The sequence below is a fragment of the Microcebus murinus genome, chromosome 3 (assembly GCF_040939455.1).
Source record: "Microcebus murinus isolate Inina chromosome 3, M.murinus_Inina_mat1.0, whole genome shotgun sequence".
Lineage (NCBI taxonomy): Eukaryota > Metazoa > Chordata > Mammalia > Primates > Cheirogaleidae > Microcebus > Microcebus murinus.
The window spans coordinates 75,845,127-76,128,247 of record NC_134106.1 but is presented as its reverse complement, the minus strand read 5'-3'; the positions used below and the strand labels follow the sequence as shown (position 1 = coordinate 76,128,247).

The 283,121-nt window shown below is 49.7% G+C and overlaps 7 protein-coding genes, 1 long non-coding RNA gene and 1 pseudogene across 16 annotated transcripts; 4 read left to right on the top strand and 5 right to left on the bottom strand.

Moving 5' to 3' along the window:
* Positions 1-62,170: 62,170 nt before the first annotated feature.
* Positions 62,171-71,891, top strand: LOC105883626 (glycerol-3-phosphate acyltransferase 2, mitochondrial). Of its 2 annotated transcripts, XM_012786882.3 has the most exons (21): positions 62,171-62,227; positions 62,364-62,477; positions 63,176-63,249; positions 63,659-63,763; positions 63,996-64,124; positions 66,025-66,124; positions 66,513-66,646; positions 66,930-67,029; positions 67,129-67,341; positions 67,744-67,866; positions 68,038-68,120; positions 68,449-68,567; positions 69,184-69,254; positions 69,328-69,586; positions 69,677-69,825; positions 70,002-70,079; positions 70,542-70,673; positions 70,757-70,877; positions 70,961-71,026; positions 71,257-71,312; positions 71,704-71,891. In XM_012786882.3, the coding sequence occupies exons 1-21, from the start codon at positions 62,174-62,176 to the stop codon at positions 71,818-71,820; spliced, it is 2,397 nt and encodes a 798-aa protein (XP_012642336.1). In that variant the 5' UTR covers positions 62,171-62,173; the 3' UTR covers positions 71,821-71,891. The 2 variants fall into 2 exon arrangements, with proteins under 2 accessions (XP_012642336.1, XP_075857106.1); XM_076000991.1 differs by lacking the exon at positions 71,704-71,891 and having other exon boundaries at positions 70,542-70,663; positions 71,257-71,380.
* On the bottom strand, positions 70,597-81,032 carry FAHD2A (fumarylacetoacetate hydrolase domain containing 2A). Of its 4 annotated transcripts, none has more exons than XM_076000989.1 (8): positions 80,834-81,032; positions 78,635-78,885; positions 77,257-77,473; positions 74,334-74,393; positions 73,891-74,053; positions 72,718-72,826; positions 72,495-72,582; positions 70,597-71,306 (listed from the first exon to the last, which is right to left on the bottom strand). In XM_076000989.1, the coding sequence occupies exons 2-8, from the start codon at positions 78,877-78,879 to the stop codon at positions 71,163-71,165; spliced, it is 1,026 nt and encodes a 341-aa protein (XP_075857104.1). In that variant the 5' UTR covers positions 78,880-78,885; positions 80,834-81,032; the 3' UTR covers positions 70,597-71,162. The 4 variants fall into 4 exon arrangements, with proteins under 4 accessions (XP_075857104.1, XP_012642342.1, XP_012642340.1 ...); XM_012786888.3 differs by lacking the exon at positions 70,597-71,306 and adding an exon at positions 71,397-71,601; XM_012786886.3 differs by lacking the exon at positions 70,597-71,306 and adding an exon at positions 72,134-72,384.
* A 17,466-nt stretch (positions 81,033-98,498) lies between these two features.
* KCNIP3 (potassium voltage-gated channel interacting protein 3) lies at positions 98,499-183,358 on the bottom strand. 3 transcript variants are annotated; one of them, XM_012786879.3, is made up of 9 exons: positions 183,276-183,358; positions 170,559-170,724; positions 107,201-107,325; positions 106,675-106,744; positions 106,399-106,469; positions 102,720-102,827; positions 102,080-102,184; positions 101,308-101,370; positions 98,499-100,584 (listed from the first exon to the last, which is right to left on the bottom strand). In XM_012786879.3, exons 2-9 carry the CDS (start codon positions 170,716-170,718, stop codon positions 100,537-100,539), a joined length of 750 nt encoding a protein of 249 aa, XP_012642333.2. In that variant the 5' UTR covers positions 170,719-170,724; positions 183,276-183,358; the 3' UTR covers positions 98,499-100,536. The 3 variants fall into 3 exon arrangements, with proteins under 3 accessions (XP_012642333.2, XP_012642332.2, XP_012642334.1); XM_012786878.3 differs by lacking the exon at positions 183,276-183,358 and adding an exon at positions 182,981-183,126; XM_012786880.3 differs by lacking the exons at positions 170,559-170,724; positions 183,276-183,358 and adding an exon at positions 132,099-132,656.
* On the top strand, positions 101,218-102,377 carry LOC142870066 (uncharacterized). Of its 2 annotated transcripts, XR_012918610.1 has the most exons (3): positions 101,218-101,393; positions 101,662-101,889; positions 102,043-102,377. It is a non-coding gene; the product is annotated as an uncharacterized LOC142870066 (long non-coding RNA). The 2 variants fall into 2 exon arrangements; XR_012918609.1 differs by having other exon boundaries at positions 101,662-102,377.
* LOC105883624 (fatty acid-binding protein, brain pseudogene) lies at positions 113,927-114,628 on the top strand (annotated as a pseudogene).
* Positions 183,359-190,137: 6,779 nt separating the features above from the next.
* Positions 190,138-203,685, bottom strand: PROM2 (prominin 2). Its single transcript, XM_012786877.2, has 24 exons — positions 203,323-203,685; positions 202,603-202,652; positions 202,049-202,251; positions 201,831-201,951; positions 201,510-201,573; positions 201,149-201,238; positions 200,642-200,844; positions 200,165-200,239; positions 199,402-199,465; positions 199,010-199,169; positions 198,516-198,668; positions 197,403-197,526; positions 196,803-196,894; positions 196,584-196,668; positions 194,366-194,512; positions 193,808-193,879; positions 192,953-193,045; positions 192,765-192,818; positions 192,424-192,504; positions 192,177-192,245; positions 191,322-191,411; positions 191,081-191,187; positions 190,655-190,728; positions 190,138-190,438 (listed from the first exon to the last, which is right to left on the bottom strand). Exons 1-23 carry the CDS (start codon positions 203,564-203,566, stop codon positions 190,665-190,667), a joined length of 2,505 nt encoding a protein of 834 aa, XP_012642331.1. The 5' UTR covers positions 203,567-203,685; the 3' UTR covers positions 190,138-190,438; positions 190,655-190,664.
* Positions 203,686-229,029: 25,344 nt separating this feature from the next.
* ZNF892 (zinc finger protein 892) lies at positions 229,030-242,306 on the bottom strand. Its single transcript, XM_012786872.2, has 5 exons — positions 241,994-242,306; positions 241,065-241,153; positions 237,685-237,787; positions 236,762-236,848; positions 229,030-234,354 (listed from the first exon to the last, which is right to left on the bottom strand). The coding sequence occupies exons 1-5, from the start codon at positions 242,010-242,012 to the stop codon at positions 233,084-233,086; spliced, it is 1,569 nt and encodes a 522-aa protein (XP_012642326.1). The 5' UTR covers positions 242,013-242,306; the 3' UTR covers positions 229,030-233,083.
* An 11,268-nt stretch (positions 242,307-253,574) lies between these two features.
* Positions 253,575-263,961, bottom strand: ZNF2 (zinc finger protein 2). 2 transcript variants are annotated; one of them, XM_076000988.1, is made up of 6 exons: positions 263,896-263,961; positions 260,390-260,461; positions 259,067-259,193; positions 256,979-257,092; positions 256,252-256,459; positions 253,575-256,149 (listed from the first exon to the last, which is right to left on the bottom strand). In XM_076000988.1, exons 2-6 carry the CDS (start codon positions 260,420-260,422, stop codon positions 255,450-255,452), a joined length of 1,182 nt encoding a protein of 393 aa, XP_075857103.1. In that variant the 5' UTR covers positions 260,423-260,461; positions 263,896-263,961; the 3' UTR covers positions 253,575-255,449. The 2 variants fall into 2 exon arrangements, with proteins under 2 accessions (XP_075857103.1, XP_012642323.1); XM_012786869.2 differs by having other exon boundaries at positions 253,575-256,459.
* A 3,370-nt stretch (positions 263,962-267,331) lies between these two features.
* On the top strand, positions 267,332-280,089 carry ZNF514 (zinc finger protein 514). Its single transcript, XM_020286248.2, has 4 exons — positions 267,332-268,736; positions 274,221-274,347; positions 274,696-274,791; positions 277,201-280,089. Exons 1-4 carry the CDS (start codon positions 268,602-268,604, stop codon positions 278,181-278,183), a joined length of 1,341 nt encoding a protein of 446 aa, XP_020141837.2. The 5' UTR covers positions 267,332-268,601; the 3' UTR covers positions 278,184-280,089.
* Positions 280,090-283,121: the final 3,032 nt, after the last annotated feature.

The following is a 283,121-nucleotide window of genomic DNA, read 5'->3' as shown; positions in this document are numbered from 1 at the left end:
GCCACATGCATGCCTCCATTCTTAATGCTGTGACCATGGCAGGCATCAGTAATGGACCCCAAAGTTTTGTCCATAAACAGAGACAAAGCTATAGGGAGTCCCATGCAGGTGTTCACAAATGATTGCTGGTGTGAAGATGAGTCCTGTTTGGCCCTTGGATCTATGGAGAGTCCTGGCCTTGTCTTCGGTAGGCATGGGCATAGGGAAAGGACTGCCCATCCTGATGTGAGGGGCAGTCAAGAGGGCAGTCTCTGGAGACCTCTAGGATTCTTGCACTGCTGTTGCAGCAGGGGGCACCCACGGGTCGGTGCCCAGGAGGACTCCAGAGATCCTGAGGAAACTGCATCTGGAAATGCAGCTGCTGAGCAGAGGGAAGGTTCTGGGGGTGGACAGCCTGGGGCAAGGCCAGGCAGTGAGGTGGCCATTGGTGAGAGTGGGGGCTTCTTGAGGAGATGGGTAGGAAGAGTGGGAAAGGGACACAGGGCACTTGGAGGTCCTGTTCTCCCAGGAGTATGGAAAGCAAGGCAAGGATGGTTTGAGAGTTGCCCTGCCCATGCAATTGAGTGGCTTCTTATGTGACTTATGAGTGCGATGGCCTGGTTCCTGGGTACATGTTGTTGCTCTTTGTGTGCCAGGAGTGGAACTTGAGTCCCAATTCCCTCCACTTGCACAGCAATGGGGCCAGCCCTGCAGTTCCCGTGCTGACAACGTGGGGAGTCCCCATCCATGTGCATCGAGATGTTTATCTGTCTTGTTCACTGTGTCTCTGGGACCAGGTCTGACAGTGCCTGGCAACTAGAGTGGACGGAGGAACTGGCCTGGCTAAGCAGCTGCTCCAACGCCCGTCTCTCAGCCGTGCTAAAATATCCCTGGAAACGTGGTGAGGTGGAGAAAACCATATTTATGAGAACTCCTCCCGGGGAGGAGGAATAGTTGAAGTCTCCAGAGACGGGCTTGAGCACCAGATGTTGGCTGTTTGCTGAGTGGCCTTTGAGGAGGGCGAGTGGGCTGTGATTCCCCTGACAGCATGGCGTTGGTTGTATGAGCGGGGTGTGCAAGTCTGGAGCTAGGAGGGAATTGCTGGGGACCTTGGAGGTGGGCAGGTGCCCTCTGCCCCTTGTACTCATGTTGGCTGCAGTCACAGGAGAGACAGCTAGCCCAGGAAAGCAATTGAAGGGCCCCGTGGTGAACCTGCCTGGACACCTGGGTCCCTTCCTGCCCTGCGTCCCAAGTGTGCTGGGCACTGCGCCAGGCTCGAAGGGCTACGGAGAGCCGACACCACTTTGCACCCTGCGAGTGAGGTGGGGTCCAGCAGGTAGGGGAGAGGCCACCAGTGCCAAGGGTTCAGAACACTGAGGGATGGCGTGAGTGGCCCCCAGGGAAGGTGAGGCTTAGTGGGTGCCCCAGTGGGTGGGCCTCGGCTGGGCAGGAAGGAGGGCCTGCTGGAGCATGTCAGGCAGGAGAGGGCTGGGCTGGGGGAGAGGGGCATGCAGTCCAGGCTACTGCTTGGGCGTGGGCTTGCCCATGCTCTGAGGTGCCCTCTGGCCCCAGGGTGCCCCCCAGGGCCAGGGGCCAGGGTGGGTGAGGCCCAGGCTGGCTTCAGAAGCAGCCGACTAAAAATAAGTGGGGATGTCAGAGTCTCATGTCTCCAGGAAGTGAGGAAGAGTGATGAGTGTCAGGAGGCCGCCTTGAATGTGGAGGAGGAGGAGGAGACGGAGGAGGGGGAGGAGGAGCTGCCTGCCGGGCAGGGGGGGAGGCAGAGAGGAGATGGAGGTCACAGCTATGGTGCCAATAAACTTTATTTTCTTCTCTGTGGCCTGAAGTCTCTCAGGCTGCTGCTCCCTGGGTGCGTGAGGGGCACTCAGCTCCGTGGGCCTGTGGGTGTCCCCAGAGCCCTTGCTACATGCTCAGCACCCCTGTTTTCTGGGAACTCCTGAGAACCCCACCCCATCCCTGGTGGAGAGCTGGAGACAGGAACCCTGTGGGTGAGGGCGAAAGAGGCCAAGTTTCAAGCCCCTGTTTGGAGGAAGAGAACAACCTGTGTGTCAGATTTCATTTCCAGCCCTGCCACTCACAGATGAAGAAACTGGACCTGGGCAGGTCAAGGACTTGTCCCAGGTACCATGGCTGGTGATGCCTGAAGCCACCCCAGAGCCCAGGTCTCCACACACCGAGGGCACGGTCCTTCTCATCCTGCCTCTGGCCTGGGCAGGACCTCCAAAGAGGCAGACTGCTCTCCCTCAGCCCACGCCCCCTCCCTTCCCTTCCCCTCGGCGCCCCAGCTCTGTGGCCAGTGCACCCCCTTTCCCTCCATCCTCTCCATTGGGGTGAACCTGACCACCACCAGCTGCCCTGGAGCCTCAGTGCAGGGCCACCGCACAGCTGCCACCCCTCTGACCACAGTCGCCTGGGCAGAGTGACAGTGCAGTAAGCTCTGCGGAGGTGCCCAGCCCCGTGCCACCCACAGCTGCAGGGACTGGCCACTCGAGGACATTGAGGGCAGAGGAGCAGCCTGCATGGGGACCATCCTGTAGGGCCATCAGCCCTTGTGTTCTCTTCTTTATCCATCCTCTTTCTTTCTCTTCCTTTGTTTTTATCAAATCTTCTCTTGATGATTTCTCTAGAAGTGCTCAAAATCCTCAGCTCTGCCTCACCAACTGCAGTTCCATCTCAGCGGTAATCTCTCTCTCCCACATGCACACACACATACACACAAGCCCCTTCCCCCTCAGCGGCCCCACGCCCCGGTGGCAGCAGCTCAGAGCCACTGGACGCCCCCAGCCCCTGGCTCTCTCCTCCTCACTGGGTCACACCCTGCCCACCTTTCTAAGTACTGGGAGTTATTTCAGGGAAGTGCTGGGGGTCTGGGTCTTGTCCCTGAGGAAGCTCCACAGGCATGAGCCTGGGGGTGTCAAGAGAGCCCTCCGTCACCCCGCCACCAGACAGGCAGAGCTCTGGTGCAGGGCAGGGGCCGGAAGGCATGTGAAAGGCCAGTGCCCCATCCTCCCGGAGACTGGACGCACTGACAACCATGCCCTCCTGCAGGGGCTCCCCGGCTGCCCTCCACACCCTGCCCAAGCCAGGCCACTCCCTCTCCCTGCCCTCCGAGCTCCCCAGTACTGGGACATCACCCCACTCCCTGGACCTGCCAGCCCTGAGGTGCGTGTCTGGGAGGCCCTGTGGGTGTGAGGCCAGTGGCCCAGAGGACAGAGGCAGGAAGGGCAGCTGTGGATGCCACAGGCTTCCTGGCTTGGGGTACCCTGGGCTGGAGGGGGCTGGATGGGAGCCTTGGACTTCTAGGTTCCCCAAACCCTCAGACTTGGGAGACCCATCCCCACTGCTACCCTGCAGTCTAGCTCCCCAATTCCCAAAATACTAGGGGTATCTAATGAATTGCAATAGAAATAATTATCTCAAGGGACAAAACGGTATAATGCCTTTAGAAAGCCAGGTATGTAGCATAGTTTCTGCCTCTCCTTTTCTTTTCACCCACAAATGCTGTCTCCGACCCTTTCCAGCGGGTGCCAGAGCACAAGGTTTTCAAGAACAGGCTGTCCCTGGGCCTGCCAGGATCAGTCCTTGGCCTGGAATCAGCTGGGGAGGACTGTGCAGAGCCACAGAGCTGTGTTCAGGTCTTCCTGGCTTATTTGCTGTGTGACTCAGAGAAGTTACTCAACTTCTCTGACTCTTACATCTTTATATATCTTTATATGTCAAATGAGGTTCCTGCTGTACCTTGCCCAGAGGGTCGTGGCGGGGTGGTTGTTGAGATGCTCATCATAGAGACTGTGTCCACACATGGTGCCTGGGTTTACTGGCAGCCCTGGGCAGGATGGGGAGAGGTGACAAGGCCTAGGGCCATGACTGTGGCTTAGAAGGTCTACTTTGGACTGGGAAGGTCCTTGCTAGGCTAAGGGTGAGGTAAGGGTCTGGGGTTGGGGCAGGGGCAGATGGGGCCTGGGGCTGCCTCCAAGACCCCCTCTCTGGGCTCCAGCACCCACCCGGGCTGCCACCTCTTCTCTGTTATTCACCAGTAATTACTCTAAATGCTACATCTGTTGTCATGACAACATATTACCCATCCTTAGATAAAAGCCCTGTTTGCAGGGAAGTCAGGCTGTCTCCAGCTCCCCAAGCTCCATCACTGTCCCTGACACCCACCCTCGGGGTTCCCCAGCTGGTCCCCCTCCCTCCCATTTGGGTCTTTTAGAGATGTCACTGCTGTTTTCCAAATTTCCAGAAATTTTCTGTTTCTTTTGCTTTATCTTTCTTATCTCCCTTTGTCTCCAGGTCTCTCTCTCCTCTCCCCTTCCCTCATTCTTTCTTGCTTCCCCTTCCCTCTCTCTTCCTCTTTTCTTCTCCCTGAACCCTGGGCCTCCTCTCTCTCAGTTTCCCTCTGTCCTCTTCTCTCTCCGCCCCTTTCTCCCCTTACCCTTGGGCTCAGCAGGATCGCAGGTGGGTGGGTGGGATGGCAGGAAGGTGGGATGGGTGTGCTCTGCAGGGGGCCTCAGGAGGCCAGTGGGGCTCTCTGGAGAGGGGAGCCCCCATGGGTGGGGAGGCTGTGGGCATAAAGCGAATTCCAAGTGAGGAGGAGCTAGCTCCTTAAGGCTGCAGATCCCCACCCTGTGCCAGCCCCTAGGGTGTGTGCAGTTAGGAAGGCCTCAGCTGCTCCTGGGGAAGCTTGGGCCAGAGGAGCTGCCTTTGCCCCTCCATCCCACCCTGCCTTCAGCCGCCCCTCTCTGGGGCCCTGGCTCACGTGCCGTCTTGCCTGGGGCCTTGGTGACCCGCTCAGTACATCCACACGAGAGGCCTTGCCATGGCTCCAGGAGGTAAGCGTCATCATTCCATTTTACAGGCCAGGAAATTAGGGATCAGAGGGTCAAGCAACTTGCTCCAGGCACACAGCCGGCCAACAGAGGAGGCAGGATTTGAAATTCCATTCCAGAGCCAATGCTCCTGACCATGATGCTGTACTGTGACTACTTAGTGCATGCTCAGTATGCTCGGGCACTGTACTTAGTAACACTCAGAACTCAGCTAGCCCTCCCAGCATCCTATCTGGTTGGGGCCATGGCCATCTATTTTACCAATAAGGGAATCAAGGCACAGAGAGGTTGAGTAACTTTCTCGAGGTTACACGGTAGTCAGGGCTGTGTTGGGATTTGAACCCAGGTCTCTCTGCCTGAGTGCTGTTGCCATCTTCTTCCTCCACTATTCAGAAGTGATGACAGTAGAGAGGAGAATGCACCTGAGGGACAAGGACATGGGTTTCATGTGCACCCAAGTCCCTCCTTTTCCCCCTCTGATTCCAAAATCGTCCACGTGGCACAGCATCCGCTTCTTTGCTGAATTCCCTGCAGGAAGAGCAAGTTCCAGGAGAGGCCCACAGATCCTATAGCAACATGTGCCTCCAGGGTAACCACAGCACTCCAGGAACACCAGGGCCCTGTCACTGGGCCCAACACCCAGAAGGACTGCCGTGTGGCTGGGAAGCCTGGACTGAGTGCAGGTCCACGGGCCTGCTCTCCCGCCTGGGCAGGCCTGGCCAGTCAGGAACATCCACAGCTCTTCTTGCCCCATGGCTGCAGTCCCTAGAGAGCAGCTTGGCCTTGGAACATGCTGTCCCCAAGTGCGGCTGTCGGGATGATGGAGAGGCGGGTTATTTTTAACAGCCAAGGCTCATCAACAGAAGCCTCTTCCAGGCCAGGGTAAGGGACATCCGGGAGGTGGGGACCATGAACTCCAGTCCTCCCACCCTCCCCCCATCCCTCCCTTCTCCTTCCTCCTCATTCCTGAGAGCCCCCCAGGCTTGGTGGCAGGTCCTGGGGTTGACAGGATCTATGGGCAGAGGGTGGCCGCCACCTGGCTGTCAACCCCACGGGAGAGCCTGGCAGTGGTGGGGGATCTCAGAAGTGAGCCCCCGTCCCTCCTTTAGAAGCTGCAAGTCTGAGAGCTGGTCAGGGCTTGTGGCCACACCAGACTACAGGGAGCCCAGGCCCAGGCCCAGCCTGCTCTTCCAGCTGCCACCAGCCCTGGAGCCCCTTCTCCTTCTGGGCCTTTCTGCTTTCTCTTAGGAAAGCAGCTCATTCTCCAAGCTCCCCGGGCCCTTCTCAGTTGGAGCTGGAACCCTCCTGTGCTGAGTGAAGGAGTATGGCCCCATCAGCCCCCCAACTTCTTTGACTACCTTAGAGCCTGCTACTGCTTTTCCTAACACCCTGTTCCTTCCTCGTCCTGCCCAGGAGGGGTGGAAAGGCCTTACCTACCCACACCCACCTGTCTCAGAACGACCCTCTCCCGCCCTCCTGTGTCCCTACATGGAAATGCCTATTTAGCACTTTGAAAAGACATACTGTCACCTTTCATGGTAGCATCATTATGGGAACGGCCTGCTGCTGGCAGTGAGCACTAGGCCGGGAGGCCGGGGTCCTGGCTTCTGCCCAGCTCTGCAGCCATGTGCTGAGGGATGAGTCCTTCCTCCTCCCTGGGCCCGGGTCTTGTCACGTAGGCCAGGACGGTGTGGGAGAAAACTCTCCCTAAGACCTACACTGAGTCCACTCCTGGGGTTCAGGGCTGAGCAGCCAGGTTTAGAGGAAGGGGAAGACTTGCCGATGCATGTGCCAATTTTCATGTGCCCCCCACTGCTGACTGAGCCCCTACAAGCCCCTCTCCACCCTGCACTAAGGGGGACCTTTAGAAATGATTTCAAATACCAGATAGGGAAGTGCTCAGCCTTTTTTATGTGCACAACTCAGTGACTGTTCGCATAGGCATATACCACCCAGAGCAAGGGGCAGGCACTTTCTGCACCCCAGAAGGTCCCTTGTCCCCCTTCCCCAGTAAATACCCCCAGAGAGAACATCATCTTATTTCTGTCATATAAATTAATTGTGCCTGTTCTAGAACTTTCATGCAAGTTCTTTTGTTTCTGGCTTCTTTTGCTCAATACCCTATCCAGGAGAGTCATCCAGGTTGTTTCAGTACTATTAACCATTCATTCTTCTTCATTGCTGAATAGTATTCCGATGTATGGATGTCCCAAAGTTTATTTGTCCATTCCCTCTTGACATTCCTCAACAACATTTGGGTTGTTGCCAGTTTTTGGCAACTATGGACAAAGCCAATATGAATGTTCATGAATACGTCTCTTGGTCACATGCACTCATTTCTTCTGAGTAAGTATCTAGAAGTGGAATTACTAGGTCATGAGACAAGCAAATATTTGGCTTTGGTGGATATTGCCAGTCTTCCAAAATGATTCTACCAATTACTACTTTCACTGCCAGGGTGTGAGAGTTCCAATCGCTCTACATCAGCACCATCGTTTGGTGTAATTGGTCTTTTTGTTTTTAATCATTCTAGTGAATGTGTAGTATCTCCTTGTGGATTTTTTCTGAAGGGGGATATTTTTTCCCAATTTTATAAATTGTGGTAAAATACATATAAAATTTACCATCTTAACCATTTTTAAGTGCACAGTTCAGTGGTATTAAATATGTTCATTATGCTGTGAAACCATCACCACCATCCACCTCCAGGATTCTTTTCATTTGTAAAACTGAAACTCTGTACCCATTAAACAGACTCCCTTTGCACCCTCCCCCAACCCCAGGCAACCGCCATTGTAGTAATACTTTCTGTCTCTATGATTTTGACTACTTTAGGTATCCCATATAAGTGGAAACGTACACTATTTGTCCTTTTGTTACTGGCTTATTTCACTTAGCATAATGTCCTCGAGGTTCACCCATATTGTACCATGTGTCAGACTTTCCTTTCTTTTCAAGGCTGAATAATACTCCACTGGATGGATTTTGTTTATCCATTCATCTGCCCATGGACACTTGGATTGCTCCCACCTTTTGCTATTGTGAATGCTACTGCTATGGACATGAGTATACAAATATCTCTTTAAGATTTTGCCTTTGATTCTTTTGAGTACATACCTAGAAGTGGAATTATTGGACAATATTGTAATTCTATTTTTAATATTTTGAGGAACCACCATACTGATTTTCACAGTGGTGTAGCATTTAGAGTCCCACCAACAGGGGACAAGTGTTCTAATTTCTCCATATCTTCACCAACAGTTTTTTTTTTTTTAATAATTGCCATCTTAATGGGTTTCAATTTGCATTTTCCTGGGGACTAATGATGTTGAGCATGTTTTCATGTGCTTATTGGCTGTTTGGATATCCACTTTTAGGAGTAGAATTGCTGGGTCATATAATAATTCTATGTGCCTGTTCAAGTCTTTTACCCATGTAAAAATGGCTTTTTGTTTTTTTCTTATTGGTTTATAGACGTTCTTCATGTATTCTGAACGTGGGTGGTTTGTCATAAAATGTATTTTTTGATTGAGGTAAAATGAACATTATACAAAATTAACCATTTAAAAATGTACAATTCAAGGCCGGGCGCTGTGGCTCACGCCTGTAATCCTAGCTCTTGGGAGGCCGAGGCGGGCGGATTGCTCAAGGTCAGGAGTTCAAAACCAGCCTGAGCAAGAGCGAGACCCCGTCTCTACTATAAATAGAAAGAAATTAATTGGCCAACTGATATATACATAAAAAAAATTAGCCGGGCATGGTGGCGCATGCCTGTAGTCCCAGCTACCCGGGAGGCTGAGGCAGAAGGATCACTCGAGCCCAGGAGTTTGAGGTTGCTGTGAGCTAGGCTGACGCCACGGCACTCACTCTAGCCTGGGCAACAAAGCGAGACTCTGTCTCAAAAAAAAAAAAAAAAATGTACAATTCAGTGGCATTTAGTACATTCACAATGTTGTGCAACCATCACCTGTATCTCATTCCAGAATATTATCATTGCCCCAGAAGAAAACCCCACTCCCATTAAGCCATTACTTCTCATTTCCTCCTTGCTCCAGTCCCTGGCAACCACTAATCTACTTTCTGTCTCTATGGATTTACCTAGCCCTAGATAGTTCATATAAATGAAATCATGTATGTGGCCTTGGTTTCTGGCTTCTTTCACTTAGCATAATTTTTTTCCAGGTTCATCCACATTATAGCAGGTATCAGTACTTCATTCCTTTTTATGGTGAACTATAATACTAATATTACTCCATTATATGGATATACCACATTTTGTTTATCCATTCATGATGAACATTTGGGTTGTTTCCACCTTTTGGCTATGGTGGATGTACTGTTATGAACATTTGTGTACCTATTTTCCATTCTTTTGAGTATATAAAGAATTGCTGGGTCATATGATAATTCTATGTTTAACTTTTTGAGGAACTGCCAAACTTTTCGAAAGCAGCTGCACCATTTTATATTCCTAACAGCAATATATGAGGGTTCCAATTTCTCCACATGCTCAACATCACTTTTTTTTTTTTTTTGAGACAGAGTCTTGCTCTGTTGCCTGGGCTAGGGTGCCATGGAATCAGTCCAGCTTACAGAAACCTCAAACTCCTGGGCTCAAGTGATCCTTCTGCCTCAGCCTATTGAGTAGCTGGGACTACAGGCATGCGCCACTATGCCTGGCTAATTTTTTCTATATATTTTTAGTTGACCAATTAATTTCTTTCTATTTTTAGTAGAGATGGGGTCTCCCTCTTGCTCAGGCTGGTCTCGAAGTCCAGAGCTCAAACGGTTCACCTATCTGAGCCTCCCAGAGTGCTAGGACTACAGGCGTGAGCCACTGCACCCAGCCCATCCTAATAGGCTTTTTTTTCCCTGGTGTTTTTTTTTTTTTCCCCAGCATATTATGGCATCAGCCCAGCTCACAGCAACCTCAAACTCCTGGGCTCAAGCAATCCTCCTTCCTCAGCTTCCCGAGTAGCTAGGACTACAGGCACACAATACCACGCCCTACTAATTTTTTCTATTTTTAGTAGAGATGGCATCTCACTCTTGTTCAGGCTGGTCTCAAACTCCTGAGCTCAAGCAATCCTCTCGCCTTGGCCTCCCAGAGTGCAAGGATTACAGGTATGAGCCACAGTGCCTGACTTCAACATTACTTTTTTTTTTTTTTTTTTTGAGACAGAGTCTCGCTTGTTGCCCAGGCTAGAGTGAGTGCCGTGGCGTCAGCCTAGCTCACAGCAACCTCAAATTCCTGGGCTCAAGCAATCCTGCTGCCTCAGCCTCCCGAGTAGCTGGGACTACAGGCATGCGCCACCGTGCCCGGCTAATTTTATATATATATTAGTTGGCCAATTAATTTCTTTCTATTTATAGTAGAGACGGGGTCTCGCTCTTGCTCAGGCTGGTTTCGAACTCCTGACCTCGAGCAATCCACCCGCCTCAGCCTCCCAGAGTGCTAGGATTACAGGCGTGAGCCACCGCACCCGGCTCAACATTACTTTTTATTGTTTGTTTTTTAAAATTTTGGTCATCCTGTAGGTGTGAAGTGGTGTCTCACTGTGGTTTTGATTTGCATTTCCCTAATGATTAGTGATGCTGAATACCTTCTCATGTGCTTGTTGGCCACTTGTATATCTTCTTAAGAGAAATGTCTATTCAGATCCTTTGCCCATTTATTTAATTGGGTTATCTGTCTTTTTGTTGTTGAGTTGTAAATGTTGTTTATATATTCTGGATACTACATCCTTATCAGATCTGAAGTTATTTGATTTGCAAATACTTTCTCCCATTTTGTAGATTTTCTTTTTACTTTCTTGATGGTATCCTTTGATAAATAAGTTTTTAATTTTGATGAATTCCAATTTGTCTATTTTTTTCTTTTGTTGCCTATACTTTCTTGTCATATCTAAGAATCCATCACCAAATCCAAGGTCATTATGATTTTCCTCTCTATTTTCTCACAAGAGTTTTATAGTGTAAGCACTTACATTTAGATCTTTGATTATTCTTAGTTGATTTTTGTATATAGTGTGAGGTGGGGTTCGCCTTCATTCTTTAGCATGTGGGTATCCAGTTGTCCCAGCACCATCTGGCAACCACACTATTCTTTTCTCATCGAATGGTCTTGGCACCCTTGTTCAAAATCAACTGACTACAGACATATGGGTTTATTTATAAACTCTCAATTCTACTCCATTGGTCTGTGTTTATCCTCATGCTACTACCACATTGTTTGGATTGTAAAGAATACATGTATTTTTTTTTCCTGAAAAAGCCAGGCCTGTCTTTTTTGTACCTGCTGTTCCCTTTGCCTGGAATGCTTTTCCCTTCAGCTTCCCATGGCTCCTTTTTATCATTAAGATCTTCTAGAAATGTCTCCTTTGAGAGACCTCCCAGCGCCAGTCTCTGCCACAGTACCCTGTTTTGTTTTCTTAATAGAACTTATCATGTTTGAATTCGTAAGCTCCGTGAGACCAGAATCTTCCGTCTTCCATCCTAGTCACTGGGCTTAAGGCGCCTGCACATATAGGACTTAAGATGTTATCGAAGGAACAGTCACTGTCCCCGAGCCTGGAACGCATTCTGCACTGCACCATCAAGATGCCTCCTCCTTGCTGGCCCCCCTTCTTTCCATGTCGGCAGAGCTGTCGGCTCCTCTCTTCTGTCATGGCCAGGGCTGGACGAGTCGCCCTCCTGCATGTGATTGGAGGCTCCCTGAGGGCAGGGACCGCCTCTGCATCCCCACCCCCACCCGGCACCCCGTAGTAGCTCACACGGACTGGGCCCTGCTACAGACGGGCACCAGTCCCGACCCGGACCTGAGTACAGAGGACTGGGGTGAAGGCAGATGTGGGCGAGGAACTTACAGGACTTGCTGGCCATTTAGGCCAGGAGACAGAGTCAAAGATGATTTCATAGCTTTTAGCCAAAGCATCTGGGAATGATCAGGTCAGAAACGTGGACCTTAAGTGGGGGACCTTGCGTGGAGACCAAGACAAGAGGTTCAGTTTTGCAGAGGGTGACCTAGAGGCCATGGCTGAGTGCACAGGCAGAAATGCCTCCACGGCAGCCGGGCCAATGGCAGTCACCGTGGGCGATCTGGTCGCTAACTGCCCAGGCGTGGCAGGTGCTGTACGGCGTGGGATACTCACAGCCATGCTGCAAATTAGGCTATAGTAGCCACTTTACACATCAGGAAATGGAAGCTCAGAGAGGTGAAGCAACTTGCCCAGGGTCACACAGCCCTAAATTACAGGGCGGGGAAGGCACACCCAGGTCTCTGACTGCAAAGGCTGCCCACCCCTCCCTGTGCTGTCCTAGCAGGGCTGGTACCACAGGGGTTATTTCTGGCAGAGAACTGCCCTGACCTTTGCCCCCAGGATGGTGTCTGGCAGAGACAGAGGCAGGGCAAGGCCCAATCACGGAGGAGGTGGAGCCACAGGTGGGCACCTGCAGAAACTGTTCGTGAAGGAATTAGAATATCAATAATTTTCATCTAGGCACAGGCTTGAAGATGATATCTCATCTGTTAAGTGGCTAAAGTGAGTAAAGATCCTCAACTAAGATCCTAAACACCCCTGGGCCCACCTCTTTCCCCTCCCTGCCGGCACCTTCCTCAGGCTGGTGGCTGAGCGAGGGGCCAACTTGCAGGTGAACCTCTCAGCTGCCCGCTTCCCTGCTTACCGCGTGGATCTCTCTGGCTGCTCTGCCAGTGAAGGCAGGCGTCTTGGATGGAGCCGGGGGCCACCCGCCCCTCCAGGCCTGAGGGGCAGGCTCTGTCCACAGACATTGCTGCACCCCCAAGGAACCCCAGCGCATCAAGAGCCTGAGCTCCCCTCCCCAGGGAAGGGATGAAGGGGAGCAGTGGGAGGTGTGTGGGCAGGGAGAAGGGAAGAGTTCGCTATTCATGTGTGACACACCTGTGAGTTCAGGGACTGGTTCCACCCTCTGTTGCTGTGTGACCTCCCCTCTCTGAGTAGCAGTCTGTCCTCTGTGGACTGGGGAGAGCACAGTGCTCCCAAGGTTTGTGATGACGAGGTAGGGTAGAGCAAGTGAAGCCTGAGAACAGGCCTGTCGGGGGCCAGTGCTGGGGAGTAGGGGTGGTTGTTATGGTTATACTGTGGTTACCTGGGAGGCCTGAGATGGGGAGTGGGGCCAGGGTGGGTGAGAGATGGCAGTGGCCATCGGGGTCAGGGGCCTGCAGCAAGTCCCACAGGGCGCCTACCCCTCTCCCCTTGCAAATCCTGGGAGGGCCTGGAGGGGACAGAGGAGGGAGGGGTGTTGTCCCCAGGCAGCATCGGCAGGAAGGGGTGTGAGGTTACAGGAGCCAGCATGTGCCTGAGATGGCCCATATGCAGCAGGCAACACCTGTCCTCTCCAGCCAAGGGACAGTCAAGATGTAGGCTGATTCCCTGCCTGCCTCACCAAGGCTTCCCCCTGGAGAGCAGCACCCTCCTATCCCGCTGCCCTCTGCACCCATCACGCTGGCACTAGGTGAGGTGGGTGGAGAGCCAGGGACCAGCATTAGGCCTGGGCTCCTGAGCTCCTGGGCAGGGTTCTCAAGAGCTGCCAGCCTCCCAACCTCCCAAATGGCCCCACCAACGTCACCTCCTCTCCCGCAGCAAGGCCCTGCCCAGCGAGGCTGCTGAGGGATGGTTTCCCTGCAGGGCACACTCAGTCTGGGTTAATGGCTCCTCTCTGGGCCTGAGTGATGTCCCAGGCGCCTGCAATGAAAAAAATGTGGTTATCGGTCCCTCTGCCCCTGCTGGCTTCCAGACGCTGGCAATAGAATTACAGCCCCACATCCGCCTTCCTTCTGCCTCCCAGAGCCAGGCGGCCTTCCCTCAGCTGCTCCCTGGGGTGGGGCTGGGGTGTCCTGCCTAGCGTCCCTGCAGAGAAGGCGTGGCCAAGGCTTGGGTGGCCAGGCTTTCACGATGGGCTGGGACCGATGGGCTGGGACCGAGGAGGAGAAGCTCTGGAGCAGGGGTCCAGAGACAGCCTGGAGTCACCAGGGACTCTGGGCTGCTCATGTGACCTCCTTACCCCTGCAGCCTTATCTCTCTGCAGCCCAGACTTGCCCAAGGCACTTCCCTCCTTAGAGCCTGTCAGTGGCTCCTTGATGCCTGCAGGACAAAGTCCAGATGCCATCCCGTTGCTTGCCATGCATCCAAGGTGCTCGGCTCCTCCCTGGTGCGTGAGAGGCCTCTGGCTAAGGACATGAGCCCAGGATGATTGCTCAGGCGTGAGCCATGCAGAGGCCCCTGACATTCTTGGCGTCCTCTTCTTCCTGAGCACGCTTAGACCACGCTTCCCAGCCCCCTCGATGTAGAGATGAGTCGGGCTAGTGAAAGGGGGCAGGAGAGAGACACCTGCCGCATCCACCTGGCCCGTAAAAGTCTCCCAAGCACCAGCCTCCACTCAATTTCTCCTTTGCAGCAACCTTAAAGGCCACAAGCCAAAGGTGGTAGCCTTGGAGGACAAATGGAACCTGGGTTCCTGAGTCATCACTTGGACTCATCCCCAACTGTGGTGGGAGCAAGAAATCGACTTGTGCTCAGCCACAGAGATTTGGGGAATCTTTGTCATAGAGTTAGCCTACTCTGAACTTAAAAATTGTAGGAGTCACTATGAGCAAGTCATGTAACATAAGACTCAGTGTTTTCATCTGTGAAATGAGACAATAATACCTACCTCATGGAATTATGGGAAAGATGGAACGATGTAACATCAGGCACCTGGCACTAAGTGAGCCCTCGATTCTTGGAGCTATTTTCCATTGTCTCTAGGCCTTTGCCTGCCTGTCCCTCTGCCTGGCCTTTTTTCCCTGTCTCCATTCTGGGACTCCTCCCAGGCTCACCACTCTGGGAGGCCTTTCTGAGCCCTGGCTCGGGGCTCCTGAGCCTGAGGACACACCCTGCCCGGGCACTTTCCTGGCTGCACCATTCTCAGGTGTCTGTCTGCCTCTTCCTGGATGGCACAAAATAGGGCCTGCAGATGGCTGTTTCATTTGTAAAATGAGGCTGGCCCCTGATGTCTCCAGCCGGGCATGGTGTGAGGAGGACTGAGGGCCTGAATGTGACACTGCTATGGGAGATGGGGGACTCTCTAAGTCTGTCAAGGGTAGGTCTCCTGACCCAGAGCACAGGCTAGCCCTGGGCCTCCCTCCAGCTCCTCTCCCAGGAGTTCCTGTGCCTGCTTTGTCTCTCTGTCTCTGAGGCCCAAGGACAGCGGTTGCCAAGGCAAATGACACCAAGCAGATGAGGCCTGGAAGCTGGGCCCTTCCCTGTTCCCTAGTCTGCCACGGGAGCAGCTCCAGCCCTTGAAAACTGCGGGCCAGATGCAGCAGAGGACAGACAAGTGCAATGAACAGAGGCCACCAGACAGCAAGGGGCTCTCGGGGCCAGCTCCTGGACACAAGGCAGCCCGAGGGCTCCTACGGACAGCAGCCTCACTTTCCCCTCCACACTCCCTTGCTTCTTCATCTCCTCCCCTTTTCCTTCCTCCCTCCTCCCGCCTGTGGGGGATCAGGAGTGTGGGGTTTCTCACCCTTTGTCCCTGTGAAGTATGGGGTGGGGTGAGGGACCTGAAAGGCTTTTAGGGAGCCAACCACGGAGGCTTTGGATCACAGGTAGTGCCAGAGTTGGGGTTGAAGGATGGAGAATGAGCCACAGTGTCCTCTGTCCAGGAGATGTTTGCAGTTCGGGATGGCACAGTGATTCCCCCAGAGGGAGCCCCACTTCCTCCCGGGCAGTGCTCATGCAGGTGGGCCTGTCCAGCTGGGGGAGGACACCCTGCAGGCTGTGTGGGTAGGACTCCCCCACCTGAGCTCACTGGGGTCCAGGGCAGCTGCCCCAGGGGAGCTGTGCCCATAGGGGCTATCTTAGAGGCAGCCCCAGGAGTGGCCATGAGCCTCCTGGCTTTTTTGCTCCCAGGTCCACCTTCCCCCATGGGGCCACTGTGACCCTCAGGCAGCTTGTACACACAGATCACACACCGGGAGCCCATTCCTAGCTGGTAGGTGCATACAAACACTGTTGGGATGACATCTGTGGGCTTCTGAATAGACAAGGAAGACGTGCACAGTCTCACCACTGCCGCTGTCCCGCCAGCTCCAGGCTGTCCCTGTCACTTGCTGGTCACAGCCCATGTCCTCTCTCAGCTCTGGGTCTTGCCTTCAGTGAGCCTCACAGCATCCTCAGCATTTCCCTGTGTTGTCAGTGTTTAAAGGCCTTGGTTAACGTGGTACAGGTGCAGTTTATAATTTATATAACTCTGCTCCTGTTGTTGGAAACTCAGGTGGCTTCTGATCTTTTGCCATTACAGAAAATGCTGCATGGATGTATTTTGAGCACACAGAGCCTTTTCCTCCATGACATAAGGATGGCTCCCCATGCTGGACACCCAGAATTGGGGCTGCTGGCCAGGGCTCGAACGCTTGAGAGTCACTGCACATTGGAGTGGAAGGGCCCTCCGTCCTTGGGACAAGGAGACTGAGGTCAGAGAGGGGATGGCCAGGTTTGTGGTGCCGCTGGACTCTGGCCCCCTGAGCTGTGATCCTTCCTCTCCTTGAAGATTTATGGTCTGGAAAGGAGGATGGAGCTGCAGCCAATGCCCCTCCATGGAGGTTTTTTTTAAACAAACATCTTTATTGAGATAAAATTCACATACCGTGTAATCCATCCATCTAAAGTATATACTTCAATGGCTTTTAGTATATTCACAGAGTGTGCAATCATCACCGCAATCAATACTAAAACATTCATCACCTAAGAAAACAAACAAACCCCAAACCCTTTAGCTCTCACCTCCCACCCCTGCACCCACCTACTATCCCCAGCACTAGGCAACCGGTATCTTCATTCTGTCTCTATGGATTTGTCTACTTTGGACATTTCATAGAAATGAAATCATACAATGTCTGTTCTTTTGTGCCTAATTCCTTTCACTGGGCATAATGTTTTCAATGTTCATCCACGCCGTGGCATGTCTCGGTACTTTTCCCATTTTATTGCTGAATGATTATTTCATTATGTGGCTAGACCGCATTTTGTTTATCCATTCATCAGTTGATGAACATTTGATTTGGGGTTGTTTCCATCTTTGGGCTATTATGGATAATGCTTCTATAAATAAGTATACAGGTTTTTGCAGGAACATATATTTGTATTTCTTTTCAATATATGCCTAAGAGTGAAATTGCTGGATCACATGGTTAATTCTAAGCTCAAGATTTTGAGGAATTGCCAGACTATTTTCTGAAGTGTCTGCACCATTTTATGTTACTACCAGCAGTGTGTGAGGGTTCTGATTTCTCCACATCTTCACCAACACTTGTTATTATCTGCCTTTTTTATTATAACCATTCTGGTGGGTGTGAAGTTGTATCTCACTGTGGTTTCGATTTGCACTTCCCTGATGACTAATGATGTCTAACATATTTTTGTATGCTTATTGGCTATTTGTATATCTTCTTTGGAGAAATGTCTAGTCAGACCCTTTGCCAATTTTTAAATTGGACCATTTGTCCTTTTATTATTGAGTTGTAAGAGTTCCTTATATATTCTAGATACAAGTCTCTCATATTATATACGATTTGCACATATTTTCTTCCATTCAGTGGGCTGTTGTGTCACTTTATTGATGGTGTCTTTGAAGCACAGAAGTTTTTTAATTTCGACGAAGTCCAATTTATCTTTTTTTTGGTTGCTTGTGCTTTTAGTGTCATAGCTAAGAAACCATTGCCTAATCCAATGTTATGAAGATTTATGTTTATGTTTTCTTTTTTATTTTATTTTATTTTTTTGAAACAGAGTCTTGCTCTGTTGCCCTGGCTAGAGTGCAGTGGCGTCATCATAGTGCACTGCAACTTCCAACTCCTGGGCTCAAGTGAGCCTCCTGCCTCAGCCTCTTGAGTAGTTGGGACTATTGGCCTGGGCCACCACGCTCAGCTAATTTTTTCTATTTTTAGTAGAGATGGGGTCTCACTCTTGCTCAGGCTGGTCTGGAACTCTTGAGCTCAAGAGATCTTTCCACCTTAGCTTCCCAGAGTGCTGGGATTACAGGTGTGAGCTACCGGGCCCTGCCCTGTTTATGTTTTGTTGTAAGAGTTTTATAGTTTTAACTCTCACATTTAAATATTCGATCTAGTCTATGTTTTGTACATGGTGTAAGGTAGGGATCCAAATTAATTCTTTTGCATGTGGCTATCCAGTGGTCCCAGCACCATTTATGGAAAAGATTATTCTTTCCCCCATTGAATTATCTTGGCACCTTTGCTGAAAATCAATTGACCGTATATGTGAGGGTTGATTTCTGGATTCTCAATTCTGTTCCATTGATTGAAATGTGTATCCTATGCCATTGTCACAGTCTTAATTAATGTAGCTTTGTAGTAAATTTTGAGACTGAAAATTTTCCAAATTTGATGTTTTTTTAATAATCAATATTGAATATTGTTTTGGCTACTCTTGGTCCCTTTACATTTCCATATGAATTTTGGGATTAGTTGTCAATTTTTTTGGAAGAAGCCAGCTGGAATTTTGATAGGGGTTGTTTAAAATCTGTAGATCAATTTGGGGAGCATTTTCATCTTAATGGTGGTTGGTCTCCCTTCTCTCTGCCCTGACCCACCCTGGGTCCCAGCAGCACTACCTTGTGTGGCCAGGGTTTGGGTACAGGCCTGTCCCTCCATCAGATGGTGGCTCCTCAAGGGCCATAGCCCAGCACAGGGCCCAGTGCACCGGCACGCTCACCTAGGGAAGGATGAGAGGATGGGCGAGTGAGTGAGCGAATGAGTACACAGATGGAGAAAGTGAGCCAAGCTGGCACTGTGTTCTGCACGTTGTGGGGCAGCTGCTCCTGGAGCTCAGGCCTAGAGCTTTGCAGCCTGTCCCAGGCCTGTCTTGCACCTTCCCTCAGGCTACTTCTGCCTGGTGCCCTCCATCCACGTGCAGGGACATGGAGCCTGAGGGGCAGCTTCCTGGCCCTTCCCTGCAGCCTGTGGAAGGCATGGCTCCCCAGAGGGGGAGCTGAGTGGGGAGAGAGAGAGAGGTGGGCCTGGCTGCCTGTCAGCACCTGGAGACCCTGTCCCTGTGTCCTCTGGTCCCGGCCCTCAGGCTTCCCTGTGAGCGAGCTCGTATCCCTCTTGCCCTCCATTTCCCCCTAATGCTCACTCTTCATCTCAAGCAGACCTGGTCTCTTCAATCCAGACAAGCAAACAGAGCTCTTCCCTTTCCTGTGCCTCTCTGCTTCCTCACAGAGGGGCCTGTGGCCGCCCCCACTGCCGGGTAGTGGCTTCCAGTCTCCAACCCGCAGGGAGCTTCTGCAGCCTGCTTCCTTTGGGCACCTCCACAGCCCGCAGAGATGCTGCTTCTCCTACTTCCTGGAAGCCCCTCTGCTCAGAGCCCCCACCCCCTTCCTCTGTCTCCTGACCACTTCCTGTCTGGCCCACCAGCTGCCCTTTAATTGCCCAGTTCCACTGAGTCTCTCCTTTGCTACCTTCTCGCCTCCACTTTATCCTCTCCCTGGCAATCAGATCCTCTCCTGGGGCCTCTGTTCTCCCCCCACAACCCCAGTCTCGACCCTCCTCTTGCTGTCCAGGCCTGCACCAGTGGTGGTCAGCAACGCCTCCTCTCCTGGCTGCTCAGGGGTGACACCTGGCCTCCTGCTGGGGGGCCTGCCATTGTCCCCGGGGTCTTATTGCCTTTCTAGCCTCATTTACTCTTCATTCCACAAACATCGGTGGAGGCCCACCAGCACATCCGGGCCAGTGGAAAGAGAGTGACACAGAGAAAGCACGAGGCATGAAACATGATTGAGAGGACTCCTCAGAACCCGCCTTGCTCCAGAGAGCGTCTAAGGGAGTCTACAAAATACACACCACAGGAGAAGAGAAACCAACACACATAAAAGTGAGAAACCTCCACAAAGGACAAGCAAGGACAGGACGACAGGAGGGAAGGGGGGCCATCCTGCACTCTCAAGAGAGACAGCCCCTTGAGGGGATCCGCAGGCAGCCGAGCCAGGGACATGGCTTGCAGTTCATCAGTTCAAGGCCCAGCTGGATGCAGAGCAGCACAGGCAACCTGGGTTGGGGGCCGTTCCTCCCTCACCTCGCTGCTGTGTCCTGGCGAGCAGCACTGAAGCCACACCACACCTGCCCCGCAGCATCCCCGTCACTGGGGGCCAGGAGCACCTCCCTGCCCTGGATCTGGGTACAATGGCCATGTCCAGGAGCCCTAAACCGTGGCCCCGGGGGGTGAGGTTCTCCTGCAGGTCTTTGTGAGCCAAGGACAGCGCTCATGGCCTCCCGTTCTCCCCCGTCTGGCTACTGCGGGGTGTCTGGTGCACAGCGCAGCCCCTCTGTGGGCTCCTTCCGAGTCTCCCGCACACAGCGTCGTGGGCAGGATGGCTGCTGAGCTGTGGGATACGGGGCCTCAGCAGTGTTTGTAACTTAAAAAATTACCCCAGATTCGCCCACGGGCCTCCTCACTTGGCCTCCCCACTCAGCAGCCCAGCTCACATACGCCCTGTCTCCCAAACCGACAAAAAAAGACCACCAGAAGCCACAAACAAGGTGACACACAGTGACCTGGAGAACGGGAAAGTACAGGCTGAGGGAAAACTGCGGGACGGACAGAGGCTGCACCATATCCGCTGGTGTCAGCACGGGCGCGCTGAACCACACCGGAGAGTTTTAAGGGTACATGTGTACTTAAGGACATCCATGGGAAGGGGGTGAAGGGAAAACTAAAATAGGTCATCTGAGTGGCACCTCACAGGGGCTGCAGGTGAGGAGAGCAGAGGGGCACGAGCCTAGCATGAAGGAAGGAAGGGGCGGGGAGCGGACCAGTCTGAGGCTGGAGAACGAGGCTGAGCCTCTCTCTTGGGGCCTAGCGGTGGGGGTGGCAGGGACCCCAGGGGGACAGCAGCCTCAGGGGTCAGGATTCTATGCATGCCTGGTGGGGGCAGGGCCCAGAAGGGCTTGGCCTTTGCGTGCCTTTCTGCTGAGGTCCGGGTACTGGCTGAGCCAGCCAGGCTTCTCCAGCCACCTCCTGCTGAGTTGCAGAAGGCGGCTGTCTCCAGCCAAGGGTTGGGGGCCTTGGCCCTTGGAAGCAGGTCGAGGGATGTGAATGCTCAGAAATGTGCGGACGTGAGCAGCAATGTGGTCCCTGGCCCCGGGGTTGGCCAGCCCTGGCGCCGGGCCTGACTTCCCCTCCTCCCTACGCCAGTCTGGAGGCCAATGGCCACTCAGGCTCTGCAGTGAGCTGAGCTGGAGCAGAGAGGGGCCTCAGGGCAGAGGGGAAGGGTCACTTGGCAGCTTCCATCTCATTTGCCTCCTAATTAAAGTAACACGGCACAGTGAGTGCCAAGTTCATGGCATGTTGACCCCAGGATGTGATGACCTTGCCAGGGCTTGGGAAAGAGGCAGGTGGGCTTCCTGCCCACCTAAGGCAGCCCTAGAGTGGCCCGAAAGTGGGGAGGGGGGCAACTGTGTGAGGGCGGCTGGGCTCTGAAAGACAGGTATGGGTCCTTGTCCCTGCCTGCCTCTTACCAGTGGTGTGGCCTTGGGCTGCTTCCCTCCTCTCTAAGGAAGTTATGAGGTCAGATACACTCCTGGGGGTGAAGAAGCTTCTTTTGTGAACTGTAAAGTGCTGCTGGGATGGGACGTGGAGAGGAGAGCTGACATCCTAGCTAATCATTCAGTGACCTCGGCCGGCCAAGCAGAGAGGTCTCAGAGGACAGGCAAGTGCCTGGTCTGCAGGCTGGGCCCTCTCTCTTTTTTGTCCCTTTCCAGACAGGCAGCCAGCCTGGGTGAGTGAGTCTAAGACTGGATCCCAACCCTGGCAGGTTTGGAGCCTGCAGAGATTCTGTCAGTTTGCATTCTGCAAACTGGAAAGGATGTCCTCATGAGAAGGGCTGTCACCATGGCAAGATGGATCTGATAACTCTGGGAAGCAACTCACCAAAGAACGAGCAGCTAGTCTCTCTGCAAACATCAGGCGCACAGTGGGGCGTGGCGTCACCAAGAGCGCTGCTCATGGTGAGGCTCCTGGGTGGGTTGTGGGAGCCTCGCTGGCCAACACCCTCAGCCTTGCCTGGAGAGGCAGACCAGCCTGGGCCACTTGGGTTTCTTGCAAGTGTGTTAGTTCACACTAACACACAAGGGACCTAACTGCAGGCGTCCCCTCGCCTGCAGTTAGGTCCCTTGCGCAAGGTCACAGGGATGGTCAGTAATACTCCCGGCCAGGATTCAAGGTCCATAGCCCTGGGCAGCTGCCAGAGGCACAGTCTGAGGGGGGTGGAGTGTTCCGCCTTGCTGCCCTCCCAGAAAACATGCTTGTTTGGAACCTGGTTATGAAGCAGCTGAGCTGGCAGCTCTGAGATGGGAGCACAGCACCCTTCCCAGGTGCCCCATCCCAAAGGTACTCTGGGGGAGCCACATCCCTCCTCTAAAAGTGCAGCCTAAGGCTGCCCCAACTGGCTCGCTCTGGCCTCATCCTGCCAAGGCAGGGGCTCCGTCCATGGCACTGGTGTGAGCATCCTAACGCTGCCCATATCTTCTCAGGGACAGGGAGCTCACTACTTTGTGGGCAGCTGAACCCAATATTTTTAGGGGGAGGGGGAGGATGGAATGCAACACTGTCTTCAAGTGCTGGCACCATCCTGGGCCCACATAGGTGCCCAGGCAAGAGGTGCCCAGGCAACATGTGCCCCCCACCCCTGCTCCCTACAGCTGGGCAGTTCTTCTTGCCAGAATACGCTTCCTGTGGAGACCAGAAGCCAATGACCCCCTCTCAGCCAGTGGACATATCCTCAGGCTGCCTCTGAAGCTGTGCAGAGCATGTCTTGTCTTGTGTCCTCTAAAATGTTTGGAGAAAACCAGCATCCCTCTGCCTCCTCTCCCCTAGTTCCCTTGCCTTTCCCAGACATCACACCACCCTGATGGATTTCTTAGGGTAGATCCAGTCACTGCTGGCCATAGTCCGCTGTGCCCCTCCCTGTAGGAGAAGGGGCCATCTGCATCCAGCTGAACCATGGTGCGGCCATGTGATTTGTTTGGGACAATAATATGTGGACAGAAGTGTCATATGCCCCTTTTGGGCCTCTGTAAGAGCCAGTCTGTGCTTTGCTATGTCTCTTTTCTCTCTGTAACAGGGTAGAATGTTCTAGATAAAAACTACTCTGTCACCTTGGGTCCCAGAGCAAAGATGACATGAATCAGAGCCACAGCCAACCCACAGTGGACATGGAACATGAGAGAGAAGCCATTGAGATTTGGCAATCTTTTTTTTTTTTTTTTTGAGACAGAGTCTCACTTTGTTGTCCAGGCTAGAGTGAGTGCCGTGGCGTCAGCCTAGCTCACAGCAACCTCAAACTCCTGGGCTTGAGTGATCCTTCTGCCTCAGCCTCCCGAGTAGCTGGGACTACAGGCATGCGCCACTATGCCCGGCTAATTTTTTTTTTTTTTTTTATATATATATCAGTTGGCCAATCAATTTCTTTCTGTTTATAGTAGAGACGGGGTCTCGCTCTTGCTCAGGCTGGTTTTGAACTCCTGACCTTGAGCAATCCGCCCGCCTCGGCCTCCCAAGAGCTAGGATTACAGGCGTGAGCCACAGCGCCCGGCCTTGGCAATCTTTTGTTACTGCAGGAAAACTCAACCTATCCTGACCAATACACATTCATTTGCCAATGTCTCTTCGAAAGTGGGACCCCTCATTTTAAAAGAATGCAAACTGTGTTGAGTAGGATAGCATGCCCAATGCCATGACCAGGGATTATGGAAGCATCTATTAATTCAGCATTTCTTACAATAGCAGCTTATAATGACCTTGGGTGCCACCCATTCCTTATGAACATGAGTAGCTGGTAGGAAATGACTTTCTTATTCCCTGCATAAGCAAAAGAACATTTATACCTGAAGAGACCACTTGCGCCTCACTGGCATTGAATTTCATCCTATTGGCTCTGACCCATTTCCCTAACCTATAGGGCTGATTTTTTGAACATTTTATTATGAAATTTTCAAACATACAAAAAAATTAAAAGAATAATACAATGAACATTTATATATACACTACCTAGATTCTAAAATTTACATTTTACTATACTTGCTTGATTCCATATTTATTTATCATTCTTTTACCCATCTATGAATCCATTTTGTCTTTTGATGACTTTCAAAGTAAGTTGTAGACATCAGTACACTTCTCTTGCGCCCCCCTTCAAAAATATTTCAGCATGCATACATTGGCTAAAGTTAAACTTTTAAAAATGTATTTTAAGTACATACAGGGCTCTAGCTATACTGTTCCATCCAAAGGGAGAAAACCCAAAGAACACTTGTGAAGTTAACAGCTCAGAGGCATATGCTCACTAAAAGACTGAGACCTAATCAAGCTATAAAACATTCTTCCCCATTCCCCACCACCTTACCACCAAATTACCAAATGCCTGCTTACTGCAGGTCCTTTTACTTAGTACATAATGTATGGCCATCAAGAAAAAAATTACAAAGCACAATGAAAGGCAAAATACATAGTTTGAAGAAAAAGCAAGCACCAGAACCAGGCTCAGATATGGCAGGGATGTTGAGATTAACAGGTTGGAAATTTAAAACAACTGTGAGGCCAAGGGCTCTAATGGATAAAGTAGAGAGCACGCAAGAGCAGATGTAAGCAGAGAGATGGACATTCTAAGAAAGAGTAATGAAGACATGCTAGAGATAAAAAACACTAATAAGAAATGAAAAATGCCTTTGATGGGCTCATTAGTATACTGGACATGGCTGAAGAAAGAATCTCTGACCTTGAGAATATGTCAATAGAAACTTCCAAAACAGAAAAGCAAAGAGCAAAAAGATTGAAAAAAAAAATGGAACAGAATATTTAAGAATTATGGGACAACTACAAAAAAAGTGACATACACCCAATGGGAATAGAGAGAAGAGAGGAGAGGAGAGGAGAGGAGAGGAGAGGAGAGGAGAGGAGAGGAGAGGAGAGGAGAGGAGAGGAGAGGAGAGAGAGAGAGAGAGAAAGAAAGAAAGAAAGAAAGAAAGAAAGAAAGAAAGAAAGAAAGAAAGGAAGGAAGAAAGGAAGAAAGGAAGGAGAAAGGGAGGGAGGGAAGGAAGGGAGGAAGGAAAGAAGGAAGGAAGGAAGGAAGGAAGGAAGGAAGGAAGGAAGGAAGGAAGGAAGGAAGGAAGGAAATATTTGAAACAATAATGACTGAGGTTTTCCTCAAATTAATGTCAGACACCAAACCACTGATCCAGGAAACTCAAAGAATATCAAGGAGGATAAATGCCAAAAAGCCCCCACAAAGGTATATCATACTCAAACTCTGGCAAATCAAAGATTGAAAGAAGCCAGCCAGAGGGAAAAAACCTTAATATAGAGAAGTCAAGATAAGAATTACATTTGACTTCTCAGAAACCATGCCAACAAGAGAGAATGGAGAGAAATATTTAAAATGTTGAGAGAAAAAAATCAGCAACCTAGAATTCTGTACACTGTGAAATTATCCCTCAAAAGTGAAAAATAAATAAAGACTTTCCCAAACAAACAAAAGTTGAGAGAATTTGTTGCTGTAGATTGCTTTGCAAGAAATGTTAAAAAATAGATTCTTCAGTGAGAAGAAAAAAAGATATCAGTTAGAAACTCAGATCTATGTAAAGAAAGGGAGAACATTGAAGAAGGAATAAGTGAAGGTAAAATAGAAATTTTTATTTGTATTATTTTGTATTGATCTAACAGATAACAGTTTGTTCAAAATAATAACAGCAACCATGTATTCAATTGTGTATGCATATACAAATATAAACATATGTACTTATGTATAAGTGAAATGAACAACAGCGATGACTCAGAGACAGGAGGGAGGAATTGGGGTTATTTTGTTATTATAAGGTATTTGGGCACATCCTGTGAAGCAGGATAGTGGTATTAGTTGTATGTATATATTGCAAACTCTAGGGCAAATGCTAAAAAAAAAAACTAAAATGAAGTTGTCTTAGTCTTGGCTGCTATAAAAAAATACCTTAGATGGGGTAATTTGTAAACAATACGAATTTATTTCTCATAGCTCTGGGGGTCAGGAAGTTCAGTCAAGGCAATAGCAGATTTGCTGTGTGGTGGGGGCTCACTCTCTGCTTCCAAGATGGTATCTTCTTGCTGTGTCCTCACATGGCACAAGGAGTGAACAGCTCCCTCTCACTTTTTTTATAATGACTCTAATCCATTCATGAGGGCAGAGCCTAAAGGCCCCACTTCTTTATACTATCACATTGGTGATTAAGTTTCAATTTGTGAAACACATTGGAGAACACATTTAGACCATAGCAGAAATATAACTGATACACTAAGAAAGGAGGGAAAATAGAATCATATAACATGCTCAACTAAAGCCATAAAAGGCAGAGTAGTGGAACACAAAAACAGGAACAAAGAACCAGGGCAACAAATAGAAAAGCAGTAACAGATAGTGTGAAAATAATCCAACCATATCAATAATCACTTTGAATGTCAATGGTCCAAATACAGCAATTGTTAATAAAAGACAGAGATTGTCAGAGTTAATTAAAAAAAAAAAAGACTGTAAGAAACTTACTTTAAATATAAATTATATACTATACTAACACTAATTGAAATAAAGTGGGAATAGCTGTATTAATTTCAGACAGAGTAGACTTCAGAGCAAGGAAAGTTATCAAGGATAAAGAGAGGCATCACGTAATGATAAACGATCAATTCTCCAAGAAGACATAACAATCCTTAACATGTATGCACCTAGCAACAAAGCATCAAACTCTGGGAGAGAAAACTGATAGAACTGCAACAAGAAATACGTGAATTTACTACTATAGCTGAAGACTTCAGCACCCCTCTATCAGGAATGGACAGATTTAGTGGGCAGAAAACCAGTAAGAACACAGATGAACTCAACAATACCACCAATCAACTGCATATAATAGACATCTATAGACTATTTCATCCAATAACAGCAGAATATACATTCTTTTCAAGCTCACATGTAACATTCACCAAGATAGACCACATTCTGGGCCATAAAACACACCTAACAAATTTAAAAGAATAGAATTCTACAGCTTAATGCTGGGAAACTGGAAACTTCCCTGCTAAGATGTACTCTCTCATCACTTCTTTTCAATATTTCAATATTTTAATATCATATTGGAACCTTAGCTAATGCAATAAGACAAGAAAAAGAAAGAAAAGGTATACTGATTGGAAAGGAGAAAAAATATGTTTTTATTCACAGATAATATGTTTGTCTATATGGAACATCTGAAAGAATGAATGAAAAATTCCTAAAACTAATGAGCAGTTATATCAAGGTTGCAGGATACAAGGTTAATATACGTAAGTCAGTCATTTTTCTATATACTTGCAATAAAGAGGTGAAACTTGAAATTAACCACTTTGGTACAGCGCTCACCGGCCGCAAAACCTTGCCCACAGCGGGCACTCATAGTCCACACGATAGTTTGTGCTGTGCATTGACAATGAATCCATTTTGCTCTTGTGTGATGAGGAAAGTTTAAAGCACTGAAAGCTTGTTTTATTTTACAAGCAGCTTTACTTGTAATGTAAATCAGAATAGATAACATATACATATATGTTTTTATTATGTTATTTTTAAATGTTCACAATTTTATTTTGATAAATGAAAAATTAAAAAGTCATATCACGGCTGTCGGCTAAAGTCGACCCTGGGTTCATCTGTGGCTATCAACTATAGTTGATGCTCGAACCGAAGTGGTTAAAAACACAATACCATTTACGTTAGCACCTTCCAAAATGAAATTCTTAGGTATAAATCTAACAAAATATGTACTAGATCTATATGAGGGAAACTATTAATACAAAACTCTGATGAAAGAAATCAAAGAGAAACTAAATAAATGGAGAGATATTCCATGTTTGTACATGGATAGGAAGACTCAATATTCAAAATCTCAGATCTTCCTATTTGATCAAAATCTCAGCAAGTTTTTTTTTGTGGATATTGACAATCATTCTAAAGATTATATGGATAGGCAGGAGACCCAGAATAGTCAATGCAATATTGAATGAGAAAAACAAAGTTGGGGAGCAGACACTAATTGACTTCAAGTCTCACTGTCAAACTATAGTAATCACTACAGTGTAATATTGGTGAAAGGATAGACAGATAGATCAATGGAACAGAGTAGAGAGCTCAGAAACAGATCCCATAAATAAATATAGTAAACTGATCTTTGACAAAGTATTAAAGCAATACACAGCCGAACAAAGTTAGTCATTTCAACAAATGCTGCTGGAACAGCTAGACATTCCTATACCAAACAACAACAACAAAAAAGAATCTAGAATCTAGACACAGACATTATACCCTTCATAAAAATTAACTCAAAGTGAATCAAAGACCTAAATGTATTAATAAAATGCAAAACCATAAAACTGCTAGAAGATAACTTAACACAAAATCTAGATAATTTTGGATGTGGTGATTTTTTAAATACAGGACAAAGGTATAATCCATGAAAGAAATATTTGCTAAATGAAACTTCATTAAAACTAAAATTTTCTCTGTGAAACACACTGTCAAGAGTATGAGAAAACAAGCCATAGACTTGGGGAAAATATTTGCAAATGACTTATATGATAAAGGGCTGTTATTCAAAATCTACAAAGAACACTTAAAATTCAACAATAAGAAAATAAACAGTCCAATTTAAAAATGGGCCAAAGACCTGAACAGACACCTCACCAAAGATGATATACATATGGCACATAAGCATATGAAAAGATGCTCAATATCATATGTCATTAAAGAATTGCAAGTTAAAACAAGAATGATATACCACTATGTACCTGCTAGAATGGGCAAAATCCCATTTTCAATGACAATACCAAATGCTGGTGAAGATGTGAAGTTATAGGAACTACCATTCATTGCTGGTGGGAATGCAAAGTGATACAGCCACTTTGGGAAAAGTTTGGCAATTTCTTGCAAAACTATTAATAAACATGCTCTTACCATATAATGCAAGAACTGTACTCCTTGGTATTTAGCCAAATGAATTGAAAACTTGTGTCCACACAAAAACCTACATATGATGTTGTAGCAGCTTTATTCACAATTACCCAAACTTGGAAACAACCAATATTTTCTTTAGTAGGTGAATGGATAAATAAACTGTGGTATATCCAGACAATGGAATATTATATCATTCAGTGCTAAAAAGAAACAAGTTATCAAGCCAAGAAAAGACATGGAGGAAACTTAAATGCATATTACTAAGTGAAAGAAACCAATCTTAAAGGCTACGTACTGTATGATTCTACTTATACACATTCTGAAAAGACAAAACTATGGAGACAGTAAAATGATCAGTGGTTGTCAGGGGTTAGGAGGGAGGGAGGGATGAACAGATGGAGCATAGAGGATTTTTAGGGTAGTGAAACTACTCTGTATGATGTTACAATGCTGGATACATGTCATTGCACATTTTTCAAAACCCACAGAATGTACAACACCAAGAGTGAACCATAATATAAAATATGAACTTTGGTTGATAATGATATGAATGTGAGTTCATCAACTGTAACAAAAGTAACACTCAGGGCTGTGCAGAGTGACTCATACCTGTAATCCCAACATATTGGGAGGCCAAGGCAGGAGGATCACTTGAGGCCAGGAGCTCGAGTCTAGCCTGGGCAACATAGGGAAACAAGCCCAAATGAAAGCCTAGACTACCAGAAAGAAATGGAGAGGACCAGAAATTATAAATATGTGGACAAATATAAAAGAATTTTTTTTTAACTTAGAAAACCACTTTTGACTGTTTTAAGCAAAAATAATAACAATTAGAAGTAAAATATATGGTAACCCTAGAATAACAGGCAGAAAGGGAGCAATAAAATTAACTGGTGCAAGCCTCTTTTATTATCTGGATGTGAGTGATGGTTATGGGGCGTATACGAATGTAGAAATTCACCAAGCCAAACGCTTAAGATTTGCGTACTTCGTTATATGTTAATTATGCTGTACGTCAAGAAAGTACGGTTAACAAAGAGAGAGAATGGACATGACAGCGCTCTGCAGGCTGCGCAGGACTCACAAATGGAGCAGATATTTATGTTTGTCGCAGAGGAGCCAGGTTCTCCTCCCTAGCAGAGTTCATCACACGCTGAAGATGGGCTTGGACGGAGACTCAGCCTGTTTCCTGCTCTGCCGACAAGGCAGGAACTTCCCCTGTGACTGACTCCTGCGGGGGCCCTGGGTCCCAGGAGAGCTGCAACAGGACTTGGCCCATGAGCCGAAGAGCCCAGAGCTCTGGCCTTCCTGTCCTGGGCCTGGCCAGGTTGGGGAAGCTGGCAGACTGCCACTCCCTTCCCGGGACCCTATCCTTGCGGTGTGGAAAACTAGAATGTCCTCCTGGAAGAGACTTCTGCTTCAGCCAGTTCACTGCTGCTATTTTACAGAGATGGGACCTGGGGCTCAGAGTAAATAAATTCTAGAAACTGGACTTGAAACCAGACCTCTTCTTTGTACTTTAACAGCTGTCTTGGGCCATTTAGGCTTGTCCTTCCTGAACAAAGCTAGAGGACTCATGATGACTCTTCTCTCTGCTCTTTTCTTTAAAATCTTCATCTCACCAATGCCCTTGCCTTGTTAGCTCTGGGAAGAGTAGCCAAAAATACTAATTCATACTAACTCATGAGTGACCAACACCCACTTAAAGGCTCCCTAAGAAGGGCTTGCATATTAACCCCGTCTCCAAGAAATCATCCTAATGGTGTGATCCCATTCGGCACGGCAGGCTGACCAGAAAGGAATATTTTGGGGCAGGCGAAGGTGAGCACAGTTGCCAGTCCGAGCGATAGAAGGCGCGGCTCTGTTTTTGCCCTAACTCACCGGCTCATCTTGAACGTATTCTCTGAATTCCCTGGGCCTGTTTGATCCTCTGTCAAATGGAGGCTGTGCACTCAAACGGCCCAGCGGCCCTTCAGCTCTGACTCACAGAAAAGGGGCCTTTTCACTTACAGCTTTCTCGTGCCTTTGCTTTACAACAGGGCTCACCTCATCGTCTTGGGCTCCCATGACGCCCTTAGAAGGAGATTAGAGGCTCAAGTGTGGGGGTTTCCATTTTACAGGTGAAAGGGGGCAGAGAGTATGAGTCAGGGCCCAAGGCCGTCCCCAGGATGGTCTCTGCGTTCCCCACTCTTGACAGCGGCTGGAGGAACTCTCTCCTCACCGCAGCACCCGGCTGCTTCTCCTGTCTGCCCAGGACAGTGGCGCCCTCCCTGGGCAGGGGTGGGGGAGCCAGCCCCACTCAAGGCCCCAGCGGGAATAAGACAGGGGCTCTTCCCTCCCATTCCTCCCCAGCAGTAGGCTGTCTGAGCCACCCTGACGCCTTCACCAATTCCCAAATTCCCCTCACCCTCGCACAGGTGTCCTTCTGCCCAGACCACCCTTCCCGTGCCCTCCGTGGGTACACTCCCACCGAAGTGGCCCCCAGAGGCAGGAGGCAGTTCACCATCACGGCGGTAACTGGCCACTTCCAGCTTATTTAAGGGTTTCCCTTGCGCCCTGCAGACTCCTTCAGGGGAAGGACCGTGTCTTGTCCCTCCTGTCCATCCACTTCTCAACGCACAGTACCTGACACCCAGTCAGGATTCGGGACATGACTCTGTCCCTGAATGCCCCTGAATGCCTGGTCTGGCCCATGCACACTCTTGAGGCTAAGAAGGCACAGAGGCACAAAAATCTGGGTTCACTGCCCCACTGGTCACGTAGGAGCCAGGGCATCCTACGTGAATGGGGCACTTCCCCTAACGCCCCGAGCCAGGCCTTCACGGGAGAGCCTAGCGCCTCCCCTGCCTTCTGGTGGGGATGAGATGTGAGGTCCTGTGTGTAGAGAGTTAGGATGGATGTGCCTGGGACCTAGAAAACCTCAGTTAATGAACAATTCTTTATTCTTACTGTTAGTACTCCTCTGACACCCAAGAGACCCTGGACAGGCCGCTGGGTGCCCTCTGGTTTCTCCCTGTTGAGGGGAGTAACGGCCCCAGCACTGCCCAGCTCCCCTGCACGGTGAGGGCTCCAGGTAGTCCGTGATGGTAGCTGCTGGGGCCAGGAGGCCGGGTGGGGCCCGAGGCAGCCTCCCACAGCGCACACAAGGGCCTGGGGCTGACCCAGCTGCTCCCCTCCTGCTGTGGAAGCTCTGGGCTGTTTGCCCAGTGACAGGGTCCCTAGAACCCAACCCAGTAGCGCTTCTGCCCTGCCCCTGCTCCCCAGAGCCCAGTGCTACTGTGCTCCTGCCCCACTTTGGGGATTTAAAACGGTTTTATTTCCAAAATAATGAGAACAAAGCCCCCCCTAATGGCAATAATTATGCGGTAATAAAAGGAGGCTTAATGGGCTGTCATTAAGAGGTGTGCTCAGGGAATGAGACAGCTCTGCCAGCTGCCAGCGTTGACTGACAGAGAAGATGGCTGTTCCCTGAGGGACCAGGAGGGCTGGTGGTGACAGCTGGGAGGCAGGCCTGCCTTACTCCTTCCCCTGGGCTGCAGTTTCTCCTCCAGGGAATGGCGTTCGCAGGACAGAAGGCTCGGAAGCAGACCGATAGAGCCACCAGATCCTCGTCCGGTCACTCGGAGTGGTTGCATTTATTGCACTTGCTGTTGGATCAGAGAAGCAAGAAACACGCCAGGCCAGGATCTTGAGGCAAGGCCTGGGCCACATATGACCCTCTGCGCCCATCACGCATTTGTTCCTACTGAGCCTAGAGACAGCCTCTGGATTCTTCTTAAAATAGCCTGCCAGACTGCCAGGCCAGGTTGACTGAGAGTGGAGACTGCTGTCGTATTCCTGATAGAGTCCTTTCCCACCCACCCCGGGGGGCAGATGAACACCCGAAGAGCACCCAGGACTGGGCTGCCTGGGAAACAACGGGAAAGACGCAAGGAGTCCACCTTCAGGAACAGGGTCAGAGTGCAGGTGCCCAGGCAGGGTCTCTGACCCATCACTGGACAGATGTCACCCTGACACCCAGAGAGGAGGTGACCTGAGGAAGAGCCATTGCCAGATCCTGGGTGCCCTCGTGCCCCTGGCTCACTTATGCACGAGGAGAAAGCAGTGATGCCGGCCTGGGTGAGGACTGGGACAGGTACTCCTGTCTTCATCCCTAGCCCTGTTCCCTCTTACTCAGGTGAGGAGTTCGGATCCGGCCTCATTCTTCCAAAAGTGCACGCAAGCCTGTGCAGATGTTAGCCGGAGCTCATGCTCTTGGAAAGCCAGAGTGCCACATGCCCTTTTATCCCTTTCATAGTCGTGTATTTCCTGGTTGATGGGAGGCCTCAAAAGCATGGAGGGTTGTCCCATTTTGGTCCCGTGAGTGGTAGCCAGCCCCTCTGCATACAGTTGCACAGGGGCAGGAGTTCGAGTACCCCTAGGAGTGTGACAGGGTCACACAGTGGGGGAACACATCTGTGTATGTGACAATGGGTGGGTGGCTGGGAGCTGGAGGGTTTGGCTGAGCCCGAAATGGGCTTGGTCTGCATTTAGGGTTGTTGGCCCAGAGTCTGACTGCTGGGCACGATGGAAGGGGTGACTTTGGAGCTCCCATAGGCCCAGAGAGGAACAGAGGGACAGAGAGAAGAAAGGGAGGTGGGAAAGACTGCACCTGCCACAGTTGGGGCCCTTCATAAGGCTCCTTGGATCTTCAGTCATGCAACTGAAACTCTGGCAGATGTCCTGAGTCTGGAAAGCCAGGTTGGCCACCAGGAGGCAGCCACCCCCAGCCCCTTCCCACCCAGGCCCAGGATAGAGGGACAGGGAGGGCCTGCAGGCAGCCAGGGTGGGGTGCTAGGGCAGAGTCTGGGCCACACGTTCCTCCCACGGTGGCAAGGGAACGGAGTGTAGAGTGCTGGCTGAATGGTGGGCAGCTTCCCTGGGTTCAAGGCCAGTCTCTGTGGGCTGCTGTTTTGTGGTTGAGCACAACAGGACCTTTACCACATGCCAACACAGGGTGCAGCCAAGGGGTCTGGGAAACCTGAATCCTGAATTCACCCCATGCTCTTTCTCTCCCTGAGGACCCCTCAGCTGTCTTGGTTTGCACTCCGTTTGCTGAGCCAGCCTCTCCCTGTGCTCCCTAGCCCAGCCTTGGTGCTGCATGTGCAGCAAAGACCAAGGGACAGTGGCAGCTTTCAGGAAACTGCCCAGTGACAGCACTGGCCACTGTGCATGGGCGACTCTTGTTATAATCTCTTGTTTTGATGGGACATCTCTTCTAAAAGTTTCCTGAGAAGAGTAGAGGAAGGTATGTCTGAAAATGTCTTTAGTGTACACCAAACTAGGAGATCCAGTGCATTCATCAGGGATCTGAGTAGCAGGTAGCTGCCTCCAGGGAAGATCTGACCTCTCGGGCCGGCTCACCCCTTTGGCTTCCAGCCACCGGGAAGCTCACCCTGACCTTGTGGACATGTCCCTCCCCTGACCTCCTCTGTTAACATCCTGTCACTCAGAACTCCAGCAGTCATCACAAACAAGCATACAAGGCAAACAGGCAACGGAAACACTAACCAATAGCAACTTTAATTATCAGAAAAACACATGGAGGTCACATTCCATGAATGCATTATTTTAACTAAAGGCGCCTCCTGGAAAAAAAAAAAAAAGAAAAAGAAAATACTAACAAGAGAAACAGCCAAGCCCTGCTTCTGCCAAACTCAGCTCTAGCAGCAGCTGCCTCCTATTTGGAAAGACCTATATCCCAGGAATATTAAATTTTTTATTGTTTATTTTATTTTATTTTTTTGGTGCAGAGGGTGTTTATTTCATTTTCTGAACCAGTAGCAAAGCAATAGAGGAAGAAATGGAGGAGCTGCAAAGCTGGCTTGGGGTGTTGTCTGGCTGGAGGTGGTAGGAATGGCACCCAAGCCCCCTTTGCTGGGCTCTCTGACCACACAGACTCCTACTCCTGACACTGTTTGGGGACTTGTTTATTGAGAAGGAATGGAAAAGAAGAGTGAAGGGGCTGTGGGAGCAGAGGAGCAGTGGTGCATGGCCTGGGGGTTTGTCACAGAGCAGACAGAGCCTGCACTCCCACATGCAGGATGGGGACCATCTGCTAGGACAGGCACAGAGAAGGGGGTATGATCCCTGCTCATCCCTGTACAGGTTGGAATGGACCAGATCCGGGCTAATCCCCCAGCTCCAGAGGAGGAAACTGAGGCCAAGTCCCTGCAGAGGCCACCCACCCCGGGGGGTAGATGAACACCCCAAGAGCACCCAGGACTGGGCTGCCTGGGAAACAACGGGAAAGACCCTAGGAGTCCACCCCTAGGAAAAGGGTCAGAGTGCAGGTGCCCAGGCAGGGTCTCTGTGAGTGTGTTTAAGGAGAACGTCCGTGAGAGCCCCAAGAGGCAGGACCGCATGGAGCAGATAACCCTGTTTGTGTATAGCAATAGTCAGTGTCTATTTTATAAGGAAACAACAACTATCTTGTCCCTGTGTATGAAATTTAAAAGATCCAGAGGAGTGCCCGAGAAATTATTAAAGATTATTTGGGGGAGGGAAACGTTTCATCTTAGACATTTGGTATTGCTTAAAGTGTTTTTATATATGTTATATATTTTTTTTGAGGGGGGACATGTATTACTTTTGTTAAAAAATACCAGTTATCTCTAAGAACAAATTTGTTGTGGGGGATGGGTGGGTAGTTAAGAGACACATTGGTATTGTCTGGAATATTTAAGTTTTTTTTTTTAAATAAATAGATGCTCTTGCACAATTTTTAAAAGTCTTCAAAACCTAGTACATAAAAAAAATAGGAAACCACTCCTAGCTGCAGCTAGCCTGTCCTTCCCTGCACACCTCCTCCTGTGTGTCCACCTTGGCTGGGAGGCTGGGGGCCGGGAAGGCATGCCTCTGTCTGCACTGGGGGCAGCCTGCACGTGCCTCCCTGGGCACTTGGGACCCCAGCTCCACGGGAGTCCCAGGGGGCTCCGAGGGCGCAGCACTTCCCCAATCCTGCAGGCAGCTGTCAGCAGAGCGCAGCCCAGCTCCCCAGAACTGGATGTTCTTGACACTGATCCCTGCCCCCAAGACAGCAAAGCACCACCCCTGTCTCCAAAGTGCTCTAAGCCCTTTTCCTTGTTCAGTTCCCAAAGGAGCCCCTGGTGGACCCTGAGCCACCAGTCCACACCCCTGCCCAGGGGGAGGCTTGACCCCATCTCTTGCTCCTTCCTGTTCAGCCCAGCCGTGGCTTCTCTGGTTCCTGAGGCTGAGGGGCATGGCTGGGGGTGGGGATGTGCTTGGGGAAGAGTCCCAGGCCGGTTCCCAGCACCAAGCTCCCCTCCCCTCTGCTCCTCAGTGGCTGGAAGGTGGCACTGTTCAGCACCTGGGGACTCTCTTCGCTCCCTCCGCTCCTGCTCTGCCATGGCAATCTGGACGGCTGTCCTGCCAGCTCTGGAACACACCCTGCTCTCCCCTCTAAGCTCTGGAGTCCCCACTCTATCCCAGGCAGCCTGGCGACCTGGGGTGTTCTTTTCCCTGTCTGGGCCTGGGATCCCACGTGCGTCAAAGGGAGTGGGCAGTGTGGGTCAGCAGGTGCTTGTCGCATACCGTGTGCTCCCTGAGAGCCTGTTTCCCCTGGGGCGTGACAGATGCTCCACCTCCTGCCCAGCTGGGCAGGAGCATCAGGAGAGCCGAGGGCGGGAGCAGGTAGGGGAAACCGTGTCTTCAGTAAGCAAGACTCCGCGTTCACCAAGCGCCTGCACTGGCTTCGCTGCTGGGGAGACCCAGATAAAGGAGAAAGGCCTCTGTCACTGAAGGGCTCACAGTGCAGCGGGGCGGCCAGCTGACAAGTGGACAGAGGATTATGTGAGAAATTCCACAGTGAGGGCATTCGAAGTAGCAAGACAGGGACTTGAGTTCTGCCTGAGGACGCTCAGAGGCTTTGTAGAGAAGGGGGCATTTGAGTCGGGCTTTGAAGGGTGGCTAGGAGTTCACCAGTCAGAGGGGACCAGAGGAGCCTTGCAGGTAGCAGGCACAGCAAAGAGAAAGCAAAGTGTGTATCATCTCGAGATGCGTCAGAAGGGCAGTAGTGACACTGGGGCTGGAAAGCGGGAGGCCACCAGCTAGCACTGAGCCTTGTGTCAGTTCCGATGCTTCTGGCTGTAAATAAACAAATTGCCCAACTAAAGTGTGAAAACACACATAATGCGTTGTCATGTCATGCAACAAGCAGAGGCAAGGCATTGCCAGGGCTGGCTAACTTGGCAGCTCCATGGTATGGCCAGGAACCATCTTTCCCCCTTGGGCTTGCCTCCTCGTGGTCACAGGATGGCTGCCACAGCAGCAGACAACAAGCCCTCACATAGCCAAAGACAGCAAAGAGGCAGCTTCCCGAGAAGTCTCAGAAGATTCCCTCCCAGGTCCCCTTATCTAAGATTGGGTCACATGACAATGCTTTGCTATAAGGGGGGCTGGGAAAACAAGCACCTGGCATCTTCTCTCTCTCTAAAAGAAGGCTGACCGGGTCAGTGAGGAAGAAAGGTGGATGGACAGCACCTGGGAATGGTCGTTGTTTGACAACCAGCAGTGTCTGCCAGGGGCTTGCATGCTAAGGGCGCAGTGGGAGCGAGAACCATTATTAGCCCAGAAAGGGCCCAGGGCCCAGGGCATCTGCTGGGAGGAGGCACTCATGTCCCTGCTGCTCCCAGCACCTCCTCTTAGAGTCCTCACTCTGTCCTGAGGAAGACGCAGCAGACCCATGTCATGGCTGCAGCCCCTGAGGTCCAGCCTGAGGATGGACCAGTGGGGGGCACAGCAGGGCCAGAGTAGCAGCTTCATGGTCCCTAGGCCCTCCTGAGTCCCCAAGGGAGAGGCCTCTGAGTCAGCAGCACTTTGCAGCAGCCTGGAGTAGCAGAGCTGGCTTTGTGCTCTATATAATGCTACAGGCAGGCCCTGCGCCAAGCGTGTTGTGCGGATGAACTCATCTAATCCTCAAAGCAACCTCCTACGGTGGGCACTGTCACACCCACTTTATAGACAAGGTAGCTGAGGCCCAGAGAGGCCCAGCACACTGCTGATAAGCGCAGCGCAAGGAAGCAAGGCAGGCCTCCCCCACATGCCCCCTGTGCTGTCTGGGGCTGTAGGTTGGGGGTGGGGGCTTCTCTGTTGCCTCTGTGCTGGTGGAGCCTCCCCCGGGGGCATGAGATGCCCCAGTGTGAGCTGTGCTGTTGCCCCTGTGCCGCACCAGGGCCCAGTGCTGTCGCATTCTGGGGATCCCGGGTGTCAGCGAGGACCCTAACATAGGGTTCCGGTGAAGGGGGCACCAGGGAGCAAGAAGGTCCAGGGGGAGGGTGTTTATTTACTGTTTGTGGGGCCATCTCAGAAGGGGTGGCCAGCAGGTCAGAGTGGCCTGCAGCAGCCCTTTAGTCCTCTCCGCAAGACTGCAGCAAGAACCTGCTGGAAGCTGGGCGTCCATGGCTGCAGGACGAACAATTTGTGTGTCGGGGCCTCTGCTCCCACCTACAGACCTGGAAGTGGATCAGGCAGCCTGCGGAGGGTCTGACACCTGGGCAGGAACAGGCGAGGTCGGGATTCCCTCACCAAGCAGCTGCCAGGTTTGTCGGGCGCCACTGAGAAGCAAGCCAAGGGCAAAGCTGCCCCCGAGGTGACAAGAGCAGGTGGCCCATGGCAGGCTGGGCGCAGACAACAGTGGCTTCGAGGAATGAGCTCCCTCCCCATGGGCCCCTCCCCTTCCACTCTGCCAGGGAGGCTCTGGAGATGTTTCCTGTGCCCCACCGTCCTGTGAGTCACCTCCCCACCCTCCGCGTCCCTCCCACACGGTATGATCATCATCCTGCCTCGCCAGCCACTCTCCCTGCCTGCACAAGTGCTTCCCAAAGGCAGGGGCGATGGGCGGTGGGTGGTCAGCAGGCAGCGCCTCTCACCTGCTAGCCCATCTGCAGGTCTTCTCGGGGCCTGGGCTGCCCCTTCTGTGATGTGGGGAGGTGAGGGCAGCGGCAGGGCCACAGGAAGACTGAGTGCAAAGCATCATGGGAAGCACTGGGCCCCCCAGGCCTCACACAGAGCGTGAGGTTTCGGGTGCGAACTGCTGTGGCGCCTGGGCAGGCTCCTTCCCTCCGGTCTGGGCTCACCTCCTCTTGAGCAGGCTAAGGAGCCCACATTTCCCTCACTAGAAGGCAGTGGGCCTCCGGGTCAGCCTCTCTGAGATGAAGAGACTCGGGCTGGGGGGACTAGGAGCAGCCCCCAGCTGAGGACAAGGCCCAGGTCTGCAGTGGCCTAGGCAGTGTGCCTAGAAAAGCAGGCAGAGCTGGCCTTCAGTGCTGTCTGCCCTTCATCACATTCTGTGGCCACAGGCTACTCAGCTCCAGTTTCGGGGCCTCATGTAAGTGCCCTCTTACAGCATGATCCTCCCAGCTTCCTTCTGGCCCCAGCACTAGAAACCGACGCCTACTTCTGTGTGCAGCTGTGCGACTTGGGTCAAATCGTGAAACTTTCTGAGCCTCAATTTCATTCTGTGTGAATGAAACAGAGAGAGAGCCCCTGAAGATGAGATTTTTGATCGAAGAATTGCAACAGCATTGACCTTTCGTCCTTTACCGTTTGCAAGGTGCTTTCAGACAAAATACCTCATTGGACCTCCCGACAACTCTGTGAGGTGGTGTTGCTTTCATCCCTACGATGGCAGGTGCAAAGGTGGGCCTCACCTCCAGGTCCCTGCCGCTAGATGAAGGGCTAGATCCCTGGGGCTAAGGCTGGGGCAGAGGACGACAAAGTGGTGACATGGAAAATGGAACCTCCAGCCTCTTGGCCTCTCTTTCCTAGCTTGGGGCATCTCTGCGAAGGCAGAGGAGCGGCGGCCCCTCCCCAGGTTGGCGTGAGGGGGCAGGGAGATGCTTCTGACAGCTGTGCAGATAATCGTCACTTCTCCATCGCTGCTAATAGCATGTTTAGCTTGCTGACTCCTCTGTTTGCCTGGTGCCTCCCACGGGCCCAGAGCTGGGAGTCTCTTAGCTGCCTGGGGTGGGGCAGCGGTGGCAGAGGGGCCTCCCTGCTCCCTAGCCCTGGCCACAGCCAGCAGCTCCATGCAGGGCCCTGGACCTGGGAGGCCCCGTGTGATTTCATGCCTCAGCTCCCCCACCCCAGGGAGCTCCCTCCAGGTTCTAGGACAGGGCCCCTCCGTCTGACTCCGTGGCTCCCCAGGCCACCATAGGACATTTCCTAGTTGCCGATCTAGGCAGGATGGACCCCCAGCTCCTCAGGCACAGTCACTCCCGAGCCCACTGGCTAGGTTGGTAGAACACGCAGCTCACACTCTGGGGGGCTGCTCCTCCCCTGGTTCATCCAAAACTCTAAAGGTTCATGGGCTTCCCCAAAGCAGGCTGGCAAATTTCCTCCTGTGGGGAGAAGACCCTTTGGTCTGGCAGGGCCTAGTGCCCTTGGCCGGGTGCCTCACTACCTCTCAGTGCCCCTGGCTTCATTCCCAGGTGACCCCCAGCCCAGGCAGGATGGACCCCTCAGTGGGCAGCAGAAGGCAGCCAGGGGACAGAAAACCCTGTTCTGTCATCTCCCTGCCTTGGGGAAGTATTTACCTGTGGTTTTGATTCATCGTTCACCATGAGGCTCAGCTCTGGAATGTTCCCTCCACGACAGCAGGGCCTTGGTCCTATTCACAGGGGTCTCTCTGGCACCTAGAGTAGTTTTGTGGCCCAAATGGTATTCAGTCTCCATCTGCTCCCTAAATAAATATGTACAAGTTTGTGTTCTCACTTCTCTTAACGTTAGTTTGTGAATAAGTTTCCAAGTTGATCATTTTTCTTGGATGTGTAATAAATATTCTGCCTTATTGACATACTATCTCCCTTCCCCCACCTTGTAGAGCATTTTGGCTGATTCCACATTTTTACTATTATAAATAATGTTGCTATAAACAGCTGTGCACGTATAGCTATTTTTCCCTTTGCAATTATATCTTGAGAGGAATTCCAAACAGTGGGATTAACGAGTCAAAGGGCAAGGCATGTTTATGGCTCTGGATGTGTGGTAGGACTGCCTAATTCTCAGCCCCAGGCTGGCCCTGTTCTCCCTGAGGTCTAGCTCTGCATAAACGCCCACAAAAGTCCCTTCCTTTTGGCGCCTGAGGCTAGCTGCCACCTAGAAAGCTCTCTCCTGCAGGCACACAGGGCAGCACTGTTAGCAAGGGAGCTGGAGGGGGCGTGGGAGGCTGGAGAGGGCAGGAGGGGGTAGTTGTGGGAACCGTGGAGATGAGTGTGCCCCCCAGTCCCTGGAGCTAGCAGCCCTGTTCTGGGAGTGCAGGAAGGCCACCATCTCCCCCAGACCCCTGCCTTCTCTGGGATGGCTCTCTTGTCCTGGAGCCACACCCTCCAGCAAAGCCTCTGCCCTGTCTCTGCAGGGGCAGTACCCACCCGGCGGGGGTGGGCAGGCATGTTCAGGGGAAGGCCCTGTGCCCAGCCTATTCCCGCAGGGCCTCACTTTGGGCGAAGACGCTATCTGGTGAGAAATGGCTGCAGAAACTAGCTGCTGAGCAAGAGGTCTTTATCTCTGTAGCAAATGGGTCAGAGATCTGTCTGCCTCTAGCCTCTGTCCCTGCCTATGCCCCTCACTTCCTCAGCCCAAGACCTGTAGGCCTGGATGGTGGAGGGGCAGATGTCCACATCGGGCCATCTGGGTCCCTCCTAGAACCTGGCTTCTATTGGAGGGCAGGGTGGTCAGTGTGTCCCCTCCTTAGGGAAACCTTCGTGTCCTGGGGAGACCCACTCATAGTTTGGGTTGTCATCTGCTCAGAGGATGTCCGCATTTTATGGGCACCTCAAGGCTTTACCCTACTTGGAGCAATGCATCGTGAAGGGCAGTGCCATGGGAAGAGGGTCTCCTGCTTCTAAGGGCTGGCTGAGCCACAGCCCAAACAGTGACAGACAGAGCTGGGCAGTCCCGGGCAGTGTGGGGGTGGCCAGCACTGGGAGGGAGGCGTTGGGTCTGCTCGTGTCCCTTGGGCTCTCCCCTGGAGCAGGCTCACTCTGTTCCTCCCTCCCTGGCCTCTGGCTTCCAGGCCTCTGGTGGCAGGATTCTGGGAAGCAGAGCAGAAAGAGCCCAGGACGTGGGAGCTCTCATCTAGTCTCTGCCCTCAGCAGAGACCCAGCCCTGCCGCCGTCCTCAGCCGACACTCCCCTGTGGCCTGGTGCAGCAGCCGGTCAAAGCTTTGGGAGGGTGGGCTGAGTGTGGCTGGCCAGACACAGGCTGGAACCCAGGTTTGGAGGATGGGGGGACGTTCAGGACGATCCCAATGTCGATGTCAGCCTTGGCCTGGCGCTAGGAGCCCCTGTGTTGGGGGTGGTGTCAGCCCCCCTTCCCGCAACTTCCCCTCCTCCTCCCGTGCCTCGCCCTGCTTTCCTGCAGGCTGATGCGGGAGACAATGGCTGTGGGAGCGTGTGGGTACATGTGGGGGGGAACTGTGTGGGTTGTATGATTTTTCCCGGACAGGCAGGAGGGAGAGGGAGAGGAAATTATTCTGTCTAAAATCTCAGAGATGAGTTCTTCAGAGCTGGCAGACTGACTGCTTCATGTCTGGGTGGGAGGCAGGAGACAAAGTGGGCCATTCCCAGGGGCAGGAGCGAGGCGGGCAGGGCCAGCTCCCAGTGGGCTCCCAGGAAGGCCACAATAACACAAAGATAAGCTTTTATGTTTTCCCAGTGTCGCCTGACACTCTCCTTAGCAGCAGACTCCTCCTAGTCCTCCTGAGGATCAAGAGAGGCCAGCAGGTGAGCAGACACAGCAATCAACCCAGTTTGCAGATGAGGAAACCGAGGCTTGAGGGCTTAACTGACCTGCCTAGGTCACAGAGGCAGCCAGTTAGTGATAGAGACACAGCTTGAACCTAGGTCTCTGGATCCACATCTTCCTGACACTCCTCCTAAATGACCAGATGAAGATGACATCTCTGAAGCCAAGGAGGGGCCCCCAAAGCAGACAGGGGCTGCAGCTTATGTTCAGACAGTCGTAGGTCTCCCACCCACACCTCATCCCACCTGGCCTTCACCTTCAAAGCGTGTCTCTCATGCTGGAGGAGGGGAGGGTTGGACCGAAGAGAAGGCTGCCGTACTGGGACCCCCCAAGGCCCGGGGGTAGACTTGAATTCTCTGGGATTCACAGGGAATCTCTAGGAACCTGCTGGACTCCTAGCTCTCCACCACAATTATCATCATTATGTTATGTTTTTGGCCACAGAAAAGGAGCCAGCTAGTGATAGGTAGAAGCTGACCCCTTCCATGGACTCTCTACCACCTTCCCTGGCAGCGTGCCATTTACACAGTGGGAATCCCGTAGTGCTGGGCCGGTGGCAGGGGAGCAGGCAGGGGCTCCTGGTGACGCGCTGTGATGGCAGTCACTGGGGCTGCTCACAGATGTTCAAGTCTTCATGCCAGGCCCATCGTAAGGTTGACTCCTCCACCCACTTCAACTCAGGCATGGCCATGTGACTTGCTTTGCCCGACAAAACATGAATGGACGTGATGTGGAAGGTCACTTTCAGGCAGGAGCACTGAGAGCCCATGTGGGGCCCACCATGTTCTCTTTCCTTGTTTCCGAGATCCTGGACACACCTGTAGAGATGAAGTCTCCATCAAACTGGGTCACTAGGTGACTGTGATGCACAGAGCCCTCCTGCTGACTCACAGTGGACATGTTGCACATGGAGGAAGTAAAGTTTACTGTCCTAAGCCACTGAGGTTTGGAGGTTGCTTGTTATTACAACGAAGCGCAGCCTACCTGGACTAATACAGTCACCAAGATGGCCAATAAGATCCTTGCCCAGGACTTGAGAACTAGGACGTAGCCTCTCCACTGGGCCCAGAAGATGTAAACCTGGCTGCTGTGTTTTCCATCACTGGAATGTGGAAGCAGAGAAATCATTTCTCAAAAAGAGATAGGAAGCAGGCACACAGCAAGGTGACATGCAGAGACCTGCCCAGGATTCTATTTCCTGCCTAAGATCTGGGTGCATAAAAACCCTGTGTCCTTCTGTGCGACACCCCCCTTTTTATCATAGAGGCTTGACTCAGTTTAGTTTGCTTTCAACCAAGAGTCTTGACACAGAATAACAGGGGATTCAGGAAAAGCCCCCACTTTACAGACGTGGCAGCTGAAGCTCAAGTGACTTGTCCAAGGTTATAGAGCAATCAAGGACAAACGTTCAATTGCTCCCTTTCCTTGAAAAATAATTCAAACAGGACAAATTGTAAGTCGTCCCTTCTCTCTTTCCCAATCCCACTCTCCAAAAGTCACTGCTCTTAAGAGTTTGGTGGGCATCGAATCAGACCTTTAAAAAATGTATTATAGGCCGGGCGCAGTGGCTCATGCCTGTAATCCTAACCCTCTGGGAGGCCGAGGCGGGTGGATTGGTCAAGGTCAGGGGTTCGAAACTAGCCTGAGCAACATCGAGACCCCGTCTCTACTAAAATTAGAAAGAAATTAATTGGCTAACTAAAAATATATATAGAAAAAATTAGCTGGGCATGGTGGCACATGCCTGTAGTCCCAGCTACTCAGGAGGCTGAGGCAGTAAGATCGCTTGAGCCCAGGAGTTTGAGGTTGCTGTGAGCTAGGCTGATGCCACAGCACTCTAGCCTGGACAACAGAGTAAGACTCTGTCTCAGAAAAAAAAGAAAAGTATTATAAACATGTATGTATAACACACTCAGTTTTATTAGAACAGTGGGATCATATTATACTCATTTTTCTGAAATTTGCTTTTTTCACTCATCAGATTGTTGACATTGCCAAAATTCTACCTGTGCCCGGCCAAGCTGGTGACATGTCAGGGAGGGAAATGGCGAAAGAGGTCAGGGCCACCTTGAGCCCTTGTGTCTCCAGACTTAAAGGACTGAGGTCAGAAAATCCTCCAGGCAGGGCTGAGGCTCAGGGTGGAAACTTCCAGGCACATGGCGCAGCCATTGCTGAGGTTCCCAGTGGCCCCTCTAGCCAGCCTGCCCCTCTTTCTAGCTCCAACCAGGAGGAGTGTAGCCTTTGGTTTCAGTGAAATCTGTTCCCCTGTTAAGTCCTCCCACCGGCCCGGCCCGGTACCTCCCCCTTAATTCCTGGGGCAAATTGCCTTAAAAGCCTTCCTGCCTCCCACAGTAGAGCAGGCAGGCGTGAGCAGTCACCTGCGGTAGGGGGTGTAACTGCTGATTCTCACACTGGGGGCCTTAGCAGCCCTAATAACCAGCTCTGCAGAAGGTGGCAACAAACTTCCTTTGTTGACCAGGAAGAAATCAGGAACCCAAAGGCAGAGAACCAAGGGCTCAGGCACGTGGAGAGAACCAAGAGCCAGCGAAGACAGCCAGAGGCAGGCAGGCAATTAAAGGAGGGGGCTGAGTTTTCAATTAACAGGCTTCTCTGCTAGAAGCAGATAATTAACGGATTAGCAAGGCTATTAGCAAGGCTGCTGCCAGTGAGGACTGGGGCTCCAGATTCCACAGCAATGAAAAGGAATCTTCCTGCTTGGGAACCTGAGGGCAAGTGAGGGTGCTGAGACTCAGTGGAGACGCAGTGTGCAATCTGGAAGTGGGGGAGGCAGGCCCAGCCGGGAGGGGGTAGTGTAATCTGCCTGTCCCCTAGCCTGATGGGGCCCTTAGTTTGCAGAGCCCTCTTTGCCTGGGGCTGGGCTAAGGAGGCAGTGTGTGAGACTATCTGGGTGTCATGATTTGACACCCTTGGAATCTGCATGTTGCCATCCAGCTGACAAGTTTTCAAGGTTGTTTGGGAGAAAGCTGCATAATGTAGGGGTGACAGCACGGACTTCAACATTAGACACTCCTGGGTTAAGTCTTGCTCCCCCTCCTAAGTGGGTGGGGCTCAGTAGACAGCCCAGCTGCTCCCCCAGACTCCTCCTTCCTAGTTAGGCCTGGTCACACCAAAGCCCAAAGAAGCCGGTGTGCACCTCCATCTGTGTCTTCCTTGGCCAGGGAGTTTGTGGAGGCCACTGTTCCAGAATCAGCCTGATTCCTTGAGTGACCTGCATGGAGCAGACCCCTCTTGGCAGCCCCCCCAAGACATGTAGTGGGAGTGAGAAGTAAACTATTGTGCTAAGCTATGAGGTTTTAGAGCTGTTTGTTACAGTAGCATAACCAAGCCCACCCTGACTATTGCACAGGGGCACCCTCACCTCCCTGAGCCTCCATTTCCTCATCTATAACGTGGTTAAGAATGATGCCCACCTTGAATGATTATCCTAAGGTTACGTGAGATGACACAGAAGTTGGCTGAAGGTTACTCTCAGTCCCTAGACCCCACACATCCTCCGAAAGACAGGATTGTTGCCCCAGTCCTCATGGGCCAAGGTCCAAGGCCAGGGCCATTTATTGGCTGCTGCTAGCAGGTGGAACTTTTATGATGCTGAGCAAAGGGTTTCAGGGTTGAGCCCACATGGGGATGGGCAAGGTCCATGGGATGCTGGATGCCTGGGCTGTGCCCTCCTGGGGGAGGCTTTCCCAGCTCTCTTCTGCCCCCAGTGTGGGGAGAGCGGCTAAGGGCTGCTCCCCGAACCCTCTCCTGAGAAAGGCTGTCTGGACTCACAAGTGCTTCTCCAGGCATCGCTGGGCTCTGGGAGGGTGTCCCTTGGTTCTTGGAGGTCCCAGGCCATAAGTGACTCTTGTGACCCCCAGCAGCACAAACTTTCTCTCTGGCCCCTCTATGCTGTAGCAGCCCCCAACTTTGCCTCCTCCCCTGGCCACACCCTTACCCCATGGCCTTTCCATCATGAACCTCCAGCCTGTCTCCTGGCCCTGCTGCCCTCCATTAGGAACAAGCTGTGGAAGTGGCTGACTGTTCTCCTGCCCTCTTTTTCTGGCCTACTCCCCACTGTTCTTGTTTGGTCTACAACATCAAACCCTTTTCTTTCCTTTTAGCTGATCTCATTTCTCCTGGAGTTTCTGATGCTCTGCGCCCAAAGCCCAAGCAACTATTTTCTATTCACTTTCCAAATATGAAGCCCTTTCACCCTCTATAGTTGGCTCCCTGCTCTGAGCAGGCTCACCTGATTCTTCAGAGGCAGAATGTTCCAGGCATAGGATTAAAACATTTCCTTCCTAGCCTGTTTGTATCCCATCGGGCCTCTTCCCCCCTGCAACCCCAGCAGATGCCACTTCCCCTACAACGCTGGCAGCCTTAACCCTTCCTCTCCAGGGCCCTTTGGAGCTCACTACGGCTGAGCTCACAGCTTTGGGCTTTGAGACACCCAAACACAATCAGAGGTGTCCTCATGTCCTTTGAGGATCCCTCACAGATCAGCAGGGTTGGCGGTTTCCCTTGTCTCTGTCACAAATGAACCCTTATTCTGGCTAATGCCAGCGGCTGCCCCCCTTACAGCCAAAGGTATCGTCTGTCCAGGGCAACAGCCACTGGCCACATGTGGCTAACGAGCATTTGAAATGAGGTCAGGAAAATTGAGATGTCCTGTGAGCGTAAAATACATGCTGGATTCTGAACACTGGGATGAAGAAAAAATGTAAAGAATCTCATTTATATTTTTTATATTGATTACATGGTGAAATCATAGTATTTTTAATATATTGGGTTCAATACATTATTGAAATTAATTTTACCTGTTCTTTTTACTTTCTTAATGTGGCTAATAGCAACTTGAGATTACAAATGCAGTGCACATTGTATTTCTATTGCACATTGCTGCACTGAACGCCTCTCAATCACTCCCGTGACGTGGAACCCTGTTCTTGATATGCCATCTATTTGTTTGTTTCTTTCTTTTTAGAGACAGGGGTCTCACTCTTGCTCAGGCTGGTCTTGAACTCCTGAGCTCAAGCGATCCTCCCGCCTCAGCCTCCCAGAGTGCTAGGGTTATAGGCGTGAGCCACCGTGCCCGGCCCACCATGTATTTGTTTCTCATTGCTACCATCACAAATTACCACCAACTCAGTGGCTCAAAAGAGCCCACATTTATTATTATTATGCTTTTTTTTTTTTTTGAGACAGAGTCTTGCTCTGTCACCTGGGCCAGAGTGCAGCGGTTTCATTGCTCACTGCAACCTCCAACTCCTGGGCTCAAGTGATCCTCCCACTTTGGCCTTCCAGAGTGGTAGGATTATAGGTGTGAGCCACTGTGCCCAGCCCACATTTATTATTTTACAGTTCTGGATGTCTGAGTCTGACATGGGTGTCACTGGGTTATAATCAGGGCATCCCCAGGGCTGTGCTCCTTCCTGGAGGCCGTTGAGGAGAATCTGTTTCCATGCTTCCCTGAGCTGCCTCATGGCCCCCTCCACCTACAAAGCCCGCAATGGTGGGTGAGTCTTTTCTCACACTGCAAACTCTGACACTGACTCTCTTGCTCCCTCTTTCACATTTAAAGGACTCTTGCGATTACATTGAGCCCACCTCAATAATTCAGGATAATCTCCTTATTTTCGTGTTAGCCAATTAGCAAACTTAATTCCCCCTGGCCACAGGTTCCAGGAATTAGGACAGGCACATCTTTGGGAGCCATTCTCCTGCTTCTCACATGTCAGTGCCCCATACATCTATTTTCTTGTTCTTTCAAACTGGCCAGATCTCGGAGATGAGTGGGTGGGCACACTTACTTCATTTTCTCCCTCTCCTTCCCTATAGGCCCCTGTTTGGGGGTCATGTGACCCTGAAGAAAGTGATTCTACCCTTGAAGGAGGTGGGGAGATGGGAACATGTGACTTGATTGAGCCTATTAGCAAACTGCCTTCCCCTCCACACACAGGAATTGATTTGTTCAGAAGGGAGCATGTGACAAAAGCCAGGCCAATCAGAGAAAGTCTCAGGACTTCACTGAAATACTGAAATAAAGCAGCCATTTTTGCTACAAGAAGAAAGCCAACCTGGAATGAAACTGTCTTGCAGAGAAATAGAAATGAATGACTTGTGGAGAAATGGAAATAGAAATAAAAATGAAACTTACTTGCACAGAAAATATTGTGAATAAATAGTGTCATCTTGAACCTCTGGATCAAACCATGCCTGAGTCCCCCTTTGGCTCTGACTTTTCAGTTAGGTGAATCCACAAACTCCCTTCATTGGCCAAGCCATTTGAATTGGATTTTATGCTATTTACAAAATAAAGATTTGGGGTGACACAGAGTGAGGTTATAGTTGTATTTGATCAGGACACATAAGAATGTCTAAACCCTGTCCTCAACCAGCCACCGCTTCCCACGGGCCCCTGAGGCACAGGTCCGCGACAGGAACAGCCACCCTCCCCCAGATCCAAAGAGGACCCTGCTGCCTCTGCTTCTCTGCCTCCCTGAGTCAGTGCTGAGGTGTGCTGGTCACCAGGGTGCTCATCCAACCCCACTTTTCTGGGAACTGCTCTAACACCACGAATTGATTGGCCAAGAGACAGACACCAGGATGAGTGCTGGGCCATAGGATGCTGTCTCCCAGGAATTTGAAATAGGAATTCAGGGATGCTGGCAGTCCATTGTCTGTGGGAACTTGGGAGCTACGGGGCTGAGAAAGCCCTTTTCCATCCAGAGGGAAAGAAGGTACCGTGGGTGTGGGGAGGAAAGCAGAGGCGGCCAACCCCGAGGCCAGGGAAGCCAGAGGGAGCAGCTGCTTCTGTCTCAGAGTCGTCTAGCATGAGGGCCAGTCCTTCCTGAGGTCTGACTGATCCTCTTGCCTACTGGGTCTGAACTAAATCAATCTCCACCCACCTCCTTTTTCCCTATAGATAAGTTGAATGAATTTGTATCACTTGGAATCAAAAGAGCCTCGAATAAGCTACCCTTCCCAATCCCTTACCTGTCCTAGCCCCACTACCCCAGTGGAGGGGAAGTCCAAGCCAACACCCCGGGCTTTGGGGGCCCTCCCTCCTCGAGGTGGTCCTCTTCCCCTCTGTGCCGGCCAGATGCGGCTGCCGAGGCTGGAGGCATGACCCAGCTGCCCAGGGTAACAGAAGGCAGCGGGAGTCCCAGCTCTCCTGCCTCCACACCTGGTGGCCCACACAGCCAGCTTTCTGGCCAACAGCCACTCTCCCCTTCCTCTCCCTCTAAGCCAGGGCTGGCTACACAACCCAGTGCAGCAGATGACAGGCATCCTCTCAGGAGCTGCCAGGACAGCTACTGCTTTGTTCTTGGGCTCAGTGGCTCTTCACGTTGTTCTTCCCCTTTCCCTCTTCCTCCCTGAGCGTGATGCTTTGCCTGTGGGTGCATCAGCCACCTTGTGACCCTGAGGAAGAAGGCACTTGCTGAGGATACAAAATAACGAGCCGAAAAGGACCTTGGACCCTGCTAGTCTCATCCAGCCCAGGCCTCCTGGCCTCTGGACTTTGTCATTACTTGAGGGAAAAAAACTGAAACCAAACAAAAACCCAAGCCCTCTTTGCTTAAGACACTGCTGTCAGATTTCTGTGTTACTGTTATTTGCAATTGCAACTGATCCTCACTTCTGTCCTCATGAGTGGAATTTTCTGGTGCGAAGGGGAAGGGCTCAGGGACTCTCTAATCTCTACCCAGGGTCCAGTTTCCTCTCATGTTTGCAAGGACAGATGGAAGGTTAGCAGGAATGTGGGCTTCCTCGTGCCCTGGTGGACGAATTCTAGGAGGATTTTCTTGTGACACAGGATAAGATTCTGAAGGAGGATGACCACCACTGGAGCCTTTCTTGCCACTGATAAAGAAACTGAGCTCTGAGTCAGTTAGGGTATGTTCAGCTGTAAAAAAAAAAAAAAAAGAAAACTCAACTAATGGAGGCTTAATTGAACAGGAGGTTATTTTACTCACATAACAAATCCATGTGGGCCCAGGATTGTCTCATAGCCCAATAAAGTCAAAGAACGGGGTTGACAAGTCTCAGATTTTCTTGGTATTTTCCCCATTGTTGCAAGATGGCTGCCATAGCTCCAAACATCACATCCTCACTTAATGGTGAATAAAACTGGAAAGAAATGAGAGGCACAGAGGGGAGAAAAGGGGAGTGGGCTTTCCTTACAGAGGAAAATCTTCCCCAGAAGGACCCCGGAGAAGTCCCCCTTCTTTCTTATTGCTTGAGAATCAGTCATATGGTTACCCCTACTTGCAGTGGAGGCTGCCCAGGCAAGTTATTTAACGAAGGGCACAGGGGTTGCCACAACTTTACACAGTTAGGATCCAGGCTCTGGTTGGGCACACTGCCATCAAGTCAAACCAGGGTGGTGTTGGCAAGGCACAAAGAGAGAACACCTGCTGGGTGGGTGACTGATGAGGGGAACCTGACTTGTTCAGGGTCAGACAGTAATAGGTGGAGAGAGTGGGACTAGAAACCCAATCTTTCCACCAATCTCAGAGTGGGAAGATCCTTTGCCTCCTAGTGCAGAAGATGCTGCTGGGATACCTGCTGGAGCATCAGAATCCTGTGCCATTGGGATAGTCCATGCCCCTCAGGCCAGTCATGGTTCTCCTGTCCCCACTTCCAGGTACTGCCTAAGATGGATGTGTGATACAATTCTGGCCAGTGAGACATGACAGAAAAGCTGCTAGGGGGAATTCTGGGAAAAGCTCTCTCTGTCCTAAAAAAGATGTGTCCAGGAAGAGGTAGTCTCCTTTTCTGGGTGCTGTTATATCTGGAAGTGATGCTTGGAACTGTGGCAGCCAGCTTGTGACCATGAGGGAAGCTGACCTAAGAACAGAGCTGGCCCACTGAAGAGGGTAGCATGGAAAGGTGGACCTGCTGATGTCACCGCAGGACTGAACTAACCAGCTCTAAGCTGTCTTACCTCTGGGCTGCTTGGCACAGGAGACACATCTTTTTGTTTAAGCCCCTTTGAGTAAGGCTTTCTGTTTCTTGCAGCTGAAAGCAATCTAACGAATCCGTGCATCTCCCTCTGCTTGATTTCTTGCTCCAGAGACAGATGCAGACAAATACCGAGCAGCCCCCCCCCCCCAAAAGCAATGCTACTTGTTCTTTGCACACACGGTTGGAGCTCAACCTCGTGTGGCTGCTCCTTACATAACCACGTTGCCCGCCACAGCCATAAAGAGGCTGAGGACTGTGTTCAAAACCCCAGGCAGTGGGCCGAGTAATTTGGGGGAGGTGTGGGGCTGCATAAAGGAAGGCCATTACCCTGACCCTCAGAACCTGCACTACCCTCCCCCACAGTCCAGCCCAACCTCCCCCCAGTGCCCCAGGGAGACAACTGGAGGCAACACCAGCAGCCACTCACCCGCTGCTCACCTGCCGTGTGGGTGGGGCAGAAAGAATGGCGGTGATGTGCCTCTGAAGCCCCAGGCCCTGGGGCTAGGCCAGAATGGGCTTTTGTGGAGGGAGTGTGACCATTTTATCTCCCGCTGCTTGCTGCTCGGTGCTCGCCTGGCACAGGATGAATACAGGCTAGTTCAGTACTTTTCTGGCAGTTGATTATATAGATTTGCTCCCACGTGAGCCCTCTCTTGCAATGACCCAGGCCCCCACGGGGGCCCTCCCCCGTCATTTGGGTTGGAAACACTCTCAGCCCTCCAGCTTCCCTGCTGTCTGGGAAAGGGACTCTTTGGCAGTGAGAAGGGACTAGAGGGAGGCATTTTCTTTCTAGGAGGAAATGTTTGAAGTCCCAAGCCTCCGCCCTACAATCCCCCAACTAGCTACCAAGTTGAGTGAGACAGCAATGGTCCCTGCTATCCCCAGGGACTGTCACGCCTCAGCTGAGCAGCCAAGGAACTTCACTTACTGCTTTTCCAGCTGTGTTTCCTGGGATGCCCCCTTCACGTTGCTGGGCCGTCCCTAGAGGGACTCCCTTACTGTCCTCAAGTGGTTATGTAGCCCGGGAATGGCCATGAGGGATTAGTTCAGGCATGTGACTTTCTGGGCCAAAGAGGGCCAGCCTCAGGGCTTTTGTGGAAACCTTGGGAAAGGGATGACCACGTCTCTGGTCTGTTAGCTGGGTAGTATACACCTGGCATTGCGGGGACCATCTTTGCCACCCAAGGGAGTCAGCCTAAGAATGAAACCGACACGGAAAAAAGCAGTTGGAAAAGCATCAAGGGACATCTTGAGGACATTATTTGAGCACCCGAATGCTGGCAGAATACATTCTGAGTGGTTGTAGATAGGACTCAAGGTGACTGGCAGAATTCTTCAAGTTAAGCCGGATAGCCTCTGACCTTTATATCTTTTCCTAAAGGGTTCACCTGCTCAGGTTTGACCCACGCAGGATACACTCCCTCTTGATTAACTTAAAGCCAACTGATCCAGGGCTTTAATTACATCAGCAAATTGCTTTCACCTTTTCCGGATAGCATGTCCATCATCGTTGCTACAGGCCCTGCCCACACACGAGGGGAGAGGATTATAGAAGGGATTGTGCGTGGGGGCTCGTCGTAGAATTATGCCTGCCACATAGATGTAAGGGGATATCCTATCGTTGTTTTTCAAATTGTGGTAAAATACACATAACATATAATTTACCACCTTAACCATTGTTAAGTGTACAGCAGCTCGGTAGTAATGAATATGTTCCACATTATTGTGCAGCCGTCACCACCATCCATCTCGAGAACTCTTTCCATTTTGCAAAACCGAAATACTGTACCCATTAACTTCCTATGCCCCCTTTGCCCCAGCCCCTTGCAACCTATTTTGTTTCTATGAATTTGATTATCCTAGGTATTTCGTGTAAGTAGAATCATATAGTATTTGTCTTTGTATGACCAGCTTATTTTCACTTGGTGTGATGTCCTCAAGGTTCATCCAGGTTGTAGCATGTGTCAGAATTTCTTCCCTTTTTAAGACTGAATAATATTCTGTTGTAGGTATATACCACATTTTGTTTATCCATTCATTCATCTATGAACACTTTAGTTGCTTCTACCTTTTAGCTATTGTGAATGCTGCTGCTGCTATGAACTTGGGTATACAAATACTTCTTTGACACCCTGCTTTCAATTCTTTTGGGTATATACTCAGAGGCAGAATTTCTTATTCTATTGGTAATTCTATTTTTAATAGAATTCTATTCATATGGTAATTCTATTTTTAATTTTTTGAGGAACCACCATATTGTTTTCCATAATGGCTGTACCATTTTACATACCCACCAAGAGTGCACAGGGTCTAATCTCTCCACATCTTCACCAATACTTGGTATTTTCTTGATAGTAGTCATCCTAGTGGGTATGCGGTGGTAACTCATTATGGTTTAATTTGCATTTCCCTTATGATTAGTGACATTGAGCATCTTTTCTTGTGCTTATTGGCCATTTGTATATTTTCTTTGGAGAAAGGTTTGCTCGTGCATCTTATTGTTATAATCTGCATTTTTCTACTAATGATTTTAACCACCTTCTCATGTGTGTCTTGTCTTTTGGGTTTTCCTCTTCCCCAAATTTTTCTTGTTAATTTGCAGAAGTTCCTTGTATATTGATTACTAATCTCGTCAATTTTAGACTTTGCATTTATCTTCTCTCATGTTGTCATATATCATTTGGATGTGACATCTTTAATTTTAACATAACCAACCCCCCCCTTTCTTTTTAACCTTATGCTTTTTTTTTTTTTACCTTGTGCTTTGAAATTTTGTACAAGCAATATTTTCCTCCCTCTGGGTCTCAAATATGTTGTCCTATGTGTTTTTTTTCCTATTGATGTTGTACTTAAACTGTTCACACTGACTCTCTAATCCACCATCAAAACATAGATCTTGGGTGGGATTACGTTATTTTTCTCCATTTAGTAAATCAGTGTTTTCCCAACAAGAACAACAACTCTTTCCCACTGGCAAGAAATGCACCTTTTATGGTATAAGACATTCCTCTACAGCCAGGGATCCACCTTGCAACTCTCCACGCTGTCCCAGTGAGTTGTTTACTCTTTCACTAATGTCATACTGCTTACAGATGACAAAAATGTCTTTACAGTACGTCAGCACCCAGAAAAGCAAGCTTCCTGCCCACACTCCTTTTACTTAGGCATCTGTGGACCTTTATTCCTCCTCACATACTTCTTTTTTTTTTTTTTTTTTCTTGGTCTCTTCAGAAAGAGCCAAACTCCTCACGTACTTAAGAGAAAGTTTATAAGGCCGGGCGCTGTGGCTCACGCCTGTAATCCTAGCTCTTGGGAGGCCGAGGCGGGCGGATTGCTCAAGGTCAGGAGTTCAAAACCAGCCTGAGCAAGAGCGAGACCCCGTCTCTACTATAAATAGAAAGAAATTAATTGGCCAACTGATATATATATATAAAAAATTAGCCGGGCATGGTGGCGCATGCCTGTAGTCCCAGCTACTCGGGAGGCTGAGGCAGAAGGATCACTCGAGCCCAGGAGTTTGAGGTTGCTGTGAGCTAGGCTGATGCCACGGCACTCACTCTAGCCTGGGCAACAAAGCGAGACTCTGTCTCAAAAAAAAAAAAAAAGAGTAAGTTTATAAAGCTAGGATTTGTATTGGGATTACAATAAAGTTATGGGTTAATTGAGGGACAACTGGCATCTCCATATGTTAGGCCACCCCTCCCAAGCACATGAGCTAACTCTATTTGGGGTGTGTCTACACTCCTGCTGTGCTCCTAACCTACCAATTAGCAGGCAAGGGATGAAGTTTGCTAAATCAATGCTAGGAAGGAAATCTCCAGGGAGGAATAAAGAGTGGGTCTCAAATGTTCTCCTGCACCATTCCTTCCTTTCTCAGCCAGGCTGGGCAACAGCAAGGAAACATTCTGTTATAGAACCTGTTTTCTGGGTGGACAAAACACAGGTATGATGGAGGAAGCAGTAATGGTGGGAGGTTGGGCCCCCTGAGATGGGGGCAAGGGACAAGAGGAAACAGAGCAAGAGAATAACTCCTAGCTTTCCCTAGGGTGGCCTAACCCTCCTGGTCAGCAACACATGGTGGCACTGGCTGGTTTCTCCTCATCCTTGACATTTGGAGTATTGTGCCTGACCAAGCCTGTCCACTCCACTACCTTACTCAATCTTGTGAAGTAAGTAGACAGATTATCATCCCCATCCAACCCAAGAGGAGAACTAAGGTGCACAGAGAAGGAAGTTCACTCATCACTTGACAAACATTGATTAAGAGTCCACAGTGCAGCCATTTCTCTGCTGGGCTCTGGGATGCAGCAGAGACCAGACATATGGTTCAAGTCTAGTGTTGGAAAGTCAGCATTATATACTATAGTGGACATGTTATTTTTGTCATGTAGCACTCCATTCCTGTAATGGTCAATCATGCTACCTCCCTTTGCTGAACACAGGAAAGAAGGAAGCAGTCTGGACCATGCCAATATGATACTACACAACACACCGCCTAGTCATAGTGATTGGTCCAGAGAGTGGGCAGATGATCCCTGCAGGACCAATCAGAGTCTTCCCTGGGGTTTTCTTATGAATGTTGAGGGAGAAAAGTTTGTTTCTACTGAGGTTGCTAAGGGAGAGTGAATGTAAATTTTGGGTAGTCATCTTCTTATAGGAAAGAGGCTTTGGGGAGAACAGAATCAAGCAGCGACAAGCAGTATAGACACATGAGAGAGAATCAGAGACCTGAAAACTTTGAGCACCTGGATCTAGCCATGCCTGAAGTTGACACAACTACATTTTCTAGTTATTATAAACCAACCCATTTTTTTTTTTGGCTTAAGCTTATCTGAGTTGGAATCAGTGGAAAGGAAAAGAGTTCCATTAGACAGAGACCCTAACAAGAAGTCCAGCTCTCTGCCCATTCTACTGAACTGTCACCCCTAAGGTATCCCCATACTCTTTTAGGTTGGGGCTCATTTTGGTCATAATTCCTCTTTCCTCAAAATGTCTTTGAATCCTAATTTTGTCAGCAAGTACCCTTTATTCCTTACTGTTTTATGGTATCTACTAGAAGACTAAACCTGCCTTCTGGGTCATGATCCAAGTTGTTGATAAAGTTGTCAAGGTGGAAGACAAGAGTCCTGTAGCATGAAACACCCTTCTCCCTCAGGCCATCAACACATTAATTTTTCACACTGTTCTTGGTCTTCACAGAATCCCAGATTCTCAACGTTATAAAAGGACTTCAGATTCCCCACCCACTGGCCTCTGGTCTCAAGCTTTTGTCTATAGAGCTGCTAACCTTGGCTAGGGAGAAAGTGGCCTGTATGATGAGTATCTGTTGGCAGCTTCCAAGCGTCAATTTTCCCACTCTCTTGCCACCAGCACCCAAATTCTACTTCTCCATTTTCAGCTGTGGTTTTCTGCAATGTTTAACAAGACTTTATAGAAGGTTCTTAAATAATGGAAGGGATCTATCTACTATATAGAGCACAACCAATGGTTACCTCTAAAGGTGGCTGTGTTCGGAGCTCCTAGGCTTGGAGGGGAGGGTGGTATCTCAGAAAGAGGCCCTTGGTGAGATGTGCACCATCTGGGGGATGGTCATGATGGAGACTCAGACTTTTGGGGGGAGGGAGGAAATGGGCATTTATTGAAACCTTAAAATCTGTACCCCCATAATATGCCAAAATAAAAAAAAAGAAAAAAAAAAAAAAAGAAAGAGGCCCTTGTGCATGCCTCCTGTATTAGTCAAGGTCTCCAGTGAAACAGAATCAACGGAAGAGGTAGACAGAGAGGTGAGAGGGGATTTATTACAGGAATTTGCTCATGCAATCATGGAAGCTGAAAAGTCCCACCATATGCCTTCTACAAGGTGGAGAACTAGGGAAGCCAGTGACATAGCTCCAGTCCAAGTTCAAAGGCCTGAGGACCTGGGAGCCTGCTGGTATAAGTCCTGGAGTCTGAAGGCCAGAGAATGTGGAATTCTGATGTTCAGGGGCAGGAGAAGATGGGTGTCCACGCTCCAGGAGAGAGAAAGAGCAAATTCACCTTCCTTTCCTTTGCCATTTTGTTCTATCCAAGCCCTTAACCAATGATTGGATGATACCTGCCCACACTGGGTGAGGGTGATCTTCATTACTCAATCCACTGATTCAAATGCCAGTCTCTTCCAGAACACTGTCACAGATATACCCAGAAATAATGCTTTACTACCTATCTAAGTGTCCCTTAAGCCAGTCAAGTTGACACCTAAAATCAACCATTACATCTCCTTTTTGCCACCCCCCAGTGAGCCCATCTGTTCAGTCTAATGCCAGCCTAAGTCCTTTTTTTCAGATGATATATATCAGGAAGGACTACTGTTGCATTCAGGGAACACCTGCCCCCAACCACAGGGAGGGCCTTTGTACTTCTGGGTTCAGGGAGTCAGTTATACGTGTCAGGACATTCTAGGTAATGCATTCTGGCCTGATACAGGGTGGGGCCAAGCCCAAATGAGTTTCTGTTTCTCTCAGGGTCAGGTCAGTCAAAGTCAGTCTGTATGGCAGCTGGTTGGTAAGTCTTGCTACATTGCAACTCTGCATCTTCTTCAAACTGCTTAAAGAAGGGCACACTGAGTCCTCCGTATCCCAACTAAGATCTATGTCTGAGGGGTGATACTCCTTTTCAAATGTCAAAATTGCAACAAACAACAACCACAAAAAACCCACATTTCTTCCAAAGAAGCAGCACATATGAGGACAGAACTCCGCTAGATGACAGACCTGGTCTCTGCCATCACAATCCAAGCAACCTTCCAGCCTCTGCCTTGGGGCTACTTCTCAGCATTAGATCTCCCTAAGGAGAGGTAGGGACCTGCTCACAACTTCAAAACTCAACTGCCTGACGGTGTTCTCAGAACTAAGAGGTGTCAGCCCTCAGGTAAATTCAAGCCTGTACTTTTAGGAGGCAACTTACAACTTCTAAATAAAGATATTTTTCTTCTTTCAGTCTCAAAATCTCAGCGTGTTGTGGCCAGCACACCCTGATACACAAGAAAGGTAAGATGGGGCAGAAAATGAACTCCATAGGTACTGGAAGGATTTAATGCAAACCTGCATTAAAATGAGTGGATGCGTACATACAGCCTGGATAGGCACACAAACAACACAAAGAAGGGAGAGAGAGATGGATATATCCTGGAAGGGATGGGTGGAGGAGTTACGTCAGGGGTGGTGAGTCAGTGATGAGGGAGGGATGTGAGACTGTTTTCTGCTGCCTTGGGCCAGCCAGGCTCATATGTGGCTTTGCTCCTGCAGTGTCACATGTTCTGAAACTATGGAATCCTCTGGCATATCATATGGGCTCATTACATGTAGGGCAGTGCAGGAACAAAGCACAGTCATTCCCTGCTTCACTTATTCTATATTGCTTCCTACCACTTGCTGCTCCCCTGCTGGGTGCTGGGAACACAGTCAAAAGATGACTGAACCCATAAGGTCTTTATTCACATGGAGCTTAGGGCCACAGGAGTCGGGTATTAATCAAATAATCACACAAATGAATACACTGGTCACAGGCCCAGCTGAAACCTAGGCACCTTGCGGCTGCAGCAGGTCCCTGACTATGTCTAGAGTCCTCATTAACAGAGGAAATGGCATTGGGGAGGCCTGACTTGTTTTCCATGACCCCAAACTGGCTCTTTTCTAATCGTCCCCAACTCAGAATTTTGCTAGAGCCTGAACTTGGCGGAGTGCACACCCTGGAAACCTTTTATTAAAACCTGTTTACTCAGGGGTCTTTGTCCAACCTTTGGGCACTCAGGGTCTCCCCAGGTCTCGTGAACTCCTCCAGGGGTCCCCACGTGACCCTGAGGCCTGCCTAGCGCAAGGGTCACGTGGCCACGTCGAGTGCTGCAGGGCATACAGCGCTTCACGGGGCGGGGGTGCCAGGGGGCGGGGCTTCAGGCCCAGCGCGTGTTCCAATTGGCTCTCAGGGCCGCTTGTGCGTCCGGCGCCCTGAGGCTCAGTGTCGGCGCCTTCCGGCCGCATAGCTGGGCGGCTTCCTTGGCGGGAGTTGCTGGCGGGTGTGAGGTGAGATCGGCTGGGCAGCTTCCGGGCTGGGCCAGGTCAGACCAGGCCCGGAATCATCCTGAGACTTTCCTACTTCAGGAACCGGGCCGGCTGGTGTTTGGGGGACTGGCGGGGGTTGGACGTGATAGAGCGCCGGCCGGGCAAGGCTTGTGGCGCAAAGAGTCCCCCTGAAGGACCCATGGTGGGCGCGGGAGTGGTTAGAATTGGAGAGCTCCTGTGTGCAATGTCCTTGGCATCCCTTCACCCTAGACCCAGAGGGAAGGGTCCACGAAGTATGTGGGGCAGGCGCCTTTTTGTCTGTCTTGAGGTAGCTCAGGGGATGCCCGCCATGGGTCTGGCGAGGGACCCGAGTTCTGAGGTCCCCCACCCCGGACGGGGGCTGTGGGGAAAGAGGTCATGTTCAAGCTGAGCTGTAAAGGACAAATTCTCTTACGGTTCTATCTAGGGTACAAACAGTCCAAACTGGGTAACGGGTTTAGATTTTTATCCCTTGATCAAGGACTGCACACTGTTCAAATGTGCACAGGGGCAGGCATCAAGTATAATCAATGTGGTGGTAAACGGGAGGGCTCATGCTGCCAGGCTAAAGAGACAGTGACTGCTGGGCTCCTGCCAGCCAAGGCCCTGTTGGGGGTATGATCAGAGATGCCAGATCTCAGATTTCTTTACAACAGCGTCTGGAAACTCTGATTTTTTAATATAATGAATTCTCCAATTTTAAATGTTGGTTTTAATTCATAAGTTTTAGCATATTGTACAGCCAGAGACAATATATAGGTGAATATATATTTGAAATTTGGCCCTTGGGATGGCAGTTTGCAACCTGTGCTTTAAGTGTTCTGTGAGAACTGGTCATCCAGGCAGGAACTACAGACTGACAGAAGACACTGTTTTGGAGACTTGGGAGCTAGAAAGATATATCCCAGAACTGATCTCTGTATTGTGTGAACTGAGTATTGACTTAATTGGCAGACAGGGGTTACCACTTGCCATCTTTTACTCTGCCCCTTTAGGGCTAGCGCAGATCTTGTGAGATTTTGGGATTGGGAGTGCCTCGCAAAGCAGGCAGGACTCCCCACAGCCTGCTTTCCCTGTGCCATGTGTCTTGAAAGAGGCTGTGAGAACATTTTAAAAATTGGTAGTGCTTTTAGGATGAGTCCAGCAGAGCCTGTGTACTGTAGGAATTGTGATCCTGTTACTACTTGGCTTCATGGTTCTAAACTGAGTTTACTGGAGAAAGGAAAGGGAGAGCCTAAGGAATTCTTGGAGAGGAAGTTACAGTCAGTCATCTAGCTCTTCCTTGGTTTGTTTTTCATGTAGGCCAGATTGCTAGACATATAGAGACGAGTCAGTTGCCTCCAGGACACGTTCAGATAGTGTGGGGAGGTGAAACTTCAGTCCTGAAGGATGGCTTCACATGGCTTCTTGCCTGGCAAGCTTGGGCTAGGGATCCCAAGAAGGAGAGGGAGAATCTAGAGGGTGTTCCAGAGTCATCACTTACAGCCATGTGCAAGATTTAATGGGTGTCTGGGAAAGGAGAAGGCACTTCCAGGTGGATATATGCATAGTGTGGTGGGGGTTGGGGAAAACGTAAGTAAGTAGACAAACCTACTCATCAGGGACATGATGAGAAATCTAGAGGGTTTTTAGGGCCCAATTTTGGGGCCAGAAGGGGTTAAGTGCTGTTTTACAGAACATAGATATTTGTTAGTTCAGGGGAATATTGTGGTGGGAAGGAGGGGACTAAAGGGATACCAAGTGGTGTCTTCTGTGGAGAATGTTACATGAGAGGAGATCAATTATGGAAGAGTCTATCTTCTTCCCAGCTGGATGAGCATTCCTTGGGAATAGGTCTGTTTGGCATTTCTCTGTGTTCTGACCCCCATCTAGTAACTGGCCCACATTCCTGTAATGATTGAGTGGATAAAGGTCTGTCTTCTGGTGGGAAGGTGGAGAGGGAGAGCAGCTGAGTAGGACCTGGTGGCTTCATGGTGATGGTCCTGTTCCTCTTTGGCAGTCTCATGCCTCCTTCCTGGCAATCCAGCCCTTGTTCTTTCACTCTGCACAGAAGGGGTCTGAATGTCCAGTACAGCCCCGATCTGTGCTGAGAGATGGCAGGGTGGGTGTTGATAGTAAGACAATTGATCCCCCTCATGTTGGCCCGAGGGAGCACCTGACCTGGACACTGAGACCTTTTGAGGATAGCTGGCTCCTTGGTGGGACCAGTTGGGTGTTGGGTAGGGCTTTGATCTGAGCCAGCTGCTAGCTTCAAGCCTAGGTTCTGCTCACCTCTGCTAACCTGGGTGCTTTCTGTCTCTCCTGGGGGTGGGGTATTGAGGTCAACCTAGGAACCCTGGGTTATGACTCAGATTCCATATGGCTCTATCCTCCCACCTTTCCCTAGGTCAGGTTCCTGTACAGAGAGGGAGAAAGGCAGAGGTGACTGGTTTCTAGATCTTACAGGCTCTCATAGCCACCATGTTGGAAGGCAGACTCCAAACCCAGCAGAGGAGCAGCTGCAATGGCCGGGAGGTAGTGTGGCCCCTCCCATTCCTAGAACACCCTTTACCCTCCCTTGCCTCTCTTCTTGTGCCCCTCACTCCTGGAGCCTCTTTCCCTCTGCCAAAGACTTTGAGTCCTCTTACCTCTCCTGGTGGCCCTTTTCCAGACCAGCCTGTCGTCCTCAGGCTTTGGGATGAAGCTGGAGGCTGTCACCCCATTCCTGGGGAAGTATCGCCCCTTTGTGGGTCGCTGCTGCCAGACCTGCACCCCCAAGAGCTGGGTAAGTGATGGTAGGGCCGAGACCACTCTAGAAAGCTTGCTTCTGAGAGCCATAGCTCCAGGAAGCTGCTTCCTTTATGTCCTTCCAAGCTTGGTCCTATGCTGCCCCATGCCTCTGCTTTTGTCTTTCAGGGGAATGGATGCACTATTTTAGGTTGTGTTGTTGGGCTGTGGCTTGCTCCCAGGCCTGGGAGAGTTGGGTGGGAGAAGTGCAGAGGGACCTAAGGGGTGGTAGGGTGTGCCCAGAGGCTGGTGTCTAACCGTGCCTGCATGAGTCCTGTCGTTCAGCTTTGGGGACACTGCCCACTCAGACTTCCCCAGTACTCAGCACATGCTTGAGTGGTGAGTACTGGGCATGTGCTTTTTCATCTATGGCATGTGCTGGTGCTGAGGGGGCCCAGATTTCTGATGGAGATCCAGGCTAGTTCTCTGTTGATTAGGAGAGAACTTCTTGGAGACTTAATATGCCACTTTCAAAGAGGGTGATTTTGTACTTCCATTTTGAGCATGAACCCCTTTATCTTGAGCCAGCATAAGGATCTGGGTCACACATCTTTTGAGAATTGCTGTGCTGTAACCCTTTCTCCTGGAAGACTCAGTAGGCCATCAGGACAGACCAGAGGGGCAGGGCAAGGGCTTTTCTTTGCCAGTTTGCAAAGGCCCCCCCAGGACATGCTGTCCCTGCCCCCAATCTGGCAGGAGTCCCTCTTCCACAGAAGCATAATGGATCTAGGCTTTGGCAGTGTGATCCTGGTGAAGGAGGAGAACACCAGGTAGTCAGAGCGAGGGGAGGGCAGGGTGGTGGGTAGGGCCCCTTGGGTGAAGGGCTGCTGGGGCCCTGCTTTGTGATGCCATTTTCTTCCTCCCATGGAAAAAGAAGGGCCCCTGCCCTCTGCTCCATACCCAAGCCTATGGGGAGAGGTGAGCATGGTGTTCCCCTGCAGTTCCTTCTGTGAGCATATGTGGACTGCCCACTGTGTTAGGCCCTCAACCTGTACCCAGTTTAGTGGGGAGAGGGGTGGGAATGGACATGGACTGGCAGGTGGTTCCTCTTCCTGCTCAGGTGTTCCTGAGACCTGGGTTTGGGTGTGATCCCGTTCTGATCTAGTAGCCTGCAGTGGGCCCTAGTCGGGGTGGAGCTCTCTGAATGATTTTCCTCCCTGCTCTGGGGGCTGTGCCCAGGTTCCGGGGCTGGCTGGTTCGGAGGCTCTGCTATTTTCTGTGGTCCCTGGAGCAGCACATACCCTCCTACCAGGATGCTCCACAGAAGATTGTGGAAAGCACTGGGTGAGGAGACAGGGACTGGGGTCTGGCTAGCATTTCTGGGGTGCTGAAAGGGATGACAAAGGCTCCAGGCAGGGGTGGTTGAAAGGGCTGGCTGGGGTAAGGCTTCAGAGCATTAGCTTTGCCTGGGACCCTTCCTTAAAGAAGGAGGGTGAAGACTGGAAGCTGTGTCCTAGGGACGTGACCTGAGAGACCGTAGGCCTGCCCTAACCTGACACTACTCCCCTCTGCACAGGGTGCAGAAAATTCTCTCAGGGAAGGCCCCAGGAGGGGCTGGAGAAGGCCAGGTGTCTGACCATGTGAAGAAAGAGGTGCAGCGCATCCTGGGCCACATCCAGGCCCCTCCCCGCCCCTTCCTGCTCAGGTAACTGTGCTGAGGGGCACCTGCCCTTGGGCTAGGGCCTCTGCCCTTGTGGAGAAGGAATGTCAGCTGGGCTCAGGGAATAGCTTGACTCCCTTCGTGAGGAGGTGGATGATGTTTACCAGAATGGGCTGCAGCCTGCTCTTATCCCCTGCCTCTCCTCCCCACGTGCCTTCAGCACAAGTCTGAGCTCCTGTTAGATGCAGGGCACCGAGGGGTGGACAGAGATATACACGCCTGCAAGAAGGAAGGAACATGGGCTGAGACTCAGAATACCTGGAGGGGGAGGAAGAGATTGTAAATCAGGGCCAAAATGGGAAGAAGCCAGCCTTTGGGGATGGTACAAGAATGGAGGAACAGTCTTACTAGAGGGAATAGCTAGCTGACCTATGGCCCTGGGCAGGAAAGGGCTGAGTTTGCTCAAGTAGTTGATGTGGTTGGAAGCTGGCAAGTGATGGAGAGAGAGCTGCAGGAGGTAAAATTGAGAGGCAGAAGAGCCAAGATCATGCAGGGCCATGTGGGAATGGATCTTTAAGTGCACTGAACAATCAGTTGAAAGGTTCTAAGTAGGGAGTGACAACATGATGAATTAGGGTCAAGAGTAGATACCAGAAAACCATCTGGAAGGCTGTTCTCTTAGTCCAGGTGAGACATGACAATGGACAGTAGAGGCTGGAAAAAGCAGATTGAGAGATCAAGGTGATACTACCAGGACTCCCTGATGGATTGGATGGTAGGGTGAGGGCAAAAGGGAGAGCCCCCATGCTAGCCTCGTACCTAGTGGTACATACAAGAGGGGCACAGACTTTGGGAGAAATGAGTTGGCCCCAGAAGGATGTTTTGGATAGAGAGTTTCGGTACCTGATGTTGTGGAGACAGGAGGCAGTAGCATATGTGAGTCTGGAGCTCAGAAGATGGGGCTGGGGACAGTTTGCACAGCTTTAGCATAGGTTTAAAGCCAAAGGGATGAATGAGTTGCTGAAGAAAGGAGAGCTCAGGGCTGTGTGTGTCAGGCTCAACTGTCTCGAAAGTGCTGAGAGTTCAACTGAGCAAGGACAGAAAGTAGAGGTTGTTGGTGACCTTGACCATACCTTTGCTGTGACAGTTCCTCAGCTTTGTTGAGACTAGTGGTCCCTTGATCTACCTACCTTTACAACCAGCCATCAGCCCCTCCCATCTTGCCTTCCCTCCTGGCCTAGCTTAGATTCCATGACTCATCATGATAATGCTCTTGTGAAGGGGTCACTGGGCATGACCCCGCCTGCTGCCTTCTCTGTGCATCTGAGCAGCCAAATGGTGCTGGAGAAGCACTCAGTGGTGGACTGGTTTACTTGTAAGTGCAGATAAAGGAAGAAATAGAAGCCATCAGATGGGGACTTGCTGCTTGTCTACCACATGTCCTGCTACCTGCATCTGCATATCTGTCCTCAGTTAAGGCTGGCCCCTACTTTGGGCCTCTGGGCAACCCACCCACCTGCCAGGGACTTTGCCCCTGCAGTTACTCCCTTTTCTTCTTGTACCAGTAATCCTTCCCTTTGATCCCACCTTTCCCAGCAGTTTACAAAGACCAGGCTGGGTTCTGTCTGGAGAAAGACTTGGTCTTCTAGTCTCCTTTGGGGTAATCAGCACATGCTCTGAACCTGATGTGAGGCAGCTGTACCAGGAGGTCTTGGGAGAGTATCAGTGCCACACAGGTGTGGGCTCTGGTGTCAGGCCCCCTTTCCAGTTCCAGCACCACCACTTCTTTGTGTTCTTTATTCAGCAGTTCCATAGCCTCCCTGAGCCTCACTTTCCTATTCTGTAAAATGAGGACAGTAGCACCTGCCCTAGAGGAGCACTGGGTGCCACTCTGAGCTGGTGGGCTGTGCCTCCACCACACGTCAGGCCAGGCATTGCTCCCCAGGCTGTTCAGCTGGGCACTGCTGCGGTTCCTGAACTGCGTCTTCCTGAATGTTCAGCTCCACAAGGGTCAGATGAAGATGGTCCACAAGGCTGCCCAGGAGGTAAGGCCTGCCCTCCTTTGGGGTGGGGATGGCGGGAGCAGAGGCTGGGCCAAGCCCTTAAGTCCGGACTAGCCCCATCAGCTGGTGGGAAAAATCCACTGCTCTTTGCCGACCTTCTCTTTGTCTCACGGTCCTGCTCCCATGAGGTTTCCTCTAACGTCTTTTCATCATGGTCTCAAGAACCATTACGTCAATTCTCGTTACCTTAAAAGTTGTCGAAAGGCTCCTCTACTTTTGGGAAATGTCCTTAGAGGAAGAACTCTTTGGCTGAACCTCCCCCTCCTCCCTCCCTCTGGGATTGCCTTACATCTGGAGGTGCTGGGTTTTGGCTTCCTATAGCTTCAGGGTGGGGTAGGTTGGCACTTTCCTCTGGCTCTCCCCGGAGCAGGGCTTGCCGCTTGTCCTCCTCTCTACTCACAAGTCTCTATTGGATGGGATCCTGCTGCCCTTTGTGCTGCTCTCCCAGGGCCTAGGCGTGCTCCGTGTGGCTTGGGACCCCCACACCTGCTCCCCTGCACTCAGGTAAAACCTTTGTGTCCCTAGACATACAAGGGAGAAGTCTCAGGCTGGGGCAGAGGTATATATGGGCGTGTGCTGGCAGCAGCTCCCAAAAGGCCCTCTTCCTCACTTCTCTGTTCCTGGTCATATGCCAGCTGGGGTTGTGGGGCTCAGATGGAGGGTTAGCCACAGGTCCCAGGGCCATGGCTGGCCTTGGGGTGGGGATGGGCAAGGCACTCACTAGCCCCCTGCTCAGTCTTATCTCCAGATCCCCTTCCCTAATGAGGCTCTACCCTGTGCCCCACAGAGCTCTGCTGAGGAACCTTGGGGGGCTTTTCATGCCCCCAGAGGCCAGCCTCTCCCTGGACAGCTCTGAGGGGGTCCTTGCAAGGACTGTGGTCCATGCGGTGAGTGCCTCCAGTGGTTATGTATGGGGCCAGGCCAAGGGTACAGGGATCTGTTCTCCTGTGGCCTTGACATCCACCCCTTGCCCACTTCCATTCCAGGTCATGGAGCAGCTGCTGGTCAGTGGGCAGCCCCTGCTCATCTTCTTGGAGGAGCCCCCTGGGGCCCAGGGGCCACGGCTGTCAGCCCTGGGCCAGGCCTGGCTGGGACTGGTGGTGCAGGCAGTCCAGGGGGGCACTGTCCCAGATGCTATGTTGGTGCCAGTGGCCATCACCTATGACCTGGTTCCAGATGCACCACATGAAATACACCACGTGAGACCCTCTTGCCCCTTGGGACCCCAACTGGACACCACCTCCGAAAAGGAAGCACAATATTAAGTCTTATGGCTGAGTCCCCCTTTAGGGCTGGGGGCGGGGGTGGTACAAAGGAATTCTCCTTACAGTTATCCTGTGGCACCTGCAAAGGCCATTACCACCATCATCTTATTTAAGCCTCAAAAGACCCCGCTACAGAGGGATTTTTCCTCTTTCATGGATGAGAAAACAAGAGCTTGGAGAGGGCCAGGTCATGCATCAAGATGGGCCTGAGATAAAGTTGAGCAGGCTGGGACCAGAGGAAAGCTCTGGAGAGTAGGAAGGGGCAGCCAGCCCTGAGGCCTGCCTGAGAGCAGTGCCCACGGTAAGCCGATGCACTCAGCCTCTCCCTCCTTGCAGGCCTCAGTCCCCCTGGGGCTGTGGACAGGAGCTCTGGCTGTCTTACGGAGCCTGCGTAGCTGTTGGGGCCACCGTCACCGGGTCTGTGTCCGGGTGCACCTAGCCCAGCCTTTCTCCCTGCAGGTATGGAGTATGGAGCCAGCCAGGGTGGGAGTACATGGGGGTCTGTCTTGGGGCTTCTGGCAGTCTGGCCCTCAAAGCCACTGCTGGGATAGCCTTGCATACCTCATATGGGTTGTGTGCAAGTTTTCTGGTGGGCCAGAGCAGGCCACCTAAGAGCCTTGTCCTGGGCAGGAATACACTGTCAACGCCAGGAGCTGCTGGGGCAGCAGGCAGACTTTGGAGCAGCTGCTGCAGCCCATCGTGCTGGGCCAATGGTAGGAGTAGGGGAACGTGGGGGTCTCAGGCAAGGCAGGCAGCCCTTCAGCACCAGCTTGTGTAGCTGATGCTTCCACCCCCAATATACTGAAACATATCAGCAGCCTTCCCTCACCAAATATCTTTGGGTCATCTAGAGCAGTACCAGGCACTCACCTGGCCAACAGTCTGAATGTGGGGTATGGCACTCAGGCCTGGAAGGGAGCCATCCCCTGCCCAGGGGCTGGGATCGGGAAAATACCCTCACCTTTAAGAAAGCCCTGGGCTTTTTAGGTTTGTATTTTTAGATTTGGTCCATTCATCCTGAGATCTGTGTCTCTATCCTAGTACTGCTGTCCCAGACACTGAGAAGGAGCAGGAGTGGACCCCTGTAACTGGGCCCCTCCTGGCCCTCAGGGCAGAGGACCAGTTTCTAGTCAGGAGACTGAGCCGTCACATCCTGAATGGTGAGGGGGAACTAGATCTGGGCCTTTGAGGGTGGGTCCCTGAATGTGCCTTCTGTCTTTGGGCCAGCCAGTCATTAGGGCCCTCCCTTCCAAGTGGGTGTCTAACCTGAGCCACCCTCCCTCTGTGGCACACTTGGGACATCTGAAGAAGTATGGAACTCTGAGGAGCGGGGCAGCCAGGGAGGGCATGAGGGAGCAGCTAAGTGAGTACACTCTGAGCCCAGGCCACACCCAGCCCCGCCTCAGGCTCATCATCATGGCACCTCCCTGGGCCCAGCCTCCTTACCTGTGTGTGAGGATGATGTTAACTGAATGGGCAGTGGACGCCAGGGGCTTACCACAGTGCCTGCACAGAGGGCTGGCAGGATTCTCTCAGTATCTTCCCCAGTGCCTTTTGTGCTGGAGGCTTTGGGTTGGTGGGTTGGCCCTATAAGATCCAGGAAAAGTCCCTGAGCTCATGGCCTGGCTCTCTGCATATACGTGATAAATTCTTCTTTGGGGCTGCTTTTCCCCTCCCTGGGCTGGAGTTGAGGCTATGTGTCTGGGAAGACTTGCCAGATGATGGAGGGACCTGGTGACCTCCACCCCTGATCGGCACCCTCCACTCCCACCCCAGCCAGCGTGGCAAGCTCAGCGGTGATGAGCACGGCCATTATGGCGGCGCTGCTGCTGTTCAAGCACCAGAAGGTAGGATGCAGTGTGGTGGGGACCTGGGTGAGGGGTTGCTGCCCTCCTGCTCAGCCCTGCTCTGACCCCCCAGGGCGTGTTCCTGTCGAAACTCCTGGGGGAGTTCTCCTGGTTGACAGAGGAGACTCTGCTGCGTGGCTTTGACGTAGGCTTCTCAGGACAGCTGCGGTGTCTGGTGCAGCATACGCTGACCCTGCTGCGGGCACACGTGGCCTTGCTGCGTGTCCACCCGGGGGACTTGCTGGTGGTGCCACGGCCTGGCCCAGGCCTCACACACCTGGCACGCCTGAGTGCTGAGCTGCTGCCTGCCTTCCTAAGTGAGGCTGTGGGTGGTGAGTCCTGAGAGCTCAGGGCGGGTGGGATGTGTGTGCAGCGGTGAGGGGAATGTCTCCTTCCTAATGCCTGGCCCCCACCGACCCCAGCCTGCGCTGTGCGGGGGCTGCTCGCAGGCAGAGTGCCGCCGGAGGGGCCCTGGGAGCTGCAAGGCGTAGAGCTGCTGAGCCAGAATGAGCTGTACCGCCAGATCCTGCTGCTGTTGCATTTGCTGCCACAAGACCTACTGCTGCTGCAGGTCAGGCCTCCACCAACAGCCAATTTGGTCCTTGGCCTTCCCCTCTAGGTGGAGGAGGTGGCTTATTCCTGCCTGAGTCCTACCCCTAAGACCTCTGACCTTGCCCTGCCTCTGGCCAGGCCCCCACGAATGTGCCTGGCTCTCCTAAGGCCACACCAATGCCTCTTTCTCCCCAGCCTTGTCAGTCTTCCTACTGCTACTGTCAGGAGGTGCTGGACCGTCTCATCCAGTGTGGGCTCCTGGTTGCTGAGGAGGTAGGCAGGACTGTTGGAGACAAAGCCCCTACATAGGGCCTGACCTCCAGCCTCCTACCTGGAGTGCCAGCTGCTCTAGGCTCCTCTGCCCTGTGTGTGCTATGGGGATGGGCACTGCCCTGGCCTGGTGGCAGGGAAGCCTGAGTTGAAGCTGTGTTCCTCAGGATGTGACCACATCTGCCCTAGGCCCATGCACATCTCCTTAGACAGGACTGGATATGTGTACCTCTGAGGTTCTCTGCATAATTCCTACCCCCATGTTTCTTGTTCTTGAGGGTTGGTGCTTACTTCCTCTCACCCTGCAAGTTGGCCCAGCAGGCGCTATGGTCTGGCGTGGCTCTGGGCATCCTCTTGGCCTCCCTAGGTCTGCTCTTACTGGTTTTGCCTCCATGTACCTGGTCTGGGCTGTATGGTTGATCCCTGGCCAGCCTGTCAGGGACCAATGGCTCCTACGGCCCCCAGACCCCCGGCTCCCGGCCAGCCTGTGACACAGGGAGACAGCGTTTGAGTGCAAAGCTGCTGTGGAAACCAAGTGGGGACTTTACTGATAGTGACAGTGATGACTTCGAGGAGGCTGAGGGCCGGTACTTCAGGGTATGTTGGGAGAAGCTACCCCAGGAAGGAGGTGGTAGGGAGGGTGTTGGGGAGCTGTCCTCACTCTGGCCTGTCTCCTCCAGCTCAGCCAGCAGTCACGCTGCCCGGACTTCTTCCTCTTCCTCTGCCGCCTGCTTGGCCCGTTGCTCAAGGCCTTTGCACAGGCTGCCTCCTTCCTCCACCAGGGCCAGCTGCCTGATACTGGTGAGGCCCTCATTTCCCTTGCAGTCCTCAGGTCAGGCTCTGCCTGAGCAGGACCCTGGGTCTAGGTCTTCTCTCTCCCACAGAGTCAGGCTACACAGAGCAACTGTTCCAGTTCTTGCAGGCCACTGCCAAGGAAGACGGGACCTTTGGTGAGTCCCAAGCAGCCATCCCAGGCTCCTGGAGAAGGGCGGGTTTTGCTGGTGATTGCTGCCCCCTGCTGGGCACTGACAGCCCTACTCCAGGAAGGAAGGCTGCAGAGCAGAGGGTCTTCAGTGCAGTCTGAGCCTATCCCTGGGTTCCTAAATAAGAGGAGAGAAGCCCATGCCCCATGGCTCCCTGCCCTCCCTCCCTAGAACCTTCACTTCTCTCTTCCCTCCAGAGTGTGCGGACCCAAACCTCGCCATCAGTGCCGTCTGGACCTTCAGAGACCTAGGGGTGAGGAGAGCCACTGTCACCATCCTTCTGTCCCGATTCCCACCCCCTGATAATGTTGCCCAGGGGAACCCAGCTGTGTCCTTACAGCCCCACAGGGCTGGCCCCGATGACACATCGCTAAGACCCTGGTACCTGCCTGGTGTCTGCCAGGTGTGGTGACGATAGGTTGGAGAAGGCTAGATGGTTGTCCTGCCCCTCTTGGTCTCCCAAATCACAGGCTTATCCTTCTCCCAGGTGTGTGTTACCAGGGCTTTGAGACGAGGTGGCATTTGCACCCAAACACTGAGACCTAAGGGGCCAGAGGTCTTAAGGCAGGTTTCTAGGGGAAAGGCTTGGCCCCTGGGCACAGTCCCTGTGGCGAGGGCACCCATGGTCCATCTCCATGGCCCAGGTTCTGCAGCAGACACCCAGCCCTGCAGGCCCCAGGCTCCACCTGTCCCCTACTTTTGCTACCCGGGACAATCAGGACAAGCTGGAACAGTTCATCCGGCAGTTCATTTGTAACTAGAACTGTAGGGTGGAGCCTGTGCTGAGACTCCTTAGCCCCAGCACAGCTGCGTCCTACAGCCAGAAGACTGAGAGGAAACTGTAAACCCTTAGTTGGGCTATAAAATCTTTGAGGTTTGATTATGCCTTGCTGTCTCTTCCTTTCTTCATTCTTTGGGGTGATAAACAAGGGGACTGGGTGAGTCCTTTTTCCAAGCCCAGCAGTTGTCTTTTTGGTGTCTATCTGTTCTCTCCTTTTCCAGCCCCATGAAAGTGTCCCATCTCATCCCATGAAACCAACCCTAAACGATGACAAACAGTAGCGGAAATCAAGCTGCTGCTCTAGCTTGACAAATTTATTGAGAATTCTTTCTCCTTTCTACCTAGAAGAGGAGCCTTGAGGGGGCTGGCACCTGCCCACGCCTGGCATTGGGCCTTTCCCTGTGCTGGGCTGAGTGGGAGTGAATGCCCCCATCTTGTCCTAAGTCCAGGGCCTGTGCAGGAGCCATCACACCACCTTGTTGACAATGACACCTAGTTCTTCGATTTCACACTGGACTTCATCTCCCTTCTGCAACAGAGCAGGCTGTGAGGGGTTCAGCCCTAGAGTCTGACATGTACACACACATAGGCTGGAATTTCTCAAGTCTGCAAGGCCTTCTGGGTCCCTGCTCCCTTTCCTTTTAGCTAACCTACCTTGAGAAAGACAGGGGGTTTCCTGAATACACCAACACCTGGGGGAGTCCCAGTCAGGATGATGTCCCCTGGGTAAAAAGTGACAAACCTGGGGCAAAGCAAAAGAATCTGGTGAGACCAGGGCTGAGGTAGCCACAGCCAGGGGTGGGGAGGGCTTGGCTCAGCCTCCAGGTGTGTGGGCGGGCAGGACGGGGCTGGCCAAGGCAGGCTGCATCCCACTTACTGGGAGACCCAGGCTATCAGCTCTTCTGTCTTAAACACCATCTGGTTGGTGTTGCTGCTCTGGACTACCTCCCCATTCACTCGGCAGCAGATCTTTAAGTTGTGTGGATCTGAAATGCAAAAACAACACCTTCGAGTTATCCCTTTTTTTCCCTCCCCATATTTACAAAAACAAAACTGTAGGGAGGCTTTGTGATTTGCTAGGTAAAAGGGCTTTGTGCCCATGTTGACACAGCACTGTATCCTAGAACTTTCTCTATAGACATTGGCCTTCGGCCTCCCTGTATCCCCAGCACACACAGCACCAGGCAATAGTCACTTGGAAGAGTTAAGGAGGGGATGTCCCAGACTCTGAAGGGGGAAAGAAAGATGGCTGGGGTTTTTATCTTAAAAAAAAAATCAGATGTCTGTTCACAGCAGAGGCTGACACCTATAGATAAAAAAAAAAAAATGACTCAGCATCTACAAAGCAAGGGTGATGGCACAATCAGTGTCCATAAGTGTCCTGGCTAACCAGCATTTTAAACCATTTTAGTGGTAGTCTTTTTGTCCTATACCCCCTTTAGGTAAAGCAGCTGAAACACAATTTAACTTCACTGAGGACTCTACTACAAGGCCCTGGGGCCCTCAGTGTGGCTCACCCATGTCAACATCTCCCCAATGGCTGTGACTGGCTGTGCTCTGCCCTCTTAGCCACTACCTCCCTCGTGACTTTCACTGGGTCTTTGCTGCTTGAAGTTGGTACTGTTCTGTTTACACAGTGGCTTGGTGAGGTCTCATTGGTGTTCTCTCAACTCCCTTATGGTGGGAGAAGCCCAGGTCTGTGACAGATATTCTCCACGATGCTCAGGGCCAGCTTTTCTTCCTTCCAACTTAAAGACTACTTCCACATGGTGACAACTAGAAGAAGCCTGACTCACCTATCAGTTGAGTGATGTTCAGATTCACTTCATGAATGGTTTCACATTCTCTGTGATTGTGCTCCCTCTAGGGGGCACAGGGAGGGAGCCCATGGGGAGCTAATGGCTGAGGCTTAGACTTGTCCTTAATGGAGTCAGCAGCAAAAGGGCAGCCAGGGAGGGTGGGCCCCATGTGTAGCTGCACCTACACTCCTCCTAGGAGTGCTGCTTATCTGTGCAGGGGCAGGTGTGGGTGGCAAAGACCAGGAACCTACCTGCTACACTGTCCTTGGTCACCAAGGCAGGGCCCAGGGGGCAGAAGGTGTCGAAGGTTTTCCCCAGCAGCCACTGCTTCCCATTGCGTCTCATTTGCCAGTCACGAGCACTCACATCATGAGCCACAGTGAAGCCGGCCACATGAGCCATGGCATCTGTGGCCTATGAGGGCAAGGGATTTGGCCATGTAGTAAATTAGATCACAGGTGACACCAACATCTATGACAAAGGATCCCAAAGCCTTTATCCCATTTTAGTAGCCAGAGCTAGCCAAAGATGGTGGGCAAGGGGCAAGGCAGTGAAAGGGAGTAGGTAGGCAGACCATTTCCCAGTACCAGGGACAGCTGGCAGCCCAGTGCTAGTGACAAAGTCAGCACTAGGAGAGGCAGGAACTGGGGCCTCTGCTCCACTCTGGCGTGGGAGCCCACCCCTTCCACATTACCTTGATGTGCTTGCCCTTCTTCCCAATGACCACGGCCAGCTCCACCTCCCAGTCCACCTCCTGTAAGGTGGGAGAGGAACCGTGAGCTGCAGTGGCTCTGGGATGAGAGGCTGCACACCATGCCTCAGGGCCTGGGCCTCTGACAGCAGGGCTCAGCTGCCAGCCCGCATTTGCAGTCACCACGAACCAGAGCAATATGAATGATGGGAGGCCCAACTTGCAGGCCTGTACATTTTGGGCAGTGGGAGGTAGTGCCACTGGGTACAGGCACAGTTTCCACACTGTGACTGTAGAAAAGCAACACCTGTCTAGGGGATTGAGTTTAAAAGCCACTCTGGATACTTGCAACAAAGGATGAATACTAATAATAACAGCTAGTAATACATAACCCTACTCTGTGCCAGGGACTATTCTAAGTGCTTTAATGTATTAACCCACTTAACTGATAAGAAAAAAGATCAACATCCCAAAATAAATGTAGGCAAAGGGCTTGAGTAAGGAAGTCACAAAAAGGAAATACACATGGCCACAAAAACATGAAAAAATGCTCAGCCTCTCCCATAATCAGCAAAGTGCAACTGCAAAATAGATACAATTTAGCCTTTCAAACTGGCTGCTTTTTCTAATGGTAATAACCAGAGTTGGTATTAAGTACACCTCACATCCAGATGTTGGTCTCTAATGCCATTTCCCACTAAAAAGAATTGGTTTCCCTGGGGAAATGGTTCATTCCAGGTCCAAGACAGAGAGTGCAAGATGAGCCTGAAATGTCTTAGCCAGAAAGCAAGGAAGTGCTCAAAGTGATAGGGACAGGAACCAACTTGAAGGCCCCTCACTGGCCAAACTGAGGTCAATTGAGTATCAAAAAGAATGTAAATGATGGATTACAACCAACTGAATAAAAACAGAATTTAGGAATTCACGGAGATACTAATGGCACAGGAGTAAAAATGGGAGGGAGGCAGCTCTTCATAGAAATATGCCAACTAATAAAAATAGAAGGCATTATAGAAAAGTCATCTTTCTTCAACCCCCAGTGTGATAATGGGATTCAGGAAAGGATGACCACAGGATCCCTGCATGAGGAACTGTAGAGCAATAAAGTGGTTGAATGGTCTCAAACTACCCCCCATAGATTGCTTATTATTAACAACAATGGAAATATATCTTCACAATGGAGAGATCTAGTGAACATCAAGTAAACCAAGTGGCCAAACTCTGGGACCGTCTGACATGAGCCTCCCAGTGGGATGCAGTGGGAAGGGCACATCTCCCATGGAGCTCTCTTGACAAAAATGCTTAGCCTGAATCCAATTATGAAGAAACCACCAGATAAATCCATAGGATAGAACATGCTATGAGTAAACTTAACTGGATTCTTTAAGAAAAGGGCAAGGGATTTGTTTGAGATCAGGGGTTGACAAACCTGTTTTTATTAAAGTTTTACTGGCATGCTGCCATGTTTATTCATTGATAAATTGTCCCTGGAGCTTTAACACAACAGCAGAGCTAAATTGTTGCAAAAGAGACCATATGGCACTCACAGCCTAATATTTACTAACTGGCTCTTTAAGAAAAAGTCTGTGGACCTCTGTTCTAGATTAAAACCACTAAAGAGACATAACTAAATATAATACATAATGGGTGGCTTTGATTGATCCTGGATCAACAAAAAAGTAACCAAATTTAAAAAGTCATCTTTGGGCTAATTGGGAGCATTCCCAATTGGGAATTGGGACAGTCAGACTATACATTAGGTATTATTCATATTAATTTTCTTAGTCATGATAATGGTATTGTCATGCAGGCCATTGTTTTATGAGTGAAGTTTTATGAGTTTTATGAGTGAAGTGTTTTAATGTCTGCAACTTACTTTCAAAGGTTCTCTTTTCACGCCCCACCACAAGTGTAAGTGTACATGTGGAAAGAGAGGGGAAGGCTGGGTGCCGTGGCTCATGCCTGTAATCCCAACACTTTGGGAGGCCGAGGCAGGAGCACTGTTTGAGGCTAGGAGTTCAGCCTGGGTTGAAAGAGTGTGACCCTGTTTCTTAAAAAAAAAAAGAGCGAATGAGGAAGGCAGGGCTGGAGTGGGGAGAAGGAGGGAAAGCAAATATGGCAAAATGTTAACAGTGAAATCAAGTGAAGAATATGAGTGTTCACTGTAGCATTTTTTTCAATTTTCCTATAATTTATAAGGCATTTCTAAAATAACAATTTGAGAGAAAAACTAAACAGTCTTACATGTGCTGCTGGTGGAGGTGTAAATTGTTTTCACAATTTTTTGAAGGTCAATTTGGGAGAATTTTTCAAAAGTTTTGAAATACTGCCTATACTTTAATACATCATTCAAATTCTAAGAGTTTATTCAAAGGAAATAATCATGTATTAATGGATGTGTAAAGTCTTTTCTATATAAGGATGTTCACTGCAACATTTATTTATAGAAACCAAAAACTGAAAACAAGTATCCAGAAACAAGGGGCTAGTGAATAAACTATAGCCACTGGTACAACAGAAAACTACATGGTAACCCTAGAATATTTAATGGTATGAAAAATAATGGAGTCTTAAGTAAAAGGTGAATATATGCACCATGTAAATATATATAGGGATAGAAAAATACTGGGAGGATATATAGCAAAACATTAATATTATAAACCCTGGGCAGTAGGAATATGGGTGACTTAATTTTTTTATGTTTATATTTTATTAATTTTCTACACTAAAGGTATATTACATTTGTAAGCAGGAAAAGATGTAAATTTCTTTTTCTCCAAGGCCTGTGTTATTACTGTACATATAATCCCCTGCAGCTCCTATTTAATGAACTATTGAGTAAGAGGTAGCTCCTGTAGGCTGAATGTTGAGCCCAGAGCACCCCTGTGATGGGCCCCAGTGGGAAGGGCAGAGGGGAGGCACCAACCTGGCTCTCGGGTGGGAGGATGATATCATCGTAAGGCCCCACGATGGAGCTGGCAAACTTGCTGAAGATGATGGGCTCCTTGGGCACACGTACGTTCTGTTCTTTGCAATGGTCCACATAATTCATGCCCACACACACCACCTTGTCTGGCCGTGTGACTGGGGCCAGGAAGGTCACCTCTGACCGTGGTAGAACTGGCAACTGGGCAACCAGGGCTCTACAGAGACCAGAGCAGGAGAGAGAGGCTGGCTGGGAGCAGGTTGACAATCCTGTGGCACGCTGGGGCGATGCTGCAGCAGCTGCCAGTTTTGCTTTTCTAAAATATATTTTCTAGATTATCAACCACCAGAGTCACTGTGAAAAGAAGCCCAGCTATTGTCCTTTGATATCAGAGCACTGCTTGTTATTTATCCAGTGATTTCCTTTCTGCCTTAGGTAATTCATGTCCATGTAGGAGAATCCAAAAGATACAAATGGGAATAAATGGAAAGATCTTTCTCACCCTTTCTGGTCACCTCATTTTCCTAGAGTACACAACTATTCTATGGATACTCTCCTCCTCTACCCTTTTGTATGCAAATGATATCACACTGTGTACACCTTTTTTTCTTACTATATTTTAGAGATCGTGCCATAACAATGTATAACAATATACAGATAACTTCCTCTTTTTTCTTTTGGCTGCATATTACTGCACTATAGAGATATACCTAATTCCTTAATGAGGGACATGGAAGTTGTTTCCAATCTTTCAACAATATGCCAGTATGGGGACATACTGTCAATGATACTGTCAATTTCGAAACATTTGTATTTTTGCCAATTTAATAGGTGAAAACGACATCTTAAAGTGGTCTTAATTTATTGTTTGTCATCCCCTTAGACTAGATTCCACAGGGCTCCCAATTCAGGGACACCCCCATCTAATCTAGCCCAAACCCAGGAACCAAATCTTAGAGAATATCTCTTTGTAGTCTGTTCTACTCTGAGAAGCTAGAAATCTAAATCCCTCCCTCAGCTTCCCAAGATGCCTTTTAGGACCCTGGTCCCAGACTCTTCAGGCAGGCAGGGACTTAATCCCCAGGGAAGGCAGTATGATGGAGTAGAGTCCTGACTCCAGAACCAAATACGTGACCTTGGGATAGTTAATCACCCTCCTTAGGCCTAGTTTTTCCTTCTGTAAATTGAGGATGTTGGTATATATAAGATTTCTAAGGCTCTTCACTAACAGAACAGGTGAGAGAGGAAAGAGGGGTTACCCTGGTCCCTTGCAAGAGAGCTACCTGCTGGTGCTGTTTCCCAGGGCAGGGATGGGGTTAGGAGAAGGGAGAGGGGGATCAGGGCAGCTGCTGCAGGATGCTGCTGCCCATTGATTTACCTTTTTGCCACTGAGAGGGTGGCCTCTCCCTGCTCCAAGAACTGCGTCATTGTCTTGGGGAGTGTGGGGTCAAAGGCATTGAGGTTGATGACCCCTCCACCATTCTCTGACTCCAGGCCCAGGTGAGGCCCTGCCAGGTGGGGTGCCTGGAACTGCACCAGTCTCATGTCTCTGGAGGGTTGAAAGGTCCACTTCTGAGCCTGCAGAAGAGCTGTGAGTAGCTGCCTTCTACCAGAGACCAGCATCAGAGCCTACAGAGAAAAGCAGGACCCAGAGGCAGAGGATCCCAGAACCATCATCAGGATCTCTGAAATTCCTCAAGCTGTAGCCCAAGTCCCTTTGCCCCATCAGCCTTTCCTGGCACACCACACAGGAGGTGGTCCATGCTTGTAAGTTATCTTACCCTGCTATACTTCATAAGGTGAAATATTTATAGAGAAACAACTACGTCATGCCAAGCACTAAGCTAGTCCCAGGGATTCCAGTGATCCTTCAACACTGGAGGAAGTGTTACTCTTCAACATGGTATAAACTTTCAGAAAAAAATTTCTGCAAGTTTACACTGCTTGCCACTACTGTGGGCAATGGGGAAGTAGTGTAGGTCAGACAAACTCAGCCCTGCCATCCTGCCTGCAGGGGAGACAGATACTAACAACTGATGTAAGATCCAGCTCTTGGGACTAGTGCTGTGACAATGATCAGGGCCCTGCCCTTATCTAGTTCCTTGAGGAAGTGATGTGAACTAAGCAGGGCTAGGAATTAGCTAAGAGCAGCAGCCAAACATGGGCAAGTGACCACTGGTAAAACTGGCTTCACAGCTCCCATAAGCAATTTTTAAAATGCTAATTAGATCTGTTACTCTCCTACTTAAAGTGCTTTCCACTGATCACATGACCAAGCCAGAACCTCTACCAGGCTGTCCCAGCCTTCTAGGAGCAACTCCTCACCTGCCCCTCCAGACAGTACTTATTTAATTTCTCCTGCTAGAGCACAGGCTGCCTGAAGGAAGAGGCTGCAGACCAACAGTGGGGTCTAGGCCTGACAAGGCATCACTTGGCTGACTACAGCCTGGGTCCAGGGGCATGTCTGTCTCTTACACTACCCAGCACTATGCCTAGTGCACAGAAGGCTCTGGGTGACTCTTTGTTGAAATGAACAAATGACAGAAGCAGAGGCTTGACTTTTCACTACTTGGGAAAGCTTAAAGATTGTCAACCCCAGGAGATGTGGCAGAAACTATTATATCAACAGGGCTCAGGTCCTGCTTTGAGTCCAAGGCTCCACTTAAAGACAAAACCCATTCTCTTGTTTTGTTCTTAATCTAAGTCTGGCCTCCACTCCTTACCACAAAGTCCCTCCCCTGCATGGTTCCATGTTTTAAGAATAGTCGTTTATGCTCAGAAATGTGGAGATAGCTCTCTGAGCCCCAGACTCTGGGTCCTCCCTCACCTGGATGATTCAATCTCCCTTGTTCGGTTAAAGACACATTAGACTTAGGTCACCACTGTCCTGGCCCACAAGTTTGACCAAAAAACTGGGGGCTTGAGTCCTCTGCCCTGCTGTCTTACACATGCACCTCCACCACCAAGAGCACTTTAGTCCAGATTGTTCTGTTGATAAGCAGGAACCTCCAACAGGAGATCCTCCAGAGGCCCTGTTAGCCATGCCTGGGGAAACTGGGCGCCCTCTAGCTGCTGCCTCGGGGATAAGACTGGTCACCTGTTCTCCAAAATAACCCCAGGCCCCACGGACTGTGCCCTTCCCATGTACCGGGCGCATGCAGATTCATTCCACCCTTACAGCAGTCCCCTCAGGTGGAGTGCTCCTATCTTACAAAAGGGGACGCTGAGACTTAAAGAGGTGAAGTCGCGTGCCAAGGTACCAATCAGAAAGTGGCCCTGGCACGTCTGCAGTAACCACTAGACCGCACAGCCCGAGTTCAATCCAACTCTGTAAGAGTCCTTACTCAAAGAGGCAGTGGCATGAGGTGGAACAGCACAAGTGTCGCAGCCTGAGACGGAGTTTGCACGTGGGTTCCCACTCTACCGTTCACTTGTCTGGAACCTAAGCCAGTCCCTCAGTTTCCCTATATGCCCGCTCTGTCCCCTGCAGTCGGTGGGCGCTCACAAGGGTCGTCCGCCCCGTCTGGGTGGCTGGAAACAGCCGGGACCCTCCCGGCCTGACCGGGGCCCAACCTACCTGGCCGCGGCGGCCGGTCCTGCCAGACGCCCTGTGCTATAGGGATAGGGCTCGCGGGGCCGGATGCCAAGGCCGGCAGGCGCCTGGGCACTGGCAGTAGTGACCTCGGGCGCCACTAACCGCGGCCAGCCCAGGGCACTACAGCTGCAGCGAAACCGCGCGGCTCCTCAGGCTAAGTCGCGAGAGGAGCGGGCGCGCCCTGGTGACGTCACGGACCGGCGCCAATAGAAGGGCGCCTCATCTGAACACAGAGCTAAAACCCGGAGCGCAGGCCCAGCGCTGGGTGGCGGGTCCTCTCCGGGACGTTCCTGCTGGCCTCTGGGCATTGCCGAGGCGCTCGGACAGTTGCTCTGCGGCGATCCTCGGCTTGCAGGAACCTGAGAGTGAGCGCTGCCTGAAAGTTTGCCCCTAGGCGCTTCGCTGGCCTCACCCCAGTCTGGGCCCGGTTTCTGGGCCAGGGGCTGTTCTGGTGGTTGGGTAAAAGTGGTGGAGACAAGTCATAGCGTGCTGGTGACAAAGACAAATATTCTAATACATCATTGAGGAGGGGAGGGATGATTGCATCTATTTTACTGATGGGGAACCTGAGGCCAGACATGTTTTGCCCAAGATGACACATTGAGTGAGTAGTGGAGCCGAGATTCTTGACCCGCAAGTCTAGCTTTTCCCATGCACTCTCAGCAACCCTGTCTTCACATGCACTGTGTTGGCGCAGGGTGGGGTAATGGGGAAATGAGGCATAACCTCCAGCAGAGAGCAGGCATTCCAGTGGAGAAGCAGTTTAATTAGACAGAACTCAATTCTCCAGTCTTCTGGCATATGAAGACATATGAGGGGTTCAAGGCAAGAGGTCCCCAAATTAATCAAGAACCAGATCATCAAGAGCTTTACTTGTCATCAAGGGCTTTATGAAGGAGTTGGGACCTTATCTAAATATGCAGGAGACCATTGGAAGGTAATTCTGGGGTGCCATGGCCAGACTTGCAGAAGTTTTTCTCTGGCCATTCCTCCAAGGATAGGCGTTTGAGTAAGAATGGTGCAGGTAAGAGCAATGGTGGTTTGGTGTGTGGAGGAGATGATGAGTGTCTATAGATGTTCAGGAGGTAGAACTGAGAGCCCTCAATGAGGACAGGAAGTGGAAGTGAGAGGGAAGGAGGTACCAGGCAGACTCCTAGGTCTCTAGTCTGGTAGTTCATGGAGACAGAGTTTCTGCAGGGTAGCAGGTCTGGGGAGAGGATGGTGAGCTCAGTTTTGGATTGGTTGCATTAATGTGCCTGTGGGACATCCAAGGAGCATTGTGAGGTGGGCGGTTGGAGACATGGTTCTGGAGCTTGGGACTTCAGTCTGGCTTGAAGAAGGAGGTCAGTATAGAGATAGAAATGGAACCCATGGGAGTGGCTGAGTTCAGGGGTATATGCTGAAGAGAAATTGGCACAAGTGTTTCACGAAGCCATATGTCCCAAAGATTTTCTGAAAATATAAGCTACGGACTGGAAGAAAATATTTGCAAAGCATGTACCTGGTAAAAGACTTGTATCCAGAATATATAAAGAACTCTCAAAAGTCAATAGATGCAAAAAAAGTCAATAAATGTAGTCAAACAATTTCATTTTTAAAATGGACAAAAGATTTAAAGACACTTCACCAAAGAAGATATACAGATAGGAAATTAGGATGTAAAAAGATGCTCAACATCATTAGTAATTAAGGAAATGCAAATGACAACTCCAGTGTGACACCATTGCACACCTACTAGAATGCACAAAAAAGACTGAGTATACCAAATACTGGCAGGGATGTGGAGCAGCTGGAACACTCAGACACTGCTGGTGGGATTGTAACACAGTACAGCCATTTTCGAAAACCATCTGGCAGGTTTTGTTGTTGTTTTGAGACAGAATCTTGCTGTGTTGCCTGGTAGAATGCTGTGGCATCAGCCTAGCTAACAGCAACCTCTAACTCCTGGGCTCAAGCAATCCTTCTGCCTCAGCCTCCTGAGTAGCTGGGACTACAGGCATGCACCACCATGCCCAACTAATTTTTTCTATATATTTTTAGTTATCCAGCTAATTTCTTTCTTTTTTTAGTAGAGATGGGGGTCTCACTCTTGCTTGGGCTGGTTTTGAACTCCTGAACTTGAGCGATCCTCCCACCTCAGCCTCCTAGAGGGCTAGGATTACAGGCATGAGCCACCACACCCAGCCCCATTTGGCAGTTTTTAAGGAAAGTTAAACATACAGCTACCATATGATCTAGACATTTCACTCCTGGGTATTGGCAGTATTGAATTTTACCTTAGTCTCATGATCCTACAACTAGTGAAGGTTAAGAAATCGTTCCAGCCTTTGTGATCCAGGAAACAACTTGCTGGAAAGAACAGGTGACTTTCCATATGACTTGGCTAAGACTCCCAAGGAGGCCCCCTTGTTTACCCATGACAAGACCAGACACAGACCCTCTAAATTTCCCAGATCAATGGGAACAAAATGCTTGTTAACCAAACTTTGGTTCGGATTCTCTCCTTCCCCTGGCCCTTGAGCTTTGGCCACCTTTAGCTGGAGCCAGCACACAGCCCTCCTGAAGGTCCCTCCTGAGCCTGGCATACCCTGGCTGCAGGATAAGACATGCTCCATCTATTGTCTGATCACGACACTGCTCAGCCCACTTCCCCATATAGTTCTTTCTAGCCAAGTCCACACCTCCCTGTACCAGGTAAACCTTTTGCCTAACCCCTTAGACACTTGCAGATCATGTCGTCAGAGCGTTTCATGTTGCAGTGGTCCTCCCCCTACCCCCCTCACAACAATCCTTTCAAATACAGTCTCTCCTTAAGAAATCCAGGTTTGTTACTTTATTTGGCAGTATTTACCTGAGAAATAAAAGAATATGCCCATGCAAAGGCTTATGCACAAACATTCACAGCACTCTTGTTTGTAAGATCTCCAAACTGGAAACAACCCAATTTTCCTTTAACAGATAAATGAATAAATTGTGGTATATCCACACTAGGGAATGCCACTCAGTAGTAAAAAGGGACAAATTGTTGGTACAATATGGATGTATATCAAAATAATTATTTTGCGTGAAAAAAGGTAGATTAAAAAAGAGTACATATGGTATGATTCCATTTGTAAACAGTATACTCCCCTTATCTAAGGGGGATATGTCCCAAGACCCCTGATGGATGCCTGAAACCGCAGATAGTAGCAAACCCTATGTATACTGTTTTTTCCTATACATACATACCTGTGATAAAGTTTAATTCAGTTAATCTGGCGCAATATGTTGCTGTCAGTCAGATCACATTACTTTTCATGTTTTCCACCCACAAATTTAATGTCTTTCCCATCTTAACTAAGCTCTTATCACACTGGCCGTAAGTTTTGCAGTTGAAGTGTGACAGCAAAACTGGCACGAATTTCTTTTCTCTTCTTCACAATTTCACAGATAGATCCGTTCTTTTAATAGATTTTAGCAACCTCATTATAGAATTTTTTTTTTTTCTTATTAAGTCTAGAACCTTCACATTTTCACTTACAGGAAGCACTCTACAGCTTCTCTTTGGCATGTCCCAATTGCCAACATCACTACTCTTGTGCTTTTGGGCCATTATGAAGTCGATAGGGTGACATGAATACAAGCACTGTGATGCTGTGACAGTCAATCTGATCACTGAGATGGCTACTAAGTGACCAAGGGGCAGGCAGTGTAGACTATGGATGCACTGGACAAAGGGAGGATTCACATCCCATGTGGGACAGTGCGGGATTTCATCATGCTACTTAGAATGGCGTGCACTTTAAAATGTATGAATTGTTTATTTCTGGAATTTTCCATTTAATAGTTTTGGACCACAGATGACCTTGAGTAACTGAAATTGCAGAAAGCAAAACCACAGATGAAGGGGGACTACTGTTGCCTAGAAATGCAAATGAATCTGTAGTGATAGAAAACAAACCAGTGGTTGCTTGGAGTGGAGGTGTGGCCCTCTCCTTGGAGAAACTGTTTGCACATAGAACCAGAGATGGTAGACAGCTAGACTGATCCCGGGTGTGGAAGAATAGCCAGAGAGAAAATAAAAGATTCTGACTCCTACTTTCTCCATGCCTGGCCTTTCGATGCAGGTTGGCATTACCACCTCAAGGTCCCTGGCGTAGCCCTGCAGGCAGCTTGCTCCTCCTGCTCTTGCTATAGCTGGTGACTTACATGTTTCACAGAGAAAACCGAAGTCTTCACTTGGGAATGCCCTTAAATTCCTACCTCCAGACCCGCAGATCCTCCAAACCAGCACCTGCTATGTGCCTGCCCTGCTGGTAGGGACTGTCCCCCAGCCCAGGCCTCAAGTCCTGCAAAGGAGACCCTGCACCCAAGTTGCCATACACTAGAAATTACCTCTTATTCCCTGTGAGTAGAGCTCTGCCTCTCTACCAGGTCCTTTTCCCCACACTCAGACCTCTCTATTTGTGTGTGTGTGTGTGTGTGTGTGTGTGTGTGTGTATTTGTTTGTTTGTTGTTTTTTCTTGAGACAGAATCTTGCTCTGTCACCCCTGCTAGAGTGCAGTGGTGCGATCATAGCTCACAGCAACCTCAAACTCCTGGGCTTAGGTGGTGATCCTCCTGTCTCAGCCTCCCGAGTAGTTGGGACTACAGATACACACCATTGTGCAGATCTCTCCATTTTAAACAAAACCAAGCAAACTCTTCTTCGGCACCATCTCCCTCTCGTGGCCCCTCCCAGGTCTCTTGTCAATCTTCCTTGCAAAGTCTCCCACATGAGCTTAGTTCCTGCATGACTCTGAGCTTCCTTATCTCCCACCCATTCCTCATCCTTTCATAACTTGCTTTTTGCCCCCATCCTTCCACTGAAACAAGTCTTGCTTAAGTCGACAATGACTTCCATGGTGCTCAGACCAAAGGTCATATTTTATCCTCACCTCTCAGCAATATTGACCTCTCTGGATCATTTCCTCTTGCTTTAAACACTCTCTCCTCACAGCTTTTGTAAGAGAGACGATTGGTTGCCCCCCAATATTCCTTCTTACTCTCTTCCTTAGCAGTTAGCTAAGGAAGATAGATAGATAGCAGTTAGATACATGGCTGCCTGGAATAGAGACTCATTTCTCAGCCACCCTTACAGCTACATGCAGCCCTGAGACTAAGTCTGGTTAACAGGACCTAAACAGAAAAGTCTGGAAGTTAAATGAATTAATTTAAAAGAATCAGCAGGCTCTTCTTTCCTCCCTCCTTCTGGCTGGAATGTGAATGTGACAGCTGGAGCATGAGCAGCCATCTTAGACCTTGAGGTGACAGGCTAAAGATGCCAAGAGCTAGATCCCTGATGATTGTTGAGTTGCCAAACCAACTCTGTGCAATGCTCTTTTGGTCTTTTATGCAAGAGAGAGAGAGACAAATCTATTTTTTAAGACACTGTTATTTTGGATCTCTGTTACTTGTAGCCAAACATAGTCTGAACTGATAAGTCTTCTGTCATACAACACTCTCTTAGATTTCCTCCTCTATTTCAGTCTCTTTTTTCAGACTCACCTACCTCTATCCAACCTGTGAATGTTGATATCTCTTAAGGCATGGTTCCTATGTCTCTTCTCATTCAGTAAGACCCCCCAAGCAACAGTTTTCATGCTTGATGGTTTAATATTAACCTACAGAAAGAAGAATCACAGGTGTACCTCTCCAAAAACCCAACTGTCTATTGGACATCTCCATTTTGATGTCCCATGGGCACTATAAACTCAACATTGAGACCGAACCCATGATTTTTCCAACATCAAATGTGTCCTTCTTCTCTATCTCAGAGGATGTCATGACCATGCACCCAGCTGGACAGCCCCCAGACCAGAATCCAGTCTTTGCTCTTTCCCCACTCTCACTCCTATTTCCAACTTATCTTCACATCCTGGCAACCTTACTTCCCCAAATTTTCTGAATCATTAGACTTCTTTCCATCCCAGGCCAAGACATTATTACATCCTGCCTGGTTGCACTCCCACTATGGCCTCTGTGTTGACTTTAAAATGTGTCCACAAATGCTTTGACATTCCTTCCATCAATCAGTGGTGTCTAATTTCCACCCCTTTATTGTGGGCTGAACTCAGCAATTCACTTCTGATGAATAGAGTATGGTCGAATGACCTTGCATTATTTCCAAAGCTAATGTGTTAGTTTGCGTGGGCTGCCATAACAAGTACCGCAGACTGAAGGGGCTTAAAAAACAGAAATTTATTTTCTGCCAGTTCTGGATGCCGGAAGTCCAAGACGGTGGTGTGGGAAGGTTGAGTTCTCCCGATGCCTCTCTCCTTGGCTTGTAGATGGCCACCCTCTTGCTGCCTCTTCACATGGTCGTCCCTCTGTGCACACGTGCCCCTGGGGTGTCCTAATCTCCTCTTATAAGGATGTCAGTCAGATTGGATTAGGGCCCACCCTAATGGCCTCATTTTAACTTAATTGCCTCTTTAAATTACCCTATCTACAAATATGCTCACATTCTGAGATACTGGGAGTTAGGACTTCAACATACACATTTTTTTTTGGTGGGAGGAGACACGATTCAGCTTATAGCAGCTAGGTAATAAGGTGATACAGCTGCTTCTCGGCTCTCTGGTGACGACAGCACATCAGTCTGGGGCCAACCAGGAGGGAGCAGTCACATGGTGATGTGAACAGACTAAGTTTCATATAGGAAGTATTAACTATAATACTGGATTGGAGTTATGAGACATTGCCAGTAAGAAGTAAAGAGAACTCTAAAGAATAAAAGAAATGTCAGATAGAAAGAGGAGCCAAACCCTCAAGATTGGGAAGCACCTAAGGGAGAAGGCCCCCGTGGTGAGGCCCAGCCCTTGCTGGAGACGGCAGAGAGGATGCTGCAGCCTGCGTCCTGGGACTCAGGTGTCACCCACCCTCCAGGGCCCTTGGAATGCTCTTCACAGGGAACATTTTGCTCTGCTATAAAACGGCCTGGCCTGGGCGGAGGGGGCGGGTGGGGGCTGTCGGCGCCAGGCACTGCAGGAGGTGGGCGCTAGGGAGGCTGCACGCAGTGCTGGGGCCTGCCTCGTGAGGACGTCGAGACCACGAAGCAAAATCCTTCCCCCCTGCAACGCCTCTCCAGTGTCCTCTACAGACAAAGCTTCAGTGCCAGCTGGCAAGGAAAAATCATTTTAAAGGCCCAGGACTGTTTTCACAGAGTAAGCCAAAAAGGTGAATTTGGAGTTGAGGCAGTAAATAGGTAGTAGGCTGTTATGGGCTAAATTGTGTCCCTTGCCCCCAAATTCAGAAACTGAAGTCCCAATCGCCAGTACCTTTGGATGTGACTGTATTTGGAGACAGGGCCTTTAAAGAAGTAATTAAGGTAAACTGATATTGTTAGGGTGAGCCCTAATCTAACCTGACGGGTGTCTTTATGAAAAGAGGGGATTTATGACAGACACACACAGAGGGAAGGCACAGGGAGAAGACGGCCATCTTTAAGCCAAAGACAGAGGCCTCAGAAATAATCAGGCGCAGTCCACCCCTTTGCTTTGCTTTCATATGCCCCCTTCACACATATTTAACGTCCCGTGCAGCAGCAGAACAGCTCTTTATTCCTATCTAACAATATGAGCTCATCCTTCTTACAAGCAAAGAACTTCCTACCCTTTCCTCAAAAGTCACTGTATCCATCACAGGCATATTAATTACTCCTCAAGTTCAGTAACAGCCCCCCTGAAATATTCTGTTGCCTAAAATGTGAAGTTAATTCCCAACAACTATGTATAAAATAAAAATGAGAAGAAGGAGAGAGAAGCAGCAAATGAAGCATGTCCACATAAACATAGACATACTCAAACAGAAAATATGCAAAGCTACTACAGTTCTCATTTCTGTAATCAGTCACAGCATTATAATTGATATTGATGGCTTCCTTCTTTCACTATACATCCCAGTTTCCCCTGTCTTCCAAAGAACCCCAGCTGGCTGGGGTTCTTTACCTAGAGGGGTCACCTAAACTTACATTCCCAAAAGGTCGAGCCCTCACTCTCTTGCCTTTTATGGTTGCTGCGGTTTTTCATTAACTTCACTATCGGGCGTGGCATTGCTAAGCAGTGCCCCAGGGAATGAAGCCCTCGGCTCCAGACATGGTCATTCTTGACTCTATGGCAGCAACCATATTTCCCTTGGGAACCAGATTTCCCCTCGGTAATCAGGACCAATCACTTTCGCCAGTAGACTAGCCCTTTCCTGTGCCTGTTGACTCAGCGGCATAAGGAGGCAGTCTGACCTTCCAACGCAGTGGAGCTAGCTATTCCGTGTCCCCTGGTACTTTAAGTACTAATATCTCCAAACCAGCAGAGCTGGAAGTGGCCAGGACAGGAAGCAAAAATTCTGTGAGTGGGTTGTTAGATGTAAGAATGAGGGAAGCCACCCCCACTTCTGCCCCTTGACTCCTGGATCCGTGCATTCTGGCCGTGGAGGACACAGCACCACATAATGGCCTCCGATTCACAGCATATACTGCATTCTGTGGGACATGACCCCACACTTCAAGATGTTGTCTCCCCACTAGCACCATAACTGAATCTCCTGTGGGGTGTCCCAACTTTCAGTTAGGTCAGGTCATTTCCGATGATGGAGCAAGTGCTGAGCCAAGTTACTTACATGGCACTGAGCCTATGGCTGCACTTCCTTGCTGTGCAGTGAGCTCCCTGATGAGACAGCACGCAGTGCAGAATGCCGGATAGTGGCTCAGGTGTTCCCCGAGTCCACAGATGGTGATGCCAGCAGAGCATTCTGGGTAGGGAAGGCAAGTCCATATCCAGGATATATATCCAGTCAGGGAAAATTTCTGCCCCTTCCATGATGGAGGAGGTTCAATGTAATCGACCTGCCACCAGTGGCTGGCTGGTCCCCATGGGGCGTGGTGCCATAACAGGGGCTCAGCATTGACCTCTGCTGTTGGCAGACTGGGCCCTCAGCAGCGGTGTTAGCCAGCTCAGCCTTGGGGAGGGGAAATCCATGCTGTTGAGACCATGCAGCGATCCCATTCCCGCCACCATAACTTTGGCCATCCCTCACTCCAGACAACCTAACATGTTGTTCAAAATTCTACCCACTGGGAAGTTTTTTCTTCCCCACTGACCTTCAGGGTCATCCTTGTGTGGGGCTGTCATGCTGCAGCTTGTAACTTTTGGGCGGCATCAGCACATGGAGGCTCATCTGTAAATCATGCTTGAGCTCCTCCTCCCTCAGCAAACTGACCCTAACTAGCATACCAGGAAGCCACAGGCGTGGCCCGAGGGGGAGGAAGCAATGCAGCTGGATCTCGTGTCAAAGAAATCTGAGCCATCTGCTCCGGCAGCTCAGCTGTACCTTCCACCCCTGCCCAAGCTCGGCCTCTTGTCCACCATTTCCATCTGGTGACAGATTGCTGTTTTCAAAGCACCAGTAACACTCATCAGTGGCTTCCTGCTGCTCGAAGGCTGAGGCCAAAGCATTCAGGGCTCTGCCTCACCTGCCGTGCCGACTGCTCCCATTTCGCCAGCATTTGCGCCTCAGTATTCTAGGTGTCAGCCACATCCATCCATCCGCAGCCCCTTGCCCTGCCCAGAGGTCTGAAGGAACCATGAGATTCATCTTCATGGTCATGACATTGGGTATAAATTTGCATACTCTTTTGTATGATTCAATTTATTAATGTCTCGTCTCTAAGAAATTACAGGCTCCACAAGGGAAGAGTTTGCAAATATTCTGCTATTTTATCTCCATTTCCTGGCATGGTGTTGAGTGCACATGGGTTTTTGTTTGTTTGTTTTAATGAATTGATGAATGAAGCAATGAGCAGGTGGGGGTGGGATGCCCCTCTTCTCTTGTTGCTTTTCCCCACATGCACAGGGGCAGCGGGAGGAGAAGGTTGGGGGTAGGGACAAGAATGAGACCAGCGATTCCTCCTTTCTGGACCTCCTTTGGTCTGTCCATGACAAACTTCTGCTGGAGCTGGGAAAGTTTGTCAATAAAGCAAGGGACTTGAGGATTTCACAACCCTGGTTGGCTGTCAGGGACTGGCTGATGGCCTGCTCCTTGGGCGTTATTTTTAGTTTCGGGATGTTTTACTGTATTTGGTGATTTTTCAAAACTGGGAAGAAGCGTTGCCAGATACAGCCAGAAGAGCTCCGGGAGGAAAGTGGATGGAGGAGGGGCGGGCTGGGGGTGGGAGTGTGTGGGATGGGTGCTCAGGCCATGACCCCCTACAGTGTAGGCAGCCCCCAGGGGAGATGTTTCAAAGGGACTTTGACCCTGGTGCTGCCCGACAGCTGGTCCCGTGACCCAGCAGGCTCAGGGCCCGGTGGCCTGGCCCCACCCTGGGAGCCCTGCCCGGGCCCCCTTGCCTATGACCTTCACTTTAGCAGCATTTGCTGAACACTCCCTTCCTCCAAGTGTGCCAGACACCCTGCCAGTCCCGGGGACCCAGGACTGAAGGCCCTGGCTCCTGTGTGCAAGGCGCCCACACTCTGGCAGTGGAGACAGCACTGGGCATGCTGGCCCTGGCCCCTTCCTCAGGGCCTGCTGGACTCTGGAAAGCACATTCACCGCCCTACAGCTGACCTGGATGTTAGGGCCCATAGCGGTTGAGAATGTTCCAGCTAAAAGTGCTGAACATCTGGTTCCAACTGGCTTAATGGGTGGGATGGGTGGAGATATTTTTAGTGGCTGGAATAAGTGAGAAGTCCAGAGTTTGGGAGGGGGTTGCTAGATGTGCAGTTGGAGGACTGATGCCCCCTACACACCCTGGTCCCCACCCCCATCTGTTTTCTCTCTCTCCATCCCTCAGTCGGAACTTCCTCTGTGCTGGCTTCACTGCCCTGGCTCCTTGCAGTGACACAATGACAGTGACACAATGGCAGCAACAGCTACAGCACTCACACTCCCTCAGCTCCAGGGAGTGCAGAGGAGGGAGCATCTCTTCCCAGCATTCCCAGCAAATGTCCCCCTGGGCCTCACGGTCTGTGATCAGGTCAGTTGGTTGTGTCCACCCTCAACCAATCACTATGGCCCAGGAGAGGCGGTGCAGCTCTTGGCGTGGGCCTGGCCTTGCTCTTCTCCGTGGGAGGTGAGGGCGAGCTCAAGGCCTCTTGGACGGAGAGCGGAGCAAGGATGCCCAGGCGAGGTTGGCAGCTGCTCCCAGAAGAGGGTGGGGGCTGGGAGGCAGAAGGTTGCCATCGAATCAGGTGACCTTCTTCTTTGCCCTTATGGTGCCCAGGTGTTGCGGCAGGTGTACAGCTAGTGTTACAGGTCTTGACCAGGGAAAGAACCGAGAGGCACATGAAGAGTCAGAGAACAGTCTTTATTCAGCCAGCAGTTTCAACTCAGCAAGTGTTACAGCTCTCTTCCTGTCTTCTGATCCTCCTTCCTTGGGCTCCTCCTGCTTTTATACCCTTGGTAGGACTCCAAAAACCGTCCAATCAGCAACAAGCTTTAACATCCAATGAACACCCAATCAGGATCGCGCAGCCAATATGGCCAGAGCACAGGCCTAGAGGCGGAGGCCCCGCCTGCTGGGGGCATTCCAGCACTGGGGGCTGGTGGCTCTAACGCCAGGGCCCCAGCAGCGTGCCCTCCAACCGGCCTGGTGTAGCACAGTCCCCCTGGGACTCCCGCGGGGATGCGGAGCGACTGGGAGGCTGCAAGCGGCTGCCGCGTCCCGGCGCCCAACGTTTTCTGCGTCACAGGGACTTCAGCAAGAGAGAAGTTCCTGGAGGCCTTTCACTGAAAGTGGGATGGAGGGGCCATCTTAGGCGGAGGGATGGGTAGACACACATCCTGCATCCCCGGGAAGGTTCCATGATGTTCAAAGCCAGCCAAGAGAGCTGAACCGCGGGGACTCTGTGCACGGGTCAAAGGGCGGGAGCAAAGTCAGGTGTGGCAGGCCGGGAGCGAGAACAGAAAGGTACACAGCAGTTGGCAGGGAGCCCAGTCTAAGACCAATGGCCCTCGGTGGTTGGCTGTAGTCAGGATGGCTTGGTGGCTTGGACGGTCCTCTGACTAGTGCCACTGCTGCCCAGGAGAGGGTGCACTCAGGTGCCACTCCAGGGGAGCCTGACTCCCTTCCAGGGCCTTCCTGGCAGGCCCACCCCTTCCCAGAACACCACCTCTTCTCTGGGACCTCTCAGCTCCGGCCAGGGGCTAACTAGACCTGTAACTGCTCCTTCGAGATACACGAGACGTTCCCATGTGAGTGGGCAGGCGGGCGTGTGGGTGGGGTGGGGAGAGTTTCTTCCAGATGATCTCATCTCAGGCCTGCTCAGGCACGGGGTTACCCTTGGCCATGCTGGCTCTGGCATAGCCCACAGGCCTCCTTCCCCATGTACGCTGGGTCTCCCCTTCCCTCCCTTTCCCCCACTCTCCCAATCTCTGACCCCTGCAAGGCTCACTTTGCAGGAGCTGGACTCTGCATGTTCCCTTTACCAGCCAGCTCGGACAAAGTCCAGGCGATCGTAGTTGGCCCACGCAAGACCAGCGATTTCCTCCCCAGGGTGGCTGGCCCTTGGTGCTCCACTAACCCAAGCTGCTAGGGCCCAGATGAGTGCGTGAGAGGGCCGAGGGAGGGCTCAGTACCTGCTCTGGGCTGGCAGCAGTACCTATGGGCTTGGGCGATTGTCTGAGATGGAGAAGTTTGCGGAAGGCAATGGAAGGAACAAGGAGCCACATCCAGGATGCCAGAACCGGGGTGAGGAGGTCCTCAGCAGGAGGTTGCAAGCCTTACTCACTCGGTACCTGGCTCCTCCCTGGCACCTGTCCAGGGGAAGGCAGGACAGGTGAAGGGGAAAAGGCTCCCAGCAATCCAGATACATGCCATAAACACTTTGTACGCTAAGGAAGTCTCCTTCATTCCTAACTTTGATCAGGCTTACTCTTGTTTTATTCACAGTTGAATGGGAAGTCCAAGTCCTCTAGCAATTATCCCTGCCAAGCATGGCACCCCCAACCTGAGTCCCCTGGTAACTTCGCTTGTCGCCCGAATCACTGTCTGGGACTTTTCTTCTTGCCTTCTGGTGTCCCCACAAGACTTGAATTTCTCTACTGCAGGGACTGTAGCTTATTCACCGTGGTCTCCCCGTGACGCAGCCATGCCCGCTGGTATGTGGAAGGTGTTCTATAATGTAGGATGGTGCTCTCTTAGTTTAGACCTAGGAGCTTGGAACTCAGAGCAGGAGAGGGGATTACAGGAGTGTACTGCCTGGTATGAAGAAGGCAGAAACCCCATGCAAGCGGACCTGCAGTGATTGGATGCTCTTGGAGGGCAAGTACCCCTGCAACCTCGGGAGCCTCCGAGGCAGCGAACTTGAGGAAGGGCCCTGTTGATGTTCCTGAGGGCTCCAGGCCACTGAGCAAAGGTCAGAGACAGGAGAGTATCGGGAGATTGCAAAAAGATCTCCACCTCCCAGGGGTGGGGCGGGCAGGGTATGGTTGTTTCAAAGTTCATGTCTGTGAGAATTGCTCCCTCAGCTGTTTGAAACCTGCCGTGCAGCATGCCTGCATTCCCGGGTCCTGACAGTCTCCTTCTGGCCTCTTGGACCCGACAGTGGCCTGTGAAGGGTGTAAGCGAGGTTCTCGAGCTGTATTCAGGATTTAGCAGAGCCTAATGGGTTATGCGGGTGACTAGCTATGTGTGCCTTAGTTAATAAAGTCAGAGGACACCCACTGCGCCCTTCTCCCCAGCACCCGGCTCAGTGCCCTCTGGGTGCTCTTGTGGAATTGTTGCTCGGTAAATTTAGTTTTGGGAGGCAAAACATATGGAGAATGAGGCAGAAACATGGAAGTGTCTTTGGGGTTATGAAGGAAACGACAAAGAGAAGGAGCTTCCCCACCTAGGAGCTTCCTCTGGGACAGGAACGAACGCAGAGAAGAGGTGGGGGTGGGGGCTGTGTGTGGAGAGTCGCCCCCTGGTGGTCCTGAAGGGGCACAGCATCTGGAACCACAGAACAACCTCCTGTGAACGAGAAGACAAACCCGGGACTTTTTAACCAGTGGCTGTTTCCCTGGAAAGTGCCACAAAACATGATGTCTCGAGAGGGTGTGGGCACGTTAGCCAACGTCTCTGGCCCTCGCTCTCCCCATTCTGTGCTGTCTGGTGCCAAGGGGCCTCCTGAATAGGGCCCTCCTGGGGTGAACGCATCAGGTCGCGTGGCAGGGGGCTGGCGCTTGCTCCAGGCCCTCTTTTCTGTCTGATCAGCCTGGCCGGGCAGTGAGAGTTGCCCACAGGGGGCCTGACCGCCCTGCATAGCGTAGACTGACCAGCCCCGCCTCAGCCGCCGGGCCCCAAGTGGCCTTGCGGTTACCAGCAAAAGTGAGGACCATCGCAGATTTATTCCCAAGACCTAGAAACGCCTTCTGAAAATCTGTCCTTTCTGTGATGGCTTATTGGTGTGAGTCACCCTCTATAGGGAAATATACATGAAAAATCCAATGGATGGGAAGGAAGGATGCTCACGTTTATTAAGAGGCTAGTAAATATGCATACTGAGTCATCATAGCAGTGCTATTGGGAGATTTTCTTTTTTTTTTGGTGCTCATTTTACAGGTAAAGGAAACTGAGGCTCAAAACTGCCATGCTCAAGATGACACAGAAAGTTCCAGAATGGAAGCATGGGCCCAACGCCCTAAATGTCACAAGGCCTTAGAGGCATGGCATGTGTCAAGCAGTTGTTGGGGATGTGTACTGGGGACACGGCTCTTCTGTACCCTCAGGGCAGGGTGGAAGGGAGAAGGAGGACTCATTCAACCCCACCGCACCCACCACCCTGTGCAGCCCTTGGCCCCTTCTTGCCCACACTTCTCTGTGGGAGTGACATAACCCTGGTGCCCAGAGCTGATTGGACGAGCCCTTACACCTGTCCCAGAGGCAGCCCATCCATAGGCTGGCAAGAGGCCTGGCAGGGGAAAAGCCACACCCAGCAGAAAGGGCAGTCTTCACACCCCACTGGTTCCTCTAGGGGCAATGGGAGTGTGCCCTCCAGACAAAGAGGAGTGTTGGTAGCAGGAAGACACTGCACATGACAGAGAAGCAGAGCGAGAGCAGCCACGTTTCACAGAAGCAGTGCTCAGGGCAGGGAATGGTCTTGGCCCCTACACCAGGCCAAAAAAGATGGCCCAAGCATATTGCTGGAACTGGATTTGGTGCCTGAACATTCTGTGCTCATTTCAGCCTGGTTCTGTAATGCAGACTCTCTCCTAGTGCCTGTTTTACAGATGAGCAAACTGAGGCACAGAGAGATTGTGTAACTTGCCCAAGGTTGTCCAGCTCATGAATGGTGAGCTGAGGTTTCAGTTCCCGCAGACTGTCTTCTGAGCCTTGTGACTATGTCACAAGGGCACGTGTGGGAGCTCTAGCTGTCCTGGGTACTTGAGGTCAATTCAGGGTCCTCTAGGATCACCTCACAGTCCTCATTCTAGGTCCCATTCATCTCTCTTCTGTCCAGTAGGACCACTTGCAAGGTGTCAAGCATGCCTGTCACTTTCCTGCCCCTGGGCATCTGCTCAGACTGAGTTTTTAACCAGAAATAACCCCCTGCTCACTGTTCTTCAAGCCCCTACTTCCCCAGGTTGAAGTGAGTCCTCCCTCCTCTGTGCTCTACTCACAGTGTTTAAAGGAGGCATAAGAGAGTCTGTTCTATCCTAGTCATTTCTCACTCTGAGACCTCCACCACCGGCCCACTTGATGCAGAAAGAGCTCAGGTTTGGGAGTCGGCCAGAGCTGTTAGAGTTCCTGTTCTGTCACTCAGGTTTGGTCAAGGTACCCTACACCTACAGGCACAGTTCTGATGTCTGTTGACTTTAAAGGGGAAGCTTCCAGCATTTCACACTTGCATCTTATGTTTGCCGTGGAGACCCATCATCAGCTTAAGGAAGTTCTCTTCTATTCCTAATTTTTATCATAAATCGGTGTTTAATGTTTTCAGTGCTTTCTCTGTATCTAATGAGATGATCATAAGTTTTTTTTTTTCATTTAATTTGCTGTTCCTATATTTACTTCTGTATAAAAACCACACCCAAATGGAGTAGCTTCACGTGGCATTTACTTGCTGATCATTCTGCAGTTGGGGCGTGGCTCAGCGGGGCCAGCTTGTCTCTGTGCACTCAACATCAGCTAGAATGGCTCAAAGCCAGGGCACTGGAATCGCCTGAAGAGTGATCACATGCTTGATAGTTGATGCTTCTGGCTATAAGCTTGGACATCAGTTAGGACTGTTGGCAGGAACACTACATGTGGTCTCTGCATGCGGCCTGGGCTTCCTCACAGTATGGCGGCTGGGTTCCCAAAGGCAAATGTCCTAAGACAGAACCAGGCAGAAGCCACACTGGCCTCAGAAGCCAAGCAGCATCACTCTACCACATTCTACTCACCCAGATGGTTACACGAAGTCCTAATGAGTTTCAGGGTAGGGGGACGGACTCCATCTCTTGATGAGGGAGAGATAAGTAGGGCTAGAAATACTGCAGTGGCTATTATTGGAAATTATACTGATTTTTTTTTTTTTTGCTGTTTTTGCAAACACTGCATTTCTTTAAAAATTTACCTTAAAAAAGGCTAAAGTTTATCAGTTTCTTTTTCCTCCTTCCAAATAATGCACATACCCCCAACTTAAATACTACTGTTACCATGTATTTTATCTTGGACTTTTGTTTCTAAATTTTTTAATCCTACAAGAGATTTTTATGCAATCAATGTTTATTTAGCTTACTCCATAGTTCCTGCTGTCTATACTCTTGATTCTTCATGTGTCTCAGACCTTTTAGCTGGGAGATTGCCTTGCTTCCGCTGAAGTAAATCCTTTGGAATTTTCTTTAGTGAATATCTATTGGTAGCAAACTCTCTAAAGTTATTTTTGTCTGAAAATATTTTTACTTTGCTTGATATAAAATTCCAGGTTGGCAGTTATTTTCTTTCAACAAATTGAAGATGTCATTCCACTGTCTTTTAGCATCATCATTAACTGATGAGAAGTCAGCTGTCAATCTGCTGCTGGCCTTTTCTTTCTGGCTCCCTTTGTGATCTGTCTTCGGTGTTATCTTTGGTGTTCTGCAAATTTCACTGTAATGTATATAGGGGAGAGTTTTCTTTATCTTGCCTGCTTAGAATTTGAGTTTCTTAACTCTGTGCATTGGTGAAGGAAGGGAACTCCCCTCTTCCCTTCCCCCCAGGCTGTCATTTCTTGCCCCTCGCTTGGTATGATCCTCACAGGGTTATACTTTAGAAAGTAAGCATTGGGAAAGGAAGATATGTTCAGGCAAATTCTGCTTCCTTGTGTCTTGTGACCCTCACCCTCCAGCCAAGGGGACATCCAGAATGAGCTGGAACTGGGAAGGAAAAATGATCTGGGAATGAAGTGAACATGACACCTCAAGAAGTTGCCCTGCCCCACTGGGTCTACATATCAGCTCCAGGGCTGGAGCTTCTCTTCAAGGCTCCTGAGGGCCACTGTGTGCATTTCTTCCTGGCTCAGCCTCAGTGAGGTCACATTGGGAGCCTGAGAATTTCGAGGGCAGTCCCTCCCCCCAGAGCCAGCTGTCAAGCAATTACCAGCATAGCACTGGGCAGGAGCCATGGCTAATAGCAGCAGGGATGGGAAAGGCTGGAAGTTCAGAGTCAGGATAAAGCCAACAGGAGTCCCTCTCCTTTGTCAAGTTTATTTTATTAAAATATACAGGACTGAATGTTGGTGGGCACTGAGAACAGGAACCACCCTCCCAGGCCATGGCCAGGGGAGACGCTTCTGCCATGCAGACATGCGGCCAGTCCTTGTCCCAGCGTGGGAGGCAGACCCCTCCTGGTTGGATGTACAGCCAGCCTGACCCTGAGGCCTTGGCCCCTTAGAAGCAGAGTGACACCCGCTGGGAGGGCTGGGCTGGGTGTCAGGGGATGAGGAGAAGATCCCTGAGCCAGGGAAAGCTGATGCCCTCCTGGAGGAGGGGAGATGGGTGTTAATGCAGCTCTGAGGGGGAGGCCCACCTGCATGTGGGTGCCAAGGGGCCCCCGAGACCTCTGCCATCCCATCTTTCCTCCAAGGGCTCTGCTCACCTGGGGGCTAGCCTCCTTGGGGTGCCCAGGGACTCCTGGGGCCAGGCCTGAGAAGAGTTGGGCAGCCACTGATGGAATGTATCGTGTGGGAATGTTCCTGGGAGGGCCCATGCTGCCGGGGACGGGGTTCGTTCTCTGCAAGGCCTGGGGATGTGTGAGCAGCATCTCTCTCCTGGAAGTTTCTGTTGGCCTGTGGCCTAGCCACAGACCCCTCCCTCAGCCCTCACTGTTGGTTCCAGCTTCTTCGGGCCGGCATTGGCCTCCATTCCTACAGCTGAGCCCAGCCAAGCGGAGTCCCTGGGGTTTGTGCTTTTGAATGTTGGTAGGCTGGGCTGTGCTGGGCTGGCCTTCAAGTCCCCACTGCTCTGAGGCACAGAATGGAGCCCCCAGGCTTCTCCCCCAGGGCCACCTGTATCGGGGCTGCTGGGACCCAGGCGTCAGCCTACCAGGAAGGCATTGCCTCTGCAAAGTGGAGTGCCCTTGGCTCCCTTCGGGCTGGAGCCTGAGCTGTTGGGGATGCTTGTGCTTTTTCTCTGGGGTTAGGGTGAGCCCAGGCAGAGGGATGACCACCCTGCTTTAGGAGAGGGGCCCAGCCAAGCGAGACAGGAGGGAGGAGGGGAAGGAGGAGGGGAGAACCCCTTCCCAGGCCCCTCAGAGCATTGCCCCTGGGCTCCCTGGTGGCCAGTCCCTGAGCCATGTGACCTCCCAGGACCTAGGAGGATCTTGTGGAGAACAGTCTGGTGCTAGAGAGTGTGGACAGCCCCACCCACCATTCCTACTGAGCCAGGACTGGGGCAAGGGAAGGCTTCTCCACCCCTCCTCGCCTTCGTGGAGTTGGCAAGCAGTCAGCTCAGATTCTCCAACAAAAAACCCAAACCCTGAGCTTGAAAGGCCCTCCCTTCCTGGACAGAGGGAGATGGAGCTCAGCAGCCCCCCACCACCCAAGCTTGCCCATAGTGAATGCCTGGTGCAGGCCCCAGCTCTCCCAGGTCAGGGGGGCAGGGGCCCCGGGGCCCCAGGGACGCATCTCCAGAAAGCAGCAGGCTCGGCCTCCATCACACCCCTTTCCTAGTCAGAACTCCCTTGGCCCCAGCTGGCCCCTCCAGGGTCCTGTGGTGAGGGGCTTTCTAGAAGCGTAGGTCAGTGGGCAGGAAGTGGCGGGGAGGAGAGGCCAGAGAGTTCCAGCCACTGTGGGGAAAGCAGGGTGGAGGAGGGGTGAGGTGGGGCAACAGGAGGGGGCTTTGCTTTGGAGGCTGGACCCTCCCCTGCAGGGACACTTGAGCCCCTCCTGGTGACGTCTAGTGGCCAGTGGCCTGCAGGCCTGTTCTTTCAGCTGCCCACCCAGAGGCAGCCTCGCCCTGCTGGCCTGGGGAGGGCTGGCCGGGGCCGTGCAGCTCTGGTCACCTGGACTCGGCTCCTAGCCAGACTCAGCCGCTCCCGAACTCTGCTCCCCTCTGCCAGACCAGAGGAACGTGTGTGTGTGTGTGTGTGTGTGTGTGTGTGTGTGTGTGTCTGGAGCAAAATGTTCACTTCCAAATATATTTTTAAAAAGTTTCTCATGGAGGCTGCTCCTGGCAGGATTGAGGTTACTTGAGGGTGAAGGTGGCAGTGGCCTCAGCCCCCTGCCCACGTCCTAGATGACATTCTCGAACAGCTGCATGGAGCTCATGATGTTCTCATCCTGCACGGAGAGAGAAGGAGGAGAGGCCTGTCGGGTGCTGGGGGGCAGGGGTGGGGGATGGTCTCCAAACCCGCCCTCCTTGAGCAGATTCCTGCAGGGACTTGGACCCTGCAGTGACAGCTCTGTCGGTCTCACTGGGTAGATGGGGGAGCAGAGAAGTTGGGCAGCTGGTCTGAGGTCCCCAGATGGTAAGGCACGGCCTGTCTTTATGCAACGGCCTGACTGCAAGGCCATCTGATGACTCCCTGATGGACAAAGGCCTTCCTGGCTGGACACCCAGTGGAGGCCGGGGGTGCTGAGGCTGCCTGGGAGTGAGGCAGAGGTGAGGCCTGTGGAGACCCTGCGTCCTGTCCCCCAGCGGTGCGCCAGAGGAGGCCAGCAGCAATGCTGGGGAGGCTCTCGGTGCCTTTCCCCAGAGTGACCCCTCCCCGAGGGCCACAGAGGCTAATCACCCTCCCTCTGGCCCCATGTCTGCCCCGCTCTGACTCGAGGTGCTACAAGGGAGAGGCTGAGGGAGGGTCTACAAGGGGCGGGGGGTGGGGGGCTGGCAGGAGTGGGTGGCCCAGGGAGGGGGTGGACTAGACAAAAAAGTGAGGCCGGAGCTTGGATGCAGCGCCCAGGAGGTGGGGGAGGACTGGGTATGGGGCGGGGTGGGAGGCGTCAACCACCCTCTCCGCACAGAGCCCGAGGGGACCGTGTGCCCAGCTTCCCGATGCCACCTACCTTCTGACAGGTCTCCAGGAACTCGTCAATGGTCACCACCCCGTCCTGATTCCGGTCCATTTTCTGTAACGGAAGCCACACCCGAGGTGAGTCTGTGCCCCACCAGGAACGGCCCCGCCCCCAGCCAGAGGATGTGGCAGTGGATAGATGGGCTCCCTCCACCTGACTCGTCCCCTCTGTCCCTAGCTTGGATCCAGGCCATGTAAAGTGCCTTCCCTAGCACCTCCCAGCCGCTGGTTGGCCCCTCTAGCATCTCCCCAGTCTGCCCCCCTCAGCCACTTCCCTGAGCCTTCCTGGGTTTATGCTTCCAACAATCTGTCCCCATGCTCACCTGACCCCTCACCTCTCTGACAGGAGGGCAGATGGAGTAACTGAGTCACAGGATGGCCACATGTCTAGAGGGCCCCCAGCAAGTGGGAGGCAGAGTCCCACCGCCCCAGGGCAAAGGCGACCCAGCCCTGCTGCTCTCACAGAGTGTTGCCCCGAGGAGCTGGGGACGCTCTCGGGAGGCCCTGGATCCAGTGTGGGCTGCCTGGAAATCACCAGCCCCAGCCTGCCCTGAGCCGAGGTTCAGCGGAGCAGGTTGGTGGTTTAACTCGCCTCTCAGGGTGGGGGGTGGTTCTGACAGCCTGCCAGGTTGGACAGGCAGGTTTGACCCCTTGTGGGGAGGAAGCTCAGAGGGGGCAAGGGGCTTGCCCAGGGTTGCCCCAGGAGCAGGAGCCCCTTCCTCTGCAGGGCTCCCCTCCCCACGGCAGGGGCTGAGCTCGCTCACCTGGAAGAACCGCTCCACGTGCTCCATGGGTGCGTCCTCCCGCAGGATGGGGTAGGTGTGGCGGCCCATCATGTCGTAGATGGACTTCATGATGGCCAGCATTTCCTGGGGGGAGGGGGCTGCATGAGGGCGGAGGGCCACTGCCAGGGCAGTGGTTGAGTGGGTGAGAGGGGAGCTTCTGACCCTCTGAGATAAGTTTATCTCCAAAAGAGGCTGGACATGGATTTTTATGTGCTAATCTTCAAAATCTGAAACTGTAACAGCTTCAAATACAAAAAAATGCCTGGGCCAAACAAAACTTGTCTGTGGAGCAGTGTGGTGAGGACACCCCTCTGGCCCCGGCCTTAAGGGACCACACTGGCTCCCCTCACTTGGTAGAGGCTGAGGCCAGGACCCCGGCTTCTCCACTCGGGTCTCCCAGGCCCTCTCCCTAAGAAAGGACGGCCAGAGGACACTTGCTGGCTGGACCGAGATGTGTGGTGGGGCACACCAGCCCACGCTCCACACCCAGGCGTCCAGGACTGAGAGCACAGGGGAGGGGAGCCCGCGGCTGCTGCCCTAGGGCCAGGCTGAGTATTTGTGTCTCTGGACAGGGAGGGGAGGAGGGGTAGCCGGGCCTCCGCCCCCAGCCACCCCATACCTCTTTGGTGATGTAGCCATCCTTGTTAATGTCGTAGAGATTAAAGGCCCACTTGAGCTTCTCGTGGACTGTTCCTCGCAGCAGGATGGAAAGCCCGACCACAAAGTCCTAGGCAGGAAAGGGCAGGGGAGGAGTGTCAGCCCAGTGCCCACATTCGATTTCCAGGTTGCTGTGTGGCTTCCACTGAAATTCACACCTCCACAGGTGGGGTCTCTGTACCAGGTAGGCGGATGTCCATTCAGGTCAGTATGAGGTGAGCGTGTGCACGTGTGTGTGAGTGCACATGTGTGCATGCATGGCTGTGTCCCTACGTGCCTGTGTGTGCATATGCGTGCGTGTGTGAGTTGTGTGCCTGCATGTGTGTGCGTGTGCCTGGGGGTGTGGGTGTATGCATGCGCGGCAGGGTGGCATGATAGCCGACACTGATCTCAAACAAAGATGTTGAAATACATGGTGGCTTGTCCTCATTTAATGCATTGCTGCTGATAGAGGCCTGCACCTGCGTTTTTAACGAAGGGGGTCTCCTTTTAGTTTACTCAGCACCTGTGTGTCAGAGGTGCTTGAACACTTTCGGCTTGAAAAGCTAGACTAACGGTGCTCAACTCCTGAGTCAGGACATGCTGTGTGTGGCCATCACCTCTGGCCTATGACTAATTTATTACTAATGTGACAAAACAGGACTGTGGAAATGGTTTCCATGTGGAAACTTCAACTGCTTTGTTATATAAGCTGCACCTTCTGCGAGGTCTGAAGGCTGAGCCCTCCCTGTCCCACGGGGAAGGCAGCAGGAAAATGCTGTCCCCACACGCAGGTGGAGGACGGCCAGGCTGCAGAGGGCTGGGCTGCGCAAGGGGCCAAGTCTGTCTCACGTGGTAGATTTTCTTGACCTGAGGAAGCCTGTCCCATGGGACAGAAAGACAAAGGGAAACAGAGAAAAGCTATTTGGAAGAAACAAAAATTATTCCAGGAGATAAAACTTAACGAAAACTATCAGATTCAGAGGTTAGAGATCCTGTATCCTTAAAATAAGAATAGGATGCCATTAGAAAAAAAGGAGTAATTGGAAACAGGAAAGAGCTCTGGGGAATTAAAAATAAGGAAGCAAAATGACAGACTTAGAAGGGTTGGGAGAGCAGTTGGAATATTCCGCGGAGCGGAACGAGAGGGGGAAGACCTGGAGAATAGGAGAAAGGAGAGGACAGCGAGGGGTGCGCTCCCCGGGGGCCTGGCATGACGCAAGAGTTCCAGGAGGACCCTGCGACGAGGGTGGAAAGCAGGTTGGAGAAACCGTGAAGGAAGATTGCCCCAGTTGGAGGCCGAGATTCCAGGGTCTACCACGGGCCTGGCATGGCGCGTGGAAACGGCCGTAGTTTAGCCTGCAGGCACAGATCACGGTGCAATTTCATAAACATGGGGTGCAAAGAGAGGCTCCTACAAGCTTCCAGAGAGAAAAGCGAAGCCAAACACAAAAAGCAAAAGCAGGTCCCATTCACAAAGTCAGAGGCAGCAGGCTGTGCTGTCCCACAGTGACGCTGGAGGGAGGAAGCCACGGGAACGGTGCCACCGTCACTCTGCAGAACAACTTTCCAGGGGAGTTCTGGTCCCTATGGTGCATCAAGCAAGAGTTAGAACAGAATAAAGATACTTCCAGATGCCCAAAGGCTCAAAAGTTACATCCCACATACTCTTTCAGAGGACGAATTGAAGGTGCACAGAGAGTGAAGCAAGAGCGAGGAAGATGAGGGGTTCCAGAACCAGGGGGCCCAGCCCAGGAGAGGGAGGGAGAGGCCCCTGCGGGCACCTAGTCCCGACAGAGGATGGAGCCACGGGGGGCTGGGGAGGTGCCTCAGGGAGACGCCAGACAGGAAGTCCGGATGATTGGAGAAGGGCCCAGGCTTACGTGAATGATGAGGTCATAGAAAACCAGGCAAATGAAAATTCAGGACAAATGTTGACTGTAGGCAAAGGACAGGAAAACATAATCATGGTTCATGATAATTAATATGTGTCTTGTCTCTAAGAATGTTAAAAAAAGATCAGGGTTATTGCAAATATCGGTAAGCTGATCTGACTTTGCATTTTAAGGGTGTGTTGCAAGGTTCTGAGGCCTGGCAGTGAGGAGGGCTGAGTGTCCTCCAGGTCAGATTCTGCACCCCCTGCCCCTGGCAGAAGCTATTGTGAGCACTGGGATCCCAACCTGTGGTGCTCCAAGGATGGCCTTCCTGAATACGCAGAACTCAGGGGCTGTTCATCATCTTTTTTTTTCTGAGACAGAGTCTCGCTCTATCACCCCAGGTAGAGTGCAGTGCTGTCATCACAGCTCACTGCAACCTCAAACTCCTGAGCTCAAGTGATCCTCTTGACTTAGCCTCCCAAGTAGCTAGGACTACAGGCATGTGCCACCGTGCCCAGCCAATTTTTTCTATTTTTAGCAGAGATGGCGTCTTGCTCTTGCTCAGGCTGGTCTTGAACTCCTGACCTCAAGCGATCCTCCCACCTCAGCATCCCAGAGTGCTAGGATTACAGGCGCGAGTCACCATGCCCTGCCAATTATCTCATTTCTGAACAAGAAAATCCAACCCACCAAGCCCCGCATGGGCCCATTACTCAGGATTCCTCCTCATACTTGACTGTCCAAAATCTTGGGTGCCTCTTAAAAAGGACACCAGAAACTGGTCACAGAGGAGGACAGTGAATTTTCCCTGGTTGGATTTTTTCCATGTGCAATGCTATTAGTATTTCAGGTGTTGCTGAAAATGAAGAGAAGAGAATACCGCGTGCTTGCACAAGCAAGGCCCTGGCAGTGAGGTGCAGAGGGGGGGTCCTGTGGTCACAGGGCATGGTGGGTGTGCGTGAGTGTGTCCGGTGGGGCTTGCAGCACAGAAATAACCCGAGCAGTATTATCGACGAGCTATTATTACCCCGACGCGTGCAGGGGCTTTCTCCGCGCTTTCCTGTCAGCCGCCCTTGGCCCTGGAAGCTGAGCCCCGCGGTATCGATCAGGCCGGCTCTCAGCAAGGTTTTCCTCTCCGAAGAGGTTTCAGCTTTTTGCCTGCAGCTATTTTTAGGGGCCTGGGCTCCACAGATGGGGCCTCTAGCAAATGATCCTGTGCAGCCAGGCCTGGGAGGAGCCATGAGGCTGCCACACAGAGAGCCCAGGCCAGGCCCTGTGGCCGGGAAGCTGTCTGGGGTGGGGCTCGGGCTTCTCCTTCTGATGGCAGGGGGGCACCGGGCTTCACTCACAGTGCCCAGCTGGGATGTTTTCTGGATGTTTCTGGCCTGTTTTCTGGGTCACAAGGGGGAAATTCTGGGGCTGGGGTCCTGAAATCCCAGCATTCACGAGACAGACCTCTGAGTTAAACCTTGACCCCTGTGAAATGCAAACTCACGGGGTCACTACTGCCACATGTGCACTCGCAGCTCCCTTGGCGGGACAGAGCTGGATGGGGACTCCTTGAAAGGAAGAAACAGGGTGACAGGACGGCAAGGTCAGATGCCCCTGACCTCACTGGCCAGGGCCAGCTACGTGCTGCTCACTCGTTCCCTGAGTGACGTGCCGGACCTTTCCCACCCAGGATTGAGTCTGACCCTCTCGACAGCCCTGAGAGGGTGCCACCGGCGCTGAGAGATCCCCCACGGGCCTCAGGGGCAGGGCACGTGGAGGGGTCAGGGGGCCTACCTCGAAGCGGATGGCCCCGTTCCCGTCGGCGTCGAAGGCGTTGAAGAGGAAGTGTGCGTAGGTGGTAGCGTCTGTGGAGAGCAAGGCAGGGGCTGGGGTGTGCCAGGCCCCCAGCCAGGCAGCCCCACCTGGGGGTTCCAGCCGAGTTCCCCCTTCCAGCTGGACGGAGGCAGCACCAGGCGTCTGGAACGCATGGGGTGCCGGGAGGGCCCCTCCCTCCACACAGGGATGCCACGGGGGCTTCAGAGGAGCCAGGGGGCCTGGCCGTGGACTCACCTCCCTGAGGGAAGAACTGTGAGTAGATGAGTTTGAAGGTGTCTTCATCCACCAGGCCCGTGGGACACTCCTGCAGCAGGAAGTCACCCCCTCAGCTACCTCGCCCACCCCCAGATCCATGCCCCAACTCTGGCTCCACGGGGCCTGGCCTCTCTCCCCCTCTTGGGGGATGCCTGGGCTGGGGAAAGCCTGGGCGGGGTGGGCGAGAGGAGGAGGGGCAGGTAGGAAGGGGGTGGCTGCTCCCTCGTTCCGAGCTGCTCTCCTTCCCTGTACCAGCATCAGAGACAGAGAGGGGAGCACAGTGGACCTCACAATTCTGATTCTGGGGCCCACTCCAGCCCATAGCCAGCTCTTCTGAAAAATGTAAGCCCCATAAAGGCCCCTGGGATATTTACTGTGCCATGGAGAAGTTTCTAGAAGGTCTCCCTGGGCCTGGGTCTCTCCTGCCTGGAGTCAGGAATAGGGAGGGCTGGGTGGGTCTGGGACTCAGGCCTCCCCCCCCCGGGGGAAATAGGGGGGTGCTTACATTCTTGAAGCCCCTGTAGAGGGACTGCAGCTCTTTCTTGGTGAACTTGGTCTGTGCCTGCAGCTGGTCCAGCCCCTCCGGCTGGTGGCGTACCGTGGACAGCTCCAGCTCACTGTCGCTGCTGTCTGGAGGGAGACACAGACCCAAGGGGGTGAGGCCTGTGGCCCTGCTCCTTCAGCCTGCCCTGGTGTGGGCAGTGCCAGGGCACGGGCTGAGACGGGGTGGAGCGACTCTCCTTGTACTGCACAAATGAAGGGGCTGTGACTGAATGGCACATTCAGGGTTGTGCCTCATGACTTCTGCTTCCCTGTTTCCCACTGAGGAGGCTCTCCCCACCTGCCTCACCCCAGCAGTGCCCCCTGCCAGCCACATGGTGGGACGGAGTAGGAGCTGTTCTTGTCCTAGAGAAACACTGAACAAGGAGAGACAGGAGGGAAAAAGACAGCAAAGACAGTCACGAGGGACCCCTAAACTTCACGACCGAATTCCTAGATCACCTCTTCTGTGTGGCCCTCCTTAACTTCCCCCAGGAATGAGGAGGGCTCCCCTCTCGGCCCATCGAAGCCTAACACAATGCTGTCCAGCTACATTTGGGATAGGGGTGTTATCTATGTTTGGGTAGAAAGTCAGACCTCCAAAGCCTGTAGGGCAGGGATCAGACCCTTCCTTTAAAAACAGCACACCAAAATGTGAGCCATGACTACCTGTGGGGGGACAGGGGATTGCACGTGATCTTTACTTTTTTATTTATGATTTTGTTTTTGCATTTTCCTAGTTTCTTGTGGTATGAAATGCATCACCTTTACAATACAAAATAAACCTATGGACACAGCAGCATTCAGTACCCACGACACCTTGCCCAGCAGCACGCTCACGTAGCTAGAGTGTCACCTTCCCACTGACTCAGACATGTGAGCCCCACTGCACCGAGTCCGCGATTATTTACACAGCTGCAGCTTGCTGCCGCCTCTCCACTGCAGGGGCAGCCGTGCTGCACTGCTCATCCCGTGCCCAGGTGTCCAGCACCGTGCCAGGCAGGGCCTTGTGCTGAGCCTGCTTCACACCTGGGCCTCCCTGGGGAGCCGGGCAGGAGAAATACCAACCGCGAAAGCACTTGGAGAGCTGTCCAGCAATGAGGCTGTTTCCTTGTCTACACTCACTCCCAACTTCCAAAAGAACTATGTCTCATCTTCCTTCTCTTTCAGTTTCCAGAATCCCCTTCCCCATCGTTACCCTTGGGTTGCTTCCTACCTCATTAAGAAGATGGAAGCCACAGAAGATTTCCCCAAGTTCTTTCCGACACACCTACCCATCCACCTGCACCTGGCCCAGACATGGCTTTCCCTCATTCTCTGCCGACGAACTGTCCCTGTTCCCGGTGAAGGCAAAGCTCCTGTGCAGTGGGTCCCGACCCCTCTCATCTACTCAAGCATGTGGCTTTAACCATTCTCCTCACTCTTTCCTCATCATTTTCCCCCCTCCCTTCTGGATCATTCCCATCACCATATTGATAAATCTGGCAATCCACAGTCAAATTAAGGATAGGCAAGCCCTGTAAGCCAGCAATCCCGCTCTGGGTAACATCCCACACAGAATCTTCCCCAGCTCAGAGACCTGTACAAGATGCTCACAGCAACAGTGTTTTTGGTGGTGAGGAGGGGTTGGAGGCAACTCCGGGGTCCCTCACAGGCAGGGTGGGTGGGCACACTCTGGGGCTGCACAGCAGGGGGAACGTGCGGTGGGTTAGGTGCACACATAGCAGCGTGGACGGATGTTAGAAATAAGGTGCTGCCTTGATTAAGAGGCAGACTTTTCAGACTGGGTGAAAAGGCAAGGCCCAGCTACAGGCTAGTTACAAAAAGGACACTCTTAATACAAAGACAATGACAGATTTAGAGTAAAAGGGTGGGAAAAGGATAAGAAAGCTGGACATTTCATAAAGATACAAGGATTAATTCATCAAGAAGACAGAATAATCTGGAACATATACCACATAGTAACAGAGCTTTAAAATACCCAAGGCAAAAATTCAAAACTAAAGGGGAAAAAAAAAAAAAGCCACAATCACAGTTGAAGATTTTAACATCCTTTTCTAGTAAATGGTATAACAAGTAAAGGCATAAAACATTTGAAAAACACTGTCAACCGATTTGACCTAATTAATATTTTATAGGACACTGTATAACTATAGAATACACATTTTTTTCAAGAGCACATTCTGTGGTTACCAAGATATACCAGATGTTGGAACATTAGAACAGATTCTGACCACAATGATATGAAGTCAAAATTCAGAACAAGATATTTAGAAAATCTCAAGTACTGAGAAATAAACAACACATTTCCAATTAGCCCATAGGTCAGAGAAGAAAAATCACAAAGCAAATTTTGAAATATTTTGAATTGAATGGTAATGAAAAACACAGCATATCAAACTTTGCTAGATGTAGGTAAAGCTGTGCTGAGAGGGGAACTTAATGCTTTAAATTCCTTCATTAGAAAAGAAGATAGGTGTAAAACAAATGACAGAAACTCCTACATCTAAGTATTTCAGAATCTAGAAAAAGCAGAGTAAATTAATCTCAAAGTAAGCAGAAGAAAGGACATAATAAAAATAAGAGTATAAGTCAATAAAAAAGAAAACAAACAGAGAAAAACAAAATCATTAAGAAGCTCAATAGGCAAGTCGTAGACTTGGAAAAACATAGCTTCAGTGCACGTATTTGACAAAAGACACATTTCCAGAATGTATAATAAACTTTCACAAATCAATGATAGTAAGACCCAAAACTCAAGTTTTAAAATAGGCAAAAGACTAGGCTACTTCACAAAAGAAAATAAACAAGTGGTCAATAAGTACAGGAGAAGGTGTTTGAAATAGCACTAATTATGAAAGAAATGCAGATGATTCAATGCAATATGCAAAACACCCAATCATTTATCGTTTCAAAAAGATTGACAGTGCCAAATGTTGGTAAGGATGTGGAGCAACAGAAACTCTAATATATTACTGGTGTAAGTGTAAAATGATATAACCACTCTGGAGAACTGCTTGTCAATTTCTTATAAAGTTAAAACATATATCAACGTTATGACCTATTTACCCAGGACAAAGAAAGACTTGTACAAGAATACTCATAGTAACTTATTCATAATAAAATTTCATATTCAAAACTGGAAACTACCCAACAGAAGCATGGAACTATGACACATTTATATAATGGAATACTATTCTCCATTTAAAAAAAATGGAATGAACTACTGATAAATGCAACATGGATGCATCTCAAAAATAGCATGCTAAGCAGAAAGGCCAGACATAGAAGAGTTTATACTGTATGATTCCATTTACACAAAGTTCTAGAACAGGCAGCACTAATGGATTGTGAAAGAAAGCAGTACAGTGGGGTGTTGGCTACAAGGGTGTATACAACTGTCAAAATGTACTGAACATTTAACATAGTGCATTTTGTTGTATGTAAATTATACACCAATTAACAAAAAGAAAACATATTGATTAGACTTCTGCTTTCAGTCAAGATAGGATAGTGAGTGGCAGACTTACCATCCTGGTGCAAATAACTTTAAAACTGGAAGAAATACGTGGGGCAAGTATGTTCAGGCTTTGGACTACAGCATAGGGCTAAAATCTTTTAGAGCAGGGAAACTGAAGTGAGTTCCACATTCATCCTGGGTATCTGCCTACAGACACTTTCTAGACCATGGCACAGGGAGGTGGGACATAAGCCAGGGAGCAGCAGTCTTCTGAGCTGATGAGGCACAGATCAGAGTTTGGGGCTGCTAAGAGCAGAGTCCTGGAAAGAAAGGAGCCATGCAGAATGGTGGCTCCAGCAGTCTGCATGTGGGTCCTCATGGGGCCTCGGCCAAGGGCTGGGCTACACTCATTTAGAATGAGACTATAAGGCTAAGAAGAGAGCAGCTGCTGGGGAGGAGAGGGTGGCTAGGGAGACAGAGACCTGAAAGGACACATTAGAATTCATGCAACAATGGGAAAAATTGGAGTATTGGCTAAGCCAAAATGGAGACATCTCTCTAAGCTCCTCAGGTGCTGAAACCCCAGAAGGGCCATGCTTTAGGAAGAAGAACCATGCCCTTCAGTAAGGGCATGCTCTAGACCTAAGAACAAAGTCAAAACAAACCTACTCTAGCAAAGCCTAAAATAAAGTCTGTGAAGATCAAGTGGCTCTGCCAGTAATTTAACTGCCTACAAAACTAAAATTCAATGTATTTATATTAAGACAATATAATATAGATTCCTCACATATAATATACAACATGTAAATAATATCCAACATATAATAAAATATTTAAAGACTTGGGAAGAAGCAGGAAAATGTGACCATAATAAAGAGATAAAGGAGTGAGCAGAATTATTAGATTTTTATCATTAGAATTATGAGAAAAGAACCCTAAAACGGGCCTGGTACAGTGGCTCATGCCTGTAACCCTAGCACTCTAGGAGGCCAAGGCGGGCAGATCGCTTGAGGTCAGGAGTTCAAAACCAGCCTGAGCAAGAGTGAGACCCCCGTCTCTACTAAAAATAGAAAGAAATTAATTGGCCCACTAAAAATATATAGAAAAAATTAGCCAGGCATGGTGGTGCATGCCTGTAGTCCCAGCTACTCAGGAAGCTGAGGCAGGAGGAACATCTGAGCCCAGGAGTTTGAGGTTGCTGTAAGCTAGGCTGACGCTACAGCACTCTAGCCTGAGCAACAGAGTGAGACTCTGTCTAAAAAAAGAAAAAAAAGAGAGACAGAGAACTGTAAAACAACTATTATCAACATGTTGAAAGAATTAAAGGAAAGAAAAGAGTAATAGATAGGAATCTTAGTAGAAAAATAAAACTATTTAAAAAAACCAAATGGAAGTTCTAATCCTGAACAAAATAATACCTAAAATTAAAAATTCACTTGAGCTTCAGAGAAGACTTGACACTATAGGAGAATAAATCAGTCAATCTGAAAGTCAACAGGAATTATCCAAACTAAAAACAAAGAAAAAAATATTGACAAAACCATGCACAGAGTCTTAATGATAATACCAAGCAGCCTAATAAATATGTAATTAAAATATCAGAAGTAAAGGAAAAAGAAACTGGGACATAAAAAATAGCTGAAGAAATAATGGCCAAAGTTTCCCCAAATTTATTGAAAAATATCAATCTATAGATTCAAGAAACTCAGTGAACCCCAAGAAGGATAACTTAAAAAAATATCTGGAAACATCATGGTCAAACTGGTGAAAACCAAAGATAAAGAGGCAATCTTAAAAGTAGCCAGAGAAGAGGGGGAAACCATATAGGAAAACAGAAAGAAAGATAGCTGACTTCTTATAAAAAATGATGGAGACCAAAAGACAATGGAATGACACCCTTAAATTGTTGAAAGAAAAGAAATCTATTAACATAGAGTTCTTTATCCAGTGATAATATCCTTCAAAAGGAGAGTGAAATAAAGGGATTTTCAGATCAATGAATGCTACAGACTTCAGCAGAATTGCACTATGAAAAATGCTAATAGAAGCACTACAGGATGAAGGGAAATGTTATCAAATGAAAATCCAGATATGCAGGAAAATAATAGGAAGCCAACAGAAAAATTTGGAACTAAACACATATAAAAAGATAACATATCAAAATTTGGGGGATACAACTAAATCAGACTTACAGGAAATATAAAGTATTAGATGCCTACTTTAGAAAATAAGAAAACGTTTAAATAATATATGCTTCCACCTTAAGAAAGTGGAAATAGAAAAGTAAAATAAACACAAAGAAAGAAGAAAGAAGGAAACAGGAAAATATAAGAGCAGAAATCAATAAAATTGAAAATTTAAAAAATAGAGAACATTGATGAAACCAAAATACGGTTCTTTGAAAACATCAACAACATCCATATAGCTCTAGCAAGAGTAAAAAAGACAAAAAAAAAAAAAAAAGAGAGAGAGAGAGAGAAAATACAAATTACCAATATCAGGAATGAGACAAAGGAATTAAGTACAGACCCTCCAGACATTAAAAGGATAAAGAGGAAATATTATGAACAAGTCTTTGCCCCAAAATTCAACAACTTTGATAAAATGGAGCAATTCCTCAAAAATCACAAACAACCCAAATTTATCCAAAATGAAAAAAAGATAACTTGAATAGTCCTAAGCAATATTTCTCATGAACACAGGTGTAAAATTTCTCAATAATATATTAACAAATTAAATCCTTCAATGTTTAAAAAGAATAATATACTACACCATGTGGAGTTTTCCAAGAATGTGAGGCTGATTCAATATGTGAAAATAAATCAACATAATCTACCATATTAACAGTCCAAAAGAGAAAAAAACACATGATCATATCAATTGACGCAGAAAAAGAATATGATAAAGTTCAATATTCATTCTTGAAGAAGAAAAAAAATAAAAACCAACAACTCAGCAAACTGGGAATGGAAGGAAACTTCCCCAACTTGATAAAGGGCATCTACCAAAAAAAAAAAAATCTATAGTTAATATCACACTTAATGGTGAAAGACTGAGTATTTCCCCCCTGAGACTAGGAACAAGGCAAGACTATCTGTCTTCTCTGCTCCTATATAACATCATACTGAAAGTCCTGGCCAGTGCAATATGGAGGGAGGAAGGGAGGGAGGGTGGGAGGAAGGGAGGGAGGATTATCTACATAACTGTCTATGTAGATAATCCCAAGGAATCTATATTAAAAAAATCCTCTAATAAGTGAGTTTAGCAAAGTCACAAGAAAAAAAGTCAACATACAAAACCCAATCACATTTCTGTAGACTAGCATTGTACAGTTAGAAATCAAAATTTAGGCAAAGGGGAAGAGCAGTGGCAGAAAGACCAAAGATCCTCGTTCTTGTCTCTTTTATCTGTTTTGAAGCTAAAGGAGAGGAGGGCAAGGATGGTGGAGGATTTCTGTGCTATCTGGGAGCTGATGGACAATCAGAAGTTTGACGAGTGCATGAAGGCTCTAGGTATGGGCTTTGCCACTAGGCAGATGGAAAATGTGACCAAACCAACAGTGATTATCACTCAGGAAGGAGACAAAAATGGTGGTAAGGACTCAAAGCATATTCAAGAACACAGCAATGAATTTCCAGTTGGCAGAAGAGTTTGATGAAACCACTGCAGGTGACAGAAACTGTAAGTCTGCTGTTAGCCTGGATGGAGACAAAACTCTTTCATGTACAGAAATGGGATGACTAAGAAACAAATTTTGTAAGAGAAATTAAGCATGGCAGAATAGTTATGACTTTTACTTTTGGTGATGTGGTTGCTGTTTGCCACTATGAAAAAGTGTAAGAAAAAAAACAAAAAACACTTCCTAGTCTGGAGCTGGAGAAGCTTCAGTTTTTCTGTTTACTCACGTTTCAGTGCTATCTTGCTATTACAGCACAGCTGATCATTAATTAGAAGGTTATATTTGGTGAGGAGGTGGAAAAGGGTGATTTAAAAACTTGTTACTCCCAAGCAACTAGCCAAATTTTGACCTATAAATTTATTATGTCTTATAATTTGCATTAACATTTAATGTCACCTTTTTATATAAAGAAGTGAATACATTTTATAATTTCCTTTGGAATTCAAATCAAATTAGAATAAAAATCTTAAAAGTGAAAAAAAGAAACCAAAACTTAAAAAACAATATTATGTACATTTACCCCATAAATGAAATACTTAAGTATTAATCTAGCAAAACATGCACATAATCTGTATTCCAAAAAAATAAAATAGCGATGAAAAATATCACAGAAGATTTAAATAAATGAAGAGACATACCATGTTCATGGACTTGAAGATTCAATGTTATAAAGATGTCAATTATCTCCACAATGATTAACAGATTTAAAACAATTCCCATCAAAATCTCAGCAAGATTTTTTGTACATAGAGTACAGAGTATTCTAAAATTGTACAGAATATTGTACAGAGTATTCTAAAATGTATATGGAAAGACAGAAGAACTAGAATAGCTAAAACAATTTTGCAAAATAAGAATAAAGATACTGTTAAATAAAAAGATAACCATAGACTGGGAGAAAATATTTGCAAGTCACATATCTGATGAGGGACATCCTTATATAAAGAATAAAGTCTCAAAACTCAGCAGTAAGAAAGCAAAGAACCCAAATTAATAAATGGACAAAAGACTTCATCAAATACTTCACTATAGAGGATACATGGATGGCAAATAGGTAAATAAAAGATGCTTAATATCAGTCTCCATTAGGGAAATACAAATTAAAGCCACAATAAAATACTGCTATGTACCTATTGGAATTACTTAAATAACAAACATCAATGCAGGTAAGGATGCAAAGCAACTGGAACTGTTACACTTTGCAAATAGGAATGAAAAATGATACAGCCACTCCAGAAATCAGCTGGGCAGTCGCTTATAAACATACTTTTACCATAAGATGCAGCAATCTTTGTTATGTATCCAAATGAAATGAAACCTATTATATTCACACAATAACTTGTAGGTAAATGTTTAGAGCAACTTTATTCGTAATTGCTCAAAATTGGCAATAACCCAAATGTCCTCCAACCACTGAATGGACAAACATCCACACAATGGATACTACACAACAACAAAAAGAACTGCTGATATACTCAACAACATGAATAAATCTCAAATGCAGCAATTAAGTGAAAGAGTCCAGGCTCAAGAGGCTAAATAATAAATGATGCTATTTATGTGACATTCTGGAAAAGATAAAATTATAGAGCATTATAGGGAAGGAGAACAGATCAGTGGATGCCAGGAGCTGGCTGGGGGGGAGATGGGCTGACACAGAAGAGGCAGTGTGGGGGTGTTTGTCTGCTGGGATTGTACTCTACCTTGGTTGTAGTAGTGGTTACATGACCATGCACATGTCAAAATTCATAGAACTGGATACCCCCAAAGGTGAATTTTACATTAATTTAAATTAGAAAAAATTAAAATGAAATAAAAATTAGAATAATCACCTATAGGGAAGGAGGGAAATGAGGAAAAATAAACAAGAGAATCTTTAACTGGGTCAAGGCTGATAATGTCTCATGAACTAAAGAATATGATTAACTTTATCCACTCTCCTAAGGGCCAAAAAACAAAATAAGACAAAAACTCCCAAACCACTAGTTTCTTCCATTTAAAACAAAACAAACAGAACTCCCCAACCCTACTTCCCCTAAGCCTTTTTCTCACGTTCTTAACTCCCTGTCTTCACTTCCTCTCTCCTTCTCTTCTCTTCTGCCTTGAACTCATCCTACTTTAAGCAAACTGATGATTCTTAGAAGAATCATCAATAATCTCTACCTTGTTAATCCAGTGATCAATACAATAAATTTGATCCCCAAATTATATAAGGGCAATGCAAGAGTGAAAATCATATGCCCATCTCGCTTGTGAACAAAACCCTTGTGATGCAAAACCCTAAACCAAACGTTAGTAGCTAATCAAATCCAACTGCACTTTTATTTTTTTATTTTAATTTTCTTTTAATATTTTTATTTCTTTTAATATTTTTTCTTCTTTTGGTAGTATGAATGACTTTTTAGAATATCAACTGCACTTTTAAAAGAGTATATAAGGATCAAGAAGATTTTATCTGGAAGAGTATAAGGAAGGAAAATCATATGAAAATTTTAAGTGTAGAAAAGGCATTTGATAAGCTTCCACATCTATTTATAATGAAAGAGAACAACAAAAAACTCTTAGCAAACTAGGAGTCAAAGGGAACTTCCTTAACCTGCTGAAGCTTATATTTGCAAATCCTATGTTCATGGAAAAATTTACAGAAACTGTTAGATTTAATGGCAAAAGCTCAGGCACATTCTCTTTAAGATTTTGGACAAGACGAGGTTGGCCACAATCACCACTAATCAATGTCCTGCCAACGCTCTAAGCCTAAGGTCCCCAGACCCCAGGCTGTGGATTGGTACCGGTCAGTGGCCTGTTAGGAACTGGGCCACTCAGTGGTGGGCAGGAGAGCGAGGGAAGCATTGCTAAAGCTAAGGAACCCTTTACTATGGGTGAAGAGTTGGTCCTACCTGCTGCTAAGGACATTTGGCGTGAACTTTTAGAAGAGGCTGCAGTTCAAAAGGTGGCACGTGTTCCTCTTTCAGTTAGCACCATAACTAGATGAACTGATGAAACAGCAGAGGACACTGAGGCACAACTGTTAGAGAGGATTAATGAGTCGCCGTGGTATGCAATCCGGGTTGACGAGTCTAATGATATTGACAACAAGGCAACGACGCTTATTTTTGTGCTATATATTCTTCAGAAGGATGTGCACAAGGATATGTTATGTGCATTTTTGTTGCCAACCAACACCATAATTGCAGAACTACTCAAGTCTTTGAATGATAACAAATCAGGAAAACAGAACTGGTCATTTTGTGTGGGTATATGCATGGACAGAGAGGCTGCCATGACTGGACGCCTTTCTGGTTTCACTACTTGGGTCATGGAGGTCGCTTCTGAATGTGAGTCTACGCACTGTATCATACATAGAGAAATGCTGGCTAGCTGACAAATGTCACCTGAACTAAATAATGTTTTGCAGGATGTGATTAAAATCATCAACCACATTAAAGTACATGCCCTTAACTCATATCTGTTCTCGTGGCTCTGTGAAGAGATGGACGCAGAACACACACATCTTCTCTTACACACAGAAGTGAGATGGCTTTATAAAGGTGGATCACTGGCCAGAGCTTTTCAGTTACATGAGCTGCTCCACAGATTTCTTTTAGAAAAACAGTCACCACTGGCAGCACCTGTCAGTGACACAAAATGTGACACAAAACCTTCTTACTTGTGTGATATTCAACCTGCTCAACGAACTCAATCTGCCACTTCAGGGAAGAACAACTGTGTTCAAGTCGGCGGATAAAGTGACTGATTCAAAGCCAAACTGGAATTATGGGGGCAACAGGTGAACACTGGGATTTTTGACATGTTTCAAACATTAGCAGAGATTTTGAAAGAGACTGAGCCAGGGCCTTCTTTCTCCCAGCTGGTGCATGATCACCTATCTCAGCTCTCAAAAGAGTGAGCATTACTTCCCAACCACAAAGACCCTCCAACGGGGAAGGAATGGATCCTCAACCCATCTGTGAATAAGCCAGGCGAATTGACTTTGTCCGTGGTTAGAAGAGGGTCCTCTGCTTGAGACTGCAAATGATGGTGTCCTTAAAAGTATGTTTGAGACAAATCTCCATGCACTTTGGATTAAAGTCAAGGTGGAATATCCTGAGATTGCCACAAGAGCACTGAAAAGTCTGCTTCCATTTCCAACATCTTATCTTTGTGAAGCAGGGTTTTCTGCAGTGATAGCAACAAAACGAGATTATGGAGTAGACTGGACATAAGCAACACACTTCAGGTGTCACTGTCTCCCATCACCCCCAGATGGGACCGTCTAATTGCAGGAAAACAAACTCAGGGCTCCCACTGATTCTGCACTATTTTGAGTTGTATAATTATTTCATTATATATTATAATATAATAATAATAGAAATAGAGTGCACAATAAATGTAATGCACTTGAATCATCCTGAAGCCATCCCTCTTCCTTGTACGGTCTGTGCAAAAATTGAATTCCGTGAAACCAGTCCCTGGTGCCATAAAGGTTGGGGACCTCTGTTCTAAGGAAATTTAGAAGGAGAAATAAATAGTGTAGGAATTGGGAAGTAAAGGATAAAATTAACATTATTTTAAATGACATGGTCCCTACAAGGACCCAAAACAATCACAGACATGAGAGTTCAGTAAGGTTGCCATATACAAGATTAATCAATGTGAAAATCAACAGCAATATTCTACACTAGTCATAACTGCCTAGAAAATACAATAAAAAATAACACTCAGATTATCAACAAAACTAAAAAGCATGTAAGTAGTAAACGACACTCAAAGGACCTCGTTACAGAAAGACAATCTGAATAAATGAGACCCTCCATCTTAGGGCCACACATTAGAAAGATGTCATTTCTCCCCCAATCAAAAAATCCAGCTGGGATACGTCAAGGCCCGCCTATCTGCCTGCTCACCTTCCCAGCCTCCTGCCTTCTCGCCAGCACCATGTTCAGAAAGGCTGTGACCTCCTCCTCCCCGTGTGCCCTGGCCATGACTTTGCTCTCACTACCTCCTGAATCAACCACTGATTTACTATAATCTGTGATGGCCTAGACTCGACCATGCACGTGTACCTGGAGAACATGCAGGCTGTCAGATCCTCTGCTGACGTGGAGTCAGCCACCTCCACCGTTGTGGAAGAAATCACCAAGGCCACAGCTGATTACAATACAGTTCAGACAGAGACCTTCATGAATGTGGATTTTGATGTCAAAAAATTGCTGTTTATTCTGAAGAGCCCATGACTGGGACACCAGATGAGCCCAGCACCTCTGCAGGAAGCAATTAGCACATCCCAGTGCATTAAAATGAAGCAAAGTCTCCATTAGCTGTGACTATCGCTGTGCTACCCACCACTTTCTAAGAAGATTCTGAGCTTTTGAACCAACCTATCACTACCCTATACAAGATTACATAATTGTAGAAAATAAGAGAAACATAGCATGCACCCAGCTGAGGGGTGACAGGCATCGATCCTGGCTGGGTGGAGGGAATTGTACACAGACGGGGGAGGGGAATTTCATAGCTGTGCCCCATTTAATAATGGGCCCAATAATGTTCACCTGAATTGAAAAAAAAATCCAGTTGGATTTTATTTTGAGAACCATGATAAACTTGCTCTGAAATGCATATGGAGAAATTAAAAATCCAGAAAAACCTAAAAATAAAGAGTGAAGAAGCAGTTTCCTTTATCAGATACTAATACATATTGCACAGTCACTGTCATAACAATTGTGTGGTTGGTACAAGAACAGCAGGTGCACCTACAAACAGACCAGAGTTCTCAAAAAGAGGTGGAGGTATAGAAGGGAATTCCATGAAAGATATGGGGAAAGGTCAGATTGTTTAGTAGACTAGATGGCGTCAGGAAAACTGGATCACCATATAAATAAAATAAATGTGATTCCTTCCTTACACCAAGCAGAAAAGCAGCTTCAGATGAACTAAAGTCCCAAACATGAAAGGTAAACTACAGTTAAAATAAAATGTCAAAGTATTTTGTTAACCTAAGGGTATGGAAAGATTTATTAAAACTTCAAAAGCTCAAACCACATAAGAAAAAAATGGATGAATGTGATTACATCAAAATTACGGATTTCTGTTTAACAAAGGGCCAGTTAGAGCCACTCAACGGAATGGGGGAAGATACCCTGCTGTGTTTACATACAACAACAGGGGAATGTCTAGAACAACAGACAATCATCAGAAAACAAAACCAGAAAGATGGATAAATACATGAAAGATGGTTAACAGGAAAATGTAAATTATGATAAGAATGCATAATTTGCATGCTTTGGCACTTAAAAAAGAATAATCTTGAAATCAGAAGGCTGTAGGTTCCCCACCCCTGAATAGGGTTTAGCAATCCTCTCCTGGGTATATATGCTAAACTCAAGTGCCCAGGAGATACGTACAAGAATGGTCATTAGGGCACTCTTTACAATAACAACAGCTTGAGTCAACCAAATGTCCACAGACAACAGAGCGGATAAATGTACTGTGCAGTATGCATCTGATGAAATACTATGCAGCAGTGAAAAATGAATTGACTATAACACACAGCAATGTGGATGGGTCTTAGAGACATTTGGTTGAACGAAAAACTAGTCCTAGGAAACCAGTATGATTCTACTTTTCATCAAATTCAAAGCCAAGAACAACTCAATAATATATTTGTGGGGATACCCAAGAGATAAAATCATAAATAAGAACAAAATCAAGGGATGACAAACATAGATCTGGCTCTGGTAAACTCGACAGGGATTGGATAGCACAGGATGGGTTCGCTGGTGTTCATTATTCTCTGTAATTCACATATCAAATATATATTTATTAGCAGTTAATCAAAATATTTACAATTTCATTTTCTCAGAGCAAAAGAAAGGGGAGGGGTGAGGTGGGGGAGCTAGCACACATCTCTGGTCTGGATTAAACCCTGGATGCCCAGAAAACAAGAGGAGGACAACAATCCCAAGAGAAATGGTCAAAGAATATGAAAAGGCAATTTATAGAGGAGGAAGTCAAAAAAGCTAATAAACATACATAAAGATGTTCAAAACCATCAGTATCAAAAGTGCACATGAGATCAATGAGAAAAAACATTACACTCACTCAACTTGCAAAATCTGAAAGCTGCTTGTAAAGTCAAGTCTTGGTTAAAAGATGTGGGCTAACTTCTTCCCTGAGCCCCAGACCTACCTGCCTCCTTGTCACCTGCACCTGGATGTCTGGGAGGTGTCCCAGGGAACATGTCCCAACTGGGCTCCTGATCTTCCCCCCAAACTGGCTCCACCCACAGCCTTCCCAGCTCAGCTGACAGCAACTCCATCCTGCCAGTCACCCAGGCCAAAACCCCGGGCATCTGCCTGCCTCTCCACATGCAGCCCACCTGCAAATCCTGCCAGCTCTACTTTCAACATCCGTCCCACCTCTGACCCCTTCTCTCACCTCCACTGCCCCTGCCCAAGCCTCCAGCATCTCCCCTCCTGGTCTCCTTTCTTCTGCCTGGGACCCTGTCAGTCCGTTCTTCAGGTAGTGCCAGAGGAAGCTGTTGAAAACATATCACATACTCTGTGGCTCAACGACCTCCTCCAAGCTCTGAGAATAAAAATCAAAGTCCCTAAATGGCCAATAAGTGTCCCCACCTTCCCCAGTTCTGACTCTGTTTCCCATATCTGTACTCTCACCCCCTCTACTTTAGCCATGTTGGTGCCCCTCAAACCTACCAGGCACACTTGTCCTGAAGAGCCCCCCACTTGCTGGCCTTTGCTCAAATGTCCCCTCCTCCTCAGAGGGGCTGTCCCATTTCTATCTACACCCTCTCAGTTTTACCCTTTATCTGGCTATCACTCCCTGGCATATGCATATTCCTCTATTTACTAGTACTATGGACTCAACTGTGTCCCCCCAAATTCATAGTTGAAGCCCAAATCCCACAGTGTGATTATATTTGGAGATAGGGTCTTTAGAAGGTAATTAGGGTAAATGAATTCACAAGGTAGTCCTTAATCCTACAGGATTGGTGGTCTTATAAGAAGAGGAAGAGGAAGAGAAAAATCTCTGTCTCCATGTGCATGAACCAAGGAAAGGCCATGTGAGGAAAGAGTAAGAAGGCGGCCATTCGCAAACCTGGAAGAGAGCCCTCACCAGAAACCAACCCTGCTGGCACCCTGATCTCAGACTTTCAGCCTCTAGAGCTGTGAAAAAATAATTTCTGTTGTTTAAGTCTCCTTACGTGTTATTTTGTTATGGTAGCCTGAGCAGACCAGGTCTCTTCCTCTACATGGGCCTCAGCAGGGACTTGGGTCTGCCCACTGCTGCACCCAACTTGGAAACAGGGTTGTACATGGGAGGTGCTCTGTAACACACGCTGGGGGGAACGGAGCCTCCTAGCTGTTTCCTTGGGTGTGCTCCTGGATTACTGCTGTGGGCTTTAACTGTAACATCTCTAGGTAGAGTCTGCCTCCTGGAGCAGCTCCCTCCTCCTTCTCTGTGGGCTAGTCCTGGGCCACCTCAGTCTTGCTTCCCAGACCCTAGAACTGTGAGCCAATACATTTCTGTTCATTACAAATGACTGGCCTCTGGCCTTCTGTTATAGCAGCAGAAAACAGGCTAAGACACCACCAATAACCAGAGGGTTGGCAATAACATTTTAATTTCTCTATCCAACAAGCATTCTGCCAAAGGAGTGAAAGCATGAGGCTTTTTGACAATTTGAAGTTGTTCAGCAGCCTGAAAGATCACAAAGTCCCAGTCTAGGTTCCTGTCCTGTACCCCTTGAAGCCCCGTCTGTGCAAAAGCTCGGGAAAGGTGGCGCCAAATCTTTAATTCACTCAGCTGAGATGCACCAGGTACCGGCAAGGGGCTCTTTCCAGCCCACCCCAGCAGCTGAGTCTGTGAAGCCTCTCTGGGCTGCCCCAGCCCCTCCGTGAGCCCCTCCCCCACCCCCACCCCACAGGCCGCCCGCAGCTTGCCCCACAGGGAGAAAGCAAAGACAAGAGTGGATTCTCTAAAAACCTTCTCTCAAACCTACTCCCCCGCCAGCCATGGCCCATCCTGTTCCCCTTGGCAGTGAAACTCCAAAGTGCCGTCCACACTCCCTGGCTCCAGCTGCTCTCGAACCCAGTCCATTCAGTGCTCCCCTACCTGCCACTCCCCAGAGCTGCTGGTTGAGGTCGCCTTGGTGCACTGCAGCACATTCACACACCCCGCGTCGCCCGTGTGAGACTGTGCCCAGCCTGGTGCTGACATTCGCAGACACCAGGGGCAGGCAGAGCTGGTGGAGCCAACACAACCAGCTCCAGCTTGAGCTGCCAGCAAGGTGGGGGCACCGGCTTGGTTGTGATTGAATTTGGTATTTCAAAAAGCATCCCTGTGGTCACCAAGGGGACACTCATGCACTTCCTTACACAGATACTGCATTTCAATACGAAGTTTAATTTAATTTACTGATGGGGGGGGGCCCAGAATCCTTGCAATCTTGGGGCCTATGAGGGCTTTACCATGGTCCCTACACTAGTGACTTATCATATCCCCCTTAGTGACTGCATTGAGGAGGAAGGCTGCTGGTAATTTCAAATAATCCAAATGAGGGATCTGGAGCTCAGGGGAGAAAGCAGCCCTAGCCACTGCCCCAGGAGCCCAGCCTCTTAGCCACCCCAGGATCAGCCTCTGAGAGACACAGCTGGGGCTGGAATTGCCCGAGGACACCTCTGCCTGACAGTCCACGAGGGCTTAGGGAAGACAGGGAGGCAGGGCCTCTAGCACTGTGCAACCAGGCTCCCAACCCTGCCCTGGGCAGGGGGATCTAGCCTTCTCCTAGTCCCTGCTGATCAGGGGACTCCTAGACCCCAGTGTCCCACAGAGGGTCCCAGGAACTGCCTTGGGGTGAGGGGAGGCCTGGGGGCAAGACTTCCTTTTCAATCTGAGCGGACTCTTTTATCCATCAAGGGGTGCTGGACTTCTAAGTGAGGCTTCATTTGAGAATCTCTGACTAAACTGCTCTGAAACTACTTACTGCCTGTGTCCAGGTCTGCAACATGGAGCCACGGACCTGGGAAGGGAGGGGCCCTGCCCAAGTCCCCCAACCTGGAGCAGCATCAGGCCTCAGGCTCCCACCTCTCTCCTTCCCTCCCCCAGCCCAGCAGGCCCCAGGGCAGCAGCCTCCAGGCCCCTGACCTCACGTGATGAAGGACACCCGAGTGTCCTTCTCCCTTCCCACTAACTTCTAGTGCACAGTTAGTGATGTGTGACTGGGGGGAGCTGGGTGGGCCACTTCTGGCAAGAAGTGAGGAGAGCTTACACTTGCAAGGTGCTTAATCTGCCAGGCACTGTTTTATGAGCTGAGTCCTCACAATAGCTCTAGCAGAGAGACTGTTCTCACTTTGGATTTGGACTCAGGAAGCTGCCTCCACTTTGGGCTCCTGACACCTGTCCCGCAAGACACTGGAACACACACGGCCATCTCCAATGGTCTCCTTGGTCCTGCATTTAGAGAAGCACTCAGGGCAGGTGTGCCAGTGTCCAGAAAGGTCCTGGCTCTGCCTCTCCCTGTCTGGGAGACATCCCTGACCTTCAGTTTCCTCATCTGTAAATTGGGCCTGCTACTGAGGACAAAATAAGGATATGCACAGAGGGCCTGGCATAGAGAGAGCAGGTGCTGGATGCTGGCTCCTGGCATTGTCATCAGCATCTCAGAGCTATAGGAGTCCTGAGGAACTTGCAGTTTACAAAGGGCAGCAGACCCAGCCAGGCAGAAGGGCACTGAGGATGCTCAGAGCATCACCACCAGGCCCTCAGCAAGTGGGGGAGTGGGTGCTGGGAGGAAGGGGAGCAAGAGAAAGAGTAGGAAAGATCACAGTGGCCCCTCAGGCCTGCTTCAAGCCAAGAGGCAGCTGTAAACCCACCAGACCCCCAAGTCACCTTTGCAAGACAGGCCCCTGTAGGTGGCAGGTGCACAGAGGGCAACTGCAGAGAATGTGGGGCTGCCTCCCAGAAAGGGGGAGCAGGAGCAGCAGGCCAGACCATGCACATCCCAGTTCTGGGCACTCCCATGTCACACCTCACACTTCTACTGTCTTCGCCCACCTATACTCAGGCCCCCACAACCCAGCCACACGCCCCCTGCCCCAGCCAGAGGGACCCCCAGCCAGAGGGCATCTTCCCAGGGCTGCTCTAAAGGGAGGGCCAGACTCTGCATTACCTGTGCTTTGGGGGACCTCACTCTGCCTGGCATACAGTGGGTGCCCAGTGTGTGTGTGCTGACAGTGGCATATCATTTACATTTGTTCAGCACCTGCTGTTTGCCAGGCAGTGCTGGGCATGTCGTGATAGAGACACAGGTCCTCTCAGAGAGCTGCTCTCAGAGAGCGATCAGGAGGGATGGGGACACAGAAAACCTGAGGGCAGAGTCATCTAACACAACCCCAGGGTGCAGGAAAGGGGAAGGGGATGGGGAAAGGGAAGGGTCAGAGAGAGTTCCCAGGGGAGTTTCTAATCCACCCACCTTGCTTATAGATTAGGAAACAGCTCAGACAGGGGAAGCAACTTGCTCAGTGAAGTAGCACTCCCCGCCCTCAGCCAATACTCCTTCTAGAACAGGGTTCTCAACCCCAGCACCCCTGTCATTCTCTGTGGTGGGGGCTGTCCTGTGCATTGCAGGATGTTTAGCAGCATCCTGGCCTCTACCCACTAGGTCCAGTAGCACCTTCCCAGTGGAGACAATCCAAATGTCTCTAGACATTGCCAAATGTCCCCTGAGGGTAAAACTGCCCTCAGTTGAGGAAATGGGAGCTGAGCTAAGAGAAGCAGCAGCCAAAAGCAAGCTTTGGGCCACAGATGTGGACAAAATGTCCTGCAGTAGGGGCTGCATCAACCTTGCAAACAGGTGCCAAGGCTGACCAGCCCAGGCCCAATTTTTGCTCGGCCCCATCCCTCTGAGTCCCTTAGATTTGAGCTCCTCTTTTAACTTTTCCAAAGTGTGAAATGGATAGTGGGAAATATTGTTATTATCCCCATTTTACAGAGGAGGAAAGTGAGGCTCAAGGAGTCACCCAGTAAGCTAGTAGCCAACCGGGCTGGAACTAACAAACCCAGCAAGCAGGGCACTGTTGCCCAGCTCCAGTGGCAGCCTGGCCAACATAAGCTGCTTCCCCTCTCTGGGCCTCTGAGTCCACATCTGATTCCAGAAGGCCCTTTCACGGGGAGCTGAGTCAGGCCACATGGCCCCACCCAGTGAGGGGCCTGGTGTCAGCTGCTCTTTCTCTGGGACCAGTTCTGCCTGGAGTGTTGGAGAGAGCCTCCCCCGACCCTCTCCCTCTTCAGGGCTTGTAGCTTTGCCTTCCTCTTGGCCTTGACAACTCACTCATTTTGTGCTTGGGGCTCAATTCTCCCCCTAGAACACAACCCTGCCCCAGCAGAAGGCAATCCCGCCCACTGGGAGACCCTCCCAGCCCTCACATCCCTAGTATTTGCTCACTAACCCACAAGACCAATGGTGGGATCCCAGGCATTGGGACATAGTGTGGGTTTAGGAACAGATGCCTGGGAGTCCAAAAGTCACAGAAGCAAGACTTGATAGGCTGCATGTCCTCTCCGGACATGGGCAGAGGACCTTTTCCAGGGTGACCAGGCTGTACTGACCAGAAGGTATCTGGGCTTCCTGCCTCCCTCCTGGACGTGTAGTGACCAGGGGAGGCCTGACATCTGCTGGTGGGTCAGGGCCTTGAGAGGCCCTCTGGCTAACCCCTGACTGGGAACAGGATGTCCCCGAACTGGACGGCAGTGCAGGGAGGGCTGGGGGGCCACCCAGATTCTAGGAGGGGCTGCTAAGTCTGGTGGTGGGTCTCCAAGTCAGGTGACTTGGAGCCTCAGATGTTTGGGGTCAGCAGCCTCTGACCAGGGGGGCACTCCCTCCCTCCCCCTGGCTTCCCTCCTTCCCCTTGGCATCCCTGACCTTAGGGGATGCTCCCACTCCTTTCTTGACCCCCTAGTCTTACAGTGTTACACCCCAACATTTGCTGATGGCATGCAAACTTCTCCCCTGCGTACCTGATACTCCTACCCCACCGCCTCCTTGGCGGCTCCACTTGGATTTTTCAACAGACACTGTGCCAGGCAGAATAATGGGTCCACAAATATGTTCATGTCCTAGTCCCTAGAACCTGGGAATATGTTTGGTCCCATGGCAAAGAGGTATGAAGACTGTACATGGAATTAAGGTTGCCATTCAGCTGACCTTAACATAGGGAATTTTTTCTGGATCATCCAAGTGGGCCCAACGTAATCACATGGGTCCTTAAAGGTGGGACAGAGAAGCGAGAGATGGCATCACGAGGACGACACAGCCTGATGGGTGGCCAGTGCGAGGAACAGGACAGACGATTCCTGGGGGCCTCTAGGAGGAGGGAGCCCTGACACCACTGCTTGATCTTAGCCCAGGCAGAGCCGTGCTGGCTTCTGCTCTACACAACTGCAAGCAAGATGACACATCTGTGTTGATTTAAGGCATTACATGTGTCAGAACCTGTCACGGCAGTGAAAAAAAATTAATACGCCCCAAACTTAGGTCCAAATGGAACTAGTGAGTGACCTTCCCCATGAACCTCGTTGCACCATAGCTTCCCGTCTCGGTAAACGGCAGCTCTCCCTCCCAGGTGCTCAGGCCAATCTTCCAGACCCCTTCCCTCCCCTCACACCCACTGCAAACCCAATCAGCTCCACCTCCGAAAGATGTTGGAAAGCACCCACTTGTCCCCAGCCCACGGCTGGCTCCCTCCTGGATGTCTCCAAATGCCTCTCTCAGGACCTCCTGCTGCCACTGCTGCCTCAACACAGCAGCCAGGGGACCTGCAGAAATTCAAGGCCACCTCATTCCTCTGCTCTGAACCTTCCAACTGCTGCAGATTTCTCTGACAGTTAAAGCCACGTCCATACAGAGGCCCAGCCCTAGATGGAGCGTCAGTCTTCAAGCTGGGGTGCATCCCGGTGGTGCCTGCAGCTGGTTATGACCTGCAGCCCAGTAAGAACCTTGGCTTCCCCACGCGCCCTGGCCAGTTACTCTCACTCACCCTGCTCCATCTGCACTTGTCCCTGATGACACAGAGCACACCCCACCTCCAGCCTCGGCACTTGTGGCAGCAGACTCCCTCACCCCCACCCCGCCCTGCCCCGAGCCCCCTGTTCCATGCCAGCGTGGTCAGCAGCTGTCACAGGACCAGGCCTCAGGCTCACAAGCAGAGGCTGGGACAGAAGGGACAGAAGGCTCCAGTCCTCCCTCTTTGTGGGCAAAAATCCTTCATGAATTCAAGAGATCCTCGAGGGGCTGCTGCCTGGTGCAGGCGCCGTTCCAGGCACAGGGTACTCTAGTGAACGGGACAAAGTCTCTGCCCTCGTGTGGCTGATGTCTGGTGGAGACAGACCACAAACTGACAAAGACACTAAGCTATCCGGTACCTTACAGTAGGGACAGGGCTGTGGAGAGAAATCAAGTGTGTAAGGGAGTCTCCACTCCTGCAAGGACAGTGCCTGCCACACTGGGGGACATGAAGGGATGAGGAAGACCTTCACGTCACCAGCACATCAGAGACGCCACTGGAACCGGGTCCCCGCCACCATGGCCTCGAGCAAGGCTCAACAGAGTCTCAGAGGTGAGCCTGCAAACCTTTTGGGAACACAAACACCCTTGAGAATCATATTTCAGCACCCCAGGAAAAAGCACCCCAAACACACAATCCTGCCCGTACTTTCAGGGGCTTTATGGACTTCCTGAGCCCAGACCCTATTGTTAAACACTAAGTGTCAGGTGTCACACAGAAAAGCCACAGTCCTTGGGATACACCCCCACTCCCCCAGCCCAGGTCCTACGGGGTCCAGGTCCTGTAGTGGAGATGAGACCCCCTCCCGGCCCCGCGGGCTGTCCAACAGCTCCCGGCTCTCATGCCCTTGCCTCGGCAAGGCTCGCAGACGCTGAGCAGCTCCTCCACCGTGGAGATCCCACAGGTCACCAGGGAAGGAGAAATCCTAATTAAGCAGGCAGGATGAGGCCGGCCGTCCTGCCACCTGCAGTCTGTTGTACTGAGGTTGGCCTGGCCTCTTTCCAGGCCTGTGCCCTGCTGCCACTGATCTGCCCTGGTGGTCAGGACAGCCAAGCCACCACCCGGGCTCAGCCCCCTCATATGTCAATCAAGGGGCAGTCTTCCTGCTTAATTACTGCTCAGGAAGAGTGACAGGGGTGACTCCATCCCTAGAGTCACCCAGAGATGGAGACTGACAGGGGACCCAGGGCAGAGAGGAAGGCCCTTCACTTCTGCATCTACTTCTAGAAAGCCGCATCCCCAGAACCCGGATCCATTAGTTCCTAACAATCCCCAGGGCATCATAACTCAGGTTTCTTACAGACGAGAACCACGGAGGCTCAGAGAGGACAAGAAACACGTCCAACTGCATGCGCACATGCTCGGAGGGGAGCTGGGGCACCAGTCCCCTTCCCGCCCCCAGCGTCACTGAGGATGGCCCACATCCAGGCTGGTGGGACAGCCTGGGCCCCTCATAGCTCATCTGACAGTCCTGTAGACACTGCCTGGCCAACAGGCACTTCCTCGGCTGGCACCATTCCCACCAAGAGGAAACATCTGGAACTTATGACTCCCCTCTTTGACGAAGTAGGGGGCTGGGAGGGGGCTGCCTCAGTGAGAGGCTGTTTCACCTCGAATCAGCTCTGTTCTTATGGGTAATCTCTCATTGCCAGTATTGCTGATGACAACGGCTCACAAAGTCTGCACATTTATTACACACCAAGAATGGTGCTGGGGGCCACGAAAGCTCCACTGACTGGTTAAAGGCTTCCACAGCCCTGTGGGGCAGGAATTGTTATTAACCCCACTTCACAGATGGTGAAACTGAGGCTCGGAATGGAAAAAGGGATTTTTATAGCCAGTTTGTGTGGGTGACAGGATCCCAGTGCAGACCTGGCTGACTGAGGCTACCCCAACTGCACTAAGACCCCAGAACTCTAGGAGGCGCAAGTGGGCACATATACCAGAAAAGAGAAACTCCATAGAGCTTGAGGGGGTTTTTAGAAGGTAGAACAAGGCATCTGTTGTCCTGTGCATACTATCCACCTTGTAAAGAAATCCCTCCTCATAGGAATCACAAAGGCAAACTTCAGACTGCTCCTGACCTGCGAGTGGGTCTGGAAGGAAGGTTTTGCAGCACTAAGTGAGTACGGCTGGCTGGTGTCCTGGCCCCTGGTGGTCCCAGGAGGGCCCAGGAAACAGAGAAGAGCATGGAGAGGCCATGGCTTCCCTGGGCACCCCTCCACGCCCAGCCCAGGTTCCAGATGGGGAAAGGAAAGGCAGGGACAGGGAACAGAGATCCCCTTCAGGAGCATGGAATGCGCAACCCTTCCCGGCCCTGCCCGGACCCTAAGCACCTGTAATTTCCATGAAGTTCCCTTTCACTGATGGCCCCTGCCAGGGTCAGCATTGAGCCAAGTGGAGGCCCAGCTTGTGCAATTTTCCTCCCCAACTAAACTCTAAAACCCAAGATAGCATCTTTCTGAACCACCTGGAACAAGTCCCTTCTGTCTGGGCCTCATGAACTCACCTCTAGAAAAGGTATGATGGAGCCTAATGGCTTCTCAGGGGCATGTGGCCATGAACTTCAGGTAAAGCGTCAGCCCTGGGCTCTGAAGGCAGAATGGAGGGAGGCCTTGCTTCCTGGCCCTGGCCCTTCCTGCCCTTTGCAGGTGTTTGGGGCACGTCCTCATGCCCGAGGGGATGCTGGGCAGCTCAGAGGTAGGGGCAGGCTCTGCCTTGATCCCCTCCTGAGGCCTCTGGGTTTCAGTCCCAAGAGCTGCAGCCTGGCAAGGTCAGCCAAATTCTTAGGTCCGTAGCGTGCCCATTATCCTCTGAGAGGGCAGCAAGCGACAAACTGGACAAGCTGGCCCCTTCCCCAGGGCCCAGAGGTGCAGGACTGTAGCTGCCTCTTTGCAAAGAGGGGAAGGGGAAGTTGCATCCCTGGTAGTTGGGGTCCCCTTCAGAAGCAGGTGTGCCCTGGACGGGCCCCTCCTCCTAACCTGCCCAAGGTGAAGCAGTGGGGCTGCACCAACTGCTTGGGAAGCAGTTCCAAAGGCTCCTGTCAGGGGTTCCGGTGAGGCCATCAGTGTCTGATTTAAGTGTAGGTCTGTCTCCTCAGTTAATATTTTATTGGGACAAAATGTGTGGCCTGCGGATTTGGCTACTGATGCCATGGGCCTGAGCCTTGCTTGAGGAGGTGAAACTGGATGCAGGGTAGGGGCCAAAAGGGACAGTTCCACCTCGCAGCAGAGGCTTCAAATCACTGGCCACCACCAGGTGCCCTGAGCTGAAGGTCCTTCCTGTCATCTTCAGCCTGCGCCACCTCCCGCCACCGGTCAGCCCGAGCTGGCTGTACTCACCAGGGGCAGCTCAACTGCAGGCCTAGGACAGCCAGGGATGCCGGTTCAAGGTGTCACCATGCACCTCGCTCACTCTAACCCCGAGAGCCGTGGCTTGGTCCTCTCTGGGGCCATCTCTGCTCCCGTAGTCCCAGGTCCAACCCTCCAGAGCCGGGAGAGGGTGGCCAGGGCCTCCGAGCGCCGCATGCCCGAGGGCCGCTCCTCCCGGCCCAGCGCACCAGAGCGTGCGGTGCTGCTCCCTCCCTACACACCGCTGGCCCCTGACGGAGGGCAAGGAGGGGCGGGTGGCCACACGTTACCTTCCATGGATATGGGCTCCAGGATGCCGAACTGCTTGAGGACGGCGATGAACAGCAGCACCACCACGGCCATAGCGCACAGCTCCATGCCCTGGAAGCCCATGGCGACCCAGGCTGCCTGGGGCCCTGGGGCCGTAGCGCGCCCCTCGCCCGCGCGCTGCCTCGGAGAGGTGCCGGGGCCGTGTACCCCGCACGGGCTCTCGGGGCGGCCACGGCTCACATGCCCCCGGCAGGCTGGGCTGCGGGTGTCGGCGGGGCCGGGGGCTGCGGGTACTGGCGGGGCCGGAGCCCCGCAGAGGGCGGCGGCGGCGAGCGGGGCAGGCCAGGAGGCTGGACGCGCAGCGGCGGCCGAGCCAGAGCGCAACTTTCCGAGTCAGCCGGCAAACTTCGAGGCGCGGTGGCGGCGGCGGCGGCGCGGAACGCAGCTCCAGCACCCAGCGCGGGCCAGCGGCGCCCCCATGCCCCGCGCGGGCGCCGCGCCTCTGTCGCCCCCTCTCCAGCCCAGCGGGCGCGGGGCGCAGGGGCGCGGCGGCGGCGGGGGTCCGGGGCACTCCGGGCTGCCCCAGCCTCCATCGCGGCTCCCCGCGCGCTCATTGGCCTGGGCGCGGCGACCACTCGAGGAGGCGTCCCTGCGGCCCCCCCGCGCGAGCCCGGGAAGGGGCGGAGGGAGCCGGCCCCGCCCCGCACTGTCCAGCCCGCGACGGAGCTTGGCGTGTCGCCACCGCTGCCTCGCCAGCCCCGGGGAGGCCGCGCGGTCGGCGGTTTCGCCGAGCGGCCCGGGCAGGGTAGGCGCCGAGTGGCTGGGGAGGGGCCGGGCACCCAAGAGGAGGGAGCCGCCGCGACGCCCTCGGCAGGGAGTCGGGGCTCCTCTCTCCTCCGGGAGGGGTGCGGAGCCTGGCAGCGCCGGGCCGCGCGGGGTTGGCGGGCGCTGATCCGGGAAGCCCTCTCGCCGCGGGATGTTTCCCGCAACCCTCAGCCCTCGGGCGGGAGATTAAACCCGGCCCTGGCCTGGCCCCGTGGTAAAAGGAGAAGTTGGTACCTAAGTGCTCCAGTTCGGGAAACCTGCGTGCGCTCGAGGCTTTAGGAGGAAGTGTGAGCGTGCGAACTGGGCTTAAGCGCTGACTTTGCCGCGCGACCTTGGTCGAGTCTTGCACTCGCAGCCTCCTTCCCGGTAGAGGCCGCAGCCTGCTTTCCGGCGGGGGAAGGAGCTACGCGGACGCGAGGCGCGAGGCAGCGCAAGGGCAAGGACGGTGTGCGGACGACCCCCTTCCCGCCGGCCGCACCGGGTGGAGGAGGGGAAGCCGCGGACGGGAAGGAGAAGGGAGCAGAGGACGAGGCGTGGCAGGGCGGAGCCCTGGTCCTCCCGGCCGCTAGGCGCGGGGACTCGAGGGCGGGAGCCGTGACTCTCTGCTGCCCTCCAATGGTCGCCGCGCGCCGCGGCTGTCCCCGCGGGACGGAGTTCGAGGGCGGCCGGCGCGGGCTGCGGGAGCACGAAAGCCTGCCCGCGGTTGTAGCACAGGGAGAAGTCCCGTGCGCCCCACGCCTGTGGGCCTGAGCCCTGTCACCTACGGCCTGGACAGTTGCAGCTCCGCTTACGCAGCCTGGGACCCACTCTGCCATCCATTCGGCGGACACGGGGCATGCACGGTACTCCGTGCCAGGCGCAGAGCTCAGTGCCTGGTGGGGCGGGAGCCGCAGTGTGGCCCTCCCGGAGCTCGCGTACGCGGGCCCAGCATTTGGGCTGACGTGTAGTTCTTGCACGGCTCCCCCAGGGGCCTTCCTCCTCCCCCACGTGACAGGTGAGGACACTGAGCCCTGAGGGTGAAGTTCTCGAGGGGGCTCTGGAGTGGGTGCTTTCCCGGGCCACCAAACTTTCCGGTCACGGCAGAGGAGCTGCCAGTCCAACCTCACAGTGTCACACACCTAGTTAAAAGTCTGAGTCGCTGGTGACATTTGGTTTTTTTTTTTTTTTTTTTTTTTTGAGACAGAGTCTCACTTTGATGCCCAGGCTAGAGTGAGTGCCGTGGTGTCAGCCTAGCTCACAGCAACCTCAAACTCCTGGGCTTAAGCAATCCTTCTGCCTCAGCCACCCGAGTAGCTGGGACTACAGGCACGCACCACCATGCCCGGCTAATTTTTTCTATATATATTAGTTGGCCAATTAATTTCTTTCTATTTATAGTAGAGGCAGGGTCTCGCTCTTGCTCAGGCTGGTTTCGAACTCCTGACCTTGAGCAGTCCACCCGCCTCGGCCTCCCAGAGTGCTAGGATTACAGGCGTGAGCCACCCCACCTGGCCCGCTGGTGACATTTTTAAAGAACTATAAATTCACAGCTTTCAGTTCTAGTTAACTGGGATGCGGTGAGTCTGCACTGACCAAAGGCAAGAGTTCTAAGCAGAGAGGCTAATCATACCCAGAGAAAAGGGCTCTGTTGGAGGACTGGAGTTGACAGAGTTTAACAGTCTAGAAAGGTTAAAGAGCCTCTAATTTACACACCTAAAGTGCTGCGGGAGATCTAGCCTGTGTCCCAGCTAATTACCACCGACCCCAAATCAATGGCTTGGTTGAAAGCCTACTAGAACATAACCTCTCTAAGCCTCAGTCTCCTTATCCATAAAATGGGGAGATAATCTGACCTCTCTAGAGGCTTTTAAAGGATATAACAAGACAGAGGACTGGCCCTGGGCAGGGGCTCTGATGGCCCCTTGTGGTGTACCCTCAAAGCTGAGTGTGCCCAGCTGTACAGACAGATGTGACAGATGTGCCCGGTGAGGTGGAGAACTGAGCAAGCAAAGGAAACCATCTCAGGAGTCCTCCAGAGGCTGGCACCCACCCATGCTCCCTGCCTCAGTTTCCCCGGGTGCTCCTGAGCATCATCCCAGTTCCCAGTGAAAGCTTCAATGACTGCCCATAAACACTGAGCTATAAACAAGACATCGATCCCCTGGCTGTGCGGAGTAAAATATTAACGATGCCTAAGTGGATACCAGGCCTGAGAGCAGAATGTCCGCTCGCTTGGCATTAGCAGCCCGGGCCTCGAGCCTAATGGATGGGAAGCTGACTCCCCGCTCTCGCACTAGCCTGGGGCCTGTCAGCTCTGGGCCAACCCAGGTCCACTGAGGCCAGGCTGATGGTCTTGTCACACTCCCCTTCCCCAGGACCTGGAGAGGGAAGCCGCAGGCAAGCCTGTGCACCCCCTCCCTGGCATGCGTTCTCCCCCTCCCCACCATCCCGAGTTCCCACATGTAGCAGTGTGCTGGGTGTTGTGGCACTCATTGCCTTGGGGAAAGGGACAGTCTGGGGGGTGGGGTGAAATTTCTTCAGGGCAGGGTGTTAAGGGCTGCCACAGAGGTGGGGACAAGTTGGGAGGGCAATGTGCAGGGAATGGCAAAGACTGGGGTGGGAGCCTAGGAGACCCAGGCATACCTTGTATCCTGGTCTAGTTTAGAAAATTTTCAGGGGAAACTGTTTTGGGGTGGGCCAGCACTCCAAACCTAACCTTGTACCCCACACCTGAGGTCATGGTCTCCTTTTTGCCTGGAATATTGAAGCTGCCACTCCAGTTCTGCCTCCAGGAAGCCAACCCAGATTACAGCAGCCCCATCTTGACTGCCTTCTCCTATGAACTCCCATGGCCTCTGCCTGGGCCACACCATTCCTCCCTGCATCTTGGCTGGTTGTCCTGGCGTCTTCCATGTCGTCCCCGGCTCCTCTTACTTCTCAGCACAGTCCTCTGTCAGTTCCTGGAGGCGGGGACCCTGTCAGTCTGACCAACTGTTTGAGGGACTCACTCCCTGAAAATAGGTCAGCAAGCCAGTCCAGTCCTAACTCGGGGGGTGGCTTTCCTTAGTTCTAGTGCATTCCACTGGGCAAAGCTGGCATTATTCAATTTATGTATCCTTCTCATATTTTATAGAAACCAGACAAGAATGCTCAGGAGTGGAATTCTACATCCCAAAGAAATGTCCCTAGGACTCCTCCCCACTGATGTCCCAAGGCTCTTCAAATTCAGCATGCCAAAGCTGAGCTCTCATCTTCCGTAACCTGTCCCTATCCCAGTCTTCCTTCCTCAGCTCCTCAGACCAAACCCTGGTTCCCACCCTGGAATCCGTCTGTCCCTGCCCCTTCCCAGTCTGCCACCACACTCTGGCACTGTGCCTCCTCCTCCATCTCTGCCCCACTGCCACCAGCCCAGCCACGCCATCGTCCCTCTCTCCTGGAATTCTGCCATGCATCCCCCACACCTCTCCCCTCCTCCACTGTTACTCTCTTCCTGCCTCTTTGTGCAGCCACCAGAGTGATCATCTCAAGACAAAAATCAGATGCCATCCCTCCTGTGTAAAACCTGCAGTGGCTCTCTGCCTCACCACTGGCTGTGTTTGCCTGCTCAGCAGTCCCTGTCCCTGATTTGGTGACCACACCCTGATTTCCTCTGTGGAGGCCCCGGGCCCTGCCAGCCTCAGGGCAGGGATTTTGGAGGTTTGGGACTCTGACTGGTCAGTCAGTATCAGTTCCTCTTTCCACTCCATAGCACCGCCCTGCTGGCTCAGGGATAGGTACCGGATGGGAGCCGGAACAATGAGAGCTCTCGGTGAGGCTGGCCCTGGACCAGCAGGAGACTATCGTAGCTAAGTGGCCACCCTGCCACCAGGTGGAAACAGTGAGCAAGCCTGAGAATGTAGTCACCTCAGGAGAAAACTGCAAACAGTGGAGAGAAAGAGACAGAGCCCGGCTGGCAGCCCTGTGTGCCTGATGACACATCTAAACCTCCACCTTTCAGTTACATGAACCAATAAATCCCCCTATTGTTGCTTAAGCCAATGTGAGTCAGGTTGCTGTCTCTTGAACCAGGAGAGTCCTGATTAATGCATCCTCTGTTACTCGTAGAACAAAGACCAGTATCCTAAAAAGGCTCCTTAGTAAGAGTGGCTGACACCTAGGAAGCACTTACAGTGTACCAGGCATTTCAACACATCTCATTCATTCCTCACAGCTCCCAATAAGGGAGGGACTGGATAAGAGGAAGAAGTGGAAGCACAGAGTGGTTCATGCTTTGCTCAAGTGCACAGAGCTGATAAACCACAGAGCAGGGATTTGAACGCAGGCAGTCCAGCTCCGAGCCTGCGATTTCAACTCAGCAGCGCCCTGCGTGATCTGGGCCCTTCTCCTCTCCGTGCAGCTGCGTGAGTGAGCCCAGCACTCTCCCAACTCAGATTTCCCTGGGCCGTGCACACTTCTCCTCTTCCTCCGTTCACCCAGCTTATGCCTACTAGTCCCCTGGGTATCTGCTTCCATGTCACTTGTGCAGAGGTGCCTCCCCGGACCTCCTCCCCTTATTAGTCTCCACCACGCCCCCCTCCTTTTCTCTGTGCAGTCAGCATGGTGGAACTTGGATATTTGCTGCGTGTGCATTTATTTCTGCTATCCCGCTAGACTGTAAGCTTCCTGAATGGATGGGCATTACTTGCCTTGTATGAATATTTATTATAATCAATGGGGTGTGAGATGATGCCTTTCCCACGGTTGTTCCAGCAGAGACTGCCGTGGTGTCACTAGCAACAACACGAGGCTGGGGGCTGGGAGAACCAGAGCTGATTCTCTAGTCCCAACCCTCACCTGTTGGTCGACTTGGCCACGGCACACCACCTCTCTGAGCCTTCCTTTCCTTCTTGTAAAATGGAGTCACTCAGTGGCATTCACCTGCCTGTTGCACAGTGGTCGGTCTATGGATGTGAAAGTGTCTCAAGACACACATCAGGGACCTTGTTCCTGGAGAAGCCTGGGGTGTAGCCATGTGTTGTTGCCAATGGCAGCGATATGTGCTGCTTTGGGGACACAGTCCTTAAGACAGTGGATGAGTCTTCCCCTTGCTCTCTCTTCTCCTTGCCCACTGGCTGGAGCCGGACATGTTAGTGACCAGCCTCAGCCATGCAGATCCTGAGGCAGGGAGAAAATGGAAACACAGGGTGAAAGGGACCTGGGTCCCCGAATGGCCTCCTGCCAATCTGGAACATTCACCTTGAGCTGTTAAGGGAGAAAGAAATAAGCAATTTTTATGCCTTAAGGAAAGATATGAGATCAGGGGAGAACCATCTATTTTGAAAATAGAGGTGGAAGGGGAGATAGAGATACCAGCTATTGAAGGCTTGTTTTACACTGTTGGAAAAACAAATTGCTTTTGGACGAAACAGAAGAGATAAAGCTGTTGCAAAAAGCATTTTTCAAAGATCCTTTAAGATTTCTCAACCAAACATTAAATCAAAGCAAGATGGCCTCCAGTGAGAGAGAGAGAGAGTGATGGATAGGACAAGGAAACCAAGAAATAAAGCAGGACTTTTATATCCAGGAAAGGACTCTGCTAGTGGTTACAAGACACGGAACTGACTGGAAGCAAATAGACCAGAAACCAGCCAAGTCTTTGAGGGAGTCCTGTTGTGGTAGAAACCAGAAGCCTGGCATAAAAAAGCCTGTGGCTATACAAGACTTAAAATAACACTTCGACCTCCAAACTTGCACTTACAGAAAACTGAGACAGCTCTGCAGCCCCAAAGGAGGACACGCTTCTCAATACCTGCTTCAACTGCGGCCAAGTGGGTAGTGGACGAGGGTGGACCTCCCGGGGGCAAGGCTGGGACGGCGGAGGGCAGGGGACAAGGGGGTGCTCCCAGAGGGCAGAACAGAGGTGGCTGCCGAGCTGTCCCACACCGCCACCAGGTGTCCAAAGAATCCTCACTATCCAAATCCATGCATTTCCTGAATCCAGATAGTTGAAGTTATTTCAGTGAGTTTGGGTCAGGAGTAGCATAATGCATTACCCAACTCTATTAGATTTCTGAGTTTTAGATAGCAAACAGTGAGAATCTGTGAAGGAAACATATCTCAAAAAGTTATCTGAATCCGTTCTGTTCCTGAGTTTGGGCAGGGAGAGTTCTGATAGCAACGATGTGTATTGGCAATTTCTGCCCAGCAGGATTTAGTAACTGCTCTGGGTCACTGTCTACTGTGTGTTTCCATTCTCACCTAATCTCCCTTGAGGAGGGAGGGAGTGACTCATGTACATGGCAGAATAATGTGCACAGGTGTTTGCTGGTGGCCGGTGATAGAAACCACCAGTCATCCATGAAAATCCATTCTGCCCTTTTGTGATGACAGAGTTGTTCCTGAACACATGACGCCCAGGACCACATTTCCAAAACTCTCATGGCCTGGGAATGTGACTAAGTTGCCTCCAGCAGAATGTGACCAGAGGCCACGTGTGCCACTTCCAGGTGGAGCCCTTAGGCATTGGGCATGGCCTCTCCTCCCCATCCCCACAGCTGGTGCCCAGGCCCAGGTAAAGTGGTGACCAGCCTTAATTGTGTAGCGACAGTGACACAGCCCTGGAGGTTGGTAGAGTCACCAGGGGAAGGCACCTGGACCCTGAATGTCTGTGTGGAGCAGAGCTGCCCACCAGCCTGGACACTCTCCTCAAGATGGTCCCAGGAAAGAGAAATAAACTTCTCTGCACCGGGTTTTGGGGGTCTCATTGTGATAGCTCCTGGTCTAGCCTAATCAATACAAGCATGATGGTCAGATAAGGCTGGCCTGGCTCCTCTTATGGCTGAAGGAGGAATGGAGACACTTGAAACTGGAGCTTAAACCGGAGCTCTCTGAAGAGGGAAAACGATTGGAATAGACACGCAACAATGTCTGCAGGAATACCCTGCTCCTTATGGGGTCGAGGCACAAGCCCAGAGCCTCATTCCTCTACCCACTGGGTACAGATACCAAGGAGACAGAGTCGGCTCCCTCCAAGGCAGGGCTTTGAAAGTCTTCAGGCATGTCCCATCTGCCTCTGCTGAGGGGTCTCTGCTTGGCTGTGACCTAGACGAAGCCCTTTCTCCATTGGGGGTCCTACTGAGCACCCCACAGAGCAGTCGGCCTCTCCTAAAGCATGTTTTAGAGGGATCATTAGAAAAGTTTCTTAAATTTGAGAATACTTGCTGTCATTTACTGAACCAGGTACCTGCTAGCTGCTTTAGAAGAATCCCCTGACTTCATCCTCATGCCAATGCTAACGGTGACAAAAATGACACCATTTACTCTGTGGCGAGACTTCTGGTTGCTTAGACTTGGTATCTCTTCTTCCCTTCTTTCTTCCTAACAGAAATCCTTATATTGTTGAGGGCAGCAATGTTCTCTGCCATAAAACTACATTTCCCAGCGTCCTTTGTGGTTAGAGATGGCCATGTGAAGTAGTTTGGGCCAATGGGACACAAACACAAGCCATTGGGTGGGGCTTCTAGGAAATGATCTTTAAAGGAGTGGGGCAGGGTCATCTGCATACACTGTTTTACCATTGTCCCTTCTCCTTCCTGGGATGGGGTTATGCTGGCTATACCTGGAGCCATGAAAGAAAGACACAGGTTCCTGGGCTCTGACGACTTGGGCTGCCAAGCTAAACCCAACAGCTATCCACCTCTGGGTTTCTCAGTGCTTGAGAAACCCTTGTCTCGTGTAAGTCCCCATTACTTAGGTTTTCTATTCCATGAAGCTGAAGTCCATCTCAAATGGCTCAAAGGTGGAGAAACTGAGGCTTAAGAGATGTGCCCAAGTGCCCACAGCTGGTAAGAGGCAGAGTGGGTTTGAATTCACCCTGGAGGCAGTGCCACAGAGAGGCAGACAGCTGGTGTAGCCCATGGCCCCTGCCTCCTGTCTACCTCCTGCCCTGGCTGTGTTGACTCCTCAGGGCTCCTGTTTTGCCCAATGTCTGTCTGTTCCTTGCCAGTCACCAGTCTTGGGGCTGGAGCATCCTTGCACAGGTTCAGTCCCCAACGGAAGGCTCCGGCTGCTGTCCTCACTGCCCCGAGGTTCCCCGTGCCAAAGGTTGGGCTGGGCTTTCTTGGCCCTGGTCCTCATCTGCACCCCCAGCCCAGCTGCTTGCCTTTCCTCTCTGGCCTTGCTGCTCACAGAAGGAGTCTGGAGGCAGCAAAGCCCACAGTGAGGCCAGGGAAGAGTGTGAGTGAAGGATGGGGTGGCCTGGACTGCAGAGGAGGCAGAAGGACTGGAGAGGTGGGGACGTCGTCGAGGCCAGTTAATGAAACTGACAGATCCTGAGCTCCCCAAATGCAGCCTGGGAGGAAACGCGGCGGCTTTCCAGGCTCTGCTGACACAGTGATTTTATCATAACTGATAGCAAAATTGTAAAAAGATTGAGATCTTTCAAAATAGCAGTATAGTGTAGTGGTTTGTAGCGCAGTCTTGGCAGTCCGCACACTTGGGTTCAAATCTTGGCTTTTCCACTTACTAGCCCTGTGACCTTGGGCAAGTAACTTTCCTTCCCATGACTCGGTTTCTGCAACTGTAAAATGGGAATGATACTAGTACCTATGTCACAAAGTGAATATGAAGCTGAAATAAATTAGTATATGTAAAGCACGTTGACCCATTTGAGATACTCAATGAGGTTGTAGCCTCTATCTTTTACCAAAGAGAAAGGATTCAATGTGCATCCTAATGACACACTTAGAGACCAAGCAGGAATATGGATGAGTTTGAACACATCTGTATTTTTAACCATACAAGCACCATTCCCTCCCCAACTCCCTCGAATCCAGGAAAGCAAGGTTCCAGTCCTGATGGAGTAGCTGGCATCAGACTTATCTTACCCTTGAAAACAACTATAAAACCTGCACCGAGTATGTGAGGCAACTATAGGAGGGCACTGGACAGCAGTTAACACAGAGCAGTGCTCCTTGGGAGAAGGGAGTCACACTACATGAACCCCACACTCATTTCATCTTTACCCCTGAGCATATTTTCCAAAATGCTGGGCATCAAAACTTCCTAGCACCAGTGGTCACAATGGATGGAGGAAATAGAGATCAGAGGTCAGGACTGCTAAGGTGGCTATGATCTGAGGGGACAGGGGTCTGGGAAGGAGAGGGCCACAGAAAAGAAGTTTGGGTCCCTTGGTCCATTCCCAAGCCATTCGTGATCAGGGAGAGCCTCTGGGAGGACTTGTAGATAGTAGCTGCTGGCAGCTAAGATCTGAGCATGGATTTCAGAGGCCAGACAACTCTGAGAGAATATTGAGGGTCAGGCCCAGCCGAAACAGAGAATACCTGGGCTTTCTGTTGAGACCCCATAAAGGCCATTTGTTAGGATTAAGATCATGCCTTAAGAGAAGAGCTACACTCTATGAATAAGAAAAAAGCTGAAAGAGACCTGCCTTACAAAGGCTAAATGCAAACTTCAACAAGATTAGTGTGATTTTCCAGGAATTTAACTGCCTGCCAAAAGAAAACTCAACAGTCTTTACAGGGAGATAAGCTAATCCAGAGCCTCTACAATGTATCATTCACAATTTCCTGCAATAAAAAATTGTTAGGCATGAGAAAAAGGGAAAAGTGGCTGATCCTGAAGTCAATAGAAACAAAATCCAGAGGTGACTCAGATGTTGAAGTTAGAAGCTAAGGACATAGTTCAAAATAACTATAATTAATATGTTTTTAAAAATAGAAAAATAAATTGACAAAATGAATGAAAAGATGGAGTTTAAATTTTAACAGAGAATTGGGATCTTGCAGCAAGTAATATTTGATCAGGGAAGCAGAACCACTATGAGAGACATGGAATCTGGGCTTTATTATAAGAATGAGACCTTGTATAATTGTGGGAACTAGGGAAGAAGTCTGTTAAAGGGTATTGTCTCTGCATCTGCCTGAAGTTACTATAGGCCAGCAGGCCCAGAAGATAGGAAGAAAGGCTGGATGGGAAGTGAGAGAAAGTGAGAACAAACTAGAGCTCAGAAGGACAATCTGGAATCCACATCTGTCTCTCACTGCCTCCAACCCTGACAACACAGGTGACCTGCAGCAGAAGCTGACACCATCTGCCAAAGAGCCGTACATGTGCCTGACCTAGTATTCAATAAAAAAAAAATTATAAGACATGCCAAGAAACAAGAAAGTGCAAACACAACAGATGGCAGTAAAGAAAGAACAGAAGAATGAAAAGACGTGAGGCAAAAAGAAAACAAATAGCAAAATGGCAGACACAAATCCACCCATATCAATAATTATATTAAATGTGAATGGTCTAAAAGTGAATGGAAGAAAAAACATAAAAGAATACAAGGAAGATGTGGGACAAAGTGGAAAAAACCTAAAAAACATGTAATTGGAGTCTCAGAAGAGAAGGAAAGAAAAGGACAGACTTAGAATTTAAATAAATAATTAAAATTAAACAAATTCTTATAAAAATTAGAAAAATAATTTGAAGAAATAGTAATAGAATTTGAAGAATTTTCCAATATATCAAACTACAGATTCAATAAGCTGAACAAATCCCAGGCAGGATAAATACAACGACAACAAAAAAACCATAGCTAGGCATGTTATAGTCAAACTGCTATTAAATAAAAACCAGAGGTAAAGAGAAAACCTAAAAAGTATCCAGAGGAAAAAGGGCACATTACATTGAGGGAAATAACAATACAAATAATAGTAGAGTTTGCAACAAAAATCACAGAAGCCAGAATTCAAAAGATTAACGTTTTTCAAAGTGCTCAAAGAAAAACAACTGGCTAACCTAGAATTCTATACCCAGCAAAAATGTCTTTCAAAAATGAAGGGTAAATTAAGACACTCTGAGTTAAACAAACAAAAAATGCGAGAATATGTTATCAGAAGACACATTTCACAGAAGTACTAAAAGAAGAAATTTCCCATGTGGGAATCAGATTCTGGGAATCAGTCTTCGCCCATCACAGGAGTTGCGGGATCTCTCAGCACCCTGGGCCGGAGCCAGGGCCTGTGGTCTGAAAGGAAAGAAACTTCATGCTCCTTAACTGAGTGGATCTGGTTCCCATGGTTCTCATGGTCAGGAAAGACGTGGAAGGCATGAGAGGACCAAGCTATTTGGCCATGTGGCACGTCCCCAAGTGTCACTGTGGTAGTAGGCCCCTCACTGCCTACTTATGAGAAACTTCTCCTTTGATTGCTCGGTCACCTGTTTGATTCCCGTCCCCCTTGTCAGGAGGAGAGGATCTCTGTTCATACCCACATCCCCGTACAAGGCATATCCAAATCCCCTTCTATTCTCCCAGGAGTTTCTAAGAGTCCAGTAACATTGAGCAGGCAATGGAAGAAGCAGTACTTGCGGGCAGCTTGTCTTCTGAGCCCCTGGTCCTGCCCCTGGTCCCTGTGATGGAAGATTCCCCTTCCCTTCTCACTTGGAGGACTTCTCTCCCCACCCGGTGTCTTTTCTCGCCCTGCTTAGGCCCAGGCGGACTACCCAGCCTCAGTGTGACAAGACTGGATCTGGCCAACTGTAGCTCTTCTCAGCAACTTCACTTCAGACCCTTAGAATTTTTGCAACGCCCATGGTGTTGGTTTGTGAGTTTCTCTGGATAAATTTCTGTTTCTTAGCTGAACTTGGCTTTCCTACCTCTCTTTACAAGAGGACAGGGTAATGATGAGTCAGGAGACCCAAGGCTGTGTGACCTAAGCCGTGCTACTTCAGACTCCCTTGAGCCTCAGTTTCCCCATATCCAAAGTAGGGGAAGCTTTCCTTAACCTCCCCCTGCCTCCCTGTATTGTTGTCCCGAGAACCGGGCACACCAATGCCTGTGTGACCGAGGGGCTCTGTGCACACACTAAGCAGTGCAGTGTTAATCTGACCCCCACCGGATTCAGGCTGGAGCCCTGCGCACAAAGTGTGCACAGGAAGCATCCTCGGCCAACCCCGAATCTGCTCGCTCCCCTGGCATTCGCCCCAGTCACACGGGGTCATCAATCCTCATGTTTTATGACACTGACACAAAGTGCTCTCAAGTCCCATCCTTGCTGCTGATCTGTGAAGATGTCTGGACGTAGGCGTTTGTTTGTTTGAACGCGAGCCGAGGGCCCCGGGGTGTCTTGGGGAATTTCCATCTGGGATGCTCAGTGCCAGTATCTCAGCTTCTGCGGAGTCCTCCGGCAGCTCAGAGAGGTGTGTGCATTGCAGATGCCCTGCGTCAGCTGAATGCAGACGTTTGACTTGGGGATCAAACCCTCAGGATCTGAGACAGAAAACAGCAGGGAGCAGCCCGAGCCTGGGCTGGGGGTGGGGAGCCTTGGATTTGAGTCTCACCTTTGCGTTGGAGAAGCTGAGGCCTCAGGCAGCCCGTCATTCCTTTCGGGCTCAGTAAAGCTAGCAAATTGGGTGGTAATAACAACAGTGGCTTCATTTAGTGAGTGCTTACTGTGTACCAGGCACTGTCCTGGGCACTCGCATACGTGATATCAGTTTATCCTCACAGCGCTCCCATGAGGTATCAAAATTGCCAGTAACACAGGCGACAGGACTTGCCCATACAGTCTCCAGAAGCATCTGACTCCTATCTAAGCACATGCTTTCAGAAGCACCTTGGAAACACCCTCACATCCCCTTCTCTGGGGCCAGATCGCTGACGGCAGGTCCCAGTGAAGCCATCATGGAGGAGGGGTGAGGCCCAGAGTCCGTTAGCTAGACTCAGGGGAAATGGGTTTTGATTCCTCTCTCAACCCATAGAGATGTAAGATTCCAGCGTTAGAAGAGGCCTAAGCATGCATTTACTCATTCAACAAATCTTTACTGAGTCTACCCTGCACCTGCTGGACAGCATCGCACGTAGCAGGTACGTGCTACGTGGACAGCACGTAGAGGCCCCAGCCTCTAAGAGCTTGCGTTCTAGAGTGGAGGCTGACAATTAAACAGTTGTTATAGGGCATGGCAAGCCCTGTGATGAGAGAAATATACATCAGAGGAGCTCCCATCCCAAACTTGGGGGCCAGAGGAAGTTTACCAGAGAGAGTCTGGATGTTTCCAAGCCAAGACCTGGAGGTAGAGAAGGGTGTGAGCAGGCAGGGTGGGGTGGGGGGACTGCAGGTGCCAGTACAGCTGGCCATGGGGAACAATAGGGGGTCAGGCCAGGCAGAACAAGGACACCAAGTCAAGAGGTCTGTAGAGGTTCCCAGGGCAATGGAGTATTCGTTTTGTTTTTGTTTTCTTTTCCTTTTTCTTTTATTTTTTGAAAATTTTCTGCAGGTATCATTTTTTAAAATTTCAGAATATTATAGGGGTACAAACATTTTGGTTAAATAAATTGCATTTGCACCATTTGAGTCAAAGTTACAAGTGTGCCCATCACCCAGGTAGTGTGCATTGTACCCTTGGGTGTGAATTTACCCACCCCCTGTTTTTATCTTAACAACCACTCTACCTGCAGCATGGCCAGAGGAGGGCTACGTGACTTTCTCCCAATTCCCATTTCACAGATGAGATAAGTGAGGCCCAGCTAGAGGCTAAGTCCCATAGTGGGGACAGGAGCCCAGGCCTGCTGACTCCTTGGCAGGACACCTCCCTCAGCCCTCACCTTGCCCTGACTTCAACATCTAAAGCTCACCTGGCCGCAGCCTGAGGCGGTGGGAGGAGCACAGAGAGCCCTGCCTAGCCCAGCAGAGGGAGGCAGGGAGCTTCTGGCTGCCATATGCTGTACCCGAGGGCACAAAGTCAGGCACAAGGACAGGCACACAGCAACGCCCAGGGCATTTCCTGGGGTGAGCCTCCTCATCTCTTCTCACAGCTCACATATTTACCAAAGGAACAGACTCCAGAATCTAAATTTATAAAGCATGCACAAAAAGTTGAGCCTGTACAGCTGCCCACTGTAGCCTGAAGCAGCAAGTGGACAGAGGACCCAGTGACAGAATCTACACGAGACAGGGCATTTCATATTCATATACTCTTACACCTTATGCAGTACTTGCACGTCTATCTTGTCCCTCTGTCCCTAAGCCTAGAAGAGAGCCAAGCATGTACTTATGATTCCTATGTAACAGACTAGAAAATTGAGACCCAGAAGGACAAGAAGCGTTCCCCAAAGTCACAGAGACAAAAGAGGCAGAGAAGGCTTGAGAACCCAGGTCTGAATGACTCCCAAACCAGGGCTCTTAACCACCACATTGTCTTAAAAGTACAAAGGATCCCTATTAAAGGCTCTGAGAAGTCCTGCAGTAAGAGATAATTTGTGTAACCTCATATGACAAGCACTCCCCAAGTGTGTTTGCCCATAGAATGCCTCTTCACATGACGCATATTAATATCCCACACCCCACACTTGGAAAAACACTGTTCTGTGTGTGTTTTTAGGGAACATACAGCACATCTCAGAGTGACCCCATGGAAACAACCCAAGCTCTGGTGTCAGGCAGAGCAGATACTCCCCCTAGCTATGGGGCCCTGGAAAATCCCATTTGCTTTTCCACCTTGATTTTTCTCCTCTATAAAGTGTGGCTTCCTCGCTGCACTGCTAGGAGAACTAAAGGAAATGACATATTTTTTTTCTGTTAATGAGTATCTCCTCCTCTCTGTTCTCTCTCCTGTCTTCTAGAACTCTTTTTAGATGAAAGTTGAAACTTAACTTTCCTCCATGGTTCTCAAATTCTTTTTCATACTTTCATCTCTTATCTTTTAGTATAGAACCTGGTAGAACTTTTGGCTACATAGTCAAGCTCATTAATTTGCCTTTTAGGGTGATCATTCTGTAATTCAACCCATCCATGAAATTTTCTACACTGCAACAATTATAGCTTCACTTCCAAGATTATTGACTTTTATATGCCTGCAATGTCCTCTCAGATCTCTGAGAATGTTAATTGTATCTATTCTTATTCTTTTGTTTGTCTCAGTAACTCTGTTTGTGTGCTACTTCTTCATTTTTTTTTTTTTTTTTGAATGTAATGTCTCTCATTAATGTTGGTCTCCTTAAGTGCAGGGTGGCTCTCGGGTGCGTGTCTGTGCCTACATGGGCAGTGCTGTGTGGATCCGTCCTGGCAGAGGGGGTGAGGCAGGCGGGGTGGGTGTGCAGGGGTGCACCCAGGGTTCTCCTGGGACGGCAGAGACAGAGGCTGGGAGGCCTCTTGCCCACGTGCTTCTACTTCCGTATCCCTGTTTCCCCTTGTGCCTTGTTGTCCCCCGCCCGAGTCCGTAGGCTGCGGCTCTCTCCGCGCCTTTGTGCTGCGGTTTCCTTAGTTTCCTCCTCCAATGGGATCCCATCTGCCTTTGTCTTTTGCAGACCCCTCATCATTTCTGTCCCGCTGCGCTGTGGGCACCCCTTCTTCATTCTTTTCTGGTTATCTCTTCCGTCCTTCCGGGGAGAGCTGGAAGCAGGTGTGCACTGCTCTGTCTGGACCAGTCGCCTTTACCCAACACGAGTAAGGTCCCAGGAGGAGGCCAGGCTCCGTCGTTCCCCTCTCTCAGTAGGTGTGCAATAAACACTCACGAAGGTGGCTCGTGGCGAGCCCCGTGGGGGCCCTGAGCTGAGATGCCCGCAGGCGCATGCAGTCTGGTTTGCCCGCTGGTGGTGGGTGATGCCACTCAGCACCGGGCAAGGGACCTCACAAGGCCTGTGCCCAGAATAGAGTGGGAAGAGAGAGCCCCTGCGCCGTCCCCAGACGCCCCGCTGGCTGCGGCATGAACCTAACCCGTATATTCATGGTTCCCCTGAATCATGGACCAAACCTGAGGTTCTCGGTGAGGAAATCAACAAACAAGGAAATCAACAGGAAAACCTCCAGCAGGAACCCAACGGAATCAAAATAGGCCTTCTATATATATTTACAATAATTGACTCGAAACAGAACCAGGTCACCAACATGTTCTCCAGTCAGTTGTGCATCTGGCCCTGGGTGCAGGGACCTCTGTGTGTCAGGTGGCCACCCCAGGCCTGGCTCTGGGCCTCCTCTCCATCAACGGCTGAGCCACTGTGTTGGGGTTCCCTTGATTAAACTTGCTCAGGCAAAAGGACTTACTGGCCCATAAACCAAACCACAGGAGGAGAAGGGGGCTGGGCTGGCCATAAAGGCAGGCCCACGCTGTGCTCTCCACCTCTTACCTGCCGGCTCTGGGCATCAGCTTCACCCTTCCCAAACGGCTTCTGCCATGTGGCTTGATGCTTAGCTAAGGGAAGTCACCAGGACTGCATGTCACAGCCTTCCTGTCCCAGACAAAGGGCCGCTCTCCATCAAAGATCTGGGAAAGGATCTCATTGGCCCAGCCTGGCCCAGGTGCCTACCTGGGCAGTGAGCGTTTCTGCCACAGTTGGCCCAGCTGGTCAGGGGAGAAGCTGGGAGCCCTCGTGGCTGCCGATTTACCACTGGATGAGGGTCACTTTTTGGACCATGTGTAGGAGCTTTTCTGGATAGAATGACCGATAGAGGTCTTCTATAGACATCCAGGCCAGGCTCCAGGGACCGGTGCAGGTGGTGGGACAGAGGAGGCTGTGAGTTTGGTTTTAAAGGTTGTGAGTTTGGTCCCGGGCCACCTCTGTCCCGTCTTTCAGCTTCAAATCCCGCTATGTGCTGACAACTCCCCATTTTATCACTCTTGTCCCAGCTTCTCACGTATCCCTCCTGCCTCCTCGAACCCTCCACTAGGATGTCTTTAGATGTCTCAGACGTAGCAAGCTGATGCCGAGCTCCCGCCCCCCATGCCCGGCCTGCCCCTGTTTTGCCCATCATGGTAAACTGCAGCTCTGTCCTTCTGCCGCTCAGGACAAAAACCTTGGCCTCACGCCTCTCTTTCTCGCACAGCCTGCACCCTGCGCACCAGCGAACCCTTTTAGTCCCATCCTCAAAATACCTCCAAAATACCTCAAAAATACCGGCTTCTTGCCACCTGCCTCACTGCCACCTGCCCTGCCTTGGTGCCTGGGCAGAACCCTGCCGCCCCCTCGCCGGAGGTGCCCCTCGCCCCCTCATAGCAGTGGGAGGGGCCTCGCCTCACCGGCTCTACCCTCCCTCCGCCCCACCCCTGGCTTTGCCCCTCGCTGTCCGTCTGCCTGGACAGCTTCCCGATTGCTCTTCTCTCGCCCCCTCAGGTCTCTATCCAAATGTCATGCTCCCTCCAAGCCCTTCCCTGGGCACGCCTGCCTTCCTCCCTGTCCTGTGTCATTTCTGTGGCCTTATCCCCTTCTAATATATCATTTATTTATCAATCTCACTGTACGGCCTACACACTCTGTCTAGCTCGCTGCCGTGTCCCCAGGGCCAGGACTGCACCTGCCGGACAGACGAGGAGCCCACCACTTGTGGAGTGAGTGCCCAGTTGGATGCTCCCGGGTGGGAGGGCGCAGGAGGGCCCAGTGCCCCAGCAGGACTGGGAACCACGACCCCAGTGCCCTGCCCAGAGGTCCCTCTGCACTGGTGGCCACCGGCTCAGGATGGGCTCGGGTTCCAGGGCTGTGCACTGGCCCCATCCTTGCTGACCCTGTGCTGTGAGGATTTGGGATTTCACACTGGGCAGGTGCTCTGCAGGGTGTGGTGTCGGGGGAGACAGGTGGTTCTTCCCCAGCACCTCCTGTGTCACCCTGGCTGGGCCTCGAGGGAGAGGGACGGGGGCTCAGAGTGGAGCCGTTAGTAGTCCTGGTCATCTGGCCACCAGGGTAAAGCCGGGACCCAACACGGTCCCCCCAACTCCACCCCACACGGAGAGGGCCTCAGAGGGCGCTGGGGAGCGTCGCCAGCCCTGAGAGCGGGCACAGGAGACCTGGTACATGGGGACGCTGCACGTACTGATCTGGCTTCACCCCTACCGCCAGCCTGGGGCAGGGGCAGTCTCTGGCCTGCCTGAGGCCTGTCCTGGGACCCATTCAGGACGGGCCTTCTCTGTCACCTGGAGATGCCCCCAGGTCCTTCCCTCCCTTCCGGTAGCACCTCAGGGTGCCCTGGGGAGCAGTGGCTGCACCTTCCTGCTCTTGCCCCCTCCGCCTCAGCCCTGCCGCTCAATCACCAGACTCTCCTCCTCGGCCACAGCAGCCCGCAGTGGCTGCGGCCGGGGGTGAGGGACGTCCTGGGCCCACCCAACAGTGGCCACAGGAGGGGCAGGGAGGCAGGGTCTGCAGCAGATGAGCAGAGAGGGACCCCGGCAGGGAGGGCAAGAGGAGGACCAGCGTGGGGACGATCGTCCTGAGTTGGCATTTTCAGGTTTGCGTTTGGAGACAATTAGGAGCTGAATTATTAAAGATGCTGGAGGGAAGAGGAGGGAAGAGGCTGTTTTTAAGAAAGCATGAGTAAGCAGGGCTCTCTCACAGCCGCGCACAGGATCGAAGGCGATCAATCGCCGTAATGGCTGTAAATATTTACTCGGCTTAATTGTGAATGTGCGCCAGCCACGCACTGACACAGGGTCCGTGCCCAACGCCCCGTCAGGCCGACCAGGGTGTGTGGCTTCAGCCCCTCCCTGTGTCCCCTGCTTCCTGCAGCCAGGTGGGCACTGGGTGAGACCAGCGGTGAGGGAGCCCTCGTGGCTCCTAAGGGCACAGGCCTGGAGTCAGACTCCGCTGGGCCCTACCAGCCTGGTCACACCAGGCAGGCTGTTAACTCCTGTGAAATGGGCTGGCGATGCCACCGCAGCGCACGCGAGCAGGCCCAGTGCAGCGTCCAGGGAGGTCAGTGCGCAGTGGCCTGGGCCAGTGGGTCCAGAGGGCCGGAGGTAGGGGCGGATGCCCGGACTCTGCTCTTACCCCAGCCCTTGGCTTAGTGGAAATACAGGTTCAGCTCTGGTCTCTGCAGGAGCCCTGTAAGCGATGGCTGGTGTGGGGCAGCTCTGAGCCTCAGCCCTGCACTGGGAGCCACAGCATTTACTAGGTGCTCACTGTGTGCCGAGAACGGCTGAGCCAGTTGCTGTGTCCTGTTTAATTTTCCTAGCAGCTCAGAGAGGCAATTTCTTCTCTCATTGCTCCCCATTTTAAGGATTAGGAAACTGAGGCTCAGTGAAGTGCAGAAGTCATAGGGTGGTCAAGCGGCAGAACCAGGACTGATGTCCAGGCTCCTCCCACCATTTCTAGGAACCTCAGGGCTACACCGAGGCCCTCCCATCCTCTGCCCTCCCCTCCTCCTCGGCAGCTCCCCTCTTCCTTCCATGGGCCACTCAGAGGCGCCCCTGGTCCCGGCCAGCAGCCACATGCCCGAGGCATATCTAAGGCTGGCAAAGGCCAGAGCATGCTCTGCCCAGCAGCCCCTCCACCCTGAGATGCTGGTGTGGGGGCAGGGGCCTGCACAGCCCAGGCTGCCCCAGTGGTCAGTGGCAGATCGCTAAGGACCCTCTGACTGGGGAATGAGAACAGCGCCTGGTCTCTTCCCCAACACACAGGCATATTGGTCACAGAGGACATGAAGATGGTGAGCACCCACACACACACATGCACACACACATATATGCACGCACATGCATATGGGTATGCACACGCTCCTGTACACACACACACACACACACACACATGCACACACATGCTCCCATACACACACTTGCACACGCACAGCTAAGCTCGCACACGGTGGTGTCCAGCCCCCCACAGACTTGCCTCAAACACTCCCCTGGCAGTGCACACGTGCTTGGAAACAGCTCAGCCGCCCACTGTGTGCCCCACCACCTTCCTCTGAGCGCTGAGACCGAGCCCCCAGCCTCTCTGTCTGGGCCCTCCTATTTCCCAGGCTGGGATACTGAGGCTCAGACAGCTGCGGAGCAGCAGCAGGAGCACTGTCCTAGGAGATCCCAGATCTATGTGACCTTGGACAGCTCATATTCTCTTTCCAGGCCTCAGTTTCCCCATTTGTGCCATGAGAATTCAGCAGGTCTAAGATTAAGGCCAGATAGGGCAGGGGAGGCTCGGGGTGTGCCATTACATTTGGCCCATTTCCCCAGCTCCAGGAAAGTGGAGGGGCGTGTGTGTGAGATCCCCGTGGGGTGTGGGACAGGGAGCAGCTGTGCCCAGGCCCTGCCTCTGCTCCCCTGCCCTGAGGGGGTGCAGGGGCCCTAGAGCCCAGGCCTGTCCTGTATAGTCTGGCAGCAGGTCTGCAAGTATCCCAGCCCAGGCCTGGCCCCGGCAGCCCAACCACAGCAGTTTCTCAGGTGTGTTTGGGGTGAGGGGGTCAGAAGGGGCTCTGCAAGGTGGGGGAGTTAGAGGGGGAAGCTTCCTCCACTCCTTCCCTCCCAACTGGGCTCAAGTCCCGCCCTGTGCCAGGCTCAGTAGGTGCTTCATAGTGTGTATCGGTGGATGGATGGTTGGACGGACAGATGGATGGACAAACCACTCCCTCTGCAAACCTCAACTTCTCTCCCTGGAGGGTGGAGATGATGGAGACACCCACCTTGTAGAATTAGCATGAGGACTAGCTGGGGCAGGGGCAACATGGTAGCACTTACCGAAGACAAGGTGGGCGTGGTTAGCATAAGGCACAGTCACCAGGGCAGCCTGACTCGCAGAGACCTTGGCGTTGGCTGGCTGGCCAGGGGCCTCTAGAATGGAACTGGGTGGGTGGCCTACTAAAGGCCTACTTACTCTGCAGCCACGGAACAGTCTAGGTCTAGTGAAAAGAGTTTGCCTTGAGTCCCCGAAAGAGAGTGATTTGTCAAGTGCAGTCTGACCGGGCACCTAACATGTGCCGGGTGTTGCTGTGATATTATGGGGAAGTCGTCTGAGGAGGTGACGTTTAAACAGGGGCCTGGCAAAGGAGAAGGACCCGGTGGTGCAGGTGCTTGGGGCAGGGAGGTCCACGTGCATAATGTCATGCCGAGGAAAGGCAGGGCAAAGGGAGCTCTGAGTGGATGCATAGTGGGGTGGAGGGGCACGGCCACGTGGGCAGGGCCCAGAAAGCCATGATGGGGCGTTTGGAATTTATTCAAGGTTCAACAGGAAACCACCACAGAGGTTTTGGCAGGAGAATGACAGGCTCCAATTTATGTTTTCAAAGCTTCCCCTGACAGCCAGGGCATGGATAGCATGGCAGGAGGAGGTCCCTGCCGTAGCCAGGGGAGACCTCAGACACGAGAGGAGCACATGAGAAAAGAAATAGAAAAATGAAGTGAAGAAGAGCAACCACCATCTGGTCCCTTCCTGCCACCATGTACACGCGAGGCTGGCAGGGCTCCGTGGTGAGGTGACCTGCCAGGCTCTCTGCTGATGGGCAGAGCTGGCAGGCTGGGTGTCACCCTCCCAGAGCCCAGTGCCCAAGGCTGACCCTCTGCTCCACTGACCTGACCCCTACCCGGGCATCTCACTCTGCGCTGGGGCAAACCCTCTGTTTGGGGGACAATGGCTGCCTTGGTCCTGTGAGCCTCCCACCTGGCAGGGGGATGCTCCCCATGCAAGACCTGGCTCTCAGCAAGACCCCAGGATGCCTTTGGCTCCTGGGTTTCTGTGAACCCTTCCTCTCACTGCTTCCTTCTTGTTTTCTCTCTTAAGACTTTGAGACGGTGCACAGGTGTCATGGCTGTTCCCCTCCTGCCGGACTGTGCCGTGGTCAGCACTCCTGATGATGGCCTCCTTGGTGCTCCTGTCTTGCTTTCACCTTCTCACTCACTCCTCTGCTCCTGCCTGAGCTCCTGTGCCGTCCCTGCCACTCCGCACTCGGTCCCCAGGGTTCTGAGCACTGCTGGGGCCCGAGCCTGAGCTCACCCCTCTCTGGGAGGGCCAGCTCTCAGCCACCTGGGTGGGGGCCCAGGCCTGTGGACCCCACCAGCATGGCAGCACCCCACTCGGAAGGGAGGCCGGGGCCCAGCCAGGACACTGGCCCTCCCAGGCTGTCCCTGGCCTCTACCTATCACTTAGCCAGCAAGTGACCGGAGCCCCCCTTTGACCTTCAAGCCTGACCTCAGCCAGGCAGGGGTTTGCCACTGTGGTCCTCAGGCTTTTATTGGTTCCTCATATTTCATCCCAAAATTGAAACAGGCCATAAAACTGTCATTTTTTATTTTGCTATGCAAGGGCATTAAAAACAAACTTAAAAAAAACCCTAACTACTCACTATCTTCAGCATTATTGCAAAGGAGAGTGAAGATCTGAACCTTTGACAGGGAATACATTTAGTTTACCGACCACGTCAGTGCATTGCCTGTCTTTCCTCATTTCACCTCGGAGACCCACCCTGGCCCATGGACAGAGGTCTGGAGCCCTGGCCTGTCTGTCGGGGGAGTGTTTGTTCTCCTGTCTGCCTCCTGGCCTGTCAGTGGCAGGCGCAGAGCGTAGATGCTAGACGCGGCCCCACACAGTCAGGAGGCGCTGGCACTGTGGCCCTGGGGCTCCCTTCCCCACCTGAGCCTGTTCACTCATCCATATGCGAGGACAACAGCAAAATAAGTCCTTCCTAGGTAACAGCGTGGGACCCGCCCCCCCCACTTGAGGCCTCTGGGGTTGACACAGGGAGAGGCCACTGCCACCCCAAGGCACACCGAGCCCTAGAGACTGGAGCAGGGACTTCATGGGCAGCAGCAGAGCGGCAGGGGCACCTGCTAGGGAGAGGCTCCTAGCCTGTCCTGGGCTTAGCTCAGGGCATCGGGAGCCAGGATGCATCCTGGAAGACAGGGGCAGCCCAGGAATGCTGGACGCTGGAGTCCTTAACCTCAAAGGTGTGGAAGGGTGGGGCTAGATAGAATACCCTGCGCCAGTGACTTGAAAGATGAACATGGTCTGCGGGTAGCCGCCTTGGCCCCTGCTGCCCCCTGGTGGAAAGATGGGGAAATGCCTGTCAAGAGAGCTCTTTGGGCAAGGAGGGAGGGCGGCCCCTTCCTGGGACCAGGTGGCCAGGCCTGTGGGTGCCAAGCTCCTCAGCCTAGGAGCATATTCCTGGCAGCCCCAAGCATTCAGTGCCCCCTCTTCCACCACTGTTCTGCCTTTCCCTTGAGTAGCCCCGAGCTTACAGACGTTTCCTCCCATTCCTGGAAGGTGGAATTGGGAGGAAGGTTCCCAGCTGGAAGGTGTTCCTCTCCCCTCTCCCCACATTCTCAAAGAGCCCCCAACCCCTTCCACCTGGAGGGCAGGGACGTGGGCCCTACAGCAGCAGGGACCCTCCCCCACAAACACACCGTGCTGGAGGAGGGGACGGTGGTCCCAGGGTTGAGGGGCCCCACCTGGGCAGGTGGTTCCTGCCCACCTGGCCAATCAGTGCCCAGTGTCCTTCCTCCTGACCCTCCCACTGCGTCCCCATCCACCCGTCTCCTGCCCATCCTATCTGGCCAGGTGGAGGCAGGCAATGGGAGAAACGGGGTGGGTGGAGGCCAGAGCAGGGGCCGGGACCACAGCAGCCCATTCTGTCTGGAGAAGCCCAACCTCCTGGCTGGGGAACAGCATCAAGCTGCTCACAGTTGGCTTTTAATGAGCCCTGCCTCGTTAGCAAGGACCTGGGGAGAAGTCTGGGAGGCCTGTGAGCAGTGGGAGGGGCTGGGGAGAAAGGAGGACTAGGGAGAGGGCTACCAGGAGGCAGAGGCTCTGAAGCCACAAACACTCCCCTTGCTCCCTGGCCCCTGCGCCTGGGTAAGCGGGGTGGGGAGGAATCACAGGCTGCGTAGCTGGTCATTGACCTTGAACATTCTCCTCTCCAGGCTTCATTTTATAGACAAGGAAATCGAGGCCCAGAAAGAGAGAAGCCCCAGCTCAGGGCTGCAAACCATTATGGTAGAATCCTGAAAAACACCTTCTATTGTGCCCATTTGATGGATGAAAAAACTGAGACTCGGGGAGACCAAGCAGCTTGCCCAGGCCACACACCAGCCACAGAGCAGAGCCGACACAGTAGCCCACCACAGCAGCAAGGTGGAAAAGGCTCTTCGCGTGCATCTGACAACGACCTTTGCAATGACCTCATCATTCTTATGGCCATTTTACAGATGGGGAAACTGAGGCTCAGAGAGGTTAGAAGCAATTCGCTTTACGCAGAGCTGTGAGTGGCATGGATAAGATTCTGTTTAAAAATTGTGGAAATGAAGCCTAAAGAGCTTTGAGTGACCTTTGAGGTCCTACCAGGGCACAGTGTAGCATGACTAACGGGGCATTAACTGTCCAGGGGGCAGAGCTAAGCGGTACAACCGATTAGGGCCCAGATGTTTCACAAGCCCGTGACACAGGTAAGATTTCCTCTTCTCCCTGGCAGGAAGGGTAACCCCGTGGTGGTGGCTTCACCATCCTGGACCTTTTTCAGTCTCATGCCATGTTTGTTTAACTGAGCAGTCCTGTCTCTGTGTTCCTTTTATTCCACCCTCTCTAAAAATCCCTGTGTTTCTCCTTTGAATCGGCTTTGTCACTCTGCAGTCCCCTCATTAAGTTCAATAGAACCTTAACATAGGCTTAGTCTATTAGTGTCTATTTATAGGAAAATGATATTTTTAACACATTGCAATGACACTTTGACAACTCAAGCCAGATATGCCCAGCTTTGTTGGTACCCTCTGGTCTCTGCTTCCCCAGCTGGCCGCCAGCCCCACCTGGACCCCTCCCTGCCTCTGCCCCACACCTGCTTAGTCCCTGGGGGCCGCAGGCTGAGCACCTGCTCTATGGTGGGGGGAGCGGCCCGAGTACAGGGCTCTCCCCTCTCTTGATGTGCGCTCCCCGTCTCATATCTGGGTGCTGAATGTGACTTTTCCTGTTGATTTGGGCAGAAGTCCCAACAGCCAAGAACAGCACAGGAGATGCCAGGCCAGCTATGCAGGTCACACTAAGGGGCTGGGAAACCGGTCTGTGACTCACCCTCCTCACCTCCAGAAGGCAGAGTCGGAGGAGGCCAGTGAGGCAGGGGGAGAGAACATCTTTGGAAAGTCTGGTTGGGGTGTTGGGTGTTTTCCCTCCTTCTCCCACCCAGGGAGACTTCAGTCCCCACTTCCATCCCACTGAGGGACTTCTGAGAAGTCTACAGTGATCTGAATGTGTCCCTCGAGTTTGGGGGATGCAGGGCCCAGAGGGTCTGACCCACCTCTGGAGGAGGTGGCCATGACTACCCTGGCCCGGGGCAGCGTGGGTGAGGGAGTGAAGTGGACACCCACCCAGCAACCAGCATGGAGCTAGCGGGGAGTTCCTGCAGAGCTCCCTGCAGGCCCTGGGGAAGAGAGCAGGGGAGTCCATCTTCACAGTTCCAGCCTTCCCCAGAAAGACCACCTGGAGAGGGGTCCTCAGCACCTGAGAGATGGGGCTATGGGCATCGCTAGCGGCCACTGGTGGGTGGCAGGGGCCCGGCCTGGCCCTGCATGCCTGGGAGCAGCATGAAGAGCATGTGGAGAAGCCCAGGCCCCTGCCCACACCCTGCCCCCCTCCTTCTCACCCCACCAGGCTTGAGACAGATGGCAGGGAGGGAGTCCGGAAGTGAACGAGGGTCTGGGGTTCTGGTATGGAGCTGGAACGGATTCCCTGAGTGCCTGGCTAGCTCCTAAACAATGACCACAGGGTCTGCACAGAATTTCATCCACCAGCAGGGAAGAGCAGCCCCCCAGAGTGGACTGAAGGAGGCGGCGGGGCACCCCGCTTCCTGCATGTGGTTCCACACATTGGCGTGTTTGGCAGGCGCCCTCCCCATTCTCAGCGTCGGGAGCCACACCCACCTGCTCTCAGCCTCCTCATCCCCGTTCCCAGATGGCTCCTTCCCACCTGCTGGGAATCCCAGGACCAGCAACCTCCAGAGCTGAAAGGAGCTTGCAGGTAGCCCAGCAAGCCCAAGCCTCCAGGCTTCAGGTTGGGGACCGAGGCCCAGGGCACAGCAAGCTGCACTCAGGTGACACAAACCTGCCATTGTTGCACTCCTTCCCTTGTTCTGAGCTGCCGCTCAGTGTCCACCTCGGGAACAGCCCTACTGGCCTCTTAATCAGGTACGAGGCTTTGTCTCAGTCCCCTAAGGAAGGGAGAGAGACACTGAGACAGGGCCGTGCAGAGGGAGCGGGGCAGCACCGTGCCCCGCACTCATCTCGGGCGGGTAAAAGGCGTGATAAGGACTCCCGTGTATTGCGACACCACGGCAATAAACTGACCCTCCCAGCCACCCTCTGGAGGCGGCGCTATCACCTATGTCCATCGCGTAAAGGAGGAGCCTGGCCAAGTGCAGTCAGGAGGGATGCTCAAGGTCACTAGCTAGTGGCAGCAAGTGGGCCCAGCTAGTAGGGCCATGGCCGGTGGCTCGGTGACCCAACCCTGGGCACATCCCTCTGCCACTGGGCCTGGCCACCCCAGTGTCCTCCTCACAGAGAAGCAGCCCAGGGCCCCCTGAGACAGTATGGGGACAGGACTCCGCCTCCCCTCCGACCAATGGAGACAACACGGGACAGCACAACCTCGTGAGTAGTGACCTTCAGGGCTACTGAAGCGAGACACTGACACAGGCTGACACGGCACCCGGCTGCCAGGGGACCAGACCTATCCGAATCCAACAGCCCCACAAAGCCTGTTAGTCATAATTTCCATTGCCTAGTGAGCCCAAGGGCCCGCACTGTCACCCCACCACCTGGAAAGTTCCATCCTCCCCCGGAAAGCCCTCCTGGAGGGGACAGCTCAGCAGCTGGAGGCAGGGCTAAGTGCACTTTCATCTGACGAACTGGAAGGCCTGGGCATCCAGGCTCCCGAGTCCCACCCAGAGCCACCTGAGCTGCCACGCGGGGCTGGACCCTGACCCCCTCTGCAGACGTCCCTCTGCCACCCTCATTACAGCAGACTCTGGCTCCCTACCCTATGGACTGCGTGTTGCCTTCCAGTGTTTTCAACTGGATTTGAATGATCCATTCTATGCCCAATTGTATGTTTTTATTTCTCTTAAAATGTTATTCATTAACTTGACAAATATTTAATGTGCCAGGCCCTGTGCCGGGTGCCCAGGACAGGGCAGGGAACAAGATGGGGAAGGGGGGACAAGGCCCCCGCCCCCAGAGAGGGGATGAAGGTCCAATCGCTTCTCAGCAACAGCGAGCAACTCCGGGCAGCGTAAGCAGCTCGTAGCTCCGGCTTTTGGGATTTACGTGTCACATGTCTATGCTGACTCATCTTTGTTTTAGGGATTTAATTTTATATCTCTTTACAGAGTCACGTGAGTTCTTTAGCCCACTTCCCTCGCATCCCTCCAGTAACGGGATAGGACAAAGGAGCCCGGCATCCCTCGCTCCTCCGAGCTCCAAGCTGCTGGTGGTCGCCCCTTTCAGGGTCTGAAGCTCCTGGCACCAGCCCTCCCCAGGCGTCCCGCCCAGGAAATGCCAGGTCCCCACACGCAGGACTCCTCCCTGTGCCAGCCTCGTGGCCCCATGGCGGAGCTCAGCCCCGGGCAAGGGGCAGAGGAAGCCAGTGGGGAGTGGAGCTGGCCTGCCACAGAGTCGCCCTCATTCCAGGCTGTGAGCACAGACCCAGGGAGCCCCTGATATCCCTGCCACACACTCCAAGCTGGCTGGTTTTGTAGGTTTTGAAAGGTGGCTACTCTTAACTGACTTTCTGTATGCAGTTCTTAACTCACACTTGATCATTTTTTTAATCCTTGTCACGGATGCCAAGTCTGTCTTTGATGGAAAAGGACAGGGGTCTGCAGAGAGAGGAGGAGACTGGGAAGGGGCAGGGACATGGAGTCGATGTGTGCAGGGCAGGAGGACTGGCCTAGGAGCCCCCGAGTCTGTGCACACTGTGGGGATGCCCGCCCCTCCCCACCCCCATCCCTGCCCAGGCCCACCAGGTGGCGGAGCCCTGCCCCTGCGCTCACCATCCACGGGTCACAGCGGGGGGCGTGGTGCAGAGACTGGGGTCCCTTCCCAGGGCCACTGCCCCCTAGTCATCCCGGCCCCAGACAGGGCAGGCACAGTCCTCAGCCCCAAAGCTGCCTCTCCCTCACCCCCATCCCCGGTCCCCCCAAAGCAGCCCTCACCTCGAGCCAGGTTCCCAGAGATGAAACGGAAGAAGAAGCTGATGACGTCACCCAGGTGCCTCTTGCAGCCATGCTGGCACTCCCGCAGCCTCGGGCCCCCGGCCTCCCCGCGCCTTGCCATCCTAGGGCCACGCCAATCCCGCCAGCTCCTGCCCTCCGCCCTGCCCTGCCTGCCACAGTGTAGCCGCCCCCTTCCTGCTCTTCACCCCCTCTGCCTGTCTCTCCCCAACCCGACACTCCGCACCTTTCTTTTTCTAGAACTCTCCCCACCCTTCAGTCTGTCTCTCAAACTCTGCGTCTCTCCTCTTGGCCTTAGCCTGCCGGTCAGTGCCTCGCCTCTCGGGGCCTGTCCTTCCCTCTCCGTTCCTGTCCCTGCCTCCTGCTCTCTCGGCCTTTCCAAGGACCGCCTTCCCTGCCTCCTCAGGTGGCCCCTCTGCCTGCGCCAGGGCCTTGCACCTGCACCTTGCACCTGGCTCTTCAGCCCCAGGACCCCGGAGCTCACTGTTCCCGGAGGCGGAAGGGCTCCTTCAGCTCCCTGGGCTGGGAGGGGTGGGGCTGGGGGTGGGCATTGCTCCTGAGCTCCCAGCACCAACCGAGAAGGTGCCACTGGTGTGATTTTCAGCTAAGAGTGTGATCTCACTGCAGAGGGGACTCACCCAGGCCCCAGGGCTTCTCTGCAGCCAGAAAGGGGACAGCCTGCTCCCACCCAGCCTCCTGCCTGGACAGAGCCTTGGGCTGTCTCTTGACCCCTGACCTCTACTCACTGGCCCCATCCCTCAGCCCTTCTGGCACCTCTCTAGAGTGGAGAAGGGGAGGTGAGAAGGGGTCCCTCCAGTGAGGAGGATAAGGGGAAGTCAAATATGTGACTGAAGCTGACCACCCCCTGCCCCCAGGTTTTTGAGCATCTAGCAGTAAACAAAAGCAGTCCAGCCAAGCAGCTTGCTAAGGTCTTCCCGGGCTCCAGTGAGTGCCTTCATTCATCAACACAACCCTGCTGTTGACACATGGCTGAGAACGCCAGTTCTGTGTTCATCTTCCCTGCTTTTTCACCAAAAGAATTCAGATTCTGTTGGAGGTGGATATGTGCCCGCCAAAAACACTCTCATTCCCCTCATTTCCTTGCAGTCAGGGTGGCTTCGTTCTGGTCAATGAAATGTAAGCACTAATCTTCCAGAGATTTCTGTGGGTGTTGCTTTCCTGACATAAGTACCACTACTTCCCCTTCTGCCTGATTTCTCCTTCCCCTTGCCTGAAATGAGGCTGTAATGGCTGGAGCCAAAGCAACCACCTTGTGACAGTGAGGGAAAGGGCAAAGGAACTAAGACCTTGACTCTGACATCCCCAAGCTGCCAAATCAGTGCCCGTTGCTGTGTAGCCCCAATTTCTCATGTAGGAGACAAGCGTACCTCTGTCTTGATTTAGCCACTGTTACTCGGGGCTTCTGTTACATGCAGGTGCGGGCACAGGGAAGATGAACAGCTGCACACTGCAGCCCCGGCCAGTAAAGGGCGGTGCAGTGCTCGGTGGGCCTTCGGTGTGCCACAGTTTGTGTGCAGCCCCACGCTGTCCACTGAAGCCTGGCAAAGGCTGCACGGCAGTCCAGGCCCGGGACGAGCAGCTCTGCCCCCTGGGCCTGCCCCAGCACAGTCCACGGCACACGGTGTGTCTAAGGCTAGTTGGGACACTCTGTGGAGCCCATGGCGGGCCCAACAGGAGAGTTCTGTGGTCTCTTGGGTTTGAGCAAAGCCATGCCTCTGCAAAGATCTTTTCTCCTTTTGGCACACAGCTAGTTGCTCCATGCCGGGCTGTCACATAGGTGGAATGCCTGACTGTGGGATGCCAAGTGGCCACGAGGCCTGAGCTGCCCACCAGGAACTAGGTAGCAACCTGTCACCCCAGCCCTTCAGGTGAGTGTGTGCACAGAGCTCCGTCACCACTCGCAGGTGCTGCACGTGACATCAGAGTTGGGGGGCGGGGCTGGAAGGCATGGCGGGGGTGGGGTGTATAAGCAGGTGCTCAGACCCATAGCACCTGCTGCACGGCCACCTGTAGGGGACTGACATATATTTTCCTAGTTTAAGAATTAAAGTTAGTGAGTAATGTATGTGTTCTGCCCAGAGTGTTTGAAAGTAATCTGTTCCGGACAAGGTCCTTGTGATAAACAAGGCTGTTGCCTAGAGGCATAACAAAGGACCTGAGTTGCAAGTAAGCAAGAGCTGCTCCGCCCCACGGCATTGGGCGTCTGGAGGCCACACGATAAACACCCCATAAGATGGCTGGTTGGTCAATGATGGGTAAGACCCCTCAAGGGAGGGGCGACCTAAGCCAGGCAAAGCTGCCAGGGTTCATCCAAAGATCTTAGGTGGTCACCCTAAGAGAAGCTGGGGGTGAGAAATGCCCCCTGTGGCTCACCTTGCCCATCCTTGCTAATCTCGGTCTGTGATCTATGCCTAGTGCCCAGAGCAACCACCTTGAAATTCTGAGTCAGGGGATATCTGCTTCCCTAAGGCTGCACATTCTGGAATTTATGGCTGTCGCTGCCATACTGGGTGGTTACATACAAGGAACTAACTTTAATCTTCTAGAGTATAAAAATAAAACTGACCTGGTGTATTATTACTCGAGTCAACCATTTGTAGGTGTGTCCGCATTTTTCTTTGTGTTCTGCATTTGTGTTTTGTGTTCTGTGTTCATCCTCTGTCCTGTAAACAGGCCACGACAACCACCTTCACCTCAACCCATGCCAGTGGCCCCGTAGGGAGTCCCTCAGGCCATCTGAGGAAGAAGAACATTCTTGTTTGATTTATAGACAGAACTGTAAGAAATGGTGGCGCCAACTCTGAGTGCACACTGAGAGCCACTAGGTGGAAGGAGAGTGGGGAAGGGACGTCTTCCCAGTGGGCAGAACAGTGTCGTCCACTTGCCCGAGTTGCCTGGAAGGAGGCGGCCTAAGGTGCAGGTTTACACTGACGGGTGGGGGTGTTAGCCATGGCCTAAGGTGCAGGTTTACACTGACGGGTGGGGGTGTTAGCCATGGCCTAAGGTGCAGGTTTACACTGACGGGTGGGGGTGTTAGCCATGGCCTAAGGTGCAGGTTTACACTGACGGGTGGGGGTGTTAGCCATGGCCTAAGGTGCAGGTTTACACTGACGGGTGGGGGTGTTAGCCATGGCCTAAGGTGCAGGTTTACACTGATGGGTGGGGGTGTTAGCCATGGCCTAAGGTGCAGGTTTACACTGACGGGTGGGGGTGTTAGCCATGGCCTAAGGTGCAGGTTTGCACTGACACATGGGGGTGTTAGCCATGGCCTAAGGTGCAGGTTTACACTGACGGGTGGGGGTGTTAGCCATGGCCTAAGGTGCAGGTTTGCACTGACACATGGGGGTGTTAGCCATGGCCTAAGGTGCAGGTTTACACTGACGAGTGGGGGTGTTAGCCATGGCCTAAGGTGCAGGTTTACACTGACGGGTGGGGGTGTTAGCCATGGCCTAAGGTGCAGGTTTACACTGATGGGTGGGGGTGTTAGCCATTTGTTCACTGCTCAGGGAGGTGGAGGGGGCACGATTGGAGGAGCGATGACTAGGAGGTCTGGGGAGCAACCCAGAGTGAGAGAACACCAAGTCCCTTGTTAGCGCTCTGCGAAGGGGCCCAGGGCTGTGAGGTGCTGGGCGACCAGGTAGAGCAGATGGCCCGTTCTGTGCACATCACTCAGCCACATTCCTGGCCACTGTGGCGCTTGCTCAGGAAGAAAATGCCAAGCGTTCAATAAAAGAACTTCCCTTCACTGGGCTGATAGGGCTACAGCTGTTGTAGTGCCCAGCCTGCCAGCAGGGTGCCCGGCCCGCCACCAGGTGGCAGGTCAGCCACACTGTAGCCTTTCCATCTCTGAGGGGACCACCATTTGTCCTCAGTGGAATTGACGGTCTGGACAGGACCTTCCTGCCTGCCCACCCTGCTGACCAAGGGACTCACTTCACAACAAAGAAGTCTGGCCAAAGGCCAGTGCTTACAAGCCCCGCTGTCCTTGCCCTGTCCCTACAGAGCAGTGGCCGGGCCTGCCGAAGGCTGGTTCCGGTGCCAGCTGCCAGATTCAGGTGCCGTCCCATCAGGCGCCAGACCCACCACGAATCTGCTACTCTCCTCTGGCCAGGGGAGGGTCCAGGTACCAAGGTGGTGGCAGAGCTCTCTCACCACGCCCTCTCCCGGCATCTTTGCCTCCTCTCTCCAGTGCTCTGGGCTCTGGATTAGAGGGTCAGATCCCAAAGGAAGAACACATTCCCAAGGAAAGACACAGTGACTGCTGCACTGGAGGCTGAGACAGCGCCTGGCCATCTTGGGCTCCTCATCCCACTCGGAGCAACTGGCATGAAAGGGTGTCGTGTGCTCGATCCTGGTTGCCACAGGGAGAAGACATTGCAGCCACACAGTGGGCCGTGGGGAGGATGTATCTCAAATCCAGTGGGTTCTCCAGGGAGCCGAGCCATACAGCCGAACACAGGGATAAAAGTCAGCTGGGGATTACAGCGACCTCACTGAGGCAGGACCAGCCAGGACTCGGATCCCTCAGGAGGGAGGATTTGTATCACTCCACCAAGGACCCAGCCAAGGCCCTTGTGGTGGATTAAAGATGGCCACACATTTTATAGCACAACTCCAGGAAGCACACAGTCCATTTCACCCTCCCTTATCTGACCCAATGACTTGATTTGTTTGTTTGTTTGTTTGTTTGTTTTGAGACAGAGTTTTGCTCTGTCACGTAGGCTGGAGTGCAGTGGTATCATCATAGCTCACTGTAATCTTGAACTCCTGAACTCAAGAGATCCTCCTGCCTCAGTCTCTCAAGTAGCTTGGACTACAGGTGTGCACCACCATCCATGCTCAGCTAATTTTTTTTTTTTTTTTTTTTGTAGAGATGGGGTCTCAACCAACCAGGTCTTGAACTCCTGGCCTCAAGCAATCCTCCCCCCCTTGGCCTCACAAAATGGTGGGATCGCAGGCATGAGCCACCATGCCTGGCCCTGATGATTTGTTTGATCAACAGAATGCAGTAGAAATGATGTTGTGCTAGTTCCAGAGCCCAAGCTTCAAGAGCCCTTGGAAATCCTCCCTTAACTTCCCTCTTGGAAGCCAGCCATCATGTAAGAAGTTCGAGTACCCTGAGACCACCATGCTGTGAGGAAGCCCAAGCAGACATGTGGACAGAGACAGTCACTGAGGCACCAAACATGTGAGTGGAAACTTCTTGGATCTTTCAACCCAGCCCAGCCACCAGCTAAATGAGAGCAAATGACTTATCACAACTGATGCCATGCAGAATAGAAGAACCAGCCAGGTAAGGCCTGCCCAAATTCCCGACCCACAGAGTTGAGAGCAAACAAGATCATTGTTATTTTAAGACACCACATATTGGAGTATTTTGTTAGGTAACAAAAGGTAACCAAAGCAACCCTCCCTCAACCTGGGTACTGCATGAATTCAGGGATTGTTGGAAGAGAAATCATCTCGAAGCTTGCCTTTCTTTGCTGTCGTGACATAAAGGCCAAGTATTTCTACACTGTATTATTACGTGTGATGAAAAATGGATTCTTTTTGATAATTGCAAGCGTTTCGCACACTGGTTGGATAAAGATGAAATGCTGAAACACACTCCAAAATCAAATATTCATCACAAAAAGCTAATGGTGTCTGTTTGGTGGTCCAGTGCTGGTATTATCCACTTCGTGAAACCTGGTCAATCGATTACAGAGGATGTCTACTACAACAAATCGGATGAAATGATGAGGATACTTGTGATTAAGCAGCCGAGATTGGTCAACAGAGACAGGCCAATCCTCTTGCAAGACAACACTCAACCACATGTTGAAAAACAACACTGCTCAACCTATAGAGGCTGGACTTGGAAACTTTCTTGTCATCCACCGTAATCACCAGACCTTGTACCAACTGATTACCACTTCTTCCAGGCTTTGGACCACTTCTTGCAAGGAAAAATATTCAGTTCTCAACAAGCTGTGGAAAATGCTTTTGGCGATTTCATTGCCACTCGCTCTCCAGGCTTCTTTGCTGCTGGCTTAAACAAGCTACCACTATGATGGCAAAACTGTGTCAAAGGCACATACTTTGATTAATTGTACTGCTTCTTGTATGAGATACAATGAACTAAGCTTTTGATTCAAAATTGGACATTTCATATTTAATGACCCAAAATATTAGAGACAAAGTTAATTCAGCTTTTTGTCCCCGTACCTTTCTGCTAGGGCTTCCTGTCAGGAGCCCTGGTGTGGTGACTTTATGATTTCACATGGGTTGTGATGGATGCCAGGGAGGAGTGAGCATCTCCCGGAGATGGCTGTGGTGGCCAGAGGATGTGGGTCTCCTCTTTGGGGGAGGGGTGGCAGTATGTCCTTTTGCCTGAGGAATGGCTGTGCTGTGTCACACAGAAGCATGTGGCTATTGCTCCAGTGCTCCTGCAGGAATAGCCCAGGATGTGAGGCATTTCCCATGGTGGCAGGTAGGACCCTGGCTTTGTCTCGTCCAGGCCTCGTCCTCTGGACTTCCCTAGGCTTGGAGCAGATGTCTCTCTGCTTAACCCAGCCTGGATTGAGTTGTCTGCAGCCAAGATGCCAGGCCATTTTGTGGGTGCTATTATTAATATTATTCCAGTCCGACAGTTGAAGAAACCCAAGTCCCACAACCCCTGTAGGGAGCCAGACTTGAGAAGCAGGCCTGTCGTGTTGTGGCATCAGCCACACCCCTGGAGAGGTGTCCTGCCGGGAGGGACTTTAGATGCTGGGGGAGACATGCTGGGCAGGTCAGAGTCTCAGTTCTGGGTCCATGAGGAGGGGTCCCCTGAGACTCTAGACTGAGGATGGAGTGTTTCTCCTGGGTGGGGAGTGACCATGCCACTTGCCCTGCACTCCCCACCTCCTGGGCCCACCCATTTTAGGGGCCAGCCCAGCCACCCACCTCCTGACTCCCTCTTGGGCCTTCACAGCCCAGGAGTGGGCACCCAGGGCACAGCCACAGCTGGTCCTGGACCCCTGAGCACCCCCCCCCCTTGCTGAGGTTCCATGTTGCCCAAGCCTCAGGGACAACACGCTGGGCTGTGACTTCCGTTCCCAGCCGTCTCTCTGGCCTCACTCCTACTGAATGGAAAAACCCCAGGGACAAGGGCACAGTGTCTGGGCCGGCTGACTCCCACGGGCTCCCGAGGACTCAGGACTCTGCGCTGGGCCTTGCGGGGCACGCAAGGGGACTGCGCTGAATGGCGCCCATTGTTCTCTGTGCCTGGAGCCTCGCCGGCGCCCAAGGAGCCGAGGCAACACATCGGTGCACAGGGTAGCATTTCACACGCGCACAAAGCCCTCAGTGTGGCCACACCAGGCGGATCTTCCTAGAGGGACACGCACGGAACGTGTTTGGACTGAGGAGAGGAGGCCCAGGAGCTGCGCCCAAGGGGGACGAAGGGCCTGCCAGCGTCTGGCTCCTCAGTCTGTGAGGTCCCCGCTGCTCCTCCCGCAGCTCCCACGGAAGACACACATCAGGGTGGGTGCCCTGCCCGGAGCTTGTGGAGGGAGCTCCAGGTCCGAGCCCTCCCCCACGCCACCCCAGCCCTTGTGCCACCGGCTGAGTCGCATGACCTCCCTGTGCTTCAGCGGACTCCTCGGTCAAACAGGGCGATGAGAGCCGCTCTGCCTACCTCACATGATCCAATAGGGCCTCAGTTCTGTCCTTCACACTTGCTCTCAGCGCCCAGCACGGGGGCTGGCAAACACGTCCACCTGGGGGAGCGCTCCCCTCGACGGTGCCCCGGCCCTGCCCTGGCCCCTTCTGCTGTGTGCCTTTGACAGGTCGTTCAGCAAACGTGTCCTGACAGTTGGGTGTAGCAGCCAAATGCAAAAAGGCCCTGAGCTGGGGTGGGGCCCGGGGGTGTGGTCCCCTCGGCCTGTCTCCTTGTGACCTTGAACATGCCATGCCTGCTTCCTGGCTGGCTTTTCTCCCTGTCACTGCCACTCAGCATGGCTACTGCTGTCACCTTGGCAAGGGGCGTACAGCATCCCCAGCCCCATCCCAAGCCACCTCTGCCTGCCAGAGAGACGTGGCAGTGCGGGGAGGTACAGCCAAGCAGCTGCGGGATCTAGGGGACGAAAAGGAGGGTTCTGCTGCAGCAACACCTCCAATACTTGCTGCCACCAAGAAAACCCTGGAGGACTGGAGCCAGGAAGGAATCTGACCCTTGGGCAACGTGAAGCTGTGCCAGTCAGAGTGGACCTGAGTCCCTTGGGCACCTGTGGCAGCCACACCAGAGCCCCACGGCTCAGCTCTGCTCTCGGTTCCCACCCTGATAGAGAAGGGACATTTTTTTTATCCCAATGCCGAACAAACAGCAATGTGAAGATGCCTCCTTCCCAGCTGAACTATTTGCATGAGCTTTTAGTGACCTCATCATGTTTCTACCACCTGAAAAACCTAACACCCCCTGAGAAGTTGGAGGTGCACGTGGACCTCACACAGGTATTCACAAGTGCTGGTGCTTCTGTGGGAAAGGGTCAAGGACAAATGCCAGCCAAGGGTGACCGAGCTCCACGGATGGTTTCCATGGGGAAGTGGAGGTGACAGAGGTGGAAGGGAGGATGCAGGAGTTGTACTGGGAACGCCCTGGAGTGGGTTTGCTGGGGAAGGATCCAGCCTGGTGTGTAGCAGCCCTGTCCCCTCTAGCACATGCATGGACAGCTGGGGGCGGCCACCAGCCACTGTGTCTACTGTCTGCCCTGGGCCCCTCAGGCCATCCCCTCCGTGCACGACACCCATCCAGCCTGGGAGGCTGGCACCCTGATTGTGCCCCTTCTCCAGGTGAGAGGACTGAGGCTCCTTGGAAATAACACAGCTAGAGAGTGTCCCAGACAACAAGCAAGACCCAGCTCCCTGCAGCCAAGGAGGAAGGCTCTCATAAACGCCCTATGTGTGATCCCATGCGTGTGCGACCCTGTGCATGTGTGTGCCTGCATGTGGTGAGTGTTCCTGTGAGCACATAAGTGTGCATGGTGTGTGCAAGCATGTGTGGCATGTGTACACAGATGTGCATACTGCATGTGCATGGTGGGTGCGTGTGCAAGTTTGTGTGTGGTGGATGCACAGGTGTGAGTGTGAGATGTGTGCACAAGTGTGTACAAGGTCATGAGTGCTACATGAGGCTACCTCGGTCTCTCCTGCTCTGTTGTACTCAGCTAACGCCAGACATCACCAACAGCAAGCACAGGGTGGCCATTTCTGCTGGTTCCCCCACAAACACCCCAGATGCAGCCTGGTGGGAAGATCCAGCACCAGCCCTGGGGTGCCCGGGGCAACCGCCAGGAGGGGTTGGGGGCAGAGACTCCTTATCTCCCATCTTCAAAGTGCCCTGTGGGTGGGTGTGGGTTGCCTTCTTATAGACGGTGAGTGAGATGCCCAAGGTTACCCAGCAGGTGAGTTGCAGCCGGGGTGGAGCCTGCTCTGTCAGACTCTGCAGCCTGGCTCTGTCCTCCCAGCCACCCAGCTGGAAAGCCCCAGTATAGTCCCAACCCTCTGTCGCTGCCCTCTACAGGTCCTGCCTGGAGCCAGTGCCCTGCGTGGAGCAGGCACTCTGCGAAAGGGGAAGGATATAAATGAATGGAAACACCTCCCAACAGAGGCACAGGCGATGTGGCCCAGGCTGGGGTGCCAGGGTGGCCTCCGAGCCCTCAGAAAGGGCAGAGCTCAGAACAGATTCCCCACCCTCACCCCCACCCTCACCCCCACCCTCACCCCAGCGCACCCCAGCCCTACCTGAGCCCTGCGGGGCTGTGCTGGACAGGATCCACTTGACCAGGCAGCATCTCATCAGGGCCTGGCGGGTGAGCCGTGGCCTCTGCCATTTGACGTCCTCCTTCTTGCTAAGCGGTGTGTGCCCAGGGTCCCCCAGGAGGCTGCCGTCCGATGCCTTCATCCCTTCCTGCAGCAGGAACAGGCAGAGCAGCCCTGAGACCTTGCTCACGGAGGGGACTTCTATCATCCCCAGGCCGCCCTGCTATCTGGGGGAGGCCAGCCTTCACCCAACCCAGGGGCTTGCCAGGCCAGGAGCCCATTCCCCCAGCACCCGCCCATTGCCCTGCACTGGCCATCCATGCCAGGCCTCTATGGCTCTCCACTCTGAGCCCTGCCCTTGGCCCATGATGGGCCCCTGTGAAGACTCCAGAGAGGGGGTGTCAGCAGTGAGCCCAGACTTGCTCGCCGAACCCCCGCCCTGGCTGGCTGGTCCCTTAGAGACCACTGTCCAGATCCCTCACTTGACTGAGGCCCAGAGAGGGGAGCAGGTCTGCACAGGGTCACACAGTGAAGCTGGCTCCCTCAATCTCCTCCAGGGCCCTTTGCTGCCTCGGGTTTCACCTTGAGGCAGGCTGAGAATGAATGAAACACTGGGGGACCCCTCTAGGGGTGGCACATTGAGGGGACCCAGCACCTAGGCTGTGCAATGAACTGAAGAAACAGCTCAAGCTACTGACTGGGGTTGTCCTGGAGGGAGCCATGGTGGATTATTGAGAGATGATGGTTCATGCCTGTAATCCCAGCACTTTGGGAGGCTGAGGCAGGAGGCTCGCTTGAGCCCAGGAATTGGAGGCTGCAGTGAGAGCTATGATCACATCACTGCACTACAGCCTGGCCAGCAGAGTAAAAACTTATCTCAGAAAAAAGAAAGAAAAAGAAAAAAGACAGTGAGATGTGAACTTGCCCCCAGAGCAGCAAGATATGTTTTCTTACTACATATTTTGAGCCCTCAATCCTGGCTCCCAAACTGCCCACCTCCCTCAGCCCCCATGCTAGCAGCAGAGTGGCCAGTGAAACTCAGGGAAGGGTGGATCCCTTGGGCATCTGACAGGTCTGGCTGCTGCCTTGGGGCAGTGGGAGCACAGGTGAGGCTTAGCAATTGGCTCATGGCCCACCGGTGGCCCTCACGCTCATTCTGTCTGTGACGTGTGGCCTGCACCTGGCATGGACCCCGGCTCTGAGAGGTTGGGTTGTTTGGCTGGCAAAGGGGCTACTGGGGTGGTGGAGTAGCAATGTCCTTCCAGGGTCATGGAGTCCCATGTGTGCTACCTTTGCACAGTCCTGAAAAGTATTTGGTTGTTCAAAGTGACACAGACAGAAGTGTCATTGGTGGATTCTGCAGACGTGGACCCCAAGGCAGCCCCTGTACTAGCCTGGCTCTCAGGTGCAAGGGCCGGAGACCGACCCAGGCTGATTCTAACCAGAAGATTTGGCAGCAGGGGCCCAGGCCAGCCACAGCCTCCCACAAAGGACAGGGAGCCAGGCCTAGAAGATAGACCAGATCAAATGGCAGGGCCAGGCAGCCAGACCTCAGCCACATCAGCCGTGACAGAGGCCAGTGAGGGCACATTTGCTGCTGCTGAAAACACTGGCCCCTATCCCAGGTCTCAGGGCTGGGGACCCGCACTGGTCTCCTGCAACCTGCAGGCTCCAGTTAGAGGGAGATGCCTCTGGGGGCTTCACTGGCTCATGGCCCCGGGGGGCCTGTCCACAGCTTGGCAGGGCAGTGGGTCTCCTGGGCAGCTTTTGGTGAAGTGGCTGCCTAGGCAGGGTGATGTCCAAACCCCTTCTGCTGGCTTTCAGGCCTTCCCTAGCCGAGTCCCAGCTGCCAATCCCCTGGATGGCAGATGTCACCCCTACCTGCCCCCCATACCCTTGGCAACAACCCCCACAGCCTCCCCTTCTCCATGGCTCACCTGGCAGTGAGGGGGTCAGTGGTGCCAGAGCTGTAGCAAGCAGGGACACTGGCCGTCCCAATGGGGCAGAAAGAGGGGGACAGCGGGGGGTGGGCAGGGAGGCCTGGGATGCCGATAGAGTTCCCCTACATGCACACATTATGCACACATGCTCATGCGCACACGTGTGCACATACGCATACACATACATGCACACTCACACACACATATGTCCTGCCCAGGCTGGGTAACAAAGGATCTTTTTCTATTATTAAAAATCTTATTCGGGAGAGAAATGGCCTCAATGAATGAAGTCTTTATTTCAGTCAAGGAGGGGAGTGGGGGAGAGATGGGCAGCTGCTGCGGGTGCTTCATTATTTCACGAATTCTCTGCTGACAGCTCTGCATGTGGGGCGAGCAGAGAACACCGGGAGAAGCTGAGGTGGGCCCCACTATGATTGGGAGCCCCCCATCACCACCCACCTCAGGACAGTGCCAGTTAGTCCTGGGGATTCTGTCTCACAGCCCTGGGCCTGGGCTGCTGTGGGAGAGACCCCATGGGTGTCCCTGGGTTCCGTCTAACAGTGGCCCTGTCCTCCTGGTGCAGGCTGAGAGCCCCCATGCTGCATGTCTATTTAAGCCCTAAGTCATGGCATTGCCATGACAACCCCATGAGGCTGCCAACACCACCCCCATTTTACAGATGAGGAAACTAAGGCTCTGAGAAGTCTTGGGGCTGCCAGGACCACACTCTACATGTGGCATTCTGATGCCTCATCTCAGGTGGTCTTGGCCACAGTCTTCGCCTCTGAGGCCGTTCCTCGTGCCTGGTCCCTGGAGAGAGTTCAGAAGTTAGGAGTGTGTTTCCCAAGCCCCCAGCTGCATGGGCAGGCTCCCAAGAGCACCTATTTAGAAAGGTCGTGATGCCCTCCCGGGCTAAGGAGCCCCAACGTGTCTTTTCCCTGGTGGAAAGTCAGAGTGGGGTGGTGGTGGGAACCCTGGGCCAGGTCTCTCATCTGGCTGATGGGCCAGGAGCCTGTCTGGGGTTTGGGGGGGCCTACTGGGGGTAGGGGAGGGGGCCCGGCAGCCGAGCTCGGGCAGGGTGGCACAGCCACCCCCAGAGCTGAGGGCTGTGGACTGGGTCCATCACACTGTGGGGGAGGGAAGAGTGACCGCTGGGTCATCCTCATGAATATTTGACACTTGTCTGTCTGGAAGAGGGTCTGACTGAGCTGTCAGGGAATGTTAAATAGCCACTCCGGGCACCCTTCTCCTGACTCGGAGGCTCTTGGACAGGAAGGGAGGGAGCCCTGAGAGGCGGCCCCCTTGGCCCTCACTCCGCAGTGCCTCTTGGCCGGAGTTGAGTGGGCCAGGAGGGCGGGGTCCTGATGAGCCTGGAACAGGAACCAAATGCCCTTCCGCCCCTGCTGGGAGCCCCTGTGCCTCGTCTCATCTGCCAGCCCAGGCTGTCTGCCCCTCACACCGGCCTCGCTTGCTCCCACATGGCTGCCCTGGCCCCTGCTGCTCCTCGCTGCCCCTGCGCCCAGCACTGCTGCCCCTTGACACTCAAGGCTCCTTGGGTGTCAGGCCCCAGGGCCGCCCTCCCTGTGCATCTTCATCTCGGCACTTCCCAGCACCTCCTCACAGCACCCATCCCTTTCCAACCGATCCTATTATTTTGTTTTCTGATACATCTTCCCCCTCCTCCCCCCAGCATGCCAGCTCTGTGAGAGCTGGCCCTGGCCCGCAGGTAAACTGCTCCTCCCCATCACAGAGCCCGACACCTGAGAGTCGCCACTCTCAAACTGCTAAAATAAAAAATAGTGACAACACCAAATGCTGGGGAGCATGTGGGGAAACTCCTACACTGCTGGTGGAAAAGGAAAATGCTTCAGCTGCTCTGGAGAACAGTCTGGCAGCTTCTTATAAAACTAAACATGCAACTGCCATGCAACCCAGCAATTGCACTCTTGGGCATTCATCCTAGATAAATGAAAATTTATGTTCAAACAAAACTGTACACAGATGCTCATACCGGCTTTATTTTTAATAGCCTCAAACTGGAAACATCCCAGATGTCCTTCAATGGGTGAATGATTAAACAAACTCTGGTATATCCCTACTATGGGATTCTAAACAAGGAAAAGAAACAAACTATGGGCACACACAACAACCTGGATGAATTATGAGATTTATGCTGGATGAAAAAAAAAAAGCCAATCTCCAAAGTCACACACTATATGATTCTATTTATATAACATTTGGAAATGACAGAGTTTTAGGACTAGAGACCAGATTAGAGAGGCAGGGCTGTTCTGCACCTCGACTGTGCTGGTAGATACATGTGCCAACATATATTATAAAATTGAATAGCACTAAACACACACACACACACACACACACACACACACAGATGAGTGCAGGTAAAACTGGGGAAATCTGAAGAAGATTGGTGGATTGCATCACTGCATCCCAGTTGTGACATTGCACAGTAGTTTTATAAGAAGCTACCATTGGGGAAACTGAGTAAAGGTACATGGGATCCCTCTGTGTTAGTTCTTACAACTGTAAATAAATCTACAACGGGCTCAGTAAAAATTTTAATCCAAAATACTCTCACACACGCAAAGAAGTATTAAAAATACAGACACACAAGGCCCTCAATCACACATGATCGGGCTAAAGTGCCCAATGCTGACCATAATTCACCCGAGAATTTCTCTCCTGCTGCTCCTGCTTCATGCTGGCCTTATTTTAATGGGTGACAGCACCATCATCATCCATGGGCCTCAGGGGATGGCCAGGGTTGAGTGGCAGAGACCAATGAAGCCAGAAGATCTGGGCCCTGGGGTCACACAGCGGCCTGGGTGGCACACCTGGCAGTGTGGGCATTTGGGGCCCTGTCCCAGAAATAGCCGTGGGTGGGTCCTGGAAACTACAGCCTCCTCTGAGGCTCCTGGGGTTCCCCCAAGGCCAGAGGCTGCTGGTGGGCTGGGCCATTCACTGCCAGTGACATGGGGGCCGAGAGGTGCAGCTCCTGCCAGGCCAGGTGGCCCAAGGGCAGGTCTCAACTTCCTTCCAAGTCCCTCTGGCCTGTGAGAGTGGGGAGATGGGGAGGGACAGAAAAGGGACATCGGTGATGTACCTGCTGTGTGCAAGTACTGGGTTAGGTGTGGAAAGGTTATCTTATTTAATGCTCACACCAACCTTTGGAAGTTCCCTAGAACCTCAGAATTACCCAAACCACCCAGCCAAAGCCCACGTCTTGTAATAGGTTCCTGCTCACAACTACGGAGCTCGCCAGGGTCTTCGCAGTGCCTGTTCTCCTTTGCTCAACAGCAGCTGTGTCCTGGGGCCTTTGGCCTGAGGTCACTGGCACCAAGAAGCTCCTACACAGTCTGGGAGATCTTTTAGATCCAAAGTGCCCCTCTAAGGCTGGTAACTGTCCTCTTTTACAAAGAGAGGGAGTGGCCTCAGTCAGCCCCTCAGCAGGCAGCGTCTGCTCTGGTTCCACGGCCCTGTTGTGGTTACCTTCCTCTGCTACCAGCTTTCCATTTACAATATGGGTTTAAATGAATTTGTTAAAATTTAAAATGGGAGTTAATGTAAAGAAAACATATGAAACAATAGCACAGCTCATGGCAGACAAGGCAAAACCAGTGACAGCGGGATGCAGAGAGCCCAGGAAGCCTGCTTCCCCGCCGGCTGGGGCTGGGGGTCGTGCCGCTCAGCCAGTCCGACCTCTCCAGGTCCTAGTGACATGACCACTCGCCACATGTGGTGCTGGGGGCTTGACACGTGCCTGGTCCAAACTGGGATCCACGCCATCCACTGCCATCCACGCAAAAACACACTGGGTTTCAAGTCTTTACTTACTAGAATGTAAAATGACTCATTGATAATTTTTATGTTGGTTATACATTGAAATGATAGTACTTTACATAGAGTTTAATAAAATGTTATTAACAATAATTTCACTTTCTTTTTTACCTTCTCATATGTGCTTACTGGAATATTTTAAATGACATCTGTGACCCACATTATGTCTTCATTGGACAGCACTGTTCTAGATGGTTCTCAGACCTGCTCCTCCTGGCAGGCCACACCTGCCCCCAGCTGCTGTCTCCCACCCTAGTGCTAGCTCCGTGTCAGCTGTCTCAGAAAGGTGGCCCAGTGGAGTGTGGAGGACAGGCTGGGGGACAGTGAGGCAGGAGGCCAACTGGAGGCTGAGCGAAAGGCCAGGAGAGGGAAGGAGGGCTGAGCCAGGTGAGGTGGTGGGGTGGGTGATGGGGATACTAGAGTGGGGGGTATTTAGGATCCATTTCAGATGTGGGCAGTGATGGAGGTGTTGGAGTGACTCCTCGGCTACTGAGAAACTGTCCCCACGGAGATGTAGGGAGCAGAACTGTCCCCCTGCCTCCCACCTTCCCCCAGCAGCACCGCCCCTTGAGCGCTCACCACACCATGGAGAGAGGCCGGATCACTTAAAACAAACCCCTGGGACCCGGACCTGGACATTCCACCTTGTGGCTCTCCACCCACAACCGCAGGTCCTCTGAAAGGCCAAGGGGCCCTTGGGGCAGCTGCCCTCCTCACTGCCCCATGAAACAGGACACAGCTTTGTCCTGTAGGGACCCATCTGGCCGAGAAGATGGAGTCAGACCATTAGGGGTGCACCAAGGCGAAACCCTCAAGCAGCTAGTTTAGTGTCCGTGGTTCTTGTCAGCTTGGCTCCAGAGAACCCCCAGAAGGCAACCCAGAGAAGGCTTGGCAGAGGTGGGCACATGGCAGCCTGCCGGGGTGGGGGTGCATGGCTGGAGGCCGGGGGGAGCCCTGGGAAACCCATAGTACCCAGCCGCATTCTCCAGGGGCAATGGTCTGTGCATGAATGCAGATGCAAAATGTTTACACACTTAAGGGATGGGAAACAGCAACGAACAGCTTCAAAAGAGCCACCAGGACCCCCTGGATGCTGGTCCATAGGACACAGGTAGCTGGGGGCAGGAAGAGGAGATTTCAGGGGGGTGGGCATTCTCTCAGGCAGCTGAGCACAGAGGGAAGAGGTCTGCGGCCAGCAGACAGGGACTCGAATCCTGGCCCTCACTCCCTAGCTGGGCAAACCTGGACAAAGCACTGGACTGCTCTGAGCCTCAGTTTCCCAGCTGCCCTCCCAGGGCTGCGGGGAAGGTCATGTGAGGCGATGGAGCAAAGCTTGGCAGGCGAGTACCACTATGCTCCACCCAGCCCAAGCCCAGCAACGTCCCGCAGTCTGCCCGCCCAGGGCCGGGTTATTTGATTCACAGTGGCCTGAGTTGCTCTATTTTTATAAAGCTCCTCAGTAGACTTGAAAATGCAGCTAAGGTTTAGAGTGTTTGTCCTACCAGACAGAAAATTCTGGGCCTTGTGGGGGGGCGCAGAAGTGTCCAGATTCTCAACCCCCTTCCCTCCCAGGAGGGCTGCCCTAAGGCCAGGGCCTGGGCCAGCGGGGGACACGCAGGACTGCTGGGCGTGGGGCTGCATGCCCTGCTCCTCCCCCGTGTGCAGGGCTGCTGCAGCGCTGGGCCCACCCAGCACCCGCGTGTCGTCGCTCGCTCTATTTCCATCACTTGGAACAGATGGCAGGAAGCAGTGGTGGGTGTTGTGTCGTGCGGGCCCCCAGACGGGGAGGCTTTTGGGAGCCTGGATTCTCCACCCACCCCTGGGCACAGACAGATGTGGGCCAGGCAGCTCACCTTGTGAGGGGGCAGCCAAATTGTCTTGAGTCCCTGCAGGTGCATGCACACGCATACACGCACACTCCACATGTGCACCTACACACATACATATGCACACCTGCACACATACCTATGTGCATGTATGCATACACACATACACATACCTGCATGCACACGTACATACACGTACACCTACATACATGCATGTGGGCACACACTCACACACAAACACAGGGCTCTGGGCCTCGCCCCTCTCAGAACACTGGAGCAGGACGGGGAGAACTGGGTTGTCCCAGCCCTGCCTCTGATGGCTGCCACCTTGACCAGGACACAAGCTTCCCCCACCACCCAGCAACGAGGGTGTCACAGTAACATAGGGGTTGACTTGAGCCGCTCACGGCACTGTTTTCTGTTGGGGTGCCTTCCCAGGCTCTACTCAGCAGGCAGAAAATAATGACATTGACATTCCTGCCACTTACGGAGCTTCACCCTGGCCAACCCACAGGCCTGCCTGGGCCTGGCCAATCTAGTTGGTATAGGATCTCATTTGTCTGCGAGGGCAGACATACTTCCTCAGGAAAGTGAGGAGACCATGGCCCAGGGGCTTCAACAACTTGTCTGAGGACACACAGCCAATGCATGAAGGGACTGAGACTGGGCCCAGGTCTGTCTGATGTGGAGCCAAGGCCACTCGCTGACAAAGTACAGCAGTGACACCTCCCCAGGCCACCTTCCTCTCCTGGCCAGGGCCCTTCAATACCAAAGGGTGATGATTAGGGCTCTGTGATAAGCCTGTGGCACTTGTGTGCTTGCGTGGGGCTTGGGGGAGAACTGCGCCATGGTACTCTTTGGTGGCTGAGTCCACAAGGCCTGTGTCCTGTGTCCTCCCAGCCCCTCACTGGTCCACACAGGGCCCCAAGCCCTGGGGGCCTGGCAGAGACTAGGAGTGTATCTCAGGCCCAGACAGGAAGACCCAGAGAGGAGACAGGCCCTGCCCAGAGTCAACAGGCAAAGTCGTGGCTAGAACTTGGTTTTCTGGGGCCGCTGCCCAGACTGCCCATCTTGAGAGAGGATCTTAAAATAGGGCTGGGCACAGGGGCATGTGGTGCTGGCAGCAGGGGGACTGGGATCTGCCCCTCGCCTGCCCTGGAGGTGGGGGAGGGTAGAGGGCAGCGAGCAGAGCAGGAGGTAGGCCAGCGAAGACCAGCAGCGGCTTTGCCCAGATGAGCATGGCTCAGGCACGAGCCGGCCTGCTGCAGAGGCCGGCTGGGCAGGGAGCTGAAGCAGCAGATCAGAGGGGGAGGCTGGGCCAACTGAGGCATAGGACAGGCCCCCTCATGGCTGCCTTCCTGCCTCAGCTCAGCTGCTCCAACTCTGGGACCTGCCGGTCCCCTGGGGTTTCTCCCTGTCACATGGCTGCTCTGTGGCCTTCTAGGCTGATCGCAGCTGACAGATGCACCTGTTCTAGGGGGACATCAGCCAGCTGGGGCTGGGGAGCCGCGGGCAAGGAGCAGCACAGTGACTTGCCCCACCCTGAGCCCTCCCTGTGTTCTGTCCTTTTCCTGCCCTAGGGCTGGGGCCCCAGCTAAGCAAGGTGTGCCAGCTCCTCTCCCCTCTCCTTTCTCTTGGGAGCCAAGAGTGTCTTCTCCCTCTCAGAGGCCACATTTGGTGCCCTGCAGCTGTTCTTGGAAGTCACCAGAGATGCCCAGAGGCGGGCTGGGGGGAGCAGGTGGGCTCTAAGCCCCTGCCCCTGAATCAGCAAAGCAACTCTCCGCGTCTGCAAAGGATTTTGATAAGAGAAAGGAAGCTGAATTTAAAACGTTGAGGTCCTTTTCTTCACAGCTCTGGGTCCACAGCCCCAAAAGGGGGATGGGATAGCAGGCTCAAGGTCACAGGGCTAATGCAGAGGACGTGGCCTGGGTGAGGTCTGGCTTGCATCACTCACTAGGGGGTTCAGAGGGTGCAATGGGCCACATTCAGGAGAGCCAGGCACTGTGGCTGGATGGGGCACCTCCTCAGCTGCCCGATTAAAGGTGTGCCCTTTCCACCTTGTGGTCTTCCCTCATGACCCCCCAGCCGTAGGGACCTGAGCTTTGGAATAAGACAGAGCAGGGTTCAAATCCCAACTACAACACTTTGTAGCTTGCAATCTAGGGCAGGCCTCTGTTTCCTCATCTGTAAAGTGGCAACAGCACCAAGGGCTACTTCATGGGCTGCATGAGGGTGCAGGGAGATAATGCAGGAGACAATGGCCTTGAGCAGGGGGTGGCCACTTCAGGGCTCCTGACCCTCAGCACAGACCTTCTAGCCTCCACCTGGAGAGCAGATGCAGAGCCACCTTCCTCCCCCAGTGCAACCTGGGGCCTCAGTGATTGTCTTTGGAAATGGGGGAGCAAATTCAGGCCCATCTCCCACAAGTGCCTGCAAGAAGGCCGAAGGCCAGGCGTGAGGTTCCTAGTGCATGGCTGGACTGTGAGGAGATCACACCCTGGAGACCCAGGATGGCAGCCATGTCCACCACAGTGGAACCTGCGGTTCTGTCGGCTCCTCTTTCCTAAGAGCCCATAGATTCCAGCTCATGGAGTCCTGAGGCTGTGACTAGCTGGTCCCCCTCTCTGACTCCCAGTGTCTATAGAATGGGAGCAGCAGTGCCTGCCCCCCGGGGATGAGGTGAGGATAAGTGAATGACTTGGGAGTGCAGGGAGAAGGCTCAGGGGACAGACGGTCATGGGGTGTTACTGGGGGCAGACACTGACCACGACAGTGACGAATCAGGCCAGCTCCCGGCCTGTGCTCTGATTGTCCTTGCTGCCACTAGAGAGGAAGGTTATTTTTCACAATCTTCTGCTGACTTTGGTGAGGGACCCAGTGGCAGCTTCCCCTATCCTGCCTGGCCCAGTCCCAGAAGGGACCTGCTCCTGTCTCAGGCCAAGCCAGCCACAGGAAGGCCACTGGCAGGCACAAGGCCATAGAGATCCATTGCACCTAGGAGCAAGTTGTGGGGAGGGTAGAGGACAGTGTGGGGGCACAATGGCCCACGGGAGGGCCAGATACCCTTGCAGGACTTGGGCCACTCACTCCGCCCATCTAGCAGGGGCAGGGGTGGCCAAGCTCCCAGAGTGACTGCTGACAGTCAGGGCCAGCAGAGCAAAAACAAGGGAAGGGGGCTGTCCTCTGCTGGTGGACAGAGTTGGCCATGTGCACATCTGTGTGCAGCCTGACTCTGTAGAGACCCCTGCCTCTGTGGACACGCAGGGTCACCCAACTTGTCTCTGCCTGTCGGCAGGGCGTCAGGGCACATGGGGGTGCATGCACGTGCTCATACTGATCCCTGGGGATGCACATGGCCTGTGCGGCATGTGGCACGTATGTGCAGCGAGCACATATGTGTGAGCCTGGGACAAGGCATGAAGTTTCTCTGCTCTGCCCTGCCTTGCCTGACAGTTGCTAGGGAGATGAGGTGACAGGAGAGAAAGCACCTTTTCAATGAGCCGTGTCACCATGCTCAAAAGGCTTCATGTCATCACCTCTCCCGATCCTCTTGGCACTCCTGGGAGATGAACCAGAAAGGGCAGGGACACCTGGGGTTTGCAGACAGTGTGGCCTGAAGTCAGCCACAAACCTGCTCTGGGCTGCATGTCCTCACTGGTGAAAGAGAGGCAGGAAGCCATCTTTTGTGTGGAGAGAATATGGGATGCCAACCCAATATCCATAGGACCCTTGCTCATAGGACCCTGATTTTGTTTGGATCCTTTTGCTCATCCATCTTTCTCCTTCCTGACATCTGCATGTGCTGGCTGGAGCTCCAGCAGCCATGTTGGACCTTAAGGTAACCTCAAGGATGAGACAGACAGAGCGAGTCCCTGCTGACCAGGGGGGCTCCTGCCAGCCCTCTATTGCTTCCCCCTGGATGACTTCTGCATGAGAGAAATACAGCCAGCCCTTCCCCAACCACTGTCATTTGGGGAGTTCTGTTGTAAGACCTAATCCTGGTGCTTCTTCCTTCTTCCAAAGCAAGACTGTCCCCAGCATGTGAGCACAGGGCATCAGGCCAGACTTTCTGAGGGTTAACTGTCTGCTGGGGGCTGGGGAGAGCCAGTTTATTTTCCTTTCTTCCTCATTTAATTCTTCTTCATCCTTCCCCTGCCCTGCCATTATTTCTTGAACACTTTGCCAGGCATTTTCCTTGTATTCTGTTTCTCCAACCTCCCCCCAGCCCCACTGAAAGAGAACTATTAGCAAGTGTCCCCATTAGGGGTCTCATAGCACTTTTAGAAAAAAGCACTCATTCATTGCCTGAATGATTAATTAAAAGACGCATTCACTGACTGGCCTCCAAGCATAAGCGACCCCCTCCTAGTAGGGACCCCTCCCCCAGCCCTAAGTGCTGTGGAGCCAGGCTCAGGGTCGCTGTCCTGACACCTGCCCTAGTGACCTAACTGAGCAGGAGTAGCCGTGGGCTGACCTGAGAGGAGACAGAAAGGAAAGCACCTTTTCAACAGGCCCTGTCGCATGCTCCTCCTCTGTCCAGCTCCTCTTCCACAAACTCTAAAGCCTCTCCCTTCCAAAAGGGGCCCCAGGACTCGAGCCTCCCAGCTAGGACACCCCAACACTCACTTGCCCAAAAGCGACCTTGTAGGGGCCAACCGGGGATGCAAAAAGGAGTGGAAGTGAAAGAAGGAGGCACGACCGGGCTGGGCTCCGGGTGCAGAGGAGTTCCAGAAGCCCCCGCTCCCCGCCCTGGGGCCAGCCCGCCACAGCCACCCGCGCCTACCTTAGCCTGCTGCATGCTGGGCACGGGAGGAAGGAAACTGTTGCCGGCCTCGCCACCTTGCAGCCCCGGCAGACGGGACTCTGCCCCAGCCGGCTGGCAGCTGCCTCATGTTTGCTTGGACCCACACGTAATTGTCACCGCGGCTTCTCGCCCGCCCCCTGCCCACCCCTCCCTCCCTCCCTGCCTGCCTGCCGGCTTCTACCGCTCCACCCCCTGCCTCCTCTCTCTCTGTCTTTCTCTCTCTCTGTGTCTCCCTCACTCTGTACATGGTCCCTAATCCTGGCCTCTCCCCTACCTCTGTCACCGGTGGCTGCGGGAGTCTGTCTCTTCTTCTAACACTCTCTTTCTGCTCCCCACTCTTCTTGGGCTCAGAGAAAGGTGAGGGCGGGGTGGGGGAGGGAGGGGACTGGGGGGAGGGGAGCTCTTGCCCCAAGGCGGGAGGAGGGGCAGCCAAGGAGCCCAGAGAGCCTCCCCAGACATTTTCTAGAACAAGCCAGCTTCTCCCCTGTCCTGCCCACTCCTCACAGGTGGTGGTGGGACTCTTGTGGTGAGCTCATCCTTTGGGGCCCCAGGACAGCCAGAGCCACTGCCCCACTGCCATAGAGGTGCCAGCTCCTGCGTCTGAAGCATCCTCTCCTCAGGGACCTCAGTGGAGGTGCTGGTCTGCAAGGGCCTTGCAGATGGGGGCTCGCCCCCCAGAGAGAGTGACAGCCACCACCGGGGCAGCAGCAGCAGGGTGACACTCAGGGGTCCTCCTGCCTCTTTCATCCATCCCCCACCCCATTATCTCCCTTTGACACCTCACAAGGCTTTGCAGTATGAGAGTCTTCCCCAGAGCATAAGCTGCTTATACTCCCCAAGTGTCCAAGGTTGGGACAGTGTTCAGGGGGGCTGAGGGACCTCACAGGATCTCCAAGGAGGTGAGAGGTGGAGGAAGGGGATGAGGGCCCCTGGCCTCTCTGGGAGAGAGGGGCTCCTGCAGGCTCCTGGGCATTTGCTCAGCCCCTAGGGAAACCACCCAGGAGCCAGGTGCTGAAACCTTTGCCAAGTTTCCCTTTTTGGCGCCCTGAGGAGCCAGCCTGTGCCAGTGGTTCCCATGGAAACGGAGCCCGGAGCCACCCCCTCTTCCCCTCCTTTGCAGCACGCACCCAGCACTCACATGCCCTTCCCTGCCATCCAATTAGCTTCAACTTTCAGATCCTGGGGGAAGGAAAGAGCCCAGAGCTGCCCCACTGAGGCAAGAAGGACCTTTCCAGAGGGGAGGCAGCAGCCCCGTCTCTGTCTCTGAAGGACTTCAGGACAGGCTGGGCTTCCCTCTGGGCAAGGGGCTCAGCAGAGCCTGGACTCGCAGCCCAGGGCCGCACCCAGGTAGGGAGGGAGGGCAAGCCCCCCGGTGGCTGTCAGCTCAGGGCTGAGCTCCCTAGGAGCCCCTGGGCCTTTCGCCACCCAGGACAGCCCTGCTCCTCTGGCTCTGCACCAGGATCCAAGTGTGTTGAGTCATCACAGTGGCCTTGGGAGGAAAGTGCCATTGTCTCACTCTACAGATGATAGCACTGTGATCCAGGAAAGATAAAGGATTTACCCAGGTCATAGGCTGGAAAGTGATAAAGCCTGTTGCTTTCATCCCGCGGTGAGAACTGTGGCTAAGACCGCACCTGATAGGTTATGTGCCCAGGTTGCATACGTCAGCTTGGAAACCTGCCGATCACACTGCCCGGGACGAGCCTGGTCTTCCTTGTGGCAAGGCCTGAAAGGCAGGACCAGAGAAGCCACCCCTAAACCAGTGCCACTCTCTGGAGAGCCACCCACCCCCTGCTTGGCACACTCTGAGGACATTCCATTACTCAGAGATGTTTTCTCCGGAGTTAACAGGCTTCGACAAAGCAGGCCTTGGACAACTGCCCTGCCTGCTGGGCCCACCAGGCGCTCGGGCCTTGGGAGCCTCCCACTGCAGCTGCCACCCAGCTGGGTGCCCCTCCTAAACACACCACGTGTGCCCTGCCATGATTCTTGTGCCATGCCACACCCCTGCCTCCCTGGGCACCCTCAGGTCCCTCCAGCTGGGTCCCTCCAGGGGGTGTGGGGGACGCCGCATGAGAAAGGACAGGGGACGGGAGGCCAGGACGCTGCCCGTGGCTTCCCTGATGTGGGCATCCACAGACTTTATCCCAGAGAGTCTTGGCGTTTCCCAAGACCCTTTGGCCGTCCATCGGACCATGAAAGGCTAAGGAAGGCTGAGGGAGGACACTGTCTTATCAGCTAGGGACACTCTACTGTGGCGTTCCTCACCTCGGGGGTGGGGTGTTTTGGAGTGGAAAAGGAAGGGATGACTCTAAGCCTGGATGTGGTTGAGTTTCCTTGCATCACAATGTCTGAGGAGGCAGTGGGAGCTGTTTTGGCCAAGTAGGGGCCCTTACTCTCAGCCTATCCAGGGGAGGGCTCAGGCTGCCCCCACCCACAACTCTTGGGGTCCTCTGGACTTTCCTCAATTGCTGTTCATGATCCCTCTACTCCAGGCCCAAGTTCAAACCCCTCCTCCCCAGGCCCCGGCTCTGTGGAGCCTCCTGCCCTGTATCTTCTCCTCAGTCCCAGTGTCATTGTCAACACTCCCACTCTGAAGTCAAGACCACCCCTGGCCCAGCTCAGGCCTGGTGGGGTGGGGGCCTGGGCCTGGGCCGGGCAGCGCATGTGATCAGCCTCCAGCTGAACTCTGAGTGTGGCAGAGGTTAAAGCTATCCCTCTTTCTCTTGTGGCCACCGCCAAGGGCCCTCAGAGTTCGGGTTCCATTGCTGGGAACCTCCCCACAGTACCCTTGACTAGGGTATTTCACGTGGGCCTCAGGAGACCAAGGAGCCCTTGACACCTAGTGGCAGCTCTGCCTTCTCTTGGCTGAGGTGGGTACACTCTCCAGGTGGCCTCTTGGGACTGGGCCTGGGAGACTCCATGATCTGACAGTAGGTCCTCTCCTTAGCTCTGCCATCAAGGCAGCCAGCCTGTCTCTTCCCCTGTAAACTTCACAGGAGGTGAGGCATACGTCCACTGGATTTCTCTAACTGCAGGAGACACCCTGAAGCTCTCTGGGGGCTTTCTCTAAAGCCCATTCCTCTGGCTAGAAGTGAGGGGAGGGCACCTCACCACACTGCTTGGGCTCAACTTACCTTCCCCAAATCCCCTTCCTCTGAACCCAGCATCTGACTCCCTGGTACTCTCAGGGTGGCTGAAGGTTCAGGCCACCTCTTCCTCCATTCTGCATCACTCATGGACAGAGCTCTGGGGCTGGGGTGGGTCATCTCACCCTACACACACGCTGCCTCCCTTCTCCCCTGGTGCCGCGGTACTCGGGCAACATTTCTTAGGTGGATACATGTGACCTGCTCCAGGAGTGGCGCACCCAGCATGCATAAGGAACAGTAGGGCACCACCAAGAAGGGGCTTCATTCCAGAAGCACGTGGTTTGTGGACTAGGTTGGCCACCGGCCTCCTGGCTCAGCCTCTGGCATTCAGGCTTGAACAGACAGGGCACTAGGAGGTCCCTGGCTCTGGGGTATGGGGTGGGGAAGAGGCACATTGTCCACAGCGGCCCAGAGCAGGACCCCAGGCTGATTCTAGAGAATTCAGGATATGGCCTGAATTCCACTATTATCAGTTGGTTCTTTGTATAAGTGTCACCCTTTTTCATCAGCCCACACACATTCTTTCTGCCTTAGTTTTATCAACCATCAAATAGGTAAATAACAATGCCTGCCTCTTAGTTAATTCATGTAAAGTGCTGAGCACACTTCCTGGTTTATGCTCAGAGCTCAGTAAATAAATGTTAACTCCCATGTTTGTCCCTTTAGGTAGCCTGGGCAGGCTCTTGCCCCAGACACGTGGCCCTCCCTTTGCACACCTCGAGCCAGCTGGAGCTGCCCTGACCAGCCACCTGGGACCTCAGACACCCGGGCCCATCTGGCATTCCTTTGGCAGAATCTGCCATGGGGCCTTTTGCTGGGTGGCCAGGCTGGAGTGTCTGGCAGAACTCCCAGGGCCCCCAATCTGTCATCCCTCCTGCCACAGGGACACAAGGACATTTGGTTCAAATCTCCTTGGAGACAGGGCCTCCTTCCCACATGCCCACAGGGAACGGGGACTGGCAGCACATCCAGAAAGAAACCGCCAGGGTCACCAGGACTAGAGGACATGAAACCAAGGCCTGGCTGGGCTTCAACTTAAGAGACCTTGAACCAGCCGTGTAACTTCCTGGAGCCTCCTCTACTCCCCCAAGATGACTTGCCCCCTTCAGAGACTGTTGTGATGACAGATGAGATTGCGGCCTTGAAGGGGCCTCAGTTCACATATAAAGTAGCATCAGCACTTTAGGATCCTAGCATTTTAAACACCAGGAAAATTGGCAATCTATTTTTCTCTGTGGCTGTTTCTATCTCTGTCAACTACCAAGTGCCACCCCATCCCTAGGTGACCAGTGTCTATGGTAATGCTCTCTAAACAAAGCTCCTTTGCAAAAGCAAGTGTTCAATGGGCTGGATGAAGGTTTCTGGACAATAAATTCAAATAGTGGCAGCCTTGTCTTAATTTACAGGGGGAACATCAAAGTCAATTGTTTAGGACCACAACTTCTGATATCAATGGATTAGGTAATTTGGACCAAATTTCCAGCTGAGGACTACTTAAAATCTTTTCAAAATCTGTGTCCCACTTTTAAAGTTATACATATATTTGATACATAGATATGTATATATATATTTAAGTCTGACTGAGGGTGTCAGGGAGCAAACAAGGCAGTGAAGAATCACAGGACCAATGTCTGGGAAAAGAAAGAAATCCAAAGATATATGCCTGGCATCTAGGGCCACTTTCTCAATAGGGGGTCTGCTGGTTCCAGAAGGCACTGCAAAGATGCTGAGCAGAGCCCACTCAAGAGGAAGGCATGCCTGGCAAATCTTTCATGCTTTGGGTTGGGACCCCAGAGGGCTTTACCCTATGAATATGAATGAATTGTAAGTAGATCAGCTCTCCAAGTGATTGCAAATCTTCTCATTCCCTGCAAGTGGATTGAAGTAATCCTAGTATGCTAGATCCCAAGTCATTTGCCACATATAAACATAATCCTCATGGAGGAGGATAACTTCATCCTAGGCCTAAACTATAGGTTTTTAGATACAATGTGCAGTACTCAATCGAAAATCACCAACTATGTGAGGAGACAAGACAAAACTAACAAAAATCAAGAGAAACAAGAGACACTAGAAACAGACTCATGGAGGCTCCATATAAGGGAGTAATTGAACTTTAAAATAATTATATTTAATATGCTCAAATATATAAAAGGTAGATAATTTCGATAGAGAACTGGAAATGATTTTTTAATTGTTCCTATTTCATTTCTTTTAATCTCATCAATTGCATTTTTTAAAATACAGAGTGCTACTTCCCCCACACAGGTCAACAGATGAGTAACAAGCGAAAAACCTCTGGGAAAGGCCAAAAAGAGGCAGTTGTGCCCCACGCCAGGATGCTTATTTGAGAATGTACTTGTAGTAGTGACAATACATTATGTATGCACCATCCTAATTTCTAGTAGAAAATTTGTTGTTGGTTTATAAGATGCAATTAAACATAGACACTCCCTGAAATCCAGCAGACCACAACCTTGAATGGCTTTTTGCCTTTGAACAGGGACCTGTCTCCATCTTTCCTGGTATCTTCCCAAACCCTATCTCTGCCCTGGCCCAAAGCAGTCATGATGAGGGTGAAAAAAATAAAAATACAAAAAAAAGCCAGCTCCCAGGCACTGAGTATTTGTTTTGTGCCAGGCTCCTGCCAATGGCTTTCCATGTATTATCATGTTTAATTTTCACAACCCTGTGAGGAGGCTGTGACTATTCTCCCATCTTATAAATGGTTTAGGGGACCTATGTAACATGTTCAAGATGCCCTAGCTAACAAGCATCAGAGCCAGGCTGTGAATCCAGACCTGCCTGCTCCTGACAGTGTGCTTCTAGCCTAGGCCCCACTCCCCCTCTGCTGATTGCTGGAATACTCCCTGGATGCCTATAGTCCAGGTGTCCTCAAACTATGGCCCGTGGGCCATATGCGGCCCACCGAGGACATTTATCCGGCCTGCCAGGTGTTTTTGCCGCCACTGCCTGTTCTGCTTAGCAGCCGACTGGTCCCCAGCCCACAGTGCACATGTGTGGAATGTGGCCCGCACTCTCCAATGTCCCTCCAACGGTCTGAGGGACAGTGAACTGGCCCCCTGTTTAAAAAGTTTGAGGACCCCTGCTTAGTCAGAGGAGGCCTTGGAATTCTCCTCTCCATAAATACTCATTAAACATCAACTGTGTACAGCTACCCAGTCTGAGAGACCTGGTTTTAAAGACCCCAAACCAAGGCTTAGGTAGGTGAGAATACTTTAATGCATCTGACATCTATCCATCTCCTCTTCTCTTCCTATTCCTCTTCCTCACTGCTGGAACTCAGGGTCCAGCATGCAGGGATGACCCAGGGATGGGCTAGGGTTGACCCCAGGCCACATGCACAGGATAGAAGGAATAGTATAAAATCTTGTTCTGGCCACCAGATCCCTCCTGGGAAAGCTGGGTGTTGGCCAGGGAAGATGCTACCATCTGGGGAGACAAGCATAAACCCTCACTCTGGCTCAGGTCCCAGGTCCCTTACTTGGGGCCAGTGCTCAGAGAGAAGCTAAGTGCCAGTACTACCATTTCTAACCTGGAGTGCAGGCAGGGAAGCTTAGCCTTCAGACAAGCCTCCCTCACCCCACTGGGGGCCAATAAATCCAGGCTGAGCCCTGCAGAAGGTCCTAGGCCCTGGGGCAGTAAAGGGCTTGGCTGGCCATGAGACGCAGCCCGTAGACAGGCCAGACCTGACCATGGTGGCCCCTGCCTGCTTGGTGGCTTCACCTTATTAGTTTGGCTAGGCAGGAGGGATCCCTGGGACCAGCAGGTAGTAGTGGGGATAAGGCGAAGTGGGGACAGAGTGGGGAAAGGACTTCCCTGGAAATCAGAAGCAAGGGCTGGGGAGGGCACGGGAGGGCAGTCGAGGCAGTGGGGAGGCCAGATGAGGGACAGGTGCAGGAGCTAGAGAGGGGCAAGGGGAGGCATGGGGTGGGGAGGGGGGCAATGGGGGTGAGGGGGTTCGATAGGTGAAGGACAGGCTCTTTCTGGCGATGACATATCTCAGCAAGGAGGGTAAGGGATGGACACTTGGAAGAAGCTGTCAGCTCTGTAGCTCAGCAGAAGTCAAGTGAGATTTTGAGAATGAAGGAAGGAGGGTCATGAGCAGAAAGGGGGCAGGAAAGGAACAGGCAAGATGGGGCCAGGTAAGCTGGAGTCGGGGATGGTCCAGGCCTGGATGCCTGGGCTCTGGGGCAAGCGCTGCAGAAGTCCTCTGGTGCCCCCGAGTTGGAGGGGGACAGGCAGCCGCAAGGATCACCTGGCTCTGTTATGGATTAAGAAGGAAACAGGTAAGGAGGAGGGAAGGAGAGCAGAGCTGTCAGTGCTGCTGCTGGATGGGCCACACTCAATACCCAGACCCCGCCAAGTCCCCAAACCTTCTTGCCCTCCTAGGCCCTGGAGACCCCAGATCCCAGCCCCTCCCTTCCTCACCTCTTCAGCCCCCGGCACTCAGGAGTTACAGGGGTGTGGGGAAACTCACCCACTGGGTCCTACAGCTGCAGGGAGGTGACCCGGGGGATGTGGAAGAGCTGAGTCTCCTCAGAGCTGGTGGAGCTGCAGCGTTGTAGAAAGAGAGTGAGCCCCACACAGACCCTCAGCCCCGACACAGGGACAAGCCCGGAGCCCTGATGCTCTTTCCTCAGAAGCCCTCCAGGGGATGGGAAGAGTCCCAAGAAGCTGAGCTTGGGTGGATGTATTGCAGCAAGCAGGATATGGAGCAGACATATGGGAGAACTTCCAGCCTTGGAGCTCCTCAGAGTGTGTGGCTCTCCAGGACTAGGGCATGAGCCTCCTCTGCCTGGGAGGACACAGGAGGTGGTGTGTGTGACATGGGGCCAGGGCCCAGCAGCAGGGAGGACGCCTTTCTCGGCCTCTGATGTGCCCTGTAGTCCTGGCAGCCCCTCACCTGAGGCGTTTCCAGATAGGACGAAAGTATTTGGCGGTCTTGACAGCAAAGATGATGCTGGGGATCAGGAAGAAGGTGCACCACGCCAGGCAGAACCAGAAGGCATTCTGGAAGGGGCGAGAAGCCAGCTCACTCCCAGTCAATGGGAAGGGCTGAGCACAGGCCTGGGTGGGGGCTGTGTCAGCAGGGCCCTTCCATGGGACCCAATGTCTACAAGCCTTGACGAGCAGGGGACACTCACCCAGGGGTCCACTATCATGTCACACAGGATCACACGGCCATTGTCCAGGGCTCCAGAGAGGGGCTGGCAGGTGGCAATGCGCTGGGTGACCTGTGGTCCAACATGCAGAGGTGTATGTGGAAACACCCAGACCCACAGGTGTACGCCCCGTGTTCAGAGAGAGAGGTTGATAGGGACACATATAGGCCCAGGGCCCAGCTGGGGCCACCACACACTTGTACATAGACACAGAGAGGCAGGTACGTATACACACATGGATGCAGGTCACACAGAGTTGGGGACACTCATGTAGGCTTCTTGCTCAATGCCTTCCCTTTTCATATATTTGCCAGCCTGGAATAAGGCCCTACTGTGTGCTCAGTGCTGTGGTTTAAGTCACACTGTCACCAGGGAGGTGACACGTGTGCACGCACATGCATGTCCTCACGTGTTCATATGCATACACATGCACACACATACACATACACTCACAGACACATTCGGGGTTAAGCCAGATCCCTGCCATCCCAGCGTGGGGTCCAGACAGCTGGCACAGGCTGTGGTGAGCAAGGGTCCTCAGGGGGAGGTGGGCTTTGTGGGCTGGCCATGGACAAGCTGGGAAGGGGCTGGCCCCAGGCAGGCATGAAGGCCAGGTGTGGCAGCATGTTCTGGAGAGCCACACCAGCCTGGCTCGGACTCAGGCCTAGGGAACGGCTGCGGCAGAGCCCTGCCAACAAGCAGGGTACAGACACCAGGTTTGGGAGTTTGGGTTCAATCCTGAAGGCCTGGGGCACCCCCAGAGGATTCTGTGGGCAGGTAGGAGTGAACAGCTGGTCCCTGGGGCAGTGATGGGTCATGCTCTGAGGCCCCACTCACCTCCTCTCTCACCCAGGCCACGTACTGGGAGAAGTAACCCATCTCCCGGGTCAGGAAACACTCACTCACCTGCAGGAAAGAGGGGATCCTGGGCTGCAGGGGTACCACGAACCAGCAGGCCCCCGCCCCTCACCATTCTTGGCAACACAAGGACAGGCCAAGCTTCCCAAGGAGCCACAGTGAGGGGATGGGGCTGAGAAGAAGCCTGGGGTGGAAGCCCCCTGGCCCTGCCCTGTCCCCCACTCACATTCCTCAGGATCTGGGTGGCCCAGGCAGGCAGCTCTCTTTGTAGGTAAGTGACATTGCCTAGGATGTCTGAGGTCTCCAGCTGCAGGGGAGGAGAGTCTCAACTCAAGGCCCTGCGGGGTTGGGGAGTGGCCACTCATGCATTCATCCATTCATTAATTCAGCGTAGAACACACAACACACTCACCTTAGTGGGGGAGAGGGGTAGACCAAAGGTGGTGGTCCTCAAGGCTCTGCCCACCCATCCCCACCCTCAAACTCCACTGGGACCTGGCAGAGCTGGCAAGGTCCCAGGCACTCCTCCCTCCCTCTGGGCCCACCCACTTCACCCCCAGCAGCCACCTGGAGAGCTGGGGCAGAGGACTCCAGGGCCCTGACACTGAGGTTGAGCTTCGCCTGTGAAGAGACCAGGGATGGTTAGGGGAAGGGGTGGGGTGGGGCGTGGTTCCCAGCACCCCAATCTTCTTTGATTGTCCTCTCCCCACCCACCCTGCTCGCAGACCCCAGTCCCCCTGCACTTCTCAACTTACCACGAGGCTCTGCTGGGGGACGACCTTCTCCTGGTGGAGGTTTCTGAGCCTCTGGGCCTCCTCTTGCAGCTGCTGCTGCAGTGTATGATTGCGCTGGGGAAAGACAGAGATCAGAAGGCCCGTGCCCAGGACACGACAGGCTGGGCAGCGTACCTTCACCCAGCCTTTCAACGTGACTCACTGGGAGGAGGTAGCAAGCTGGGCTGATGCAGAAAACCGAGGCTCCTTAAGCTCCATGGCCTGCCCTGGGTTTGAGGGGCCCCAGCCCAAGTTCTAGGTCTGCCCTGGCTTTCTGGGTGCCCCTAAGTCAGCTGCAAAACCTGTCTGAGCTGCAGTGGCATCTGCTGAAGTGGAGGAATGTTCCTTGCTCTACCCACCATATGGGGTTGTGGATCTGAGATGTCTCAAAAAGAACTTCTGAAATTCTAAATATTTGTAAATACAAAGTGTTATTTGTTTCCCCTGAAGGGCAACTGTCATGAAATCTGATTGACTGCAATGTCTTCACAGCACTTGTTCCAGCAAATTCTGCCGGCAGCGTGCACTTAGAAACCTTTGCCCAACTGTATGAGGTCAGACCAGTTATTCATCTGATTGACACAGATAGTCCACTTTGCACGTGAAGAGACTTGCCCAAGGCCACACAGATAGCTGGTGGCCAAGCTCGAGTCAGAACTAATGCTGCACAACCCTCAGGCCCAGTGAGGAGGTTAGGAGCCTCAGGCTTCACTGGTGGGGTCCTCAAGCCCCTGCCTTTGCTCTGACCTCCTTCCCAATCCAAGCGCTGCCACACTGTCCTGCCTCCCGAGTGTCCCTCTGACTCCCACTGCCCAGGGGGTTTCTCTCCCTCCTCACTTGGGCATGGACCAGCCCGTCCAATTGCTGAGCCAGCTGCTCCAGGTCGGTCTTCACCACTGGCTTCTGGATCTGCGGGTGGACAGGATAGGACAAGAGAGCTGACCCCACACCCCCAGTGCCCCTGCTACCTGCCTGCAGCTTCTGGATTCCCAGTCTTGTCAAAGGTAACCCACACCAATGAAGTCTATTGTGACACACCAGTCACAGTGGGTTTGACCTGGAACTGTGAAGCATTTCAGACATTTTCCCAGTGACATAGAACTGACAACAAATGAGGTGCTCTCGGCTGTAACTCAAGCAAGAGGCGACTTCCCACCAGCGTTCACAACAGTGGGTTCAGGACCATGAACAGCGACACATGCCGTTGGGGCAAGAGAAAGGGCATCCATTCCCGCGTGGCCTGGGGTGGCGGTACTAGGATGGGCCCCAGGACACATATGGAGGAGTTGAAGGAAGGTCAAGAGCTGGGACAAGGCGTGGCGCCTGCCCAGCCCCTCTGTGGGCCCTCTGTTCCGTTGCCATCTGTCTGGGGTGCCTGAGGTGCCCACTGCTGACCTGAGCGAGGAAGTCGGAGTAGCGGACACGCTCCAGCCCACTGCTCTGCAGGGCCTTCAGGTCCTGGTGGGCGACTGGGCTCAGCAGGTCCACGTTCTGCATGTCCATTTTGAGGCTCCCCAGCTTTTGTTGCAGCTTGTGAGTGTACTGGGAGGGTAGGGGTGGGGGTCAGCCCAGTGCTGAGCCATGTTGCCAGAGATGCTCCCCTAGGGAGGGGTCACCGGGCTGGCAGGGCCCTCCTCCTGGATCTCCAGCCTCTACCCTGGACACAGCCCCAGCCCCAGATAGGCTCCCAGGAGGCCCGTCTTCCCCCACCCCAAACCGCTAAGACCCAGCCTTCCTCCAGCAGCTATCTGGCTCCTGGGCTGCTACACACACCTTCCCTGGTCACCTGACACAGAACAGCTTTCCCGGACCCTGTTTATTGCATTATCTGCGTCAAGACCCTCAGAGCACCTGCTGCTCCGGCATTGCCTTATCTTTTTGGGTACTTGTTCATGGCCATAGCGCCATGAGAGCAGAGCTTGCCTGCCTACTCCGCCCGAAGCCCCCAGCATGTAGAGCAGAGGCACATGTGGTGTGGGAGGCATACAGTCAGCTTGTGAATGAATGCATGAACGAATGCAAGGAAAGACCCTTGGCATTTTCCTACCATTGCTGGAAGAGATTTGGGGGCCATAAAATTCAGCCCTAGTGTTTCATAGCTGAGAAACTGAGGTCACAGAGGAGTGTCCACTTGCCTGAGGTTAGACCGCAAGTAGAGACCAGGGCCCTGCTCTGTTCACCTCTCCCCTTCCAGCCAGGCTGCCTTCGCCAGGGGCAGAAGGGCCTAACCCTCTTGGGGGTGGGGTCTCAGAGCAGCATTTCAGGCATTAGTGACAGGTATGGAGGATGTGGGAAGGTGGCAGTGCCCTCGTGGTGCCCTGGAAACCACACCTGTCTTCACATAATCAGCTCATTACTGTCTCCTTTGAGAATGAAGATTCTTTTTTTTTTTTTTTTTTTGGTTCCTCTTTTTTAAAAACAACACATTCCAAGGAGTTCCTAGGAATGAGGACAAAGATCCTTAAGGTCACATTTGGTATGTTGCCAGATAGCCCTGAGGACTGCCCAGTCCATCTGAGCCCCTCCCAGGACCAGGACAGAGAGCCCTCCACCTAAGAGCTGGGACTTCCAGCCAGTGGGACATGGGGGCTGCTCTGCCTGGGCCCTGCTGCAGCCCTCCCCAGCCAACTTCATCCAGGGTGGTGTCTCTGGCCTAGCACTGAGATAGCGCCAGCTCCATGGGCTTCCCGTCTGGTTGAAGACACTGAAGGAGGCGTGAGCTGAGGCATTAAGCCAGCTGCCCCTGGGTACACACTTTAAGGCATGGGATTGGGACTGGCCCACTTGCCTGTGCCACCTTGTGGGCTGAGACTGGGTGGTGGATCCCAGAGGAGTTGGAGGGGTTTTCAGGACAGTGCAGAATCAGGAGCAGGCAGGGAGTGTGTGTAGTGGGTTTCCCCCGGATGTGCTTAGCAATGGCTCCCGGGGGCCCTGGAAATCAAGGCGCCGCTCCTCCCACCTCCCTTCTGCATGGGGAGAGGAAAGGAAGGAATGTTTTATGGCTTCCGTACACCTCTAGGAGAACCACATTCTCAAAGTATGGCCCTGTTGTGAAGTAGCCCTTCCTTTCCTATGTTCTAGAACTGTCTCTTGCCAGCATCAGCAAGTGTCTCCCATTCTACACACGAAGTTCCAGGAAAACCCAGTGGTTACAAGAAGAGGCTCAGGAGTGGGGCTTGGGGTAGAATTCTGCCACCTACCGCTGTGTGAGCTGCGCAAAAAGCCTGTGGTGGCCCCTCCAGCAGGGTCACCCAGCCTCATCACGACCTTCCATTGCTGCCCCCTCCCCAGCCTCCTCTTCCCGACTGGAGTATCCCAACCAATGCCTGTCCTCAGAATACAACCACTCCTGAGTCTACTTGCTCACTGCCACCATCCTGTCCTGCCATCACATCAGCTGTGCTCAGAGCTGGCCACAGCCTCCAGGTACTCACGCACCCACGCCCACACCTGGCACCTTCCCCTGGGCTAGTAGCTGGGCCTCTGCCCTGAGGCACCTCAATTGCTCAAGGAGACTTCTCGGGTTCAAAGAGATGGTGCCTCTGCAGAGGCAAGACCAGAGGAGAGGAGTGTGCAGGAGGGCTCCTCACTGCCTTCTAGAAGATTCTCTTACCTGGCTGATATCCAGGTGCTGCTCCAGGTTGTAGGAGTCATTGAGCTGCAGGACTCTCCAGAGCACAGCCCCTTCCTTGCACTGCCTGGGGAGGCACGATGGGCATTGAGGATGGGCGACGAGGGATGGCAGGTGGGGGCTGGCGTCACCCTAACGACAGGGACACCACCTCTGCCACCCCTCCTCACTCCCCAGTCCCAGCCCAGACTACCCACTCACTGATAGGCCAGGTGGATGCTGATGTTTTTCTTCAGACCAAGAAGGTGGGACAGGTTCATAGACGGGGGCAAGTTCCCTGGGGTATCTGCAAACTGGGGATGGGCAGAAAGAAATGGGGCACAGAGCAGGGCAGGTGCAAGGCCTCGCAGGTCCCACCGGGCCCTACCCCATGCCACGCTGGCACAGCAGAGACCAGGGGTGGGAAACACCCCATGACTCCAGCCCAAACCTGACCTATAACTCCAGTTACCCCTGAGCCCTAACTCCTTACAAGGACTCTCCTGTGGGTCTCCAGGAGGGGTGGTTGGCAGAGTACCCAGGCCAGCGGCTCCGCTCACCTGCTGGAAGCACACCTGGCACCAGGGTTCCGGCTCCCAGACTCAGTGTCAGGAGAGGAGAGGGCCTCGGGTCTGGGTGTAATCCTCAGGGTCCCCGCCCTGGGGCCTGGGCAGCATCCCAGGGACTCATGGACACACTCTCTCTCTCTGCCCCCATCCAGTGGTGGTTTTCTGTTCCTACCCTCCCCAGCCCCCTCTGGCTCACACGTCCTTACAACCCTTTTGCTCTGCCCACACGTCCCTGGAGTGGGGACAGGCCCACCTCATAGAGTTCTCCGCTCTGCCAGCTCCGGCACACCAGCGTCTGCATGTTGCCACCCACCAAGAAGGTGGTGAAGATGAGCAGGATGAGTGGGGCAGCGAAGATGAAGCTGAAGCTCACACCTCTGGAGGAGAGAGAGACGGGCGGAGGGAGAGCGGTGACCGGCTGCCCTGGACCACAACCTCTGCCCCACCCGTGTCCCAGGCCCACATGGTCAGCCAGGTGGCTCAGGCAGAGCCTTTAGGGAAGAGGAGCTCAGAGGCAAGAGGGACAATGCAGAAGTCTGGACTGTCCCCTCATCCCTGCCGTATCCCACCTTGTCGCTGGTGCCCTAGGGGGCTCTGACAGCCTAGAAGAGAGGACAGCTGTATTGTTTGAAGAGGAAGGACTGCTCACTTCTGGGCCTGGGGCCCATGGAAGTGACCTGCTATAGAACCCAGCCCTCACAAGGGTCACCTGGCATGGGCAGGCATGACCCACCAGCAGGGGCAGCACCCAGGTGGGTCTGAGTGATAAAGCTCCTTAGACCACTGAAGTCCATGGTGCCACTGACTTGCAGGGCTTCTTTGTGAGGTGGCCACAGCCCCACGCCAGGCTGTGAAGCTTGGAGAATGAAACATGGGGTGGATTTCAGCCCCTACTCACCCCTTTGGCCAGGTACCCTTGTGTAGTGAACAGCCTGCACAACTGTACGTGGCAGCCCTGGTCTTAAAGACTATCTAGCCTAGGATGGCAAAGAGATTCTACCTCTGGTCCTGCCTCCTATTGGTGGGGGTGGCGGCCTGGGAGCCGGGTTAAGAAGAATCCCGAAGCTGTGTCTGGACTCAGGGGAAAAGGTGCCCACTGAGTGCTACAGTTGCCACTGGGGGGGAGGGGGAAGTGCTGCTTATCTGCCATTCCTGCTCCAGTCCAACCCCTTTGGATTGAGAGAGGGGATTGTCCTACAGATGAGGACACCGAAGCCCAGATGGGTCACCCAGTATGTCAGCACCAGAGGCAGCATTAAAGCTCAGCCTAGGCCTCGGCTCCTGTAGCCACCCCAGGACTGGGGTGCGGCAGGAATCTGGCCAGCCAGTGGGAAGAGACCCTCCCCTCTCCCCAGCCCTTGCTTACGCCATGAGGAAGTGAGCTCCAGCCTCGCCCTTGGCTTCCGAGTGGCCGGGGTCCTCCCTGGTAGACAGCCCCCAGATGCCAAGGTGGAGGCCCAGCAGGTTACAGACTGCTACCAGCAGGACTATGGAGCACAGCACGCAGCCCATGATCCACCTGCCGCAGAGAGGGTGCGGGGGTCACTGAGGAGGGAGGCAGCTGGCACCGGATGGACTTAGTGGCTGGGGGGCCTCTAACCCCAAGGCTGAGGTTTTAGAATTGCAGGAGTGGATGCTTCCTGAGGCAGTAGATGGTTCCAGTGCTCCTATGGGGTCCCCAGGCTCAGGTCCCCCAGGCAAACAGCCAGGCTGGGGCATGGAGGCCTGAGGAGCCAGGGGTCTTGGCTTAAATAAGGCAGAGGCTCAGTACAGCCGGGAGTTGATGGGGGCTATGAATGCGCTCAGGGCAGAGGAGAGGCTGTGCTGCCCATCTCACCCCCAGCCCGGGATCTCGGGCACCTGTATGTCTCATATCTCTGCACCTCCTGCAGGTAGGGGCGGCTGCTCTCTTCCAGCTCCTCAAGCGCCTGGCTCCAGCGGGAAGCTGCCACCGAGCCCGGGAACCGTTCAGCCAGTGTCCTCACCCCTTCGGGCTGCTGGGCCACTTCCTTCTTCAGCTCTGCCCAAAGCAGCAGGGACTTGTGGGATCAGGAGGGCACACAGGGACCCAGGGGCAAGATGGCAGGGCCCAGGCAGGAAGAACATCTGGGACACACAGAGGGGACCTACTCTCTTCCGGGGCCCACCCAAGAAGGATGGCTTCTCCTGCCCCCCACCCAACCTCTCCCCCACAAGCACCCTCGGTAGGGGTGGCGCCTAGGAAGCTGGTCTGGCCCCTGGCCGGGCCTCACCTGTGACCGTGTTGGCCATCTGCATGGCAACCAGGACCGGGAGGGCATTGAAGGTGCTGTTCTCCTGTGGGAACCAAGTGGAGCTGTGCCTCCCACCCTCTGCCCAGTGTCCCCTCTTGGGGGACCCTGCAGTCACCAGGCCCACACAGAGGGCATCCCTCCTTGGAGCTCCCAGCTCAGGAAACAGGCTTCCCTTTGCTCTCTTGGTCACTGTCTTCCTCTCCCCACCCTCGGCCCAGCCTGACTCCACTCCCCAAACATTCTCCTCGCAGACCCCTCCTTCCTAAACCCACCCCTCTTTCTAGACTACTGCAGTCAATCCTCAGCCACCTGGCACACAACTGCCGAGTCTATCTCCCAAAAGCCCAGCTCCAACCTCACCTTCCAGCCCCAGCTCCCTCTTCTTTCCTCCCAGAACCTTCCACTCCAGCCACCCAGCACAGCTGACTCACCATTTCCCCAGTTCCAGGTCCCAGGTCCCAGGCGCTGACTCACACCGCACCCTCCCCCACGGCCATCTCCACCTGGGAGAGCCTGTCTGCCCTCCCTGCGCTCACTCCCTTGCCACCCAGCCCCCACCACTCTGAGGGTCCCAGCTCTGTCTTCTGAGACCAGACGGTGCACATGCCTCCCACCCAGGTGCCATATGGGATGTGAGTCCCCAAGTCCCAGGTTCAAGTCTTGGGTTCCTGTTCCAAAAAGGGGAGGCTGAGGGCCTCATCTGTGAGTCCTCAGTTGGGGGAGGAGTCAGGTGGGCACTCACCTCCTGGACCATGCTGGAGAAGTTGGCCTCTGGGACACCCTTCAGCTGATGCAAGACATCGTCCAGAGAGGGCACCTGAAATGAGGGTGGGGGGTTATGACAGAGTTCACGGAGAGGCCTGAGGGAGACTCCTGTAGCAGGACGGGGCAGAAGCCTTTGAACCCTTTATGTCTTCAAGTATAAAATCGGGACCACCACAGTCCCCTTGCTGACCCTGGGAAGGGGGCAGCAAGAACTGTATTAGGGGCTAATACAGGTGCAGCTCACAGCACACTGCATGGCCCAATGAGAGCTGGCGACCCACTGCCGGGATGACCATCACTAGCCATGGGCGCGTGGAGCAGGGGAGAGGCAGCCCGTGGAGGGGATCAGGAATTTGCCTCTGGAAGCCCCAGGACCATCAGATGCCCAGGGATCCAAGGGCAGTGGCAGAGCTGCCCTGCGCAGCTCTAAGAGGCCTCTGTCCTGGGCCTGCACCTGGCTGAAGTCAGCACCCAGCTCTAGGGCGCTGACACGGCTCAGGGCCCCCGCGCAGTCCCCCTCGCACAAGGGCTCCTGCAGCAGGTGGAGGAGGTGTTCCTTGCGCTCCTGGACAGCTGGCGCCAGGTCCTGCTGCGCTGCCCACAGCTCTGCAGTAGTGTCGTTGAGGGCTCGGAGGTGGTCCACGGTGACCTGAAGGGCTGATAGACCCACATCTGGCCTGAGCACCACCCACCATCCTCAGAGGCTTTGCGGGAGGCAGACCATCCCCCTCCCCCAGCCAGAGGGACCTGCAGTCCTTGACCTCTGTGGGTACCGTGGAAATCGCCCCAGGCACGTTAAGCTATTAAGGCACAGTATGCCAGGACTGGGGATCCTGGGATAATATAAAGGGGAACTCATGGTGGAGCTGAGGCAGCACAAGAAATCCAGGGCTGGGTGAGGTGGGCCTGCCCCGGGATGCCTGCTGGCCCCACACCCACATGGCCCGCTGGTCCAGCTCACCCTGGCCCAGGCTGTGCACTGAGGCCAGCAACGGGTACACGGAGCTGCTGAGCTGGGTGTGGATCGTGCTTCCGATGCTCATGCCGACACCTGCCGAGCACAGGGCAGTCTGCAGGGATGGTCCCCAAGGGTGGAGGGGCTCCCACCCCTCCATCCGGCCTCCCCAGCCAGGCACTGGGCCCCCCAGGGTGGGCGCTGGCTTCTCCACCCTCTGTGCAGAGGCTGCTGTGCCTGCTCTCCAGCTGCGCTCCATTCCCACCCCTGCCCGGGTGGAGTGGTGGGATGAGGCAGTGACAGCCTCCCCCACCCCCATCACCAGCTGGCCTGAGCAGGGGCCCTGCCAGCCAGCTGTGACCCTCACCGTCCAGCTCCTTCAAGACTCGCTCCTGGGGCAGGGAGAACTGCTGTGCCACAGCCCGCAGCTCCTGGGCAAACATGGGGGCATGAGGCTGCCCTTCTCTGTCACCCGTCAGCCCTGACTCCCATCCCTTCCCTGACCCCAGGACTGGGCATCCATCCTGAGAACACCATGGGTGCCCCAGCAGGGGCAGCCAGCTGTAGGGAGCAGGGGCTCTCTTTCTGCTCTGCCGGCTATGGCTATAGAGGACCCACTCTGCTCTGTCCTGCCCCAGCCTGGTGCTCATAGGGGCACGCGGGTGTGAGGGGGATACTCGGTGCTCACCTGGGGGACATCAGAGACCAGGCCCCGGAGGCTGAGCAGGGTCTCAGGCACAGCCTGCACACTGGGGCCCATCTGTTTGTGGATGCTCTGGTTGGTGACAAAGGCACAGACGACGCCAGCCCTGCAGGGATGGAGCGCGGAGGAAGGGGCTTGTCCGGTGCCCATGGGAGCCTCGGGCCACGGCCCAGCCCTCCCGCCTGCCCTGGGCAGCCCCTCACAGCAGCACGAGGGTGGTCAGCAGCAGGAAGGCCATGAGGGTGCCGCGCTCACAGGCCATCGCCTCGTGCTCTGTCTTCATGTGGCTCCTATGGCGCCGGCGGCAGCGGCAACAACAGAAACAGAGCCCAGCGGTGGGCACTGCCAGGAGGTAGAAGCCTGCGATCACAGCACACAGCACGTAGCCTGCCTCGTACCGCACCACCTGGGCAGGGCAGCCAGGCATGAGGGGCCGTCCCCTCCAGCCGCCATGGCTCCCACCCGAGGCCAGAGGGAAACCCAAAGGGGGGGGTGCAAAGGTGGTAGGCCCTGTCCTCACTGTCAGTTACCATCTTACAAAGGAGCAAACTGAAGTTCGAGGAGGTTCGAGCTCACAGCAAACCCCACTGCCAGGAAACGGCAGAGCTATGGTTGGGTGCGGGTCTGGGGACTGTAGTGCCCGCGGAGGAGGGGGAAGGATGCTCGAGCCCCCCACCCTGGTGGACCCTGAGTGGTGGTTTTTCTGCCCCCCCCCCCACCTGCTGTGCTCCCTCCCAGCCCCTCCCTCGGTTCTCACCTCATCCACCTTCACCGAGGCGGGCTCATTCAGCAGGGTCTTCACCAACTCTACCGGGAAGAGCCAAGTTGGGGGTTTGGGGTCAGCCACCACCGTGCCCCTGTGTCCACCCTCTCCCCACTGCCAGGCCAAGGTGGGCTCTGGGATAGGGCCACTCCCACCCTTGGAGAAGGCAGTGCCACTATCCTCTGTGATACCCTGCCCAGGCCTCAGTGCTGCTGCAGGAGGGAGCAGCTGAGGGGAGGCCGGCAGACTCCCCTCCTGGACCCCACAGGACCCTCTGCAGCCTGGGCAGAGGCAGAGGAGGAGCCTAGCCTCGCAGTCATTCCCCTCAAGAGGAAAGGGACAGGCCTGGGAGGGGTCCTTCAGCCCCTCCTGGCCCTCCAGCCCCTAGCACCACTAGACTCAGAGACTGTCTGAGCCAGGCCTAATGTGACATAGTGCTAAGGCAAACTCCTTTACTTTATAGACAGAGCAGCTGAGGCTCAGAGAGGGAAAGGGGTCTGGCCAAGGTCACACGGGAAGGTTTGGGAGCCCTCTCCAGATGCTGCCCCTGTGCCCCAGGACTATTGCAAAGGAAGATGGTGGTGGGGAATGCAGGGTCCCTGCTGCCCAAGTGTCTCCGGACAGGGTGGGCACACCCACTGTGGAAGGGAGACAGAAATCTGGCTAAGGACCCAATACCAGCTGAGGCCCACCTGAGGGGAGGGACACACTCACCTGAAGGGAAGGGATTGGGCTGCACGACAGAGAGGAAGCGGCGCACGGTGCCATAGAGGAGGTCCAGGGGCCCTGGGGCACGGACACGAGGGGCCAGCCACTGGGCTCTGGCCACCCGGGCGAACGCCAGGTGCTCAGCTGGTCTGAAGGGCCCGCAGTCTGCAGCTGCCAGCCCTGGCAGACTCAGGGCCAGCCCCAGGCCCAGGCCCAGCAGGGGCGCCAGGAGGCCAGGTGTGCGCCTCATGGTGTCTGATGGGTGGGCAGCGGAACAAGCTCAGGCTCAGGAGTGAGCGGGCGAGCACGGGGGCAGGCCGTGCATCCTTCACCAGCCTCGTCCCTGTGTCTCCACTCCACAGCTCTGAAACCGGCCTGACAGGTTTGGGCTACCTGGGCTCCCGCCCACAGCGTAGGAAGGGCAGGGGCGGAGGCCTAGGGTAGGGGGCAGGGCCTACCTGGACCGCCCTTGGTGGCCTGGGGTGGAAGCCTGGGCTCCCTCTTCCCCCACAGATCTTTTCAGGTAAGGGCTGCCTCCCCCAGGCTGGGTCCAGGATGCAGCTCAGGGGCTCTGGATTATCTAGGGAGGCCCAATTTCAAAGATTATATTCCATGCCCAGCCCCAACAGCCCAATCTGGGGCCTGGGAAAACAGTCACCTTGTGAAGCCCTGGCCCAAGGGATCATAAGACCCACAGGCCCAGGAAGTAGGCTCGTTCCCCCCTGGGGCTGTTCTGATCCCAGAGGTCACACCTAGCACCCATAGCCAGGCTGACTTGGCACAGAGGCACAATCTGACAGGCGCAGTCCTTTGGGAGGGCAGATCCCAAAAGAAGTGTGCCCTTTGGCCTAGCTGTACCCTGTCCAGTCCTCAGCTGAGAGAAGTGATCAGGAGTATGCCCAGAAAGTCGCCTGTAGCCAAGCTGGTCGTGGGGAAGTATTGGAGGGTGTCCCGGTAGCATTAGTCATAGCACCAGAAACTGTCCCAAAGTCCACCCTTGAGGAGTTGGTGAAATGAGCATCACCCATGCCACACTGGGCAGTCATCTAAGAAAATGATGTGAAAATGTCTCTTTTGACCTGAAAGGTGCTCACGATGCATTACTAAGTGCAGACAGCAGACTACAGAAAGGCACATGGAGTGAAGGTGTAAGACAGTGATCATCTCCAGGGGAATTCTCAATAATTTTTAATTCCCTTTTGTTCACCTGGTTTAATGCACCCTTTTGATACATTTTCATGCATCAAACATGTGTGACTCTTGTTTAATGCAGTAGTAAGTTTGCAAGAGTCCACGACAGCCCCCAGCCCCTGGTTGGCAGCCCTGGAGAGAGGGCTAGGTGTGTGGCTCTTGGGACCTCAAGCTCAGCCCAGGGCAATAGCTCAGGGCTGGTCTGTGGGCTGGGTGAGAGGCTCCCGAGATGTTCCACTGCACCTGGCGGAGTTAGCAGTGAAGACGGGACCTATGTTTGAATGAAGGCTGAGCTGGCAGCGGAGTTCTTAGGCTGCCCATTGCTGCCCCTGCAGTTTTCTGATAGCCAGGCAGGGGCGTACGCAGTGCAAGAAGGCACAGTCCAGTTAATAACGGGGTGCAGACAGGAAACGGTGCCTCATCAAAGGGTGACTCAGATGAAGATCAGGGCTGCAGTGAGGATCAGGGATGGGGGTGCCCTGGCAGACAGGTCCAGTGGGAGCAGGCAGGCTGTGGCCTCCAGCAAGGGCCCAGGGCCAGCTCTTTGCCTGGAGGGCTCCCCCCCCCACCCCCCGAGGAGGGAGGCCCCTGCCCACTCTGCCCATGGCTGTGCTGGAAGCTAAATGCGGGCTATGCCCCGCCCCCTGACCCATGGCCCTTCCACCTGACTCACCTGAGCCTGGCACCTGTGCTGGGGGCTCTTGGCCCCCGGAGGCTGCCATCAGGAAGGGCTGGTCTCTCCAGGGCCACCCTACTCCTTCTCTAGTTCAAACCGTCAGAATGACTCCCACTGTGGTCACTTCTAAGCAGCCGCATCACCAGCAGGACCAACATATCCTAGCCAGGCTTAAGATATCCTCGTAGGATGCAATTAGCAACTGGCCATTTAGGCATTTTTGTATTTTCTGACACTGGGGGGGGGGGACCAGCGGGAGGAATTTAGGCCCCAGCTTCCCAGGGAGGACTAGAAACCTGGGGTCTTGGGAAGTAATCCTCTGACCACTCTCTCCTCTCAGTTATTGTAATCAAGTCAATCATTGGCCACTGCTATTGTCATAAAGTGCCAACAACAACCTGTACTTTGAAGGTAAGATTTCCCCACAAGAGCAAACAAAAACATACCAAGCCTCTTTCTCAGCCTGGGCCAGGAGAGTTGATGAAGGTACTGAAGCCACCTATTTGACAGGTGTGGAAGCTGAAGCTTGGAAGAAGGGACTTTCCTAAGTCAGTGGCCAAGCCAGGAGTCAATACCACAGGTCTCCTTCCCCAGCAGGGCCCTGGTGGAACAATCTGTTATCCAGCCTCCCACCCCAGCCCCACCCAGCAGAGCAGGTGGGGCTCAGGGCCCAGCCCTGGGCACCAGGCAGAGGAGGTGATGAAGCTGCTGCCATAATTGAACTCCTTAGAGGGGGCGGCCAACCAGGCAGTGTGGGGTCAGCTCTCAAGCATGGATGCCCTAGGGGGTGGGGTAACGAGGTGGCAGGGCTGGTGGGCTTCTGGAAGTGGGGAAGGTGTGCCACACCTTTCTGGGCACACTTGCACTTCCCTTCCTCTAGCTGAGCCTCTGGGGCCCTCTGCTCTCCATGGGGAGTTCTTTGGATGACCTGGGACAAGCAGCTCCTGGCCCCCTAGGAACACCTCCCAGGGCCATGTTCTCACCCCGACTCACACAGCCCCAGAAGGGTGGTGTTCCCTGAACCCCACAGGCCTGTGGGGGGGGCAGGGAAGGGGGGGTAAAGACCTGAGCAAGGGTGGGATCCTGTCCCCCAGAAAACACCTGGGCCCCTCTGGCTGCCTCACGAGAGGCCCCACAGGGACCAGAGCAGAGGAAATGCCCAGCAGCTCTTGGGGAAACAGCAAGTGAGAAGATGGGTCCCTCTTCTCTTGCCTCCCCTGTCCGTGCTGTGCCCTGGGAGTGGGTCCTAAACCAACCCACGGGGACAAAGACCCACGTATCAGATCATGGAGGCCAAGGCACAGCCATTGTCTTAGTCAACACTCTTTTGATGGCAAGAATCAAAGATTCGCTGAAGGATTTGAAAAGTGAGAATTTATTACAGGGATACAGGCGCATTTTTGGAGTCCAAGTTGGTTTCCTACCTTTCCTTCGAGAAAGGATTATCACAGGAGATGTGACTCTGTCCTCGAGATGTGGTTGAGGCTGTAGCTTGTTTTCCTGCTGTTTACTCAGGAACTCTGTAAAAGCAGTTTCTTAAAAAACAATTTTGAAAGAGAGTTACACCTCTTTTCCGTCCATTCAGCTTTCTTCAGAAGTTGTGCAAAACAGAACTCCTGCAGGGTGCCGGTTAATGAGAGAACTCGTAGGATTAATCTTTGGCCATTACTGGGGAAATTATAAAATCAGGTATTTTCTTGTTATTTTTGCAAGGCCGCCCCTTTCAGGCCTCCTCTGCAGATCCGCCTCTCTGCGTCTGGCTCGGCAGAGAGGGCTGTCCTGCCAGCCCGAGTCTACCTGTTTTCCCAGGTGGTCACTCTGAGTCCCCAGTGCCACAGGCCCCATCCTAAACCCTCACAGGAGGAAATGGACAGTCCGGAGGCAGCGTCTCTCAGTCCACCAGGGCCCTGCCCACCTTGAGAGCCCTAAGTGAGGCAGGCACAGGCGCTGGCCAACCCGCGCTTGCAGCTGGTAGCACGTGTGGGGAGAACAGGCCTCAGCACAGGATATAACATCTCAAAGCTGTTGGCCACAGTCATGGAACTCTTGTTCCCCAAAACCATCAAACGCAGTGGTCACCCAAAGTGCACCATTCTGAAAGCTTCTGGGTGAGAATTCAACGAGTAGAGAAGAGAAAAGGCACCCTGTGAGAATATTTTGGAGAATTTCCACCACCATGCACCCAGAACGTGGAACCAGCTTGACTTCTCGTCCCTCATGCCTGCACCTAGCCACTCATCCACATTTCCAGTGCCACCTCCTGAGTACTGCTCCAGAAAGGACCTTCAAAATGCAGACCAGACCATGTGACGTGTGGTTTCAAACCCTCCAGTGGTTCCTGCACTGGCTCACGACAGAGCCTGGAGTCTTTAACTTGGCTTCCTGGGGCCTTCTGGGTTCCCCTGACTAGTTCCTGTGAGCCTGGGCTCTCCCTGCCACACTCCCCTCCATGGCCCTGCCCACAACTCCCTGCCTCCACCCCCGGCCTCCAGGTTCGTGCAGTTCCTCAGCTCAGTATTCACCTTCTCTAGGCCCCCCAGGCTGAGTGAAAGGCCCTTCGAGGTGCCCTTTAATATGAAAATCTGCTTCCCTAACTTCACTCTCCAGCCTGTCTCCCTCACACAGCAGGGCTGGGTTAGTCCACCTGTGTACCCTCCTCAGCCCCGAGCACGCAACCTGGAACACGGCATAGTCTCCAGAAATGTTCCCCTAGACTTGGGGAAAGCACATTTCGGTACATTTAAAGGTAGGATATTTTCTCAATGCCAGAGGGTCTGAAAATGAACATGAGTCCTGAACAGCAGGCAGAGTCCCCAAACTAAAACTCTGTGCATGCTGTGGTGAGAGAACCCGGCGAGGAAGGCGTTGGGGGCGGCTGGAGAGGGAGGAGGCCCTTTGGGGAGTGGCATGTCCCTGGGAACATCCTCAAGGGCCTTACCAGGTAGAATGGAGGGGACGCAGCCCAAAGAGAGGCCACCCGAACCTGGGAGCATGTGAGGGTTTTAGCAAAGTGCTGGAGAGTTCTAGTGGCAATGACTGCAGGCCAGGTGAGGCTTCAGCGTGGCTACCTGTGCATGGATAGGAAGGCCACAGGCATGTTGGGACTTCAGAAGTGGTCAGAGTTTGGAGGGCAGGGGCCTAGGTAGGAAGAGATGGCTTTGCTCTGGTTTCCTGTGGCAGGGTGAGTTTTTAGAAGAAGCAGCCCAGCACCGAATAGATCCTCCAGAAAGACTTGCTGTGGACACCTTCGGGTCAAGTAAAAACTTCAGTCCTTGCAGCCCAGGTCCACTGGGTGGGCTCTGCACCCTTGACATGGTCAGGTGAGTCCCCTGGCCATGAGCCCCCAGCATGTCCTTGAGACTTGCTGGTCTCTGTGTCAAGTGGAAGGACAGCATCTTGCAGCCCGAGCCAGGTCTTCCCAGGGATACCCAACCCTATTCTGGCACCTTCTCCAATCCAGTCTCTTCCCACCACAGGAAGTGGAAGGAAAGGTTGTTGATGTCGCCAGTTTGGAGGTACCGTGGATCTGTTTCTTCCTCCTGTAGGCTCGCAACAGCACCATCTGTCAGACTCTCAGGAGTTCTGTCTGACCCTGAGGCCCCACCCGGGCGTGTCCTGCCCAGATGCTCAGCGACGCCACACCAACAGCCTTAAACAGACAGACTATTGCAGACTGCAGCTAACGGCTTCTGGTCTTCCCACGCTGGAAGGAGCCAAGAGCTCTGAACCCACCCTGCCTCCTCCCACCACTTCTCAGACTCTACTGCAGTTAGGACAAAGCGCCCCACCCTCTGTCCCTTGAGCTAGTTCTGGGAAGACACACGATGTAGCTGCAGAGGCTCCTCCCCAGTGGGGCTCTGGAAGGCGGGCTGGGCCTGCAGAGGAGCCCACCCGACCACAGCCAGGAGACTGAGGTGGGTGATGTCACACGGGTTGAGAAATGAGACCCAAAATTGAAGGGAAGTTTCTAATGAGGCATCACCTGCTCTGGGACCAGAGCGCATCTCTCCTCTGCACCTAGAAATCAATCTTATCAAAACGGCCGACCACAGAGGCCCTGGAAGAAAGGTGCACAGGCCTTGAAGGAATCTCAGCAGACTGGAATGGGGGGTTCAAACCTGTAGCAGGAAAGGAGGCAGGAGAAATGTATTGGCCAATTCACAAATTCCTGGACGCAGAACTGTGTGTGGAAACAAAAGAGCATAATGGATTAGCTGACCACAAGTTAGCATGAGTCAATAATGGTGAGACACTCAAGGTGCCTTCGTAATGCTAGAGGGCCCGAGAGGTCACAGGTCTGCCAGCCAGGGCCTGGTGCCATCGTCTTGTGCTGCTCAGCCCTGCTCTGCAGTTTGGCCTCTCTCTAGAGGCAGCCATGGCTAGATGAGGCAGGGCTGGGGGCACCGAACCAGGAGAGGCCACCTATCCTGAGGACAGGAGCTACCCCAAGGGTCAGGGAGTCATAAGACAGTCAGGGAAAAGACGGCATTGGCTTCTGGTTGTTCATGCCAGAAGGAGCCAAGAGATCTGAGCCCACCCTGCCTCCTCCCATCCACTTCTCACCCACGTTCTCTGTCCTGTTATAGACGCTGCGCCTGGTTCATGGCCACGGAAGGCTGAAGATGGCCTAGTCCACCCCTCCCAGCAGCTCTCCCTTTTCTGTGCACCTGTGGCTCTCTGCAGGCTGCCTGTGTTAGGTGCTTCCCAGGCCACGGGAGAGGACACAGGACGCCTGACACCCAACAGGTCCCAGGTGCCCCTGCACCCACTGCAGCAGACCCTCAGAAGTTTACCCACAGTGGCATCCCCCAGGAGGCAGGACACTCTTCGCAGGAAGGAACTGGACAGTTGCTTTTCAGAGCCTGTTTGAAAGGGAAGGCCTATCCTCTCTGGGGGAGCTCCAAAGAGAGCTCCCCTCCCCCCAGTTTCATTAGAGATGGCCAACTCAACAGGGAGGGTCTCATTGTGACAGCTGCCATGCTGTGCACTTATCTGACACACAATTACTGCTCGAGGAAGCCCACGTATCACAACACACAAAATGGGCATGTTCCCCTGTGAGTGACAATGTAGGGGTGAGAACTGCACAACAGTCTGTGTCCCCAAAACATAAGGGAGCAGCATAAAGCTGTGGGAGGAGCTCCGGAGCCACATCCCCTGCCCCACAGAAATGCCAGCTGTTGAGGAACTGGGCAGTGGCAACATTCATTCCCCAAGACACCTTCCTTCCCTGATGGCACGCAAGTCCCCCACGTCTGTGGCTGGGAGGACTGGTGTTTTGTGAGGCTATAAGGGAGCTGTCACCTGAGCAGGAACCTTGCTGCTCAGCCAGTGGTTAGGACAGGGCAGAGCAGAGAAGTCTTCCTACACCGCCCAGGGAGGGCGGGGCCTCCACTTGGCGCCCTGGAATCCCCTGCAGGACAAATGGACAGTTGGAAGTCTGGCACAAAATGGCGGCAGTGGTCTGAGCGCAGCGGCAACTGGGTGAGCAGGAGAGTGCGGATGCCGGAGAAGCACAGGCAAGTGGACCCAAGTTGCAGCAGGCAGCAGGCTTCAGGCAGCACCAGGAGCAAAGGAAGGAATGACACAGTGAAGGAGGCCTCAGCCCTGCAGCGTGTTGGGAGCCCAGCAGCAGCAGGGCCTGGGCATAAACCTCGGAGGCAGAAGCTCCCCAAGTCAGCTCAAGGATTCAAGGTTCTACCAAACTGAAGCTCTGACAAGAAGCCCCAGGGCAAAGGTGGCTCCTCCTGGGTGGATGTCAGGCTCCCCAGGGGCACCCCTTTCAGAGAGAAATGGCCTCTGCGTCAGGTGGGGGAGGGGCACAGCCAGAATCCCCTCTCACGATCCTCTCTGGTGGAAAAGCTAGAGATTCATCAGCCCCTGCCATGCTACGGAGCAGCCCTGGGCCTCTGCACTTCCAAGCTGGCCAAAGGCGGTGGGCTGCCTGTCCCAGCACAGTGCTCGAGTTTTGCCCACACCGTCACGAAGAGTGGCACACAGGTGAAACCATCTGATCATAACACTCCCCTACTTAAAATACACCAGGGTGACTCAGTGCCCCCACAGTAAAGTTTTGTCCCAAATGTTTGTTGACCGCTACGACCAAGACAATACTCCATGTTCCTTTTCCCCTTCTAGATGCTGGGGGAGACTGTTCAGCCTCCGCTGTAGTTGAGTTGGGGCCATGTGACTAATTCTGATGAACAGGCTATAAGTAAAAGCACAGGGTGTTACTTCCTGGCTAAAGCACAGCAAAGCAGCTGTGAGGTCACCTGGCTTCCCTTCCCGGTGGGGAGACCCTGAAGCTGAGTGCTGAGATGGTGACATTACATGATGGCACCTCCATCGGCCTGGATCCCTGCCAAATTCAACACTTTCCCTGTCCCAACACACAGACACACACACAGACACCCCAATCCCAATGAAGGGTGGCAAAACATACGCCACTTTGACATAAAGATTGCTCGAGATAAAAGCACTTTGAAAACCAGCAAGTGGAAGAAAGGCACTCTCATCTCCCCTTTGCTTCCTGAAAACAGGAGGTAAAAACTCCCATGGGAAAGATGTCCTCCCTGTTGGCCAGGAAAAAAGAAGATTCTTGGACAGGGAGTCATAGTCAAGAGAATTCTCTACAAACAGACCTTTTAAAATAATTCTTATCTTCCTTTAGCCTCCCCACACAATTTATTTTTCTGCAACTACCTCTGTTCAACACAGTGCAAAAATGTAGGTTTTTGCCATTTCTTTGGGCCTTTGTTTTCTTATAAGGAATCCATGTCACGTAAAGCTTACATCGATGTGTGTGCATTTCTCCTGCTTATCTGCCCTATGTCAGTCTCATTCCCAGGCCCAGTCAGGATCCTAAGAGAGGAGAGAGGAAGTTTTGCCTTCCCTACAGTTTCTGGTGACGAGGATGGGACCCTACCAGGCTGGGAAGCCCCATCTGCTCCAGATCCTGTGGACGGGATGCTGGGAGAACAACGGAAGCTCGGGAGGTAGGAACTCTCACCAAAGTCAGGTCCAGATTTCTGTCTGTGGTGCCTAGTCAAGGGGTCGATGTGAAGACTTTTCCTCTTCCCATCCCTTGCAAATTTGGATTAGCAGGAGAAAAACTTTTGTAAGAATTAGTGACTCTTGTAAATTTGGTCTGGGTACCCACCGAATATTGACCCGCAGCCTCACAGGAACAGTCCTTGTTTTCCTTGTCTCTGTCTTTTGTGTGGTTTGTTGTGAGGAGGAAAATCATATGACGAGATTCTCCTTTCATCTTGTTTCCTGTCCCGAGAGCTTGGCTTTGTGACCAGTGAAGATATTCTCTCTGGTCCCTGCCAGATGGGGGCCCCAGTGGTCAGACTTCCGCCAGGCAGCTAGCCAGCCGGCAAGGAGTCCAGAACATGAAGCGTCTTCTTGTCCAACCATGCCAGCTCTCAGGGAAACTTGTCTTACTAAGGTGTCCCAATCCATGGGGGCCATTGCTGTCTCGACCTTCATTGTCTTGTTAACAGTGAGGGTCTTTGCTTTTCCAGGCTATCATAGGGAGAGGCTTTGGGTCTTGAAGGGAACCACATCCTTTGCACCTGTCAACGGAAAAGAAAACAAACTCTGTAAAATAATTTAAGCAGGTTTATTCTGAGCCAAATTTGAGGACCACAGCCTGGAGCCACACCAAAGAAGCCTTGAGCAAGTGGACTTGCTGTGGTTGGGTTACAGTTTGGTTTTATACATTTCAGGGAGACAGGAATTACAGGTAAAGTCACAAATCAGTATATGGAAGACGTACATTGGTTTGGCCCAAAAAGGTGGGACATCTCAAAGCGGGGGCTTACAAGTCATAGGTGGGTTTAGGGATTCTTTAGTTGACAATTGGCTCAAAGAGTCAGGCTTTGTCCAAAAGACCAGGAATCAGAGGAAAGGAGTGCTTGAGTTAAGATAGAGGTCTTCTATCCTTCATGTGATGCTATATTGAAATTCAGTTGGGAAGTAAACCGCATCATCGAAACCTGTTTGCTGAGATTTTATCATTTGTAGGTGTTGCTCGCCAGGCTCCCTTAGAAAGAAATTTTAGGGGCAAAGAAAAAGATCAGGGTTCAGTCCTCACACCCTCTTTGGGGATGCCTCTTATCCCTGCGGTTAAGTCACAAAAGGCTAACTGATCTGAAGCCACAAAAAGGCTTATTGGCTTTGAGTCACAACTTTGAATATTTGGAACTTCATATCTGAAAGGATTGTTTCAAAGAGCTCTCATCCTAAACAAATGCCCCATTGCTACCTATGGGAAGATCAGATTGAAAGGAAAAAATTAATAAGGCAACAATGAGAATCAATGCTTATATAAATTAGGAAGTCTGTGTTGCTGTATATATACCTAACTCGTGGCTGAGATTTAAAATGAAAATGATAAGATCTCTGTTTGCATTTGTATGTTCTTATGTATATATGTTATGTATAGGTGATATTTTTCTACCTCCAGATGATATTACTAAAATTAATTTATAAAAGAGCTCTATTTAATTGGCTTATAAGCACTTATATAAATTAAGTATTCTTAAAACTCTCAGAAATATAGAAACTAATCCAAGTGGTTTTTAAGTTGACATGATCTGGGATAATGTTTTGTAAATAAAAGCTAGTTTAAGTTTGTTGGGTTAATTAAAGCAGGCAGGTCTTGAGAGTTGTATACAACTTCTTCTACATGGGTTTGCTAGTCAAATAAGTTTATGTTATCTCTACTAAATGTTTAAGATAATAAAATTATAAATTCAACCTAAGAATAAAATATACTATAAAAATAAATTTCTTGGTGTATATGAAACATTGCATAAAAAGAAAAAAAAATAAGAAAAAGTTGGAATGAGCCATATGTTTTAACTTTTAGATTCTTTGTTTCTGTGAGTTTTTTGATACTTGCCTGATTTATCAACAAGAAAAATAATTCATGATGATTACTAGCTTTGCTTAATGTCTCATGAAATTTTCACAAACAATTCAAAACAATTGTTAAAACCAAGTAAATTAAATAAAGTAAGATAAAAATTTATGAATGAACTTTTCAATAATAGTTATGTTTTATATGTATACTTAAAAATAAGTTCCAAAATCTTCTTGAAAACTTGAAACCTTAAAGTTATATGAAGTTAAAAGACAGATATTGCCGGGCGCGGTGGCTCACGCCTGTAATCCTAGCACTCTGGGAGGCTGAGGCGGGCGGATTGCTCAAGGTCAGGAGTTCGAAACCAGCCTGAGCGAGACCCCATCTCTCTATTTTTTTTTTACCAAAAAAAATAGAAAGAAATTAATTGACCAACTAAAAATATATATACAAAAAATTAGCCGGGCATGGTGGCGCATGCTTGTAGTCCCAGCTACTCGGGAGGCTGTGGCAGTAGGATTGCTGAGCCCAGGAGTTTGAGGTTGCTGTGAGCGAGGCTGATGCCACGGCACTCACTCTAGCCTGGGCAACCAAGTGAGACTCTGTCTCAAAAAAAAAAGAAAAAAAAAAAAAGACAGATATTCATTGAATGTCTAGATCATTTCCAAATAAGATAAAATGCTGAAACATTAATTATTAAATATACATTTATGTTTATCTGCTTTTTGGATTCTTAATTTTTGTAGAGAGACAAAGGATATTTCAGTATATTAATAAACATGTTCTTTTTGTCACATTGAAAATTTTATTATGAAAAAGAACATACTTATAAAATTATGAGATGGCATATTCATAAAATTTGGCAATATATTATAGGATGTTAATATTTGAGACAATTCAAATATTGTCCACTTCTTAGTTTTCTCTGTAAAAGAAAGGTTATCAATGATTTAAAATTATCATCAATGTATGTAAACGAAACTACTAGAAACCAAAAAGGTGAAGGTTAAAAATTTTGTGTATAAAGTATGGGAGAAAATTGGGATGTGGTTTTACATAAAAAGAGTGCAGCTGGTTGCAGTGGCAAACTCCTGTATTCCCAGCTACTCAGGAGGTTGAAGTAGGAGGATCACTTGAGCCCAGGAGTTCAAATCCAGCCTGGGCAACATAGCAAGACCCCATGTCAAAATAAATAAATTAATAAATAGAAGTATGTAAAGAAAATAGGATGTGTTTTTTATTTTTAAAAAAGTGTGAAGTACCAAGGGTATGCTTTTATAAAGGAAAAAGAAAGTAATTTTGACCTTTGGACTCAGTAACTAGGTTTCCAACTAGTAGCCTTTACGTGAATGTGGAAGAAGCAACTCTCAATGCACTTTTTCCTATTCTCTCACACAACAACAGTCAACAAAGAAGGCTTCTGTAACCAAATGTTGGCGGGGGTTTCCCACCAACAAGCAAGCAATCAGTCCTGCAGTGGACACCAGTGAGGTGTCCTTCACTGCAATTCAGTTCTGACACTATCTACCTGGAGACACCTCAGAAACCACAGGTTGAGGGCTCAGTCCTGCAAGGTTGCCCCCTCCTTTCCGTTGGTCACAAGTCCACGCCTCTGAAATGTTTGACCAACTAACTGGCTTCAAGTTTGGGTTTCCACAAGCCTCTCTTTGGGGCCAGTTAATTTGCTAGAGTGACTCACAGAACTCAGGGAAACACTTACGTTTACTGATTTGTTATAAAGGATACAGATAAACCGTCAGGTGAAGACTTACACAGGGCAAGGTCTGCAAGGGTCCCGAACACAGGAGCTTCTGTCCCCATGGAGTAGGGTGCACCACTGTCCCATCATGTGTATCAGTTCTTGTTCGCTTCCTATAAGCCTCCACATGCTCAGCTACAGAGACTTCATTGGATAGACGTGATTGAAGTATGGACAACCATGTGATTAGAGATGTAATTGGCCCAAAGGGGTATGCTCTCATACTGATAGCCCGAGTTGGGGAACCCAGCAAGGCCCGTCTGTTCAGATTCTTCTTGGTCTCTCTGTGCAGCATTCCTTCCTCCAGGCAGTGGGTAGGATCCTCTCTGAAATGAGAGTCTCATGACCCACTATCAGATTGGGCAAGTGAAAGAAGGATAGGAAAAGGTCACAGAGAAAGGTTCTGTTTCCTGAGGCCTGCTCTTGAGGGCTAAACCGCCTATATTCTAACAAAGACGATAGCAAGGGAGTTATGGGCCAGGAAACATGGACAAAAACATATATATTAATATATGTGTCATAATATCCATTTCGGTTTCTCTTTTGGTTCCACAGAAATTCTCCTCCTTGAATGCTGGATTTCTTGCTCAATAGACCCAATTTAAATGGACACTACTCCCACCTGCACCGCTGCCTCCTGGAGTGACGCACAACTGTTTAATGAAACTGACCTATTCTCAGGACTGAGAACTGGTGCAATGAGGTGTGAAAGAATATACCAACTCAGCCTCTGGGTGATGAAACTTCCTGGGGAAGTTTTAAAGGGGGAAAATGAAGGGTGACATAAAGATGACCTCGAGCTAAAGGTGCCTTGAAAAACATCAGATGCAAGAAGGGCACTCTCATCTCCCCCTTTCTCCCTGAAAACAGGAGATAAAAACTCCCATGGGAAAGATGCCCTCCCTGTACAGGGAGAAAAGGAACATTCTTCGATGGCGGGGGGGGGGGGGGGGGGTGTCATAGGCGAGAGAATTCTCTACAAAGATGCCTTGTTAAAATAATTCGTACCTTCCTTTAGCCTCCCTACATAATTTAGTTACTTTTCCACAATTGCCTCTCTTTGTCCAAGCTAAGGAGTTTTGACTCAAAAGCCTCTCACTTTGGGGGGCCCACAGACTCCTTCAGCCCCTTCCCCAGGACACCTTCCATGGGGTGCTCCTTCTTCCCCTCTGACAAGCAGCGGTTGATACCATCTCCCCACCGCAGGCCCTGATCTGCCTCCCAACATTTTTACATACTTGACGCAATGGGAAACTGGGTGCTGGGCAGGTGTTCAGGCTGCTGGTCTTGCCCAGGCTCAGGCTAAGAGGTGCAGCAGCCGTCAGCCAGGAACAGCCTGCCCTGAGATGAGCAAATGTGTGTACTGAAAAGGAAAAGAAATATTTAAGTCCTCTGTGTGTGTGTGTGTGTGTGTGTGTGTGTGTGTGTGTGTGTAAAGTGAAACTAAAGAGCTATAATCTGGAGTTCTTAGAAGAAACTCTGGACAGAGGTGTGCTTCCAAAAACTAAAACCTGAGGCCAACTATTAATCTTTATGTGAATGTGGAAGAAACAACTCTCAATGCACTTTTTCCTGTTCTCTCACACAGCAACGATCAACAGGGGAAACTTCTGTAAGCAAATTTTGGGGTTTTTTCCCCACCAATAAGCAAGCAACCAGTCCTGCAGTGCATTTCAAGAATGTGACTTGAAGTCATCCCTCAGGAAAGTGTGTCTTTCAAAATCAATTAGTCCAACAGAAAACAGGACATCCCACAAAATGAGGCAAACTAGAATTAGAGAACTAAAAATAATTCCAGGTGTGGTTTGCCAAGAATTCAACAGGCCATTCAAGTCACAAACCTGCATTTAGTACCCATTATACATCCACCACCATGCTACAAGTATGGATGAATGGAGAAATATTTCTGCAACTCTAGTGCCTTAAAAAAATACATAGATAGATATTTTTTAAATAGCCTAAATTAGCAGGAGCCAATAAAGGAATCAGGGTAAAAAGATGTGCTAAGTAACGACAATAAAATGATTTTCTTGTTGTTTTTGTCCATGGACAAAGCTTTTAAAGAGACCAACCACCTGATGGCTCTTGAAGCAGACAGGCTGGAAGTCCTAGCTCACACATAAGCAAGTGCATCAGACATACAAAGACAAACATGGAACAGATGAATCCACACAAGGGCTTTGAAGGGATGCAAAGCAAAATACTGTAATGGAAATGTTTGCCAGAATCTCCAGCCTATTGTTTTGCTTGGCCACTAGACTAGGAGAGTCCCTGGTGCTCCCGCCTGGATTGCAGCCTGGGGTCCCCTGCTGGGTCAGGCCAACTGCCTTCTCCCAGCACTAGGTAATCACAGAGCCCCTTGTCTTTCTTCGCCTGAAAAATTGGGATATTCATAGACCTGACCTCCTAAAGCACAAATGGCACCACGTATGCTCAACAAGTAAAACAGTGCCTGTCGCGTGGCAAACCCTCGGCACAAGTTAGTTAAATCGAAGGGGGAAGTGACAGAGGTATGCCCCTGCGGAGAAGGAACCATGATGGGAGGTCCTCTCCACTTTCCCAAACCCTCCACAGGAGACCGTTTCTGGAGCAGGTTGCATTTCAGTCCTTGGCACTCTTCTTGCGCCCGGCTGTCTGTCAATAGACCTTCAGCACAGTCTCCCGAATACCTGCAAAGGCGGCACATTTGCGCCCTAGATAGAATTTTTGGTAACAGATAAAAGTCGTTTCCAGCTAAGCCTGGTGAATTAAATGGGTAACCGAGATGAGTAATACTGTCTGCGGGAAAGTGACTGATGATGATGGCATAATGAAACCCGTTCTCTCTAGCGGCTCCGGACAGCCAGGGCATCTGTGAGCTGAGGCCGCGCAGGCCCCCGACTGACTGATACGACACTGCCACCTGGCGAGGCTGACGGGAACCACAGGACCGTTCTTGCAGGGCAAATAACCCCCTAAAAAAAAGCAAAACCAAAGCTGAACCCCTGACAGCAGCCCTGAAATCCAGGAACACTGCAGAGAGCTCATGCTTCCCCCTTTCACCAAAATGTTCTCCTGAAGTTAAATTAATTTGATCTACTCAGCTAACTCCAAGATTCTGTTAATACATCCTTTCTTTTTCATTTTTTTTTTTAACTCAAAGATGTAAGTTGTACCCACGCACTCATGTATATTCATACACATTTTAGGAGAACTGTATGTACACTGCATATATAATAAATCTTAATTGTACAATTTTGCCGAACAGATACACACTTGTATCCATATCTCCCATCAGGATAACACAGTCATTATCCTTTTGCCCCTTTCCAGTTTTCTTCTAAAAAGTGGTGATGCTTCTACTTTCTGTCACTATAGATCAGTTGTGTCTTTTCTAGAGCTTCATATAAATGGAATCATATAATATTGTACTTCTTTCAGCCAACATGATGTTTTGAAATACATCCAAGTATCTTTTTATTGTTGAGTTCATTGTGTGAATGTACCATAATATGTCTTTTCTATTATACTGCTGATGGAAGTTTGGACTATTTCCAGTTTGGACTACTATGAATTACACTACTAGGAACATGCTTGAGTAAGTCTTTTTGTGACCATATGTTTTCATTTCTCTTGGGCAAACATCCAAGAGTCAGATTGCTGGGTCAATAGATATCTTTACAAGAAACTACCAAGCCATTTTCCAAAGTGGCAGTAGCATTTTTATCTTCTCACCAGTAGTGTGTGAGACTTTCCTTTCATCTTTAATGTTGGGAGGAGTCCAAGTCTACATGAGCAGCACAATAAGCATTCACATAAACTATTGTGTCAGCCTCAGGGAAGCAGATATTCTCTAAAACTCCCCACACTTTAAAATGGAAATGCTGGGTTAAGATATAATAAATCAGTTCATGAAAACATAAGAGCTACCCCAGAAGTTTAAAATAAAAAGTCATTCCTCACTGAAAGGAACCAGGGATCCTTGGAGAATGGACGATCCAGATTTGGTGCAAGGAAAGAACAAAGTGAGCCTGGAACTGCTACCATATCAGAAAACAAGGAGGTTCCCTAAGAAAACAATGGAGGAGCCAGCCCAAAGGGCTCCCACTTTCTGTATCTTATCATAAAGGAATGATGGAAGATCATATTGCCAATACAGATATCTACCAAAAGATTTGTATTAAAAATGTATATACAGAATTTCCCCAAATGAATTTAAAAACAGAGTTTTAAAAAATAGACAAAAGACTTAAACAATCACTTTTAAAAAGAAGATATACAAATATCCAATCAATGTTAGAAAAAGTGATCAATATTAGTGGTAATCAGAAAAATGAAAATTAAAACCACCATGAGAGATCATTGCACATGAACAAGATGGTTAAAATAAATATAAAAGACTAAAATTGCAAAGTGTTGGCAAACTGGAACAGTTTGCATTGCTGATAGAGGTGGTGTAAATTGGTCAAGTCAAAACTGTTTGACATTATCTTCCGAAGCTAAACTTATGTCTGCCCTATGACCCAGGAATTATATTTCTAGGTAGATATACTTGAATATACTTGCAGAGGCAGACTTAGCACTTGTCCCCACTGGCGCATGTGCGCCAGCCTCATCAACACCACTATTTTGTAAGCACTAATGTAATAATACATCTAGGCAAGGATCATCTATGGAGAATAAAAACTCTAAGTGAAAAGTTGTTGGGAACCAAGATATTAAGAGATTACTTATTAAGTACAAAGGGAGAAGTTATTAATTACAATGAGAGAATTTGGACATGTAAACAAAGTATTCAAATTTAGCATTAGGAATAGGACAAATTGACATCTGGAGTCTCTTGATGTGATTTACTGAGAATCACACATCTATGTAGATTCTTGCCAAAAATGCTTAACCTATATCTAACCATGAGAAAATAGTCAGAAAATATAGGTGGTGGGACATTCTAGAAAATAACTGACCTGGATTTCTCAAAATATCAATGTCATGAAAGAGAAAAAGAGATCATTCTAAACTGAAGGAAACTAAAGAGACAGGACAAATAAACTTGAGTGTCATCATTGATTGGGAACTGGATGGAGAGCTGTAAATGACATTTTGGGATACTGTGGGTAAACTAAAACTGACGACTGTGTGTTAGAGAGTATTCTCATATCACTCTTAGGTTGCTTGGGTTGAATAACAGTCTTGTGGTTATACTGGAGAATGTATTGCTCAAAAAGACACATGCTCGTTCATACTCTTATAAGACACTGGACATTGGGGTAAAATGTCATGATGTCAGCAATTCTGTTTCAAATAGTTCAGCAAAAAAAATTGTACATAGACAAAGATAAAGCAAATGTGGTGGACAGAAAAGAAAAACAAGGAAAAGGAAGGAAAGAAGGAAGGAAGGAAGGAAGGCAGGCATGCAGGGAGGGAGGGAAAGAGGAGAGAGCTCCCTCAGCTCCCTTCCTCCTTGGGCAATATCAATAAATTATGGCAGCAATTGTTTTATAAACTGAAAATAAAATCCTGGGCCCTCCCTCAACTGAATGGACCATGTTTTGGCCAAGAGGACCCCAGAGAAATCTTAAAAACTGAGTTCCTGGCCATGACAGGACAGGAGGTTGGACATGCCTCATTATACCACCTCTCTTTTGGAGTTTAGGCATGACAGCTAACCAGCATTAATTTTAAGATGGAGATCATAGAACTGACAAAACAGACTCTTGGTGGCAATAAGATAGCAAATTAAAAACAGGACCTAAGGCCATGCAAGGGATAAGTTATGCCTGCTGGCCATCAATTTGCTTAACAGATCACTTTGACCCAGTATATTGTGGCTTTCTCTGTGATTAGTAGACTTCCTTATCTTAACTTGAATATTCCTTCCTTCTGACTCCAAGCTTTTAGATAATGCTTTATTCCAAATTCCAAGTTACAAATTAAGGAATCTCAATCCACCTATGACTTTTAAGACCCACTTCAAGATAGCCCACCTTTTGGGCCAAACCAATGAATGCCTTCCACGTATTGATTTGTATCTGTGACTCCTACCTCCCTGAAATGTACAAAACCAAGCTGTAATCCAGCTGCCTTGGATTACACATTCTCAGGACTCCTTGAGACTGTGTTTCCTCAGGACTTGGTCACTCAGATTGGCTCAGAGTAAACCTCTTTAAATATTTTTCAGAGTTGGTTTTGCCATTAACAGTTTCGTTGTCTATAAAAACAATTAAGTTAATAAAATACTGCATTTCTAAGGATAAAAGAAACTAGAAATGTCCTGCCTCATATGCCAATTTTAACAACCTGGAACTTTGGGATTTAAGAGCTACTTAAGCCAGGAGACTGGGACTTGGGCCTGAGCAGGGTAGTGAGTTAGGACATTTCATAAGATTGAGACCCTCATTGAAACAGGTGGTAGAAACATACATATGTTTCTACCAACACTACTAAAAATGGGAATCTACAGGGACACTGACTGTCTAAGAACCTCTCACTTTTGGTGATGTGTGTTGGAAATGGGGTGATCATCCTCCGGTAAATCACAATTACAGACCTGTCCCCAGGAGGGTTTGCATTTGAGATAATGTTTCCTCCTGTGTGGTCCAGGAACTCTCAATTCAAGCAATACATTCATTTAATTCTTCTCTAGAGAAACACCCACAACACAAGCCTCCCAGAATTCCTACATATTAAGACCAGTAGAATGTAAGCTCGAAATTCATGATTCTGAAACTATAAGAAACTAAGCCAGACCAAAGTAGAACACTATTTTTAAAGAGATGAGAGAAAAATAACAGTCATCCTAGAACTCCACATTCAGTGAAAATACACATCAAGAACTAGGGCAAACATTTAAAAATCATTCAACAAAAACTGACAATTTACCATCAACAGATCCTAACTAGAGTAACTTCTAAAATGATTCCTTTGGGAAAGTCTTCTAGAGTGCAAGAAGGAGTAGTGAAAAAGATATGGGCAAATCTAAACAAATGTTAACTATATAAAACAATGACAATGTCAATAAAATAAAATTAATACTTAGGATGGGAGGCTGATTGTGGTATATTGATTGCAAAGACTGACCCAATTCTTCACCCCAGCCTGTATCCACACCCTTTGCAATGTGATTTTATAGCTCCTTTAATCAGGAGTTGAGTCTATTTTCTCCCTATCTAGGCCAGCCTTGTGACTGGCGTTGGCTAATAGAATGTGATAAAAGTTGCAGTGTGCTAGTTTTGAGCTGAAGCCTCAAAAGGGCTTGCCTCTTTCCACTCTCTTGCACCCCCCTGCCACCAGAAGAGCATGCCTGAGCTAGCCTGCTAGCTGGGAGGAAGGGTAGGAATGGGAGGAAGGATAGCAGAGCCATCCCAGTTAGGGGTAGCCCTAGACCATTTATACGGAAGCATATAAATCACAACAAGAATGAAGTTAAAGAGGATTATTCTAAAGATTTAGTATTGTCTGCCCTGTTGGTGAGGGTCTGTTACTTGCTTAGGGTCTTGCTTAGGATCTATTACTCCTCTCTTCTTTTCTATCTCTCCCTTTTGAAATGGAAATGAATACCCTGTGACTGTCCCACCATTGTATTTTTGAAGCATGTAACTTTTTAAATTTCATAGGCTCACAGCTGGAGAGAAATTTACCTCAGGATGAATTATGCCTTGCATCGCCCCCATATCTGATAGAGGAGACACTGGACTTTGGAGTTGATACTGGGATGAGTTAAGATTTGGGGGATATTGGGATGGTATGAATGTATTTTTTTAAGAACATGAATTTGGGGGGCCCTGGGGTAGAATGCTATGGTTTGAAGGTTTACTCCCTCCAAAACTCATGTTGAAATTTAATTGCCAGTTTAACAATTTTAAGAAATGGGATCTTTAAGAAGTGATGAAACCATGCAGAATCCACCCTCATGGTTGGTACTGGTGCTGTTATGAAAGGGTCCCTTTGCCCCCCCTTGCTCTCTCTTACCTTTCTGCCTTCCACCATGGGATGGCACTGCAAGAAGGCACTCACCTTACGCTGGCCCCTTGATATGGGACTTTGTAGCCTCCAGAACTGTGAGCCAATACATTTCTCTTCATTATAAATTGCCAAATGTGGTATTCTGTTATAGAAGTACAAAACTGACTAAGATGATGGTTAAGATGGTAAATTTTATGTTATGTGTTTTTTACAACAATAAAAAGAAAAGCAAGATTTTTTCAAAAAGAAAATACTGATATATTCTATAACATAGATGAACATTATGAAAATACTTTGCTAAGTGAAAGAAGCCAACCATGGAGACCATGTTTTAGCCTGTTATGTGCTTGTTTGACAGAATACTATAGCCTGGGTAATTTATGATGCACAGAAACTTATTTTGTCATGGTTCTAGAGACTGGGAAGTCTCTAGACAAGAACAAGGGGCCAACATTGCATCTGGTGAAGGCTTTATTGCTATGTCATTCCATGGTGGAAGGGCAAAGAGAGGGAGAGGGAGAGAGAGAGAGGGAGCAAATGAAGTTTTCAACACATGAACTTTGAGGGACACATTCAAACCATATCAGACCATATATTTCATGATTCCATTTATATGAAATGTTTGGTATAGGCAAATGTATAGGCATAGTAAGTATTAATATATTTGTGGTTGCCTAGTGTTGAGGAGAATAGGTTGAGAGGTTGTCTTAGTCTGTTATAGTTGCTAGAATAAAAAGACCATAGATTGAGTAGCTTATAAACAACAAAAATTTATTTCTCACATTCTGGAGCTGGGAAGTCCAAGATCAAGGCACCAGAATGTTTGGGTTCTGTTGAGAGCCCACTTTCTGGTAATAGATGTCTTTTCGCCATGTTCTTACATGGTGGAAGTGGTGAAAGATCTCTCTGGAGCTTCTTTCATAAGAGCATTGATCTCATTTACGAGGGCTATGCCCTTATGACCTAATCACCTCCCAAATAACCCACCTGCTAATACTATCACCTTGGAGGTTAGGATTTGAACATATGAATTTTAGTGGTACATAAACATTCACACCACAGCAGAGGCCATAGCTAAAAGGTTTCTTTTGGAGGTGATAAAGATGTTCTAAAATTTATTGTGGTGATGCTTGTACAACTCTGTGAATACACAAAAATCACTGAATTGTACATTTTAAATGGGTATATTTTATGGTATATAAATTATAATCTTAATAAATCTGTTACAAAGTATTCTTGTTTAAAGGAAGTCACTACATAATGATAAAACTTTCAAGTCACCAGACAGATGATAATTCTTAACTTGTATCAGATAACAACTGTCAATATATAATATATAATATATAAAGTAAAAGTTGACATGATGTATAAATATATAATGATAGTGAAAGCATATAAATCAGAACAAGAATAAATTTGGAAGATTTACATTACTTGAGTTTAGTATTTACTATAAAGCTACAGTAATCAAGAGAATGTATGGTTTCGGCAAAGGGATGGACACGTAAATCAATGGAACAGAATGAAAAACCCAGAAATAGACCCAGTCAAATATGATCAATTGATTGTTGACAAAGGGGCAAAGGTAATTCAATGGAGAAAGGATATTTTTCCACAAATGATGCTGGAACAATTGGTTAAGCACCCCACCCCAATGAACTGAGGCCTATATTTCATACTTTATACAAAAATTAACTAAAATGACTCACAGATGTAAATGTAAAACATTATTATTAAACTAGTAAAAGAAAAACTTCCTAAACTTTAGTTAGCAATAGAATTTTTAGATATGATACCAAAAGTATGGTCCATAAAAAAAAAAACCTGACAAACTGAGACTTCATTAAAATTTAAAACCTTTGCTCTATAAGACACTGAAAGAAAAGGGGAGTAAAAAATAATAAAAAGACAAGTCACAAATTACAAAAGTAACCTAGAAAAAAAACTATAGAATTCTTTAAATATGGTAAAAGATTTGAACAGACACTTCATCAAAAAAGATATACACATGGATAATAAGCATATGAAAAGATGCTCAACATCATTAGTCATTAAGTAAATACAAAGCAAAGCCATGATGAGATACCACTTATATCTATTAGAATGAGTAAAACAAAAATGTTGACAAGACCATGTGCTGACAAAGATAATGGAGCAACCATATCGCTCATACATTGGGAGAGTGAATACAAAATTATAGTCACTCTGAAAAACAGTTTGGCCCTGTCTTACAAAGGTAAGCATACACTCACCATATGGCCTAACCATTTCACTTTAGATATTTACCTTAGCAAAATGAAGTTATGATCATACAAAAACCCATATATAATTAATATTTATTTATAGTAGTTTTATTTGTAATCACCAAAAATTAGAAATAATTCAAATGTCTTTCAATGGGTGAATGGATAAAAATATTGTGGTACATAAAATAGAAAAGTACTCAGCAATAAAAAGGAATAAATGATACACACAAGATGGATGAATCTCAAAGACATTATACTGAGAAGGAAAAAAGCCAGTCTAAAAAGAAGGGGATTTTTTTTTTTGTTACAATAGCATTGTTCTGTACCCTGATTCTCGTGATGATTACATGAGTCTACAGAGGTCTTAAAACTCACAGAATGGTGGAAGGAAGAAAGGAGGGAAAGGGAGAGGAGGGGGGGGAAGGAGGAGTGTGGGAGGAGGAGAAGGAACTATTATAACCACACACACACAATTACAGTGGTAGTTACAAGGGTGATATCTTTGTCAAATTTATCAAATATTTTATGTAAACTTTATTACATGTAAAGTATACTTCAATAAAGTTGATTTTATAAAACTCCAAAAGTCAGTTATTTTTAAGACTAGAAAAATTGAAAAATCTTCAGAAACACAATCAAGAGAAAAAGAGGGGATACAAATAAGCAATATTAGGAAAGAAAAAGGAGACATAAGTGCAGATAAAACTGGGACTTAAGTATAGCATACAGGTAGTGTATATAAGAGTGTTAAAGGAAAAAAAGAAAAAAGGAAAGAAACAGGAATTTAAAATAATATTTTGAAACTAATGACCCCAAAAAGATAAATTTTGAGAAAAACCTAACAAAACTTACAAGAAGTTTTTGAATAGAAGATCTGAATAGTCCTTACAACCAATCAAACCATACATTACAAATACAATAATCCTGGTTTAACAGGTGGATACAACTAAACATTCAAGAGACACAAACTCATCCAGAAAGAAGGAAAATCACTGAATTGGGTAAATCCAAGCAATGCGGGGATTTTTTAACTTTAGAAAATCTGTCAATGTAATTTACCACATTAATAAAGAAAACCATATGACCATCTCAAAAGATACATATATTAGTACTGTTCAAGAAAACTTATTTTAAAAGATAAAAAGCTTCACTCCTTTATATTCACAGTCATTTTTATTGGGCTACACCATCATTAAGCATACATGATGGTCAGGTCTTATAAATGACCACATCAATAATACATAATAGTTATATAGCACTTGATGGCTTACAAATCAGTGTGTCCAGTTTCTACCTAATTCTAATTATTCCCAAGTAGGTATTACATTAAGAAAAAAAAATATATATGGAAACAGATTTAAAAAGATGAAATAACTTGTCCAAAATACCAATTATTTTCATTCTGTATTTTGTTGTTTCTCTATGTTATTAAATTAAAATTAATTTTAATTATTAAATTAAAGTGAATGGATAGCCACATATAAATAACACATAATTGGAAAAAATCCAAAACTCTGAATCCATTTTTCCAGTGGTTCTCATATGCTCTTGGAATAAAGATACAAAAAAAAATTTTAACCCTATAGTTTATATTCTTAGTCATTATCTACCTCTTTCTCATGTTTGCAATCTATAATTAAACAATGGTGTCTCCCCAATGTAAAAAACATAGTTCCTTCAAAGCTAGATGGAACAGCCTGATAGTTTCTACCTATCAAGTTGACAGCTTATCTTTGGGAAATCTGTGAGCATTCTTTTTGGTATTTATTCCTAACTGGTTACAAATGACCTATATATGCCATGAACCTTTGAGTTGTACTTGACACAGTGCTGTCGGGAGCTGTCCCGGACATGGGAGAGTTAAAGTGCGGTTGCTGCCCAGAACACTGGGGTCCTTGAGACATAGCACCTGACGCCTTGACTCAGAGCTCTGACATTCTTGACCTTTCTTCCAGCTCACGGAGGGTGCTGGAGATAGCAGTAGCAGTTATAGAAGGTCACTGAAGTAATCCTGTGCACATAGCCCTCGTAGGGTATAGCACCCCCCTGCCCCGCCCCCCCACCCCTAGGCCCTGCACATTCCTTTCCCAGGATTGTTAATTATGCTTGGGTGCTCTTTTCCTTGAACTGTCTGAGTGATCATAGTTGAGTATTTGTAGCTTTTTTGATATTAGAAAAAAGTTAAGTTGTAGATTAGAAAACTGCTTAAGCGAGGGAAAGGGCTATCAAAATGACTTAAGGTTGAAAAAACCAAGAACTGTTTTGTTTTCTGGTTTAATGAAGACATGTACCATCTGTTCCATTGCATTTCACTTCTCCTTTATTCTTATCTGTATAAATATAGTAACTGAAATAAACGAGGCACGGCAGTCACCAAGGACTCCGTCCTCCCATCCCCATATTTTTGTTGTCTCTTCATTTCTCAGCCTCACCCCCTAACTCCAGGTGCCCTATGTTGCCGGCTGGCTCTGGCACAATGTGATGTGTCAAATGCAAGGATGTCATGGGAAGGATGGAGTACTACTTTCCCCTATTCCTCTCACTGAGTCCAGCTAAAAATCCTGGATATTATGTATAAAACAAACATAAGAATGTTCTACAAGAAGGAGAGAGAATGGACTAGTTAGAGACCTCAGAACCTGAGGAACAACACAACAGTGAGTTTCTTGAGTTTTCTTTCTGCTTCATCCGTCCCAGATTGGACTCTGGAGAAGCTGGCAACCCAGAAATGCCAACAGGCACAGACTAATAAAGGCCCACCAAAAGTCTGCTTTTCCAGCCAAAAGACTAGGAATGGAGCAACCTAGCAAGACACAACACTTTTTAAGACAATAATCATCCTATTCCAGCCAGACACCACAGAAGAAAGCTGCAGCCCTATCCCCACCAACAAAGGCTGAGTGTGGAGCCTACAATTACACTCTCATCAGGCTGTAACAAGGCTCCTCAACCCTCGATCTTCACACTGGGGTAGCATCAGAGAAGGCCAAGTGGACCAACAGATTTTCAAAATCCACCACTCCCCCATCTGGCAGTATCAGTGAAGACCATGTGGGGAGACTAAGCATTCAACCCTACCCAGAGATAAGACATCCCATTCCTTACTCATGTGGTGTCAATGGAGGCCTAGTGGAGGGTCAGGACTTACATCAATGCCCAATAGTAATAAGGTCACCCCACCCCACCCCATGAGGATAGTAAAGGCCATGTGAGGAGCAGTAATGAGACATTCCTAGTCCTTCCAGCCAGTGTGCCACCAGTGGAGGACTAGTCCCCACTAGGCCCACCCCAGCTCAACAGTATTGAGGACCTCTGCCCAAGGTGTCATCACAGGCCAATGATGAACCTCGATTTTTAACACCAACTTAATGACGTAGCACTCCCCAACCCTTTCTCCACTAGAGTGGTGTCAGAGAAGGCCTGCCAAAACAGATGATTTACATGGGATACTAAGTCTCATAATACTTAAAATGTTCAAATTCCAATTGAAAATCAGTCATCAAACCAAGAGCCAAGAAAAATCTCAATTTAAATGAGAAGATAATCCACAGATACCAACACTGAGATAACACAGATATTAAAATAACCTGACAAAGACTTTAAAGTAGCCATCATAAAAATGCCTCAGTGAGTAATTACAAACATGCTTGAAACCAATAAAATAGAAAGTCTCGGCAAAAAATAAATAAATAAAGAACCAAACAGAACTGAAAAATACAATACCTGAAATAAAACTCAATTGTAAGCTCAACAGTAGAATGGAAGGGACAGAAGGAAGAACCAATGAACTTGAAGATAGAACAATAGAAGATACTCAATCTGAACATAGAGAAAATTGCTATGGACTGAACTATGTCTCCCAAAATTCATTATGTTGAAGTCCTAACCCCCATTGTGACTGTATTTGGAGATAGGCTCTTAGGAGGTAATTAAGATTAAAAGAGGTCATAAAAGTGGGATCCCAATCTGATAGGACTGGTGCCCTTATGAGGTGAAGAGAGAGCTCTCCCTCTGCACACACACACTGAGGAAATGCCATGTGAGGACACAGTGAGAAGGCAACCATCTAGGAGCTAGGAACTGAACCCTGCTGGACCTCAATTTTAGATTTCCAGCCTCTAAAACTGTGAGAAATAAATGTCTGTTGTTTGAGCCACCCAATATATGGTATTTGTTTTATGACAGACCAAGAAGACTACGATTTTGGCACCAAGAAGAGGGATGCTGCTGTAACAAATACCTAAAAATGTGGAAGCAGCTTTGAAACTGGGTAGTGGGTAGAGGCTGGAAGAGTTTTAAAGTGCATTGCTAGAAATACAGATATTAAAGGCTACTCTGACAAGGTCTCAGATGGCAATGAGCTAAATATTACTGGAACTGGAGGAAAGATGATCCTTGTTATAAAGTGGCAAAGAACTTGTCCAAATCGTTCTAGTGTTTTGTGGAAGGTAGAACTTGGGAGTGATGAAATTGAATATTTAGCAGAGGCGATTTCTAAAGAAAGTATTGAAGATGCAACTTGGTTCCTCCTTACTGCTTATAATAAATTGTGAGAGGAGAGAGATGAATTGAAAAAGGAATTAAGCAAAAAAGGAACTAGAATTTAAGAGATTTGGAACATTCTGTCTATCCATATCTCAAAAATACGAGAGAATTTATTATGAAGAAAACACAAAGAGTGTGGCTGAACAATCATTTGATAAGAGATCACAGATGTGACTAATGGATTTCAACAGCCCTCTCAGCACAAGCCAGGAATAGAAAAGGGAGAAACAGTCAGATGGGACTAAAGGGGACAGAAAATAAACAAACAAACAAACAAACAAACAAATAAAACAAGAAATAACAAAACAAAAATGAAGGCCATAGGATTTCTTAGATCCTATAGGACCAGACAATAAAGCTATCTGGCTGTGAACATGTGCTATTCTTCAAGAAAAAGGGAACAATGACCTTGAAAGAAATTCAGAGATTGTCAAGATTGCTTCCTATTTCAAAAGGTGGAGCCATCACCTTGGCTTCTACAGGCCAGCCAGCCTCCAAATGAAACCTTAGGGCAGACTGCCCTACAGAGCCTTGGCACAGCCATAGGGACAAGGCCACTATGCTAGGTTTCAGACTTGTTTGGGTCCCATCATCCCCTCCTTCTTTCCTATTTTTCCCCTTTGGAAGGGAATATCTACATTATGCCTGTCCCACAATTGTATTTTGGAAGCACAAAATTTTGTTTGGTTTCACAGGTTCACTGGAGAAGAATTTTGCCTCAGGATGAGTCATACCTTGAATCTCACTCATATCTAATTTAGGCGATATTTAGATAAAACTTTGGACTTTACAGTGGATGCTAGAATGAGTTAAGACTTTTGGGGCTGTTGGAATAAAATGAATGTATTGTTCATACAAGGACATAAATTTAGTGGGGGTCCAGTAGTGGAATGCTATGGACAAAATATGTCCCCCCCCCATTATGTTAAAACCTTAACCTCCAATGTGACTGTATTTGAAGACAGGGCTTTTAGGAGGTAATTATGGTTAAATGAGGTAATACAGGTGGAGGCCTAATTTGACAGAATTGGCCTTGTAGGGCGATGTCTCTGTCTCTCTCCCTCCTTCTCTTTCTTTCTCTGTCCCTCCCTAAGGAAATGGCTTGGGAAGACAGTGAGAAGGTAGCCATCTGTAAGCCAGGAAGAGAACCCTCAGTAGAAGCAGAGTCAGCTGGCACATTGATCTTGGTATTCCTACCCTTCAGAACTGTGAGAAAACAAATTTTTGAGTCACTCAGTCTACAGCAGATTAAGTGGCCTAAGATAAAAATAGAAAAATGAACAGAGCCTTAGGAATTTCTGGGACCACAACCAAAGATCTAGTATTTCTGTCATTAGAGTCTAGAAGGAGAGACAGGGTGGACGGTAGGGGCTAAAAATGTATTTGAAGAAATGATGGCTGAAATTTTCCCATATTTGCTAAAATCTACATATTGAAGCAGCTCAGTAAACCCACCAAAGGATAAACTAAAAGAAATCCACACCAAGACACATCATAGTGAAGCTTCTGAAAATTAAAAACACTGCACTCAAAATGTTTCTAGTAGTAACATTCAAAGTTTCAATGAAAAAAATATATATACACACACACAAAGATGTTATCTGTCTCTACCTAAGAGTAAATGGTGAAAGGCAAGTATTTCAAAGTTTTTTCAAGTTTTTCACAACCTAATATGCAGCATCAGTGCAAGTCCACAACTAAATTTCACTATATAGCATGAAAAAATTTAAGGTAAAACTAGAAACAAGTGAGGTAAATTTTTATAAATAAGCATATTTTCAGGGAACTCAGTCAGCTTAAAACATGCTGAACACATCAAAGATCTCTTCTATACTTTCTCTTTCTAAGCTGTAGGTCCTGACTCTCAGAATTAACATGATTCTTAGTAGGTGACAAAAGCAGACTCCCAGGCCAACATTCCTTAGCTTCAGGGTAAAGTTGCCCTCACAGAAACTTTGTAACTGACCAACTAACAAGTCTAATACTTTTCCTGGTTGTGAATATTCAGTTGAGTAGTTATTTCAATCAATATATCTTGGGTTCATTTCCTCAGCTCTTTTTTTCTACCTTTCCCATATACCTCCTTTGTACTTAATAATTAAGGTCAACTTCCTTTCTAACACCATTTCTGATCCTAGACAAACTCACTGTGAATTCTCAATCTTATTTCTATCCCTGCAATTTCCCTAAGAGGACTTCTTTTCTCTTTAAAACTTATGTCCTTAGCATTATGAAACTACCTGCTCCAGTTAAGATGTCCTCTTTCCACCATAGCACACCCTATTTCTCTCTCAAGGATTTGGTAGTTTACATACACATTAGGGTTTTAGAAATAATTTTCCTCTTTCTTCAAGAAAATTCAGTGTCCTCCACTAAGACATTTTAAAAAATGTAAAACTGCTCTTTCACAGCCTAAGTAAGCTATGTTCCCCATCAACAATGACTTCTCAGTAACTTTTTGTAACAAAATCCTACATTTCTTGTAACTCCCACAGTATGCTCAATACATATGTTCTGAATGTACCACATTTACATAATCTTTATCCAGTATGAATTCTCTTTTGTTGGCCAAAGGCTATATGCTCACTAAAGGCTTGTACATATTCCTTGGATTTCCCTACAGCATGAGTTTTCTGGTGTTGAGAAAGGGATGAACTCTGGCTGAAGGCTTTTCCACATTCCTTACACTTATAGGGCTTTTCTCCAGTGTGAGTTTTCTGATGTTTTGTAAGAGACGAGCTCTGGCTGAATGCTTTTCCACAATCTTTACACTTGTAAGGTTTCTCTCCAGTGTGCGTTCTCTGATGACGAATAAGGGCTGAGCGGTCACTGAAGGCTTTGGTGCAGTCATTGCATTTATAAGGTTTCTCCCCAGTATGAGTTCTCTGGTGCTGAGTCAGGGCTGAACAGTAGCCAAAAGCTTTCCCACATTCATTACACTCATAAGGCCGCTCCCCAGTATGAGTTCTCTGGTGCTGAATAAGGCCTGACCGATCACTAAAGGCTTTGCCACATTCGTTACACTTATAAGGTTTCTCTCCAGTGTGAATGACTTGATGTTGGGTAAGAAATGTGCTTTGGCTGAATGCCTTCCCACATTCATTACACTCATAAGGTTTCTCTCCAGTATGAATTCGCTGATGTTGAGTGAGGTATGAACTCTGATTAAAGGCCTTCCCACATTCATTGCATTCATAGGGTTTTTCTCCAGTATGAATTATATGATGCCGAATAAGGGCTGAACGGTGACTGAAGGCTTTCCCACATTCATGACATTCATAGGGTTTCTCTCCAGTATGAATCCTCTGGTGTAGAGTAAGGTGTATGCTCTGGCTAAAGGCTTTACCACATTCATTACATTCATAGGGTTTTTCTCCTGTGTGAATTCTCTGATGCAAGACAAAAGCTGAGTAGTAACTGAAGGCTTTCTCACATTCATTACACTTCCAAGGTTTTTTCCCTGCACAAATTCTCTCATGCCTAATTATATCTGAATTTTGTTTTAAGTTCTTTTTAAATGAATCACAAGGATGTGGTCTCTCTCCTTGCTGTCGAACAAGTAATGACCTTCGACTAAAATTTCTTCTGAATTCATCACATGGGTAACTTCTCTCCCCAGATGATTTCTTCTGAGTGACAACCTCTTGTATTAAATGTTTCTCATGGTTTTCTTGCTGACTCACTAAAGAATTCTCACATTCACTAGAACCTTCCTTTGGAAATCTTTCTATTAACACCCCATGGGCTGATTCCTCTTCAGAAATGTCCTTCTCTGGAGTTAGCTCCTTGTTTTCCGGTACTATCTCCCAGTCTGAAAGAAGCAAAAATACACATGTATCATTTCATACACTGAGAGAAAAATAACTGCTGTAGTAGGAAAATAATGAAACAAAGAAATAAAAAATGCTTTCAGGGAACATGTGAACTTGAAAGCTCTCAAATATAGTCTTGCAATCTTGAGAGAATGCAAGAAAAGAAAGATGACTGGGAAAATGAGTATAGTTGCATTAAAGGAGAGGGGCACAGGTACTCACTATTCCTCTATGCAGCAGGGTAGGATATAAGAAAGAATAACAGAATAATACTAAGCAGAGGTGATGTGGGGAAACTGCAGACAAAAAAAAAAAGAAACAAGATCTGCAGAAGACAGGGCTGGGATCAGAGAAGATGATCTCCCAGAGATGACTCACTATACTCATCTCACCAGAGCATTTCATGCCTTGAGAATGATCATCTTTAGATGATTTTCTTACCACCAATCTTTTCCCACTCAATATGTCCCAATCACTGCTAAAAGAAAAATCTTTCAAAACCATCACTCTTAAATAAAAATCTCTGTTGGTTCCATGGACTGAAGATGAGACACAAATTCTACAAGCTAGCATTCAATGTGGTCCAGATCCACAAACTTGAATTTTCACAAAGCTTAGTACTTAGGAAACAAGTGATTATCTCCAATTGCTTAACATCAAATCATATTCAATAAACTGGAAATAGTACGATAGAACCAAGTTTAAAAATAAAGAGTGTGGGGAGGGGAAGGTCAAAGCTCCATGTGCTCAGTTTGGTCCCAAACCTGTCAGGACATCTGCCCCAAGTTCTTAGGCTTCCTAGTAGAGTTTGGGAGGTGGGGGGAGCTTCATTGCTAAAAATCTTTAAATACTTTCAAGCTTAGATAGTCTTTAATATCCATTCCAATAATGTCTCTACATGAGATAAATAAATACAATACTACATACTCAACTACATATCATACTCAGGGAAGTGCCTGGGATTTTAAAGGACAAATATGTAGAAATAAGTTAAAGGCAAATGAGCTTCCAGCTAAGGGGAGTGGAACAATCAAAGCTCCAAATGTTCATGGAGTAGACATGGTTAGTGGAGGATAATAAGGGACTTGCCTGCCTGGTGTTGAAGTTTCAAGTAGAAAAACAGAAGGCAAAAAGGTTAGGCAGGTAGATTAAAAAAAAAAAAAGAGAAAGGCCTCTAAAGCAGGTAGAGGAATGCAGAACTGGCAGAGTAAGCGACTAACTGCATTCTAGCGGTATTATGCTGCCTTAATTTTACAAGAATAAGACTAAAGAAAGTATAATTAGATGGTAGTCTGTTGCAGTAATCCAGTGACAGAAGGAACAGGGTCAAATCCATGATATCCTTCAAAAAAATTACTAGGACTTAATCAATAGATATCATTTGCTTAGCATGTAGTCAGGTACTGTTCTAAACATTTCTCTCATATTATTTCATTTGATCCTCACCACTTATTAGCTAAGTGCTACCATTATCCCCATTCTATAGGTGGCGACTTTGAGTCACAGAAAGGAAAAGTCACTTGTTGAGGGTCACAAAGCTAATGAATAGCTGACAATAGCTTTGAACCCAGGGACACTGGTTCCAAAGTCTGCCCTTTTAACCACTGTGCTATGCTGTCTCTGCTTAGATAGAGAGGAAGGCAAGGGAAAACCCAGAGATCAATTTATAGCCATTGGTCTGAGACTCAAAAAATAGCATTACCCTGCAGAGAGAAAATAACATGTATGGAAAAGCCTAATTTAGGGCCCTGAAGCCATGCAAGTTATTAACAACATTAAAATACTCGTTTCAGCCTGGCGTGGTAGCTCACACCTATAATCCTAGCACTCTGGGAGGCTGAGGCAGGTGGATCGTTTGAGCTCAGGAGTTCGAGACCAGCCTGAGCAAGAGCAAGATCCCATCTCTACTAAAAAAAAAAAAAAAAAAAAAAAAGAAAGAAATTAGCTGGACAACTAAAAATATATAGAGAAAATTAGCAGGGCATGGTGGTGCATGCCTGTGGTCCCAGCAACTTCAGAGGCTGAGGCAGGAGGATTGCTTAAGCCCAGGAGTTTGAGGTTGCAGTGAGCTAGGCTGATGCCCTGGCACTCTAGCCCAGGCAACAGAGCGAGACTCTGTCTCAAAAAGAAAAAAAATTAACAAACAAAAAAATATTGGTTTCATTTCACCTTATCTGAGAAAAAGAATTGGTTTGAAAGAGTGGAATGTATTTACCTTCTAAAAAATGAAATTGTAACTTTATAAAGTTTATAGATCATCATCCACAGAGCTGGAGTATGGCACAGGGGAGACAGAGACTTCAATTCAACCTTTCTGTGGGTCTAGCAAAATCTGCAAATGCTCCTCCACAAGCATTTTTATCAACTATCTAGGTTTTGTCTTCACTGTTTCCAACAGTCACTCACCTGCACTGGCTACTTTTGAGACATCTCTCTCCAGCTTCTCCCCATGCTCCAACTGAGAGATTACATTAGGCTTGGAAATTGGAAGCCCTGTGTACAAGGAAAGAAAAAGGAGTCTGGTAAAGAGTTTAGTGTTAGTTCCTTAGTCTTTAGGGAAGACAGTATGAGAGAGAGTGAGAGAATGAGGTCAGTTCTAGATTTCCTCCTCAACAATGCTCAGAATTTAGGAAGACTGATAAGGGCTTATTTGAGTTTAGAACAATTAAGTCACTGTTTTTCACTTGGATCTAGTAGAAGAATAAGCACCCATTTTTTTTTTTTTTTTTTTTTGAGACAGAGTCTCACTTTGTTGCCCGGGCTAGAGTGAGTGCCGTGGCGTCAGCCTAGCTCACAGCAACCTCAAACTCCTGGGCTCGAGTGATCCTTCTGCCTCAGCCTCCCGGGTAGCTGGGACTACAGGCATGCGCCACCATGCCCGGCTAATTTTTTTTTATATATATATCAGTTGGCCAATTAATTTCTTTCTATTTATAGTAGAGACGGGGTCTCGCTCAGGCTGGTTTTGAACTCCTGACCTTGAGCAATCCGCCCGCCTCGGCCTCCCAAGAGCTAGGATTACAGGCGTGAGCCACAGCGCCCGGCCAGCACCCATTTTTTTAAGAGTTGCTTTCACTAGCACTTTGTCTTGACATCCTTGGTCAAGGAGTAAAAAAGGAGGATGCTACAGGTCCATATAACAAAGGTGTTCGTTTCTAACTCCAGAAGCATTAAAACTATATCCAGAAGCAAAAAGCAAAATTGCCTTTCTTGGGTCTTACAGGAATTAAAAATCTTTGCATCTAAGGATGACCTCAGAGCTCCTAGGAACTGAGGAAGCAAAGACAGCATACTGAGTAAATTCACAGGGTCAGGGGAGCCATCCTTACCCAGCAAGACCAGATTCCTATGCTTCTCAGGCACATCTCCCTGAGGAGAGTTCAGCTGCCCCCACTGGGTAAGAGCCTCAGCCATATCCCTGATCATCGATTCCTGAAAAACCAAACACAATGGTGCTCACCAACAGGCCTCCTTCTAGAGGCCTTTGAAAAGGATTAAAACTGACAGCATGGAAGAAGGAAGATAGGAAAGATAGGAAGGTCAGAAGAAATGACCTCTAACATCCTTTCCAACACTAAGATTCTCTGGCAAATTTGTAGTTCACAGACTCACTCTTTGCCTCAATATATCAGATTGCATATTACCTGCAAGTAGGAAGGAAAGCACCTTCAATGTAAAACCTGAAGGTATAAAGTTCTTAATTTATATATCAATAAATTATATTATAGAGCTATAGAATTCCTTACTACTTATACATGGAAAAGGTGACAAAATATAGTTATAAATTAAATGTTTTCTTTGTGGTATGGCTTTTAAAAATTAAGGGGTTCAAGAAATGTGAAGTATTTTTCTCTCTAGTTTTCACGATCCTTTCACAATAAAATCAGTCCTAATAAGATATATTAAAAATTTATGTTTTCTGCCATTTTAGAGGAGAAAAAAGAATGTTTCCTACATTTGTTATAAAATATAGACTTATTTGTAAAATAGTATCTCAAAGAGAAAAAAAAGACATTTCCTACATAAGTCACAGAATATAGATTTATTTGTAAAACTGTATCTCACAGAGAAAAACAAGATGTTTCCTACATTTGTCACAGAATATAGATTTATTTACAAAACAGTATCTCGAGCCCAAATTTACGAATGTTCCCAAAGTGTTCTTGTCATTTCTCACAATGGCCCTGGTCTGTCTGGCCTCCAGTCTATTATACTTTCTTCCCCATCCTATACTACTACTACTGCTCTCCCTGAGCACTGGTTTGTGGCTGTCTTTTAGGTGCTTAAAATGTGTGCCCCATTCCCTTGTGCCCCTTTATACATGCTGTTTCCCGTTCCTGAATGTTCTCTCCCCTGACCCATCCTCTCAGCTATTTCAATCCTATTTATACTTCAGATCTCAGCTCAGGTGTTACCTCCTCAAGGAAAGCCTTTTGTGACACCATGTCCCTTCACTTCTCTTGGGTTACACACATTGAGGGGATGTTGTGATTAACAACTGTTTGTCCCATTAGACTGTAAGCTCCATGAGAGCAGAAGTCAGGTCTGTTTCTGCTCACTGAAGCACCCCTAGTACCCAGCACAAAGTTGGAACTCTGTAAATTTTAGTTGAATAGTTGAATGCAGCAAGGAATGAACATGAATTAGTAAAAAACAAGTTTAAATAGGATATTCTACAAAAATGTGCATCAGAACAGAAGTGGGAGGGGGACAGAAGTGTACCAAATATTGAAAACATTGTGTGTTTGCTTTAGCCTAACCCTAATCTAGATGACAGGCACGAAGTTTAGTTTGTATACTAAAATGTAGAGGGAGGGAGAAGGGCAGATAATGCCCCTTTGAATTTATTTACTGCTGATAAGACAAATGTCTAATAATTTCTAATTCTATTTTTAAAAAATTGCTATACATAGCCGGGCGTGGTGGCTCACGCCTGTAATCCTAGCACTTTGGGAGGCCGAGGCGGGCGGATTGCTCAAGGTCAGGAGTTCGAAACCAGCCTGAGTGAGACCCCGTCTCTACCAAAAATAGAAATAAATTAATTGACCAGGTAAAAATATATATACAAAAAAAAAATTAGCTGGGCATGGTGGCGCATGCCTGTAGTCCCAGCTACTTGGGAGGCTGAGGCAGTAGGATCGCTGAGCCCCGGAGATTGAGGTTGCTGTGAGCCAGGCTGATGCCATGGCACTCACTCTAGCCTGGGCAACAAAGTGAGACTTTGTCTCAAAAAAAAAAAAAAAAAAAATTGCTATACAACTACAATTTAAACACATTAAAATAGACTAGTCCTGGGTTGCTAGCAAATGAATCAGTCTTACCCATCTTTGAACTACCACTTTTGCCACAGCCCCCTGCACATATATGTGAATATAGTAGTTAATTTTGTTTATATTCAGCATTCTAATGCATATTACATAGTTCTCCAAAAACAATGCATGTAACAAAATAAAGCTAAAAGAGTTTACTACTTTGAAAATCTCCTGCCCAAAATAAACTACTCATTGTAAGGCTTAAAGTATGAAATCATTACACTTTTTATTTAAGTTTATGGTCCCTTAAGGCCACATGCCTCAGGAGTGATCAACACAAATAATATAATTTGTACAGTCTACTTTCTTTATAAACAATGCTAACATTAACAGACTAATTGGCAGTTTCTTTTGGACTTAGTTCCCTGAGAAAACCTGAACAATCCAATTCATTTAAGTGTGCATGTACTGGGGCTGGAAGGTACAGGTAGGACAATCAGATACTGTCTAGTAAATGCTACTTTCTGCTCTTTCTCTCTGAAAGTGATCTACAAATTCACACATCAAAATCAATACTGGTATTTTCGCCCATGTTTCATAAGGATCATCAGCACTCATAAGCAGTGAGGCTTGGTGTGACACAGACAAGTAGTCTCAGAACCTGCACCAAAGGCCCTGCCAATCTCCCACTGTCCTAGCAAGATCTTATAGAAGCATCCTTTCCAATCATCTCTCTTCAATCAGTTACAGCATGTTTCACCTTGCTGGTCCTCTTACCTTTGGTCACTTGTCTGCCCAGTTGTAGACAACCTGGTGATCTGGCTCCAAGACACCCAAACTTCCCTCACCACACTCCAGTCCACCCCACAGTGACTCACACAGCCCATGAAGATCTACAACTACCTCATCACTTGAAGACTTTTTTTTTTTTTTTGCCAAAGTTGTTTTCTCTCTCTTGGAATATTCCTGTATTCTACTCTCCAACTACCCATTCTCTTGTTTTTCAAAGTGCAGCTTTTATCCCAAGGCTCTCCCAAATAGATGACAGAAAACATCTTCCAGGGCCTTTTATAACTTGCCTGTACCAGTCATTTCTGTATTTAAAAAACATATATTTCATCATGCTGTTTAATTATTGTATTCATCTATATCTTACTGTCTCAGTAAACTCCCTGAGGCAAGAGCAAGTGGCTTTTATTAATTTGCATCTCACCACGAGGCCAATTATAGTATTGAAGGGTTGGTAAGTGTGCAGAAAGCACTTAGTGGGTAGGTAAAAAGCAATGGTGGGAAGGAAAGTTCTGCACAAGTGAGGAGCATGTCCTGTGAAGTTCATCAGTCATCAGCTTATCAAAATGAACCCAGTAGTCTAGGAATCAGTGCTGAGCAATTCCATAATGAGGGAAGAAAACATATCCATGCTCTGACAACAGAAGGAAAAATAATTCTCAACCTACCTGTGACCCAGAGGTTAGCAGCACAGCAGTCATGCCATTGTCTTTTGGGTTTTCAGCATGGAGGAAGTGTGAGTCCTCAGAAAGCAATCCTAGAAGTGGAGCCAGGAGCCAAGATGATTACTCTGCCCTTTCAGTAAATTCACAGAAACAGCCACTTATCAGCTACATGTTGTCTAAGAGGAGTTAACACAGGGAACCAAGGGACAATCCCACAATATCCTTTAATCAAGATGGCCTTGACCATTGCTGTCTCACCTTCCTCCTGTCTTCTTCTGCCCTTAAACTCCAGTAGAAATCTGGCTTGAGACTATGGACACATAAATTAAATATATATTTCTACCTCTCATCTGCTGATTAGTCAAAATAATACTCAAAGTCTATGTGTGTGAATCCATGCCTCACTTAATAATTCATCTCTGTAGTATTCTAGGCTCACAGGATGAAGAAATAGTAGTTAAATTCTTCTTGAACAGAGGCTTTTCAGATACAATACTGGCTGTTTCAGAAAAGCGATGGGTCTTGTAGAAAAACAAACAAACAAAAATATAAATAAAAAACATCTGTATTGTAAACAAATCCTGTGACCCCGCCTTCCCTATCTCCCAAATGTGTCAAATGGTCTCCTTCCTTCTGCCTTATGGGGTTCTTCTAAGGACAAAAGGAAGTTGTTATCAAAAGCCAAATTGTCTGTTGTATTCACTTTTGGGGACAAGGAAGGCAACCATCACCCTACAGACCAGGAGCGCTATGGAGGTTGGTGGCGGGCTCTCCCTCAAAACCCCAACGTGAGATCAACTAGTAGGCAGGGACTCTCTCACACAGAGAACATGATGCTCCTCCTTCCCGAGCCTGCCCCAGCCAGAGGGCAGCCTTTCTCCTTTCCTTTCTCTCGAGCGGACACCGCGGTCCTTTCACTCCCAAATCCTCACCTCTGCCCCCAGGCTCCATGGCGACTCCCTCCTCCGCCCGGGCCGGAGACGACCGCCGCGGGGGAAGGGCCTGAGGGTCCGCCACTCTGGTCCACCCAAGGGCCCGGGAACGCACGCGCGACCCTAGCCGGGCCGCCCGGCACCCCCTACCCCGAGGCCCTCCCGTCGTCCTCCCTCTGAGCTCTCAGACTTAGAAGGGCATGCGCTCAGCCCCCATCCACCCGGAGCCCAACCTCACGCGGGACACGGAGGAAATCCGAGCCAGGCGACAAAGGTATCTAACAGCCGGCCGGACCGACCCGCGCTGGCCCACTGTGAGGCTGAACTACAACTCCCAGAATCCTCCGCAGGGCGCGGTTCGCGACCCCGCACGCAGCTTCCCAGAGGACCCAAGGGCGCAGGCGGACCGGCAGTCCCTAGGTGCTGACTCCGGGCGCCATGTGGGTGTGGGACTTTCGCACTCCTGCAACTGTAACCTCAGAGGGCGGCCGCCTCTGACCCACCCAGGATTCCGCCCTTGGCTGCGGTGCTCCCTCAGAGGGGACGCGCTGGCAATCTAAGGGATACTTCCTCCACCCTTGTCATTCTCTCCCTGCTGCGCCTCCACGTAGCAGCACAGAGATTATCTCAGTTTACCTCAAGGAACGAGGGATCTTTGTGTTCCAGACTGCACCCTGAAGAAAGAAAAGTGGAATTTCAACCACTTCAGCCCAGAGATAGCCAGGTCCCTAAGAAGAACTGGTAACTGGTACTACTGACCCAAGGTGACTGGAACCGGAAAGCTTTTCAGATTCCCCACAGGCCATAGGAGTTGGTGAATCTCCAGGCTAGTGCGTGTTTTACCTTCCCACAGTAAAGTGCCAGTGTCTCTCCAGTTCAAACCTCCAATAGGAAACCTAATTAGCTTAACTGTTCCTGTTAGGATACAAGCCACACTGTCCGATTGTCCTTTCTTTAATAGAATCCCCAACTTTTAGCTATGCCTAAGGCTTCACGGAGTAAAGATTCCATTTCTCATCATTCCTGCCTTTGGCACACAGACACCCCAACCCCCACCGCTCCTATCCCCCGCCGTGCTGGCTGGAACACATACAATAAATCATCATGGACTAGGCTAAAACACCTAGGAAAGGCAAGCCAACAAGATAGAACGAACTGAGCCCCTGACAATTTGTTGGAACAGAGCTCGGGCTTTAACATGAGAGATGTAAACTTCTATTTTGTATAAGTCACTATTATTTCTTCTACACAGATAGCCACACTTATCTCCAACTGGCCTATCGATTGGCTGTTTGGGGTTCAATCAGTTGGGGCTGGGGGGATAAAGGGACATGTAGAGACACAGCCCTGCCAGCTCTAACAACAGTCAGAGGGAATCTCCCTACCTTCCCATCAGCAGGAAATGCGGGATGTGCAGTTCCCTTTAGAAGATGGTGTGTATGAAAGGCACCACCACCTGCTGTGTCTGAAGCACCAGAGAATACCTTTCTTCTTGTTGCTAACCATCCCCACCACAGAAATCCCTTCTTTTGTTACCAAAGCAACCATCAGTTATTAGTCTTCATCTCACTTTACCTATGGACAACATTTGATAAAACTTGACTACTCCCTGCTCCTGGAAACACTCTCTGGTTTTCTTCCTCCTTGACTGGTCACTCCTTCTCAGTCTTGGTAGTTATTTCTTATTCTTCTCCCCTGTCTCTAAACCAGTGGTCCATTGTTGACTGAAACATTGTTATGTGGCACGTGACTATATTGGAATCAGAATCATCTGAAAGGCTTGTTATAACAGTTCTGGGCTCCACCCCCATTCAGGCATTCTGGGGTGGCACCTGAGAATTTGCATTTCTAACAAGTTCCCAGGTGACACTGAAGCTGTTCATCTGGGAATCAACTAGAGGTCGGAATGCCCAGAGCTCAAACCTTGGGCCTCTCTTCATTTTCTATAACACTCCTTAGGCAATCTTGTTCAGGCTAGATGCTCAAAATACCATCCAAATATTGTCAACCCCCATTGTATATCTCCAGCCTGGGCTTCTCCCCTGACCTTGAGCTGTCTCCTCTACCTCTTTTATGTTTAATAAACTTTTCTAACATCGCATGTTCAAAACTGAACCTCTGCTGCCCACCCCCCACTGCCACACCTCTTCCCCCTGCTATTTTCCCCATCTCCGTAAATAGCAACTCCATCCTTCTAGTTGCTCAGTTCAGACACTTTAGAGTCATCATTTTTCTCTTTATCTCACACCCCCATCCAGTTTCTCAGAAAATCCTGTTGGGTATACTTTCAGGATATATGCAAAAACTGACCACTTAACACCACCAGGCCACTACCACCTGGTCCATGTCTCCATTGTGTTTCACCTAAATCACTGCAAATGCTTGCTCATTAGTCCTACTTCTACCCTTGTCCTGCACACTCTGTTCCTAGCACGGTGCCTCCCTTATCTCTGAATAAGAGCCCAAGTCTTTAGAATGGCCCATAGGCCCTTGGTAATCTGCACCATCCACCTCCATTAGCTCTCTGATCTCAACTTCTAAGACTTCCCCTAATTTGTTCTGCTACAACCACACTGGCCTCTTTCATCCACGAGAATGCTAATGTGGCCCAAGAATTAAAACAAATGTACTTTTAAAAAATACCTAGATATCAAGAATCCATCCTCCCCCTCATCCTGGTGCTCACACTCTCTCAGCTGCTGTCTGGAATTATTGCTTTATTAATGAAGCAGGAATTCTCAAAGATGCAGGTGTGAGGATGCCAGTCCAAGTCTCTACACTATTCCAAGTGTGAACAGGATAGTCTATATTTTGATTTCATACTGATGTTGAGGGCAAGAAGGACACCATGTCTAATAGGGCTTGGTGGTCTGGCTTTCAGTCACATCTTCATGTCTGTTGCTTTGGTGCTGAGGGATGACTAATCATGCATGAGCTATGTCTGGGATTAACTTTGGCTTTTTGGTATTCTTTGAGATTAGACATAGCCCCATCTCCTGATTCATTGTAGGTAACCTCTTCAGCCTTGGACTTCACCTAGCTTCCATGGCCGCACCTAGCTGCTTCAACTGGACTTTGATTTGGGGAGAGTTTTTTGTTTGTTTGTTTGTATTTCAAAATATTAAAGGGGTACAAATGTTTTTGTTACATAGTTTGAGTCAGGGCTATAAATGTGTCCATCATCTGAATAGTGTTCATTGTACCCATTAGGTGGGTTTTTGCTCCTCCTCCCACCCCCTGCTTGATTTGCAATCACTTTTACTTTCCCCTGTGCACTTGTGAGTCCATCAGTTAGTTCCAATTTATTAGAGAGTAGACATGGTGTTTGTTTTTCCATTCTTGAGATACTTTGCTTAGGATAATGTTCTCAAATTCCTTCCAAATTGCTGTAAAAGGCATTAATTCATAGTTTTTATGGATGAGTAGTACTCTATGGTATACATATACCACATTTTGTTAATCTACTCATGAACTGTTGGGCACTTGGGTTGATTCCAGATCTTTGCAATTGTGAATTTTGCTACAATAAAAATTCAAGTGCATTATGTCTTTTTGATAAAATGACTTATTTTCCTTTGGGTAGAAACCCAGTAGTGGGATTGCTCATCAAATGGTAAGTCTATTTTTAGTTATTTAAGAAATATTCATGCTGTTTTCCATGAGAGTTGTACTAATTTGCAGCCCCACCAACAGTGTATGGGTGTTCCTTTCTCTCTGCATCCACACCAGCATCTATTGTTTTTATACTTTTTAAAAGCCATTCTAACAGGAGTTGTGGTTTTTATTTTCAATTCCCTGATGATTAGTGATGTTGAGCATTTTTTTCATACGTTTATTGGCCATTTATCTATCTTCTTTTGAAAAACTACTGTTCATGCCTTTTTTGCCCACGTTTGAATGAGGTTGTTTTTTCCTTGCTGATTTGTTTGAGTTCTTTGTAGATTCTGGATATTATCCTTTTATCAGATGTGTAGATTGCAAATATTTTCTTCCATTCTGTAGGTTGTCTGTTTGCTCTGTTGATTATTTCCTTGCCTGTGAAGAAGCTTTTTAATTTACTTTAATCAAGTACCACTTATTTATTTTGTTGTTGCTTGGACTTTGAACTTTTCTGGATTAATATTTCCCCCTTTAGCAGCTACAAGTGAATATAGGATTAAAAAGGGAAGGTGCTGTGTCCAGGTTGTCTATCAACTGGCAGAGCCAGACTAAGGAATCTTGATCATCAATGAGATTAAACAAAGATAATGGTGATGGGCTAGCCTACCAGAGCCCAGAAGTCAGGTTATGGGACAAAAGAGCCAAAGTTCAGGGAAACGAAGGGTCCTGAGAACTGAAGTGAAGGACAAGAACATGTCACCAAAATGAAAGCTCCAGGAAGCTATAAGAGGAGTAGATTTAATAGCTAACAGCATAACTATAGTGAAGGCATTTGCAGTTCTAAATAGATAAAAGCTATATGTTTATTTTCTTACTGAATTTTCTAGTTCTACAAAGTGCACTTGATTTGGGGCTCAAGTTCTCATGACCAGACTGGTGTTGATTCATTCAGAACATATGTGATAAGTTCCAGGCACCACACTGGGAACATAACAATGAACAGATAAGAAATAATTCCAGTTCTCATGGAGCATTCAGTCTAGCAATAGAGTCTCCTTCAAACACCTACAAAGCATATTGACTTGAGGGAGGAGCTTCCGACCAGTTTGCGGATCCTCAGAGTGTTATCTCAAATTTGAGGCATCCCAGGGGAAGTCCACGGCATGGTCCATTGAGACTGTTTGAGATTGTGGTATCAAATGGAGTCATGAGAATAAGTAGTAGTTGGAAGGTGCTTAAACATAAATCCTCATGATCTTGAACAAAAGCATCTTAAGTCTTTATGGGATCACTTGTCTTGCTCAAGCACCTCCCTGATATTCTGAGGCCTGTTAGGCATAACGTCGCTGATATTGGATGATACAGGACTTGCAACTGAAAAGTTTTCCACATGCTGCAATTGTAGGGCTTCTCTCTAGTGTGCACTCTCTTATGTTGAATAAGCTGTCTTTTCTGGAAGAAGGCTTTCTCACATTCCATGCATTTACAGGGCTTGTCTCCACTGTGAATTCTGTGATGCTGATTAAGGGATGAGCGGTCAAAGAAAACCTTCCCACACTTACTATGTTCAAAAGATGTCTGTCCAGTATGCACTCTCCTGTGGTAAATGAGGGGTGAATAATCAGACAGAGCTTTGCCATACCCCTTACATTAATAGGGCTGCTCTCCAGTGTGAGTGAGCTGATGGTGAGCAAAAATACGTTCTGGCAAAAGGATCTCCCAAATTCTGTACATTCATAAGGACTTTCTCCAGTATGAATTCTCTGATGTTGAGTAAACAATAAAGGGACAAAGAAGCCCTTGCCACATTCATTACATTGAAAGGGTTTCTCTCCAGTATGAGTTTGCTCATGTTCAGTAAGGGTTAATTGATCACAGAAGTTCCTACGTTCCTTGCATTCAAAGGGTCTCTTCCCAGTGTTAGACATCAGGTATTTCTTAAGACTACTCTTCTAGCAGAAGGCTTTCTCACATTCTTGATAGTCAGAAGGTTTCTCTCCAGTGTGAGTACTCTGATGGCAGGTAAGGGATATGTGGTTATATAAATCTTCCCACACATGCTGCACTCAAAATTTCTCCCCTTACTATTGCTTTTCTTGGCAGGAGTGGATCCTTGCCTTGAGTAATTCTCCTTGGGGGAAGATTTCATCAAACTTTTCCCTGAGGGATTTTCCTTCTTTCTGCCCTCAAGTTTTTCATATTCAAGTGCAGGACCTAAAGGACCTTCTTTTTTGAGTTTTTCCATTAATGTCTTTTGTGACTTTGCTTTTTAAGAAACATCCTGCCTTCATGTTGAGTCTTGGCTCTCAGGTCTAAAACAAATAGAAAATAAATATCACTGGCTTTTAGTGCTAACAAAAAGAGAAAGCATTGTTTATGTTAAGAAAAAAATGAATACAAAATGTTACCTGATTTATTAGTAGCTCCTTAAAAGAAAACAACAGGGAGAGCATGAAAAATGGCAGAACAAAAGAGAGGAATAGAGATTAAAAGTGAAAGGTGGGGATTTAGCCCACTAAATAAGTTTCAGTTTTTCATGCATTAGAAATTTATCATCTAAGGTGCCTATTAAGTGTTAGGTAAAGTAAGCTACTGGGATGCTAATGAACAAGACAGCCACACTCCCTACCCTCATGATGCTTATATTCTATTAATACTAGGCAGATGACAATGAATAATTAAATAAAATATAACAGATAGTGATGAGTATAGTGAAGGAAATAATGAGTGGGAGTTGGAGTGGAGCTTCCTTGGAGGAACCCTTAAGAGTGGTCATCTAGAAGTGACATTTAAGCTGAGATCTGAAAGAAAATAGTTAATCCTGTGAATAGCCAAAAGAAGAGCATTTGAGGGAGAGGTATACGCAGAAAAGTAGGAGATATACATTAGAAGCATGGGAATGATGAGGGTAGTTTGTTACACATCTAGGATCGTATGCAGCAGGAAATAAGTAGGGAGACAGGCTAGCACTTGAGAAGGTGAACTGTCACTGAATACTGAATGGATCCAGAAAGGAAGAGGAAGGAGATAATGGTAAAGGATAAGCAGGAAAGATGAGAAATTGTTATCAGAGTTGAAATAAGATATGTCTCAACCCTCTCCTCTCCCACCCTCACCCCCTGACTCCCCTACATTTATATAACCACCACATTTAAATAAAAGTGGTGGAAAGCTCACAAGTGAAGAACTGAAGGTGACTCAGCCCTGCTCACCTGGCCCAGCTGGATCTGCCACTCTACCTCGGATGTGTCTTTTTCCCAGGCAGCTTTCTATCCAGTTCTCTGGGATGATATTTTAAAACTTTGGTCTTATACTCCTGCTACTTCATTTATCTCCTCCTTCACTTGGGATTTGCAATTATATATGTCAGTAAGTCCCTTTAGCAAGTCCCTAAGCAAGTTAAGATGGCATTCTCTATCTCCTGCACATGAAAGTGTACTAATACAAATGTTAATGCCTTTTTTTTATTGTGGTAAAATATACATAACATAAAATTTACTATTTTAACCATCTTAAGTGTATAATTTAGTGGCATTAAGCACATTCACATTGTTGTGCAACCATCCACCATCCACCTCCATAAGTCTTTTCATCTTGCAAAGCTGAAACTCTGTACTCATTAAATAATAATACCTTCCTATTTACCCTTTTCTCCAGACACTGAAAATTACCATTTTACTTTCCCTCTATGAATTTGACTACTCTAGGTACCTCATATATACAGCATTTGTCCTTTTGTGACTGGTTTATTTCACTGAAAATAATGTCGAGTTTCATGCATGTTGTAGCATGTGCTAGAATTCCCTTCATTTTTAAGGTCACATACTATTCCACTATACATATGTGCCATATTTTGTTTATCCCTTCATTCACCAGTGGGCGCTTGAGTTGCTTCCACCTTTTGGCTCTTGTGAGTAATGCTTCTGTGAACATGGATGTACAAATATCTGTTAAGTCCCTGCTTTCAAGTCTTTTGGGCATAAACCTAGAAGTGGAATTGCTGGATCAAATGGTAATTCCAATTTTAATTTTCTGAAGTACCACCACACTGTTTTCCATATTGACAGCTCCATTTTACATTCCCACCAACAGTGTACAAGAGTTCCAATTTATCCACATCCTTACTAACACCAGTTGTTTTTTGTTTTTTATAATAGTCATCGTTAAGAATGTGAAATAGCATCTCATTGTGGTTTTGATTTACATTCCCTAAATGATCAGTGGCATTGGGCATCTTTTAATGTGCTTATTGGTCATTTGTATATCTTTTTGGAGAAATGTCTATTCAAGTCCTTTACCTATTTTCCAATTAGGTTGTTATTTTGTTACTGAGTTGTAAGCATTCTTTCTATATTCCATATATTAATCCCTTATTGGATATGATTTGCAGATATTTTCTCCCATTCCGTGGGTTGCCTTTTCACTGTGGTGAGTGTCCTTTGATGAACAGAAGTTTTAATTTTAATGTAGTTCAATTTATTTGTTTTTCTTTTTGACCATGCTTTCAGTGTCATATTCAAGAAATCATTGCCAAATCTAATATCATGAAGCTTTTCACCTATGTCTTCTTTTAAGACCTTTATAGGTTTATCTTTTACATTTAGGTCTTTGATCCATTTCAAGTTAATTTTTGCATATGATATAAGGTAAGGGTCCAATTTCATTCTTTTGCATTTAGTTATCCAGTTGCCCCAACATCATTTATTACAAAGCCTGTCCTTTCCCCATTGAATTTTGGTCTTGGCACCCTTGTCAAAATTAATTTGACCATATAAGGAGAATTCATTTCTGGGCTGTCTATTCTATTCCATTTGGTCTACATATCTCTTCCATTTTTAAAGAAATGTAAACGTTTTAAAACTCCCTCACATCCCCCTCCAGCTACCTCCCTCTCCTTTCCATCAAAGCCAAACTGCACAGCATAGTAGGCACTCATTACTTCTGCCCTCTACTTCTCACTCATATTAAATTCATTCCAATATGACTTTGGCTGCACCATCTATGTCACTAAAACCCCAGTAGACAGTTCTCAGGCTTTGTCTCCCTGGACCACTTGGCAACTTTGAGTGCTTTTTGACCATTCCCTTTCTTGAATGTCTTTTCTCTTGAGTTGTGTGACACTGCTCTCACCTAGTATTTCTCTTACCTATCGCCTTCTACTCATTCTCCTCTGATGGCTCTTCATGCCATTTAAACATGATGTTCCTCAAGGACCTGTTCCAAACCCTTTTCTCTTCCCACACTATCCCTTTTCCTGAGCAATTTCCCTCCACTCACATGGTTTCAGATATCTTAAAGGAGAATGAGTGCAAAACTGTGCTGTCTAGGACAGTAGCTACTAGCCACATGTGGGTATTGAGCACTTGAAATGTGGCTAGCCCAAATTTGAGATGTACTGTAAGTGTAAAATACTCATCAGATTTTGAAGACTTAGTTTTTTTTAAAAAAAAAAAAGAATGTAGGATATCTCACTAATTTTCATATTGACTACATGTTAGAATGATATTTAAATGAAATTTTTTTTTTTTTTTTTTTTTTTGAGACAGAGTCTCGGTTTGTTGTCCAGGCTAGAGTGAGTGCCGTGGCATCAGCCTAGCTCACAGCAACCTCAAACTCCTGGGCTCGAGCAATCCTGCTGCCTCAGCCTCCCGAGTATCTGGGACTACAGGCATGCGCCACCATGCCCGGCTAATTTTTTATATATATATCAGTTGGCCAATTAATTTCTTTCTATTTATAGTAGAGACGGGGTCTCGCTCTTGCTCAGGCTGGTTTTGAACTCCTGACCTTGAGCAATCCGCCCGCCTCGGCCTCCCAAGAGCTAGGATTACAGGCGTGAGCCACCGCGCCCGGGCTAAATGAAATTTTTGAAATATTTGAATGAAACATTAAAATTAATTTCAACTATTTTCACTTTTTAAAACATGGCCTAGCATTATGTACCTATTGAATGGCACTGATTTAAAATACCTGCAGTCAGGCATAGGTATTAGGGCAGGGGTCCTCAAACTTTTTAAACAGGAGGCCAGTTCACTGTCCCTTAGACCACTGGAGAGTGCGCACTGTGGGCCCCGGACGAGTCGGCTGCTAAGCAGGACAGGCAGTGGTGGCAAAAACACCCAGCGGGCAGAATAAATGTCCTAGGCATGTGGCCCGCGGGCTGTAGTTTGAGGATGCCTATAATAGGGTCTCTTCAAACTGATCTGGTGTTTCATGGTGCTGGAGGGAAAAGGTGCCACAGTTTTCCAGGGCCAGGACTGTGTCCATATACTCCTCACGCTGGTGGTTTATGATCTTCATGCTTCTACCATCAATGCAAGCTAATATATATATTTCCCCAGTACATTCAAACTCTTGTGAATGCATTTCAGGGACGCCCTCACCAGGATTCCTATCACTGTAAGTCGACATGGCCCATTGACTTCTTTTTTACCTTTTTACCACAGGAGTCTGGCCTCACCAGCAGTCCCCAACCTTTTTGGCACCAGGGACTGGTTTCAATTTTTCCACAGACGGGGTGTGATGGAGGATGGGGTGTGGTGGAGGGGGAGAGGCGGAGCTCAGGTGATGATGCCAGTGATGGGGAGTGGCTATAAACATAGATGAAGCTTAGCTGGCTCCACCCACTGCTCACCTCCTGCTATGCAAAGTTTCATGGAAGACAATTTTTCCATGGGGAGTGGAGGGGAGGCAGAACTTAGGTAGTGATCTGAGAGCCTCCTGATGTGCCCTGGTTCCTAACAGTCCAGGGACTAGTACTGGCCCATGGCCCAGAGGTTGGGGACTATGCAGTAGACTACTTAAGAACTGAACATCCATTGCAGTCATTTTCTTAGACTTCCCAAGGAATCATGGTTCTGGCTCTTTATTGAAAATGAACATACTGCTGTTGTCTAACCTGGCATCCTTGTTCCCAAGGCCCCTGCTTCAGCTCTGTGCTATTTATCATGTAAGACTTGCAGAGGGGGTTATTCTTGGACCTGCAGGCCTGGGGAGGAGTGAGGGATTGGGTAGAACTGAGCTCCAAAGCTGGCCAACCCTCCCACTGGCCACCCTGGCATCCCAGATACATTTCTGAGATTAGTGGTCTTGCCAACCATCTGTGCCAAGCGGCAGTGTCTAGATTTCCTCCATATGCCACATTCTCTTCACCTGAAGGTTCTCTAGCATTGCTGATCGTTCACTTTAAAGAGCTGACTCATGGAGTGCTTCTGTTCATTTGTAGTAAGTACTCAACTCTTTTAAAATTTAGATAGGACTTACTTGGTACCACAGATGTCATTTCATTCCTTTGGAACTCCTTTTTTTAATTAATAATTTTAGAGATGGGGTCTTCCACCGTGACCCAGGCTGGAGTCCAGGGGTGCAGTCATAGCTCACTACAGCCTGGAACACCTGGGCTGAAGCAATCCTTCTGCCTCAGCCTCTCCAGTAGTTGGGAGTACAGGCACAAGCCACAGCATCCCCTTTGAAACCTCTCTTAAAGTCTTAGGATCAAACCTTAGAAACACTATCCAGTCTTTTTTGCCTTATACCTTAAGAATGCTGGCATACTTCCAATTTCAATTTCTGTTTCTAAGATTTGATACTACTAATGGTCATTAGTGAAGCTATAACCTCAAAATTTAAGGCCTCCACTACTGTGTGTCATATTGAGAGATATCAATTAAAAGGTAAAATGGCCCTTTCTTCAGAGTTTTTAGCGGGAGACGGAATAGTATTCCACATTTCAAAAAATGGTCTGCAGATCACCAAATTTAAAAAGGGAACAAGGGAAAACTATCGAATTTGCAAAAGTAATTACTCAAAAAGTCCACTATCATCTTTTTTAAGGATAATAGATTTAAAAAATGATGAGAATTCTGAATTTGTTCCAATCTCATCTTGCTGACAATGTCAGAATGTCTTAAGGAAATACATGACCCTCTATTTTTAACAAGGCAGTAAATTAAAGATTCAGAACTCTGAGACAGCCATAGCCAAGTTTGTCAACAGTTCCTTTTATTTTCTAATTCACATTAGACAGTATCAGATATTATCCATGCCCATAGATTCTGTGATGTTTTCCCTCAAGTTGCTTCAAAAAGTCCACACATAAAAAGTCTTCCCTGCTGCTTATCTGCTCGAAGGTGGACCAAGAATGATAGGTTGTTAGTATGTTGGAGAGGGATCTGTTTGGCAATTCAGCTTCTCAAATCTAACTTCTGAGGGAAATTCATCTTGACTCATTGGTATTTACGTAGGATAATCTAATTTCAGACAGCCTTTCAGAATCAAGAACCAAGTCCTTTTCTGGATTTCACCTTAAGCAAACAGAAAAGGAATGCAGATGCCTGCAGTTACAATCACCCAGTGCCTGTCTTTTAATAAAATAAAAGTCAGGGCCCAGGTAATAAGAGTTTTGGGAATAAGGATGTTAAGTTCAGCAATGGGGATTACATTAAGGCAGACCTTAAATATTCAGAAGTTTTCATTAAATAGGGAGTTTTAGGGTTTGAGGAAGGCAATGATGGACAGGAAGGGGGCATATGGAAAGGCTGGCATAACAGTAATATGCAAATTGCCCCTGTGGCAGAGGCTCTTGGTGCTTGTTTGCTTTCCTAGCCTCCAGGTGCTGGGCTCTGGCTTACTGGATGTGGACAGAAGGGATATAAGCCTGGCCCTTAAAAATATACCACAAATCCCTCTAGCTACCTCTTCTTCCATGGTGACTTTGGACACCAAATGTTATCGATGATGAAGTAACACAGACTTACATCAGGTTTTATGGGAGACATAAACCTTTGTTTATTTGGGGGCTTGTTACTGTACCATAGCTTAGCATATCCCTCTTCAGTAATGAAGGAAAAAAGAACTAGAATTAAAGAGTGACTACTGTAGTAATGGGGGTGGGACTAATAAAGGTACAAGCTGGGCTGTGAAAATTCAAAGGATGTGAATCCAAGAGGTGTTTTGAATGGAGAGAACCAGCTAAGTAGAAAAGTCATTCAGTCAGATAAATATTAACTGAGCACTTATCATTTGTAAGGCACTGTGTGAGATACAAACACCTCTAAGTCACATCTCCAAGTGCTTACCATCTAGTTGAGACATTATATGTTCATAAATTATAAAACAAACCAACCCTAGAACATAATGGTAAAGAGAACAGACTTTGAAGGTAGACCTGTATTCAAGATCTGGCATCACCTTTCACCAGCTGTGTCACCTTGGGCAAGCGATTTAATCTCTCTAAACTTCAGTGTGCTCATTTGTAAAATGTGGATAGTAACAATACCTACTTCACAAGGTTGGTGAGAGGATCAATGAATCTACTCCCCATAAAACCCTGAGTGTTTACCCCATAATAAGCACTAAGTGCTAGCTGTCAGCAGTAGTGGTATTAAGTGATCTAAAAGCTGGGACACAAGAGAACAAGATTCATGCCCAAAAAGCTCCAAAAGAGAGGGACTACCAGCTGTTTAAACAATTGTTATTAAAACACCAGTGCTGCTCTGATACAATTTTGGCTTTTCCTTCCTGTTGCAGCCTCCAATTATTTAAAGTGCAGTGATACCTGGTGCCTAGGTTCTCAGACAAGAGGTGTATCTCTGGATCTCCTCCTATCATCTACCCTACTGTCTGACACACCTTCCCAAAATTTTGAATCTTTAGAGTTATTTTCTAGTTTCTGCCCACTCCCATCAGTTCTATAACACAGTAGGAATAGAGAGCTTATTAAACACTCTGGAGCAGAGGCAGGATGAGAGAACAGTAGCCATCATGGGTAGAATGAGCAAACGATGGGCTTAAGATAGGGGAGACCTAGCTCAAATTTTTATGGAGGTCTTTTGTCTGACTCAAGTTTTCACCCAACTCAGTCTATTCCCTGTTTCGCATAACGCCGTTGATGTTGGATAATTGATGATTTTGAACTGAAAACTTTCTCACATACACTGCATTGAAAGGGCTTCTCTCCTGTATGAACTCTCTGATGCCGTGTGAGCCGGCATCTCTGGCTAAAGGCTTTCCCACATTCTCTGCATTCATATGGCTTCTCTCCACTATGGATCTTCTGATGTTGCGTGAGGGACGAGCGTTCATAGAAAGCTTTGCCGCATACAATGCACTGGTAGCGCGGCTCCCCAGCATGAGCTTTCTGATGTCTATGCAGTGAGGAGACACCATAGAAAGCTTTCCCACACTCCTTACATTCATAGGGCTTCCTGCCAGTATGAATTAGCTGATGGCGAGTAAGAATACTTTTCTGGCTAAAGGCTTTCCCACATTGATGGCATTCATAAGGACTTTCTCCAGTGTGAATTCTCTCATGTCGAGTAAGGGATGAACGGTCAAAGAAGGCTTTTCCACACTCGTTGCATTTATAGGGCTTCTCTCCAGTGTGAATCCGCTGATGCACAGTTAGAGACGAACGGTCAAAGAAGGCCTTCCCACATGTGCTGCATTCGTAAGGCTTTTCCCCAGTGTGACACATCACATGTCTGTTGAGACTGCTCTTGTGACTGAATGCTTTCCCACATTCATGACAGTCATAGGGCTTCTCTCCAGTGTGAACCCTGTAATGGCGGATAAGTGATGAATGGTCAAAAAAGGTCTTCCCACAGTCACTGCATTCCGGGTCTTTATCTTTAGTGAGAATTTTCTTGCGTGAGGCTGACCTTTTCTGTAAAAAGCTTTTCTCCTGGGAAATAGATTTCTTACAAGTCTCTACTGCAGGGCTTTCCTTCTCTGTTTCCAAACCACCCTCTGGTGCATGATCTTCAAATTTAGGACACAAAAGACCCTGCCTTCCTAGTCTTTCCCTCAATGCTCTTTCTGATTTTTCTTCTTCTGAAGCATCCTGAATTTCAGGCTTAGTCTCCCAGTCTGGAACAAACAGAAAACAAAGATGTAGTTTTTTTCCAGGGCTAGGAAAACAGCACAGCAGAAAAAAGAGATACTATGAGGAATTTGAAAGTAATGGATGGTCACTGCATTGCTTGCTTCTACAAATACTTGTATACTCTAGGGAGAGACAGACTTGGTAAGGAAGGAGGCGGCAGGAAACAGAATTGATGGAGGACTCTCAGATAACAGGAGAATATTCATTGAGAACATGGCCAGGACAATTAGGAGAGCATGCTGAGGATGGCAATCAATAGGAATATCAAAGTATGAGTGGGTAACATGAAAGATCTGAGAAAATAAACATTTGGTGAATGTAGATGAATACTACTTTAAGGTATAGATGAAAACAATGAAAGCTAATGGGTGATATAAAATAAATAATAAACAAGAAGATCTGGATTTGAGAAAAAGATGATACCCAGTACTGCCCTGCACACAGCCAAAAAATAAAGGCAAGACAAAACAAAACTCTTCCCCATCCTGTTCATACTCAGTTACCTAGAGAGACACTTTGGGGACATTCTCTCTCCTCGGATCCATGAAGATCTACTATCCATGGCCAGTCCTCTCTCTTCAACCTAAAAATCACATCCGGTCGAGGAACGGGAAGTCCTGCTCAGGAAGAAAGATATGAACTAGGTGACTGTATGCGATGAAAATACACCACTATTCTAAACCTTAGTCCTGGCCTCTCAAGTCTTTCAGAGAGAAAATACAAAAGGCAGAATGCTCAGGCCAAGAATGGAGTACATGGCAGAGGAACCTTTGAATGGAGGCCAGGACTTAGGTTCTATTAATAAAATGGAATAAGTGGCACTTGGTCAGAAGACTGAAAAAATCCATTTGAATTAATGTGTTTATTCTTCCCCAGGAAGTGAATGGGAAGCCATGGTAGGATAAGAGTCCTTGGCTCAGGGGAGGTAAGAATAAAAAAAGTCACCTTACTAAAAAAGTATAACAAAGGTACCCATTTTTGTTTGTTTATCTTCAGCATTATGCTTTTATTGAAGCAAGTCAGTCATGTTCATTGAAGGAAAATTAGAGGTATGTACAAGTAAAAAGAAAAATCACCTTTCATACTTTGTATTCATTTTTTTCTCTATTCATTTTGATACCAAAAGATACCTATAGATAGTCTGTTAAAAACTGGCTAATGAAATAATGCTGACTTGTAAAATTGATTTTTTAACATAATTTAAAATATTATTTTATTTCAATTAATACAGATCTATCTCATCATTTTAATGGCTATATATTACATTATATGGAATATTATTATTTAATGAATTCTCTAATAAGTTTTTAATGTTTTGCTATTAACAAACAATGGTATGATGAACATTCTCATATACCATGGACTGCTAAGCCTATTATTTCCTCAGGATAAATTACCAGAAACAAACCTATCCATTTTGGTTATATAAAAAAACAGATTCCCTCCTAGAAACAGACTTGAGCTCTAAACTTTCCTTGCACTGGGGCCCCGGTTGGGAAAGGGAGGCACATTCATACTGGGCCCAGGGATCATGTCTCAGGTTATATGCTGATCCTCTGCTGACAGAACAGCCATACCTATTGCCTCCCTGTGGCTTCCTGTCTCTGAGCTTAGGAATTTTCCTCCAATATTCCATTTTCCTCAATATTTCATCATGCCAAAGCAAGTGACAAAGGCTCAGCAGTCTCCCTTGATGCCTCCCAAACATTCTAGTCTGTTTGGGAAACTATTTGGCCTGATTAGCTTAATCTGGGGGTGTTAACACTTGCATTTTTGACCTGCGTTGTATGAAATCTGCAGTGCCACTTGTTTCACTGCCACCTGCTGGTCATTTTAAGACTGCTTCTCAATCTGCAGATTCACTCAACCTAGTACTTGAAGCTCCTGAGAGGTTCTCATTACCTACAGGAGCCCAACTTCACTTCTCACTAATACCTAACATCAGCAAGTAGCTCTTAACTTTCTCTTTTGTCACACAGTCTCTATAATTGCAAAGTGTCTCTGTGAGCATCAAAGGCTGTACATAAGACGAATATTCAAAATCAAGCACATCTCTGGTGATCTACTCAGAGGCACAACCCTGTATTCCTAGCTCACTGCTCTCTCCTTTACAGGAAAACACTTCTTTCTCCCTCCTCTGGCTTCCATGAGGAGAAATTTTCCTATCAACAAGATGGCTCCTTGGCCCAGAGCTCAGTCCTCTGGATGGAGCTGAGTAAGTTACACAGCTGGTGAGCTGGGAGGAGAACTGGGTATAGGGAACTCAGCCTCTTCTGTTTGCCTGAAGCTCCCTGCCTCAGGCACACATTCCACTTTAACCCTCAGTGCTCCCTGGCTCTCCATTCTGCAGGGGCAGGATGCCGAGCAAGAGACTCTCTGGTTGCCTAGCACTGCTCACAGCTGGGGGGAGCACGTCTGTCCAATGCTGGGGTTCAGTATGAAGAAGCTGACTATTGCTATACCCCTATACCATGTCTTTCGATCTTTACCTTGTCTTTGAGGAGGCTCAGAACCCAGGTGGGCAGAAGAGTTATCAATTTCTCAGCCCCTCAACCCCACATTAGCACAGTACAGATCTGAACTCTCCTTACCCAGTGAAACAATGCTCTTATAGTTCTCCAGCATCACCTCCTCGTAGAGGTCCCTCTGAACAGGGACCAGATGCCGCCACTCTTCATCTGTGAAAACCACAGCCACGTCCTCAAATGTCACCAATTCCTGAAAACACAAACACATTCTCCTTCGTAACCCTTCTCTTTACTTGGACCAGACCAAAATGTCATGAAGATGATAACCCTTGAGGAAGTGGCAGAATGGAAATAGTTCTGACCAAGTAGGGCTCTGAAGCATCCAGGGAAAGTGGCATAATCACCCAAGACACAAAGTTCTTGGTCATAATCCTATACCACTGTACTCATAGCTGAGCCTCTAAATATCAGGTTTTCTTTAGATTTACAGAAAACTTGCAAGAATTGAACAAAAAATTCCCATGTACCCTTCACCTAGCTTCTCCAAATGTTAATACTCTACACATTTGCTTTATCTTCCTACCTTTATATATATATATATATATATATATATATATATATATATATATACGTTCTCCTATCTTTTTCCTAAACCTCTTGCAAACATCATATGCTTTTATTTCTAAATATTTCAGTATATTTTATAAAACAAGGACATATTGTTATAATCACGGTATAATAAAAATGGAGAAAACAGCATTGATATGATACTATTAATCTACAACCTATTTAAATTTTGCCAACTGGTTTTTTTTTTTTTTTTTTTTTTTACAAATCCTTAGAATAATGGTGTTGATTAGATCATCTTTAGGATCCTTCTCATTTCACTCTGATGCTGTGATTCTATAAGATTGCATCTTTACCCCTAAGATGAGTCTCCAGTGTGTCTGCAGAATTTCTAGACCAGAGCACAAAATTCAAGACTGCCCTTGGGCAGAAAAGGAGCAAGCCACATGTGTCTATCCACATAAGACTCTTCCAACCTCGCTGAGCTGCTCTACAGTGTGTTATCACACTCCCCTGCCTAATCCAATACTATCTGGAACACTGCGGCCTACTTTCAGTCCATATTGGATGTACTGAAGGGCCAGTCAGGACCAGAACCAGCCCACTGTTCCCCACACCTTCCAATCAGACCCATACCATTGGCTTTTAGGCAAAATCACTCAGAGCAAAAGCTCCAGGGGTTGTCTGCCTGGTGACAGACTATTGGGCACATGCTCAAGGCAAGCGAAGGTCATGAAGAACACTTTAAGTCAAATGAAAGGAAATGCTCCCTATGGAGTTACTCATCTGCCTGGGTGGGTCTGATCAAAGCAGATCCAGGACAGAGAAAGAGAAGTGGTTACATTCTGGAGTATTTCAGAAACCCAAACTCCACCTCACCTGGCATCTGGCTGTTGGAGACACAGCAGCCATTCCCTCCTGTGTGCTCTCTTTGTAGAAAAGTGCAGAGTCCTAATAAGGCAGAGGTGTGGGATGAGAAAGAAGGCATGAGAAAGACCAGTCCTGTTTTGTAGTCTTCTGACTCATGAAGCAAGAACTCTCCATACACCAGTGAGATATATGTCCCCACCATCAATCACTCCCAATACCCTACAAAAAAAGGGGGCAAAATAAAACAAGGCCCAGAGCAACCCCAGCCCCTGCCAGAATTAGAGCTAATGGCTCTGGATACTGTGAATTAGAACACAATGCAGTGCTTATTTTACCATGATCCTAGAGAGAGAGTTCTATTCCTGGAAGTCAGCATATATTAAGGTTTATACAGTATTTACAAATTCACATTCAATATTACCCTGACTGATTATTGGACAGAAACTATAAGCAATTTTGTAAATGACTACATGGATGAGACATGTCAAGGAAAACCTGTAGCCTCTTCAAAGAAAAAGTACCCCACTCATAGCTCCTGCTAAAGGACCATCCCTTGGGCAGCCAAGTTTTGTACCATGATATGATTTGGCTTTAAAAGGTGACATCCTTCCTCAGGAATGGGAACTAAGAGAGGTCACAACAAGTAAATGATGAGCAGAAGGGATATTGGAGGTACTGAAGTAGCCACAGGATCAGGGCAATCAAAGTTACCAGGAAGCAGAACCTGTGGGCAAGTGGGAGGTTTGAGGTACAGAAAAGGTCATAATACACAGTGGGACAATAAGCAGGCAGAGGGACAAACAGCTCTGTCACATTAGTGGTGAAGTGCTGGAGCAAAAACCTAAGAATTCCTGTCCCTGAAGTCCCTCACATCACCTAGTACCACCCATGGGCTCCAATTTCCATGCCGACAAGCCTTATTTATTCTTCGATTTCCAGAAGGCTCTAATCCTCCTGGGCTCTATGCAAATCCTTATCATTAACTCCCTTTACTTGAGTTAGCTGAGTAATGTCTCAGCTTCTTACAATCAAGAGACTAATTAAAACAACATAGCGAAATCCAGCATTTCTGGATTTGGGGGTGGGGGTGGGGGTGGGGGTGGGGGTGGACAGGGAGAAGTTTCAAGGGGGACAGGCCTGTGTGGTAAAAGCATTCCACAGACATGGGATTATTAATCATGAAGCCTTAGGTGACTTACATAAGCTAACAGTTGTATAAAACAGTGTTAAACAGCTGTTTAGCCCAGGCATGGTGACTCATGCCTACAATCCCAGCACTTTGGGCTGCTGAGATGAGAGGATTGCTTGAGGCCAGGAGTACAAAACCAGCCTGGGCAAAATAGCAAGACCCCATCTATACAAAAAATTTAAAAATTAGCTGGGCGTGGTAGCATGTGCCTGTAGTCCTAGGTACTCAGGAGGCTGAGACAGGAGGATCACTTCAGCCCAGAAGCTCTAGGCTGCAGTGAGCTACTATTGGGCCACTGCACTCCAGCCTAGGCAACAGAGTGAGACCCTGTCTCTAAAAACAACAAAATACCTGAGCTCAAAGAGCAGTTATAAATAATGAGGCAAATAACATAAAGCATCTATCATACAGTTTGTTCAACAAATGAAAGTTTCCTTCCTTTCTATTGCCCAATGCCAATTCACCCCTTCATTTATCCCACTATTCAACAAATATTTGCTGCATACCTGTTATGTGTGAGGCAGCAAGATGTGTGAGGTGAACAAGACAGAAATGTCTGTGTCCTAATTCCTGTGTCCTACTTTCTTCCACTGTTGTTTTCTCTCAGAATTTGCTCCCTGCATTACCCAGTATCTCTCCTATCTTCGCTGAACCCCATGGCCTCCCTCTAGCAAAACAGTTCTCTTTGAAGCTTTCCTTTTTCCACACTGTCACCACTTACTCTTCTTGGATGCCTGTTACTCTGCTCTTGCCCCTCACACACCTGAAACTGCATACTTGAAAATTACCAATGCATTTCTAATCTGATTTCAACAGTCCTTTTCTCCTTATTGTAGCTATGATACTGCACTAGGCTGACTTCCTTCAACCAATAAAACTGTTGTCTTCCTGTGACTTTGTCTTACTTTGCCCCTGGAAGCATGGAGCTGCCCGTAGCTTAGTCTTTCTACAGTTATTTTTACTTTATTTTTATTTGCTATCCCTCAGAAAGCCCATCCACACCGAGGGCTCCATTTTCCACCTCTACAGAGATGGTTTCCAAGTTCAGTCCCAACTCTTCTTCCAAACTCAGCTTACATTTCCAAGTAATTGCAAATTTTGAATTAGACATTCTGTCATCACCTGAAAACCATCTTCCTCTAGGAAACTCCCAAATCAACTCCTCTCCCTGGCTTTACATTCCCATCAGATGGTCTATTATTCTCCCAGGTGTCCCAAATTCAAACTCTTACACCTCACTCTCTTTCCTCCCAAACCTAGTCACCAGGTCCTTTTGACTTTTCTTTTCCAGCCACTAAAACCATCCTAACTCAGGTCCAAAACAGCTTGCACAGAATTATCACGCATTCCTAACTGGCTCCCTGCCACTAGTCCTTTCCTCTCTCTAGTCAATGAATGTGTTTTTTGTTGTTGTTGTTGTTTTGAGACAGAGTCTCACTTTGTTGCCTGAGCTAGAGTGCTATGGGGTCAGCTTAACTCACAGCAACCTCAAACTCCTAGGCTCAAGCAATCCTACTGCCTCAGCCTCCTAAGTAGCTGGGACTGCACGCACCACCATGCCCGGCTAATTTTTTCTATATATTTTTAGTTGACCAATTAATTTCTATTTTTAGGAGACAGGGTCTCGCTCTTGCTCAGGCTGGTTTTGAACTCCTGACCTTGAACGATCCACCCACCTCAGCCTCCCAGAGTGCTAGGATTACAGGCGTGAGCCACCACGCCCAGCCAAGAATGTGACCTTTGGGCCCCAGAGTACTTTTTTTCATCCGTCTTCCACTGTTCCTGCACTACAGTAAAAATTATCGCCGTCTAAAATCCGCCTAATATTTTGGTACTTTTGTGGGTTTTCGCATCAAATCCTACCTCCTCCATGAAGCAACCCCAGTACTTGTGCAAAGGCCCAGGATAGGGACCTAAAAGGAAATTTGAGGCGCTTCCTGGGAAAGAGGGAGGGACTGGACTGGAGCGGGCGACACCCTAGATTAGTCAATTCCACCCACGTTCATTAAGCATTCATTCTGGGAAGTAGGAAGGGGAGCCGGGGGGGGCAGAGGAAGACTCCAAACTTCCAAGCTGAAAGTATGGGATCTGACATATAGTAGGTGCCCATACCCCAGGAAGCAAACGCACACAGGGACACGGAGGACAACTTTCCGTCCGCACCTCGGAGATGGGACGTCGCCACACACACACACTCTTGCGGGTTGGCTCTGCCCGCGTCACCCAGTTCTGCTCCCACAGCACCTCCCCCAAGTTCTCAGTGTCCCCTTCTCTCGGCCGCTGCGCTTACTCCCCTCCTGGAAGACACACACACGCAAACCCTCACCTCCCGTACAGACTTCTCGCGACCTGGGAAGACGGCGTCTCTCTAGGTCAGGAAAGTGACGCGCCTGCGCAAACGGTCCTGGCGTTCGCAATTCCCAATCAATGCTCTGCCTTCCCATGAACTCCATCTCCCAGAGGTCTCCGCGGCCGGCGCACATTAATATGACGTCTGAAAAAGCTACGCGAGCGCATGCTCCTGAGAAACGGACTGGTGTCGCTGCCGGGATCCCGCTTAGCTGTGCGTTTAGGTTAGCAAGGAGAGGAAGCTGGTGTGCATTCCCGGGAGACTTAGGGTCACCCTAAAGTACGGCCTACGTCTGAGGTTGCGTCCCTCCAGCCCTCCGATGGGAGGGCCCCCCCGAAGGAAATGTGTCTCTTTGCTCCTTGTGCCGGTTCCTAACCCCGGGGAAGACCAGGACGACATCGAGTCTTCTGGCTTTTGGAAGGGGCTTGTTTCCGCTCCCGCAGGTCCTTTCAGGAATTTGATTCTGAAATTTTGTAAGGAGAGGCGAAGAGCTTGGTTTTGAGGATGGGGCTGCGGCTTTAGGCAGCAGGGTTTGTGCGCATATCTGTGTTGAAAGAAGAGAAGAGCCCGGAATACGTATGTATTTAAGTGTGCAGCCGGTCCGACTCCTGACAGTTTAAGCGCACACCAGCCTGCCTGCCAGCCTTGGAGCTGCTGGAAGGGCCCAACCTGGAGACATCGCAGGGATTCTCAACCCTGGCTGCATGCTGGAATTACCTGGAGAGCTTTAAACTTTTAAACAAGAGTTTGAAAAGATCAGCAAGTGGTTCTAATGTGCAGCTAAAGCTAAGAACCACTGAGCTAGAGCTCAGGAAAGACTGAAAATTACACAAAGAATATGAGAAAATCGTATTTCAGAAACAAGTCTACACTTTGACTTTTAAAATACACCAAATTGCCTACTATAAGCAAGGCACTGTTACAAATATGAATATGGTACAGTTACTGCCCCAAACAAACTCATGGTCCAATGGAAAAATCAGAATGTAAAATTATAATACAATGCAGTATAGTCTATAATTATGTCATGTTCAACATACTATGAGAGTACAATGGAGGAGGCAATTAACTGGCTGGGAAAGGTGGAAAAGGCTTTCTATAACTAGTACATTTGAATGAGTGATTACTTTCTTAAGAATAAAGGAAAATACAATCTAAGACAGAATAGCATATGCAAAGGTGTTAGAGGATAAAAGTGGAAAGAATTAGCAAGATGAATGGCTGGTGGATAAGATTTGGGGACTAATAACAGTATCTTGAGGCGAGGTTGTGGCAGACTGCTATTCTAAGTAGTTCGGACCAACCTAGAAGATTAGAACTTGATTAAAGTCATGAAATCCAAGACAAATATTTTCTTGCTGTTCCTTCTGTGTGGTTTTTATTATTCAATTAGTCTTATACTTTGGGATCCTAACTGGGTTTCCTTCTAGAATTCCCCACGCATTGGCAGACCCTAGGCTTTATCTCTAATGCCCCAGTTAGGTGTCAGTGTGGATGTTTACGTTCTCCAGGTTATAGCAGTGTAAAAGTTAGGTTTCCTGCTCTGGATTTTAACTCACTTTATTTTTTAAAATGTTTGCAAAGTTTTCACTTTCATGAATTGGTAAGGGGCAAGATGACACACACTTCACACCACAGCAGACCATTTCTTCATATATTTTGGTCTTAAATGATACTCGTTTCTGGAGCAGGAGAGAGCCCAAAGTCCTCCCTTCTCCATCACTCTGCTGAACTCAAGGGGCAGTGGGAGTAAGGCACAGGAAGACCTATACAATAGTAGCATCTAGTTTTGAGCCACCAGTATATCCTGGGCACCTTGTTAGAAACAGATACCCCAGAAGTGCCTGCTGGAAATCCACATTCGGCAGATCCAGGGTAGGACCCGGGCTTCTGTCTTTTTAACAAATTTCCAGTAGCTTCTGCTGGACAGCCCTAAATCAGCTTATGAGGCACAGCTAGCAAACTCACTCGCGAGATGGTCAATGCTCTCAGTTCCCAGCCCATGGGAGAAACAGGAAAAAGTCCCCGGTTAGCTGGTGCGCACGACCCCTCCCAAAGGCATCCGAGCCCCGCCCATGCCCGCTCTCGGCGGCCAGAGCGCAGGCGCCGTTCGTTCCGCTCTTCCGGCCTGTTCCCAAGGGGCCCGAGCTGTGGCCGCGTCTGCGCAGGCTCAGGACGGTCGCAGGCGGCTAGGCCGGCGTGGGGGCGGAGCCTTGTGCTTTGTAGGCTCTGCGGTTCCCCGCGCGCGGGCCTGCGGTGAGCACTGCGTCTAGGGCTGGTGACAGAGCTGGCGGTGTCCCTCGTGTGCCCGCCTGCGAGGGACTGTGGAGACTGGAACTGGGCAGGAGGGACTGAGGAATAGGGGTAGACTTGGCAGAGCGGCTCTCACCGAATCCCTGCTGTCTCCGGACAGCTGAGGGGCGCAGGGCACCTGGGTCGTAGGTGTGGCTGCGGCCGCGACTCCTGGTGGTGTGAGCCCACCGCGGGTGTGGATCCGCGTGGGAACTAGGTCCCAGAGCCAGGTCTTGAGGAGAAGGGCGGCGGAGCGGAGCCAGTAGGAGGCCGGGCTTCTGAGGGGTCTGAGAGTGTGTCCCGGGGCGGGAGAAGAGCACGGCCCCGGGCAGCAGCGCTGTGCGCGCGGGCGGCTTTCCAGGTTTGACAGCCCTGCTCTGGGCCCTACAGGTCTTCTGGGTCTCACCGTGCTGATTGGGAATGCCCCGCGCCAGCCAGGCGGCCCTAGCCTGCTCCCCGCTCCCTGAGCCCTCGGGAGGACCGCAGGGCTGTGGCCGAAAGACTGTGATTTGGACCTAGTGAAAGGACGCCGCCCCTTTGCCCTAACTATGGACTCCACAGCATCAGGTTTGGCTCTCAAGCGTGCAGAGGGCCTGCAGCCCTCCTGGGGAGTTATTTAATAGTAGCGGGCCTACTAGGAGGAGGACCCTAGGAAGAGGCTGGGGAATCTCACTGAAGTCCCAGCTTCCTAGGTCTGGAATGGGTCTCTGGATGACTGGCAAGGTGGAGGGGATGGCCACCGATGACTTGTCCCAATGGCCAAAGGAGAGGGGGGAGCCGAACTGCACAAGAAGAGCAAGCAGCACAGGAGAGGATCTGATGTTTTCCTGTTGCGGCAGGGAGAGGGCAAACAAACCCATGAAGGAGTGGCCCTTGGCCAGGAATGAGAGGACAGTAGGGCCATTTAGAGCCTTGTCTATCATCTCCTTAATCACTTCACTAACAGAGTTTTTCCGGCTCTTCTAGCTCAGCTGTGTACAAGGTCAGCAGTATACACATGGTGGGTGCCTCCTGTGAGTTTCTTCCCCCAACAGTGAGGGTGTGGGGAGTAATGCAATCCAGGAGACTCGGGAGGGGTAAAAGCCATTACTTTCTTTTTTTTTTTTTTTTTTTTTGAGACCGAGTCTCGCTTTGTTGCCCAGGCTAGAGTGAGTGCCCTGGTGTCACAGCCTTGCTCACAGCAACCTCAAACTCCTGGGCTCAAGCAATCCTGCCTCAGCCTCCCCAGTAGCTGGGACTACAGGCATGTGCCACCATGCCCAGCTAATTTTTTTTCTATATATATCTGATGGCCAATTAATTTCTTTCTATTTATAGTAGAACGGGGGTCTCACTCTTGCTCAGGGTGGTTTCGGACTCCTGACCTTGAGCGATACGCCAGCCTCGGCCTCCCAGAGTGCTAGGATTACAGGCGTGAGCCACTGCACCCAGCCAAGCCATTACTTTCTAAATGTATAATGTCCTCTCCTTCACCAGGTGAGCATTTGAATTTGTTTATTTTTCAGCGCACATACTCAAGGACACAAAACTGACCAATGGAAGAACTGGGCCAAATCCCTGGGCCTACTACCCCCTTTTTTTTCTTTATGTCCTTACTACTAAGTGTGACCCATAGACCAACAGAGGCATCACCTGGAAGCTCTTTAGAAATGCAGACTCTTGGGCCCTAGCCCACACTCATTGAGCAGGGTCTTAATAAGTTTTGAACCAGAGTTTAAAAAGATCCTTGGGGATCCATATGCATGTGAAGTTTGAGAAGTGCTGACCTGTACTATGCTATGCTGCTTGCCTACTTCAGTGTTTCTGTCGTTAGCCTTTCTACTTTACTGGCATGATTTGGGTTTGTTTGTTTTAAGGCTTTACAAACAGTATGATGCAAAGCTCTTTAATAGAGGGGCTCTCAAAATGTGCTGCAGAGACCCAACAGTGCTTGGGAACACCAAGGGCAGGGTCTCAGGAAGAGCTAGCATCTGAGCTAGATTCCCAAGAATGAGGGGAGAGGTCTGATTTCTTCCCCTTTAACGCTCATATCTTTCCATGGGGTTGTCTTGGGCCTTGTGTAGTTGTTAATCTGCAGACTAGATTTAAAATTCCTTGAAGGTCTCCATGTTTATATTTCCAAAATGCCTAAGAAAGGATCTGCATTTAGTAGGCCCAGTAAATTACTCTGCAGTGGTATGGCCAGACTTTGGTCACACACCTGTAGCCTGCTGTGGGCCTGTGGATAGGTAGGAGCCTCACACTGCTGTGTGCAGGAGCACATTCCTCCTATATGGGCAAGCTAGGAGCTGTCTTCTAGTTCCCTTTGATGCACTTGTGTCTCCAGAACCATGGAGGTGACACACAGAGCTGTATAGGGGTCTCCAGCTTGAGGAGTCTGGGAGCTGCACATGCCATATGGGTTAGCCTCCCTTATGGCTCCTTTTACCTTCCCAGCTCTCCCTTCTCAGGACCCTGCTCCTCCTCCAGAGAGATTGCCAGGAGAAAAGGGAACAACCAGTTTATTCCTGAAAGCCAGGCCCCAGGTGAGTTGGGGTTTTCTTAATTTTTCCTCAAATGCCTAAACTATGAATAGCTTTGCCTCCTTTTCTCTAGAACTTTTTTGTTCTAGAGAACAAAGACCCCTGTCCCTGCTGTGCAGGAGTTGAGCTTGTCAAGGTGGATGATGGCCACTCTGCCCTCTCTTCTCTTCTTGGTATGCACTCACTCACTGGGATCCTTTGGGCTCACTTTGGCTTATTTCTGTAATGGGTACTGTAGTGATTACTAGGTAACATGCCAGAGCCCTGGCCTTGAAGGAGTGTCATGGACACAGTGGGGAGAGGACTCTGACTTCCAGGATGCAGCAGGTTAGGATGTGTACAGTTTGATGGCAAATGGGCACAGACAGGCCTTTCCAATGATGTTCAGGAACAGGAAAATCGGCCTGCATTAGAAAGACTGGGAATACTCACGGAGAAGGAATATCAAGAAGGTCCTGAGGATATGGACAGGTGGGGAGACCATTTGTGACTGGGTCCCTGTTCAGATGTTATCCCCCTGGATTAGTGAGGAGACAGACTTAACTTCACTATATGCAGGCTGTGTGACCTTGGATGCATAATGTAACCTTGCTATGCGTTGGTTTGCTACCTGTAAAATGAGGATGATAATAACATTAATTACGATGAAAATAATAATGGTTATTATTTACTGAAAACCAGATATGTATCAGGAAATATTCTACACAATTTACATATACTAACTCATTTCATTTTTAAAACATTGCCATAAAATGATTACTATTTTGAAGAATCGCAACCAAAGCACAGAAAAGTAAACTGAGGAAATCAAAGAACAGAGAGATAAAGTAACTTGTTCATCATGGCTATCTAGGTGGCAAGAAAGGGAACCCAGTTTCAAACACAGGCTGGCTCCAAGATCTTAACCACTCAGTGATACAACCTCAATCTCATATGGATGGGGCCTTCTTGGAAATGGTAATTGCTTAATCCTTGTCATCTTCGGGGATCATGGTGACTGATTCCAGCATTGGATTCAGGTTTGGCTGTAGTGAGCTGGATGTGGAGGAAGAACCAGGTGGAGGGCTGTGATGCCAGCGTGTGAGTTTCCCAGTATCAGAGATGGTATTTTAGTGGGATTCTGGCTTGATGATAGACATCGACATTTCATTTTCAAGCCAAAAAAAGGAAACCCCCATCAATAATGAGTTCTTCCAAGTAATTTTTAATAGTAGAATCATAAATAGAGTTTAAATCTCTTTGGCCTTGATGTATGTCATTTGGAGGTATAGCCAAGAGCTTAGGCTAGTTCTGTGTGGTACAGCTCCCAGATCTCAAAGGCTCCCAGTCCCAAAGGTGTTTTGTCTTCTTTCTGCTGTGTTTATCAATAGCAGGCTGACTATAACTCTCCTGCACACCCTCTTCGCTCTGGGATTCAGGCTGAAGGGTCAACCCTGCTCTGGGATATGCTGTTCTCATGACAGAGGGAAAGAGCAATGTCAGCACTTTGGCTCTTCAAGCTCCTGCTCAGAAGTGGCATGTGTTGTTTCTGCTCACAACCCACTGGCTGAAGCAGGTCACGTGGCCAACCTTAATGTCAATAAAGTGGGAAGTATAAGCCTTCTAGAGTGAGGAGCCCAAAGAGAGGGACAGTGATTATTTTAAACAAAAAATTAGTTTACCACTGTGTGTTTTCTTACTCATAGATATTCACTTCCCTTTCTCCTGTACACAAAATGCCTTACTGATAGAGGTAACCCCAGAATCCCCATTCAGTCACAGCATCATGATCAAAGTCTTAGATGGCATGATAATATCTACATTGGGCCTGGATGTGGATCCTCTGGATCTGGAGACCTATGAACTAAAAGGACATTTACCTGAATCCATATATCCAGCATACAATGAACAGTGGGGACAGGATGACCACAATAAAAACTCCTATTCAGAAAGGGGAAGCATGGGAGAAGTTTCCCAGGTCCATACAGTTATCAAATTCCACTGGGCAGATTCTGTGAGGACCCTTGATCTTGGGAGTCAGAAAATCCTGGGCTATGCCTTGGTTCTGCTCCCTGGGTGGAGCTCCCCAGCCTAGTGTTCTGGGCTGTTGGCTCTGCCCTCAGGAAGTTCCTTCCTTTCACAGCATCCTCCTTGACCACATTATAAAGATTGTATTGAAGAATAAGCTCTCTCAGGGACTATGGAGCTTTTTCATCCTGCCTGAGTAGGTTGTTTTATGTATAACTCTCAAAATTGTTTTATGTGCAACTCCTAGAATTGTTTTATGTGCAACTCTCAAAAACTTAATCAGTTTTTATGTATTTGCTTCCAGCTGGCTCCATGTGTCAATGGCTGTACCCCACAGTTTTTGAAATGTACCCCTCTCTTTAGACTTATTTGTAGAGCTTTTTGGATTTCCTTGAAACGGGTATACTTTTTTTCCACTCTGAACAGTTTGGTCCCACTGAAAGGATTTCCTGGGAGCCATTTGACAACCACATTCATGATTTAGTCCTTGATAATAGTCTGGGTTTAAATCATCTTTTGTCATACAAAAGCCTTATGTATATTTTCTTTTCCAGTTGGAAGTGAGAATTGGTTAAGTCTCCAACTCTGGAAATCCTGGCATTCTGGATGCTTCCAATTGCCTTTTTTTTTTTTTTTTTTTTTTGAGACAAAGTCTTACTTTGTTGCCAAGGCGAGTGAGTACCGTGGCGTCAGTCTAGCTCACAGCAACCTCAATCTCCTGGGCTCAAGTGATCCTACTGCCTCAGCCTCCCGAGTAGCCGGGACTACAGGCATGCGCCACCATGCCCGGCTAATTTTTTGTATATATATTTTTAGTTGGTCAATTAATTTCTTTCTATTTTTAGTAGAGACGGGGGGGGGGGGGGGTCTCACTCAGGCTGGTTTTGAACTCCTGACCTCGAGCAATCCACCTACTTCGGCCTCCAGAGTGCTAGGATTACAGGTGTGAGCCACCGCACCCGGCCCCAATTGCCTTTTGTTTTGCAAACCAGCGAACACTTGAGCATATTTTTCTTCTTATAATACTTTGTCAAATGCAGCCAATAACAACCAGCTCACACTATTAATGTTATGTTTCCAGCCTTTTCTCGTTGCATCAGAAGCTCATGCTTACATTGTTCCTATTTCAAGTTATTGAAGGCAATAGTTTTACCAAACAGTTCACCACCAAATTATATGAGTTGCCACCTTGCCAATAAGTTTCCTTACTGCCTGGCCTTGAAGCTGATGTCCTTTCAAAAATGAAAGTGATTTTTGACTGTTTTGTTATGGTAGAGCCCTACTTTGAGTACCAGTTTTTTAATGAGTCAGTTTAGACTAGTTATACCATGATAACAACAGCAAACCCTCAGAGACTTATACCAGAAAAGGTTTATTATTACATGCCTGCTGTAGCTTTGCCCACATCTTCACTCAGATCATTTGCCATTTTCAAGGCAGAGGGAAAAGAGCAACTGCAGGACTCCCACTGGCGCTGAAGGCTGTTGCTCACCTGTAGCTCATGTCTCTGCCTTCACATTTCATTTGAGAAAGCTGATTACATGGCTATACCTGAGTCAGGGGGCAGGCAGCAGGCAGCTGAATCATGTCAGGAGGGCCATTGTATATTTTAGTCTAATAATGTAAACTATCACAAGAGGTTACTGTAGTAGTGAGTTTTCCACATTTGATTATTTTGGCTGCTTTTTATGCTAATATAAAATTATTTCAGCTTATTACTCTGTGGAATCAGTATCTAAATGAGATTTGATTTTTAAATACTCTAGGGTAATAATAGGAGTTTATAGTACTATCGCTTGTTCTGCTTTTTAGTTCACATAAGGATTACCATACAATATAAGTCAAATGGGAAGTATTCTAATTAATGAGATTGAGGGTGACAGGATAGTTATGACTAGGACCTGTAGAATGGTCATGCCTTGTAGTGGTGACCCGGGATCCTGGGTCTCTCACTTAGTTTTGTAGACTCAGAAACTGAATCATTGTTAAGTTTGAGGGGAAAATGATTCAGGCTGATCAAACTTACAAAACTTTTTCTTTTTCTTTCTTTTTTTTTTTTTTTCTGAGACAGGGTCTCTGTTGTCTGGGTATGAGTGCAGTGGCATCATCATAGCTCAGTGCAACCTCCAACTCCTGGGTTCATGCTGGGAGAGTCCCTAGCCAACAGGGTTGAAAACAGGGCATCATGCAGGAATAAGAAATGAAACAATAGAAGAGAAAGAGTGGGGTCAGGGGACTCAAGGCTTTCTGAACCAAGAGTCCCAAGAGTAATTCCTCACTTGTATTTATTCATTTTAAGAACAAAAGATCATCCCAAATCATTCAAGCAAACAATGCTCTATAGCTATCCCACAGGCAAACAAGTTCTAAAGATTCCAAAAAGATTATAATAACAGGTACACGTCATTCAGGTAAGCTTTAAGGATCACTGATACAGATTAAGATATCCAGGTGCACATTAACCTCAGCAAAGCTATTTCTAGCCTAAAACAAAATAAAAACATAAATCTTGGAATTGTGGCTAGGCCAGTTTTACAGCAAATTGGACGTTCCTGATAGCAGTCCTGGAGCAGTTTTCCACCCCAGGAGAGAAACTGTTTTCAGTTCCTCCTGCCCTTGGAATGTCCTTTACTATTTGGAAAACAGCCACACCTATGCAGATGGTCATATCTGCAGAGGTTTCTATGCCAGCAATCTCCCTACTTCACCCCAACATTTCTAAGCTACCCTAACAGGTTCAAATGATCCTCCTGCCACAGCCTTCCTAGTAGCTGGGACAATAGGCACGCCACCTTGCCTGGCTAATTTTTTAAAAAAATTTTGTAGACACAGGGCCTTGCTATTGCTTAGGGTAGTTTTGAACTCCTGGCCTCAAGCAATCCTCCTGGCTCAGCCTCTCAAAGTGCTAGGATTACAGGCATGAACCACCACTCGTGGCCCATTCAAAACTTATTGATTCAATATAAATGTATGCTGACAGGCAGGTAGGGGGATCAATTATTATAAGCCCCAAATTATTTCATTTGGCCTTAGTAAAAATTGTCTTTAAAATTGTAGGTCATATATTTATTAGAAGACTATTGATACTTATGCATTTGAGACTGCAAAGCATATTAGTGAGAATAAAACCTCTTGACAAATAAGGAAACATATTACATTCACCTCCCCCACCTAAGCAGAATGTCTCTGTAGGCCTGATTCTCCTGAGACCCTGATGATAAGTCCTGGTGGCTTGATGTGAATAGGCATGTAAGTGGGCACTGGGTGGGATACCAAGTAGTAAGGATGATACAATCCCTGCAGCAGTTGAAAATACTTTTGTGATGATGAAACCTACAACTCTGTGGGCACTGGGGTAGCTAGGAACTCTTGAAACTACTTCTTGCACATCCTGAGGTTCTCCTCAGATGCCTGTCTACTCTTCTGCTCAAGGCCATGAGTGTGCTCCTCGAGGGTACATGAGTTTCTTCTGTGTTTCAGGACCTGATGACATTCGAGGATGTGACTGTGGAATTTACCCAGTGGGAGTGGGGGCAGCTGGACCCTGCTCAGAAGGATTTGTACAGGGAGGTGATGCTGGAGAACTTCAGGAACCTGGCCTCCCTGGGTGAGCACTGTGCCTCCAAAGCCTGCCCAGCAGGCCTTGATTTCCTTGGTGTTTAAATGCTAGGGGTGTCTAGGCCTGTTGCTGAATTTTGCCCTGGAGTTCCAGAATCTGACATTTACATTCTCTGTGGAGCCTGGAGATACACTATTTCTGCTCCTAGTTCTAGGAAAAGTTCTGTTTCTTGCAGAGTTGAAATAGCAAGTTTACTGACTCTCCTCCTGACATTTCACAATGCCTATTCTCTGGAGGCTCTCAACACCTACAGTATTTTTTCACCTTGAAGATCAAGGTCCAAGGACTTGGCTGCCAGCACACACAGTCACAATCCTTTTCTTTCTTTACCATCAGGTCTTCCAGTGTCCAAACCACATGTGATCTGCCAGTTGGAGGAAGGGGAAGAGCCCTGTGTGTTGGAGAGAAAAATCTCAGTAGGTGCCCAGTCAGGTGAGTGAGTGAAGCTAAACAGCATTGTACATTATAAGGCCCCTCTCAGGGTGGAGAGTTTTCCTGAACCCTTGGTCAGGGGAACTGTCTTTTCAGTAGGTGAGGCCAGTTGGCATTAGTCCTTAGCTCCAGTATTTTAAATTTTGTAATTATTTCTGGCATCAGAAGAGGAAATGTTCATTTTCTTTTCTAGTGTTTACCCTTCCTTGAGTATCCATTTCTGCCCACCCCTTCTGGGTCTTTGGTGCCACATGGCGTCACTAGATGTCTTACAGTCCATGTTAGATGGATCAAAAGTAACATATGGCCAGTCAAGCACCATCTCATCAGGGTTAAGGAAGTTAGTAAGGAATCAAGCAGAACAGTTGAGCAGCCCAGAAACAAAAGGGTTATGGGCAAGGATAGACAGAGGATGTCAGGAAGATCAAGATGAGGATACTTCAAGCTTGATTAGGCTGGACCTCAACAGAAGTGGTTCCAGGAAAAAGAACTACTCTTTGCCAGCTGTTGATGGTATCTCAAGTCATCTAAAGGTGAGTTGGGAGTGCCCGGAAGGCTCCATTCCTTGGAGCAGAATTCTGGACTAAAAGCTCCCCTGACTGCTATGTGTAGCCCAAGAATACAGGAGGCAGGTGCCAGTCTGTGCCAGTTCATCTCTGAGGCAGAATCATAGCCTCAGGCCAGAGCTGAAGCTTAGAAAAGTGATGCTTAAATCCTGAGAGGATAGTCTTGGCCTCATCATAGGAGCCTAGAGTATAAGACAGAGAGGGGAGATGCAGAACTTCTCTGTGTTGGTATTTGCTCTTATTTTCTTCCTGAATGAGATCAAGGGTCTAACATCTGGATCTAGTCTCATGATCAATATCTGTTTATTTACAGTGGTCTACAGTGTGGCTGTGTTTCAGAATGTCCCAAGGAGCTTGTTAAACATTCAGACTCCCTGGAAGCATATAAGACCTATTGATTCAGAATCTCTCTGAAGTCTGGCCTCTGAGACTACTGGTTAGGGGTGGCCAGCCATTTCCCTCTTCAGAAGTGTATTTATTATTATTATATTAGTTATATATTATTGCTGAAACAAATTACCACAAACTTTGTAGCTTTAAGCAACACAAACTTATTGTCTCACAGTTCATAGATCATGGGTCTCACATGGTTAGAGCTATGGTGTCCACAGGGCTGCATTCCTTTCTAGAGAGTCTGGGAAGAACCTATTTGCTGTTCATCTGGATCATTGGCAGTACCAATTTCTTGCTTTTGTAAAACTGAAGTTTTCATTTGCTTGCTGGCTGTAAACCAAGGGGTGTTCCCAGTTTCTAGAGATTGGCACACTCCTTGGCTCTGATGTCCTTCCTCCACCTTCAAAGCTAGCATTGTTGACTGGAGTCCTCCTCACACTGCATCTCTGCCCAGCCAGGAAATATTCTCCAATTTTAAGGACTTGTGCGATTAGATTGGGCCTACTTAAATAATGCCAGATAATCTCCCCATCTCAAAGTCTGTGCCCTTAATGACATCTGCAAAATCCCTTTTGCCATGTAAGGTTACCTATTCACAGGTTCTTGGGATTTAGGGCATGGACATCTTGGGAGAGAATTATTATTCTGCCTCTCACAATTGTATAATACAGTAATATGACACATATGCATATGTACATAATGCATAATGATATATTATATAGACTGAGATGTTGAGGGAAGACTTTGTGGAGGACATGAGCTTGTCTTTGAAAGGTGTGCAAAGTGTTAAAGAAAGAGGGTGGTGAGAGTAGATGTGAATATATGGGAAACAGGGAGGCCGCCAGCTTCTGTGCTGAAGGCACCCGCTGAAGAAAAGGGCAAGATCCTGGTTAAGTATTGTGGGGCTGGAGTGAGAAATTCGGGGTTTATCCTATAGGCACAGGAGAGCCTTTGGAGGATTAAGACTGGGAAAAAACACAAGGAAAGAAGAATTTGGGGAAGAAGAATATGATGAGGAGTGTCAGGAAATACTAGAGGTAGGAGAACTGGATAGAAGTCTGCTACAGTAATCTAGGCCAAGGAGATCACAGGGTGACTTACAATCCCACACTTTGTCTATTTCACTTTATCCCTGTCCCTTAAACCCAGTCTTTCCCTCATCACCCTTCCTTCCTTCCTCTCATCATTATAGTCCTTGGACTTACCTTGTATACTGGAGTCCAAACAGTTCTCTCAGGTTTTCCTAATCTTCAGTCACCTGCTCATTACTTGTTCTTGTCACTTCCAAAATCATCTTCAGGTATAAGCCATTCTTGAAAGAATCTGTATACCTCTTTTAGATATTATTTTTAAGCTTAATTGTCTTACATCCATTAAAGGAGTTTAATTTCCTCTATGGAACATAGAACAGGTAATACTAGAATATCTTTTTTTTTTTTTTTTTTAACAGACTTAAAGAGGAGGCCTAAAGCCAAGGAATCAGTTCCAAATCAGGGAATTTCAAAAGAAGAATTCTTCCAGGTGGCATCAGTGGAAAAACACACTCAAGATGAGCTCTGGTCCTCCAAACTGAAAGCAACGTGTGGTTATGATGACCAGTTAGAGATGCAGCAGATAAAACAGGAAAGACCTCTGAAAAAAATGTCAATCACTCACAAATCTTCTACCAATCTTAGGAGAGATGAATGGAGTGAATTTCGGAGAAGTTTAGGCTTAAGATCCATCTTTGTTAAGCAACAAAGTGTTCCCATGGGAGAAGGATCCTATAAGTGTGATACAGAATTCATGCAGACTTCAGGGGGTAATAACTCTCAGAGAACCCATCCAGAGAAGAAATCTTGTAAATGTAATGAATGTGGGAAGTCCTTCCATTTCCAATCAGAACTTCGGCGCCATCAGCGATGTCACACTGGAGAAAAGCCCTATGAATGCAGTGAATGTGGAAGAGCTTTTGGTCATATTTCATCCCTTATTAAACATCAGAGAACTCATACTGGAGAAAAGCCCTATGAATGCAGTGAATGTGGGAGAGCCTTCAGTCAGAGTTCATCTCTTGTTCTACATTATAGATTTCACACTGGAGAGAAACCCTACAAATGTAATGAATGTGGACGAGCCTTTGGTCATACTTCATCCCTTATTAAACATCAGAGGACTCATACTGGAGAAAAGCCCTATGAATGCAAGGAATGTGGGAGAACCTTTAGCCAGAGCTCTTCTCTCATTGTGCATTATAGATTTCATACTGGAGAGAAACCTTACAAATGTAATAAATGTGGAAGAGCCTTCAGCCAGAGTTCATCTCTCACCCAACATTATAGATTTCATACTGGAGAGAAACCCTATAAATGTAATGAATGTGGAAGGGCCTTTGCTCACACTGCATCCCTTATTAAGCATCAGAAAAGTCATGCTGGAAAAAAACCCCTATGAATTCAGTGAATATAGAAGGGCTTTCAGCTGGAGTACATACATTACCAAACCTGAGATAATTAATATTGGAGAGAGATGCTAAACGTGTAATGTATGTGGGAAGACCTTTGGTCAGAGGGTACATCTTGTTCCACATCAGACAGTACATACTAGAGAGAAGCCCTATCGATTTCAAGAGAGAAGGTGGGATTGCAGCCACACCCCCTCTCTCACTGAACACTGGAAAATCCATACTAATGAGAAACCATGTGAATGTAATGAATGTGAAAAGGCTTCAGCCAGAGGATGCATGTCATTCAACATCAGACAATTTATACTGGGGAGATTTATCAATGTACTGAGTATGGCAAGCCTTCAGTCACATACTGTACCTTTAAAAAATCAGATAGCTCATACTGGAGAGAAATTCTGCAAGTGTGGTAAGTCAAGAACACATACTAGAGAGAAGCTCTATGAAAACAGGAAATGGGGGAAGGTTTTCAGTCAGAGCTCATCCCTTATTAAGCTTCAGAAAAACCCTATAAAGTGGTGAATGTGAGAATACCTTCAGGCAAATCTCATTGCTCTATAAATCTCAGAGAACTCTCCCTACTAGTTAGAAAACTGGTATGTGATGCATGTGGGAAAGCCTTTGTGGATATTTCACCCTTTTGCACACCAGAGAATTTGTGCTACAGCAGCTCTTTGAATTTAGTGAAACTCAGAAAACCCACTAGTATAGTCAGGCCTCAGCATACAATTAAGTCTTAACCTCCAAGAGAAACTCTGTGGGCTTAATGAGGCTTAGTGAGGAAACTTCCTTTCAGACTTGAGATTCATAAAACTAGAGCTGATAGGAAGCTGAGAAATTGCCTCATCTGGTGGTTTTCTACCTGGTGGGAGGCATTTATATAACTGCACTTTGTATTACTGTGCACTGACTCCCATCCTGTTACTGATAAGACACAGTATTACTGCCTGGGTGAGGAGGATGGAGGCTGAGAAAGATAGAGAGCCACCAGTGATCTAGCCCAGCCATATTTTAGAGCTAAGGAAACCAATGTTCAGAAAGTGCCATGTCCTTGCCTATAGATCCTTTGGTTCACATTTATAGTTTGAGGATTGAGACACTGAAGGCCTTCCCTGTACAATACCCCCATGTGCTTGTTTCTCTGTAACACATGTTACTTTTCTCTGTGAGGCAATGGGAGTAGTCTATGTTTGAACAAAAAGCAATTTTCTGTATGTATTTATGATGCTGGATTTGGAAATGTTTAAAAATATTTTTTGTAGAGATGAGGTCTTGCTATGTTGCCCAAGCTGGATTGGAACTCCTGGGCTCAAGTTATCTTCCCACCTCAGCCTTCTTAGTAGCTGGGACTATAGGTGTCTACCACTATACCTGGTTGGGTTTAGAATTTTTTGAAATGAAATGAAAACAGTGTTTGTTTAAACATAAAAATCACTAAAATATGGGTATTATTAAAAAATCAAAACCTCAAAAACACTGTGAGAGAAGGCAGGTTCCAGAGACCACATATTATATGATTCCATTGTAGGAAGTGTCCAAAAAGGCAGATCTTCAGAGACAAAGTAAATTAGTGGTGGCCTGGGAGTGGCAACTGAGAGCAACTACAAATGTTATGAGGAATCTTTTTGGGATGATGGAAATGTTCTAAAACTGGTTGGTGGTGATGGGTGAATAATTTGGTAAATTCACTAAAAATCATTGAACACTCAAAATGGGAGAATTTGATGGTATGTAAATTATACCTCAATAAAATCATTTAAAACATCAAATATACAGCTATACCAACTTTTACAAAACTATTTTGTTTGTTACTTCAAGCCATCTGTGTATCTTTTGTATTACTTTTTATTTTCTGTAATATTAAATAGTTAACCCAAAATTTACTGGGTCTCAGAACCTTGTCAGGCTCTTCTTTAAGTCTATACCATGTTGGCTGTGCATCTTAGGTGGAGAAGCCAAGACCAGGAGCTGGCATAGACCAGAGGAGTCTTGCCGGATAAGGATTAGCTCATAGTAGGAGAGTCCTTCAAATATTCAAAGTTCATAGGAGGAAGCTGAGCCTGGAATGCAGGGAACCAGCTAAAAGTGGGTGTAGACAGACTGGTGTAAGGGTCCAGGAGGTTGGGGAAAGGCAGGTAAGATGTACAGGAGGCACCTGAATCTGGAGGCTCCATACAGCTGAGGTCAGGATGCCAGTCTTAGGGTGCAAAAATCATATGGGAATTTCTTCCCAGAGAGCCAAGGTTCACAGGAGCAGAAATGGCAAATACTTTTCACTAGTAATAGCTTGGTTTGCTCCATGTCTCCTTTTTCCCCCTGGCGCTTTTCTCTAACACCCATCCATGTCAGCTTATACCTGGATGCTTGCCACAATTTTGTAACTGGTCCTTGCCCCAAATCTGTCTCTTCCTCTTGTGTATCCCTGCCATGTTAACCATTCTCATCAGTTTGAACCCATTGCCCTCCTCCCAAAATCCTTTGCACTGGCTACAAGATAAATCCCCATGCCTCCGTTTGGCATTTAATGCCATCTTCAGTCTACCCTAACCTCCTGCTGCTCTGGATAAGGGCCTCTATTACAGATGAACTAGCTCTGTTGATATCCTCAGACACACCTCTACCTATACTTCCCAGTCTGCAAGCCTTTACCTTAGCTGTTCCATCAGCCTGAGATGCCTCCTCTACCTGCCTTCTCCACTCAGCCTACATAATGAGTCAGAACCCTGTGCAAATGCCCCCTCCTTGGGGAACTGTTCTCTTGAACACTGATGTGAAGTCATTTCTTACTTAATTGCAATTGTAAAAGCAGTTTTTGTTTGCATAGGCTATCTGGATTTATGATAATGCTTATCACTGTTTTGGTCTACCTAAATAATTTTGTGTTTATTATCTCACCACTTTCTCATCTCCTAAACCAAACTGTCAGTTGCTTCAAGTCATGTCTCATACTTTCTCTCAGAAATGAGCACACAGTAGATGGTCACTAACCATGTGTTAATTTGAAAAATAACTTGTATTGCTCAGGTTTTCTCAGTGCTTCCAAATGACTTCACATTTTTTGTATTAGATAAAAAGCTTTTCTTCTAGACAACTACCAATTAAATATTTCCTTAGAAAAATGGAATGTTGCTTCCTATAGTTATTTTTCAAATTTCCAATATAGATTAGCATTGTTCCATCTTTTAGGGGTAAATTGGGGGTGGTGGAATTCATAGGAATTCAGTGCTGTTTTATTTTGTACAACTATATTGACTTCTGGTACCAACTACACAGAGTTAGGCCAAACTTCACAGGTTAAGGACACAGTAGCCCACAAGACTGCCCTCACTTCAGACTCGAATCACAAATTCAGAAATTCCTAGGCCACCTTCATTTCTGACAAGCTTGCTATGAATTCAGGGGTTCCCACTAACCCCATAGCTGGATAACTCACTAGAATGATTCTCAGAACTCAGGAAGGTTATATATTTATGAAATTTTTTACTTTTTATTATAGTAAAAAGATACACAACAGAACCAGCCTAAAGAAGACATGCATAGGGCAAAGTCCAGGAATGTCCAAGTGCAAAGCTCCTGTTTTCCCAAGGAACATGTTACCCTGCTGGCATATTGTGTGTGACAGTACACAGAGTGATGCGCACCAGGGAAGTTCACTGGAGCTTTGGTGTTCAGAGTTTTGATGGGGGTTTCTTTACAGAGGCATGAATGATTGAATCATTGACCACACAATTGAACTCAATCATCAGCTCCCTCTCCTTTCCCTAGAAGTCGAGCTGATATCACATGGCTCAAAGCCCCAATCCTCTCTAATCATATGGTTGGTATTTCTGGCACAGCCAGCTACCAACCTATATTCATTAGCATAAACTAGAAGCCAACTATGAGTCACCTAATTAGCATAAACTATCAGGTGTAGTGCAAGGAGCCTACCATGAATAGCAAAGGCACTCCTATCCATCAGGAAGTTCAAGTTCTTTATTATATAAGCACATACCCTCAAATCAATATAAAAATGATTCAATTATTATTCAAATAAACAAGCCACAGACATTAAAACTGTACTTTAGATATTCCTCAGCAAACAATTGCAGTACATCACTTCTGCTTACAGACCACTGGCAAAAACTTAGTTTCAGGGCCATTGCTAATGGCAAGGCAGGCTGGAAATTGTCTTTTTTCCTGGGCAGCAATAGGCCCACCTAAAATTTGGGGATTCTATTAGTAAGGAAGAAGAAGAAGATGGACATTGCTGGAGACCAGGAATCTGTGCCACAAGACCTAAATACCTCGAAGCCATGTGGGAATGAAGCACATCCATGACACTCTTTGGGTCTCAGTTTTCTCCTTTATGAGATGAAGCCTTTCCATTTATAGAAAGAAATGGAGAACATCCAAATGAGTACAATCAGAGGCTATTTATTCAGAGAGTTCTATAACAAAGTTGTCACCCACAATCACCTCCATTTGGCAGTGGACCCAAATGCTTGCAGAGAGCAAGAAAGCTTTATATTGGATGAGGGGGAGCTTCAATTATTCCCTGACTGGAAGTTGTTGGCACGTAAAAGCTGGTGGTACAATAAATAGAAGTAGGACATCTTATATGATTGGCTTGGGAGCATATTTGGTTTTCTGTGGCTGGTTCTGAGTTGGAAATGGGGGTAAAATTATTGACCACATCCAGACTGTTCTGGGCCAATTGCTGTAGAGGTTGTGGCTTGGCCTGCAGGATGGTTGCTGCAGAAGTATGGGTCAGAGTTCTATTGTCATATATGGTGTATTTGTATATTTAGTCCTTCGGGTTCCCCTTTTGTTCATCCTCTTGCTTGAGAGAGGTTGACCAATTCAGGGAAGGCCAGAGAGCCAGATCTTTATTACTTGGGGATTGTTCAGTTGTTTCCATAGTAAACTCTATCACACAATCTTCTTGA

Coding starts and splice junctions, on each gene's coding strand:
- LOC105883626 (XM_012786882.3), top strand. CDS start 62,174: ATGTTGGAAGGCAGACTCCAAACCCAGCAGAGGAGCAGCTGCAATGGC. Junction 62,478..63,175: donor CCTGCACCCCCAAGAGCTGG/GTAAGTGATGGT, acceptor CCAATCTGGCAG/GAGTCCCTCTTCCACAGAAG. Junction 63,764..63,995: donor AAGATTGTGGAAAGCACTGG/GTGAGGAGACAG, acceptor CCCTCTGCACAG/GGTGCAGAAAATTCTCTCAG.
- FAHD2A (XM_076000989.1), bottom strand. CDS start 78,879: ATGCTGGTCTCTGGTAGAAGGCAGCTACTCACAGCTCTTCTGCAGGCT. Junction 74,394..77,256: donor TCCTCCCACCCGAGAGCCAG/GTTGGTGCCTCC, acceptor CCCACCTTACAG/GAGGTGGACTGGGAGGTGGA. Junction 74,054..74,333: donor AGAAGGGCAAGCACATCAAG/GTAATGTGGAAG, acceptor TTGCCCTCATAG/GCCACAGATGCCATGGCTCA.
- KCNIP3 (XM_012786878.3), bottom strand. Junction 107,326..170,558: donor CACAGCCCCGCAGGGCTCAG/GTAGGGCTGGGG, acceptor GTCTCCCTCCAG/ACAGCAGCGACAGTGAGCTG. Junction 106,470..106,674: donor ACAGTTCTTCCCTCAGGGAG/GTGAGTCCACGG, acceptor TGCTCTCCACAG/ACGCTACCACCTACGCACAC.
- PROM2 (XM_012786877.2), bottom strand. CDS start 203,566: ATGAGGCGCACACCTGGCCTCCTGGCGCCCCTGCTGGGCCTGGGCCTG. Junction 200,240..200,641: donor TGGGTGCTGACTTCAGCCAG/GTGCAGGCCCAG, acceptor CCCTCATTTCAG/GTGCCCTCTCTGGACGATGT. Junction 192,819..192,952: donor TCCCCCAGCAGAGCCTCGTG/GTAAGTTGAGAA, acceptor GTCTCTTCACAG/GCGAAGCTCAACCTCAGTGT.
- ZNF892 (XM_012786872.2), bottom strand. Junction 237,788..241,064: donor TGCTAACCTCTGGGTCACAG/GTAGGTTGAGAA, acceptor TTGGTTTTTCAG/GAATCGATGATCAGGGATAT. Junction 236,849..237,684: donor TAGGAATCTGGTCTTGCTGG/GTAAGGATGGCT, acceptor CCTTGTACACAG/GGCTTCCAATTTCCAAGCCT.
- ZNF2 (XM_012786869.2), bottom strand. CDS start 260,422: ATGGCTGCTGTGTCTCCAACAGCCAGATGCCAG. Junction 257,093..259,066: donor TAAGAGCATTGTTTCACTGG/GTAAGGAGAGTT, acceptor CTTCCTGAGCAG/GACTTCCCGTTCCTCGACCG. Junction 256,460..256,978: donor TCCCCAAAGTGTCTCTCTAG/GTAACTGAGTAT, acceptor TGTTTGTTCCAG/ACTGGGAGACTAAGCCTGAA.
- ZNF514 (XM_020286248.2), top strand. CDS start 268,602: ATGCCATATGGGTTAGCCTCCCTTATGGCTCCTTTTACCTTCCCAGCT. Junction 268,737..274,220: donor TCCTGAAAGCCAGGCCCCAG/GTGAGTTGGGGT, acceptor TCTGTGTTTCAG/GACCTGATGACATTCGAGGA. Junction 274,348..274,695: donor CAGGAACCTGGCCTCCCTGG/GTGAGCACTGTG, acceptor CTTTACCATCAG/GTCTTCCAGTGTCCAAACCA.